This window comes from Rhyacophila brunnea, unplaced genomic scaffold, assembly GCF_057557595.1.
Source record: "Rhyacophila brunnea isolate RB1 unplaced genomic scaffold, BYU_Rbru_1.0 scaffold_22, whole genome shotgun sequence".
NCBI classification, from domain to species: Eukaryota; Metazoa; Arthropoda; class Insecta; order Trichoptera; family Rhyacophilidae; genus Rhyacophila; species Rhyacophila brunnea.
Window position 1 is genome coordinate 24,217,815 of NW_028232882.1, and position 253,844 is coordinate 24,471,658.

Sequence of the window (253,844 nt, forward strand, 5' to 3'; positions counted from 1 at the left end):
TGAACAAATATTTTTTGACTATTATCTACTATCACTTGGATTAATTAGGGTTTAATTGATTTTCCTTCACTTCACTTCAATACGTTTAATTGACATTGTTTAGTATGCACTAATTATATCGGATCTTAACAGCCTACCTCCACCCTTCGCACTGTCACTGACTATATATGTGTTAGCAGTTATCAATGCCACCTTCAATAATAAATATTTTTAGTTATTCGATATCATTCTAAGATGATATCGATATGACATTTTTATTAAGTAGTAATTTAATGATTTTTTTTATCTAGGAAACCTTAAAATCAGGCAGGCCCCGTGTCCTTAAGGCTATACTTCATCTGGGGACGGTCTAAAACGATCGTGACTACGCGACGCGAAGATTGTGCAAATGACGCGTGCAGAACAAAACATAATTTGTCATAAAAAGTCAACATGCTTCCATTTAATGTTATGTTTATTGATCTATTACTAATAATAATGATATATTCATTGACATGTTTTCTTTTTCAAGTAAATGGGTTACGTTTTTTAGTCATCTTTACACGATTTAAGAATTAATTCCCCCGTCGCCATCACAAAACAAATTTACGTGTTCACAGCTCGACTTTCGCTCTCCGATTGCCAGCCAGTTCGAAATTTCGTCGCACCTATAGTTGAAAATTATTTGCCGTATCACTGAAGTACCGTCTTAAATACGCCACTGGAAAGATGCCAAAAAAATCACAACCTAGCTAATTCTGTTATACAATTTAAATATTATGAATTGCCTACTTAAAAGCTAGGATAGTGAAATTACTACGTGTTAATTATTAATTTAGCTAGAATATATATGTATTGTTTTCTCTTGGGCACCATCTTGTGGTGTGCAAACGTACCTACTTACCTATGCAATATTTTGTGCAATAACCATCGGGCAATGCACTCAGTCTTGGTCGGTAACAACTGTGGTGCAAACAATTAATTAATTTATTATTATTAACTTCAGTTTGAACGGGAGTCAGAGAGGCGATGCGATTTTCAGATACGCATTGTTAAGCCCAATTAAATGTAATATTATAATGACGTTACAATAATTGTTTATCTCTAGACAAATTCACATGTTTATAATTTACTGGATGCTGGTCAAATAACCTTGATTCATAAAACCGAGATGATTGTATTGAAATATTTTAATCGGATAATAATACGAATAGGTATATCAGATGACTAATTAAAAGGCCTGACTAATTATTGTATATTGTGATTCCAAATATTTTGTGTAGAGCTTTGAATTGAAGGAATAGTTTTGATTCTCTTTGAAACATTCTTGTTTTAATAGGAATAGCTCAATAAATTTTAATATTATAATATCTTAAATGGTAGGTAAAATCAGTGACGGGCTTAGGGACATGAAAACCTGAAATACTAACTCGTTTTCAGGCCCACGACAATAAAAACAATAAAAACCATAAATTCCATCTACCAACATACATATAAATAATTACAATCTAATATTTATACTCCATTTGTGAGAAATATGCATCTTTTTAAGATTTTGGTACCTACACAATGGCCTACATTTGGACTTATTACGCGATCGACCCATATTCATTCATTGCGTTGGACATGTCAGATCTAGAAGGCTCCATCTTGTGAGTTGTTGGTGTAGCTATAGTGGTTGCTTTTAGGATAATATAATATTACTAGCTGACTCGGCAAACGTTGTTCTGCCATATAAATTATTTCTAGTGAATTTTTTTGTTGTTAAATAAAAAATAACGAATGTATCGTAAGTGTGTGGGGATGGGATCTATGACAGAAAGAGGAATAGAGCGCTGTAGACGATGACCGCCGATAAAAACAAAAAAACATCAACCATTCATTTTATCAATTCAAAATGAGTAATGATGTTCATAATGAATGAATTACCTGTGACAGGATCTCGTTATTTAATGTTTATGCAATATCCGTCTTGTCCCTTCCAGAAAATTAGCGGATATTGGAGAGCGTCGTATGAACGGTGTGTGTCAGCGATGAACTCCAGATTATTGTTTCTTCTTCGAATCACGATTTCTCGCGTCGATGTGCGGTCGCCAACCATGATTCCAGCAATGTCGTCAACAACAGGCACATTGAATCGACGCACGTGCTCTCCAGCTGGTGTTTTATCAGTATTGATGACAATAGCGTGATTGTCACTTTGCAATTCGTGCATGTGTGCTTTGAAGAATTTCAATAATTCATTGTGCTCATTCAACAGGGCGTCCAGTTCGCCGACGATGCGCCTGGCATTAGGCGAATTGAGGCTATTGTAGCCTCAACGTGCATCCACATGATTGATGTCCTCACCGCCCATGAAGTAGATTTGTAAAAAAATATGTGGTTCGTTTGGCATTGGCAGCAATGAGCCTACTTTGTGGTATACTTGGCCTTTGATTTTGAACGTATAATGGAATTGTTGACCATTTGCCGCAGTATTGTGAACTATTTCTGTTGCTCCGAACGAAGTCATTTGGAAGCATGAATTGAATGTGCGAATGGACTTCAGGAACAGGTTTGAATCTGGAACCGTGCCGATGAGCAAGCCGTTCAATGGTTCTGGTGGTATCTCAATTTCTGGTAGTTGCACTTTTCCTAATGCGCAACACATCCCGGCTGACTCATGTTTGAATTTGAGCGCATGACAATGGGGACATTCTTTGTCCATAGCACCAATCAGCACTTTCGGATGAGCGGAATATTCAATATCTGGCTCGTACTCGAATGCGAGACGAAGGAACAAAGCGGATATAAATGTTCGATGTACTTGTTGGCGTTGTCGGTCATTTGCTCTGCGTGTGTTAACTACGAACCGGCGCGCTTGGCTCCGTTCCAATTGTCGTTGTTGATTTCGTTCAGCTCGTGCCTCTTGTGATTGAGAGGTACGCAATTGCAACATGCTTACACGCACGTTTTTGTTATCTTGTTGGATTTGTTCGTCTGTTCTTTCTGCTCTACTATTTCGCATGTTTGTTGCTTTATTCGTTCGACGGCCCAAACGGCCCCCCTTGCGTCTTGCTGGCATTGTGACTTTGATACACGCACATAAAAATAGATAAATTAAAATAAATTGTACAAAATTTTGCACGCACTGCGTTGTGATATGCCGAATGAAATGTCAAAATGACGCGACGCTTCTCTTGAATTCTTCTCGGACGTAGCGCCATCTGTCATTCAACAACATAAATAATTTCGTTCTGTTTGAAATACGAACGACGGTTAAATTTGTTCATACAAAAATAATATAATGGCGATTAAAAAATGGGAGGGTAGGGGTAGGAGGGTGAAAATTTGTAGTTATGAGTATTTTTTTATGCCAAATAAAAAAAAAATACAAAAAAAAAATTGTCAAAAAAATAAAAGAAAAATTTTCTGGATAGAGATACCCTAATCACCTAGCGGTATGAAATATACTTGTTGACCTATTCTCATACCTAACAAATATACATAAAAAAATTCATAAAAATCGGTCAAGCCATTTCGGAGGAGTTCGACCACAAACATCGTGACACGAGATTTTTATATATATAGAGATTGTCTAAGCTTTTAGGCACGCACTATTTTTCTATAATCTAAGGCACGCACACAATTTAGTTTAGAACTTATGAATTGATGCAATCATCTGAGGCATCCAATGTTTGCTTTAATATTCTGGCGCATCATGTCTAAAAGACAAACGGACACTAGTCATCTTTAATAGTTATGAGTTATGACCGTTATGCCACGCGCATTCGATAACCACACGACACGTGGATACGACATGTCGTAATAATTTGTAAATGAACGCATGCATTTGTAGCTAGGATGATCTGGCTCCGGGACAACTGGGGGCTACTTAATCGAATGAAATTCGAAAATAAATAGACTTTCGTGAATCACGGGTACTTTTAAATGTATATAGGTATATAATACATATATATTATTTTAATACTTGGTGATAATTCAAATAAGTGTGCACATGTAAATAAGGATTTAATTGTGCATTTGTGCACAGTATGTTCCAACGAGAAAAGAGTTCTTTTATTCACAACATTTTTATTAGGTCGTATTCTTATTTGTCCGGTGATTGTTTATCCAGTACAAATCTTGCAATCGATTTTTAACTTTAACTAACTGCCCGAGTAGCTAGACATTTTAATCTTTTAGAATATACCAGAACACGATGCCAATGCATTCTTTTAATACTTTTAGCCATCTTTAAGTAGAATTGAATTAATTTTCAGTAAATTCTGTTTTGTATGAAAAGTTATTTCGGAAGAAATCCGTAATCAAATCCACTATTATTGGTTGCTAGGGGTCTGGGGTCCTAGCAACTAATTTATTAATATATACGTGCGTTACTATGGAAATCAATATGAAATGTCAAAATGACATTTCAGTAATATTTCTATCAAGTAGAAATTTCTTTGATCGTTTAAGCTAGTCGAGTCAAGTTTATATGATTCAACAGAAAATTTAAAAACGTATACTTATTAAAAGTTCTTTTTATCTTGTAATTTATTTTTATATAAAGCGTCAAGCATAATAATTCTCAATCTGCAATAAAACATATTAGATATAATGAATTAAAACTACTAAGTAGTAGATATACACTTATTAAACTTCCTCATGTATCAAATCGTAACGATCGTCTATTTATTTCATGAATGAATGTTATTTCATTCGACAGTGCGGCGCCCACTTGTCCTGGCGACCAGTTGTCCCAGTATCTGCGTAGTTATAGCTGCAGGCGTTTATCGATAGATTCAAAGTGTGGAGTGTTTGGGCATGGGGGAATGTATCAGGAAAAGTGCTTAATAGACGTGGTAAATACGGAAGTCAGTGATACATGTTAGATTTTGTTACCCCGCCCCTTCCCGTCACATTAAAAATTATAAATAAATTATTGTGGATATTTTTTCGAAACGGACCCCCCCACTTTTGCTGACGTTTCTGGGTTTCTGAATAGTTCTGCCACTGACAATGAAATGTAGATAAGTGCGCCCAGATAGCGGGCATTGTCCACGCCGACTGCACATTTTCCAATAATTTACAATTCTGATTAAATCGCCGCGATTCTTAATTGCCCCGCGAATGAATGTCTGGATCTTTGCCGTAATAGAATACCTGCTTAGTAATCTCCACCTGGTAGGTATGTCAGATTTGACCACCTAATAAAGTTATAGAGTTGATGAGTTATTGTGTTAGCAGAGGTAGTTATGAATGGTCTGGGCGGATGGCCCCCACATCTTGAAGCGGGCCCCCAGACCAGGATCTTTGGCGGGACTACCTATCTATCGCGATTTCCAAATTGAGAGGCGCGGAGGGTTGCGAAGGGAGGCGCGAAAAGTTTAACACAATTAATGTAGCCACAGGCACAGGTTTGCAGATTGTAAATGCATAGTTTATAAAACGGCCGCTAGTTATAAACTACATAAAAAAACAGTCCTATAAAAGGTTGTTTGCAAACCTGTCTGAAAATATGGAGACTAATTTTATAATACCTCACTTCAAAATTATTGTGAAGCGCGCTGGCTATCTCGTGAACAAATCAAATTAAAGGGTCAAATCATAATGTTGAAATTTGAGGAAAATTTGTTTGGGAACGATAATTTTGTTGTTAAACTTGTCTTTAAAAAAAATGAGTGAATAAATCAATGCAAGGACCACTAATGCATTCACTGATTTAAAAAGACAAAGTGAAGGCATTCATAAAAAAATGTAGCTTTGGAAAAAATAAGTTCTCTTTTAAATGATATCTGCGCCAGATATAATATTGAAGCAATCAAAAATCTATTTACTGAGTTCTTGGTTAGTTTGCTAATGCACTTTTCACATTATTTCATTAATAGTAAAAAAAAATGTGGTTGTGCGTTGCAATTTGACGTGGTAACCATATGATGATTAACTCCCGTGTATAATTAGGAAACACTACATTAGAGCACCACACTGCCCTTAACCTCAGTGATAGGTAGGTGGGCCCGCCAAAGATCCTGGCCTGGGGACCCGCTTCAGGATGTGGGGCCCATGATAGAATCCATTTGTCAATGAACGATGATGAATTTGGATTGACTAATATTGAAATTGATTGTGCTAATAAACAAGCACATTCATCGCTTCGCAAACAAATTAATTTAAAAATGAATATAATGTAAGTAGTAAAACCTTGTTTACTTTTATATATTTTTTTCATTTTTGTATTAGTAGGTAGGGGAAGGTTGCGATCATTGGACCAGTGCTTTCATTGGACCACGTAGGTATATCGGAAATAAAAGACGTTAGAAACCCTGAGTGACCTCATAAAGCAAGCTTTCCATGCCCCTTCCGTGCCTCTCTTGTTTCAGTCTCGTCTTGGACCTGCTAAATGAATCACGTTCGTTGGTGTGTTCATCGTGCTTAAAATATAACAATCCAGTAAAACTAAAACGAATGTAAGTATGATTCTATTAACTATATTTGGTTGTACTTACATCAATTATATTAGGTAATTTATTACTAGTTGCAACTATGATAATAGTTGTTACGCTAATACTTTGGTTTTTTTGTGAAACTTGTTTTTGTGACAGAACCCGTAGTTGCTATCATTGGACCATGGGTAACCTCTACCATTGGACCGGTCCAATCATGGGAACAATTTTATAACATTTTTTACATTATATTCTTTTTGCATTCCAGAATGGCGAAGAGAGGGAATTACTATACCTGGAATGAGCCCAGCATGTCATTGGCATTACAGGCATTAAGGAAAAAAGAAGTAGGTTTGAACGAGGCAAGTCGAATGTTTGGAGTTCCTAAAGCGACACTGAAACGAAGACTAGATGGAAGCAATCAAAAAGCCAAAGAAGAAATTCAGATAGTTGGTTCCGAAGGTGATCTACCATTAGAATTAGAGGCAGAGCTTTGCGAACACATTCTCGAGCTTGAAAGTTGTTTGTATGGTATCACTCCAGTAGATGTCAGGCGATTGGCATTTCAATTAGCTGAGCAAAATAATATAAAGAATAGATTCAATAAAGAAAAGCGGATTGCAGGAAAGAAATGGTATTACGGGTTTATGAAGCGGCGTCCGAACTTGAGCCTACGACAACCGAGAGCTACTTCATTCAACAGAGCTACCGGATTTAATCAAGCTACAGTTAAAGATTTTTTTGATAAACTTCAGACATCTATGGATATGCATGACATTAACGATGCTCGGCGTGTATTCAACATTGATGAAACGGGTCTCTCCAACGTGCAAAGAAAACCTAGAAAATTTTTGGTATTGAAGGGTAAGCACCAAGTTGGAGCAATCACTAGTGGAGAACGTGACACAACGACCACAGCTGTATGTTGTGCCAATGCTGCTGGCCTATTTGTTCCCCCGCTTATCATATTTAAACGGAAGAGAGCAAAAGATGAATTGAAAGATGGAGCACCACCTGGCTCAATATTTGCTTTCAACCCAGACAGTGGCTATATTAATAAAGAAATATTTTTTCTATGGATGCAACATTTTGTGGAGAATGTAAAGCCATCTCCTGAAAAAAAAGTTTTGCTTATACTGGACGGTCACACAACCCACACCAAAAACTTGGATGCAATAGTATATTCGTCACCGTTTTAGCAAAACCATCTATGTGCACTTTCTCAAATTGTGCAGGAGAAGGATAAAACTGAATAAAAAATTAATGTTACATTTAAACATTAAAATTATGAAGAATGCTTTATTATAATCAGAAAATGGTCTAAGATTATTATTTTGTTTACAAAAATCTTTTATTTTTAATACAAAAACAATAAAAATACAGTTTGTGATGTCACATAAGTTGTTTTGACCGTTTTGTAAATACACATAGTTTAATTTATTCATCAAAATGTGAATAATAATAAATTCATGAAAAACTGTTACATAAATAATAGTTGAAATATACATAGTGCGTTAGTGATAAATTGCAATATCATTTTATTAATTATTAATGCAATAGTGAGATGATATTATATTTATAAGTTCGTTTACTTTCTATTAGCAGGTTTAAATGTTAGGTTATCGTAGAAATAGTGGTGATCTTTCTCTATTACACTTTTTAATTCCTGAAGATGTATGTATTTCGACTGCGATATTGGCAATGATTCATTATATATATTACAAAGGCAGTCAAACGGTTGCACTGATAAAGTTGAGTTTGTAAAAGATTGTTCCATCTGGTAGATACTGTAACATTTTAATATCATATACAACAGGATCTCCGATTCGTTTTCCTGGTCTGATTGAACTTAATCCAGATTTAATCTTATCCATAATTCTTAAAAATTTAAAATCAATGACATTAATTTTATAAGGTTGTTTTGGTCTTGCTAGCCGCATACGTGCTATATAATCAGATGGTGAATATATTGGAGGCTTAAAATACTTTTCTTAGGTGGCATGTGCACTATCGGCCTCTATCATGGTGTGGCCTTTTTCCAGAAAAAGCTGTTGAATCTCGATGTTTTTTCTCTCTAAAGATATAACTTAGAGCAGTAGCGAATAATTTATTTCGGTTTTGATATCCACACCCATCCGATATTAGAATTATTTCATTGTATTGTCCTGCTTTCGATGAGATGAGACAAATTCATTAGAAGATACATTATGAAGAATGTATATGGTGAAATTGTGTAGTTGCAGCTTTTGTTTATAATACATTTGTGCCTGTGTTTTGGACATAGCAGCACACTTTGGAGATCCATTGTGATTACTAACCGTCCAGTAATACTTCTGGTACTCTCCTTCATTTCATTTTTGGTCTTCTAGCATCTGTGTTACTACTAATATTTATATGTGGCTATTGTAATTAATAATGTGGCTATTGTATTTCATTTCTGAAACATTCTTCATTTTATAACTACAGCAGATGGCAGTGATGGCACACTGATCTTTACGTGGTTGGTGGATACTGATTTGTTGGTGGTAAATATACTGGAGTATATTCTGCTGCTTTATGACCATTTTCCAGAGACCATTTTTTATATTCATCATGCATTATTTGATGGAATTAGTAACCATAATGTAACATTTTTCCACAAATCTCTGCGTTTTGATTTTTGGTTGCACTACCAATTATTTATCTTCAGTCAGATTCTTATTACCTGTCATTGTTGCTTTCAATTGGCCACTGTCATCGAGACGTTATTCGTTATACGTCGAGACGAGAAATTATTGAATATTTCCTGTCTCTCTTTTTGAGAAAGCATCTTTCAAACCGTTGTGCAAGACCATAATGCATAGCATATAACATAGAAACAAACTATGTGTAGCCAAACTGTAAAAAAACATTACACTCTCGATATCAAAATACTATCTATATGTTACTATAATATACACATAGTTGTTTTTGTGAACCGTGGTTTTTGAACCTTACACATAGCTGTTTTTTATTTTTTGAAATAACTTCGGAGCGAGTTTACCCAACACATAGATCATTTTACTGGCCTATAGAGAAAAAAATAAGGAATGACTTGGTATTTAAAAGTCATTTTTGATAAAAGTGACACATAGATGGTTTTGCTAAAACGGTGACGTTATGCAAAGAGACATGGTGTAGTAATGCTTTCACTTCCAGCACATACATCTCACAAACTACAGCCACTTGATGTGTCATTTTTTAAGCCGCTGAGTAGTTATTACATAGATGAAACCGAAAAATGGCTTCGTCAATACCCTGGGAGATGTGTGACGACATTTCAAGTATCTATGCTCTTTGGAAAAGCCTATTCTAGGGCTGCTTCTGTCGGTACGGCTGCAAATGGCTTTCTGAAGACAGGCATTCATCCTCTGAATAAAGATGTATTTGCTGACTATGAATTTGTGACAGCCCATGAAGAGTCGGAGAATGTTCCTGCAATATTGCCTGCACCAGCAACGCAGAATGAAGAAGATCCCTTATCTACGAATTCAAAACTATCGGCAGTTGAAGAAACGGCACATATTCTGCCAGTACACAATAATATTAATTCAACAGAAATAGTTACTATGTTGGAGCCAGTTGTGGTGTCTAGTAAAGATCCAACTAATAGATGTTCACCAGAACCAACTCCAGGCACCAGTGTTGAGTTTCACATAACTGATATATCTCCAGGCGCTAAAAAAATTGTGCAAAAATTACGAGAAATAAGTCGTAAAACACAACGCACAACGGAATTGACATCGTCTCCGTATAAAAGGACTTTGGAGCAAGCAAGTGTCAAGACGCCGAAACAAAAGGCGAAAAAGTCAAAAAAGACTTCAAATCAAAAATGCAATGAAGATATTGAGAAATGGTTTTGCAAAATCTGCCTCCAGTGTTCCGTAGAAGATATCATACAATGCCTAATGTGTCAAGCCTGGATCCACGAACTCTGCGCTTGCGTTAGTAAAGGTGTAAAAAAATATATTTGTCCTTTATGCAAAACATAAATAATAATTATCTACATGTATTATTAATGCTATTATAATATACGATACCTACTATTATTAAAATGTGTTTTTGTTTCATTTTTATAAAATATTATTAGAAAGCACCTTGATTGGACCACGTATGTAAATTATTATTATTTTTTCAAAGTCCAATGATGGAAACCCAGTGGTCCAATCAAGGAGCATGAGGTCCAAAGACGGCAACAAACCAAAATTTGGTTTTCCTGTTAAATCTCGAAAATGGTTAATTTTATTGGACTGATGCTAAGTGTATACAGAATTAAGTAAATAATACATTGAAATGAACAATTAGTTTTATTTTATCAATAATATTTGATGAGTTACACCATCACAAAGTTAAGTGGTCCAATCATAGCAACCTTACCCTACATTGTTGACAATTTATAAAGGTGTCTGTATTATTCAATGAAATAAAGGGGGGAGGCGCCAAGATTACATTTTTTTTAAAGGGAGGCGTAGTAACATAAAGTTTGGAAACCACTGGTCTACAGTAGTGTTTCCTATACTCTACACGGTAATTATCATTTAAGTAATCAATCATCATAGCACATGGAATTACAACGCAAAACCACATACCTATAAGTATTTAAAATATTCAGTAGCTTTGAGAAGTAAAGTTTACTATTAGAGTAAATTTGTGATGTGTGTTAATCTCACTTAGCTGGTTGACCTGCCACGCGGGGCCCCTCCTATGCCCAAGCCCCTCTTTGTGGGGGCCATTGTCTGTGGACATTCATTCTTCAGCTGTCACATATTGTTCTGGACCCATGATCAGATTTACGTTTGAAAGGGTCTGGGCTAAAACATAACAAACAAGGAAATAAAACGTAATTTTTACCTACTTACTCTACTTGCTGTATAACAGGCATGTCCAACACGTCGATTTCTTGATAAAAAAAATCCTTGATTGATTCTGACGGAATTCGTTAAATTTCCTAGTTAAATTTGCATTGTCGAAATAGCTAAAAAAGCCTTCTTCTGATTCTGATCGGATATTATGATTATTATGAAATATCCCGCCAAAAGAGATAAAAAAAGCGCTTGACTTTTGGCCAGAACAGCTAAAGATTTTGGCTTTCATTGTGAACGGAATTTGTTAAATTTCTTGAGAAATAAAAACGACTCGAATTCTTGTGAAAACAAATATTCTTAATTTCGATAATTCTCGAATCTTAAGAATTGAAAAGAAATACTATAATAATTGCGAAATCACAAGGTCTACTTGGAAGTCGATTCAATTTAACAAAATGATAATATAAATTCTAGCCAAGTCTTGATAATGATTTTTAGCATGCACGGCACTGTTCCAGTAATCAATTTTCATCGCATATCTCGTTTTTGCGGTTAATTTACATCGCATGAAAGTTCGCATTTCGCAAAGAAGGCCAATATTGTTTATTTAGTGCAGTAATTTCGCTCAAAATGAAAACGTTCACCCAGTGACGTCCCTGGACAAAATGCCGCCCCTAGGCAGCGCCAAAATCCTGCCCCATTTTTTAAACAGTATTTTTTATCATCCTTTCATACTCCAATATCTTAGAAGTGTGTTGTACCGATTCATTACTAACAAAATATAATATGTACCACTAAATCTAATTTAAATGCCATCATTACTTCAATAGACAGTATTGCGAGTCCACGGTTTCAGATACATTTAAAAATACACCTGACAACTTTCAAAACTCGCGAGTGACCGGCAAAAATATTTGGATAAATTAATTAGGTAAGTATGTACCTACCTATAATTCAAATATAATTCGCAAATCTGCACGTGTCATTGCAGGTCATCGAGGACGTGGCGTCCAAGGACAACGGAAGTAAACTAGACATCGCGAACCCGACAAAAAAATTACAGTCCTGTTAAGTTTAACCTTCTATGTTAATTAAAACATTTTATTTCCAACCAGTGAGCTGATTTTTTTATGAAAAGATATTTTCGTTATTTACTATTTTATAATTAGTTTGGGTGCCTACCTATTTCTATATATACTTAATGATTCTCCTCGATTTGCCGCCCTTCAAGTAACTGACGCCCCCAAGCGATGCTCAATCTGCCTACCCCCACGAGGACGTCACTGCGTTTACCTGTCCAATGAGAGTATGAACGTCTTGACACTCGCGGACAGGTTTATACCTATACAACATTAAAACTACATGACTTACCCAATGACTTACCATTGGTTACCCAGATACCAAACTAACGTATTTCACTAAACTTATAATACACATAAATACAACTATTTCATTGGGCCGTTAATTTGCTGCAGATGAAATAAATAATTTGAAGCGATGACTGTTTTGAACTAGCGGCTTTCGACTTTATTAGTTGCATACTATGAAAATTTAATTATCTTACTACCGGCTAGTAAATTCAGAATTTAGGTCAAGTAAAAGTAATTAATACCAACCGTATCTTGTAAAGTTGTAGGTAAGAAATTAACACATATCTTTCCCTTTATTACCTGTCACTACCAACGATCAGTGGCGCACCCAGGATTTAATATTGGGGGGGGCCAAGTAAGAGGGTTAAATATATTTTTCATGCAATTAAAAAAAAAAAAGTACATACCTAGAATTTGAACAACAACCAGATTTACAATTTAGACACTTTACAGAACAAAATCAAGTTTTCTTTTCTTTTTGCAAAGCTCTTGAATTACTTCGGCCGTGGTTACTTTAATGTCTCTGTGTATATAAAGTAAGGCCAGTCCATTTAATCTTGACTGCGTCATGGTAGACCTTAAGTATGTTTTTAAAAGGCGTAAGGTAGAAAATGATCGTTCACTGACGCATGTTGTGACGGGAAGTGTTCCAAATATTTTAAGTAAATTAAAGATGTTGGGGTAAATCGTTTTATCGCATTTTGAAATGGCGTCAACAACATTTCTGCATGGAGTGACTGCATTTGATTTATCGAACTTTTTGTACCACAATTTCAATTCGGCGTTCAAAATTGCAATATTTGTCGAAGGCATATCATGGTCATAAAATTCACACAGCTCACGAAATTCTTCCAATGCACTTTCTGTTAGAGCATCTTTTCCGTTTGGAAGAAGAGTTAAAAACTGCTTCATTACTGTGCGATGTCGTATAAAACGTTCATTGAGCTGATTTAATATTTGGTCAATAAATGGAACAAATATAGTTCTTCTAAAATACTCTTCTACTGAATCAGCTGGAACATTACACCTCAATGTTTGTTTCGATGTAGTTCGCGGCTTTTTTATATCAACATTAAAGGTATTGGCTTTTGCACACGCTTCATCATAAATAACTTTAAATGAAGATTCTGTTGTTTTGCGAACGATATTTAGTTCACACACAACATCATCAACAAAAGTTAGGGCAGTTAAAAGGTCACTGTCTGATTTTTGCAATATTTTAGACAATGGCAAGGTGTACGCAAATATAGTTTGCAAGCACAGTAATGATAATATAAAACCAAAATCACATAACGAATTATTCAAAAGTTTTGCGTTAGAAGACGAATCTCTATCTTCCCAACAAGTAATTGTTTCTAAACTATGAATCACTGCATCAAATAGTTCTACCATGGTCATGATGGCTTCATGCCGTTCCATCCACCTAGTTGGGCATACTTGACGTAGTTTCTGTCTTTTAGTTTCCGGTGAATATTTATCAATATTTTCAACAAGGACTGCCTGTCTCTTAGGGGTATTAAAGAAATTATATACTTTTTCAATAATGCCAATACAATTTCTTATTTCAGTCACAGCTACAGCATTTCCAATTGCCAAATTCAAACTGTGTGATGCACAATGAACATATAAAGCTTGTGGATATATGGCGGATATATATGAGATTGGACACCATTAAACTTCCCGCTCATTGATGCGGCACCGTCGTAACCTTGTCCACGTAAATATGACAAATCGATACCAAAATTATGGAAACTTTCCAATATTTTGTCAGATAAGCTTTTTCCTGTGGTGCTTGTTACAGGAACAAATTGGATGAATTGTTCACAAATTTTGTTGTTATTTTCATCGTCGATGTATCTAACACACAAAGAAAATTGTTCCGTTGTCGAAATGTCACAAGTTTCGTCGGCAAGGATTGAAAAACATTTCGCCTTATTAATTTTTTCTGTCAAACGGTTCAAAATAATATTGTTACATGCACTTATAATTTGATTTTGTATATTCCAGCTAACGTAGGTAGCGTTTTTTCCGGCATGTTTAAAATGTTCGGTGTTCATGAGGTGTTCATCGCCCGCATCTATTCGAGCTCTTAACAATGCTCGAAAGTTACCTTCATTGACGGTTGGTTCCAGTTCAAATGAGAATTCTCCATAATCGCGATGTCCTCTCAACGGTATATTTTGCCGACCACAAAAAATCACGGTTTTTATAATCGGTTCTAATCGCTTTCGATTAATTTCTGCTTGTGATGCACTTCCCAAATCAATTTGCCGATCGATTGAAAGACATTTTCCGTCTCGAATGTTACGGAGCCTCTCGTAAGCCATAATAGACGTTATATGATAGTTTGTTTTTTGGTGATTATTGAATTTTTCAATGGCTTTTTTCCAGTTATTATATATATCCTAGCGTAACTAACTGTCCGGGATCTTCTGATTTAGATTTTCCAACATTAGTAGGTGCAAAAAACACACAATATTTACAGTACGCATTATTTTCATCTTGAGAGTACACAAGCCATGTAATTTTTTCAAACCATATATATTGGAACCTTCTGTTATGATTTCCTGTACAGGTTGCGGGGAAATTATAATTTGGATCAGGTTTCCATAATTTTTTCACGATATCTAAGTTATCATCATTATTTAAAGTTTGATTTTTGAAAATTGCGATATCGTGAGAATTATTTATAATTACGACTGAAGAAGGAATTTCTTTGGGATGATCCTGATGATTTTGACCTGCGACTGTTGTAACCGAAATCAAATTGTCTTCAATATCGTTGACATTGGTGTTCCCATTTGGATTTGAAGTATCTTTTTTCGGCTTTTTTAAGAAATAGGTCGATATATCACTTGTCCTACGTTTTTCAGCCATATTTGAAAGCACAAAATTCACTTAATCTTTTACACAAATTCACTTCACTAAATTAATGATAGAAACAAATTTACAAATGCTAAATAAAAACTTTGTTAATCTTAAACCAAGAGTGCAATATGGGCCTGTGACTTCAATACTAACGCCAATTTTAGGTTTGGCGAGGTGATTAGCATGCATTGTTATGTAGCGTCTAAGAGTCTAGACTAATTAATACAACTCAAATAAGTAGAGCACGTCACCAATTTGGTACAGCGTATCAATAATTTACATCGGTGTTGCTGAAATTATTCCCCGAATTACCGAATTTTACCAAGTGCTATTTATATGACGTAATCTCAAAAATGCAATACGAATTATTTTGTAAATACTTAAAAATATTCCAGGAAATAAAAAACGACTTGTCGTAAGACTAATATTATGTTTTAGTTAAGTTATACGGCTTATATAACGGGGCATGCTAAACCATTACTCAAATAATATCGGCTATGCTACCCACTTGGTCTAGACCAGTACTTCTCAAACTGGGGGGCGCGGCCCCCTAGGGGACCCTGTAGCTCCTACTAGGGAGCCGCGAAATATTTCAGTAAGTATTTGAATAAAAATCATAAAAATGTGATACCTGATACAAACCAGTTAAAATCTCGGATCGAATTTTTCGAAAACACTATCCGATATGGATAAATAATCTGCTAATATTTCTAAATTATTTAGATTATTTAGATAAACAAAATATTACTTATACAATATTTATATTGACCTAATTGCGACAAGTCATACCTATGCGAAACAGCATTTTTATTATTACTGGTAATACAAAATAAACACAGTACATGTCTTTCAATGGGAACAACCCTGCGAAATATCATTTCAAACATTGTACCGGATTTTGATCTTTTATGTAAAAATATGCGATCATTCCCCTCTCATTAATTTGTGTTTGTAGGCTGAGCTGTAATACATTTTAAGTTATTTTTTTTGTTTTTGCTTTACAAGCAAGTAAATGAAAATGTTTTATTATTTTAAATAAAAATATACATAATAGGTTTAATAATAATTAATGGTAAATAAAGTACTGTTGGTCACTAAAGACTAAAATTTTTGGGGAAGTGAGCCTTGAATTTTTATTTTCTGGTTTCGGGGGCCCGTGGTATGAAAAAGTTTGAGAAGCACTGGTCTAGACTCAAGAGCTACAATATTTATGGCAAATTCCATCGAAAAAAAATGTTATTTTGATTTACACCACCGCCGACTGTGGTGGTTGTAGTCGTTCTTTACGCCGAATTGTTATTGTCGATTTTTTAATATTGAGTTTCCAAAATATTAATTGACAATGGACAAAAAAAAGTATTATTGCATTTAACTTATGCACAAACCTCTTCAACACAACACATCCTAATTTCTCGTTTATCGGTCTTTTGTCTATTGCACTCGGTGTACACCACTCCGGAATTCGAGTGGACACCGAGAATTTTTTGACACTTCCATTAGGGATTGAGTTTCTAAAAAAACCCGACATTTTCGAAATTTTTGTGTTAGAAATTAAAATCTAAGAAATTTTTCTATAAAGGTGCTGGTGAATTACATTCTGATAATTTTTATTTTGGTGGGTGCCAGGGCCCCCTGCCCCCCCCCTGGGTGCGCTACTGCCAACGATCCCTCTAATTTTTCTATTGTGTGTGCGGATCATCAACGCATCAATGGACATTAATATGGACGAAGAATCTGGAAAAAAAATGACACTCACTTTTTTGTCGGGTCTGCCGAATGGCATAATCTGTTCTAACGCCATTACAATAAAGGTGATATTGCTATAAATTCCCGATGCTTTTTGTCGGTCTGCCGAATGGTTCGGTTCGAACGGGTTCGCTCAAATGGACATTTATACTAGAAACACTGTTCTAATGCCATTACAATAAAGGTCATATTGCTATAAATTCCCGATGCGTGATATCGCATAATGGAAATTGCGTGACGTCTATCTATACATGTGCGAATTTACTTCCTAGCTACTGTATTGACTGCGTTATCCACTCGTATTTAAGGTATTTATTAATTTCAGTGATTTTATATAATAATAACACTGTTAAGGATTCCTTAACACTATACCCAGGATTGTCTATTTATAGTTAAGTCATGCTTTTCGGCGACTTATCCTTAGGATCGAAATCTTAGATTGTGCATGCCGCTGGACAACGATAATTTTTGAAGTAAATAAATTAAAAAAATATAAAATAAAGAAAAAAAGTCTTCGATGATAAAATATATTAAATACTAAACTTGCAGAGCATTGTCATTGATAAACACTAAAATACGTATATTCTTTTCGTATACTTTGGCACGCGATAGAACGGGACGGATATAGTGATCCCGTTCGACGTAAAATTTCACTTGCGTGGTCGCATTAGTCGCACTAGACCTTCGCCTTCCGAGAAATGAGTCGAAGAATTGAAGACATGAGAATGAAAACTATACAAAGACCAAATAGTGAATTTTACAGGAGAGCCTATAAACTGATTTAAAAAATATGTGTGCTCCTATCATTCAAAAAGCGAATGCAACATGATAGTTAAAGTGGTTTTGAACATTTTATAATAAAAATAATTTAATATTTGCAGATACATATTATTTATCAATTAAATTATTATTGGTCTTTATCCTGTTTTCAATATCAATTTTATTATTGTATTTTTAAATAATAAGTACTACATAAATGAGTATTAATTCCGTTTTTTGGCTTATTTATTTTCATAAATGTTTTTTTATTAGTTATACTTAAGTAAAAATGTTACAAAATATGACTATCAAAAATATTTTTAATTCATTTTGGGGATCAACATCTTCATTTTCGCCGGTTGTTTTTTAGTCTTCCTAGGACGACGAGGAGTACTAATTTCTTCTTTCTCACTTTCTAAGATGTGCTCAGACTCACTATCTTCCATATTCTTGAACAAATCTTCACTTTCACTGGACATATTAAGAAGACACTTTTGAATTGACAGCTTACAAAAATATCAATGACGTTCAAATTAGAATGAAACCGAGATATAAATGGTTAATATATCTTTCTCATTCTAAAGCCTCAATTACATTGAGCTTCTTTAAGAGCTGTTTATTGGCGAATTTACAATCTGCCTGTAAAGTCGCCCAGTGTAATCATCGAATAAGCTAATAATCAGGTTGTAAACACTCTACCGAGAAAAGTTGAAAGCCGGTCAACTTTACACGCTACACGCCGGCGTGTGGGCCTACTGCGTCTGCGCAGTAGAGCGTAGTACCAACCTCCCGGTAAAAAAAACAAACTACGTTCTGTCAAAATAGTCGCTGGCTTGTGGCTTCTCAGCGAATGGAAAGTCAATCATCAAATCGCAGTAGCTGATTCGCCCGCTTTTAAATTCGCCAATAAACAGCTCGTAAAGAAGCTCAATGTAATTGAGGCTTAAGTGAAGTTATATTTTAGCTGAATTTGATACCACTACTGCCATCTTGTGGCAAAAGTAGGAGTTCGTTATATCGCGTTCTCGAACTCATTGATAGAGGTTTTTTTTAAATATGAAATTACCGAAAAACCGTTTTTAGACTTTTTGGTTCTGCGGGGGATGAAAACATGTGTGTGGACACATTTTGGTAGGTGTGCGTGCGCACACGCGCACACCTTACAGGGAACATTGGTCACTACTCACATCTTCACCAGACCTGTTTCAATCCCAATTTTTAGATTCAGCTTCGATGGAAAAACAGAATGTGTTTTGTGAAAAACGGAATCCGATTCTGATTCTGAATGGTGGCGAAAGCAGCAAAAGTATTGTGATTAAAATATTTTTTGTATTGTTAGGTTAGATTGATTGTTTCGTTAAATCGCTTCTAATATTAAAAAAAAAAAAACAAATGAAAGTCTTTGACAATAATTTAAAAAATGTCAAACATTGAGCTCCATGCAATAATCAAATTCCTCACAAAACAGGGGAAAAGTGTAGAAACCATTCAAAATTTAATGAATTTAGTTTATGGCACTCTTTGTGGTGGTAAAACCATGATTTACAAATGGTCATGTTTATTTAAACAAGGTAGAGAATCATTAGAAGATGATGACCGTTATGGAAGGCCAAGTGAAATCACTACACATGAAATGGCATTAAAAATCGAAGATGCCCTTATGGAGAATGGTCAACTAAAACTGATTGAAATCGCAGAAAGGTTCAATCTACCCAAAACAACAATTTTCAGAATTATACACGGAAATCTTGGAATGCCAAAGGTAAGCGCAAGATGGCTGCCACGAATGCTTATGCCACATCAATAAAGTTACCATGTGGAATGTTCTAAGCAGTTTTTAAAGCTGTCTGGCTTAAATCAAGAGGAACTTCTCAACAAAATTGTTATGGCAGATGAAACGTCCGTTCATCATTATGACCCTGAGTTAAAACAGAGGAGTCCATGCAGTGGCATAAAAAGGGTTATAAAGATTCTGAAATAAGGGTGGCACACCCAGTCTTTTCAGCCAAATAACGTGACGCAACGAATGACAAGTATGTATCCTACAAAGTTGTGTTCAGACACCGCCATCTTTAGATTAATAACGCCTGAGCATAACTTTTTGCACAAGCAACGAGTGGTCCACTGGCATCAAAGAGATTGAAGACTCCAAGAAGGAGGAGTCCAATCTCTTTGACTGCCATACTATTTATTGATAACGTATCTACTTACAAACAGAGTTTGGTATTCTATAATGACTGAAGAGTATAAAATAAATAAGTTATTAGTTATTGTCGTTTAGAATCGACTGTCACGTTGACAAACGTCCTAGTGTATTATGATATTATTGTACACAGAAGAAGGTTACTTACTTTGATCGTCACTTCCAATTATTATTAATAACACATAACCACTAAATCAGATGAACTCCAAGGTCTCCAAGATACGTTAAAATAATCTGAAAGAAATCTGAAACTAAGAATACTCCGACAAGTGAACACGACAGACGCGTCAGTATGAGCACTCTATAGACAATGACAGGCAATGACAGGTCATCCATAAACAACGGGAGAGGCGAAAAGTAGGACCAGTCGTGTAATGTATCGGCTTCCTTCTTCAGTGTGCAATGGTTCAGAGCATCTTATAATAAAGCGGGTTTATGGTACCTACATTCCAATATTGTATTTAACTTCGCGCATATCATTAATCTATGCAGCGCTGAGATGTCGGTCGTCCAGTTACCTAGCGTCGAATCGTCCTAGACCCGGTGGAAAGCGATGCTTGCGTCAATAGGGTAGGTAGCGACAACCTGTCGCATGAGCCACTTGTGAATTTTTGCATCGATATGGAATCGGGGGTGAATATTAAATGTATCTAGGTGGCTACACATTATTTAATAAGAACATATTTAATTACCAATTAAAAAAGATTTAAAGTTTCATATTCATATTCACAGATTCACGCGAAACACTGCAGAGATTTATTGTTTAATTTACATTTTTACAAATTGCAAAAAATGAAAAGCTCACGGTCCAATTACATGTCGTTAGCATAATGAAAAATACAGAAATTATAAATAAAACTGTTTTCGGCCACGCTGTGCTTCGCTTAACTTTGATATTTTTTTTGTAAAATAATAATTAATAGAAGCTTAAAATCGGATGAGATTAAAATTGATAATTGGAAAAGGTTGCATTTGCATTTTAATTTTTGTAGAAACATGATTCAAATGAATATGATTATGATTCGACAGTTAGCTCGATAGTATATAATTTATTTATTTATTTAAGAATACAAAACATTGTAGACATAACAAATCTAAATTCAAGACGTACACAATATGAGATTTACATTATAACAAATATTACCCTCACAAGAGAGAAGAAGAGAATATTTTTCTTATTGTGCCATCCCCTAGCGGTTGTCAGCTACCATCAAGGAAATCTTATCTTTGTCGTCTGCTACCCGGAACAGTTCAGTGGAGCTGCACTCATACCAATCACGGAGGTTCTTAAGCCACGAAATGCGGCGCCGTCCTCTGCTACGCTTCCCATTGATCTTTCCTTGAATGACAAGTTGGGGAATGCTGTATTTTTGTCCTCTCATAATGTGGCCGAGGTACTGTAGTTTCCTGGTTTTGATACTATGTAGAACTTCTCGGTCCTTCCCCATTCGATTGAGAACTTCAACATTTGTCACCCGGTCAATCAGTCAGAGAATATAGAATATAATAATAACAGAAAAAATTTAATCAAAACATACTTTAACGATTATATTAAACAAAAAACATACAATTTTATACAGTTTAATACATACATTACATCATCACATCGGTACATCACTGAAAATGTCTATGTCTTTAGGGAGCGCATTCACTAATCTAGCACTCCTCGCTAATGGTGCCTGATAGGCTTGACACGAGGAAACAGTTCCGATCCAGAATAAAGCATGGCTGCGACCACGTAGGTAATTGACAGGCGCATGTAAATTCAAATTCATTAGGACACCAGGATTGGAAACCATCCCTCGCGCTAACAAGAAAAAGTGTTTGAAGAGCAGAAGAGACCGACGAGATTCAAAAGAGTGAAAAGTAAGCATGCCTTGTAGAAAGGCAGTCGGAAAATATTCATTTGACAAATTATCGAAAAGAAAATAGTTAAATGTCTTAAAATAATGGCATCGAAGAAATTTCTTCTGGACACGTTCTAAAATAAGCTCTAAAATAATTTAATTCGCAGATGAAGTTATCTGAAGTTTAAATCAGCGCTCGAAATGGAAAATTTTATGACACGGAGCGCTAAATAATTGTCCGAAAATATTAACATAGTTATCTAATTTTATGTATATTTTTATTATTATATGGCGTATCTAGCTCAGATGATCAAATTATTTTTTCCACGAGAAGGAGCGATAATTCTGGAGATTTCATGAACCAGAAATACGCTCTGGTGTACTCCGGTCGATTTTGAACCCTGGTTTAAATAAAATATAGGACTATTTTTTTATTCAACCAATAATTTTATCCACAAGATTAGAGAATGTAACATTTACCAAATGCAAGTGAGTACCTACCAACGCTTTAACTAAAATTTAGAGAGATCCTGACGTCGGTTAGTAAATTAAGCAATAATTAATGTAATTGATACCTTGATTTAAAAATACAAAAGCCGATAGCCAAAAATTAACGCAATTTGATAAGAATTTCAAGATGTAAAATTACTAGTTAATTTCGATGTAATTAGATAAGACGCCCGTGGCTTAAAAGTGCCTCGGACCTTCACGTTCCTAAACTCTCCATTGGCAATTTATTATTATAATATATTATATTCTCCATCTTTTAAATTAAAACATATAGTGTACGTCCACGTATAGTGTTATGTAATGATTGTTAATCTCCCTTCAGAGTTGTGCTGAAAGTGTCCCAGAAGCAACCCCCTAAGACCATGGTTAGAGTGCACTAGTATCTGCTTGATTCATACCCTGATTTAATATACTAAAGCTCAAGCCTAGATAAGAAGTGACTTGAGTGACCGTAGGATACAGCAAGCTTTTTGAAAACTGAAAGAAAGCTCGATTAAACATGTGATTATGTAGCGTATTTTTTTGACTAAATCGCGTAAATTTATACGATGCGAACTGTCTTACATTTAATTTCAGAAAAAAATAAACGAATTATGTATGTAGCGGCAAAAGTTTTCAATCAATTTATAATTTGTTTTGGTTATGCATATTGGAAACAAATGGTACGAATCGATGTCAAAATTTTCCGATTCAATCTAATAAGTAATAATTAAAAATATGTATAAATTACTCCTCGCCAAATTGAATTACATACGATGAAAATTCCCATTCATTCTCAATTATAGTTTTCACTCGCCTGAAATGAATACATAATATATTTTCGGCCTTATTTTACTCTTTCAAGTGTCATACAATTAATTGGACACGATTTTAAGGCCCGTTTCAGATGGGACACCGGTGTCGCGCTCGATGTAATATAGGAGGCCTTTGTATTCGAATAAACGGGCCTTTGTATTATGTTTATGAATGCCCCAGAGCTAATCAGTCAACGCGTAATTTCGCGTTATAAATTAGAACATAAAACTGGCTGCGGGCTGCTTTGAAACGGGCCTAACCCCCGTTTCAGACGGGACACCGGTGTCGCGCTCGTATATAATAAGGAGGTCTTTGTATTCGAACAAAAGGGTATTTGTATTATGTTTATGAACGCCCCGAGCTAATGAGTCAAAGCGTGTATGGTACACTTTTCCGTCGGCCGCTACATTCTCAAGCCGCCGGTACACCTGTTTTTATGATCGCAGGCAGTTTTATGTTCTAATTTATATCGCGAAATTATGCGTTGACTCATTAGCTCTGGGCGTTCATAAACATAATACAAAGGCCCCTTTATTCGAATACAAAGGCCCACTATATTATATACGAGCGCGACACCGGCGTCCCGTCTGAAACAGGGGTAAGTTGCCTGATTGGTAAGCGCTGCCAATTCGAATTATATTAGGATTACGTGAATCAGATTACATATAGATTAGTAGCATGGATCAAATTACATGCCTACCACATTCGGCACATTCCGTGGTAATATATACTTCTCGTTTAAAGAACGTATTAGTCAGCGATCAAACGCCACTTACGCCTGTGTTTAGGACTCTTAATTACATTTCTCCGTCAAACGTGGTTGATGCTGATGAAGACGATAGTGCACCGGCGCAGGTGGATGGATTGCGGAGATGGAAAAGTCTTGATAAGGCTCGTAAAGCGACCGTGAGCGAACGCGTGCGCACAGACCGTCAAACAATAAAATTTGCCACGAGCGCGATCACATTCATTTGCAGTGAACAGAGCAGAATTAGACAATAATATTATCATCATAATATTAACACCCACGGTGGCCGCGCGGCTTAAGTGTTGGACTATCACGCCGAGGGTTCCAGGTTCGAATCCTGGGTCTGGCAAGTACGCATATTGTTTTTCAATTTGTGTGTGAGTCAGGGTATGGACCTATTAGGTTGAGCAAGTGGCTGACATCCATTTCTCGTAAACAACAAAATCTGTTAATACAAACCTCTACTCTGTGGAGGTCTATATCGTCATTTCCATTGCAAAATTGTATATATGCAAAATCTCAAGTTTTCAGGGGAGCATAAAAACAGTTTTAACAATTTATGGAACTTGAATCAATTCAAAAAAGGTTTTCATAATTTAAACGAAAATGCAATTTTTGTAAATTGTGTTATTTTGCATGTGTGTAAAGGTGATTTTTGCGGTTTTAATTATACAAAAATGCATATTTTGCAGATATACAATTTTGCAATGGAAACGACGATATTATGATTCTATAAGGATCGGACACGATCGAAAAAAAAATATCTAAATATTGCGCCAGCCAAAAGTTATTCTTCTTGACACCCAAAATAATTGTACATAATCAGATCATCCCGGAAAACAAGTTCCCGGTTTGGATCCCGGTTGAACCATTTTTATTATGTATCATTACCCTGAATTTTTATTCGATCTGTTATACAACATCCCAATTTTCAGAGTAGGATATACCTACCAAAATTTGCAAAATTATAAGGGCTAATAAACAATAGCCATGTAACAGAATAATCTTACTTAATAAACACAACCTTAGAGACGGTCATTGGATTATGGAGCATCCCCGGATATCACACACAAGATGTCAATAAACTAATTAAAATCACCAAAATGTATAAAAAGGGACACGTACCTCGCGCTCTCGTCTATTATTTAAGAATCTTTGTAACGCGTATAATATCTTGTCTGCTGTATATGTAATCACATTTCCGGTGAATAAACTTTAATGTTTAAAAGCTTTAAAGCTTACCTATTGTTTCCCGATCATCTCCTCGTCATCTAGTCTACATACATCCTTGAAGGTAAATCACCTGACAAATTACCTACAAGACGATGGCCTTTAAGCGTAACAGCTGTGAATACTACTCAGGAGTTGCACAGAAGACCTGTCTTTGGTAAGGAGACAAATAAAGGATAGCACCATCAAACCACATCAGGTTCCTGTCAACCCAAGCTACCTGTTTCCTTTGCCTTCCTCTCTGAGGGCATGAGCCGGCTCGCACATCACAACTCGCCTCGTGTGCCTGACCGCCATAAATCAAAACTTTCGAGAACGGGCAGCCGGTGTTCCATGATACAATCTCGCACATCTGCCTAGCGATATCGAAATTCGCCGCATCGCGGCTGCTCCGAACGCGGCGACAGTCTGGAGAAAAATGGCCGATTGTGCGGCTGTGCGCATGCGCGGAGTCGATATTGGCCGATGTCGACATGCAGGCTCTGGCCAACGCAACTCGACGCATACAGCAGCGTCGCAGCGTCGCAGTTGCATCGGCTAATTTGCGAAGCTCCATTTGATAACGTTTGTTTCTTGGTTTACGATGACGTCACATCGACGAATTCGTCGTAAGATGCATGCGGCGAGTTCTGATGTGCGAGCCCTCTAACAGATCGACCTGATTTTAACTTGACACACAGTTTCAGTTAAATACTATTGGCTGCTTATCAACTCATTGTGACGGATTTTCTTTTTATACGCAATGAAAATTGACAAATAATTGTTATTATAATTTTTCTATTGAGTAAGGGTGCCACATGCTAACATTTGACATAGCATTTAATACTTTTTATACTGCGATGAGCTTAGTTATAAATTTGTACACCGGATTATGTATTATGGTACGAGTATATCTATAGTAGTGTGAAATTGTCTGCAAATGAACCTACAATGCCACTTGCAGGTAACTTAATCAGTGGACTAGTGGTCCTTTTTGCTTCAATTTCATTCATTTAAGCTTCATTTTTATAAAATAATGTTTTTTCAACATCTCTGCTATCAGGAGTGTTTACCCAATTTAGAGCGACGCAGAGCTACAGATAACGATGCAATAGGCTTCATGTAAGAGCAGTAGGAAATAATAAAGGTAACAAAAATAAATTTACCCTACGCAATTATTTGTGTGCAGTAGAAGAAATCGCAATCTGCGCAATTTCTAGGTTAAGTTGTTCTATAGTAGCTCTCTTGGCACTGGGACAACTGGACGCCAGGATAAGTGGGCGCCGCACTGTCGAATGAAATAAATATACGTTAGTTACAATTTGATACAGAAATTCGAGGGTTTCGAGGAAGTTTAATAAGTTTATATCAACTAATTTTTTTCTTGACATAATGTTTTTTTATTGCGGATTGAGAATTATTATGTCCGACCCGTTATATATAAATAAAATAACTCTCTTCTCGTTGGAACTTAAACATATGCACAATTAAATCATTATTTATTTACATGTGCATATTTAAATTCTAAAAGTATTAAATATATATTTTAAAAGTGCTTAATTAACGAACGTCTATTTATTTTCGAATTTCATTCGATTGCGTAGCGCCCAGTTGTCCCGGCGCCGAATCGCCCTAGACCCGCTCTCGGCATTTCATTGAGAATGTGTGATAAACAGGACTGGGAAATATAGATTCACCAGCATAAGTTGTTCACTGAGTGAGGGCGCCACATGCTAGCATTTGACATATATAATTCAACACTTTTTATACTGTGATGAAGTTAGTTCTAAATTCGAACACCGGATAATTTATGGTTTACATACCAATGATATACACACTTGTGTGCCGCAAGAAGTCTCAGGGTGTGCCACGAAGGAAGAAGCCTCAAAACTATTAATTTTAAATAATGCCTATTCATTTAAATGTTCGTCTTTGCTTCTCAGGTGTAGACGCTTCCTCAAACAAATTTATAATTTTGCTAGAAGTCCAGAGGACATTAGAACCCCTTTTTGCATCATTTTCCAAGTATTTTCCATCACTAGATTATCAAATATACCAGTGGGTCACCAATCCATTCGCAAGATTCGACGGTACACATCTGACACTAACAGATGAGGAAATTTGAATAGATCTAAAAAACTACCCTGTGCACAAAGCCTCACTTTCTGAGCTAGAGTTGTGTTTCAGATATCGCTTTGGAGTAAATATCCTCGATTGGCTGCAACAGCAATTACATATCTGTTGCCGTTTGGATCGTTGTATCTTTGCGAATTTGGTTTTTCAGCGCTCGTGGCAAAATGGAATCAAATAATTACAAGATAAAAAGAACTTTTTATATACCACGTTTTTAAGTTAAATTTTCTGTTGAATCGTATAAACTTGACAATTCTGTATTGATAAATATAGAATACTGAAATATCATTTTGATATTTCATGTTGATTTCCATAGTAACGCACGTATATATTAATAATTTAGTTGCTAGGACCCACTTAGCTACCAATAATAGTGAGTAGTAAATATTACTTTTAACGATTTTTTTCCGAAACATACAAAACAGAATTAACTGAAAATGAATTCAATTCTGCTTAAAGATGGCCAAAAGTATTAAAAAATGCATTCCTGTCGTGTTCTGATATATCCTAAAAGTTTCAAATGTCTAGCTAGTCGGGAAGTTAGTTAAAAATCTTGGACAAACAACAAAAAATCTGTATGGGACAAACAAGAATACGAGCTAATAAAAATATGGTAAAATACGAGAGCGGGTACAAATGATAGATGTGGAGTTACGTATTTGTTTATCTAATTTAGAGCCGCGTTTTGACAGAATTCTTTATATTTATTACGTATAGGTACATATAGTCCAGTTAATCTGTACTTTTTGGTTGCAAAAGGTCGGGTAGAAGATTTTTTTTTCTACTTGTATATAATGATAATGAGTACGAAAAAAATATTTTGCCAATTCGGATGACTTTGGCACCACTTTTGGCGGGCAAAAAACCGCAAAATTTTGGGATTTTTTTTGGTTTTTCACTTATATCTCAAAAACGGTCGGTCGTAACAAAAATATTATTATATATAATTTTAAAGCTTATTAAATTTCCTAAAATTTTTATGTCATACGTTTTTTTTCTATCTCTGACCGTTTATGAAACATTTGCTGTTGAAAACAGTATATATGTATTCGAAAACACGCATTTTAGTAAAAATCAAACTTTAATGAGAAGAAATACCATTTTAAACTTAAGTTCTTACAAATAAACAGTTTGGGGTTACAAACTAGACTTTATAGTCAATGGGCCCAATGTTCCAGATGGTGCGTGGGGGTGGGGTGAGGGGTAGTGGGAGTGGTAGAAAGGGCCACATTCCAATACCCCCCACCTGTACCGCTGGTGCCACGACACGAATCAGTACCAATTATGTTTTAGTTTAGTCTCCATCGCTTTGTCTTTGAAATAAAATAATATATTTTATTTTTCCCATTGTATTTAGATAGGTATTGATCGATTAAAATATGTTTAAAGCTTTAATTTGATAATGAAGTATGATGAATTTCTATTGCTATTCACCAGTGTGCCATGAAGTAAAAAAGTTGTGCAGACACTGATCTATACAATACCAGGTACTTGTAAAAAAAATGAAAATTGGTTAATCATGTCGATTCCGTCTCTGAGTTCGCAGTATTGCGAAGGAGTGCGGAAAGTATGACATTGGTTGGCACAATGCTCCCACCGGCGTGAAATATGGAGTTACTGCTGTCTTGCTGTTAAGGCTGCGCGCAGACGGCAAAGCGAAGTTTCGGATTCATCCGCCAAACGTCGTTTGCGTTTTGTTTCCGGGCCGATTGCGATTCAAATGCGTCAATATCTCGACGATGCTGTCCAAGAGAAAACACAGATTTCAAGGAGATTCATAAACGCCTTTTTTTTGAAACTGCACCCTGCTGCGAGAGTATTTATCTTTCATTACAGTGGCGTACAAGGGTAAATAAACAAATATAAAAATATCAGTACCTACCTACATACATATTGTATTGTACCTACCAGTGGCGAAGGGTGGAGGTAGGCTGTTGAGATCCGCCATAAATATTGCACACTAAACTTTGTCAGTTATACATACTTGTTTTCATTGAAATAAGACTACATTTTACAGATGGTGATGGTAAGTTTTTAAAATTCAATTAAACCCAGCGAAAACCAAGCCATAATAGGTAACAGTCAAAAAATACTCGTATATCTATAAAATATCTAAAATTATGCAATTAAATCATACATAAAATTGGATATTTTATAGATAGAATAATATTTTTTATCTATTATAGTTTGGTTTAGGCATAGCTTGATGAATTAAAAAAATGAACCAACAATATGTGTAATACGTACTTATTCTTAATCTAACGAAAACAAATAAGTAAGAATGAAAAAATGTGCATAATTTTGTCATATCGCCTAAAATATACCAATACTATTATGGTTTGGTAAGACAGGGTTTAATTGATTTTTAAAATCCAACCAATACCATTTGTAAATTATATTATTTCAATAAAAACATAAGTATACATTTCACTGAAAAAGGTTATTGTGCACTATTTATGGCGGATCTTAACAGCCTACTTCCACCCTTCGCCACTGGTACCTTTATTTATTTTCCCACTATTGCTTCTTTTGGAACTGGACTGTTTTATATCGAAAGCGTTTTGAAAATTACCTATTATTGAGCCTTTTATGTATCATTATAAGTTTTGTCTGATCAATACTATCGACCGAGGGTACTTGATGGAGTTTGAATTTAAATTCTAATTGATTTAAGTTTTGTACTATATTATTTATTAATACAATTATAAGTTAATACACGAAGAAAGGGTAAAAACCTTATTACCTAGATACCTACTAAGTAAAGGATTAAGTAGGTATAAAAACATAATATTTTGAATAATTTGAATATTTGCAGTGTTTCTAAAAACATGTTGTAAATACTATTAATACATTCGGTAGGTAAGCAGTTTTACAAAATAAAATAAAAAGTTGTGACACAGCACAGCTATGAGAAGAAGTATATCACCAGAAGAAAGGCTCGCCATAACCATTATTATTTATTTTGTAGTATGTACTTATTTAATTAATTTTTTTATTAGTTGACACTTTTATCTTCTATAGATACAATAAAATGGAAACGGGTACTAATAATAATATATTGAAGTGAGAATAATGAATACCTACCTACTATTATTGATAGGTATGTGCCTGTGTACTTATATAGGTATATGTATATTTATATTAATTATTGTTTTTTTGTTATAATATATTAGTTGCGATTACTGACAATAAAATTTAGATAATTTATCTATTCAGCCGCTACAGTACCATATTAAATTACATATTTAAAAAAAGTTGGCAGTTATAAATTCAAAACACCTCATAAAAAATAGATTGAAATTTTAGTAGTTACACTAACACAAAATTACCTGATATAGTCTCATTAAAATAGCTATCTTTTTAATAATATTAAAATGTAGCTATTGAATTCTAAGCAATAGTATTCTATTGGAAATATGAACAGATTTTAAGGGGAGATATTTCAAATGTTTATTTATAATATGTTTTAAATGTTTATTTGATAAAAGATACAATAGGTATAATAATATATTACATTGTTCTAACAAATTATATACAAAAAAATCTATAAAATATTTTAATTAAATTATATTTGTTTTTCCCCATTGCATAAACGCCACTGTGAAATTCTTGATGACACTAATTAAGAAAGAAGGAGGATTTTTTCAAATTTTTCGGACTAAAGTAATAAATTATGTCGTACAATATGTGCCTTATTGTGTTCGGCCCCTTGTGACCCCTAAAGAATTTATTTATTGCACTATCCGAAGAATAAAAAAAACCTTTTTTTTTGTCTCAAGAGTCCAGTGGCGAACTAAGATAAATAAAATATAAAAAAATATAACATGTAAACAACACCTACATATTATTAAGTATTTCTTTTTTACCATTTTACGTAAATTTAATTTTTCCATTATTGCTTGATTTGGAAGAGAATTGTTTACGAGAAATGACATTTTAATACGCTTACCTACCGAATGTATTAATAGTATTTACAACAGGTTTTTTAGAAACACTGCAAATAATCAAATTATTCAAAATATTATGTTTTTATACGTAATCCTTTACTTAGTAGGTATGTAGGTAATAAGGTTTTTACCCTTTCTTCGTGTATTAAGTTATAATCTTTTTTTATTGTACCTATTAATAAGCAAGAATTTGATGTCAATGTGTATTTGCCATTGGCGAGTGCGCAAGATGCTGAAAGGCAAAAGCCTGGTCGCAAAAAATACCCAAATGGAATAGTACAAAACTCAAATTAATTAGAATTTAAATTCAAACTCCATCAAGTACTTATTATTATTAATTATTATTAATCAGACAAAGTTGATGATGATACATAAAAGGCTCAATAATAGGTAATTTTCAAAACGCTTTCGATATAAAACAGTCCAGTTCCAAAAGAAGCAATAGTGGGAAAATAAATAAAGGTACCAGTGGCGAAGGGTGGAAGTAGGCTGTTAAGATCCGCCATAAATAGTGCACAATAACCTTTTTCAGTGAAATGTATACTTATGTTTTTATTGAAATAATATAATTTACAAATGGTATTGGTTGGATTTTAAAAATCAATTAAACCCTGTCTTACCAAACCATAATAGTATTGGTATATTTTAGGCGATATGACAAAATTATGCACATTTTTTCATTCTTACTTATTTGTTTTCGTTAGATTAAGAATAAGTACGTATTACACATATTGTTGGTTCATTTTTTTAATTCATCAAGCTATGCCTAAACCAAACTATAATAGATAAAAAATATTATTCTATCTATAAAATATCCAATTTTATGTATGATTTAATTGCATAATTTTAGATATTTTATAGATATACGAGTATTTTTTGACTGTTACCTATTATGGCTTGGTTTTCGCTGGGTTTAATTGAATTTTAAAAACTTACCATCACCATCTGTAAAATGTAGTCTTATTTCAATGAAAACAAGTATGTATAACTAACAAAGTTTAGTGTGCAATATTTATGGCGGATCTCAACAGCCTATCTCCACCCTTCGCCACTGGTAGGTACAATACAATATGTATGTAGGTAGGTACTGATATTTTTATATTTATTTATTTACCCTTGTACGCCACTGTAATGAAAGATAAATACTCTCGCAGCAGGGTGCAGTTTCAAAAAAAAGGCGTTTATGAATCCCCTTGAAATCTGTGTTTTCTCTTGGACAGCATCGTCGAGATATTGACGCATTTGAATCGCAATCGGCCCGGAAACAAAACGCAAACGACGTTTGGCGGATGAATCCGAAACTTCGCTTTGCCGTCTGCGCGCAGTCGCTTTGCCGTGTGCGCGCAGCCTTAGAAGCGAACATTCGCTCACTTTACACATCTTGTTAGGTAGACCGAATAACGTCTGCAATGATAATTAATTAAAAGACTATCTTCGCCCGCGTTTATATGAATGGCATGACTGCTGCTTTGAAACTTCACCAATGCTGGATTATTCCCGTGGCCTGTGACTATTTTCAGAACAGGGCACGACGCTGTGAATTTCGATCGCAGTGCTAACTGTTGTTTATTCTTTTAATTTCAATTTAAATCTTCTTTTCTTTTCTTTCGACGTGTTTAAGTTTATCATAATATATTTATCCACACTCGAGAACTATACATTTTTACGGCCACACCCAGAAGGCTAACTACTTCTCATTAATTTTGTGCTCCCTGTGGCCAGATATTTAAAATTTCAATGCTTATTCCGAACCCATGTTCAGGTTGCAAGAATAGTTGACAGTGGGATTCATTATAAATATTATTGGCATTGGGAAATTTTACATATAATATATTCATAAGTGTTCAACGAATGTGTTCTACCAACGCTCACGTATGCTTGTGAAACATGAACTCTTAATGTAAGAGAAATTAAAAAAATGTGATTAGCGCAACGTAGCATGGAAAGGTGCATGTTGGGCACAAGGTATCAAGATCACAAAATATGCTAATGGATAAGGAAGCAGACAAGAAGAGTACGCGATGTGATAGAGGTCGCTAAGCAGATGAAATACCAATGGGCTGGACAAATGTCGTCATAAAACGCGGTGGATAGACGAACACATAAAGTTCAGTGGATGTACATGGCAGCAAAGAACTAGGGACCGAAAAGAGTGGATGGAGCTAGGGGAGGCCTTCATACAACACTGGATCGACCCCGGCTGATGATGATTATGATGATATTCATAATTATCTGGGGAAATCAATTTATACTTTTCGAATTACTTTTTTTTTCGAAAGTTTCATTCGTTTTCGCTAATGGGTCAGCGCATCTATTCTACACACAAGATCGACGGTAGTTTATCATAATTATATATGGAGGTATTATAATTGTTACAATAAGTTAGCCGTATAAACTGTCAAAACTGTCTATCTTCTCTTAAATTTAACACAGCCAAGAGAGGTGCTGTTAAAACATAGCACTTATTGTAACAATTACAACGAACTTATTGTAACAATTATAAAACCTCGATACATAAATATTATAAACTACCCTCGATAGCCACCGATAACGGCTGATAGCAGTCTTGTGTATAGAATAGATGCACTGGGGTGGTTTATTTTATCCCGACATGGAAAATAATAATTATGGTATGCCTACCTATGTATACAATTATACATTATATCCTGAAGCTGGCAAAGGATGAAATGCGAGAACTATTATAAATTAATACAAAACTCTCATCAATTTTAATCCAACTATACTCTACTTCTACTAACCAGACATGGCGTCCGACAAATTTAATATGTATCCAGTATCTAATTTTGTTACTAATTAGTAATCAGTAATTAATTTGTGCTTGGACGACTCCAAAAATTGAAAATAACTGGAGTAAGTATATATGCACAATTTGCATAGGAGGCCGTATATATTAATCTCATTATTTTCGATAGATGGACCAAAAATTATTGTTTTAATTGTGAATATAACGGATATAAATAATTCATTTGGCTTGAGTATTAAAAATTATTGCGGAAATGAAAACCAGAAGTAGCAAAAGTAAACATTACCAACAGCAAAAAATACACGTAGGTGGTTATTAAATAATAAATTACAATACCTGGCAATTGAAACATGCACACGTATGAGGGTATTATAGATATTATATTATTATATTCATAATAAAATATTTTTCTGGTGCACAAAATAAAATATTGTACTTTTTTTATTTATTTATTAATGAAACAAACAGTTACATATTGATTACAAAAAATTAAAATATAATAATGAAAAGTTATTGCAACCAGCAAAGTTTCCATCTATACATTATAATATATTTAAGCCTAACAAGATAGAGAGGAATAACATAAATATAAAGAAATTACATAAGAAAATTACATGAGAAAAATGAGGAAGAATAATGAATAATTAAATTATATACTACTACCTACTATGTATATTACTATACTTATGTATATTATAACAGTTCATCTATCTTTCTATTCTATTCAATTTATACTTTCAGAATATTGGTAATTAATATAAAATAGTTTTCATTTAAAAAACAAAATGGTATAAGTAATGGCCTATAACGAAAAGATTTTTGTGAAATATAATACTACAAAAGTATACCCTTATCTTCATATCCGTTGACTCATTAATGAAGGTTGTGGTCATTGAAATTAAATCCTTGCCAAGAATCTTTTTCCATCTATAATTATTCTATAGCGTTATGAGCTTATATTGTTGATTCAGTCGCTTTCTTGAATGCGAACGACCTCGAAAATTCCTCTCTTCGACGCCACCAGAGATCACTCTTCTCTCAAAGCTTCCAAGCTCTCCAGGTAGTAGGCCAGGCCGTCCATGGAACGCGGAGCATCCTTCGCCAGCACCACATCTCGAACGTGTCAATTATTCTCTTCCTATCGAATTCTTTGAAAGTCCTGGTTTTCGTATAGGAAGACGATTCGTAGCATTCTTGGCCATCGCAATTATTCTTCGCATAATTTCTATGCATGTGAGATTCACTTACATTCAAATCGTATAATTTGGCTAGTCTTTTGGAGTGCGGCGACACTACTGGTACACAAGCAGTAATGTCCCATGTCTCGTGCGACACATCAGTTCATCGCGAAACGTCACCCCCATGGGCCCCATATCCTGAAGCGGCCCCCCAGGCTAGGAACTTTGGCGGCCCCCCTATCTATCGCTAAGGATAAAGGCAGTGTGGTGCTACACGGTAGCGTTTTCCAAATGGTATACGCCGTAGAACTAATGTGTATATTTTTAGTGTTTTTTTTTAATATTTTAATAAATCCATTTGAATTATGGAGTTGTCGAGTATCGATACACAAATAAAAATTGTATCGTATAAACACATAATTTAAAAAAAATAACATTAGTGAAGGAAAATAGCGCCGCAGGTAACTTTTTTTACTATTAGAGAGAATTTGTGATGTGTATTTTATATCACTTATCTGGTTGACTCGCCACGCCGGGCCCTTCCTGAGCCCGGGACCCCAGGCTAGAGCCCTGTCAGCCCCCCTTTGTGGGGGCCATGGTCACCCCTATGCCAGTAGTATGCTACGTTACAGAATGTACTAGGTATATTGTCTACAGATTCGATGGTATTATGATGCCTGTCGCTGTTGCCTATCTTGGTCATCGCGTTTCAACGTCTAGTTTAACACTAATGGAACGTATCATGGAATGATGCATGTTGGGCATTTCGCAGAAAAGACCGCAAATACAGTCTAGCGGATATAGAATTATTTATTTCACCAGAGAAGAACATTTTGATTAGTTTTTGTAACTATTTAAATTAAAGAAAGTAAATAAGCACCCATCGAATGGGTCGTGGGTCCATTCATGTAAAAAATCTGTATAAAATTATCTTCACTGACCACTCTGTGGAGGCCCATATGCTCCGCTTTGGAGCGACCATGGCAATTTACGTTGTTACTTGCTCGGAATTTTGTTAGAGCAAAAATATTTATCCCTAAATTCAAGAGCCATAAAGCCAAGAGCTTTTCATTCCTGCACCTCATAAAAAAATAATCACCCGCGAATTTTTAATTTTCGCCAGTCAAATGGAATTCTATTTTCTTTTTTTTTGGCAACACTGTCATGATGACTTGTCGAGAAATGAGAATCTCTAATCTAAAAACACTTGATAAACGAAAATTAACTTCGTTCACTATTTCCAACTAGAATTCAATACAAATACGATGCAGCACAACTTTTTTTGTGGTTCGGTTGGTTGTTGGGATTACATAAAATTAACAGCAAAAATTAAGTAAGATTACGGTCAACACAATGAGTCACAATATGGAAAAATCTTTGACCAAAACAATTTATTCGTTACAAAGCGGACCACCGATTTTTTTTACAGTTTGATGACAGTTTGAGAAACGCTGCTCTGCGCAGTGCGATAACAACATTTAACGCGGGCGACAAAGTGTGGCAATGAGTCTACCTGCTTGCAATTATCAGAACCAGTGGAGTGCAAATGGATAATTTACAACTTACAAGCGAAGCCATCATTAGCGGATTCTGAAGGTGGGGTGAAAACACCAACTGTCTATAATGAAATACACAACTGGATGGGCACTTGATAAATAATATTGAACATAGATAAGTACCAAAGAAATAACTGACAATCAATATTTTTTACACTGTCAATTCTCGGTTAAAAGACATTCTGTTGAATGAAATATTGTAATAGATTTTTAAGTACGCAATCCCGGTTATGTAATAAAGATCAGAGGCAAATAATTTGTCCATTCACATTCACCAATGGCAAGTTTAGGGACGTGGAGGCCCGACGTAGCGACTGATTTTGAGCACCTCCAAGATAAAAAAAAAATTCATAGATCACATCCTAGAACTTAATAAAATAATAATTATTGAAAATGGAGGTGTCACATAATAATTTTAGTGGCTCATTTTTTAAGTACCTACTTACAAGAAGAATATGTATACGGATTATAACTTTTATGCACTCTTTGTTTGGATGGCATCTTTTGGATCAAACGACATTCACTTGTATTAATATATGTAAGTACCTAATATATAAATAAATAGATATTATTATATTATGTAAAAAATATATTAAGTTGATAATTTTCATCCTAAAGCCAGAGTGCAAAGTTCTATATATATTTCATGTTAAGGGGGGACATGCTCGTCGTAGGTCAAAATTGAGTTTTTTTTGAATCCTTATTATCCCTCATATTTATTTTAAACATTTGATGACTGCATAAAGTATTTTTGTTACATAAAATAGTATTCTTTTAAACCTCTCGCTCTAATGTTTTAGAATATAGTCATATTTCGGTACATAACTGTGCAGTGGTGTTACGATTTTTTACATTTATTAATTTTTAAACGCATTTATAAAACCATTAGTATAATTTATGACGAGATATTTTTTGTAAAATATTCACGATAAAAAATTATATTTATAATCTCTGTGATCTATAAAGGATAATAAGGCTTCAAAATTATATAAATAGATTATCTACAACGTTTAAGGAGTGTCCAGGATCATGGTTTGAAAATACAATAAAAACTCAATTTTGACCTACGACGAGCATGTGGGCCGTTAACTGCAGGGTTAAGGTATGCCTGGGGTAATATTTTTTACAAATTTTGTGAGAAATAAGCACCTTTTTAAGATTTTGGTATAATATAATACTTGTATGACTGTTTTCGGTTCAAACTGTTTCGAGGCCCCTTTTATCTCGGCGTTTCGTGCACGTTACAGAGATTTTTAATTTTCGTTATGAATAAAAATAACAACTTATTGTATACAATTAATATAATCGAACAGAACAAAAACGTTGGCAACCTCTGACGAATAAATGTATTTTCCTTAACGGGGGACATGCTCAGCGTAGGTCAAAATGGAGTTTTTGTTCTATTTTCAAAAAAAAAATCGGTTAGGTAGATGTTCAAACACGCGCGTTAACATCATTTTACTCCATACTACAATTATAATTTGTCAATTTATGGCTACGGCCGTATGTTGTAGCTTAACCACTGGGGAATGTCAAAAGAAATGGCGTATTTCAATAAAACACTACCTTATTCTTAGGTCAATAATTATTATAACGCAATCATTATTCGTAGGATGTTTATCACACTTGAGTGGTTATAATTAGTTATGGTTATAATTAATTATTGACATAGCTTATAATTAGTGTCTTTAGAATTATCTTCAAATGTGTTAATCTTGCCCATTTTTTGAATAATAAAATGCCTAATTCTTGTCAAATTTGGGATCACAGAGATTATCAATATAATTTTTTATCGTAAATATTTCACTATAATAATGTCGATATAAATTATACTGATGGTTTTATAAATGCGTTTAAAAATGAATAAATGTAAAAAATCTTAACACCACTGCACATTTATGTACTGAAATATGACTATATTCTAAAACAATAGAGCGAGAGGTTTAAAAGAATACTATTTTATGTAACAAAAATACTTTATGCAGTCATCAAATGTTTAAAATAAATATGAGGGATAATAAGGATTCAAAAAAAACTCAATTTTGACCTACGACGAGCATGTCCCCCCTTAACATGAAATATATATAGAACTTTGCACTCTGGCTTTAGGATGAAAATTATCAACTTAATATATTTTTTACATAATATAATAATATCTATTTATTTATATATTAGGTACTTACATATATAAATATAAAGGATAATAAGGCTTCAAAATAATATAAATAGATTATCTACAACGTTTAAGGTATGTCCAGGATCATGCTTTGAAAATAGAAAAAAAGCTCCATTTTGACCCACGCTGAGCACGTCCGCCCTTAATGAAATACCAAAGAATGGTTAACATGGTGGGGAAGTGCAGTAGTACTTGTCTCTGATTCCGCGAGTTATCTGGCATAAATTAACCACAATATGTTGTTTTTTTAACGAGTATTTTATCCAGAACAAGGACTCAATGAGTTGGGACGAGGTTCAAGTTATACGACGGTAAGGCAAATAAAATACTGGCATAATCTGAACTAGGCTTAACAATTGAATACAAGCGATGGAAACCAGTAGTCTGAGACCTTCCCAAAGAAAATACTAATCAAGTGTTCCGAAAGGAAAATGCAATGCTGGGAATCATTAAAATCTGCATAAAATTATGTATTTCTGAGTTTGTACATTTTCCAAGAGCGGATATATATCAATTACGCGTGTAGCGTTCCGCCTTTCTTGCATGGTAATGAAAAAAAACATGATTTCTATTCGATATAAATCACACTCCCATATATTATACTGTTATTAAATATATTATTTGCTGTATGTACAACTACTTCACAATAAATTAACCACGCATAAAATCTATGGGTATGTTATCAAGAGAATATTAGTAATAACAATCTAGGAAGATATTGATTGTAAATAAAATTGAATACCTACACCATAATATTATTTTTCAGGAAGTAACATATGGATAGTTAGATATTATATTGATGTATTGATATGTACAATAATAACGGTTACATTTCCGTTATTTTCATTGGTCACTATTAACACGAAAGGCATTCTATACACCAGTGGCGAAGGGTGAGCTTTGGAAACAGGTAGGCTGTGGAGAAAGCACACTTGTTAGATGTATTTACGGGAAATAAGAAGATATTCCGACATAACTACTGATGAATAGGTAGATACACAAAAACCGATGAAATTTCAAAAGCTCACTGATGGTATAAAATTAAGCAATTAATTTGAAATATGTATTTTCCTAAATATAAACGCAAGATACGCTCAAAATATATTGAAAATATCCGTTGTTGTGAATCTTGTCCATAAGAATTTATAATTTAACCCGTAAACTAGACATTTTAAAATAGTTCTATATTTAAAACACAGACTTAGATACAATATCAGATTTCAACTGACATAACTGGCTGAATAAATTGTCTTAGTCTATGAATAAACTAACTGACAAATAAAAATCACGAGATAAATTATTTGTCATTTTTAACAACAATTAATATTTATATGTGATCGAATCCCATAGAAATTATTTTTTTAAATTATCTTATAAATTATTTTGAATAAATGTGCACTTACTTAAAACGTAAGCGCTCCGCAAATAGCTTATCAATTTATATGGGCCGCCGCAGACGTCTTGAAATTATGAGAAACATAAAAAAAGTTTTCGATTCACGCGAACATAATCCATACAACATGTGAAGCGAAACGAGATGTCGCTTATTTTTTTAAACCTTTGAGACATGCCATAAATGGTGCTTATTGAAATAGTGGAAAAAATCGTAAAATTATTATGACGACAGATGTCGTTAGGCATATTGAATATATTATTATGTGATTATATTATTAAATATGTCAATATAAAATTAAAAAATATTTTTCTTAAGAAGGTAGGCTTTAAATAATTGCCTAGTATGGAGTCTTCGCCACTGCTATACACAAGGCGGTTATTGACGGCTCTTGGCGGTTATCTACAATAATTGGTGAATTTGTAATACGGCGAAAATTAGTTTGGTAGATATGTCGGTCAAATTCGGGTATGTTCGTGCTGGCGTATCCAGGCAAACCCCAAAATTTTGTATTCGAAACTTCAAACATGTCAACATAACCTACAATTTTATTAGTCATGTCAACTCAGTATAATGGCGAGAGGAGTGTGGTCAACGCGCTGAGATGACTATTCACTTCGATTTTGACAAAGAAGGAGAAGAAGTAATTGTTCTTTTACCAAAATAATATTTTTTCTGTTTCTGGGATGGGGTGGGGGGGGGGGGTTCCGAACCTGAAACTCTTTGTGTGTGCGCCTGGTCATTGGCTAATATCATTCATGTATATTTGGCTATTCTTTTTGTTAATTAATTTAAAAGAGAGGAATAGTCTTTAATATTGAATAAATAATAAAGCAGTTTTGTATTTTATGATGTTCATGGAAATTTGGCGTGTTATTTTATTAGATATTACTAAATAATTCACTAATTCAATGTTCATATTGTAATACATTAATAACAACAATGGAAAAAGAATACAACTCCACAGGGATAAGCAGATCATACACTGCTTATATATTATTGATGCCACGTACATCCACCAAGCTTTATAAGTTTGTCAATCCAGGGGGTTTTAGGGCGTCTCTGTGGGCGTCTCTGTGGGCATTTAGTGTCCCTTGGATACCATTGTAAATGACGGCATTTGTACAATGTTTGTTCACTTGCCGAGCGACATTCCAGCCCATTTCCATTAGTTCATCAGCTTATTGACCTATATCTTGTCTGCTTCCTTATACATTGGTTTCTTTTGTGATTTTTACTCTCGCCACACTTCTCCAGTTACCGGGTCTTCCTATATGAAGCCAGTCCACTTCTACGGCGTCAGCCCATCTCCTTCTTGGACGGCCTCTGGGTCTCTTCCGTTGGGGTAGCCACTTCGTCATGATCTTTGGCGCTCTAACTTCAGGCATTCTCTCCACATGTCCCGCCCATCGTAGTCTTTGGGACTTACAGTATCTTATGATTGTTTGCTGTTCAATCAGCTCTTCCAACTCGTGGTTAATTTTTATTCTGTAGTTCCCATTTTCCAACGTGGGTCCAAAGATTTTGCGGAGTATTTTGCGCTCGAAGACAGCTAATTTGTTTTCCTCGTTTTGAGTTAAGCACCAAGTCTCACAGCCAAAAGTGACCACTGGCCTTATAATTGTTTTATAAATTAGAAGTTTACTTCTTCGGCCTAGAATTTTCGACCCCACCAGTCGCTTGCAGGCATGCCAGCATTTATTCCCGGAGTAAGGCGGATTTTTATCTCCTCTGCTGTCTTATTTTGGGTATTTAGGCTGGATCCGAGATACGTGAACTTGTCCACTCCTTCATATGCATGCTGTCCTATGTCTATATTCTGCAGCGGTACCTGATCGCGTGTGCTGACCATATATTTAGTTTTTGACTGGTTTATTTGCAGCCCCGCGTTTTCTGCTTTTATTTTCATAGTGCCACCATGGTCGATCATCCTCTGAGCGCACATCTGTGTTGTATTGTTATCTACCCATCCTCTTATGTTGGTTTCACGAGCTATGGATTCCACCACAAGGTTAAAACCATAGTGGATAGCGCATCCCCTTGTCCTTGTCCAGTTTACTCATTTTGCACCGTGACAACTGCTTGAGTATCCGTCAGTGTGGTCTTTATTAGCCTTACTAGTTTTAAGGGAATTCCCAGTATTTTTAGGCTTTGCAGCATCTTATCCCTATTCACGCTGTCGAAAGCTTGTTTAAAATCAATAAACAGGTGGTGGAGTGTAAGGTTGTATTCGTGCGCTTTCTCCATAGTTTGCCTCATGAGATGGATGTGATCTATGGTGGATCTATTTGGTCGGAAGCCGCATTGGTATTCTCCTAGGATTTCCTCACCATAGATCATTAACCTGCTATACAGTACAGATGCGAAAACTTTATAAGCTGTGTTTAGAATTGTGATCCCTCTGTAGTTATCGCACGTTATTTTGTCTCCCTTTTTCAGAATAGGCACGATTATACCCATCTTTCATTCCTTAGGTAGAATTTCTTTTTCCCAAATATTGAGAATTACGAGGGTGGGTCAATAAGTCCTTAGAAAAGCCGACAGGTGGCGCGACTAGTACTGCAAGCGGTTTGTTTTCATGCAGCGGCACTACCGATTCAGTATGCTGCGAAGTTTCAATCAGATTGGTCGGGTTGTTGTGTGTTTCTCGTACATTTAAAAAAAAATTGCTTGTGGAAAATGGAAAAATGGAAAATGGAGAAAATTGAGTTTAGAGTTGTTATTAAACATTTTAATATAAAAGGGTTAACAGCAAAGGACATATAAAAAATGAGTTGGATTTAGTTCACGGCATATCTGCTCCTTCACTTGCAACTATTTATAACTGGTTAAATGAATTTAAACGTGGTCGTACATCAACAAAGGATGAACCACGCTCAGGACGTCCTGTAGAGGTGACTACACCAGAAATGATCAATAAAATCCACGATATGGTGTTAAGTGACCGAAGATTAAAGTTGAGTGAGATAATTGAGGTTACAGGGATCTCAAAAGGTAGCGTCATTTCTATTTTACATGACAAATTGGGCATGAAAAATATTTCTGCAAGATGGGTGCCGCGTTTGCTCACAGTCGACAATAAACGCAGTAGGGTGGTGGCCTCTAAAGCCCTGTTGTCGCTCATGCAACGCAATCCGGATGAATTTTTTCGTCGCTTTGTGACTGTAGATGAAACATGGATACACCACTATAAATACTCCCGAGACGAAAGAACAGTCAAAGCAGTAGATTGCGAAGGCAAACCATGTCCAAAGAAGGCGAAAACCGTAAAATCAGCTGGTAAGGTTATGGCTACTGTATTTTGGGATGCACGTGAAATTATTTTCGTTGACTATTTGGAAAAAGGAAAAACAATAACAGGGGATTATTATGCATCTTTATTGGACCAGCTAAAAAACAAAATTGAAGAAAAACGGCCTCATTTAAACAGGAAAAAAATCCTCTTTCATCAGGACAATGCCCGTGTTCACACATGTTTACGATCAATGGCTAAAATTGAAGAATTGAAGTTCGAATTGGTCGACCACCCACCGTATTCGCCAGATTTAGCCTCCAGTGACTTTTTCCTTTTCCCAAACTTAAAAAAATGGCTAAGTGGACAACGTTTTTTTTCAAATGAAGAAGTCATCGATCGGACAAATGCTTATTTTGAGGACCTTCCGAAAACTTATTTTTCTGACGGTTTAAAAAAAATTGAGAAACGTCTAACCAAGTGTATTGAGCTCCAAGGAAATTATGTTGAGAAATAAAAAAAAATACAAAAATAAAACCTGTTTTAATGCTTTTTTCTAAGGAATTATTGACCCACCCTCGTATCTTGTGGATATTTGCTTCCAGTGTTGGGCCACCACTCTTTATCAGCTCAGCTGTTTTCAATAACACACTGACGACTTAAAATTGAACGATTAGTTTATATTAAGTATTAAAAAATCATTAGAATAATCAAAATTATTTTTAATTTTTAAAAACAATGTAAATGTATTTACATGTCATTGAATGCCATAGAATTATTTTTTTAAATTATCTAATTATTAATTATTGTTATAATATATAATACACACAAATTATAGGCTTACGTATTAGAGCCTATCGTTTTGTATAGACTGCTCCGGACATCCTGAAATCACGTGACATAAAGTTCATAAAAAATTATCACTATACACGACAAATAATAATTAGATAAATTTGTTAAAGACAGATGACAAAGTAGAAATATATACGACAGATTAAATTATTTTTATAAAATAAAGTGATTATATAAATAAGTAGGTACCTACGTCAATATGCAATAAAAAAATATTTTTCTTAATAAGGTAGACATTAAATAATCGCCTAGTATGGAGTCTTCGCCACTGATATATATAATCTATAATACATTTTTTGACAGGATATTTCAAAGAAATGCGAATTTCTTTTCCTGACGTATCGCCAACCTTTGCCTGCCTCAATATTCAATAGATAATCAGGTAAGAAGTTTATAAACTATTATTACCTTATTACGTTGTTCGTCCAAGATTCGTATATTAGGTATATTATATGCATACTATGACAAAAAATCGAATAGATAAAATTTAATATTTTCAGAAAATTAACGAGCGCTCCGGTTCGTAAAACTTTCAATTCCGGGTGCTGCTTTTTGTGAATTTAAAATCCTTTGACTATTTATTAAATAATCCTCATATCTTTCAAAAGATTCATATTACATATTATTACTTTGTGTGTTTTTAGTACCAAGCCAAAAATGTCATTAGCACTGGGTGTTCATGCAGGCAGTGATCATAAGAACACATTGGTCACGAATGGTTTTTTGTTTTACACACTTTACACTTTTGATGGCATCAGAGATCGATTAAAACGTCGTAATATCGACATTCTTCCGGAGAAAAGTCGACATGCCACCGTTAGTCTCGCTTCTCGCCCAAGGTATTCCGTCCATCACACATCAATATCAATATACCACGAGATAGTTCAATGGCTTTTGTTTCTTCATATTATGCATCTACTCATATTATTATGTTACATTGTTTTACGTCACTTTGATAGAGTAACTGGACATGATTTTCTTTCACGCGGGAAAGAATGATATTGTCAAAGATGTTGACGAAAACCTAGTTATATACTTCAATGTAGAGATGGAGCCAGTGACACCAAGCACACTAAGCACACCTATATACTATGTAGAATGTCGCCCCTTTTCATTTTACCACGTTTTTCTTAGCTCGTATTCTTGTTTGTCCGGTGGTTGTTTATCCAGTACAAATCTTGCAATCGATTTTTAACTAACTTCCCGACTAGCTAGACATTTGAAACTTTTAGAATATATCAGAACACGATGCCAATGGATTCTTTTAATACTTTTAACCGTCTTTAAGTAGAATTGAATTCATTTTAAGTTAATTCTGTTTTGTATGAAAAGTTATTTCGGAAGAAATCCGTAATCCAATCCACTATTATTGGTTGCTAAGGGGGTGGTCCTAGCAACTAAATTATTAATATATACGTGCGTTACTATGGAAATCAAAATGACATTTCAGTATTCTCTACTTGTTTGTTTGTTTGTTGCAAAATAGCAAAAAAATGATTTGTTGACAATTATTGCCTTATTTGTCCTATATTATTAATACATAGAATTGTCAAGTTTATATGATTCAACAGAAAATTTAAAAACGTGGTAAGTATATAAAAAGTTCCTTTTGTCTTGTAATTATTTAGTATCAAATTGTTTGAAAATTCGTGAAGTACCTATTTTATTACGTATTTTAGGATAGACGAAACACAAAACATCTTTTAATTGACATACACAAATAATCTACATTCTACTGCAATGTCCACGAAATCTACACGACAGGTTTAGAGACATCTCTCTGAAAATTTTCCCTATACGATAAGCCGGCATTATAATATATTATATTATAATGACAATTAGTATTTTACAACAACAGTTATTAATTACTTTTTTTATTCAACGAATAATTCACAAGATTTAAGAATGTAACGTTCCCAATTATTGAACATATAATTTTGAAAACACTTCTGACAAAATATATTATAGCCCACGCACATAGACCATTATACTAAAGGCACCATACTCAATTACGACAAATTTTACTACTTACCTACTTTGATTTTAAATACAAAAGCCGATAGCCAATAGTAGCTCAAAGAGAGTACTATAAGAGCCATTAGTTAAAATTTGTCGTCGAAATAATAGCCAAAACATATTTTATAAATATAAGAATATTTTTTAACGATTATGGTTTGGTTGTGCAGGGCTTAATGAATTTAAAAAATCTAATTAAAACCATGTGTAATATTTATTCTTAACTCAACGAAAACAAATTTAATAAATATGAGTGAAGTTGTCGGATCACCCATAGCAGACCTAAACTATCGTGGTTTGGTTTAGGCAGGGTTTAATTGAATTAAAAAAAAAAATTTTTTAAACACTATTTGCGACTTGTAGTGTTTGTCCAATGAAAACAAATACGTATGACTGATAAAATTTAGTGTGCACTATTTATGTAGGATCCAGGCTGCCTCTACCCTTCGCGACTGGACAATATTATACTATGTACCTATTTGTGAACGAACCAACATATGATGTATAGGTAGGTACTATTGAGAAAGTCTCGTATTGAATTTCAGTTGTTATTCTTTTAACTTGAACATGGATAATAAAAATTACGATTAAGCAACTACCTATGTAAGAGGTTTTAGTACCTAAGCAACTTTACTATCATATTACATAAAATAAATAACTTAAATATTTTTTACAACGTTTTTATTAGCTCGTATTCTTGTTTGTCCAGTACAAATCTTGGAATCGATTATTAACTAACTTCTTGACTAGCTAGACATTTGAAACTTTTAGAATATATCAGAACACGATGTCAATGCGTTCTTTTAATACTTTTAGCCATCTTTAAGCAGAATTGAATTCATTTTCAGTTAATTCTGTTTTGTATGGAAAGTTGTTTCAGAAAAATCCGTAAAATCCGAAAAAGTAGAAGACTATTATTGGTTGCTAAGTGGGTGGTCCTAGCAACTAAATTATTAATATATACGTGCGTTACTATGGAAATCAAAATGAAATGTCAAAATGACATTTCAGTACCTATTCTATAGTTGTTTGTTTGTTCTTTATTTACTTCATATCAAGTACAAGTTTGAGCATATAGAGCATAATAATTCAACAGAAAATTTAAAAACGTTGTATATAAAAAGTTCTTTTTATCTTGTAAAATCCGGAGCTCTGTAAATTCGTATAAATCAGCGCCAACTACTTACCGTGCATCGTCGCTTCAACCGCGGATCTAGCAACTTTTCCAGGTATACATTACATATTATGCATTACCTATGTTTAATTTTCCTTACGAGAGATAAAAAGTCAATCGATTTTTGTTTACTCCATGTGACATATTTTTGTGGTCGACAGTAAAGTTGGCAACACTGAATTGGGTATTGGGCACAAAGTTGTGCAAATCTACTAATGTTCATAAAAGGGGATTATAATGTGGAAAGCTTATTCAAATGCGAATAACGACATAAAAATGTCAAGTGTTATCTTACGTATTTTATAAACGTATTAAATTTAATAATTAATCATCATCTTGCGAGAATTTTTTGAACCCCGCCATCGTGAAGGCCTAAATACTTTTCGAAGCATCACATCCCTGGCCGCACGAATTGCATTCATTGGCCTGCAACTTCCGCGTCTGATTGGTCGACAGCAGTTACCTGTATCCCGCCGCTAACTTCAGCCAGTTCCGTCCCGCGTATTCATCTGTCAGTCAGTCTCAGAGCGTCGTGAGTAGATAGCGCAGCGTTCGTATCAACCCCTACACGATAAATAAATGAAAAACAAATCGTAAAATAAATACAATACGTTCCAAATTACCCGTGCCATTTTGACATATCCCGCTCTCAGTGTGGTGGCGCTTGTATACGTTTAGTTAAACTTCCATTTTAACCGAATAAAAATACTGCTTGTATTTGATTCCGCGATATTTTGTCTGTTTGTGTATCAACCATTTTTTTTGCAAAGTCGTGTTTTTTGACATAACAACCGGTACTTTGAAGTCTAGTCTGATTGTCGATTGTGTGCTCCATCAGTTTTTCATAGGTTTCTCGGAGGATATTGTGAATTTGTGATTGTATTCTGTTACCGATTGTCTTGTTCGATTTCTCCACATTGAAGGTAGGTGTAAATAAATTATTGTTTTTGCACGATTTTTGCCGTTATTGTGAGAATCGAGATCGGAAGAACGGCGACTTGTGGCGTGACATTGATTATATTGTATGTCCTGTCTGATGTTGTGATGATTTTATGCAGTATTGTTGGAAAATAAATACTATAGCTCGAATGCAGATCGATTTGCGACGGTATACCCCGCACGACGGGGGGTGGACCGGGCTTATTGAACACACCCTCTCAGACAGCCAAGCTATTTTCCATTATTCACTGTCTGTGACACATTGCTAAATTAAATTTGCAAATCATCATTTTGAATTGTAACCATTTCTATACAAATATTACCTATCCATTGATAACTCCCAAGTACTTAATGACGTACGGATTTGAGATGAAAAGATGCCTACCTAATTATTATTTTCTCTCTGTTACCTACTGAATTTTTTTCAGGCACGTCTTAGATTTAAATTAAAAAATATTCTAGCATAGTTATAAGCCACTGATAATGTAACCAAAGCCACTTTTAAAATTATAAAGTGAATGAATTTCTTTGCAATAATCCAGATGATTTTTAAATGTGTAGATGGACAGACATCCACATACGACTAGGGATTGGAACATCGAAATTATGGGATTAGTACAAAGTCATGGAAGTCCCAAAACTCCCAAAACAAAAAAGATAATTTGCTGGAATTTTATCTTCAGTTTTTGTAATATGAAAATGGTTTTTTGCCAATGAACAATTTGTTTCACGATAAATGACATTTTTTTATTATAAGATTTACCATAGGTAGGTACATTAGTCAAGTATGGATATGTTTTTTTCTTGCAATCCCAAAAAATACACGCAATTCTATATTTTTACGATATTTTTTTAAACTAAATACCTATTATCAATGACATATTAATGTCATTGCCTATTATACCTAATTTTCCAAATTTTTATGAAGACAGGGAATGAACTAATAATAAATAAATTGGTAAGTATATTAACTAAGTAATATCTGTTAAAACCGGGGTCGGCAAACAGAGGCGCGCCAAGCGGAGGTGTTAGGGGTGCAAAACACCCGGGTGGCAGGCTTCAGGAGACGGCACAAGTTCTAAGATAATATATACATAATAAATTCTTTTTTAACTCTACAACAGGCCTAGACGCCCCAATGACAGTAGTGTAGCTTAAGAGTAAGTAGTGTATTTAGTAATAGGAGTGAAATAGACACCCATGCTTTGAGAAAATCACATACATATACATATTGTGACCACATCGAGAATCGAACCTGCAGCTCCCAGATGAAAAATCAGAGCCTTACTCATTGCACCACGACATACGTTGATAATAGCATAATATGTCTATCTTATATAACCATATAGTTTTTATTACATATTTTGTTCCTTTATTATATTATTAGGTACATACTCACTAAGTAAGATCCTATCCGTAAGTTCGAATCCGGGCCTAGAAAAAAATTACCATGTTGTTTTTCAACGTGTGTTTGGACCCAGAGTATGGACCTTGATAGGTGGAGGGAGTGGCTTATGTAGGTACATTTCTCGTAAAAAAACTTTTTATATAACCTCCACTCTGTAGTGGCCCATATGATCTTCTTAGGATTGAACATGTAACCAAAAAAAAAATTAAAACTCAGATAGCAACCCCTACTAGCACACTTCTCGATATTTCAGATAAGTGCCACCTCTGTTTGTATGTGCATAAAGTTATGTTTATGAATTCCTACATATTGAAGAAAACGTACCTCACACTCCAAGCATTTTCATATAGGTACCTATAGTCATGGCCCCCACATTCTGAAGCGGGCCCCCAGGCTAGCATTTTTGGCGGGTACCCCTACCTATCTTTAAAGATAAAGGCAGTGTGACGCTCTACAGTAGCGTTTTCCAAATAGTGTACGCGGTAAAATTAATGTGTGTATTTAGTGTTTTTTTTTTTGTATATTTTAATACATCCATTTGAATTATGGAGTTGTCGAGTATGGATACACAATAAAAAAATGTATCGTACAACCACATACTATTAAATAATAACATTATTGGAGAAAAATAGCACCGCAGGCGACTTTTTGTACTATGAGAGAGAATTTCTGATGTGTGTTTATATGACTTATCTGGTTGACTTGCCTCGGCGGGCCCTTCCTGAGCCCGGGCCTCCAGGCTAGAGCCCTGTCAGCCCCCCTTTTGTGGAAGCCATGCCTATAGTATACGGTCATCTCTTCCCGATAAGAAAACTCACGGCGAACTGTGCCACGGTGAAATGTTTTACGTACAATTTATATGTCACACCGTCCTAGACTGCACGAATTAAGTAGTAACAATTCCAATTCTAAACCCGCTGTGTTAATGAAATATACGTTTTTTTTGATAATTTATATTATAACAATGTGTTAAGCAAATGGCCAAGAAAACAACACCGCGGTGTATGATGGACTCTTCTGGTTAACTCCGTCTCATAGGACAATCGAATACCTACTTAATTTTGTTGCGAAGCCTACTCGCCGGTCGCTGATTTCTATCGCATGCTTTTCACAATACCATTTTTATGCACCTATTGAAGTCGTGTCCAGGTTCTACCTTAGCCTTGGCAGGATGACATTTTGTCTGCCCACATCCGCCCTTTGTTCTCCACCACTGCCCCTCGCGGGCGACCTCCCACGTGACCCTTTTCTCATTTCATTGTAGGTATGATCTTATAATTCTACAGGAATGATTCTTGGATACCGTGATTGTAGATTGTAGGCATTTGGGAGGAGAAGGAAATATTAAGGCTATACTTCAGCTGAGGCATGGTCTAAAAAGATCGTGACTAGGCGATGCGCGGATTGTGCAAATGACGCGAGCCGAACGAAATACAATTTGTCATAAAAATTCAACATGCGTCCTTTTAATGTTATGTTTATTATTATATTCGTAATAATAATAGTAGATATATTCATGTTTTCTTTTTCAAGTGCATGCGGAACGTTTTTTAGTCATCTTTACACGATTTAAGAATATATTTCTCCGACGCCATCACAAAACAAATTGACGTGCTCACACCTCTACTGTCAGTCTCCGAATGGCGACGACTGCGAAATTTCGTTCCACCTACTGTTGAAAATTATTTGCCGTTTCACTTATTGGTCGGAATGTTTTCGTCGTGTAATTTTCTGAAATTAATATCCGCGATTCAATGTTATTTATATTTGAAAAAAATGTCACATCCGAACCAGTGTTGCCGACTTTTTATGTTGATAATACACAAATACACAATTTTAAACGGGTGTAAAAAAAGTCTTTAATCTCTTTGTGTAGTAATGATGAATTTCTGTAAAAACTACACGGTTAGTTTTTGTATTAAATCGATAAAAAGTACATATGGTATTTCTGGCTTATTTAGCGTACATATATCGTCACTGTTCTGGCAGAAGACACTAATTCGAAAAAAATGACATATTGAGTTAGTTATACCAAAATGTTCCTTAATTTACTGTCTGGAAACCTTCTTAATAAGTAAACAGTCTTTATTTTAAAGTTATCCTTTTTACGATTACTTAATAAACTCACATGATAGACCATTTCAAACATTTTAACAACTTAGAAGTCAAATTACTCAAAACTAGTATTCTCCAGTTAGTGTGTTCTGCCAGAACAGAGACGATATACAGTCAGTAGAACCTGAACGTTTGGCGAAATCTGTAAAAATTACCCCTATTGCAATTTATGCAAGAGTTAATTAATTTTTAATTGCATACTTCTATGTACTTTTGGTTGTTATAGAACAACCGTAGACGCATTAGCAGAATATGGCAATTATGCTGATGTATAGAAATGAATGCATATTTTTTAATTCTTCCGTCTCACGCAGTGACGTCCCTAGATAAAATGCCGCCCCTAGGCAGCGCCAGAATACCGCCTCATTTTGTATACAGTATTTTTATCATCCTTCCAGTCCAATATCTAATAAAAGTGTTGTATGGATACATTACTAATAAAATATCAGACTAATTATTCGCAAATCTGCACGTGTCGTTTCGGGTCACCAAGAACGTCGAAAGGCAACGGAAGTAAACTAGATACCGCGAACCCGACAAAACCAGTGAGCTGGATTTTTTAATTGAAAGATACTTTCGTTATTACTAAGTTTAGGTAGCTATTTATATACATTACAAATGATTCTCCTCGATTTGCCGCCCTTCGAGTAACTGCCGCCCCCAAGCGACGCTCAATCTGCCTACCGTCACAGGACGTCACTGGTCTTACGGTGTAGCTAGAATTCATTTCTCAATAGTTTTCATCTGTACAAACTCGGGCAGACTCTGTATGTCCATGGTCTTTTATGAAACCTTCATCAAATACATCAACGTATAATGCGATTAAAATGTCCAGCTGGTCCATTGGTATTTTCTATATGCGTACGAATGACTCTGAAACTTGAATGCAATTTATGGCAGAATATACCCATTAAAATCTAGTGCCCACTGAAGGAACGAGGGTTTCGTCAGTGATGTAAAACTTGTACTCATACAGATACTGTCAAAGAAATTAATTGAAAAGCTGATAACCAGCTTTAAGAGCATAATTTAGTGAAACGGCAAATAATTTTCAACTATAGGTGCGACGAAATTTTGGACTCGCTGGCGATCGGAGAGCGAAAGTCGAGCTGTGAACACGTCAATTTGTTTCGTGATGGCGACGGGGGTATTAATTCTTAAATCGTGTAAAGATGACTAAAAAACGTTTCCCATTTACTTGAAAAAGAATACATGTCAATGAATATATTATTATTGTTACTAATAGAACATTAAATGGACGCATGTTGGATTTATATGACAAATTATTCATTTGCACAATCCGCGCATCGCCTAGCCACGATTTTTTTAGACCATGCGTCAACTGAGGTGTAAGCCTTAAAAAATGCATGTAATATTTACTGCATTCGATTTCTACAAAATTTGTTCTGGGCATCTGGTTATACTTATTTTATTTGAGCTTTCTGTTAGCATTATTATTAATTTGGTGCTTTTTATTTATGCTGAAGATACGGCGTCGGGTCACGAGGAGGCGCGCCATTCGTCGTCACCACCTCCAAAATATCCTCTCATCTCGATGGACTTTGTAAGACTATCACGCGAGATGCATCATAAAATGTAATGTTCAACTTGCTAAGTATGCGTCATAAAAATAATATGTTAATTCCATTATATTTATTAAAGTCACGTGCAATGTCTACGTTAGTATTTTACTAACAGTGCCATAGTTCACATGTTTCTGCCAAGATTTATTTTTGCCATAATATAGAAATGCAAGTACTTAGGCATGCATTTACCAGAGTATTTTTAGGCCTTAATAACTTCATAATAACCATTGTGAATGTTTCGCATTGTGACTTGCACACATCTACAGTGACGTCCCTATACAAAATGCCGCCTATAGGCAGCGCCAAAATTCCGCCCCATTTTTTATGCAGTATTTTTTACCATACTGTCATGACTCCAATATCTAAAAAATGTGTTGTATATATATGTTACGCCGAATGTGCGAAATTGAATATTACATGAAATGGGCAAAATTTTGTCTAAATCATGAAAAATGCAAGCCCGTTGCCTTATTCATGAATTAGACAAAATATCTGGAGAGTGCGTGAAATCGGCAGTAATTTTTCTGCCTACTTCATGTCTTGGACAAATTAGATAGTAGCGCTACGGTTTTTTTTTTGCAACTAAACTAAATGTATCAAATGCTCATGGATTGGTCAAAATGTACATTTATATTATCTATGGTCAAAATAGATGATCGCGCTCCGTGGTGTTTTTTGCAACTAAACAAATGTGTCAAATGTCATTGATTTGAATGACGTTCATATCCATTTACTATGCGCAAAAAAAATCTAGAACTATAATATGATAACGGAAGAATTTTCTTGAAAAGTATTTTCGCGATTTGATTCGTGCTTGGGTATCAATTGTGCGATGGTCGATTGAATGTTTGTGATAGTTTGTTGACACTTGATAGCTAACCTCAAAATGGACATTCAGTTGAATAATTTAATTCAGAATTACAAAACCTAACCTAATAATAATAATATTATATTATGTCCAATTATAACTAATAAAACCATCCGTATTAAATTTACTTTTTCTTCTGTCATGTTGACAGTTCAAGAATTCCATACCGTGGCGAATTCATGTACTCAGCAGAAAAATTACCTAATTCATGAATAAGGCAACAGGCTTGACTATTACATGAATTAGCCAAAATTTTGCCCATTTCATGTAATAGTCAATTTCGCACAGTCGGTGTAACATATACATTACTAACAAAATAACACCACTAAACATACAAAATTAAATTTAGATATAAAAAGCGCCGCCCCCAAGCGACGCTCAATCAGCCTACACCCACAGGACGTCACTGCAAATCTACTGTCGGGAATATTCATATGGTTATATTAATATAACCTTAGTGGAATTTCCAGGTGTCTTTAAAACATAATTCAAATATACAGCCATATTTTCTTTCAGTAGAATATTCGATAGACTCAGTACAGTCTATCTATGTATAGGTAAATCCTAAATTCAATTATGTTATAATACTTAGAAACATGTGGCTGTGTTGTTATTTTTTAATTTTGAAATTTGTTTACGCGATTAAAATCTACTAAATGCCTAGTATGGAGTATTCGCCAGTGTCATCATTAAAAGCCCATTAAAACTTCTTACGTCCAACTACTCTTCCGTTTTGGCAATTGAGAAATCTAGACATGCATAAAATGCTTTCATGTCCCTAAATAGAGAGATTATTTCGATTTGTATTAATAAATATTTTCGCAAGAAAGAGTGATAAAACAATTAATTAATATTAATGGTCTTGGTTTTCTTTCCGTGTTGTAAAAACTTTCATTATTTGTATGCAGATTTTCTATAGGTAATAAATTTTACACATATTGGGTGATAGTGGTCATCCATGCATGAAATAAGCACTTTCACTTAAACTAATTACATTTTCAATACAATCTCTTCTTTACAATACCAAAATCATCAAAAATCAGTCAATAAAAACTTAATCCCAGAGAAAGAGATTTGATTTCTTTTTACGTAATAATAATGATTTTACGTTATATTTATTACACAGCGATTATTACTAATTATATGACTGTTGGGTGAGTTGTAATTTTGACTGTTATGTTATCTACCAGTGAGTGCACTTTCCCGTCGCAATAACATAAGCAAAAATTTACAAACAAAAAATTGTTTTGTTAACAATATGCAGAATTTGAATTTCGAACAATATTAATTGATTTTACACCTTAACAGCTGTGAGTTGTTCGCCATTTTGTAATAATGTAATCATGCCTAGTCAAGACCATGACACACAATATTATTATGTCCGCAAACAAACTATACAATGGTTTTTGAACTTTTGCCCCTACACAAACGTACGTGTGTAGTCATTTGTTTGAGAATTTCGAAAATCAACGCACGTACACACTGGGAACATTGCTAACAAATTGAATGTAGTTTGGAAAGTCCATATCGTATATTTTTTTTATTTAATCAAAACAATATTTCACACGACCACGTGTCGCTACTTCTACGTAAAAAATCCTCTAAAGACGGTCACGCTGCTTGTTTGTCAGATAACTTGATCTGGAAGTAAGACATTTTTTATTTAAATTAGCAATATTTCTTCATTCTCTTTAAACGTGCCGTTATACCAGTGGCTAGTTTAGATACGTGGATGTCCGAGACACTGACTGATTTTGAGACACCGCACGATAAAAAGTAAAATAAACACCATACATTCCAACTACCGTCGTACCTAGCAATAATATATATATCTTTCTTCTAGAATGAGTGATGATACATAATAATATTAGCAGTTTTTTAGGATTTAATTTTAATTTAATAATTGTATTATTGACTGTTTTGAAATGTTTCAAAGCCCCCTTTTAAATATTCTGACGTATCGATTGCGTTAATATGTATCAAAAAAAATCGCCGCTGCATCATAGGAACGAATGCATGAATTCTTGAGATATTTTCATGTATCAATGATCGGATTACTTTATTTTATGATACCTAGGGCTTTACTTTTAAAACAAGGACATTGCACTTACCTACGCATTTGTGTAGGTACATACCGACTTTCTAAATTTCTTATGTGTTTTTTTATTATTTTTAATGGATAAAGGGTTGGAGAAATAATATTACTCAGCTGCATTTTTCACAGACTTTTTCGATTGGTCTCGCAGGCGGACGTGCCAAAAATAAAATCCAGAATTGCATGTGCAGACATATTAATTTAAGATGTCTGGTAAAATGGATATCTACCTATTTTCACTGGAAGACTTCAAACGTCATGGAATCCTGATATTTTTTTTCTTAAAATAAAGTCAAACGAAAAAATTACACTCGTACGATTTTCACAGCGATCGAGAATGGCGATATCACGGATTTTAACGATCTGACTGAGAACGGACAGTAATTATTTTTTGTACCTCTGCATTATAACGGTGTCATTGATTTTTCCAATTTGAGTGCGCTTTGTATTTAAGTACCTACACTTAATTATAAATAAGAACCTAACAGGTGCTGACGTTCATTATAATGCGGATGTTCCATTTTTAAAAACATATTTCAAGTAATATTTTCACAATTTACATTGTACCTAATCTCAAAACCAAGTTGTTTTACAATCGGTAACTGGACAAAACAGAACGGTGAGAAAACAGAACAGCCAGGGGAAAAATAAAACATTCATTTGAAGCGCCTAGTTTCAAAAGCCCCTAAAACGGTTTTTGAAAATTTTTGAGTTAGATATGTATTTAGATAGATATTTTTATTACCTATATTATGGCCAAAGATTGAGCTTGAAAAAACGCCAAAAACCGTATCTTAATACGTATGATCAAAAATTAGGGTACATTTCAAAACCCGCTAAAATGGTTGGGTGTGCTTTTCAAATACCCCTAAAATGGGAAGCCAAAATACTTATTACAAAATATTACAAAATAAATACATAAAATTCACAAATTTAATAGAAATGATTTTTTCTCATTTTTCTCAAAACTACCTAAAATCGTTTTTCTCAGAACTACATAAAGTCGTTTTAGGGGCTTTTGAAACTAGGCGCTTCATTTTGCAGTATTTAAATATTTAATAATTAAATACTTATAAAACTTAAGTTTATAACAGAAATATAATATATATCTATATATTTAATATGGGTATAATATAATTAAAAACCTCAATTTATCTGCTTGATTTTGATAATCATGCACAATTTACTAGAGTCTGTATTCTATAAGCTAACGTCGTTCGCGGATGGAAAACATTGTGCCATCGCGTTCGACTGTTGCAAGGGAGGGAACGAGAAGGAATGCAGTGCTGATTGCATGAACCGCACGCCAGCTTATAGAAGACAGACTCTACACATAATTATTAACTCATTATTTCTCTGTTTTAAAATTTTATTATTATTGAAGTAAAATAACGCCGCAGGCGACTTTTTTATTATTAGAGGACATTTGTGATGTGTGTTTATCTAGGTTAGAGCCAGACCCCCTTGCGAGGGCCATGCCATACAATATTATATATTCGCGGTTTCAAATCATTATTAATTGTCACCAAAAATATATTCCCTCTTCCATCATTTCAATTGTAGTTTATCAATTTTCAGATTCTCACAAAAAAACATGTATGAAAGTGTGGTGTCCCAGAAATCTCAACACCTCGATAACAGGGGGTTAAGTCCACTTAAATATTCATTATATTTTATTAAATGATCGTTAATAACACGAGTCGTTTCGACGCTAGTCTTTAATTAGCGTCTTGCGTGCCACTTGCTTGTGTGTTAATTAATAATTAAAATAAAGCATTTTTATTTCTTAGCACGTCGCCGAGACGTTCTGATTGCTTCAAATTTCAATAAACAGTTTGTTTTTAACAATTTCAAGAATACTAATTAATTATTATTGCTTTATTGTCCGCATTTAGCGATACACGAATGCTGTACACTCCAATAATAAATGTTATTAGTAAATTAATTAGGCGATCTTTTTAATCCGCCACGTTACGCCTATGCGTTTTAATACATACGTAGTTGTTTAGTATGCGGTACCTACTGTAGGAAGAGTATTGGTTATAAAAGGTCCTATTGGCCTTTCAGTCGAGGTTTCCGTTTTGGTCCGTTCAGTTTTGAAACGCCGGTGTATTTAGACGATCGGTCCAGTTATCCGTTCAGTCTCAGTTGGGAAAAATGGCGATGTATCTTCTTCTTCTTCGGCCATATCCGCCCCTTAGTTGGAGCATATGGACACCACGAGGCGCCTCCAAGAATTCCTCGCCACTCGCCAGTCTTCTTGCATCGTTCCATGTCAAACCAGCATCCCATAGCTCCGCGTATACACTCTGTATGGCGATGTGTATTTACGTATTTTTTATCCACTAAAAATGAATATTATTTTGTATATTATTGTTGTAATTAACAATATTAAGAAATTTAGATACTTTTATTCCGGATATGACGGCCGTACATGACCAAAAACATGTAATGAAAAGAATTTCACATACTATGTAATGATTCATAACATCCAAAATCCGTCAAGGCATACGAAGAAAATATTGAATAACGCAAATATATTTTATTTATATTGAAATGATTAAGGTACGGCTAATAAAAATCAGCAGATTGTTTTAATTTTAAAATGGTGGGAATTAATCACACATCTCTTTAGTCAAAATTCACGTCAACAAAACATATTCAAACATTTAGACACATAAACTAAATATTACAAAGTAATATAGTTTTGACAAGTAGTCACATAGAAAAGGGAGGAAATTCACAAAGCGCAACTATAGTTCACTAAGATAGTAATGGTCGGCTATGGTCACGTCATTGCGCGAGACGTCATAATATTTCAGATCTGTCAAATTAAGTATGATATTACTGTAGAAATTGTCGTTTTAACAATAACATGATATTCTTTAACTTGATATAGACTTGACTAGGCTGACAGGGCTTTAGCCTAGGGGCCCGGGGTGGCGGGTCGATCAGATATAGGTACGAGATAAACACGCATCAAAAATTTGCTCTAATAGTAAAAAAAAAATCGTGCTATTTCACTAAGGGGATATTAACATTTAAAAAATTACGTTGTACCTGTAAGATGCAATTTTTGATTGATTTATGTTGATATTCGACAACTCCATAATTCAATTAGATGTATTGAAACCACAAAAAATCGTTAAAAATAAACTGAAGGCCCTTACTTTTACCTCTAACACAATTTTGAAAACGCTTCTGTTGTGCGTTACACGTCATGTCATTAAACTTAGCAATAAGTAGAGAATCCTGCCAAAGATCCTGACCGGGGGCTCGCTTGTTACATGTGGGGGGCATGATACAATGCTACAATAATCTAATGACACAAAATTGAGCACAAAATAATTATTATTATCAGCGTCTCTCATAACAAAGCAATAAAAATATTATTAAATTTCTCGGGGCTTGTAATTAATATCGGACACGCAATAACTAAACAAAGAGTTCACTGTTCTTAAATAATGGCTTCTCGCCCGTCTGTCGACGACGCTTCGAGGAGCGTGATTTTGCTTGCCGTGTTCAATGAATGGACTACGTTGTATTTTCGTTAATTCGTATCGCTGAGAAGCCAAAAACGGTGACTCATGGGGCAGGCGGGCACAAAGCGTCGTCAAATCCAGTGTGCGCTGGCGTATTTGATTACGTTGTATTTTTGATGATTCACATAGAAAATGCGCGAGCGACCCGTAAGCCTGCTTTAGTGGACTTTATGCCTTACTCTTGGAATTAGACGCCTCATATTATTGAATTGTGGACTTAACTGTTTTTGAAAAGATACTTGCTTTAATAATGTGAATGAAATTGACTGATTAGAAAATCTACAATGCGCTTCGCCGGATTGTTCATACCTTATATATTATATTAATTAAATGAATCGCTATGAAACAGCACTTGAATAACAATATATCATAATTTTATTATTTATGGGTGTAAGTTATTATAACTAGGCATAAAAATAAGCAACCAATTAAAGCATACATTAAACAGTCATTGCTTCTACGATCTGCATGACGATTCTGTAATTTTTAATCGGTTGGCTTACCTGCTTAGCACAATAGTCACGAATAGGAAACATTAGCGCAGTGATTGTCAACCGCGATCCCACTTACAACTTATATTCATGATAGAAATGTACTAATTATCCATTTATCATTATTTATTAATTATAAATGGAAACTCTGCAATTCTTAGTAGTACAGACTTGTGTGTCTCTGATAACTATCTTAGAAATCGGAAGCAACTGCTGTTTATTCTCCCGAGGTGCAGAACTAACCTGTCATTACTAATGCCAATTGAAAAGACAATAACTTTGTTAATCGTTTCGTATAATTATATACGCGAGAGTGAGTTAATTGAAGGAATATGACATAGGGTAGGTTAGGTACCTATACTTAGTTCACTCGGTGTGCTTCCATGTACTTTGTTTTACTCGTGTTACCATGTAGGTATTCTTACTTAAGTACATATTGTTATGTCATGAACACCTTAACCCTTTACTGCATAGTGTTGCAAATTTGCGACATTTCAAACTATTTCGATATAGCCAATGTCATCTGTGTAAATTATTAAATAATATCCTTTTTCGATGCCTAGAAAACTGTTTTACCATAAAAATCCTACTATACCGATTTTGTGTGGACATTTCAAGAAATAAAGCATTTCTGCATTATAGTCTTTGCATTTCTGCTTTGACAGTTGACGAATTCGTATGTACGCGAAAATTCGCATTTGTAAGTAAATAAATAAAAATGTACAGAATATTGAAATTGGTTGAATAAAAATATCTACTCTATAACCTAGCACTACCATCGCACTTCGTAATTCTGTGCACGGCTTGAAAATAGTCGGCCTTGGCCAGATGCACAAAGTGTTATCTATAATTAAAATTGCGAAGTTGTCATTGCTGATTAGGATGTGTTCCGCAGGTTCCACACTACTGCTGTTAGACGTATGTACAATAATAAATAATTCGCACGGTGTCAGTGTTAATTCAGGCATTCAAAGTCAGCAGTCTGTATCCGCCCGATGACTTGAAATTCCCCGAGCAAAACCGGAAACAGAATTGTCTGAATCAAATTGCCGCGCGAAAACTACAAAATAATTGAATACAATAATATTATTTATTATTCAATCTGGCAATGTCGCCTCGAAGGTGATGTACGGAATACTGTATCGTGATTACTGATTAGTTTACGTAAGGATGAGAAATACTCAGACTCAAAACAGACATTGAAAAAAACAATAAGTATGTGTATTTGCCAGACCCAGAATTCGAACCTGGGACCGACGACATTATAAGCCGACACGATAGCTGCTCGGCCATTGTGGGTTAAGTAAGCAAATATGTAGATATAAGTATAATATTTAATTTTTAATTACATTTGTTGGGGTTCTTGCGGGTCTATTATATACACAAGGCAGTGGCGAAGGGTGGAGGTAGGCTGTTAAGATCCGCCATAAACAGAGCACATTAAACTTTTTCAGACATACATTTTTGTTTTCATTGAAATAAGACTACAATTATTTACAGATAGTGTTGGTTAGTTTTTAAAATTCAATTAAACCCTGAGAACCAAGCCATAATAGATAATAGTCAAAAAATACATGTGTATCTATAAAATATCTAAAATTATGCAATTAAATCATACATAACTTTGAATATGTTATAAATAGAATAATATTTTTTATTTATTATAGTTTGGTTTAGGCAGGGCTTAATGAATTAAAAAAAATAACCAACAATATGTATTTTTAATCCAACGAAAACAAATAACTATGAATGAAAAAGTGTGCACAATTTTGTCGTATTGCCCAAATTAGGACCAAAACTATTATGGTTTCGTTTAGGCAGGGTTTAATTGATTTTTAAAAACTAACTTACACCATCTGTAAATTGTAGTCTTAGTTCAATAAAAACAAATATATATGACTAAAAAAGTTTAGTGTGCACTATTTATAGCGAATCTTAACAGCCTACCTCCACCCTTCGCCACTGCACAAGGCTGCTTTCGGTCTGCTACGGCAGCTGAATAGGGTAGGAAAGTATCGAATTATTAACACTTATTGTAACAATTACAATAATTTAGTTATAATCGTTACAATAAGTGCTATGTTTTAACAGCACCTCTCTTCTCTGTGATAAATTTTAGACCGAGATAGACAGTTTTGACAGTTCAGCGGGTCTATTCTATACACAAGGCTGCTAAAGTGATAAAGTGATAGTATTTATTACATACATTATGTATTGAGGTATTATAATTGTTACAATAAGTAAGCCGTCTCATCAGTCAAAACTGTCTCTCTCTCGCTCTAAATTTTATCTCAGCCAAGAGACGCACTGTTAAAATAAAGCACTTATTGCAACAATACCAACCAATTTATTGTAATTGTTACAATAAGTGCTAAGAACTCCATACAAACCTACCCCAGTTACAGGGCTCGAAATGGACCGGAGCGCCGTTCCTGTTCGTGAAATCGGTAAAATTATCGCTCCGTCTGGTGGAAACAATAATTTGACCGCCTGAGCTAGATAGGCCATATAATAGAAAATTTAACACTTATTCTTATGAAATACAGATAAAATTTGATAACTATGTAAATATCTTCAGAAAACTGTCAGGCGCTCCGGTTCGTAAACTTTTCCATTTCGAGCGCTGCCTAGTTAGCCGTAAATACTATCACTTTATCACTTTAGCGGCCTTGCGTATTGAATAGACCCGCAGACGGTTAACTTATTATAATTGTTACAATAAGTATTAATAGTTCTATACTTTCCTACCCTATTTAGCTGCCGTAGCAGACCGAAAGCAGGCTTGTGTATAGAATAGACCCGTTGGGGTCCTTAATAAGTAATAACCATGGCCCCTTCATGTGTAAACTCGGCTCTGCGTGGGTCAGAATAGTTCTGCATTGAACTGACGCCATCTTAAAAAATATATCTTCAATGTAATCGATTCATATCCAGTTTTCGTCACTAAAATGTACTTATTTCTCGGTCCATGATCGTAACACATGCCTAGGGTAATTTTGAAATGTTTTTATCATTTTGTTTTAGCTATAGAGTCTGAATTGCACGTTGGTTGCATCTTAGCAGTGTACAACTTAACTGACCGGTTAACTGCTAAGATCGGGTATTTAACAAACATACCTCGGTGATCTTGTTCCTATCCAGTTTTCCCGGACTGCAGTAGCATTCTTGCTTCTGCGATATACAAACAGTAAAGTCGGACGTTGTCATGGCAACGTTTGTTTACTTATCGTAGTACAGATCTACAAACTTATCTGTAGAATGGCCAAAAATAAAACTACGAACTACCATAGGACGCCATTTTTTAAATTTCATTCGAATGTCAGATTTTGTCCACTTATGAGTCTTGATTGGGTAGTTGTCGACAGTGGCTCCCTCGTCCCATTCTTCAGATAAGTTTGTAGGTCTGTAAAACTTCTTTAGTCGGGCTAGCGAAAATTTGCCATAGAGGTAGGATTACGAGTCAAAAAACTGATCAAGACATATATAATATCATGCCGTGGCTTAGGGTGGAAGTAGGCTGTGGAGATTAGACGCAAATAGAGCAAACTACAATTTGTCAGTCATAATTATTTGTTTTCATCGAACTAAGAATAAAAATTGTAGATGGAATTGGTTAGTTTTTAAAATTCAACTAAACACTTCATAGACCAAACCATAATAGTACGGAAAGGCTCTGGGGTTCCGACATATATAGGTACTTAATAAACAATAATACACACTTTTTCAGTCATACTTATTTCTTTTCATTGGACTCAGAATACAAATTGCATTTTTTTTGGTACTGTTCGGTTAAAGCGGATACATCGGAAAACGCATTTTGAAAATAACCGATAAACTGGATTATTTGTTAGGTTAACCTAACCAAACCTAACCTAACCCAACCTAACCTCACCCAAACTAACAAATAATCCAGTTTATCGGCTATTTTCAAATTGCGTTTTACGCTGTATCCGCTTTAACCGAACAGTACATTTTTTTAAAATTCAACCCTGCCTAGACCAAACCATAGTAGATAAAAATTATTGTTCTATCTAAAATGATGTATGGTTTAATAGGAATATTTTTTATCTATTATGGTTTAATTAAATTTTTACCACATCGTCTGCAATTTGTATTCTTATTTCAATGAAAACAATGAAGCATGACTGACAAAGTTTAGTGCCCACTATATATTTCAGATCTCTACAGCATACCTCCACCATTAGCTACTGGATTAGGACAGCATGATTTATGTGAGGATATATTTTGATAATTCAAATCACCGACCATGCATTTTCACGCCAATATCAGTCAAAATTTCATCAAAAATGTCCCGACCTCGATCTTAATATCATGATTTTTAGTATTATCGATTTTGCCCCCCCCCCCGCAAAGTAATTATGTCTCAACGAAACACGATAACAGCAATATATTTTGTTTTTCATGGTTCTTGGCAACACTGCTGCTGGAGTCTTGCAATGTTGTCTCTCAACTGAAGTTTTATAATTCGAAAAGCACAGAAATAAGTTCTCTTAAAAATTCTGCCTACGTTCTTTGTCCATAGACTGTATAATAAAGGAGTGAGTCACCCGGTGTCTACGTCCCGATAAATACACAGAGCTTGATTTTTAATCGCATTACCATCTGTCTACGGAAGAACAGTTTGGCCGAAAGCATACTAAAAAAACTGGTTTTATTATTATAGACTAGAATCGATTTTTGCGGCATCTAGGAACTCTGGTCTATTACTTATATCGTTTGTAGATTTAAGAGTAATTTGCTGTGAAGTTATTTTAGTATCACGATCAACAGGAAATGTATTGAATTCCGTCTTTAATGCACAGTATCCACTTGTTGTAGATTCAAGTAAGTATTTATTTATAAAAAAAATGTGTACTCACATAACAAATTAAAAATTCATGACATTCACAACATGTGGCAAATTAAATATAAATATAAAGCAAAGTTAATCTCTGAAGAAAACGGAAAAATATGTAAATATCGGTAATTAAGAATCACTGAATTTACAGGCGTTGCCAAGAATATCCTTAACATCTGAAGCGATCCTATGTTGATATTACTGCATTCAGTCATTGGAAGGCGCACGCCCTCGACGCCACCTGTGATCACACTTGTCTCCAAACTGCGCAGATCTCTATGTATTTATCACCATATGATGGCATCAGGGTGTAGTCACATTTTCTAAATGTTTTAACGTGCTTACAGTAACGTATATTTTACAAAAATGCGTGTACCTAGTGACGTGATTTCTCTCTTCATCATAATTCTCCATCGATATCCCTCCAGGAAGCTGAGAATCTTTATGAGTAGTATTATACTGCACTGACTGTCTTAACATTCGGGCATCCCTTGCTCCGTGGTTCGGAGTTCGCCCACATCATTATTTAATAATTTGTCATGGTCTACAATTTGTGTAGGTACCTTTATTGCGTCAGGTGACTGAATTCAAATCTTGATATTCAGTATGCGGATACTGACGATACTTAATGTCACCGAGACTAGCTGAGCCAGGCCAACCCCTTTCGTTTCTCTCTAAATTATTTCTTTATTAAGTACCACGGTGCATAGTTGTTACATCAGTCCCGTGCGGCTCCGTATCGGGATAGGAGATTGAAAACATAAAATCTTTTCTAACAGAAACATTTTAAGCGTCATGGAAGGCGGCCCTGCAAATCTACGGCTGTACATACATGACGGGTGGCGATGTGGAATCTAAAATATGCTGTCTTCTTAAAATATACTGGGGCTGCGAGATATTAGTATGTAGTCTTAAGTCACTTTAATTTAATTAACAACAAAAACATTCTTAATCTCGCCGCGTTAACAAAATAATGAGTGTACTTTTAGATTAATTTGTCCTGATTATGTCTATTTTTTCACTCTCCTTCTTTATTGCAGCCGCGATTCATTAGAATTAGTCGCAGTCTCAAGAAAAGTGCACGATTTGTCGAGGGACAAAGTTGCCGCAGTTAAATTTAATGTTACGCGTCACATAGATATAAATGATTGCCGCAAGCGATGTACTTTTTCTCTCCGGTGTTACTTTAACATTCCTAAGTTGGAAGATAAGTGTATTCAGAGATTTCAAAGGCGCGTTTTATTATGTTCGTACCTACATACATGCATACATAGGATGACGCGGCGCCTTGGTCAGTGTTTTTATCGGATTGCCATGTCGTTGGTTCGAGCCTTTATATTTTACAAGGATAATAGTTTGTACGCAGGTAGATTGAAATTCATCGATTTACATGAGTGAACTTTGTCAGTTAATCTCATATCTCATAATCTCATAGTTAAGGAACAGTAGGGAACACAACAATAATGCAAAGAGCGTTGCGTTTTGGTGTGGTTGTAAGAAAGTACTACTCCAGTGGCGCGTTTACTGTAGAGGTCCCCTACTATAAAAAATAGCAATTGAATTTATTTTCCAAATAAATAAAAATTGGAAATGTGTGACATGTCACTCGGCGAGTGGACAGTACAGTGGTACCCCAAGGGCACTAACGGCCACATGGACGCCGTAAAACCTGCTGGATATATGAACTCATAAAATTCGATGGATGTATGTGGCAGCGAAGAACTAAGAAGAGTCAAAGGAGCTAGGAGAGGCCTTCATTGACCCATTTTAAGAATTTATAAAAAATTGTCTAAAAAAACTCATCTTTCTGAAATGGAAAATATCGACATACTATGTCTGTTTATTACCCCTGGCACCATACACTGATCATCATCATCATTAGCCGAGGTCGTTATACTGCCGAATGAAGGCATTCCCTAGTTCTTTCCACTCTTATCGATCCCTAGTTTTTTGTTGTCATAGAATCCGCCGAACTTGGTGAGTTCGTCAATGCAACGGGTTTAAAGTCGTCAATTGGGTTAATTTTCGATATTATTCTTATATTTGAGGGTCGGTGACCATTTCCTGTACATATTTACAAAAAGTACACAAAGCTCATTCACAGAGCAAAGACAAGTAGACTCGAATCAATTCAAATCATAATAAATGTTCGACTGCGAATCCTCCTTCATAAAATAATAATTGACCAATCGTAATTAGGATTTATATTTTTGATCGGGTACTTTGTTGTCCATGATAAAATAATGCACATTAAAAATGGTTTAAAACTACATTCCATACTTTACTAGTTCTTCTCTTCACTGTCAACTTTTGACACAGCTAATTAATTGCCATCCAGTGTGTTGACAATGAGTTTATCGCAAAACTCTTCGCGGCTATTTATGATGGTCATAATAATGATAAAGTATTCCTTGTCACACCTTCCGACGTTGACCTATTTAATTAACCTTACCTCTGACTTCAAAACCAGTTAATGAATAACCAGTGCAATCATTTTCATGACCTGTCGGGCAACGCAATTTGTGTGTACAAGACTTGCATGATGTACTTACTTAGTGCATGTTTGCGCGATGCCGAGCATGCACCTTTACATTCGTTTATTTTCGTCAAAAGTCAAAGGCCCAAATGCTTAGTGTCACTTAACTGCCTCAACGATAGTAAGTGGTGATATTACTAAATATTGACAGAATAATGAGAAACGCATGTCCTTATGGAATTCGGAAGTTTAAATCGAATTTTAGATTAATTTTATCTTGTATACGAAATACAATACAATATTTTCTTAAAAACCCTATATATGTATGTACTATATTTTGACAGGAGCAACATGTATATAGTTTTTATAACGTACTTATACTAGAAATGATTTATTTCTAGTGGTATATGCATGAGATGTTTTCAAATTATGTATAAAAAGTTGTAATATTTGTTTTCACTACTTCATACGTCGCCCTTTATAATGTGTCGCCCCTATGCAACGCATGACCTGCTTATCCCCACGGGACGTCACTGCGTCCTGTGCCTAACCATTGAAAACCGGCACCATGAAAAAGAAGCATATAGTCGAAGAAAAACCAACTGCATCCCTCACTCGGGCGTTTAAGTGTTTTTACTGTGTTTTCGCAGCTTTAAAATTTCGTTTAACTTTATGGTCTTGAAATTCGGTATTCATTCGAAACGGCTGCTGTTTCGCGCCGTATAATGATTGCCCCAGACTGTTAAATTACACCGGGGGTGGGTTGAAATATTCAAGGTTATATTGCGAATTTTCGCTGCTCCCCCTTTGTGAATAAACTGCTTGAACAAGGCCTGAACCGTTCAAATTGCCCGCGCAGCCCCCTCTTGAATTTCCACTTTGACCCCTTTACTGTGGCTTCGTAGGGATGTTTTGCCTCGGCAATAATGGCTCGCAAGGTGCCTAGACTGAGGTACGGACGTTGCTAGGTGATGAGACGCGTACCGGTGTCATGTTTTAATTTAGGGTTCAGTCACACTTTTGACACCTGCCATTTATTTTTGATAACAAACACCATCACGAAAATGATAGTTCTTCGATGGCGATACAGCCTAATTATATGCCTCGCCCATTAGCAACAGCTGCCAAGCGACCATCCCCCACATTGTCTCCCCAGTAAAGTCTTGGTCTTCGCACGGAGGGAACTATTAGGATATCTTCACCAATGAGAATCCAAAAACCGAAATTACTATTTCAAATTAGTTGCAAATAGTAGATTAGTAGGCATATTCTAACATATCACTTAACATATCACTTAACATATCACTTAACATCCAAAAATAGCTAATTGTGATGAATATCTATATCACATTTATCACTTTACGTATTCTGGCGGTTAATTATGTAAAAAAGTTAACCGTCTGAACTGTCAAAAGGTGATATCTTTTATCAGCCCCTCTCTTGGCCGTGCTGACTTTGAGAACGCGACAGAGTTCGTCAATTTTACATATTGTGAATTGAGATGGATTCGACTGTTACCGACTAGATGGCGGGCGCGCTGGTTAGGCTTTATCCGCTTGTGTTTGGTCTTATCCGCTTGGGTTCGACAGCACGAACATATTCGAATTTGACCGACATGTCTACGAACCTAAATTTTCGTTGTATTGTAAATTAGAGATAGCCGCCGATAACTGTTTTATTTATAGAATACCTTCCGTGTTAATTTGCTCCAATGAAAATAACGGAAACGTGCTAAATTGATAACCGTTAAGAATAGACCTGCTGGATCTAATCTTAGAGCATGGGGGGGGGGGGGGGGGAATAAAGAATTAATGGCGTCGCAGGAAAAAGATTTTTTTTTAAATTATTACCTTTCAAGCCAACATATCTTTTCTAACCAGTGGAATTATTCGACGGAGCTTCTCGTAATAACTTTGTAACAACTAAGTAGGTATTTATAATAATATTAAGTGCCAGAATATTATTTTGTCTTAAGACGTATCTGGTGCGCTAGCTCTTCTATCACGGAAAACTGTAATTTTTAAACCGGTTTGAGGCAGGGCAATGCGCACACTACGCATGCACTGCGATGCGTTCATCTAGCGAACGTAAAAATGTCTGAATGTAGACAGGGCTTATTGCCAGTGAAATTAAACTCGATGACTAATGCCTTTTCCCGAATTTAATGCGTATCACGCTTCCACGCCAATGAGTATCATGCGTATATACGATTTATCTTATTTTTGACGAGGGTTGGGACTTTCTTGTGACTGTTTTTCGATGAATCATTCCAGATTTTCGTTCATTTATTGAAATACGGAGATATTTAACACGTGTGATTCATGTAAAGTCACCATGTAGGTGCAACAGATTAATGAGCCCAGTTTTCCTGTATATTGAACGGATTGAGGAAGCTCAGGAATCGCTGACCATAAAAAATTCGAATGGCAACAATCCAGGCACACACGCAGAAAAATGGTTGGAGGGGTCAATTTAAAAAAAAAAATATCCGTAATATTTTTCTGATTTTTAAGGGGCAGCGTTAACAAAATCTAGAAGGTGCCACTGATATTTACCTCGCCTACTACTTAAGTAGGTATAACTTCGGGACATCTCCAGATACATCCCCAATACCCAGACACTCTAACGATAAACACCTGGCCTGCTGGTATAAATAGTCAATAATTCTTTGGATCATTCGTGTCAAGAATAGACAGGGTAAAGACAAAAATTGTAAGTTAGATAGGTACAAGGAAGTACACCGAATTAACTAAGTAGACCCTATTTTAAGGATTTATAAAACAATGTCCACCTCATCCTCACGTCACGTAGGTACTTGGAATATGTTAATATCCGAAGCGATTTGATTGAATAGAGTTATTGCCCTCCCAATTGGCATTACCAATGTAGGTTAGTTCTGCACATTGAGAGAACAAACAACTGATGCTCCCGATTTCTGAGATAGTTATCAGGGATACACACGTCAATACTGCACTGTCTTGCCTTTTAGATATGCCGCATCGGAGTATTAAAACAAACATTGGATGCCAATTTATGATTGCCACGGGTCTTCCATTGGCCATAGTTCACGCGCATGGCCCCCACAAAGGGGGGGCTGACAGGGCTCTAGCCTTCGGGCCTGAGCTCAGAAAGGGCCCGGCGTGGCGATTCGACCAGACAAGTGATATAAACACTTATCACGAATTCTATCTAATATTAAAAAAAATATGTGGTTGTACGATACAAATTTTAATTGCGTATCGATACTCGCCAACTCCATGATTCACATGGATGTAGGTATTACAATATCCAAAAAAACACTAAATATAAATAGACATTAATTTTACCGCGAACACCATTTGGAAAACGCTATTGTGTCACACTGCTTTTATCTTTAGCACTAGGTAGGAGGGCCCACCAAATATCCTAGCCTGGCGGCCCGCTTCAGGATGTGGGGGCCATGTTCACGCGTGTTGTAGATGGCGGAGAGGAAGAGGAGTAAGGCCAACCCATCCATAGGTTATATCCTGGCGAAGAATACGAAGAACTAATATCCCATTTACCTAAATAATTTGTATTTTTTCAAGTCATTATAAGTGTTAAATAAAGATTCTGTGCAGAGACTTAAGTTACTTATTCATAGTAGCGTATATACCCATTGAGAAAACATAGCACTGCATGTCAAGCGATTCAATTAACATAGGCCAACCGAATTGCCTCGATCAATGTCGGGGTGAAACAGAATGTAGGTACATGACGTTATCGAAATATCAGATGTTTTTCTGTTCCCCATGCGTTTACTTCCGGGGGTGACTAAAGCTGAGTATCGATCGCCAATCGTTTATTGTATATATTTATGTATATGGAAAATATATTACATTTTCTGTTTCATACGCCCTTCATTTTATAACCGTGCCATTACATACATACTTCACTTATCGCAATTTATTTTTCCACGTCACTGATTTCTTTAGTGTGTTATTTTTGTCGTGGAAAATTATCACTGCATCAGGTAATTAAATATTACCATTTTAAAGATGTTCAGTGCGTACTTGATAATGTTTACCAAGTGAACGAAATACGTCTGGTAAATAAATGTTGGACGGAAGTTTGCGGAAGATAGACCAGAATGGAGACGACATTTTTTTCTCTCCAAAAAATATGATAAAAAGTTTATTTATAATTTTAGCTAAATCTCTAAAATTTAAAATACAGTATAATGGGGAAAGAAAATACCTATATTTTTATCAAGAGATATTGGGAGCCGCACTTAACCCAACGAAGAGCCGCATTTGCCCACGTCTGTACTATATACTTTAACCATAATAAAATTACAATATTATACTTAGCATACCTAATGGTGTGGATTATATTATTAAATTTACTTTAGTTTAGTAGAGATGTAGAGAAATATGATGTGACCATGAAATAATGGCTGTGGCCCTTTACGTTGCTATGGTCAAGTTGTTATCATTAGAAACCAAACATACTTAGGTACTAACCATTCCGACGTAGGAAATTGTGGCTTTGGTCGTAGATTGGCTGCGGTTTTGGTCGCTTAGTTGGTTTTTTGTTATTGTTATTTTATTCAATATGCACTCAAGTACTAAACGGGTCAGTTGGTACTTCACTTATTAAGACCGAAGACACGTGCAACAAAGTGCTTCCAAACCGGCGATCCTGATATGTGAAAATTACGATGTAAAAAAGGTTAATAAGGCCAATGGCTAAATTAGTGAGTAGTCATTTCGCACTGCAGATTTATTTAGCTTTGGTAGTATAAAGTTCAAGCTTATGCTTTGAGATTTATTTTTCAGAGCTGCACGTCTGAAATAAAATATGCCTCGTTAGTGTTAATGTTGTAAATTCAACATGCCATCTCTATTAATTAAAATATTATGTTATTTGGACGGTAGATAACAATAGCACAAATCAATTTTAGTGAGTGATGTTTTACCAAGTGCATAGCCAACATGCCAGTGTTGCCATAATATAATTTATAAAAACATCGCTTGTAAAATTATAAAATTGGAATACATATTCGATATCTGGCAACACTACGACACGCACACAGTCACACATATTTTCGAATAACCCTGGAAAGGATCGCGGATGAAGCGTGAAGGGGGCGAGGCAAGTGCGTGAAAAAGTTCGTCATGTTTTGAGGGACAAACACTTGCAATAGCTCTATCTATATACACGAAACAAATTTACGTGTTCCCGGCTCGACGTTCGCTCTCCGAATGCCAGCGAGTCCAAAATTTCGTCGCGCCTATAGTTGAAAATTATTTGCCGTTTCACTGGTGTATCGTCTTAATGAGACAATGCATACAATATTCACAACTTTTTTTGTATCTCTACGAAGTGTTGTACCACAAGAAGTTCATAAGAATCCCATTTAGGTGTGTATATCTAGTCCAAACTTTTCATTTAATACTAACGTTGGACTGATAGCTAATTTCCTTATGCAATTATTTCTACTTGATAATTCATTGAATTGAATTCAATCAGTCATCTCATTGATTGACTGTAAGTTGTGCGATGAACATTTCAAATGGTATATGTATTTTCTTTACATCGCTTGATACGCTCTGAAAATCCGTTCGTTCAATTATAAATCGATCAATTTTCTTTGGGCACGTCAAATAAAACGTCGGGCCCTTTATTTGGTTACATATTTCACAAATACTTCATTATTGACGTTTAGTACGTAACTGGATTATATTTATTTCTCTATCAGTACAAATTATTGAAAATGCATCATTTTGGTTCTTGCAAATAACAACTAGGGCAACTAGGTTATTATGACGTTTCCAGTTATCAAATGCAAGAACGTCATAAATAAGTAAAAATTGTTTTAGGTACTCCTGATGACGTCTATAAATGAACTTAGTAATATTGCATTATTTTAAATTACTAAGATGGTAGAATTTCTCTCCGGATTAAATATACCTAGAATATTTCAAAATAGCTATATCAATAGTTAAATTCTTCTTCTTCATGGTACTACAACCCTATGTGGGTCTTAGGTCTTAAAATCCATTTCGACACTATCCCTCAATTTTGTACGAGGTCAACCGGGTCTTCTTTTGCCTTCCGGCTTCTCGAATATCAGATTCTTTGTCATGCAAGACTCATTTATCTTGTATACATGACCCAGTTATACCTATACGGCGGCACAATTTGTTAGACTCCTACTAGTTCCCGTACAAAGCTTACAGTTTGTCATTGATGGGTCCGAAGATACCATGAAGCACACTTCCCTCAAATGAGCCCAATACTCTTTCCATTCTTTTGGTCATGCACCAGATCTCCGAGTCATACATGACAGCTGGTCTTATTATTGTCTTGTGCAATATGTATTTCAAGTGTCAGTCCAATGCCATGGAACGTAACATCTTCATTATACCGAATCGACATTTTGTTTATAATTAAATATTATTATGAATAGTAGGTATAAAAAAATAGACGATTATCGCTTTTATTTCTTCGATGTTTCCTCGTAACTTGTGAAATATTTTGTTGCTAACATCAAGAAGATTGGATTAATAAAGATAATATTAAAAAAATATTTACTTAATGTTCACAAAAATAATATGTACTTATTATATTTTAAAACAATCATATTTGGTTTCGTTCATAAGATGTTAATGCGATTTTTTGTGTTCCATTCAAGTTTCCTTTAAGAAATACTTATATATAATAACCTCGTACAAGACAATGATGAACCAATGTCCAACGATTAAAATAGATACTGTACGATAATAGATACTATAAGATAATAGATACTGTAAGATAGAGTACTGTCATAGCCCAGGGCAGAAGTAGTAGACTCTGCTGCCTAATCCCAGGTACAATACAATAATTAATACATCCTGCACGACGATGTCCACGTCTGATTGAGATAACGCGTGTGATGATAATGTACACACCTCATGATTGCACCGAATGCTCAATCTCATACTCTATAAACCTGAGTTTGACCACAGATTTATCGCAAAGCAGCCCTCGAAAACAGCCAATAGGTTTCACTAATTCGTACTGTCTCTGAAAGTCTCATAAGACCTGGATCAGGGAACTCAGAAATAATGGGAACTGAATATAGGCGATAGCAGGTAACCGACTCGAGTAAGGAAGAATCCGGGTTAAACTTACACACGTGGCAAGAATACGTTTTACGTCGAATACTGAAAACTGCTCTCGGTTTATGCATTTACGCTCATTTAATGTTGTTATATTACACACACTATTGCACGTGCATAATGCGTGCTTCATTTTCGTAGGACACTCACACATTTAAAACCCTGCATCAAGATGCGGCGTATTGAATATAGCCTATCGGTATTCTATTTATTGTCTGTTCTGTGACCTGGATGGATGAATGTCTTCTACTTCTGGACAATTAGATAAGATTTCAGCCATTTATTTGATCTTAATTATGATACTAATAAGAAGATATCAATAACTTACTTATTTTCATTGTTACTAACGGTGTATTTTTCTATTTTTTCCAGGTAAGGTCTATCACACCCGATCACAATACATGCCAATTGATTTTCATGTAAGTTTTTTGATGTAGTACCTATTTCCTGTCAAACTCAACCATTATTCATTTGGTTTTTTTTTATTCCAAAATCCGATATGCCAAGCAGATGTTGATGAAGAATAATTGCTCATCTAATCAAATTAGAAGAAAGTAAGTAGGCATTTCCAATTTTTCTAAACAGTTTCATGTTTTAACTTTGAAATTTTCATAATTTTCACCGTTTCTTTTATTATTTCCTCAGCCAGTTTATTTGAAAATCATTTCAAAATTAAACTTACTGCCGTAGGAGTGAAAGAAAAGGTAGATGTGAATCCCCGCGCTTTAAACTGAGGCGTAGTTCGCTATACCGTCGCGCAGTAGGCTTTTTGGACAGTGGAAGAATAATTTGGCAAGGTGGTAGATCACAGCCTATTTGAACTTGAATAAGCCTCAAATAGAGCATCTACTAAGTACTCTTTATAAAGAAATAAACACAAAGATATCGCATGTAAAAACTCTCTTTATCTACTCTTCCTCGACATTTTACACATCTGTCAAAAAATCATATTGAAGACGCTTACGACATTTTAATACAAATACTATTTTTCAAACTATTCGTCAAGATAATTAAAACATTTCAACACTACTTCGCTGTACTACCATCAAATATTTTTCGTGGATATTTTAGAATGTGTACAATCTTGATGATTAAAAAAATCGAAATTGTGCGTTGGTTGCTTTCTACAAAAATAGTTTATCTCGTGAGATTATATTATTGTATGAACACGCTACGCTATAGGAGGGTTATAAACATAATATTATTTGTACTGGCAGTCGGTTTAAGTGCATCGAAAAGTAATGACATACGCCTCCGACCATCGTGAATGCGCCCTCTATTTCTGTACGCATTTTGAACTTGATTTTAACAGCTGGCTTTCATCGGAATTTAAGATACTGACTTCATGTCGTGTTTATTTTCGTTGTCACTCGTGCGCCTTTCTGACATTGAAATCCGGCTATCCCTGCGGGGTATACGAACTTCCCAGTTAATTTAACCACAATATACTCGGGGCCGTATGTATGAGATTCCCAAATTCTTTATAAGCTATTTAACCGATTTTCCATCATATAGCGTATAGCACTGTTTGTGACGTAAGCAATCTGACGTCACACGCCATTCAAAATGGCTGCTTCACCTGTCACTTTCAAATGTCAAATCGCAATATTTCTCATGGAGAGATAAGATGGATTTACGTAAGATTACGATAAAATATCTCCGTTAAACGACCGCAAAAATAGGTACCTACTGCTGTATCTGGCATTAAAATATGCAATTGGAAGCATTATGCATTCTTAAAAATATTATGGTACCTACCTACCTTTAATATTAATTTATACGGTTAATTATTGTTAGATAACTGTAATAAATAAGGCACAACTCTCAAATACACTGGATACATCATTAGTGTCATACGGTGATTGGTATAAATGATAATATTATACAGAGATCATTACATATTATTATCTAAATCCATTTGCATTTCTGTCATTTATTCTTATTGTGTTTTGACATCTCTTAATTGAAGTGAATTTAGTCATAATAATATGTATGTAATATGTATTCAGTATTGCCACCAAATGGAAATGTTTACTGGCAATACTTTATCCTTTCGTACAGTAGAATTATAAAATAAATGTGATAAAAAAACTGATAAATTATTTAAAGTTCATAATAATTATTCATTTATAATTATTAAATTTATATGGTACCGTTCGCACACTTTCAGACACATTTACAATTTCAAAATTGTAAATTATTTATCGGGGAATTAAATTTTATAAGATTGCCATTATACAGACACCATGACACATGATGACGTCACATTCGTGACGTCACTAAACAACGAATTACGTGTGTACTCATGCATACAAACGTGCAGTATATAGCCTATACGGTTTTTGGGAATCTCATGCATACGACCCTCGGTATTTTAAACCTTTTGATATTCAATCGATCGTGGTTATTTGTCGTGTTATTTTATTTCATCAATTTATTTTCATCTATCGATACAGTCACTTGGTTTCGATCATGGCCTGTTACAGCACGGTTTAACCAGGCTGCTATAATTATCTAAAATTGGTAATTAACGATATTATCGTATTAAAATACTTTATTGGATTCAATTAATTGACAATAATTAATTTTAATATCAGGTGTTTAACATAACTTATCGGTATGGCATCTGAAACAAGAGTTCTCTTTACATTCACTAGAATCTAGATGCTTAAGACGATACTTCAGTGAAACGGCAAATAATTTTCAACTATAGGCGCGACGAAATTTCGGACTCGTTGGCATTTGGAGAGCGAATGTCGAGCTGTGATGGCGACGGGGGTATTAATTCTTAAATCGTGTAAAGATGACTAAAAACGTTACCGATTTACTTGAAAAAGAAAACATATCAATGAATATATTATTATCGTTACTAATAGAACAATAAACAGAACATAAAATAGATTTATATGACAAATTATATTTCGTTCGATACGCGTCATTTGCACAATCCGCGCATCGCCTAGCCACGATCTTTTTAGACCATGCCTCAACTGAGGTATAGCCTTAATATAAAGCTTGAATACTGGATAGAGATTTATTGTACTTGCGATATGTTTACACGGACAAGGGTCAATCAAGGGAAGAATATCTAGGGATATAATAATCTGTGTAGGAGATACAGCAGATTTTCCACAAAAAACATCACAAACTATGTATTTTATGACTTCTAAAATATTGTGGGAATATAGTTAGTTCACAATAAATCTTAAGAGCGTACATAAATGAAACGGCAAATAATTTTCAACACTATGTGGGACGTAATTTCGGCCGCGTTGCCATTCGGAGAGCGATAGTCAACTTGTGAGCACGTCAATTTGTTTTGTGATGGCGACGGGGGTATTAATTCTTAAATCGTGTAAATATGACTAAAAAACGTTACCCATTTACTTTAAAAAGAAAACACGTTTGACACAATGAATATATTATTATTCTTAGTAATAGAACAATAAACAGAACATTAAATGGACGCATGTTGGATTTATATGACAAATCATATTTCGTTCGGCACGCATCATTTGCACAATCCGCGCATCGCCTAGCCATGATCTTTTTAGACCATGCCTCAACTGGGGTACTTATAGCCTTAACTAATAGCTCTTACTTTTTCTCTGAAGCGCTTTCTAAATTGAGTTTCAAAAAAGATTTTTTCTATTGGTTATGTAATAATTTAGTGTAGTGTAGTGTAGTGTATAATGTAGTGTTTTCAAACATTATGTATGTTCAATAAAAAGAATGTTACATTCTTAAATCTTGTGAATTATTCGTTGAATAAAAAAAATAGTTCATTAATGTTTAATTTGTCATACATGTGTCTTCAGCCTAATATTATACGTCTGTTAAAGTTGAAGAATGACTTGGAGAGTTATGATACTGGCAGCAGATCACGGCCTACTTGAAGTTGGACTTGCCTGCTTTATATTATTACTTTTTCATTGTGTGCTCAGGTGCCCGTACACCAAAACACGAGCTATACACAGACCAGAATGCAATTGGCGGATGTTTGACTTATTCTTATTATATTCGTTCCGTTGTCTATTGTTTGCACATGGACATCAATGTCAATATCAACATACAAGAATAACTTGGGTATTTGCAAAGATAATGGAACTAATAAGTACGTTCTGTTTTTGCGACAACGTTGCTCTATGGACTCTGTAACCTATGGTTTCGTCAGACTTCGCGTTATTGTTTTACAATCGTAGGGGCACAGTGCATTTATTTTTTGTCAGAGTATTTCTCCACCACTTATCTTCAACACCATTCGGTCACTATCATTAGATGGGGTGGATCGACTGCTGGACGAATACCACCCCTAGCTAGTTCCACTCAAGGCCTGAACAAAAACGATGCATAAGTGCGAGTGAGAAAGTATTCGGCACCCTTATAATCTCTGCTAGAGTAAGATAAAAGGTTTACAGATGTGTGAGATGATTTGCTGTGGTGTCGCCGCCAAATCTTAGTTTGTTGCATAGCTAAGCGTCGATAACCTGCGAGCGAGTGTTGCTAAAATTGATATTTTTTGTGTTAATCTATAGTCTAAGGGCACAGTGCATTTATTTTGAAGTATTTCGACACCACTTAGGCGAAAAAACTATCATTACGATTGGTCACTATCATTAGCTGGGGTGGATCCACTGCTGGACGAATACCGCCCCTAGCTAGTTCCACTCTTATCAGTCAATACTTTTTCGCTGATTCATACATCCACTGAACCATGGCCCCCATAAGTGGCGGGGTTGACAAGGCTCTAGCCCGGGGGCCCGGCGAGACGTGTCGCCAGATAAGAGAGATACACACACATCACACATTTGTCTCACTAGTAAAAAAAAGTCACCCGTGGCGCTATTTTCCTTCAATAATATTATTATTTAAAATTATGTGGTTGTACGATACAATTATCATTTTTATTAAATTAAATATAATTAATTACAAGATAAAAATACCTTTTTATATACGTTTTTAAATTTTCGGTTGAATTATTACGCTCAATATGCTCAAACTTGTACTTGATATGAAGTAAATAAAAAACAAACAAACAGACAAATATAGAATACTGAAATGTCATTTTGATTTCCATAGTAACGCACGTATATATTAATAATTTAGTTGCTAGGACCACCCACTTAGCAACCAATAATAGTGGATTGGATTACGGATTTCTTCCGAAATAACTTTTCACACAAAACAGAATTAACTGAAAATTAATTCAATTCTACTTAAAGATGGCTAAAAGTATTAAAAGAATGCATTGGCATCGTGTTCTGATATATTATAAAAGTTTCAAATGTCTAGCTAGTCGGGGGGAAGTTAGTTAAAATCGATTGCAAGATTTGTACTGGATAAACAACCACCGGACAAATAAGAATACGACCTAATAAAAACGATGTAATGTAAAATACTTAAGGCGATACATCAGTGAAACGGCAAATAATCTTCAACTATAGGCGCGACGGAATTTTGGGCTCGCTGCCATTCGGAGAGAGAACGTCGAGCCGGGAACACGTCAATTTGTTTCGTGATGGCGACGGGGGTATTAATTCTTAAATCGTGTAAAGATGACTAAAAACGTTACCCATTTACTTGAAAAAGAAAACATGTCAATGAATATATTATTATTGTTACTAATAGAACAATAAACAGAACATTAAATGGACGCATGTTGGATTTATATGACAAATTACATTTCGTTTGGCATGCGTCATTTGCACCCGCAATCCGCGCATCGCCTAGCACGATCTTTTTAGACCGTGCCTCAACTGAGGTAGGTATAGCTTTAATACAATGCATTTCTACCATGAATTGACAGTTAACACAATATAACAAATTGTACTGGCGGATATAACTAACTAATAGCTATAAGTCATTTAACTTTACTATCCAGTTATTGTGCCTGCTATTCTTTTCAGTTATGAATCGTTTACCTCCCATCAACAACCGAGCAATCTTTCTCATTTGAATTTAAAATATTATTATGTAGATGTACACAATTTATTTTTTAAACTGCCAATTGTCCACTGTTACAATCATATTAGATCTGATTTAATTGTGGTTTCCAATTTAATAATAAAAACATCTTTAACAGTAGGTGGGGAAACGGTATACAATTAAGTATTTTAAACGGTTTACTTTTGCGGCGACCTGTAATACCGACCGTGTAATTTTCGTACGGCATGCGTTATGGCGCCGTTTTTGTGTTTTTTTTTAATCACAATAATTATATATTACGATTTCTAAATTGCCACTCTTTAAAAAGAACCGTTTTCGTTTTTAAATCGAAACAATTTGAACACATCAATGCGTGAATGTACCAGGTCGCAGCAGTTATATCTTATATCAAATTATTTAGTGTCCGCAATACTTGGCATGTTACATTATATATTTGTCTTTGATTTATCTGTCTGTCAGTCTGTAACGTAACGTAGCGGGTTACATGTAAATTGTACGTAAAACATTCACCGTGGCACAGTTCGCCGTGAACTTTCTATCGGAAATAGATGACCGTATACTATACAGTTTCCAATTTTATTAGATTCGATTTGAACATTAAATCAATTTTAATTTCATAGCCGATTTTGACAAAATTCATGAATTCAAGAATGAAAACCTAACTTAACCTAACAAATAATCCAGTAGGTATATCGGCTATTTTCAAAATCTGTTTGCTGCCGAATTCCTGTAAAGTGTAAACCGACAAGAATCGTGTTTTATTTAGACATGAATTTAATGTCAGTACTATACTACGACCCAAAGAAGATGGACGGTCTTTAATATTCGTCCATATATTTACTATACAACATTTCACGGTGAAGTGTGATACGGCGAACTGCATACGTATAAGTTTCCGGACACGAACGTAGTGCACAACACACATACATACACATACAGGCACAGTCTCTGCTGCACTAGAACAGTCGCATTGCACTGCATAGTAATAATGATGGTGTAATTGGGCCCGTGTGGTAGCTCTCTCATGCGACTGTTACTCTGGATAAAATTTACGTAAAATACACCGGCTTTATTATCGAAATAGATACTTACCAATCCATATTGGTATTAAAATCAACCCATTCTAAAGTTATGAATATTGTTACCCTATAATTTTATTGTAATGTATTATTGTACGAAAATTCTGACAGTTAGCAATGGCTACCTGGTATTTTTTCTAGTTTCTAAGTCTTCGCGTCCAGTATATAATATTCTATATCGGGCTTACATTGTTCGAAGAGCTCAGCGTTCGGTCCATATCACAGAAAATATCCCTGGTCCATATATTATGCGGATAATGCTTGGATAGCCTCTCTCGTTTCTCTGCTCGACTTTGACCGGTTTCACGGTCATGTTGTATACCCGGAATTTTGTCTTCTTGACTTTCATATTATTGAAGAGGGGAATTCCAGCGTTCTTTGCACTGACGAGTCTATTCAGGACAAAGCTACTGTCCATACGTTTTAATACGAACGTGACGATCTCGGTTGAACCTCACTTATTTGGAATAATTGGGATAAAAGTACCCCCCCCCCCCGTCCAACTATTCTTAACAGTTAGCATTTTAGCACGTTTCCGTTATTTTCATTGGTCCAAATTAACACTGAAGCCGTTCCATACACAAGGCGGATACCTCCAATAGTTGGTAAATTCGAAATACGGCGAAAATTTAAGTGTCATGGACATGTCGCTTAAATTCTGGTATGTTCGTGTCCTAAAACCCCAGAATTTTGTATTTCACGTGAAACATATCAACGTAATTGTACATATTTTATCAGTCATGTCATTGCAATAGAAGCATGTTCTAAAACAAATATTATGTTACTACTAGTCACGCGATATTTGACAGCTCGCGGGGATCTATTTAATTATTTTTCAAAACAGTTGCATCTTGCATCTCTATTCTCAATATGTATTTGACATAATTTATCTCGCTCTAAAAGTTAACACAGCCAAGAAAGAGGTTTTTGACAGTTCAGACGATTAACTTATATATTTAACTGCCTGAATACGTAAAGTGATAAATGTGATATAATATTTATCACATTTAACTCTTTTTTGATGATAGATGAATTGTTAGAATAGCCTTGCAGATAATGATAACGGATTGTTTACTAACACAAAAATGATTTATATAATAAAAACAAAAATTCTTACACTTTCTAACTAAATTAAATACCAATGATGGAAAATGTAAAAATATATATAATTCTTCACAATATTGCAAGACTTTAGCGATGCGAAGATATTCTTAACTGTTATTTCCGTTCGTGTTATTGAACTGAATGCAATTTTACTTGACCTTTATTTAGCCGTGACCGATTATTAAACTGAAAATACATGTGCATTTATTGCACCGTTGACGCTGAGACGATGCACTTGAAAGTTGTAAAGAAATTTAGAAAGAATTTCAATGTCAAAGAACCGTCGGTTCATGTTGTTAGTTTGTTTGAACTGTTATGCGGTTTATAGATTATATAAATGGGTACAAATAGCGAATTCTTGTCATTATTTTGATTGCTCTCCCTAGATACATATATTTTAGAGTAACCTAATAATATATAATAAAATATGCATAGCCGAAAATACAATTACGCCTACTAAACGCTTTCCGCCGCCTTGTCAAAAAAATTTTTTTTCCTATAATTCCAAACCACTGTTACCACTAAGAACAAGAACCTAATTCCAATATTATCAACTCAATAGAACATCGCTTTCTTGCCATTTTAAATTCATCTGAGAAAATACCCGTTCGGTATAGCAATTAGATGTTAGTATGCTTAAAATAATTAATGAAATTGGCTTGAAAATGTTTTTGGCTTCTTTTTCAGGGAATAATGTGAATAATTCTTAACCTAAACGTCTTATTTGTATTTGTTGAATAACCGTGAATTTAGCTTTCCCGCGCGGGATAATCTATTTTTGCTTTAAAAGGGGGACGTCTGGCAACGCTGGCTACTGGGCACTAGCAAAAGTCATCCAAAGCAGAAGGTTGGAGAGGACCAATTTTTGAGTTGCTCCGCTCCGGGACCTAATACTTGCTCCAGCTCCGCTCCAGGGTCTGCTCCGCTCCGCCCTACAAATGTTAAAAAATAAGTAGTTTTGAAATAAGGTTTATTATTCGTCCTTTTCATTATTAATTCAATTAAATAAAACTGTCGGCAGCAAATCGTCTTCCATTACCTCTTCTGTCAAAAAAGTGAGGTTTTTTATCACTCGCCAGTGTTGCCGTATTTCAAATAATTCCAGTGTTGTAAAATGTCAAATATAATATTATTTTCATTGGATTTTAGGACGAAAATTGAGTAAATTGAACGGAGCAGTGGAGCACTACACATTTTCGGTGCTCCAGCTCCACTCCCGCACCGGGTAATACCTCATTGCTCCATTGCTCCGTGCTCCTGCTCCGAGCTCCGGCCAGTGTTGCCGTATTTCAAATAAATCCAGTGTTGCAAAATGTCAAATATAATATTATTTTCATTGGATTTTAGGACGAAAATTGAATAAATTGAACGGAGCAGTGGAGCACTACACATTTTCGGTGCTCCAGCTCCACTCCCGCTCCAGGTAATACATCATTGCTCCGAGCTCCGCTCCAACGCTCTGATCCAGAGTCTTCTCTTTAGTAGGAGGAATAATATACAGGTAGAATTCTAATATGACTAGGCTAATCATTCTATAAACGAAAACTTCTTCCAATATCTTTCTAAATATATCAATACCTCGTTATTCTTCTTTTGTCTATACCGTTCTAAACGTTTTCAATCTCAATATTCTTTCTTCAGTATCTTAGTAACGAAGTCTAGTGTACTTATCGATAAATAAGTACTCATTACTTTACTCTGCTGGCTTTGATTATTATCGTATGAACTCTCTTCTTGCAGTCTATAGATAGGTGGATGTATCGAAGAGTGATTGAACTCTGCGACAAACCACATCGGCTTATATGTCTGTCTGTGGCGATGGTTCTTATACTTTGATTCTGCGGTATGTTATTATTACCCATGGTCTATAATAATATATTGTTTCAATAATACTTTACATTATTTTTATTCAAATGTTATAGTTTTTTTATTTGTTATTCTCGTGACTACATACATATCGTATTTCATCATTTACACACATTTCGGCGGTGCTCATGTACGTCGGTTACATTTTTCTAGTTCTGTAGGTATTTCTAGGGCGGTCAGATATGGGACTTTTTTTTCAACATTTTGATAACCGGCATCTCTATCGATAACCTAAGAATTTGGTTTTTTTTTCAATATTTAATTTTACAAAATAGAGTAAATAATTTTGTATTAGAGCTGTGGGGGTCCATGTCCAGGTCCGTGTCAGCAAACGCTACGAGATTGCAGCAAAGCGATAGTCAGCGAATTACCCGATTTTCGCATATCACTTCATCTACGATCTTACGGGCTCTACGTCTTTGAGGTTCAACAACTCCAAGTCTTGTCAGCGAACGCTGCCAGCTTATAGTAACGCGGCAGTCAGCGCATTACCCAATTATTGTGACATACATCAATAATACTGCGTTAATTTTCAACATTATTCAATTGCGAGTACTTCAATGAATAGCTAATCACAATTGGTGGAAATGCACTCTCTATCATCGCGCCCCGGACTGGACATATCTCACCGCGTATTTCCTGGCACTATTAACTGTCGCATCTGTCATTGTACTTCTTTTACTGTGAGTGCTTTCGCCTCTAAGCTGTCAAGCTCACGGAAATTGTTTACTTCTGTGGCATTGCAGTGTACATTGGATCGATCAGCTTGGAGAAGTCTCCATTCTGCAATGGATTCACACATGATGATAATGACAACGGCTGAAGATAATAGATGGTATCTTTATAGCACGCTTTTCCAAAAAGATCATAGGTTAATCGTCGTTCGATATACAGTCATCAGTAATACACAATTTATTTATTCTTGTACTTGTATTACTACAATTTTGTATTGCGGTTTCCGCAGCTGTTCAGCGATTCAATGTAATGCGGTCTCATATTATTATTTAGGCCGCCCGTGGTTTAAGAAGCATTGTAACAGACTAGTAGGTACTACCTACCGCCACTTCCTTTCCTTGTTCATCCGCTGTACCTATGCATTCTTCGCGAAGAGGTGTTTACCTGCCTCGTAAAGCACTCTGTGCGTCGTCGCGTCGATCGGCGAATGAATAGAATAATTAAATTATTACTAACCCCTCCTATCAGACATCGATCTGTAGGTACTAAATTTATGAATTAAATATTATTTATTCATTAATGAAAATATATAAAATGTATATCCAAACCTTATATAGAGATTGAAGCATAAACGTATGAACTTGACGACAAAAATGTAATTTTCATCCAAAGTCAGAGATAAGAACAGTGCGTTTGTATGCAAAAGAGGAACTTACGTCAAATTGAAATTCCCTATAGCGATTTATTATTATTTTATTATTCAAAATATATTTTTTCCGACCATGTCCGATCCTAATAGGATCATACGGGCCTCCACAGAGTAGAGGTTTGTATTAAGGCCATACCTTAGTTGAGACACTGTCTAAAAAGATCGTCGCTAGGCGATGCGCGGATTGCGGGTCGCGGGTGCAAATGAGGCATGTCAAACCAAATATAATTTGTCTTATAAATCCAACATGTGTCCATTTAATGTTCTGTGTATTGTTTTATCAGTAACAATAATATTATATTCATTGACATGTTTTCTTTTTAAAGTAAATGGGTAACGTTTTAAGTCATCTTTACACGATTTAAGAATTATTACGGCCGTCGCCATCACGAAGCAAAATGACGTGTTTCCAGCTCTACATTCTCTCTCCGAATGAGAGCGAGTGCAAAATTTCGTCGCGCCTATGGTTGAAAATTATTTGCCGTTTCACTGATGAATCACCTTAACAGATTTTGTGTTTTACGAGAAATGAATGTCAGCCACTTGCTCAACCTATTAGGTCCATACCCTGACTCACACACTATACACAAATATATAATTTTGAAGAACGTCAGAAATATCCAAGAGAAAAGATTGTGCTGTGTGGGATTCAAACTCACACCTGTCACCGTGTGGTTGAGTGCTCTTATCCGATCTGTCGATCCTTCTGTTACTCGTGCCACTACGCTCTCTCTGGCGTGTCAAATTTTGTCAAGAAACGGCTAACAATTTAGTAATTTAAATAACGGCAATAATAGCCACAATAGCCGAGCGGTTCTCCCCCCCCCCTCGTGTTCGACTTCCGGGTCAGGTAAATTCACATGTTGTTTTTCAGTTCGATATGCACATGTTCAAACACGCGCGTTGACATGATCTTACTTGGTACTACCCACTTCTGTTATCGTACGCCAAACACGTCTTAAAGTGGGGCCACACCGGCAACAAGTCGCGCGACAACTCGTTAAATTTTACGATAATTATCATAATTGCTTAAGAAATTTTACGATAATTATCATGCTTATCGTAAAATTTAACGAGTTGTCGCGCTACTTGTTTTCGGTGTGGCCCCACTTTTATGCTTTGGGTCTTGGAAACATCTAAAAAATAATCACCCGGAGTTAAACCGGAAAAACCGTTATTTTTTTCGGAACGAAAACCGAAAAAAAAATAACGGTTCGAAGTCTTGGTTATAGGCAAGCCCTCCGCATTAGTCGATTTTAGTGAGTAATGTTTTACCAAGTGCATAGCCAACCCGCCAGTGTTGCCATAATATCTAATATATAAAAATTAATATTTGTGTGTTTGTTTGTTCGTATTTAACGCGCAGCCATACCGTTCATTCGATTGCGATAAAACTTTGTAAACTTATTGCTTGCACTTGCGGGAAGAGTATAGGCTATACTAATATATAAAAATGAATGTCTGTCTGTCTGTATGTCTGTCTGTCTGTGTGTCTGTCCCGTATGCGTTCCAATATCATTCATCCGATTGCAATGAAATTTTGGTAAGTGGTTGTATGCACACCCATGAAGGTTTCTGAATTAGAAAAATCCTCTTCTTCTTCTTCATTCTATCTTCTTTTATTCGTATGGTTCCTATACCATTCATCCGATTGCAATGAAATTTTGGTAAGTGGTTGTATGCACATCCATAAAGGTTTTTGAATTAGAAAAATTATCATCTTCTTCTTCTTCTTCATTCTATCTTCTTTTATTCTTATGGTTCCTATACCATTCATCCGATTGCGATGAAACCTTCGTCAGTTGTTGTGTTAACACCCGCAAAGGTTTCTGAAATAGTACAACTATCTTCTTCTTCTTCTTCTTCTTCATTTTATCTTCTTTTATTTGTATGGTCCCTATACCATTCATCCGATTGCAATAAAACTTTCGTCAGTTGTTGTGGTAACACCCGCAATGGTTTTTGAATTAGTACAACCATCTTCTTCTTCTTCTTTTTCTTCTATTCTATATTCTTCTATTCGTATGCGTTCCTATTCCATTCATCCGATTGCAATAAAATTTTCGTCAATAATTGTGCCAACACCCGCGAAGATTTCTGAATTAGTACAACCATCTTCTTCTTCTTCTTCTTCTTCTTCTTCATTCTATCTTCTTTTATTCGTATGGTCCCTATACCATTCATCCAATTGCGATGAAACCTTCGTCAGTTATTGTGGTAACACCCGCAATGGTTTTTGAATTAGTACAACTATCTTCTTCTTCTTCTTTGGTTCCTATACCATTCATCCGATTGCAATGAAATTTTGGTAAGTGGTTGTATGCACATCCATGAGGTGTCTGAATTAGAAAAATCATCATCTTCTTCCTCTTCTTCATTCTATCTTCTTCTATTCGTATGCGTTCTTATACCATTCATCCAATTGCGATGAAAATTTGACCAGTTGTTGTGCGCAAGCCCGCGAAGGTTTCTGAATTAGTACAACCATCTTCTTCTATTCGTATGCGTTCCTATACCATTCATCCGATTGCAATGAAACTTTGGTGAGTTGTCGTGCGTACGCCTGCGAAGGTTTCTGAATTAGTAAAACCATCATCTTCTTCTTTTATTCGAATGCGTACCTACACACATTCATCCGATTGCAATGAAACTTTGGTGAGTTGTCGTGCGCATGCCCACGAAGATTTCTGAATTAGAAAATCATCTTCTACTTCTATTCTTATGCGTTCCTATACCATTCATCCGATTGCAATGACATTTTGATCAAGTGTTGTGCCCTTGCCCGCAAAGGTTTCTGAATTAGTACAATCATCTTTTTCTTCTTCTATTTGTATGCGTTCTTATGCCATTCATCCGATTGTGATGAAATTTTGACCAGTTGTTGTGCGCACGCCCGCGAAGGTTTTTGAATTAGTACAACCATCTTCTTCTTCTTCTATTCGTATGCGTTCCTATACCATTAATCCGATTGCAATGAAACTTTGGTGAGTTGTCATGCGCATGCCCACGAAGATTTCTGATTTAGAAAATCATCTTCTTCTAATATTCGTATGCGTTCCTATACCATTCATCCGATTGCGATGAAACTTTTGTCAGTTGTTGTGCGCACACTTGCGAAGGTTTCTAAATTATTATTATATAAAATACAAAGTTTGTTGTTTGTTTGTTCCATCCAATTTTGATTTTTTTTTACTACATATTAATAACATTAATAACGTTTTCATATTTTGGATTCGATTTTAATTTAGTGTTCTTATGTTTGACCTTTACTCCTATTGGAATTATTTTCATATTGCCATATTGTATTACACAGATATTTTAATATTAAAAAAATAATTAACTCTTATTATTTTTCAAATATCTAAGATAAATATAACCACGAAGTGACCCTGTGCGAAGCCGGGTACTTCAGCTAGTAATTTATAAAAAACATCGCTTGTAAAATTATAACATTGGAATAAATATTCGATATCAGGGGCCTTATGTTAGAACTTGCGAGTCGTGTGAAACATCGTAGTCATTCGCGAAAGTGACGTAGGTTATCGAAATAAGGCATGTCGAAACATATCACTACCTGAATTAGTCATAATCTGTGTCGTATTTTATTATTGGGCTCGCGAGAATAATTACCTACATATTATTATTTTATATTTCGCCAAAGCATTGCTATAGATTTGTATCGTTCACCCAATTATTGTAAAATATGTCAATCCCATAAATAGTTACTTTTGCGGCACTTTTAGGATCACGTAATCATCCGCGAAACAGATCAAATAATTATGTTAACTTATGTCAAAATGCTTTTTCACTCAGTGATGCACTATTTATACGTAATTTTCGATTAAACAAAGAGCTTGTGAGATATATTTTACAAATTCTCACGCCATATAGGTTTATTAGGTATCTTAAGTTTAATGTTACTACCTACCTACAAGCGTGAAGAGTTTACAATGCGAAAAAATGAATATGGTTGTATAGATTAAAATTAATCAAAGACATAGAAGATGTATGTTATATTTTGACAAATTATTACGTTTATAATATTATATCCATGGAGAATTAAAAAGTCGTAGGTAGGTATAATGTTGAGACGGACATAACCTCACCTACCTCATTTCAATTAAGATCACTTAATTGAAACCTCTCCATTCTTTTGCTACTTTTGCACGACGAAGGACGTGAATTCATGTACCTATTACCCGATTTCCATGTTTATTTTGATATTTCGTTTCGTATGTGACAGTGACCTTGAAAATCAAAACGTCAAAATGAATGAGTTCGCTGACGGAAAGAACACGGCATTACCAATTTATAAACAATAAAGATGCCGAATTATTATATTACCTATTCACAATGTTACTTAATACTCTGTTATCTTGAGTTCAATTAATTATGTTAATGTTTTATAATGGTTTGTAATGAATAAATACCTACATAAAAATAAATGTTATTGAAGACACTGTGTTTATTTTGTTAAATCTTGTTTTACAGTGTAATAATATTATATGGTTTCGCATTTATGTAAGGTTATATTCTACGTACATATATCTATATCATATTATACTAAATCAATCGAATATTGTAGGAATTATACACAAACATAACCAACAAAAATGATGATTTCGTTTGACATTTTTGACGTTTCATCTTGTACCATAGACACCGATTTTCTCGGTTTTGGCGATGTTGCCAACTAGTCACTCGCGAATTAAAATAGTCCGTAGCGAGTGGCTTCAAAAATAGGTGTTATCGTATACGGTATGAAACGGGCGATACTAACTTGTCATACCACACGGTTTTCGACCATACGACTCGCAAGTTCTAACATACCCGCCCTGGCAACACTACGACGCGCACACTGTCACACATATTTTCGAATAACCCAAGAAAGGGTCGCGGAGGAAGCGTGAAGGGGGCGAGGCAAGTGCATGAAAAAGTTCGTCATGTTTTGAAGGACAAACACATGCAATAGCTCCATCTATATTTTTCTATAATCTAAGATTCTAAGGTTATAGGTGTCATTTCGGTAAATCATTTTGCAAAAGACAACTCTTTAATTATATGTCAATAAACTCCAATGCTAAACGACCGCGGAGTCCTTTCTACAAAGACCCTCACCACTGAATAGTTGAGTTTTAAGCTACATATATCCTTCATTTGGATGAAGAAAACTACTTTACTACTATCTTGATGCAATTATGATTAGTTTCGTTAGATCCGTTTATATAATTCCATCGGCGGCGAAGAGTGAAGGTCGGCTGTTAAGATTCGCCATAAATAGTGCACATTAAACTTTGCTAGTCATACGTATTTGTTTTATTGAACTAAGACTATAATTTACAGATGGTATTGGTTAGTTATTCAAAATCAATTAAACCCTGCCTAAACCAAAGCATAATAGTTTTCGTATACTTTGGGCGATAGGACAAAATTGTACACACTTTTTTATTCATATTTATTTGTTTTCGTTGGATTAAGAATACATAATATCACACATACTGTTGGTTAATTTTTTTTTAATTCATTAAGCCCTGCCTAAACCAAACTATAATAAACAAAAATATTATTATATATATAAAATTTTGAAAGTTATGTATGACTTAATTGCATATTACATTTTTTACTATTATCTCTTATGGCTTGGTTTCGCCGGGTTTGGTTGAATTTAAAAAAATAGCCAACGTCTTCTGTAAATTGTAGTATTATTTCAATGAAAACGTATACGTATGATTGACAAAGTTTAGTGTGCACCATTTATGGCGGATATTAACAGCCTACCTCCACCCTTCCCCACTGAATTCCATTATTAATGATAACACTGTTTCAGACCTCTAATTTTTCTGCATTTGCGTATAAATTAGCATTGAAAAAAAAGAAAAATAACAATATGTCAGAGTAGAACTGTGCTGCAGTACTATTAACATGTCAAAAAGTGTTATCTCAAATAGACGCAGTTTAAAAAAAACCATGGGATACCGACAAATCCCACGCACTAGACAAAATTAATGGCATTCAACAAGCATGAATTGTTTTTACCACACTTGGTACGTACAAAATACAGGTATTATAAGAGAGAAAAAAATAGTATTTCAAGCGTTGTTTGATTATTATTATTGGTTTGGAGTGTTACCTCAATGAAGATGTTCGAAGAATAGGCAGGAAGCCAGCGTCGGCAAATTAGCGTTTTTTCCTGATCTAGGATTTTTGAATAGCTTTACGATATTTACATCTGACGAGTGGAGTCAAATCTAGCGTTTTTCGACATCGAAAATAACATTAAACTTAAAATATAAATAATTACAAGATAAAAAGAACTTTTTGTACACCACGTTTTTAAATTTTCTGTTGAAATATAAACTTTTTACGTTTTTCATATAAACTTGACAATTCTATGTATTAATAAATACTTTTTTTTGTACTTGATAGAAATACTGATTAAATATAGAATACTGAAATGTCATTTTGACATTTCATATTGATTTCCATAGTAACGCACGTATATATTAATAATTTAGTTGCTAGGACCCCCTTAGCAACCAATAATAGTGTTTTACTTTTTACGATTATTTTTCCGAAACATACAGAACAGAATTAACTGAAAATGAATTCAATTCTGCTTAAGATGGCTAAAAGTATTAAAAGAATGCATTGTCGTCGTGTTCTGATATGATTCTGATTATTCTAAAAGTTTCAAATGTCTAGCTAGCCGGGAAGTTAGTTAAAAATCTTCAATCGTCCAATACAAATCTTGGACAAACAAGAATACGAGCTAATAAAAACGTGGTAAAATATATAGGTACTTATAGGTAGGTATAAAAACCAGTTTTTTGAAAATTAGCTTGATTGTCCTTTGTACCTTATAATTAATCTTTTTGATGTTGCATACATTACGGAAGACGAGGTTCAGGTCCGTGAAGTAAAGTCCATACAAAGAAAATCTGACATTCATCGCACAATAATCCGATACATACAATAGTTGGAAAAAATGGCACTGTTTCATTTTTTAACTTTGACAGATGGTTTTGTATATATTTATAATACATTCCTACATATTCGTATACGACAAAATTGTCTGATGTCGTTGGCAAATTAAATCATTTTTGTAGAATATAAAATAATCAAGTTTTTATTTAAATATGTACATATGCAATTAAAAAATATTTTTCTTAAGGTAGGCTTTAAATAATAGCCTAGTATGGAGTCTTCGCCCTGCTGGATACATAAGCAGCAGAAGAAAGAATAAACCCACTCATCCAGTGATACCCAAGATAATAAATATAAAATGTTAGCAAGGTAGACCCAGAGGCCGCTGAATTGACGAAATAGTTCAGTTAAGTTATTTGGAAGTTCGTGGTAATGCCCGCATAGGTATGATCCAAAAAACGGAATCAATTTGCAGAGGACTACAGTGGATAGATTAAGAAAAGGAATTCCCCGATCGTAGGTTTTAATTCGAATTAAATTTAAAGTAAGTAGAAAATATACATTAATTCTAACGATATTATCTTGTATCCAATATATTATCTCTTGGTTTGGGATTTACGATAATTTTGCCCCGGTTTTGCGATTTTAACGTCGAGTTTAATAAATAATTGGTAAACTGCGATGAACTCGTTAGATACGGAATGAATGCGAGGAAACAAACCGCAGTGAAGTATTCGGTCTGTTCGTGCAGTAGAATTGTTTGTAGGCGGATACTTGCTCCACACAATTTATTTGTAAGATTAACTTAACTAGATTCGCGACGAATTAAAGTATCTGGGATCACACATCACTTCTCAAAACGGAATGATCTGAACTGGCCCGAAAAGAGGCGTTTATCGCACTGGAAAGAATTGCCAAGGAAATAGGACTCCAGCGCCTTTATTTCAATATACCCGCCGTGAGAGTATTGAGCTGTGTGATTTGCGAGTTGTTATCACTTTGGCTACTCTATGCGACTCGAATCGTCTGTTGAGCTGTGTGATTTTGCGAGCAGTTATCATCATGGTTACTCTATGCGACTCGAATCCATTCTGCGGGAAGATCCAACCAATCCAACCATCGCGCAATTTCTCTTGCGCATGCCTATTTCATAACTAATTATTTACGTCTTTTTGAAACGTGCAATTCGCATTAGAGAATAATTGAGAACTATTTGCTAATGGCTTTGCAGATGACAGATGATTTACTACAGTGATACTAATATTATCTCTAAAATCAAAGAACATGCTTGAACCCTTTGACATGAGACATTAATAAATCATTGTAAATTTTAAAACGACCGAAAAATAACATAAACCATGTAATTGTAGGTGAAACACAGAACAGATTAATAAATAGAATTCGAATACACTGCATTTTGACCCAGGGTTTTGAATGTGAGTGTCCTACGAAAATGAACCACGTATTATAGACGTGCAATAGTGTGTGTTATATTGTTCTTCTTCTTTCACCCTGTCACGACGCAGCGTTGGGGCAATAGGGCTGGCACAAGCTCGCGCCACTTCCCTCGATCTATCGCCAACTCTTGCCCCTCCCCCCATTCCAGACCTGCAGCGCGTACAGTATTGGATCTTCTTTTTCTTTCGACCATGTCCGATCCTAATAAGATCATATGGGCCTCCACAGAGTGGAGGTTTGTATTAACAGATTTTGTTTTTGCGAGAAATGGATAGCAACCACTTGGTCAACCTATTAGGTCCTATGAATCATATCTGAATTGAAAAACAATATGTGTACTTGCCAGACCCAGGATTCGAACCTGGGACCCACGACCCTATCTATAGAGGCCAACACTTAAGCCATGCATTAAGCACTGAAATAGATAGTGAAAACATCATTTTTTGTCTTTTAAATTAAATAATTATACTTACATTAGGTACATTTTAATTATGCATGTTTATTAATTTGACTGTACCTACATTTTTTGTGCCTAGTCCAGACCGAGATGCAACTGTTCGTGAACTTTACGTACATAATTATGTTCTTGGTCTGGATCACTTTTAACAATGTTATAAAACGATGCCATGAAGAATTTCCTTCGATTTCTTTCAGAAAGTAGACTACTTGCAAATCATACTTACTAATAATTATAGATGGAGGGGAATATAGCAGGCACCCGCCATTAGCGATTACTCTCGCATCGGCTGTCTACTGATTATTATTAAAGCCCATTAATGGGCTATTAAACTCTTGGAAACTGGATATTGTAAGAAAGACTGTTGGATATCCGATATTCTAAGCAAACAGGGCTTGAGTAATTATTGTTCGAGACATATTCCAAGGAATAAACTGAAAAATTCGCTTTGTTGATAAGCTACAGTTTTCGCTCTGTGAATGAATGAATATGAATATGATGAAGCGGGGTGACTGATGAATAGACCGAAAGTTCGGGGAGGTCTTCGGCTGATTTTGCAAGGAGCATTGTACCGTCTGCATAATATCTCAAATTCGAAAGCTTTTTTAAGTTTTTACCTCCAACAGCAACGCCGTTTTACAAATTCTCAAGTGTTCCTCTCATAATTTGTTCGCCATCTGGGGAGAGATTGCATCCCTGTCGAAATCCCTTTTACACGGATTTGACACCATTTATTACGGCAGATGCATGATTAAAAACCTTTTTTTAAATACAATATACAGTTTACAATAAAAATATGTAGGTAGGTACCAATTTACCTACATTAAAGAATAAAGGCAGTTCGATTTTCGAATCGAAACGATTTTTTGCGTGGTTGTATTGGTAACAAGTTAATTATTTCGCTGCTTCTATTGGCAGTCCGGAAAATAAAATGGCGGCTCTCGTTCTGGTTCTATGTTTACATTACCTACGTACCAGTGTTACCATCTTTTTCTATGCTGATTGTAATACCAAGGCGTAAAAATTATAGTATTTCTGATAAATGTATAGTACAGGAACATTTTTCGTCTTGAATCCTTTAAAATTATAGTATTTTACATTTTTCACAGAATTAAAATTATAGTATTGTACTATAATTATAGTACGGTTGGCATCACTGCTACGTACTCATTTATCGGTATTTTACGTGATTATTCATCTTAAAAATACTGGTCAATGGATTACTTTTGCGTGCCTACATAAAATTCAAATGTCTGTTTTGAAATGGCAATATGTGAGGCACCTACGTGAAATGCCGAATTGAAGTCGAATTTAATTATATACAACCCAATGAATTTAAGTATCCAAAGCTTATTTTGGCAATATCTCTACATATAATCATGCATGCAATTAATTAATTGGGTGTATCTAATGTCATAGTATAGCAGAATGTAAAATGCGAAGTCTCTTGTAGCTAGTAGTAAACCAGAGTTAATTTTTTGCTTCAATTTCATACATTTAGGCTCCATCTCCATAGAATAAAGTTTTTTTTTTTTAAATCTTTGACGTACTTACATAATAATTATTTACATTTTAAAATGGCCCCACACACTGCGGGCTCTTTCATCACCATAATATAGTTCCGCCACTGATGTTTACAGATAGTAATGGTTACTCCACCGGAGAAGGATGGAGATGTATACCATGTCTTAATATTTATATGTGGTAATTTCGTTTTTAATGGCCATCTTTAACCATTGTTCTCAGGCATACTCCGGGAGAGTTTTATAAGTTACAACAAATATATAATATTATGTATGTACTATCTAATAATACATATTGCTTTAACGTCATCGCGTAACAATGCGCTATCATCACGGGATTTTGTGTTGTGACTGACTGCACATCCTGTCGTGATAACACGAGATATAAACAAAACGAACATCCTTTCTAAAAATAAAATAATAATTGGTTATAAAACAACAACAATATTGTATTGTCGTTCATTATATTTTGACATGTCTGTGTCAGAGAGATTAATTTTCATCATCCTATTATTATATTGTCATTTAAAAAATATATTTAATTGTTTTCCTTTTATAAAAGTGTTTTCTATCACTGTATCGTAGTTATAATTAGTAGGCACTGTGACTGTCGTGACCATCCGTTTCCTCCTCTTGGATGTAGCCGATGTTTAAATCAAGCCTTGGCTCCTGTCGTAGTTTTTCTACTGCCATTAATCGGATCTTTGGTTCCTTGGTTCTGTTGTCAAAACAAAACAATAGAGCGATAATATCGTCAGTATTTCCTCAATCATTACTAGATCAGTAGGGTCTGTTATGATTGATAATTGCGACAATATCTTTTGTAATATTTGTACTGCATTTGTATAAATTGGAAGGACAATACAGGAATCCTCACTCAACTCATTGAGTCCGTCATGAGACGCACTACTATTGTCCCGAGTCCTAGTCCTAGAGACATAGTCAACATCATTCCACTCGAATCAAGTCTCTCAGTTCATTATTATAATCTTTAATTAACTATTTTTTTATTCAACGAACAATACACAAGATTAAAGAATGTAACATTCTAATTATTGAACATACATAATTTTGAAAACACTTCTGAGAAAATATATGAAAACCAATAGAAAAAATCTTTCACTTTTTTCATCTCACGACGCCTTAAAGCAGCATCTGAGCAGCCAACTCGTACACTTTGTTATAGTATAGATACAGGGGTAGTCAACCTGGTCCCTACCGCCCACTGGTGGGCGTTCCAGCTTTCATGGTAGGCGTTAGGGGTTTTAAAAACTACTTAAAACTACTTTAAAAGTTACTTCCCGACTTTATAAATCACATACCTATACTGTGGAGCCGGTGGGCGGTTAGAAAATTTTACTACTAACAGAGATACAATAGTGGGTGGTAGGTATAAAAAGGTTGATTACCCCTGGTATAGAATATAGATTAAAAAAAACCGACCACCGAAACATACGAATCTTTCAATGTAAGTAATTTGACCATGCATCAGTTCATTGTGACTGGAATTATTATTTTTTTCGAACAGCCTACGGCACCCTGGGCATTTCTTAGGGCTCCGCAAGGCTAGGACGATTCGGCGCCGGGACAACTAGGCGCGACGCAATCGAATGAAATTCGAAAATAAATAATATACTTTCGTGAATTATAGATACTTTTAAAATGTGTATTTAATATTATTATTTATATTTAAACTATTAGGTATATTATTATTTAATACTTGGTGATAATTTAAACATGCACACGGAAATAATGATTTCATTGTGCGTGTTATGTTTAAGTTCCAACGAAAAAAGAGTTTTTTTATTTTTATATAAAGCCTCAGGCATGATAATTCTCAATCCGCAATAAAAAAAAACATGTTAAGAACAAATTGAATTAAAACTACTAAGTAGTAGATAGAAACTGATTAAAATTCCTCATCTACTTTATGTATAAAATCGTGACGAACGTCTATTTATTTCATTCGACACTGTTGCGCCAAATTGTCCTGGCGCCCAGGTGTCCCATTCCCGCAAGGCGTTAGTTTGGTAGTTAGGTAGTGAATAAATTTCTTGATAGTTATTCTAAGTAAAATTCAAATCATAGCATTGATTTTGACAGTCAATACCGAAAATACAATATGTAAAAGGTGATTGTTTTGAGTATTTCGTTTCATAATAAATAATAACTATTTTGCATGACGAACCTATTATCAGTGTAATATCGTATATTCCTAAAATTAGTGTAGGTACATCAGAAACACGAGTAAGAAATACGTATTGATTTCAATGTTCATTCTAAATGTCATTTCAATGCGGGTACAAGACAGGTATCTACAATTTCATTTAGGTAGGTAAGTGGTTATCTATTAAAAATTCAATAACAATTTTATTCCACGGCACTTCGACATCGTGATTCGTGAGGTCACGCTTTCTGTCGTTCCGTTCTTGGGTCACATCCGACAATGCCCGGTCATACTCGGTTGGATCTCAAACACGATGATTTTCTGTACATTTGACACGTCTATCTGACATTTGCATCTGATACTTCTGTTTACATTTGCATATTATTATTATTATAGTCATTTTAACTGGTATCTAAAGGCCAAATCACACTGGCAGATTCTCAAGCCGATCGTGAAATGTCATTCGGGGTCGTTCCCTGGAGTCGTGGCCAAATTAGAATAATTCCTATTTTTTCCCGCTTAATTATAGAGGACACATGATGGTCGACTCTATTTTGGCCATGACTCGATTAGACGATCTAAAGTGATTTATCTTGATCAACGAAGCTATTATGCACACAAGGCGGCTATCGACGGTAGTTTAACATATTTATGTATTGAGGCGGCTAATTTTTACAATAAGTTAACCGTTTAAACTGTCTAAAAGGCTATGTTTTAACAGCCACTCTCTTGGCTGTGTTAACTTTTAGAGCGAGATAGACAGTTTTTGATACTTATTGTAACAATTAACCGCCTCAATGCATAAATATGATAAAGTAATAGTATTAATCACTTTAGCCGTCGATAGCCGCCTTGTGTATATACTAGACATACTGGGGTGATCGGGGTAGACGATCGGGGGGACGATCAGTGTGAGAATATGCCAGTATAATTTTGCCATTCGGCATACCACTAAAAGACCATAAAATAAACCGATATATTATAAGCAGGCAGACAAGGGTGTTATTACAATTATTGTCCCTTTTTGTTAAATATTACGTATATTTCAAATACATTCCATTTATCTAAGTACAGTTATTTTTGTAAGTTATAGGCAGCGAAGATTCCATGTTGTATCTAACACCCTGCATATGGTTACGTGAAAATTATACGTGTTAAATTTCGCCGTAGCACAGTTCACCGTGAGATGTTGTATCGGAAGTAGATGGCCGTAATTATAGTATTGAGATCAAATTCATGTCAAAATAAAACACTTAAAAAAACGTAATTCAATGGAAAGTACGGTTGGATAATGTATATAAAAGTGCTCATAAATATTAAGTCGCATCTGTCAAATATCTGATAATAATCATGATTATTATCAGATATTAGATTTTAATCTTATCTTTAATATTTTTTAACATGTCACAGGGTGGAGGTTGTATTAACAAATTTTTGTTTTTAGAATGATAAATGGATGTTAGCCATTTGCTCAACCTATTGTGTGTATACTCTCGTCCAAACACACTGAAAAAGAATATGTGAATTTACCAGACCCGGGATTCCAACCCGAGACCTATTAAATTATAGCCGATAATACGCAAATGCGTATTTTTTAGTCTCAATGCTATACTGCCAACTCTTCCCGATAAGACAGATCACGGTGATCTGTGCTACGACGAAATGTGTTACGTACAATTTACATGTAACCGAACTATTCACTGCAATATCTGACATGTGATGTAGGTATACCTACACATATTTCCGATATAAAATGTCAGATATAAATATCGTAGACTCTCTTCTATATTTTAAATGATTGATCTTTCCCATCGCATTATTATCTTCTTACTAAACCTGTTGATCCCATCGAAACAACTGCTGATCTGTGGCGCGATAGTCGTGGAGCAGGCATGAGAAACGACGTCTCAGAATGCTTTACGCCTGGACGAGCATAGAATTATTGTCTACGTAAAAATCTATGCAATATTATAATTTATAATATACCTCGTAAGATATTCTACTGCTTTGTATTATCATATTATCGACACTGTCTAAAAGGGCATTGCCTTCCCCAGTGGCAGCGTTGCCAACTTGGTGTTTTTCTTGCCAGATCTTGCATTTTTAAAAGCTTGTAAACAGGGCACTCAGAAATAATGGGAACTGAAATACCTAACGGGTAAGGAGAAGCAGGCAACCGATCTCGAGTAAGGAAGAATGCGGGATAAGTTTAAACACGTGTCAAGAATATACGTTATACGTGGAATACTGACAACTGCTCTCGGTTTATGCATTGACGCTCATTTAATATTGGTGTATTGTTTTACACACAATATTGCACGTCTATAATGCGTGGTTCATTGTCGTAGGACACTCAAAACCCTGCGTCAAAATTTACTGTATTAGTATAATCGATAGCGTATCGGAATTATTCATCATCATGTGGAGTCATTTTTTGTATTTCGAAAATCTGCGATATTTACTAGTCTGGATTCTTGTAAATATGTCCTTGCTCGGAGTTGTGGGGGTGGATATTGGCGGTATCTTTATATCGCCGCATTCAGGTCTTGGATCCATGAGCCGGTGCGCTCGAAAACTTATTGTACGCGACCTGGCGTATGACACCGCGCTGCGTGCGTGCCAGGAGCGATGGACCACTTCTTCCAAGGGCAGACAAACCCAATTGTTTTTTCCTAATATAAAGTGGCGCATGGAGATAACCAGATTGACTCCAGAGACCATTGGACTTCTCAGTTCTTAACCGGACACGGTGGTTTTGCCTCTAAGCTCTGTCAGCTTGGCCTAATAGAATCTCCGACTTGCTTATGTGTCGAATTGCAGGATGCCGATCACATCCTCTGGGAGTGTCCCCATATGTCGGTTGAAAGGGAAGAGCTTCTCAAGTCGGCCCGACCCTCAGTTGGACCGGTCGGCCATTGCGACTTGGTATCTACGAGAAAAAAATATTTCTCAGTTTTTAAAAAGTTTGCGCCATTTTACGGCGAGCGAGAAGGTCTTTTCTCATCGCGAATTGACCGTAATACATTATATCGAAGTAGGGATCACGCACACTCCAGTGCACGCCAATCAAGGTCTTGGGAAGTTGCTCAAAGGACAATTTTGAAGAGCCCCCAATGTTCGTTACGCCACGGTATACGCTTGCATAACGGGTGTGGGGACGTGGCGGGTGGTGGAGGGAAAAGCAAGTCTGGAATCAAATTTTCTCGGTTCCAGATTTGTCTCGATATAGAATGCATTGACCCCGACATATAAATTATTAATACACTTTGAATTTCATTCTGTTTTACTCGATGACCTTTGGTATAAACAACTGATAAGAAAAATTACTAATCATGGACAGTTTACATTAAATATTTCATATTTTGTTCTATTGTTGTATACTGGTTACTCGAACGTTATCAATTTTGTGCGGTGACATTCTGTCAACTCTGATAGCAGTGGATATTAAATGTTATTAATATTATGGCACTGACTGTTGCATTATTGATCGAATATAATTTGGAAACTGCCAGATTGAAAGGTTTACGCGAGGGTAACTAGAGATAACGCTAACATGCATGGCCCATAGACAATTATTATTCGTACAGTGTTGCCAACTGTGACTAAACCAGGGGTGGGGTAGATACTTTTTCATGTTTGAAGAAAGCATCCATCTGTAATGAAAAAAGGTCGCTTTCAAGAAACTTTAATTATGTATGCACATTATTTTATAAATTAATGAAAACTATTCGTTTGGTTGGCTAAAATGTAGGTACATAATGTGTAAAGCATGAAAGCATTTTTCAGACATGTTGCCGAATGCGTATTTCCATATTTCAATTTGATCTTTCTTAGTGATGATAATTTAAGTGGACTGTAATATTTGGCGTGGGTTGTTCGGATGGGCAGGGTGGACATGGGAACTCCGGAAACTAGTGCTGAAACTGAAACTTAAATAATTGCCTTTAGCGCTTTAGCCATTTATATATCTATAATTCTATAGGGCACACCATTCGTAGGGCGTACTATTTAGTTTCAAAAAAGGTTATAGACGATTCTGTAAGAATCAACCTTACTGTAATGTAGGCAAAGTTCAGTTGTAAATATTATGACGTATCTCACGTATCGGATACAGACTCATAGGTGAGAAAATGACGTATTAAAATCAATGCAGTTTGGACATTGACTTTTATTACAATGCAGTGCATCATAAGTATACACAAGTCTGCTTTCGGCCTCTGCGGCAGCTATCTAGGGTGGGAAATTATCGAAATATTAGCACTTATTGTAACAATTACAATAAGTTAGCCGTCTGAACTGTCAAAACTTAAATTTATCACAGCCCAGAGAGGTGCTGTTAAACGTAGCATTTATTGTAACAATTACAACTAGCTTATTGTAATTTTATTGTTATGATAAGTGCTAATACTTGGATACTTTCCTACCCTAGATAGCGACCGAAAGCAGTCTTTTTTATAGAATAGATGCGCAGGTAGAGTTAATTTTTCCGTCACTTACATCTCTATCCACATTACGAATGAAAAAGAATATGGGTGATTCTGGCAGACTAAAATTGTTGGTTCTTGCCTGTTTAGTGGAAGCCAGCGGCAAACAATTTTTGAAACTAGCCGGTAATACTGGATTATTTGTTAGGTTAGGATAGGGTTAGGTTATCATTCTTGAATTCATGAATTTTGTCGAAATCGACTATGAAAATTGCCGATGTTCCCGCCTGGCTTCCAGTAAACAGACTTGTATCAAATTTTGTTGTAATTTTTTATTTGTCACACACGTCGTCCGCATAATGGATATCATAATATAATGCTCCACCTGGAAAAAGATTCAACATTTTTGCAGCAGATTATTTTGATTATGCTAAGAAGAAACTGCTACACAACACATCATTTCCATGTAGGTACTCGTATCGTGGTGTGCTATGAATCGTCAATTAGTAAGTAGAAGTCATGCATAGTTATGTATATTTTCACTGACGTACACTCTGGTTTTATCCATAACATGCCCGTCAGGTGTTGTCAATAGGTATATTCTTATCTAATTAAGTGTTAATAAGTGTACAAATATCACAATATCACGTATGATTTAATAACTTGTTTGTAGGTAATTATATCAAATGCTTAAAAATAATGATTCACGTTCTCTTATTTTGATAGGTAAATTCTTATACTTGACATTTAAAAATTTAAACATAAAGCTGTATACAGACGTTACTTGAACTTATATACTTGCGCAATTTATATACGTGACGGTTATTTGGACGGTGACAATTTACGGTTGAACTCGTCGAAAAATGCAACGTGGTTCAGACCTGTGCAAGTCTCTGTTACTCAATATGTTCAGTTGTAACTGCATAACATTGACTAAATGTTGAGGTAGGCTGTTATGATCCGACATGAATAATGCACACTAAACTTTGTCAATCACATGTAGGTACTTACCTATTTTGTTTTCATTGAACTAAGACTACAAATTGCAAATAGTGTTGGTTAGTTTTTGAAATTCAATTTAACTGTGCACAAACCAATACATAATAGTCAAACAAGTTTTATAGATAGAACGACATTTTTACCTATTATGGCTTGGTTTCGGCAGGAGTAACATGAATTTAACTTTGTCTTTGTCAGCCATAATTACACTATTTTTGTCGGATTTCCACAGCCTACCTCCACTATGATCGTTGGTGTAGGCAGGGTTTAATTGAATTTAAAAAACCAACCGGCATCATCTGCGATTTGTATTATTAATTGAATGGAAACACTTACGTTTGGCTGACAAAGTTTAGTGTACACTATTTATGTTGGATATTAACAGCCTTCCTCCACCCTTCATCACTGCTGCACAAATTATGCATGTGTAAGTAGGTTTACTCTGGTATGCAGTGTAAAAATTCGAACATTTTCATGTCATTTGTACGTCAAAATACCTGAGCAATATTATCATTCACACGCACAAAAATGCTTCTTCACAAAAATGCACAAGTATGCAGATAAGTCTATAGCCGACTTTGTGGGACTATTAACGTCATGTTAAGTTTCGATGTGAATTGATGTTCGACTTATAAAATTACGTTTTATGTGAAGTCAAACGTTAATTGTTGATAGGTATGGGTTTATGTAGGGTGTTGATTTATACTTTTACACTTATTAAAAACACGGATTCAGGGACATTAAGTATTACGTAAGTATATTTCGCTTTTAGGACAAGTAACAATTTATTAATTACTAGCTGAAGTACCCGGTTTCGCACGGGGTCGCTTCGTGGTTATATTTATCTTAGATATTTGAAAAATAATAAGAGGTAATTATTTCTTTAATATTAAAATATCTGTGTAATACAATATGGCAATATGAAAATAATTATAATAGGAGTAAAGGTCAAACATAAGAACACTAAATTAAAATCGAATCCAAAATATGAAAACGTTATTAATGTTATAAATATGTAGTAAAAAAAAAATCAAAATTGGATGGAACAAACAAACAACAAACTTTGTATGTTATATAATAATAATTTAGAAACCGCACACAACTGACAAAAGTTCCATCGCAATCGGATGAATGGTATAGGAACGCATACGAATAGTAGAAGAAGATGATTTTCTAATTCAGAAACCTTCGTGGGCATGCGCATGACAACTCACCAAAGTTTCATTGCAATCGGATTAATGGTATAGGAACGCATACGAATAGAAGAAGAAGAAGATGGTTGTACTAATTCAAAAACCTTCGCGGGCTTGCGCACAACAACTGGTCAAAATTTCATCACAATCGGATGAATGGCATAAGAACGCATACAAATAGAAGAAGAAAAAGATGATTGTAGTAATTCAGAAACCTTTGCGGGCAAGGGCACAACAACTCACCAAAGTTTCATTGCAATCGGATGAATGGTATAGGAACGCATACGAATAGAAGAAGAAGAAGATGGTTGTACTAATTCAGAACTCTTCGCGGGCGTGCTCACAACAACTGGTGAAAATTTCATCGCAATCGGATGAATGGTATAAGAACGCATACAAATAGAAGAAGATAGAATAGAAGAAAAAGAAAATAGTTGTAACAATTCAGAGACCTTTGCGGCGTGAGCACAACAGTTGATCAAAATTTCATTGCAATCGGATGAATGGTATAGGAACGCATACGAATAGAAGATAGAATAGAAGAAGAAGATGGTTGTACCAATTCAGAAACCTTCGCGGGTGTTGGCACAATTACTGACGAAAAATTTGTTGCAATCGGATGAATGGAATAGAAACGCATACGAATAGAAGAATATAGAATAGAAGAAGAAGAAGAAGAAGAAGAAGAAGAAGAAGAAGATAGTTGTACAAATTCAAAAACCATTGCGGGTGTTACCACAACAACTGACGAAGGTTTCATCGCAATCGGATAAATGGTATAGGGACCATACGAATAAAAGAAGATAGAATGAAGAAGAAGAAGAAGATGGTTGTACTAATTCAGAAACCTTCGCGGGTGTAGGCACAATTACTAACGAAAATTTTATTGCAATCGGATGAATGGAATAGGAACGCATACGAATAGAAGAATATAGAATAGAAAAAGAAGAAGAAAAAGAAGAAGATGGTTGTACTAATTAAAAAACCATTGCGGGTGTTACCACAACAACTGATGAAGGTTTCATTGCAATCGGATGAATGGTATAGGGACCATACGAATAAAAGAAGATAGAATGAAGAAGAAGGAGAAGAAGAAGAAGATAGTTGTACTAATTCAGAAACCTTTGCGGGTGTTGGCACAATTACTGACGAAAATTTTATTGCAATCGGATGAATGGAATAGGAACGCATACGAATAGAAGAATATAGAATAGAAGAAGAAGAAGAAGAAGAAGAAGATGGTTGTACTAATTCAAAAACCATTGCGGGTGTTACCACAACAACTGATGAAGGTTTCATCGCAATCGGATGAATGGTATAGGGACCATACGAATAAAAGAAGATAGAATGAAGAAGAAGAAGAAGATGATGATTTTTCTAATTTAGAAACCTTCATGGGTGTGCATACAACCACTTGCCAAAATTTCATTGCAATCGGATGAATGGTATAGGAACCATACGAATAAAAGAAGATAGAATGAAGAAGAAGAAGAAAATGATGATTTTTCTAATTCAGAAACCTTTATGGGTGTGCATACAACCACTTACCAAAATTTCATTGCAATCGGATGAATGGTATAGGAACCATACGAATAAAAGAAAATAGAATGAAGAAGAAGAAGAAGATGATGATTTTTCTAATTCAGAAACCTTTATGGGTATGCATACAACCACTTACCAAAATTCCATTGCAATCGGATGAATAGTATAGGAACGCATACGGGACAGACACACAGACAGACATACAGACAGACAGACATTCATTTTTATATATTAATATAGCCTATACTCTTCCCGCAAGTGCAAGCAATAAGTTTACAAAGTTTTATCGCAATCGGATGAACGGTATGGCTGCGCATTAAATACGAACAAACAAACACACAAATATTAATTTTTATATATTAGATTAGCAACATTTGTAAATGCACGCTCTGGCGCGAAAAGGTGACAAGTTGTATTTATACGCGACGCTCAAGGCTCGGGGGTAGGTTACCGACTGACCGTACCTACTCTCGGTCCTTCGTCCGCTGGCTGTGCACCCTTGCCTGGCCATGACTCATTTACAGTTACAAAAATATAATATTATTATCATCACAACTCTGTCGATTACAAGATTTTTGACGGGAGATTTAGGCATTGTAATATTTGGTATCATTGTATGTATACATCTTTCTATAATCTAAGGTAAGTATACATATTTTTTAAACTACACAAATCATCAAATGCGGGAAAATGGATGTTATTTTCCCATTCGCTATTTACATGGGCGATTAGGTTAGTACATAATTATTATAGATAGACGTAATATTTACCAGTGTGGTTTTTGGGCTTTCTTCTTATTTTACAAAATTATCTCTATCTTTACTAAATACTATATTCATTGTTAAAATAAACAGCTAAAATATTTAGATAAAATTATCACCAAATTATGATTTTTCACATACTACAACTACAGTCTTGATCCAGGACGTAGATATAATACAGATACAGTAAATGTATGAGCACTACTACTATAAAATAGGTTAACCGCACGACTTACTGCATCGTGAAATATCACATCCATCCTGTGGCGGGGTAGTATGAACGGCGCAGGGTCTCGAGTAGGGAATCCAATCCCGGGATCCCGAGCTATTTTCGATACCTATGAATCCCGGGATTGATAAACATAATCCCGGGATTTCGGGATTGATTTTTTTTATCAATTTTTATGGAAAATATAACAGAAAAAATACTTTTAATACAAAATAACTACATTAGAAATAAACTGAGTTTGAATGAAGTTTGATGTGTAGGTTGCCGATTCATTTTATTTTTTCACATAGATTATTAAAAATGAGAAAGATTGGTAAAAAAAACAATGCTTCGCACTTTTAACAAAGTAATTCCACCATGATATCATACGTTTTACGGCAGTTTCATATTTGGCTGACTAATTAGATTTATGAAGCGGAAAGGCCATAAGTACGCCATGATTATTTGCTTTACTATTTTAAATCTCGCTGATCTATTCATTATGTCTTTACTATCAGAAATAGCAATCTCATATTAAATTCACATTATTATTTATATTACAATATTATTTACTCCATTAAACTTGTGTATTTCCAAGATTTAACGTATACAATATTAACAATAAATGTCTTAAATAGTATAAATTATACTAGATTTATTTTTGACCGATTTTATCGATGTTATTTGTAAATATAAAAATTTTATATTAACAATGGAAAAAAATCCCAATCCCGGGATTGTCAAATTGTAATCCCGAAATCCCGGGATCAGAATTTTGGCTCGGGATTGGATTCCCTAGTCTCGAGTGACATTGGTGGGAACTTCAAAATGTGTGATATTAATTAATTCTCAGCCTGTCAATCGATGGTTTATGGATCCCTGGGAGTATGCGTCTTGCGCGAAGATGCATCGGTGATTAATATAAGAAACCGGTTAATTCGCTCACCCGCCGCGTCCCTGATCCGCCACTGGCCATCTTGTGATACCATAACATACTACACAACAGTAACAATCCTCCAATATCATATAAGTTATATAAATTATACAGATTTATTGTCGTTGCCTAATATAATTGTTTCATCGTCATCAGCCTGGGTCGATCCACTGCTGGATGACGGCCTCTCCTAGCTCTCGCTCTTCTCGGTCCCTAGTTATTTGCTGCCACTTACAACCACCGTACTATATAATTTCGTCCAGCGCTATTCACCGTGAGCTGTATTACCGGAAAGAGATGACCGTATAGCATTTGGATACACAAATAGCAGATAGAAGAGTTCCGATTTTATTAAATTTAACAATAACATTATTTTTTATTATGATCTCTGATATCTGATAATGGCGCTGTCATTATTATCAGATATTTGATAGGTACGACTTCAGAATTTTCTATAACACATTTCTATAAAACATGTCCAACTTGATTTTTTACTTCAAACGAACGTCAAACTCTTAGTTGTCATACTGGACACGTTAAACATTATTATGATGCCATCTTTGGGTGTTGGCATACATTTATGTATTTGTAATAGATTCCTATCGACGGCAGTAATTGCATTCATTGTAGTAAAAAGTTATTTAACCTAGATGCTCTTCCCCCATAGGCGCACTTACCCTAACTCGCCTTAAATTTATATGATTTCATTGTATTTTTAATTTACTTACCTACCTCTGTTCTTCTGTCTTTCCCTTGTATTCCGGTGGTTTTATAAGGTTTTTTAAGTGCTTTTATTTATACACGAATTTGATCTCAATACTATACGGTCATTTATTTCCCATACAACATCGCACGGTTAACTGTGATACGGCCTACGGATAGGGGTTGTTAACATTTAAAAAACGAGGTTGTAAAATGCAATTTTTGATTATTTTGTACACCATTCGATAACTGCATAATTCAAGTAGATGTATTAAAACTCTTAACTGAAAGCCCTTACTTTTACCTCGTAACACAATTTTGAAAACTTAGTTACCGTACCTATAAACAATTAGTTTAATGTATGTAGGTATATCCAATTGAAGTTCATTTAAGGATACCTATTCTTCTTTTGATGTCGTCGTTTATAGAAGGTTGGCGACCAACTTGCAGTACGCATTGCCAGTCGTATCATATCGCCAACGTTTTGGATTTCAGCCACCTTCGGAAGTTCTATCGCCAAGAGAATCTCTCATTGCGGAAAATGTGCCTGAAGTATGCAGCTTGTCTGTGATTGGTAGTTTAGTTCTCTTTTCTAATTGGCTCGTCTTAAAACCTCCTTAGTGGTAATGTGATCAGCCGTCCAGGAGTCAACTCCTTAGACTAGTGTATCATGTAACAGTGTCTGGAAACTTGTACGTTTGCAGTTAGCCGTAACACACTTCACCGTAAAATGTTGTGTAGAAAATACCGTACATTATAGACCGTCCAACCTCTTTGGGTCGTATAGTACTGACATAAAATTCATGTCTAAATAAAACACGATTCTTGTCGGTTTACACTTTACAGCAAGCCAGCAGCAAACAAATTTTGAAAATAACCTATATATACTGGATTATTTGTTAGGTTAGATTATTTTTTCATTCTTAAATTCATGAATTTTACCAAAATCAGCTATGAAAATTAAATTAATGTTCGTATTGAATCTAATAAAATTGGTGACCGTATAGTATACGGTCATCTCTTTCCGATAGAAAGCTCAGAGCGAACTGTGCCACGGTGAAATATTTTACGTAAAATTTACATGTAACCCGATGTAACACCTGATCGCCCTTAATCGAGTGTCCAGAGCTTTCTCTCTAGATACCTAGTATTAATACAAGGAATATTATCTATATCGAATCGGAATGTATTTAATATTTATAATATTGAAACATTTTACAAAAAGCTATAGCATATCAATTGGTTAAATTTACACATCCGTGGTAATAAATTCGTTTTTTTATAAAAATAGTGGAATGTGTAATATTTGTTGCGAGATACGTGATTTAACTTCTTAAGTGCGGTCGGAATTATTTACGCGAAGATTTCTACTGAGCACCGCATGCGTTTATTTCTCATTCGCATTTTTTTCCATAATTCTCATAAGTATGTAGGTATGTATGTATACCCGCCAGTAACTCGCCGCTGTGTTTTGCATTAGAAAAGTAACGAGTGGGAAAGTGAGGCAAATGCTTTTTTACTGGAACACAGTATTGCTTGATCTTGAAATTCAGATTAGTTCTCTCGTTAGGTAGTAATACCACCTCATTTGTACTTGTCTTCTGCTACACCAGGGGTTGGCAAACTTTTGGACCAAAGGAGCCAAATATGAGTGGCACAACGGTTAAAAACATGATTTATTTATAAATGGGAGGTTATATTTTTATAAATATGATTTATTTAAGTGAATTAATTACATTTTATAATTGTTTATTTATTAAGAGAAGAAGAAGATTTCCCGAATAAAACTAACGTAAATATATATTGTTGAAATATCCAATGGAGAAAAAATTTATTTGTCGACTTTTGCAATGGGCGGATTTAAATCAACAACACTCATACCTTTTTGCATCAACCATCACGGAAGAAAAATTAGTTTCGCCATAATGTCATTATATATAATAAAATATGTGTAGAAATCAAAGATAAAAAATAAAAATTGTGAATTTTTGCAAAAGTTTTTGTAAAAAATGTGAATTGGAAATTTGGCAAAGAGCCGCACGCCAATACCCAAAGAGCCGCATGTGGCTCGCGAGCCGGGGTTTGCCGACCCATGTGCTACACTATTCTTGACTCCTGAGAGCCGGCTTGCGTGGAATATATTATGATAATTACTTTACTGATTAAATACACGCACAACTTATCTTCAAATGTTTGTATTTTAAGATAATGTAACAAGCAAAATTTATTGACGTATTAAATGGGGCAGTGTGTGATAAATAAAAGCGCTCTCATAAACGAGCATGCCAATATAAATTTTCTCTGCTCTAGTCGGTAAACTGATAATTCTATATAAGTACAAAACTTTACGGGAAAGCCAAAAGATGATGGAGTATTGGACAACATTGTATGGGAACTTCATATTTTTTTCTCATTTATGTGCGAATGCATTATTATAAATATATTAATTTTCGACTCATTTTTGTGGCTTATCTCCGTTTTCCTTTCGCATGTCAGAATACGCCGAGAAAAGTTGTAAACTTTGATTGAAAAAATATAATTATATCTACATTGTAATAATAGTCAATTTCTAAATGTATGTTCAATTCTATTACCTAGTATCATCATTGACCTATTCCGTTAACATTCCGCTACATCTGTAGGCAGTGATTAGAGGTTGTGATCAAGATTTTATCGTCTCGATAAATCATGAGAAAATATTATTCTCGAATCACGATAAATAAATTCCCGGAAATTTAAAAATTCGGGAAATTGTTATCAGCAAAATTTCGCCGGTGTTAGGCAAGAAAAGCTAAATAGAAAAAGTCTCGAATTTGATCTGAAACGGAATTTTTACGAAAATCATTTTCCGCTGAAAATCTCGAATTAAAACAACCGAGAAATCACAGATACTGATGCATATATTCAATGTTAAAATACGTCTAATATACTATAGTAAAAATAACTCTACTTTCATTCCGATAAGTGTGTCTTTTACAAATTTTCTGCAGATATCTTTGATCTATTCTACAAAACGTATCTTTTTTTATAAGACAAATATAATATATTAACACTTAAATTTCATTCATTGTATTTATGAAATCACACTGTACAGTGTACACCGACTTCTTTCTATGTACACTGCAGAAATCGTGAAATTTAAAAAATAACCATTCCCTATTGGCAACATCTACTTTGGACGGAAATTCTACGATGCCTTTTACAATAATTCCAATAGAAGAGGGAATCGCCTTTGCCGTGTTCATGGTGGCGCTGTAGAATGATTCCAAAAACTTTTATTCAATTATAACTACGGGTCTCGAGAGAAAAATATTTCCTCCGTAATGCTGTTTGTATTACGCGTTTCTAAGAATTGGCAATTCTTTCACTCGCATAAGGAATTATAATCCAATTATTAAGGTGACGCATCAGTGAAACGCCAAATAATGTTCAACTGTACGGGCGACGAAAATTTGTACTTGCTTCACATTCATTGAGAGAACGTGGAGTCGGACGCACGTCACTTTGCTGCGTGATGGCGACGGGCCAATTAATTCTAAAATCGTGTAAAGATGACTAAAAACTTTACCCATTTACTTTAAAAAGCAAACATGTCAATGAATATATTATTATTGATACTAATAGAATAATAAACAGAACATAAAATGGACGTATGTTGGATTTATATGAGAAATAATATTTCGTTTGACAGGCGTCAATTTCACCCGCGACCCGCAATCCGCACATCGCCTAGCAACGATCTTTTTAGACCGTGCCTCAACTAATGCATGGCCTTAAGGCTATACTTCAGTTGAGGCATGGTCTAAAAAAATCTTGGCTAGGCGATGTGCGGATTGTGCAAATGACGCGTGCCGAACGAAATATAATTTGTCATAAAAATCCAACATGCGTCCATTTAATGTTATGTTTATTGTTATATTACTAATAATAATAGCATATTCATTGACATGTTTTCTTTTTTAAGTACATACGTCAAGTTTTTTAGTCTTTAAATCTTTACACGATTTAAGAATATTTTCATCCGACGCCATGACAAAACAAATCGACGTGCGGACACCTCGACGGTCTGTCTCCGATTGGCGAATAGTGAGAAATTTCGTCGCACCTACTGTTGAAAATTATTTGCCGTTTTACTGAAGTACGCTCTTAAATTAATATATACAATGAAATTGCTCAAGTCGTTAGAATTATGCTTTTCATTATTGACAATTCAGCTGAAAAGAATTGTGTCAATCTTGACACTTGAGGAAAATGGTCTATGTCGATGAACGTCAGTTTGCACATCTTCTGGAATCGAAAAATACATTAACTAACGCGTAAGACCACTGAACCAGAAATGTTGATTTTTCGTTTAAACATCATTAGTGAAAACGGTGTCGCAGGCTGACGAATTTCAGTAAAGTGACATACTTTATGAAGATGGAGGGGTGAGGAGGGTCTTGTAGGGTTTAGTGGATTTTGGAATCACCTTAATTGTTTCATTTGTTTTCCTGTACGACCCGATTAAAAATACGATTCCTCTTATTTTTCAAATTTAGAATTTGCGTTTATACGTGTATGTTTAATACGTCATCTCTCTGTCTCGTTCTTTCATAAACATTTTCATATGTTTTTCTCTCATGCGTTACAGATAATTTCATAGAGATATAATACATATAAGTAATATAAGGTAATGTGAATGTTTGAATATTTTTGTTGTTGTGAATTTTGACTTACGGGAGGTGCCATTGATTCTCACCCTTTTTATCGTGCTGTCGCAATATGGTTAGGGTGGAAGGTGGAAGCAGGCTATGAAGATCTGACATAATCAGTAAACACTAAACTTTATCAACTATAAATACAAATTACAAATGATGTCAGTTAGTTTTTAAAATTTATTTAAACTCTGCCCAAAGCAAACCATAAAAATATGCTTCCATCTATTCTATTAAATCATACATAACTTTAAATATTCCATAAATAGATTTTTTTTTATATATAGAGTTAAATCAAATTTTAAAAACCATCTACAATTTGTATTCCTAGTTTAATGAAAACAAATAATTATAACTGAAAGAGTGTGTATTATTTTTGTCGGATCTCCACAGCCTACTTCTACTACGGTTTAGTCTAGGCAGAGTTTAATTGAATTTATCAAATTTAATCTGCAATTTGTATTCTTGGTTCAATCCATGGCCCCCACAAGGGGGAGGTTGACAGGGCTCTAGGCTAGGGACCCTGGCTCATGGGGGGTCCGGCGTGGCGATTCGACCAGATGAGTGAGATAAACACACATCACAAATTTGCTCTAATAGTAAAAAAGTCTATTTTCCGTCAATAATGGTTATATTAAAAAAAAAAAAAATATATATATATGACCATGCGATGCAATTTTTAATTGTGTGCCGTTACTTGATAACTCCATAATTGAAGTGGATGTAAGTATTAAATAATTACAAGATAAAAAGAACTTTTTCTATACAATATACATACTCAAACTTGTACTTGATATGAAGTAAATAAAAAACAAACAAACAAAAAATATATAATACTGAAATGTCATTTTGATTTCCATAGTAACGCACGTATATATTAATAATTTAGTTGCTAGGACCACCCACTTAACAACCAATAATAGTGTATTGGATTACGGATTTCTTCCGAAATAACTTTTCGTACAAAACAGAATTAACTGAAAATGAATTCAATTCTGCTTAAAGATGGCTAAAAGTATTAAAAGAATGCATTGGCATCGTGTTCTGATATATTGTAAAAGTTTCAAATGTCCAGCTAGTCAGGAAGTTAGTTAAAAATCGATTGCAAGATTTGTACTGGATAAACAACCGCCGGACAAATAAGAATACGACCTAATAAAAACGTTGTAATGTAAAATACTTAAGGCGATACATCAGTGAAACGGCAAATAATCTTCAACTATAGGCGCGACGAAATTTTGGACTCGCTGCCATTCGGAGAGAGAACGTCGAGCCGGGAACACGTCAATTTATTTCGTGATGGCGACGGGGGTATTAATTCTTAAATCGTGTAAAGATGACTAAAAACGTTACCCATTTACTTGAAAAAGAAAACATGTCAATGAATATATTATTATTGTTACTAATAGAACAATAAACAGAACATTAAATGGACGCATGTTGGATTTATATGACAAATTATATTTCGTTTGGCATGCGTCATTTGCACAATCCGCACATCTAAATGCTATGTGAACACCATTTGGAAAACGCTACTGTAGAGCGTCACACTGCCTTTGACATTAGCGATAGGTAGGGGGGCCGTCAAAGATCCTAGCCTTGGGGCCCGCGTCAGGGGCCATGGTTCAATGAAAATGCATAACAAAGAGTAAGAGTATCGTGCTCTATGTATGTCTCATCTTCACAGTCTACCTCCGCCCTTAGCCACGGATTCCTGGTTTATGGTTAAGGCCATAATACCTCAGTTGAGGCATGCTCTAAAAAGATCGTGGCTAGGCGATGCGCGGATTGCGGGTCGCGGGTGCAAATGACGCATGCCGAACTAAATATAATTTGTCATATAAATCCAACATGCGTCCATTTAATGTTCTGTTTATTGTTATATTAGTAACAATAATAACATATTCATTGACATGTTTTCTTTTTAAAGTAAATGGGTATCGTTTTCAGTCATCTTTACACGATTTAAGAATTAATACCCCCGTCGCCATCACGAAACAAATTGACGTATTCACACCTCGACGTTCGTTCTCCGAGTGCCAGCGAGTCCAAAATTTCGTCGCGCCTATAGTTGAAAATTCTTTGCCGTTTCACTGATGTATCGTCTTAAACAGTTAAAACAACCACGGGGAGAAATCGCGTGATTAAAAATACCCAGTTTACACTAAATTTAAAGCCAACTGCACAAAATAACATAAGCGATTTACTATGTATTTCAAGTCCAACGGGGTCGATGCCGTTCCGCGACTGAAACCCGTTCGACCATCTTGCCCACTCGACTCGACCGACATGTGCTCGATAATCAATTATCTTGTATTACTTAATTGTAGGCTACGTGGCTCGTAATGAAAATCACGAAGTGCCCGCCTGTCTGGCACTGCCTGCAATTTTTGATAATTTTTTATATCGGTAATTTTGCGAACACGAGGAAAGTTATAATCGGTAGCGGTATTTTCAATTTGGATACCGTTCTTTTTTTTTCATCCCGTTAGTGCTCGAGGACTTATTCTTATTGGCGTGTTAATTATTATTGCAATGCAATTATAAAGAATTTTAATAAACTAATTATATTGCCAATTAATAATTAAATGAGTAACTGCATTATAATGTTATAATTCAGCTGCGAGGGGTGGAAGTAGACTGTTAAGATTCGACATAAATAGTGCACAATAAACTTTGTCAGTTATACTTATTTATTTTGTTTTCATTAACGGCCCACATGCTCAGCGTACGTCACACGTGTACCTAACCGATTTTTTTTGAACGGTACATGTTCAAACACGCGCGTTACCATGATCTTACTCCCTACTTCGTTTATCGTTTGTCAATTTATAGCTATGGTCGTATGTTGTAGCTTAGGCACTGGGAAATGCCAATAGAAATGGCGTATTTCAAAAAAATATTACCTTATTCTTAGGTCAATAATTATTATAAAGCAAACATTATTCGTAGAATGTTTATCAAATTTGAATGGTCAAAGACATAGCTTATAATCAGTATCTTTAAAAGTATCTTTAAGTGTGTAAATCTTGCCCATTTTTTGAATAATAATATGCCTAATTCTTGTCAAATTTGGGATCACAGAGATTATCAATATAATTTTTTATTGTAAATATTTCACTAAAATAATGTCGACATAAATTTTACTAATGGTTTTATAAATGCTTTTAAAAATTAATGAATATAAAAAATCTTAACACCACTTCACATGGACGTACTGAAATATGACTATATCCTAAAACATTAGAGCGAAAGGTTTAAAAGAATACTATTTTATGTAATAAAAATACTTTATGCAGTCATCAAATGTTTAAAATAAATATATAGGATACTAAGGCTTCAAAATTATGTAAATAGATTATCTACAACGTTTAAGGAATGTCCAGGATTATGCTTTTAAAATAGCATAAAAGCTCCATTTTGACGTACGCTGAGCATGTCCCCCCTTAAACTCAATTTGTGTATGGCAAATACACAATATATTGTTTTTCAATTAGTGTATGAGTCAGAGTATGGACCTAATAGGTTGGGCAAGTGGCTGACATCCATTTCTCGTAAAAACAAAATCTGTTAATACAAACCTCCACTCTGTGGAGGCCCATATGATCCTATTAGGATCGGACAAGGTCGAAAAAAGAATATAATATGCAGATGGTGCTGGTTAGTTTTTAAAATTCAATAATAATTGAATCCAGCATAAACCAAACAATAATAGTTTAGGTATGCTATGGGCGTTCCGATAAAATAGTGCACACTTTTTCAGTCACTTTTATTTGTTTTCGTTGAATTAAAAATATTACAGATGGTGTTGGTCAGTTTTTGTTAAATTCATTAAGCCCTGACTAAACCAAACCACAATCGATAAAACATAATCTTCTATCTATAAAATATATAAAATGATGTACCTATGGTATAATGGCATAATTTTAGATATTTTATAGATAAGCGAATATTGTTTTATTATTATCTACTATGGCTTTTGGATTAGGCAGGATTTACTTGAATTTTAAAAACTAACGAATAGGTATCTACCTATAGTCTTAGTTCAATGAAAACAATTGATACGTTTGACTAACAAAGTTTAGTAAGTATGCACTATTTATGTCAGATTTTAACAACCTACCTCCACCCTTCAGCACTGTGTTATAATATTACTAGCTTAAATACCTGGCTTCGCACGTGGTTGCCTAATTGATCGATATACATTTATCTTCCTTAACTAAAAAGTTAATTTGTATTTAATAAGTTGTAATTAATAAGTAAAGTAAAAAAAAATAAGTAGACAATAATTGCATTCTTCAATATTAAAGTAGGTATATTACCCACGATGGCCGCGCGGGTGAAGCGCGGGTCTATAGCGTTGTGGATCCTAGGTTCGAATCCTGGGTCTGTCAAATACACATATTGTTTTTCAATTTGTGTTTGAGTCAGGTTATGGACCTAATAGGTTGAGCAAGTGGCTGACATTAATTTCTCGTAAAAGCAAAATCTGTCAATACAAACCTCCACTCTGTGGAGGCCCATATGATCTTATTAGGATTGAAAATGGTCGGAATATTAAAGTATCTAGGCATACAACATGTCAAAAGGAAAATAATGGTGCAATTTTAGATGATCGTATTAACTGGAGATAATAATTGAATTTTCTCTTCATTGCAGGCAGTGCCGATTCCCTAGTCACCATGGCTACCAACGGTCATAATGGTCACCACCTGAACGGCTCGTCCAACGGCGGCGCGTCTACCGGCGACATCATCACCCAGAACCAGCAGCGCGGCTGGTGGACAATCGGCCTGATCAACGCCAGGTACCGCTACCTCACAGCGGAGACCTTCGGATTCAAGATCAACGCCAACGGCACCTCGCTGAAGAAGAAGCAGATCTGGACGCTGGAACCGGCGTCCAACGCGGGCGACAGTGAGTCCTCGTCCATCGGTAGATTAATGTTTTTATTTTGTCTTGTTCTGCTGAGATGCTTGCGGGTTGGTGATCTCCCCTTAACAAAGCTTGGACACAGGTCGTATGGATTGAAATGTCACTAATATAATAACGCCTACCCAAATCTTCTTCGCTGATTATCTCCAATTGTTCAACATAAGTTATTTATTCTATTTAATCGATCCAGCCGTGAAAGGCAGTGGCGAAGGGTGGAGTTAGGGCAGCGCTCGAAATGGAAAAGTTTAGGAACCGGAGCGCTCGACAATATGCTGAAGATATTTACATATATAATTTTTATATATTTTATAAAAATAAATATGTTAGATTTTCTATTATAATATGGCCTACCTAGCTCAGACGGTCAAAATATTTTTTTCAACGAGACGGAGCGATAATTTTACCGATGTCACGAACCGGAACGGCGCTCCGGTCCATTTCGAGCCCTGAGGTAGGGTGTTAAGATCCGCCATAAATAGCGCACATTAAACTTAGTTAGTCAAGGGTATTTGTTTTTCTTGAACTAAGACTACAATTTACATATGGTGTCGATTAGTCTTTAAAAACCAATTAAACCCTGCCTAAGCCAAACTATAATAGTTTTGGTATACTTTGGGCGGTATCACAAAACTGTGCACACTTTTTCATTCATACTTATTTGTTTTCGTTGGATTAAGAATGCATACCTATAACATATCACATATTGTTGGTTCATTTCTTTAAATTCATTAAACCTTGCCTATGTAACCAAACTATAATAGATAAAAAAAATATTATTTTATCTATAAAATATCTAGTTATGCACGATTTAATTGCATAATTTTAGATATTTTATAGACTGATTTTCGGACCCTGCGATTATCTGTATTAATGGCACCCAATTCGAGCAAGTCAGCAGCTACGTCTATCTCGGACAGCAGGTACCCATAGACGGAAGCATGCACGATGAAATTGCTCGCAGAACAAAGCTGGGATGGAGTGCTTTTGGACGTCTGAATAGTATGTTCAAAAATGACCTACCATTATGTATTAAGCGTAGGGTGTTCAACCAATGTGTGCTGCCCGTGCTCACGTATGGCTGCGAGACGTGGACCCTCAACACGAGAGATGTCCAAAGGCTAAGAGTCGCACAGCGAGGCATGGAGAGATGTATGTTGGGCATCACGCGAAAGGAGCGTAAGAGAAACGAATGGGTTAGGAAGCAGACAGGAGTACGCGATGTAATAGACCAATAAATAGCCAAACAGCTAAAATGGAGATGGGTGGGGCACATTCCTCGCCGAAAGGACGGCCGCTGGACAAATGCCGTCATCCAATGGTACCCAAGGGGCACGAAACGGCCACAGAGTCGCCATAAAAGCCGCTGGATTGACGAACTGATAAAGTTCGGTGAAAATACGTGGCAGCGAACGACACAGGACCGAGAGAGTTGGAAGAAGCTTGGGAAGGCCTTCATCCAGCAGTGGATTGAGCCCGGCTGACTATGATGATAGATAGACGAGTATTTTTTACTAATTATTTATTATGGCTTGGTTTCGCAGGGTTTAATTAAATTTTATAAACTAATCAACACCATCTGTAAATTGTAGTCGTATTTCAATGAAAACAAATACGTTTGACTGACAAAGTTTAGTGTGCATTATTAATGGCGGATCTTAGCAGCCTACCTCCACCATTCGCCACTGGTGAAAGGATACCCTTGATTCTAAATTCAAACGCATATTTACAGTAGGCAGTTGTATTAACTGTCGTATCGTCCATTGAAAATACTTCAGAAGGTAACTGGCTTATTTTACGATAGAGTTAATCGTAACCAAGATTGAAGACAGTGACAGAACGGAACTACAACTTTACTGTGGGTGTATTCTATACTTCAGTGGTTAACTTTCAAAACTGGACTTGTCCCATATATCCCGAAAATGAGTTATTATCGGAATACCATTCTATAACCTCATACACACTTTGTTGACTTTCAAAAATAGCCACAACACACCAATTTCATATTGTAAAGAGGTTTCAAAAAGTAGTTTGACATTCAAATAGGAACACGTCCAACGTTGTTGACATTCGAAATGAGACATGTCACTTTCAGCTAATGGCGGGACTGTATTGAGTCACGTGACCAAGTATGTTGTCATACAATCTGACAGTTTGGCTTTTGTCGCGTGCGTGTTTTCGCTCTGTGTTTTTATTTGAAAAGTTCATTTATCTCTGAGGAGTGAATAGTGGACATGTCCAGTTTTGAAAAATAACCACTGACTTATTGACTGCTAAAGTGATAAATATTATCTAACTAGGGTAGCACTTATTGTAACAATTACAATAAATTGGTTGTAATTGTTGCAATAAGTGCTATATTTTAACAGCACCTCTCTTGGGTATGATAAAATTCAGAGCGAAAATTATAATATATTAATAGAAATAATATAATATGTGATAATTACTATCACTTTATCACTTTAGAGGGCTCGCACATCAGAACTCGCCGCATGCGTCTGACGATGAATTCGTCGATGTGACGTCATCGTAAACCAAGAAATAAACGTTATCAAATGGAGCTTCGCAGATTGGCCGATGCAACTGCGACGCTGCGACGCTCCTGCATGCGACGAATTGCATTTGCTAGAGCCTGCATGTCGATTTCGAAAAACGTCGACTCCGCGCATGCGCACAGCCGCACAATCGGCCATTTCTGTCCCTGTCTCTGTCTACACTGTCATTGCTCGCTCATCGCTGGTCACCGCGTTTGACGTTTGTTCATACAATCAACACAATAAAAATGGCAGACGAGAGACTTCTCCTTTTTCGTGTTTGACGTTTGCCGCTAGGCAGATGTGCGAGGTTGTAGCATGCAACATTCGGCGGCGGTCTCGGAAGTTTTGATTTATGGCCATCAGGCACACAAGGCGAGTTGTGATGTGCGAGCCGGCTTAGCGGTCGATAGTCGCCTTGTGTATAGGATAGACCCGCTGCTATCGAAGCGGTAATGTCGTTTGTGGAGCTGCGACAAGATTATTTCCTTGCCCTATCTAGCATATTTTTGTCAATGATAGTTGGCAACACTGTTCCAGTCGAGCGCGACACTACATCTCTATGCAATACTGTCGCATGTCGTTATATGAGTAGATAGTATGTATATATTATAACTCATCGTAGTTTTTGTATACCTAATCGTGTTAATTTTAACCATTAAAGTTATCAGTTGCCATGACCAACTAACCATGAATACCTATACTAATAATGATATAACCCGATATGGGATCCAAGCGGTGGCGCATCCAGGGTGGGGGGGCAAGGGGCCCTGACACCCCCCAAACATGAAAATTATCAGAATGATTTTAAACATTGAAATTGAAAGCCAATAAACTATACCCTTGGGCTTAGACAAATAAAAACACAGCAAAAAATGATTTGTAATTCTCCAGCACCCTTTTTAGAAAAATTTCTTAAATTTTAATTTCTAACAAAAATTTTGAAACACTTATGTCAGCGTGTCGGGTTGACCAGATAAGTGAGATAAACACACATCATAAATTAGCTTTAATAGTAAAAAAAGCTATTATACTTCATGGCCATGAAAATTTTCAATTAATTTTATAATTGTGCAATATATTTTTTGACTATTATGTTTCGATACTCGACAGCTCCGTTATTAAAGTAGATGTATTAAAAATCGTCAATAATTCACTGTATAAGTACCCTTAATTTGAATTAAAACACATTTTGAAAAATGTTAATGTTGTGCTTCACACTGCCTTTAATCTTAGATGTAGGTATGGGGCCCGGCAAATATCCTAGCCTGAGGTCCTTTTTCAGGATGTGGGGACCATGTTGTAGGTACACCGAGTGCAATAGACAAAAGACCGATAAACGAGAAATTAGGCTGTGAAGAAGAAAAAGAGCCTATGGGACTAATTAACATTCTCCTCCTTGCCCCCCCCCCATATTAAATCCTGGGTGCGCCACTGGATCCAAGTGCTTTCGCCTTTAAGCTATCGACCTATCTATGATTCATGCAAATTATTTATTTCATTTATGTTTAACCTGGGGTGCTTCAAATTCTACCAATCAGAAGCCAATCTGCATTATGATCAATTAAGGTAAACGGCAGTACTAACTTAATCGTAACTTCGTCGTAAAGTGTCTACATGTGTTAATATTAATTTAATTTTGTTCGTCATGAGACAGAGTTGACATTTGATAGTTTTTGCAAGAAAAGAATACGGCGACTTGTGGTGTGCCGGCCAGATGCTGCCAAATTGAATTTTATCCAAACATACGAGATGCAAAATAATTAATTATGTTATTACTCAGACGAGGAACGGCTTAGAAACCAGCTGTGGGAAGGGAAGTCTGGCTAGGTAGGTGCTTACTGCTTAGGTACTTTTTTTAAAAATCTGTCCGTAAGGCCCGTTTCAGACGGGATACCGGTGTCGCGCTCGATATAATATAGAAGGCCTTTGAATTCGAATAAAGGAGCCTTTGCATTATGTTTATGAACGCCCCAGAGTTAATGAGTCAACGCGTGTCCGGTACACTTTTCCGTCGGCCGCTACATTCTCAAGCCGCCGATACACTTTTTTTTATTACCGCAGCCAGTTTTATCTTCTAATTTATAACGCGAAATTATGCGTTTACTCATTAGCTCTGGGTCGTTCGTAAACATAATACAAAGGCCTCCTATATTATTCCGCGACACCGGAAAACCGTCTGAAACGGGCCTAAGTCTTTAATGTAAGTAGGTGGAGGGCATCATTTTGTATGTAAGACAATTCGTTAAAACTACTTATCATAATATCGCTATAAATTTACGTGTACAAACGACATGACGCGTTGTATAAAACAGCTTCACATATTGAATGAGTACTGCCTGTTGTGTGAATTTAATCGATTATAACAATTATTATAATTAGACAGTGATATAATTTGTAATATGCCTTCAGTAGTAGTAAATGTATAGGTAAGTACCTAAGTTATTTTTTATTAAATAATTTAAAACTTACTTTACCTTCTTGAATAATTAAAATCTCGCTTCGTGGCTCCCTGCCGTGTGTAGATGGAGAGTTTCCCATTTTTTCGGTCTACCGTTTTGTTTTACAGCATAGATTTCATCAGTACTTACCCATTATAAGGTCAGCCAAAAATTACACTTAAAACTACCTACTTAGAATATTTTTTTCTTATCTACGCGTACCACACAAAACATAAAATGACGCATGTTGGCGTAAAGCCACTTAAATGAGATGTTCGTTCATATAAAGGCAGAAGGGTTGCCCACTTAAAAACACATAACATGACGCATATTTGATGTTGATTATTGCATAAAGCGTATAGCTTCTGAGCAAAAAAACTAGTATTGTTTATTTTGAGCAAAATCGTGTTAAAAAAGTTGTTGCAATCGTTCGCATATGCAGGTGGTTGTCGAATATGCATGGCCTAACAGTCATATTTTTAGGATCTTTAGTGTCTGTTTATGTCGTCTGCGCAGTTCTTGTACTTTATTTAAAGCAAACATTGAATGCCTTAGATTTTTGCACCAATTCACGAGTGACACGGGTCTTCTACTGACAAAGGCCTTGGGTGTTGTGTTGCGAGGAACCAAACTTTTAAGAGGGTTATTCGAGAACTCCCGGGAAAAACGTACTAAGAACGGATATTACCGCTTGCTAGTTAAATGCAGTTTAATAATCAAACTGCGACGTGTTCTTCTTTGTATAACATAACATACAAGATGAGTTTATCTGCCATTTAGTTGTTGTTAACTGATTACGCCGCGCTAATTTTCGCGACCGTCAACTAATAGAATCGCATCTCTTGTTATATCAAAACGTTACACTCAGAATGGGTTCATTGTTGAGAACAGTAATTGCATGAAATTACACACACCGCTTTGATTCACGCCATTTGTAATGTAGCTGTCACAGAGAGCCGCATTCACTGCAGTAATTATTTAGTAAGTATACACTCACTTAATTGCGTACTCGCTCTTATTAATTTAAGGCACGCGTTGTAAAACAGAAGGCGTCTTTCATTTCGTAACGCGACATGCCGGTAGTCGCATGGTTGGCGTGCATTGTCTTCTCGCGCATAGTGTCACCACGCGCACAAGGGGTTAAATACTAATCGCTTTTTTTTATTAAATGATAACGACAAGTTCATCACGGGCGGCCTTGCTTAAGCCGCGTTGACACGGTCCAAGTACGATCCAAGTAGACTTGGATAGGAATAATTAGTATGAAGATGTCTCATCCAAGTGACAGCTTCATACTATTTATTCCTATCCAAGTGCACTCGTATGTGACATCTTCATACTAATTATTCCTATCCAAGCTACTTGGACCACCGCGTCCTACTCATCCAAATTAACTTGGATAGGAATAAATAGTATGGAGCTTTCACTTGGATAGGAATAAATAGTATGAAGCTGTCACTTGGATGAGACATCTTCATACTAATTATTCCTATCCAAGTCTACTTGGATCGTACTTGGACCGTGTCAACGCGGCTTTATCTATTCTGATATACAAAAGACTGCAATCGACGGCTATCGAGGGTAGTTTTTCATATTTTTATATTCAAATTGTATAATTTTTGCAATAAGTTAGTTGTATTGTTGCGATGAGTGCTATGTTTGCTGTGCTAAATTATAGAGCGAGATAGACAGTTTTGACTGTTTGTTTAGAGGTTTAGACGGTTAACTTATTGTAAAAATTATAATACCTCAATACAAACATATTATGAAAAACTAGCCTCGATAACCGCCTATAGCGGCCGATAGCAGTCTATAGAATAGATGCGCTAGTAGTTTAATTATTAGGATCACAAACCGTCTCGGATTGGCCGGGACTGTCCCGGAACGGGAGTCACTGTCCAGAATTATAGGATCTATTCACTACCATTATATACCTATCACTATTCGCAATCATGTAGTTTATTAAATCATTGGAACGAATGGCAGATATTATATTACTTGGCAGTAATATAAGGTCCATTCTACCCAAGGCGTTAGCCCACCGGCCGGCCGTCTAATGGGCGCGCAGGCTTAGCCGCTCCGTCTTGTGGAAAAAAATAGCGTTCCGGTTCGTGAATTGTCCATCTAAAGTAGGTAGGTTATGTAACACGGAAGTCGAGCACACTTGAATATTTTCAGAAAAATTATCGAACCCTCACGGTTCATCGAATTTTCCATCTCGAGCTCTAATTTCGGACTATGTTAGCAGTACTATTTCAATTTATTTGTCGGACTCCGGAGCCCTGATGAATTCTGGTGCTCTGGGGTATAACCCCTTTAGCCTTATTATTAACCCGGCCCTGGATCTCCATACAGATATTGTATTATAACGAATAAATTAATTGTTGGATGTGTACTTGCTTATGACCGTGACTGTGTATTTATTTTTATTTAATTGTCTTTTCTTATTTCTTGCTTATTTATCTGCTTTTCTTTCGCTGTGATTCGTTGGTTTCAATTGTATTTTTAATATAAAAAATCACTGGACTTATTTATTGTGCTTTCTTCGCAGGTATCATTTACCTCCGATCTCACCTGGATAAATACCTGGCCGTGGACTCATTTGGCAACGTCACATGCGAGAGCGAAGAAAAAGACCCCGGCAGCAAATTCCAGATCAGGTATGTTTGGCCGTATTTTTCACCACTATGTTTCCTACTCCATACGTACACGTAGACAAGAGCTCTCTTTATCAGCTATCAAGAGATAATTTATTTCAAAACTGCGTCGTTAAATCAAGCTGTCTCAAGAACCGACTTGATCTCCAATAGGTATGCGTAAAAGATTATCACACCCCGTCTAGGCAAATCATCATTTGCCTTCCATGACAACGATGCATATACAGCAGAACTTTGATATAACTGACAAAATATCTGGTTAAATGTAAAAAATGTTAATCCTGCTAATGTTCGTGTCCGGAAACTTGTACGTATGCAGTTCGTCGTATCTTACTTCACCGTGAAATGTAGTATCGGAAATATATGGCCGTATATTAAAGACCGTCCAACCTCTTTGGGTCGTATAGTCATGGCCTCCACAAGGGGGTGGGGGGGGGGGGCTGGCAGGGCTCTATCCTGGGGGCCCGGCGAGGCGAGTCGACCAGATAAGTGAGATAAACACACATCACAAATTTGATTCAATATTAAAAAAGGCGCTATTTTCCTTCAACAATATTATTATTTAAAATTATGTGGTTGTACGATACAATTTTCAATTGTGTATCAATACTCGACATCTCCATAATTCAAATGGATGTATTAAAATATACAATAAAACACTAAATGTACACATTATTTTTTCCGCGTACACCATTTGGAAAACGCTACTGTAGAGCGGCACACTGCCTTAATCCTTAACGATAGGTAGGGGGGGTGCCAAAGCTCCTAGCCTGGGGGCCCGCTTCACGATGTGGGGCCCATGCGTACAGTAGTGACATAAATTGTATGCCTAAATAAAATACGGTTCTTGTCGGTCTACTCTTTACAAGGAGCCAGCAGCAAACAAATTTTGAAAATAGCCGATATACAGGATTATTTGTTAGGTTAGGTTTTCATTCTTGAATTCATGAATTTGGTCAAAATCAGCTATGAAAATTGAATTAATGTTCATATTGAATCTAATAAAATTGGAGACAGTATAGTATACGGTCTTCTCTTTCCGTTAAGAAAGCTTACGGCGAATTGTGCCACGGTGAAATGTTTTACGTACAAGTTACATGTAACCGCTAATGTTTCGGTCTCATTCCTGTTCTTCTGTCACTATTGATTGTTGGATTGGAAGTTTGTCCTCACTAGCTAAATAGCAACGATGTTCTAATATATGTATATCTATACAAAAATCAAGTCGTGAGTAACTCGGCTCGCTAGCGCAGTAAATCTAATTTATTTGGCGTAAATGACATTTATCCCGCGTCATCGGTATTCCCCGAGGGGCTCTTACGGCTTGTCCTTGAACTTTAGTGTAACTGCGCCCTCCTCCCCCACGATTTTACCATGCACTCCCCCTCGCGCATATCACCCCTCGTGTTGGAACTATTTTCACCCTGATTCGATTTAGATTTTGGAATACCAGACTTTTTTGAATCTCGTTCGGCCGCGCCGAGTACTTATTTCCGCTCGGTAATAACAACTCGAGTGTTGCTACATGGTATATATGCGCTGTGTTATAAGGCATAAAGTCCACTAAAGCAGGCTTGCGGGGCGCTCGCGCATTTTCTATGTGAATCATCGAAAATACAACGTAATCAAATACGCCAGCGCACACTGGATTTGACGATGCATTGTGCCCGCCTGCCCCATGAGTCACCGTTTTTTGGCGAACAGCGATACGAATTAACGAAAATACAACGTAGTCCATTCATTGAACACGGCAAGCAAAATCACGCTTCTCGAAGCGTCGTCGATAGACGGGCGAGAAGCCATTATTTAAGAACAGTGAACTCTTTGTTTAGTTATTGCGTGTCCGATATTAATTACAAGCCCCGAGAAATTTAATAATATTTTTATTGCTTTGTTATGAGAGACGCTGATAATAATAATTATTTTGTGCTCCTTGAGCCCCTTATTACATAGGTGAAGGGTAATGCGCGGGTGGGAGGGGGCCTACTCAGGAGTGAGCGCACCGAACGCTATTTTGGTGGGCTTTATGCCTTAGTGTCACGCTCGACTGGAATAGTGTTGCCAACTATCATTGACAAAAATATGCTAGATAGGGTAAGAAAATAATCTTGTCGCAGCTCCACAAACGACATTACCGCTTCGATAGCAGCTGATCTATTCTATACACAAGGCGACTATCGACCGCTATAGTGATAAAGTGATAATATTTATCACATAATATATTATTTCTATTGATATATTACAATTGTCGCTCTGAATTTTATCACACCCAAGAAAGGTGCTGTTAAAATATAGTACTTATTGCAACAATTACAACGAATTTATTGTAATTGTTACAATAAGTGCTAATTTTTTGATACAAACCTACCCTAGTTAGATACTATTTATCACTTTAGCAGTCGATAAGTCAGTGGTTATTTTTCAAAACTGGACATGTCCACTATTCACTCCTCGAGATAGTCGAGTAGTGAGCGCACCGAACGCTTTTTTGGTGGGCTTTATGGGGGGGTATACATTATTATCGGGGTATTTCTTTAATTTCTGGCAATACCAACAGTGTATATACCAGTGGCGACGCGTGGAGGTAGGCTGTGGTGAATCGGCGTAAATTGAGCACACTACACTTTATCAGTCATAATTCATAATTATTTGTTTTCATCCAACTAATAATACAAATTGCTGATGGAACTGAGTAGTTTTTTTTTAAAATTCAATTAACCCCTGCCTAGACCAAACTATAATAGTAGAGGTGGGTTGTGGATGTCCAACAAAAATAAGACATACCTTTTCAGTCATATTTATTTGTTTGCATTGAACTAAAAACCCAAATTGCGGATGCTTTTTAAAATTAGATAAAACCCTGCTTAAATTATTATTCTATCTATAGGTGCGTGGAGGCCGTGACAGGTTTGGAGACTCCCCTGTGAATATTTTTCCTGTGCGACAAACCGTCATTGGGTATTTACAATCAATGACATTAATATGGACGAAGCATTTGGAAAAAAAATGTCACTCACTTTTTTGGCGGGTCTGCCGAATGGCATAATCTGCTCTAATGCCATTACAATAAAGGTGATATTGCTATAAATTCTCGATGCTTCTTGTCGGGTCTGCAGAATGGTTTGGTTCGAACGGGTTCGCTTAAACGAACATTGATACTAGAAACACTGTTCTAACGCCATTACAATAAAGGTGATATTGCTATAAATTCCCGATGCCTGATATCGCATAATGGATATTGCGTGACGTCTACCTATGCACGTGTAAATTTTACGTTTGAATTTACTTGCTAGCTACTGTACTGAGTGCGTCGTCCATTAATAATGTCATTGTTTACAATACAAACATAGGATTAATAGAATAGGTTACTAGATTTTTGAATGCTTCAATTATTTTTATTAAAACGACCACTGCTCTCAAAAGTTAACATTCGTATCACTCTTGAGTACAAAATAATATGTTCCTATGCTAATTATGCTAGAATTAATCAAGTTGGCTATTTATATACGGCACGATTCACAAAGCTGTCGTAATTCATAGTAAGAAAGGTGTTTCTTGCTTTCCGTATACAGAATTACCTTCACAAACAATAAATCTCCTCACGCAAAGCAAACAGACCACAACCTGACATGTCAAACATTTCAAACGCATTATTTCCCTGCCAAGGTTATCGAAGGTCCCCCACGGGCGCGTCCCCAAAATTTATCCCCTACCAATAGCCCTAGCCCCCTGTCTGGCTGGGCTGTTCGTGTTCGCCGCGTTTGGAGTGGCACAGTCAAGGCTTTTTTCCGTGAGGGATGAATGATTATTCTGGTTGGGGGCTAAATTTGTCAGATGCGGTAGTTAAAATACCCCGTGGAATCACTCCGCAATAAAATATACACGGATAAAATGATATCTACTGAAAATATGTATATATCTTTAGGTCAGGCATGTCCAACGCGTTGACCGATCGATCGCGGGATGCTTTTTGATAATATGATTACATTGAGATTTTAAAAGTAATAATTAACCAATCCTATTTTTATTTCCTTAGCTGGCTTACGAGAGAGTTGTTTTTTTTTTTTTTTTAATTAACCACTAGGAAGCCAGTGTGACCTCGTCGTATCACTAAATTCATTTTGCATCAATCGCCGCAGAAGTGAGAGAAAGAGAAGATTTGTCGCGTAGTACGAGAATAGTCTGACAATGAGTGCCTAAAATAAGACCAAAACTATCATTTTCACGACGAATTGGATCTTGAGTAAGTCTTTATTATAAAATTCACAAACCTACGATTTTTTGAAAATTTCCCATTTTTTTTAAATCGCTGGCTTAAGCGACGGTCTATAGTGTCGAGGGTCTCGGGTACGAATCCTGGGTCTGGCAAATACACAAATTGTTTTTCAATTTGTGTATAAGTCAGAGTATGGACCTAATAGGTTGAGCAAGTGGCTGACATCCATTTCTCGTAAAAATAAAATCTGTTAATACAAACCTTCACTCTGTGGAGGCCCATATGATCCTATTAGGATCGGACATGGTCGAAAAAAAAATTTAAAAATTTCCGATAGGATTTTGAATGTGCGAGTGTCCTACGAAAATGAACCACGCATTATAGACGTGCAATACTGTGTGTAATACACCAATATTAAATTAGCGTCAATGCATAAACCGCGAGCAGTTGTCAGTATTCGACGTATGACTTATTCTTGACACGTGTTACATTTATCCCGTATTCTTCCTTACTCGAAATTGGTTGCCTGCTTCTCCTTACCCGTTAGGTATTTCAGCTCCCATTATTTCTGAGTTCCCTGCATAATATCTATCCTAATTTAGTTCCTCGGTGGTAGGTACCTACTCGGTCCTGTAGGTACCTAACACATTATATTGATAAGTGAAACTATATTTATTCTATCTAAACTGATGTACGATAGGTATTACGGAAGTTGATATAACGTTATTTGACCTATGTCCTTTGCACCCCTAAGAATAGGTCACATTTTGAAGGGAAACAAATCTCTAAATGTAATACATTTCATTCCTAGTACGCCATTGCACTCTTACCTTCGCCCCTTCAATCCACTTTCAGTCATCGTCGAACCAAGAGGGTGGAAATTTATAAGTACAACATTCCTATAATGAAAACTTCCCTTCAGCATTTTTATGTGGGTATGCACCGATTGAAAATACAGCGAGTCTTCAAAATAAACCTGTTCAGTTTGTTTACATAATATGCATATATGAGATTTCAATCTCGATACTCTTTTAATCTATGTAATGCACAAACAAATCTGGTGAACTATTTGGTTATTTCATCTTGTGTGTATATCAGTGGCGAAGGGTGGATGTAGTCTGTTAAGATTCGACATACATAGTCAGCCATACGTCTTATTTGTTTTCATTTAACTAAAAATACAATATACAGATTGTGCTTGTTAGTTATTAAAATACAATTAAACTTTGCCTCAACCAAACCATAATAGTTTAGGTATGCTATGGGCGATCCGACAAAAATAGTTCTCATTTTTTCAGTAATACTCATTTGTTTTCGTTGAATTAAGAATACAATATATTACAGATGGTGTTGATAATTTTTTTTTAAATTTATTAAGCCCTGCCTAAACAAAACCATAATCGATAACAATATTCTTATATCTATAAAATATCTGAACTTATTTATGGTTTAATGTCATAATTTTAGATATTTTGTTGATAAACGAATGTTTTTTTACTATTATCTATTATGGCTTGGATTAGGCAGTGTTTAATTGAATTTAAAAAAATAACAAATACTGTCTATACAATCATAATGAGCACTATTTATCTCGGATCTTAACGGCCTATCTCCACCCTTCGCCTGTGTATAATTATATTATGTCTTTGTATGTCCATCATGTACATTTACACCATGCAGAAACGACTGAAAATATTCGTTATCGCAAAATGACAGTATAGAATTTATTTGGTCGATCATTCCATTATCTTTTGTGAGTACTAAAATTTATTGGCAAAGGAAAAATGTTAATTTAGACAAATCTATCACTCTATATTTGAGCATTATGTGGCCTCCATTACCAAAAGTTAATTATGAAAAACAGTGAGAATCGTAGATGTGAAGAATTAATCATGCTCTCCATAAAATTCTCTCGACGTCCGCCTCATTTGTTAATCGAAGCCGCGCCATTTATAAATAATGTTGCCCGCTATAAATCAAAATTTCCCGAATTTCCCTCACTTATAATTTATCACCCCATTGTGTGCGCAGAGCATGGCGTTATGGTGCTGACACTTATTTATGAGACGGATCGTATTTTTTATTGTTGATAACAGTAATTTCCTTTTTGTTTATTCTCCGACATGTTTTCGTGTTCATAATGTATTTTGGATATTTTTGAGAGGAGAGTTTTGAGAATAATCTTTGGGGACGTTCAAGAGAGTGGCATTTTTAGGAAATGTATAATGAGGTGCTGTGGGTGAAAGCTGTTTCCTCATGTCAGGCTCACCAGGCACCAATAGCGACGGCTGTGCGGCTGGTCAATGCATTCCCTCTAGAGATATAGACATTTTTAGCAATGCATTATGTATTCTGTTTTTAAATTCTATTTTATTGTTTGAATTGTATTTATTTTTTTGAATTATTGTTTTTTTATTTTATTTCTTTTCTATACGTATTATTTTTTGCTTTGTTTTTTTCTCTACCTTGTTTTTTCTCTAGTTGATTTACTTGTACTTTTTATTCCAAATTTCATGTTGTGAACGTCTTGAATTAATAATTTGTTATGTGGTCAACGTGTCTTTTTTTAAATAAATAAATGTAAGGACTGCGCTGGATCGGCCACGTGCATAGAATGCCGGAGGATATAACTTCTATATACGCAACCTCCGAGGACTAGAGAAGACCTGAACCAAAATTTTGAATAGCTAGACTGCGCCACTGGAGATTTAAGAATGCTCGCCCACCAAAGCAACTAGAGAGTATCAGCGCTCGATCGTCCAAGCACGGCCCCATCCTTCCCGGCATTGTGAAAACATTGATTTGGTCTGTTTGGAGCTCTTTCTCGTTCAGTCTATCTCAAATATGCAGTTTGCTGATTATGAAGTCGTTGATGCTTTTAGCCATTCACGAGACTCTCAGCACCTGCCTCCAGCATCATATTTCTAGCCTCAGCCTTTCTCTAACCTTTCCCGTCCAAGTCACAGAGGCATATACATATACAAATGGGGAAGACAAGAGATTTTACTAGACGCATTTTAGTCGTTTTGTCTTCCAAATTGATTGCAGTTTCCAACTTCAGTGACTGGGCATCTAATTGCTTACTAAATAATCATATTGAAAAACCTTTTACGATACAATGTTATCGCCTAGTAAAGAATGAGTGTCAAAAAGATATCAAACTATTTAACAAATCCCCTTTTCCTAACTTTTCCCCAATCAGTAGTTGTGAATCACCTGTGATAGTAAAGTAATTTCACCATTTGAGTGTTCTCTTACTGTAGGAAAATAAATGCCAAATAACAAACATAATTTATGGCAAACGTATGCTGCATACGCTGCATGCTAAAACGAACTGAGGGATTATTCATTTACCATTTCGCCTCCCCCACTCAACCTATTGTGAGCTCTCTTTTCAGAAGTTTCTGTGCATTTGGTATTATATAAACGTAAACTCACCGAGGGTTGGGTTTGCGATGTAAATGTATTACGTATTTGCGAATACTGTGCTCGCAATGGTTAGTTTAGGACTTTGATCCATGATAAATAATATTTCACACGTTGACACATTACTGGTGTTCTTCAAGGGTGAATCTTATGACCGCCGGTGTTTTTTAAGGTATAAACGCGAATTTATTTAGGTGTATTGTTATTTTTTAAATGCTTATTTATTTATTTCACTCAGCTGGCAAGTCTATTGATTCAGATGTCCAGAATTGGCGCTACCCTCAGAGTAATACTAATAATATAATGACAGTGACTATTGTTCGGCAAAACGATGCCTTGTTTCTCGCGTATTTTATTATTATTAACTTAACTATGAAACATTATACCATCACGTTGCTTCGGCTCAGTACGGCTACCAAATTTAAACATAACATAGTTATATATATATTCTACTAAATTAACTAAAAATAATTACCACTAACTAACTTTATATTTAACACAAAAACAATACATTTTAGCAACACGTGCTCGCAGTTTTTAAATTAATGTAATCATTCAAATCGATATTTTACCGGCAACGTTTGCAAAAAATATTTAATTCAACCGTAGAAATTCTGTCTTACTCTAATGCATATTGCGGAGATATAAGCGTGCCGAATGCTTTCTCACTCGCACTTACGGTTCGTTCAGGCCTTGGCGTTACCTAATCGGAGATTTGTGTACATTGGACGTTTGCTCTCGGCATCCGGCCGTTCTCCTAATGATCGGCAGCCTGGAATTGTCCATTCGATTGACATGGTACGTTAGTAGGCATTCCAATCCCGGGATACCGGGATTCCGAGCTATTTTCGATACCTATGAATCCCGGGATTGATAAACATAATTTCGGGATTGATTTTTTTATCAATTTTTATGGAACATAAAATAAAAGCAAAAATATAACAGAAAAAATACTTATAATAAAAAATAGCTACATTAGAAATAAACTGGGTTTGAGTGAAGTTTGATTTATACCCATGTGTAAGTTGCCGATTTATTTTATTTTTTCACATAAATTATTAAAAATGAGTAAGATTGAAAAAAAACAATGCTTCGCACTTTTAACAAAGTAATTCCACCATGATCTCATACGTTTTACGGTTGTTTCATATTTGGCTGACTAATTAGATTTATGAAGCGGAAAGGCCATAAGTACGCCATGATTATTTGCTTTACTATTTTAAATCTCGCTAATCCATTTGATTAGTCTTTATTATCAGAAACATCAATCTCATATTAAATTCACATTATTATTTATATTACAATATTATTTACTCCATTAAACTTATGTATTTCCAAGATTGAACGTATGTACCTACAATAAATGTCTTAAATAGTATAAATTATACTAGATTTATTTTTGACTGATTTTATCAATGTTATTTGTGAATATAAAAATTTTATATTAACAATCGAAAAAAATGCCAATCCCGGGATTGTCAAATTGTAATCCCGAAATCCCAGGATCAGAATTTTGGCTCGGCTCGGCAAAGTTTTTTTTCCATACATCTTCATGTCTCCCGTTTATTCTGCCGTATAAATGAATAAAATATAATTATCCCGATTTCAAGTCAAACTAAATAGAAAGTCGTAATTTTTCATCGTTCCGAAAATTCTGAAACGCTTGTCAGTTTTCATTCAATTCACGATTTTAACTACGCGACTGTCACATACAAAATGAAAATTACAGACGTAAATAGGTAATATAATAATTCATGATTATTCTCCGATCTGTCAACCCTTATCCTGTACGTGTATAGGAGAGCGGGGAAGTCCTTTTATTTGTTTCGGGTTTTCCGTCCGGACCCGAACCCTAGGGGAGAGCGCCGTAAAGCCGTTTCTATACCCACAGCTTTTTTACAGAAATAACTTACCCAGGCGCGTGCGCCGCCTGACGGGGTTCGCATACCCCAATTTATATATAGCCACGGGGTGTCGTGTTAAATTTGATAACATTATTACGTACTTGAACACAAAAACCGTAAATAGATATAAGAAATTCTGCTTTGGTGAAGTGTTGTACGTTGACAAAGCAATACAATCAATGAAGTCTTTGTACCCCGAATGTTAAATCGGTTCACAACCCCTTTGCAGAAGTATCAGCTGATGCAGCTTTATTCCGTGTATCCATATTCAATATATCGCGATGTGATCTACTCAAAGTTGTTACCTACCAGGGAACTCAGAAATAATGGGAACTGAAATACATAACGGGTAAGGCGATAGCAGGTAACCGACTCGAGTAAGGAAGAATCCGGGTAAAACTTACACACGTGTTAAGAATACGTTTTACGTCGAATACTAAAAACTGCTCTCTGTTTATGCATTTACGCCCATTTAATGTTGGTGTATTACACACACTATTGCACGTGCATAATGCGTGCTTCATTTTCGAAGGACACTCACACATTCAAAAGCCTGCTTCACCATGCGGCGTATTGAATATTGCCTAACGGTATTCTATTTATTATCTGTTATGTGGTTGTTACCGTGGTTATTCTAAGTGGCTACAATATGTAACTTGTACGTATGCATTTGGCCGTAGAACACCTATTCTTCGTGAACCGATGTCCTTGAAACATGTGTTCGTACCGCATTTAATCAAATGACGAGTTGTTTGTTAAACATTTTCATCGTGGAGTATTATTGTACGTCTACGTAGTGAGCTTTGTGAGTTTACTGAAAGAAGTAATTTAATAAAAAGTGCCATGGGAGAAAAAGGCAGAGAAAGAGACTTAACAGAAATAAATGAATTTCATGATATATAAAATACAAAAAACCAAGCTAAAACAATACGGACAAACAAAACTATGCGAAGAGATTTTCACGTCCGCAATAAGACGCCGCCATTTTTTAAATTCAATATAATTGCCCTTTGTGGCAACCGCCTTGGACGACCCGATGGGCCCAACATCTAGTTGGATCGACTTAAGTATCTCTTCCCTATTGGAGCACGCTCGGACATTCCCAGATGATGTGGTTTGCATAATGTTGTTATCCGTCACATGGACATGTTGGCCGGGTAACAAGTCCAAGCTTGAGTTTGGCAGCGAATCCACCATGTCCCGTCAAAAAGTGACAGGAACAATAAAGATACCGCAAATGATTTCGCGAGAAACTTCCGCCGTTCAAGATGAAAAGATATCACGTATTTATCGCGGATACAATAGTTAGATTTGGAACACTCGCGGCTGTTTATGCCACGTAAGTCCTGCCTACTAATCACCATACTGTCACCATAGAATAGGTTGTTCTTAAATCTTAAATTAATCGTAAAACATCTGCATTAAACTGTCAGCTACACAATGATTGTTCTGCAATTAATTATTGTGCCGTAAAACAAAACTGTGTTCGTAATGTAATGCAATTTCTATAATACTACTTTATAGCATAATATAGGTATTTCCTATTATTGAAATTATATTCATAAACTAACTATACTAATTATTTTACTGTAATTTTTATTATGAGATAAAGTTATTGGTACAATAAAGATAAATTTGTATTTTATTGCAGTCTGCCTGTACATTTTTATCGTACCATATATTATACGTTTTGGCAGAACTATCATTGCACTGTTACAGTTAGATACCGTAATAACTTAAAAGTACTCAATATTTTGATAATTACACTGAATCAAATTTTACAAATTTTAATATTGAATCGATAAACTGTGTTGGTTTTTTAATCGTTGCAATCTCTTGTACAAACCAGTGGCAAAGATTTGAAGTAGGCTGTTAAGATTTTACATAAATGGTGCATACTAAATTTTGTCAGCCATACTTATTTGTTTCCATTGAACTAAGAATACAGTATAGAATAAGATGTAAAATAATAGTAAGAATACATATGGTGTTGATCAGTTTTTTAAAATTCATTAAGCCTTGCCTAAGCCAAACCAAAGTATGCCATTAAATATTCTTCAAATATTTAATGGCATACTTTTATTGTTGTTTAATTTAATAAAACGCAATTTTGTTGTAGTACTTATTCCACTTTTAATCAATAAATTAGGACCGGTTTCGTCCGCCTCAGAGGGACATTTTCAACTGATGAAATGAAACTGTTCACCTGTTCTGTTGTTCAAATTCAAAAAATTCAACTGTTGTTGAAATGTTGAAAATGTCCCTCTGAGGCGGACGAAACCGGTCCTAATTTATTGATTAAAAGTGGAATAAGTACTACAAAAAATGCGTTTTATTAAATTAAACAACAATAGAATGTAGTTCCACCATGAATTGACAGTTAACAAAATAAAAGGCATACTTTTAGATATTTTATAGATAAAAGAATATTTTTTCACTATTATCTACCATGGCTTGGATTAGGCAGGGTTTAATTGAATTTTAAAAATTAACAGACACTATCTACAGCACACATTGTAGCTTGGTTCAATCAAAAAAAAAATACGTTTAACCGACAAAGTTTAGTGTGCATTATTAATGTCAGATCTTAACAGCCTACCTCCACCCTTTGCCACTGATACATACTAATAATGAAATTGAAGTGTATATCTGTGATTTCGAAATATTTGCCTTTTGATCGGCGTTTCGACTATTTTCATGAAACATACCATTTATAAAAAGGATAATAAAAGCACAAAACATGGTCAGTGTTTTTTTTGATGTTGCGATTTCTCCATATTATCTTCGTGAGACGACTCATAGCTTTCTTGGACATCACAATTATTCGAGTATGGAAATGGAGGAATGAGTAATCGAGACTTGAGCCAAGGTATATGAAATCGTTCACTCCTTCCAAATGTTTTAGTAAATACCTAGGTGGCTAATGGTAAATCATTGAATGTGATTTGTCAACATGTCAGTATAAAGTAATTTTCGATATAATCGCTGCACCCTTTGAACCTGAGATTTTTATGTGTACAACATACTTTTATGGCATTTGAATAGCCATCCTTAACAACATTGGTTTGCAATAAATCTTATTTAATGCGTGAATAAACATTTTGATAAAATGCCTGGTGCGCTTCTTTGCTTCGCTCGTAAGCAGGACTTTACAATAATCGCTAACCATAAATTAAAAAGCTGTCGCAGCCTGCGAAATTCCGTGCCATCCCTCAGTGACGCGCGTAAAACTATTGGCCCAGGGGGTGGGTATCAAACCCAAGGGTAGCTATAAGCAGATATCAAAAATATAAATATTGGTATTAAGGCCTTGGTCAATATGATATGTGTTGTAAAATTGGCAGAAGGTATACCAATTAATTATAATTGATGTTAGGTTCCAAAATAAAAACCCAAATTTCATTGGCAAGCCGATCGTGAAGTGTCATGTTGGATTGTTCCCTGGGGCCTTATGTTCTAACTTGTGACATTAAGTCACCAAACGAAATGACGTAATTGTGACGTAAGCCAATACACGCTCGAGGCAAACCGCCCAACGCACACGGCTCAAACATGCTGAAACACCTATTTGTGTATGGGGACAATGGATAACGCCAGTGTTTGAGCAGCGTTAATTTCTCGAATGCTATTATCACTCCGGTAGTACGTCACAATGATGTCATATGACGTCATGTCGACCGGGCGACTGGGACTCGCAAGTTCTAACATAAGGCCCCTGGAGTGGAAAAATTAATATGATTTCTAATTTTTGGACATGACATGGATCGGTGACAGTAAGTCATCCCGTAAAAGTAACATTTACTTTTGAAGAAAACACCAGACACATACATAAGTACCTGTATTTTTAGTATTTTACCACGTTTTTCTTAGCTCGTATTCTTGTTTGTCCGGTGGTTGTTTATCCAGTACAAATCTTGCAATCGATTTTTAACTATCTTCTCGACTAGTTAGACATTTGAAACTTTTAGAATATATCAGAACACGATGCCAATGCACTCTTTTAATACTTTTAGCCATCTTTAAGTAGAATTGAATTCATTTTCTGTTAATTCTGTTTTGTATGAAAAGTTATTTCGGAAGAAATCCGTAAAAAGTAAAACACTATTATTGGTTGCTAGGGAGGGGTCTGGGGTCCTAGCAACTAAATTATTAATATATACCTACGTGCGTTATTAATGCAATGTCAAAATGACATTTCAGTATTATATATTTATTCAGTATTTCTATCAAGTACAATTTTTTTTGATCGTTTAAGCTAGTCAAGTCAAGTTTATATGATTCAACAGAAAATTTAAAAACGTTTATATATAAAAGGTTCTTTTTATCTTGTAATTATTTAGTATTTTTTTTAAATCAATTCGGTATGTACTAAAACATGGATATTTTCATTAAGTTCAAATAACACTGGCAGACTCTCAAGCCGATCAACTGCCCCGATCGTGAAATGTCATTTGGAATCGTTTTTGGAGTAGTGGTCAAATTAGAACGATTCATATTTTTCGTTCGCGACTCTATCGACAATCGGTCACAGTTAGGTCCACTCATAGAGGTCCACTCGACAAATCGATACACCAGTTCAATAGGGGAACAACTCAAAATTTAAAGATTTTGAGTTAAGAATGCCATTTGATGTAGAAAGGTCTTCTCTTTATAATTCAGCAAAAAAATTAATTATAATTAAATTTCTTCAATGTGTCATAAAATCGAAAAATCCTTTCTAAGATTAATCAGTAATTCCATTATATAATCAAATTTATTTGTTAATTCGTTATTAAAATGTACAATTTCATTGTGCATTGATGAATTCCACTAAATCAAATACAAAAAATATACACTTTCATCGAAATCAAGGCTTTAAAATTAAAATTAAAATTACTGCAAAAAATTCAAACGCCATTATCTCGGAACAAGGTTTTATGAGTTGTTCCCCTATTGAACTGGTGTATCGAAATTAACACAGTTTTGAATAGACATACATACATAAATAATTACACGTTCTTACTAGTATTTCTTAAGTTTAATTATCCTTTAAAACTCAATATAAAGTATTAGATCTATATGGCATTGAACGGAATGTTCGGTGTTTGTCAATGCTGCCAATATATTTGGTGGCATCGTTATTAACCATAGGTACCGTCTAATTCAGCGGCAATTAAGTATGACTAAGCGCAAGGCCATAGACAGATTGTTATCACGTCACGTGACCACATATTCTAGTAAGCTATTCTAGTAACCATCAGACCATTCAATAATAAAAACTGACAACCTACAAAACCCTACTAAACAACTAAAACTAAGATACGTAAGGTTAGGTGACTGGAAAATATGTAAATTTACAGAAAATTAAAAAACGTGTTGCTGCCTCTAGAGCCTAATAATTGTGTTACAGGAATCATTGGAGACTAGGGAATCCAATCCCGAGCCAAAATTGTGATCCCGGGATTGCAATTTTTTTCCATTGTGAAATAAAATTTTTATATTTACAAATAACATTATTTAAGACATTTATTGTTTATATTGTATACGTTCAAACTTGGAAATACATAAGTTTAATGTAGTAAATAATATTGTAATATAAATAATAGTGTGAATTTTATATGAGATTGATGTTTCTGATAGTAAATACTGAATGGGTTAGCGAGATTTAAAATAGTAAAGCAAATCATGTGTACTTATGGCATTTCCGCTTCATAAATCTAATTAGTCAGCCAAATATAAAACGTATGAGATCATGGTGGAATTACTTTGTTAAAAGTGCGAAGCATTGTTTTTTTCCAATCATTTCCTCATTTTTACTAATTTATGTGAAAATGAATTATGAATCGGCAACTTACACATGTGTATAAAAATCAAACTTCATTCAAACTCAGTTTATTTCTAATGTAGTTATTTGTTATTAAAAGGGTTTTTTCTGTTATATTTTCGTTTTTATTTTATTTTCCATAAAAATTGATAAAAAATCAATCCCGAAAGTTTCGGGATTATGTTTATCAATCCCGGGATTCATAGGTATCGAAAATACCTGGGATCACGGGATTGGAATCCCTAGTGGAGACGCAATGAATTTTCCGTTTCCGCAATTCTACCTAGTGGTCAGGCTCGCTCCTAGAAGCACTCTACAATTTGTGTATTTTGTCAACGTAGTGTATGCGTAGCATGCGCATTGCCAGTCTCAAACCGGTTTCAAAATGGCTGTTTTTCGTTGAAATTGCTGCTTCCCGTGAAAAACTGTAAACTATTTGACGTAGGACCAAGTGTAGACAGTGTTGACGGAGTACGTTCCACACATTCAATCGAAAGCATGCGTGACTTACCTAGTGTTAAAATCAGAAATTAAAAAGTTGAAGTGGAATGGAAGATGAAGTGAACAAATGTAGACATAGCTATTAAGTACTTTTATAGCGGTTATTATGTGTTCTTTTATTCCTCTCTTTTTTTTAAACATCTTAACTTAAATATTAGGGCGCCATTGGAATAAGCAGTTGAATAGCGTGTTGAAAGTTGAATTGCACGTATGAATACGATTTGTCACAGTGGCGTTATTATAATCGCGTTAATGTCAACTATCAGTCGTCTCTTTTGTTGGCAAATACGACAACTCGCACATCAGTCTGATTGAAAGACATAAGCGTAGGTATATCGTAACAATACCTACCTATATTATATATTTATTTACTAATATTGTAAGTAGTATACAATGCATAGGTACAATGGGTTGCACCAAGGGATAACACAAACATAATGAGAAGAGGGTTGCATTCTGAGTAAGGCTTTAACAAGTTTTAAATCTCGAGTGTCAAGAAATGTGTGATAAACTTAAACACGTGTTCACATTGTTACATTCAATAGTTACGTCAGTATGTTACAATGTCCCTCTGAGGTGGATGAAATCGGTTCAGCGCATCTATTCTATACACAATACTGCTATCGGCCGCTATTGGCAGCCATCGAGGGTAGTTTTGCATCGAAGTACCTATTAGCATTTATTGTAACAATTACAATAACTTAGTTGTAATCGTTACAATATGTGCTATTTTTAACAGCACCTCTTTTTTTGCTGTGCTAAATTTTAGAGCGAGATAGATAGTTTTGACTGTTTAAACGGCTAACGTATTGTAACAATTATAATATTTCGATACACACATATGAAAAACTACCCTCGATAGCGGCTGATAGCAGTATTATGTATAGAATAGATGCGCTAGTTAATATTTAATAATACAATGCATTTCGATCATGAATAATTGACAGTCAACCAAGAAAAAAATATGTCTGTAACATAATATTATGCATTAAAGTTTGTCACGTAAACGAAACACACTTTCAAAATTTATAATACTTGAGGAAACTCGGCTCGCATTGCGTTTCTTGCGTTTTGGAGCCTAAGCGTAATAAAGTAATAAATATAACTCGAATTCAAAACCTTGATTCATAGCGATTGGGTGTTGCATTTATATCCTATTCATTTGTTACGTGGGTGTCATGACTGCAACAAGTCGACATTGCCTGTTGGCAAACGCACATTACCTCACATGCTCCCAATGACATTATGACAAAGGCTGTGTATCACTGCGACTGTGTTTAGGAAAAACGGCGTAACCCTCGATTTTTCGAAAGGTGCTTTTATTAGATATTAACAATGTATACAACTAAATACACGTTATATAAAAAGGAAGTAAGCTGCAAATGCCGAATTATTATCTAAATTCAGGTTTTAATTGAGATTAATTATGTTTTAATTTAAGGAAAAAAGCATTTATCCTCAATTTTAATGATTTTTCTGTAACAACTTCTTTAATTATTATTAGATCTAAAATAGATTTCACCAAATCATCAATCATCATGCACCCATTGTATGTTCCTATTTAAAAAAAATAATAAACTAAAATCATTCAAAAAAACGTTTTTTGCCCCTCCTGTAAAATTTGTTCGGTGAGGGTTACGTCCTTTTTCCTCAACACGGTCGACTGGATTAGAGTGCCAACTTTTATTTTGTTAACTGTCAATTCATGGTGGAACTGCATTGTATTGTTGTTTTTATTTAATAAAACGCAATTTTTTAATAGTACTTATTCCACTTTTAATTAATATATTAGGACCGGTTTCGTCCGCCTCAGTGGGACATTTTCAACTCTGAGATGAAAATGTCCCACCGAGGCGGACGAAACCGGTCCTAATATATTAATTAAAAGTGGAATAAGTACCTACTATAAAAAAAATGCGTTTTATTAAATAAAAACAACAATATAGTGCCAACTTTATAATTTTGAATAATTAGATAGTGCAGTAACCATAAAGTAAACAAATAGGTGATTTAAAAAAAATCGTCTGCGGTCAATTTACCGTGTACCTTGCGTAGGGATCGTCCGAAAATCGCCCTTATACTTGTGTCAAATTTAAATTTCGCTTACTATACGTAAATTTCGTGAATATTTTTCACAACCGTTACCGCCCACGGGCGGTTTTTTTATGTCGGGGGGTGAATTATTCGACCGCTGTCCACTTCTCTCGGCACCCTCTCTTTTTAGTAAACAGGGGTCGCGAATTAATTGCTTTCATATCCCATACTAAATATTTAATTTTAATGATTATTTACCATTACTGTGGTCATTTTGTGTCGAGATTATATCGGTTTTTGTGTACTGCCATCTGTGAGCTAATATTATGTTTTTGTGTTCGAATTAAATAATTAATTTGAATGATAATTGCCTTTTTATTACAGAAATCTACCCGCTTGATATTCTAGTATATTATTATTTGCTAATTATTTTTATGTATGTGATAGAACTCAATTAAAATGGCAAGAAACAAACTTTTCGTTAATTTTAATACGAATTTTACCACGTTTTTATTAGCTCGTATTCTTGGTTGTCCAGTACTAATTTTTTCTTGTGTGTCCAGTACATTTTTTTTCTTGTTTGTCCAAGATTTGTATTGGACGATTGAAGATTGTTAACTAACTTCCCGGGTAGTTAGACATTTGAAACTTTTAGAATATACCAGAATACGACGACAATGCATTCTTTTATTACGTTTAACCATTTTTAAGCAGAATTGAATTCATGTTCAGTTAATTCTGTTTTGTATGGAAAGTTATTATTGTTCGTTGCTAAGGGGGTCCTAGCAACTAAATTATTAATATATACGTGCGTTACTATGGAAATCAATATGAAATGTCAAAATGACATTTCAGTATTCTATATTTATTCAGTATTTCTATCAAGTACAATAAAAAGTTTGTATTATTACATAGAATTTTCAAGTTTATATGATTCAACAGAATATTTAAAAACGTTATACAAAAAGTTCTTTTTATCTTGTAATTATTTATAACATTACTGTTTCTGGCTATGATTTCCATTTTTCAGAATATTCAGTCCGTTATGTTATAACATATTACCTATACTTATTTATTTAAAAATATAAAAACAAAATACACAGTGCATCCCTGGAAATGTCAATGTCTCTAGGGAGCAAATTTATTAGTGTCGCACCCCTCGCTAATGGTGCCTGATAAGCTGGACACGAGGTAACAGTTCTGATCCAGCAGACATCATGGCTGTTACTAATTATTTGCTGTTGTTACTAGTATTTCAGTTCCCATTAATTCTGTGTTCCTGGAAATTAGTTACTTAAATGTATTAAAATAGCACTTTAAAGTAACACTTACGGGTGAACATATACGGCTCTGTAAGTTTAACTTTTAATTGTTAACGCTTATTACTAGGGATGTTTGGTAGACAATGCAATACACATCGAGCATAACCGAACCGATCTAAACTTGCAACTTGCAGCGCCGTGTGCCTTTGTTCTGACCGTAATCTAATGTGTTGAAAATCACATGTTATTTCATAATGTCTACGGGTCGTATGCATGAGATTCCCAAATACTTTATAGGCTAATACTGCTCATTTGTATGCATGAGTGCAAATGTAATCCGTTGGTTAGCGACGTCACGATATGACGGCATAATGTGTCATGGCGTCCATATGATTTCATTCCCCGATCATTAATTTAAAATTTTGAAATTGTAAATGTGTCTGAAAGTGTGCGAATGTTACCATATAAATTTAATAAATATAAATGAATAATTATTATGAACTTTAAATAATTTATCAGTTATTTTATCACATATATTTTATAATTCTACTGTACGAAAGGATAAAGTATTCCCAGTAAACATTTCCATTTGGTGGCAATACATACAGTTATATAATGGCTAACTTCACTTCAATCACTTCTATTATGAGATGTCAAAACGGAATAAGAATAAATGAATGAATGAAATTAATAAACAGCACGGCTAGGAACTGTTTTTAAAGTTTTCAAATGTTTTACAGAGTCTACAAAATGAACGAGGGCCTCAAGCAAACGTTTGTTGTAATGAATGCATTATTAAAATGACATTTGAAAGTGACATATAAAGCAGCCATTTTGAATGAAGTGTGACGTCGGATTGCTTACGTCACAAACAGTGCCATACGCTATATGGTGAAAAATCGGTTAAATAGCTTATAAAAAATTTCGGAATCTCATACATACGGCCCTACGTTCAAAACCAGTATGGTGATGTTTGTCAATCGTATTTTTTTCCATATTTCTTGTAATATGAAGAAGTCCGCGGTCCGCGCTTCTATATAGTATACCTCTTATGACCCTCCAACAACCCTCAAGTTTGGTCACCGCACCCAGTGGGGGTCCTTTTGTTCCCAAGCGCGATAATCACCTTTAATCCATTTCTCATCGTGATGCCCTTTTATTTTCACTGCGACGCCTTTTGGAATCATGTTTGAGCAGTCTGCCATTTGCATGGCTGTATGAAATATTTACCATTTCCTTTGGTGTAGCGGCAGTAGAAACCAAAACATTTCGGGGAGGAAATTCTTATTTTACCAACACTATGAATTCCTCATAATACATTCTCTCTTGAATGAACAGTTGCGTCTCTTCAGATGCTATCTTTCATCAAGGTATTTATTGCATACTTTCTTTTTGTAGTCTTGATCGAAGTATCTAGTAATTTCTGTGACGCGCTACGGTAGTAAAATCGGCAAAAGTACAAAACACAGTATACGTCTTACGTTATTGACAGTGGCGCATTTAGGGACTTGTAGACCCAAAGCACTGACTGATATTGAGGCCACCCTAGCATAAAAAGTTAAAAAAATCCAACTACCAATGTACCTAGTATAAATAGCAAGGTCATCTTTATTGAAAATGACAGCTATGACACTACTAATAAACTTAGTTTGTGTACAAGTAGATAATATGTATTTGTTGAATGGTTATGTTATATGCCCTTTTGGTGCAAGATTTTTTATGCTTTGGGTAATATTACTTACTCGATTATAATTATATGACGATTGGACGGTTTCGAGGCACCATTTTAAATTTTATGATTAATCGATTGCGTCATCTGCGTCAAAGAAAATCGCCACTGGGTATCGACGATGTCAGACAAACCTCGTTTGAAATTAACTTTTTGCTCACAGGGAACACAAAATGATTGGGAACTGGCTTTACCCTACTGGGTGTGGTAAACAGGCTACGGATTTCGAGTGTGGAAACATTGGATTAATTTAAACACGTATTGAAGAATATGTTATTTTCAATAATTACGTCTGTATAATAATATGCATTAAAGTTTGTTACGTAAATGTAACGTGCATTCAATATTGAGGGCAGTCGGCACGTTTTTTTATACTCAGGTTTTATGGGTTGACTGCAATGACATTGTCATTGGTTGACTGTCATTATAGTACCCTGCTTCAGTACCCTGTCCTGTTCTGTGACTGCCCATCTTATTTACAAGAGTGTGAGAGGGGGCGCTATCGTAACGTAAACGTAAACGCGACGTTTTTTATAGCCAATATTTCCTAGATACAAATTCCAGGTGGTATCATTACATACACAATTCGTGGTTCGTTGAAGATGTCCATTACAAAAACTGTTCTTTCAAGCGTTGAATTATTGTATATTGTTTTCCTTGTATAATTTCGGAGAAAGTATATTATTTTCTGTTATCAAAATCATTATAGTATAATACCTACTATTTTACGGTTGATTGGTATGTTGAATTAATTCAACCATAAAATATATTTATATTTCTTTTTCATAAAAGTAATTTTGTGTAGAAAAAACTAGAAAACAAGGAACAAATAAATACGCAAGAAATGTGTTCACCGTTCAACAAAATCCTCCGAAATCGTCATTTACACCAAAATCTAAGGACATGGTTAGCTAAATTCTATTGTCTTCCATGCTCTCTTGTACGACACTATCAGATGAAGTTATATGGAATAATATCATTTAATAATTTAAAAAAATTGATGTGTTTTCTTTAATGCGGATGAAATTAACGTAAATATGCTTAGTTTAAAACTCTATCGATTAACATATTATGTAGATTTATGACAGTTTGAGTCGTCCTTATTTCGTTCGGGTTTTTTTCACAACAGTAATTTGTCAGTAATGAACTGTTTTTGTTTAGCCTAAGTTTATGTTTAGTTTGTAATCTTGCGTCAGTTCAGTAGCGAAGATTGCTTGCTAAACTACTGTTAAGCGTTAACAAATTGTTTCTTTAGGCATTGTCCACATGGTGCGTGTTGGCTCGCGCGTATTCCAGAATTACTCGCGCCACTGCTCACCCGCGGTCGAGGTACAGGTAATCTAATTGAGCTGTCCACATGCAGTCGCGGGGAGTGGACAAAGTCTAAGATATATGAAATTATCAAAGGATAATCGTGAAAACGTCTTATATGAAAATTGATCACACCATCCACCGGACAATTATAAAGCAGTTCGCAACAGATTTCAATTAATAATAAAACGATTATCACTATAATACGTATATCTATAAATAATATTGACTCGCAGTCGGAGATGCATGCAACTTGTCGATCGCAACAGTAGATGTTTTTTTCAAACTAAAAAGTCGCATTCCTCTTGTCAAAACGGATAAACGTTATTGCACATCCATTAAAGAAACAGTGATTTGCTATATTCGCTAAACTCATTATTGGTTAGAAATATACGAATGCACAGTGTTCAAAATATATTTGAACGATATTTCTTTTGGTTACTTCCTTCCAGCGGACATTTAATCACTGTTGTAGAATCGGATACCGAGTTTCCTTCTCCCTAGTTTGGGGGAGTTTTTCACTTTGCAAAGTGTTATCCTTTGTGTTTTATCTCATCGTAATGTTTTCATCCAGCGATTCGTGGTTGCGACTTTAACGTGAGTAGATACTTAGAATATAGGTACCCACAAGAGGTAGGTATCTCGTTTTCAGTTAGTTATGTCACGTTCCACCGGATTCTTCTTTGTCAACAAGAAAGTGTAAACAAAGCTGTGTGATGACCTAAAATCAATACTTACATAACGATTTCAAATGCCACCGGAGCGGCAAACCGCATCGTCATTATTTGTTTTGTATTGAATAAAATACTAAGTAGGTACACACTTACAGATCAAGCCGTAAGATATTGTATAAGCAAGAACAGTTTGCATTTTTTTAGCAAACTGTCATTGTTCAGTAAATTGTACGAGTACAATATGGTCGAAAACATCTGTACGAATTACAGATGGCAGAAGAACATTAGAACGAATGTAACTTTTATCGAAACACTTTTCGTCGAACGGCAATTTGTACGAATAATTTTCCACGTTCCAATTATATTCAAATCGAAAATTTGACATATATTTGATTATAGTTATCGTATGTACTTATTATTGCCTACTTATGTTTAAATTATTTAGAATTCTACGGATAAGTACATTTTTTAACAAATGTGTCAAATCCATACGTCTCAAAATGAACACTGTACTAATTTTAATTGAAATTAAATTCTAATTGATGAGAGTTGTATACTTATTATAGTTAATATGTATTTTTTTCACAATCTTTGTTTTCAAAATGTTTGTTTTATACTTCTTATTCTATTACCTACATTCATCCGCATAGTTTAGTAAAACCCTTAATATTCTCATAATTAAAATATAACTGTTTATATAAGCTTCCGGCTGAAGATGTCTCATCACAAGACCGTAGTTAATGCCTTAGTATAAGGGCTCAGTGGCAGCGTTTTGCAGTGCGGAGTGTGCATATTGTATGCACTTGTTTACATGCACGCCGCACGCCCCGCTCCAGTGGCAGCGTTTTGTGGAGCGGGGCGTGCGGCTTGCATGTAAACAAGTGCATGCTCCGCACTGCAAAACGCTGCCACTGAGGCCTTACGCTAGTTATATATTCATCGCATCGGAAATATTATAAAACTCGATGATGACGAGCTCCCTACTATCTACTATTGAGATAAATCAAGTGATCCAAGAGACTTATACATGAAGCATTTTATGTCTCATCTGTAAAATATCAATCTGTCAAATCGGGTGTTTTAACAACTCTCAATGACGATATGTTAACTTATTATAAATAGTAGGAAACGTTTGGAAATTTGACTATGGTATATTTATCATAATGTATACTATAGTACGTAAAATAAAATTTACATGCTATTCCATGTCTTTAAATAGAAACTGTAACTATGAAAATGTTTGACTTCACGGGAGATCAAAAGGAAGTTTGAGAAAACCTAAACACCGAGGGCTTAGTCGACACAATCGGATTATGCGAAGAAGTTGATCCCCCTCTGAAACACGAAAGTGTCGACTATACAAAAAGGCCCGATGATGCGATAACTTCGAAAATTATTTAAAATCCAGCAGTCATGTTTTTAATTTGATTTTAATGGAAACCTAACGAGCTAATGTTAACAATATATTTTATTACGTGCCTCATTGTCATACTTGTTTGTATATATGCTATTACACGTGGCTATATATTATATTAGGTAGGTATACTTGATCAAATATTAGCCCACGCTCCGATGTTATGCCTTCTTTCAGCGCTCGATAAAAAAATAACATCTGTGGTTTAATTTCCATACCAAATGATTTGACAAGGGTTAGCCGCATTTTTTACAATCTCGATGTCAAGGGCTGCAATACAAAAGTTAATTTGATTTATTTGTATCGTTTGGATATCCAATGAAATCAAATGACACGACATACTGCCCTTAAATTTAACCCTTTCGTTTTGTTATCTGTTGTTATCTGATCCTTTTATGTTTTTATTTACAAATACTCATCAGAAGTGTCCAACCCTAACCTATGAAGGACCCGTTGCCTTTAACAAAACTCAGGCCACTGACATTCGTATCCGGTTAATTTAACGTATGCAGATCGCCGTGAGCTTTTGTGTCAGTAATAGATGACAGTACCTATAGCAAAGCATTGAGACCAAATGACGAAATGTATGAATGAAATTTTTGTGGAGCATTTAGCCGTGCGTTTTTTAAAAATGTTCGAAGTTTATTTTCTAGAGGATTAGGGCCGTATGTATGAGATTCCCCAATTCTTTATAAGCTATTTAACCGATGTTCCGTCATATAACGTATAACACTGTTTATGACGTAAGCAATCTGATGTCACGCGAAATTCAAAATGGCTGCTTCAATCTGTCACTTTCACGTCAAGCTTTACCGGCAAAAACTGTATGTATTGCCATATGGAAATGTTTACTGGTAATATTGTATCCTTTCGTACAGTAGAATTATAAAATAAATGTGATAAAATAACTGATAAATTATTTAAAGTTCATAATAATTATTCATTTATATATATTATGGTATATTTTATGGTACCGTTCGCATACTTTCAGACACATTTACAATTTCAAAATTTTGAATTATTTATCGGGGAATGAAATTTTATAAGATTGCCATAATACGAACACCATGACACATGAGATATCACATTCGTGACGTCACTTAACAGCTAATTACGTTTGTACTCATGCATACAAACGTGCAGTATAGAGCCTATAAGGTTTTTGGGAATCTCATGCATACGACCCTTAGTGATCATCCAATTGAATTGAAATAGATAATTTTACATTAATTTATAACAGGTATTTTATAATAATTATTCCTAGCTTATTCCAGTGCGTATATGTTTTATATTGTTATGTACATCTCTCGGCATTAATGTATTTGGGTAACAGTTGTAACCACCGTCGATTCGATGCATACTCAAACAAATTTTCACTTAGGTAGTTAACCTATTTTGGATATAAAATTATGACATACATTGTACAGGGTTATTGTATATCAACGGTTCGAGATGTAACTTTAAATTGTATCGAAACACGAAATTTATCTTAATAACATGTTATTATCGTTCTTATACCATTTAGATTAAATTATCAAAACAAGCCAAAGTAAACGTGACGCTTTAACGGATTTGACAAGAAGGGCAGGTTCTGCATATTTATAAATTGGACGGGCAAACCAGGAATCCTCACTCAACTCATCGAGTCCGTCACTAGACGCACTACTATTGTAACGAGTTCTTCTCTCGAAATGGTTAACCATCATTCCACTAGAATTAAGTCTCAGTTTATTAATATAATCGATCTCACAAGTACATCCGTATCCGCGATTATAAAGTATTATTGTTTTCTTGTACCGACAAATAAAGTCTCCTCCAAACATCCACGTAACATTGATCTTTTATCTCCTCAACCTTCATCTCTAACCATAGATGTTTAAATTAAATAATCATACCTACATCATATTTTTCAATCTTTCCTCAAATATTGAATTTAATGATAATTTTATACGTGTGGATTGAATTTTGTCCAATTGGAGACGCCGAAAAAATATAATATTTCGTCGCTATAGGATTGGTTTGTCTAATATCCGTTTTTGTCAAAATCGACATTTTAATGCAGAATCATTTTTTGTATCTAAATGGACCAGAACCATCCTTTTCTTTAAATTACTTTGTAATGAATACAGCATGCATATGCTGTAAAAACAACAATTTAAATACCTGCGTGTATTTTAATATAGGATAATGAAATTTGTTTTTCATCTCCTGAACATTTGACATTTGGTCTATTCGACAAACCAATCCTACAGCGACGATTTGACAACGTCTCTCACACCGTATACCGACTACATTTTTATTCCATTTTTTATTCCGAACGAAGTTATTCGTTGAAAAGGCCTGTACAATACTTATTTTACCCCCCAAAATTAATGATGACAACACAATCACTAATGACGATATGGCGAGCTAGTGTAAATCGGGTGCATATTTTATTTTGTACCAGAAAAGATTAACATTTATCCGATTGCAGGACATTTCGATTTGCATAAAGAAACTATTATTTTTATTGTAAGCAGTTGTGTATTAAAGTTTGCCGATACAAATAATGGTGGAATGGCGTTGAAAATGTAATAAAGAACACTAACTAGGGGAAACCCAGTAGTGGATACATTTTATTTTTTGGGACTATGTGTAGCGGAGGGGCCAGAGGGGTTTTAATCCAAGGCTTTATTTTGTGTTACGGTGGACTACAGGGGGTTCGTTTTATCTGAGAGAAGAATCATTGCGCTTGATTAACATCTTTATTACTATCGAATGTGAGCATTAGGGGAGTAATAAACTTCAAAAATAATTTATAAATACTGAATTATATAATGTTACGTTATTTTTTTCTACTATGTTACATGCGCATAATATGTGTATTAAATTACTTATTTACTAAAAGAACATTTTCAAAAAGCGTTTATAAAATCCTTTCATCTAGCCCGCCCACCTCGGAAGAAATGCGGCACCATACAATGGTTTAATATTAAAAGTACATAGTATCAAAGATGTTTCAAAAATGCGTGAGCAATAACTTAATTTAAAAAAGTGTATTTCAATTTCCGTTGTATAGGTCCCGGAAACCACGCAGCGCCATACATTGGTAATAAAAAATGAAAACTAGAAGTACGTAGTATCAAAGATATTTCGAAAATGCGTAAGGAATTACTTATTCGTTAAAAAGAACTTTATCAAAAAGCGTATTTCAAATCCCGTTAGATAGCCCGCCCTCCCCGGTATCCACGCAGTATCATAATGAACTAGCACGAAAATAAGAAGAAAAACATATAATTTAAAATTAAATGAACCATATTAGTATGCGAGATGTTAAACTACGGTAAGTCCAAATTTTGTGTGAATGAGTTAGGTTAGTATTAGTTATTACTGTGTTAGTAGCAGTAACTCATAATGTATTTAATTGCAAAAAAAAGAAAGAAAAATATTTTTGAATACAAAATTTAAAAATCTGTTTTTGGTGAGAGAAGGAACATTAAACAACGAAAATATATTAGAAAAAATGTAGGTACTACCTATCTTTAATCTTGTCACTAAAAATACCAGATGTTCAATGCGCGAAAAGTCACTAATAATTTGTCTCTCCTGATAGTTATTAATATGGATTTATCGTTGTTTTCCTTTCACATAATCAGGTATATCAGTGGTGAAGGATAGATGTCGGCTGTTCAGATCTGACATAAATAGTGCACACTAAACTTTGTCAGTCATACATATTTGTTTTCTACTAAGACTACAAAATGCAGATAGTGTTGATGAGTTTTTAAAATTCAATTAAATCCTGCGTAAGTAATCAAAATAATTTTCAATAAAATATCTAAAATCATACAAAATTTTAGATATTCTGTAGATGGAAGATTTTTTTTATCGATTATGGTTTGATTTAGGCAGGGCTTAATAAATTTAAAAAAAAACTTACATGAATTACTTACATGTAATAATATATATTCTTAATTCAATGAAAACGTGTGCACTATTTTTGGCGGATCGCCAATAGGATACTAAAACTACAATGGTTTTGTTTAAGGCTATACTTCAGCTGAGGCATGGTCTAAAACAATCGTGACTACGCGACGCGCAGATTGTGCGAACGACGCGTGACGATCAAAACATAATTTGTCATAAAAATTCAACATGCGTCGATTTAATGTTATGTTTATTGTTATTTAAGTAATAATAATAATATATTCATCGTCATGTTTTGTTTTTCGAGTAAATACGTAACGCTGTTTAGTCATCTTTACACGATTTAAGAATTAATTCCTCCGACGCCATCACAAAACAAATTGACGTGCTCACAGGTCGACTATAGGCCATATTCCATTGGCAGACGCACAGACCCAACCCGATCCAACGATCGACGCCAACCGTCGTCGCTAGCTATTTGCAATTACACGCAACGATTCAATCTCGTTGGTCCTTGATTTGATTGGTTAAAATAATACTAGTGTTGCTATTATTAAAAATATAGGTTGAGTGAAAACTAGATATTTCTTAGATTGGTGGCTACACTGAACGCATTCCCGCGCAATTTTATGTCAACAAAACTGAGCTGTCAGCTGTCAAACCTAGCGAGCATCAGATCTGTTAAAATTTATGCGGCCGTTTGACATTTATAGAAAGTTTGTATACTTATTGTTAATTTACATCATGAATAACTGGGCGAGCTTGAATCTCCAAACCAATTGAGTAATTCGAATATCGAAATCGAATAATCCAAAGACTAATTTATTGTAGCGAGTATGGCTATATTTCAACTGGCTCAGGCGGTCAGGACTCGCCGTAAACGAAAACACTGGGTCAAAAGTTGGCTAACTGAAGAACAGCGTGATCGCCATTGAATATGGCGGGTTTTTTTACGTTCCACACTATATCTTTGGCGTGCATTTATTCGACGAGGACTGTGTCCTCGGTGATACTCCATATATATTTTTTAAGTTTTCGCCATCTTGTAGTTGTTCAGTTGAAATCGACCAATAGTGAGTTGAATGAAATGAACGACCGTTTGCATATTCGGCTATTTTCGTACGCTTTCGGCAATCTTCGCTTGATAATGAAAGGATCGCACGACGGATAATAGAAAATTTTCCACTTTCGACCCGATCGCTCACGATCCTTGAAAACCATAGAGAATAGAGTTTGACAGTCGTGGGAGACGATCGGGCCAGACGCAATCTGCCAATGGAATATGGGCTTTACGCTCTCCGAAATTACGTCCCACCAATTGCTGAAAATTATTTGCCGTTTCACTGAAGTATGCTCTTAAGCAGGGCTTAGTTGATTTTTAAAAACTAACCAACGCTATCTGCAATTTGTAGTCTTGGTTCAATGAATACTAATACGTATGACTGAAAAGTATAGAGTGCACTATTTATGTCATATCTTAGCAGGTTACGTCCTCCCTTCGCCATTGACATATTAGTATGTTATATGTTGTGGATTTGATTGCCGTACGTTTTGGTCGACGGTGTATTACATTTACGGATAATTTCGCGGCTGCAGCCCGATTTCCTAACTATCGTCTCGTGTGGCACCAGACGACATGACGTCACAATTACGTCATGTCGTCTGGTGCCACACGAGACGATAGTTAGGAAATCGGGCCCCTGGTCTATAGTCTTATCCCAATTCAGGCCTCGACTAATTAATACGTAGTGACGCTAATAAAGTGTGGCGACGAGTTGGGTGGGAAACCAGCGCGAAATTTCGTGGGAACCATATTATCCAGTTCAAATAATAGAGACAATACGTAGACGATCATTGTTCCGGCGCTCGGTGAGATGCTTATTAGGAAAATGTTAGCAAAGGAAAAACTACTCGGTAAGCGGTTTCTATTCGATCTCTGTTCGCGATGATTGCTAGCTATCGAGATTTCGAACGGTGTTTTCTGAGATCATACGTTCGTTCATCGGTGTGGTAACTGAACCAGCGTTTCTTAAACTATTCTAGCGGTCTTACCCTGCCGGACTGTTACACGCACAGATTGGCTTTGGTCGGTATTAGATTTTTGACAAATATCTTTTATGAAAGATATTTTATAAAATCTTTTTACATTCTAATTTTATAAAATATTTTTTCATAAAATATCTTTTATAAAAAATATTATCACAATATTATTTTTTTATCAAAGATTAGTCTATACTAGGGGTTCCCAACCCCGTGCCCGCGGGCACCATGGCGCCCGCGGAACGATTCGTATGTGCCCGCCACTATTCGACAGAGACAGAATTTTCACGCTAACCTGACACGCAGAAAACCCGAAGTGAACGAACGCCACGAATTGAGCCGATGAACGTGCTCGTACCGTCCCGATTGCTTCGGCGATCATTGGCTCAGTTCGGGTTTTCGGCGTGTACAAGGAGTGATGTGCAAATAGCATTCCCCGCCTGGAACCGCGTTGTTGTCATTGTGATTGCGATTGCTGCCCCGTTCGGGTCGCGACAGTTAGCTAGGAGACATCTTCGTCTGACGAAACACGAATTAGGAGTTTTGATATTCCTTCTATATAGTTCTAAAATGAGTGGACCGAGTGAAAGACAACGAACCTATAATTTTAACACTGACTGGGAGGAATCATATTGTTTCTTTAATGTGAAAAATAAATGCGTCTGTTTGTTGCGTGGTAGTAGTATTGCAGTGCCGAAAAAACGTATTGACATATTGATATTCTATTTTTTTATAAAATGTTTTCTTTGTATTTGTGTTTTTTGTTTACTTTGTTTACGTTTTGTAAATACATTTCTCTGTGTGTATGCAATTTGAATAATAGTTTTATTATTTTGAAACATTTTTGTTTATTAAATAACTTATGGGAAAATGAGAAGTTATAGAAGGAGTTTGTCGATTAAAAATAGGTGGTGCCCGGCACCCTACCGATATTTTAGAATGTGCTCTAGAGTACAAAAAGGTTGGGAACCCCTGGTCTATACTCTATATGGTAAGGAGTGTTACTGGCGTGTAAGTCCATGTCAAAATGGAAGATAGCAAAAACAATAACCGACAAAATTATTGATTGTATATAGGTACGAAACATTTGAAATGTCACACAAACTACAAAAATAGAAATAAAAGACTATACATAAACATGTAAGCCAATAGACATTCGTCTGTTTTTTTTTTAAATTTAGATTTTATAAAATATCTTGCGCAGTGTAACATTATGCCGGGTCCACACTGGCAACATGTCGCCGGCAACCTCGTTAAATTTTACAATAAGTATGATAATTATCGTAAATTTTCTTAAACATTTATGATAATTATCGTAAAATTTAACGAAGTTGACGGCGAAATGTTGCCAGTGTGGACCGGGCATTATGCCCTCCAGTATTTTATAAAAAAATGCTATAAAACATTTGATAACATATCTTTGTCAAATATCTTCGATACTCTAATACTGGCTTATTGCTGAGGATTGTGGTCTTTATCAGCTTTAATTCTCTTGTTCCTGGACAGTGAACATTATAAATTATAAATTCAACCGTTCGCAGCGTGGCATAAATAGGAACAAAGAAAATAAGTAAATAATTACCTAAAACTCAAACAGTAATGACATGTTTACCCAAAACAGAAATATAAATCAGCATAATAAGAGGAGTAAACAGTGGCGCGTTTAGCGATTATTGGTTTGAACTGTTTCGAGGCGTCTTTTAAAATCTGCTGACGAATTGATTGCGTCATTTGCGTCAATAAAAATTGCCACTTGAAGTATAAAAATAAAAATCATTATTAAAAAAACTATTTGGACTTACACCAAATAAGCTTCATTTAACCTATTTTAAATGTATTCACAATAATTTGCCCTCCCAATTGACATTAGGTACTAATGGCAGGTTGGTTCTGCACAGGGAACTCAGAAATAATGGGAACTGAAATACATAACGGGTAAGGAGTAGCAGGTAACCTATCTCGAGTAAGGAAGAATCCAGGATAAACTTATACACATGTCAAGAATACGTCATATTGCACTGCATGCAGAATGCGTGTTTCATTTTCGTAGGACACCCACACATTCAAAACCCTGCATCAAAATGTAGCGTATTGAATATTATAGCCTATCGGAATTCTATTTATCATCTGTTCTGTAATTCTACACCTGAGAGAACAAATAGCGTTGGACAGGATTGTATTAAGGATTGAAGCAGTGACGTCCCTAGACAAAATGCCGCTCCTAGGCAGTGCCAAAATGCCGCCACATTTTTTATACAGTACTTTTTATCATCCTTTCATGACTCAAATATCTAAGAAATGTGTTGTATGGATACATTACCACTAACAAGATATATACCACTAAAAATCTAATTTAAATGCCATCTCTGCTTCAATATACAATATTGTGAGTCTACGGTTTCAGATAGGTACATTTAAAAATACACCTGACAGCTTCCAAAACTCGCGAGAGACTTACAAACATATTTGGATATTTTTTTAAATTAGGTATGCACGTGTCATTGCTGTTCACCAAGAACGTGACGTCCAAAGACAACGGAAGTAAACTAGACATCGCAAATCCGACAAAAAAAATGTCCTGTTAAAACTTGTATAGTACCTAGTTAATACATTAATTTGTTTCTAACCAGTGAGCTGATTTTTTTAATGGAAAGATATTTCCGATATTACGAATGTTATGTAGCTATTTCTATATATACCTAATGATTCTCCTCGATTTGTCGCCCTTTGAGTAACTGCCGCCCCCAAGCAACGCTCAATCTGCCTACCCCCACGGGACGTCACTGGATTGAAGACATCCAACAATAGTGTTTAACTGTGTCGAAAGATTCACAGCATCCTTGTGTGTGGCGGGTGTTTGCAAGCATACAAAGGGGAGAGAATACGTCTTCTTGGAGTACAGTCAAGACCCCCGTTGAGTTGTGGTACCGATGAAATCATGGTTTTAATAGCATTTATGCATATTTACATAACGTAACATTTTAACTGGACGCGTATTTCACAATAATCTATAATCTACATATACAATACAGTTAGATTTCGAGAGATTCTCACATTCGCTCTGTGTACACTTTACTTACACGGTATAAGACGTTTACAGTTGGAGTTTTTATTTACTTTTTACGCTCTCGGACAATCATTTTAATGGTCGCCATAAAAATTCACGTATCTCTTTATTTAATAATAATATACATATCTATTTTACGTGCATAGATAAATAATTTAGTTACATGCTCTCATAGACAACGTAATAATAAAACACGCATTACGGAGTGCCGTAAAATACCAAAAAGTAAAGAGTTTATGGATTGTTTTATTGCAATAGTGTTTTCGCCATACGTTTAATTACACTATTAAAATTAACAACTGCATTATATTAACTGTAATTTTGTACCTACACAACAAAGTTGTTAAAAATATATTCTTTCCACGAATGCCTAGTCAATACTCAATACTTAATATTTATGCATACAAATTTGTGCCTAAATATAGTTTGGACAGTCCACATCGTAAATAGTTTTTTTTAGGGGTTACGATTATTTTTTTGTGTACGCTAGCATATCTACATTATAGATATTTTATCATTTCAATGTAGTTTGATAAGTTGTTTAGTAGGTCACCTAACGATTTTTGAAAAATTGATACTTCTACCTTAATATTTTTTATTTTAAAAAACATCGATTTTTCTAGAAAATATAAACGTGTGGTAGGTACATGTAATCCTTAGCATTTATATCGATTCGAGCTTTGATATTGTGACCGACCAAAGCTTGTTGAAGAAAGTTGAAGTACCCACCTACACACATTATTATTCTATTCTTATTAATGTTATTATTTATGTTACTTATAACAAAAATTATCTTTTTTGTTACAATATTTAATAAAGTGAGCGAAAATTGCGTAATTTTTTTATACTAGGTAGGGTGAATCACATAGCTATTGGCCGGTTAAGGATTTTTTTACTTTGGCTGGTTATAACTTTCTTGATATTTAACATTTTTGAAGTTTCAGAATGGAATTGTACTGATCAATGCTTTGCGTTTTCATTTTGTTTAGCACATACTTCATTACTTTGCCCATTTCTTGATTATTACGGTTTATCTAGATGGAGAGCAAAAATACAGTAATTGGCCCCCCCTTTTTATAGTTATTGGCCACTTCAAATCTGATCAAAATGTGTGTTTAAAAGTGCTAACACAACCTTTGATTATTAACAATTCAGAGTAAATAAAGAAAACCATGACAATTTTATAGAAAAAATATATTTAATTGAAAAAAAACACAGATGAAATATGAAAAAAGACAAAAAAATTATATGGTCAGTAATTAATAAGAAAATCTAGTTTTTAGTAATCTTTATTACGAAACAAGTTAAGCATCTCTTCTGTATCCATCAAGTCAGAATCTTCCGATAGATTCTCTCTGGTCGATATGTCCAAATCATGGCAGATACATCACTTGGTACCACATAACACAAGTGTCTAATTTTGGGGCGTGTTCTTTGTGACGTATTAAAATATTGCCACAATTGATAGAAAACGTTTGGAATTTTGGAGCTTTTTTCACCGCCTATCTGATGTGTATCATTCTCAAATTGTTGTATTCTCTCTTCACCAACAACCTGTTTGAAAAAATCAAAGGATATAGTTTTGACTTCATTTATATATCAATGTTAGAATTTTGGTTAGTTAAAATTCGTTTTGCTAATCATTTTGTATAATCAACAGCGTTTGCATTGAAAGGAAAGAGACCACATGCCCTAAAACCATTAATTAGATTTTCCGGCTTAATTTTATCAACAACTTGTTTGAAAAAAAATTGTTTTTGGAAACCACTCATGGACAGCCTTCTTCCACATTTTCTTCACCGGTCCAAAAACTGACACATCTGCTAGTTGAAGTATTCTCGTTGCATTACGATATAATGCAATTACGTCATTTGCGTTTTGTGTACATCGACGAATAAAATGACTGGAATCTGGAACTGGCAATCGACTGTCGTCATATTTTGCTGATAATGTAAATAATACAAAAATGCGTTCTTTTGTCTTTCCTTTACCAATTGCATACACGTGAACTTGCTTCATTCGTTCTTTCGACTATTTAGATGACATTTTAAAACAAGATTACAACCAACATATCCCTGGCTTATTATTGTTAAAAGGGTTCGGTCGTGGATTTTTCGTTTAAAAAGTTGCACGCTATTCACAATATCGTCTTTTTTCTGGGAAATCCTTTGTTTTCCAGGTCGCATATATTATTATCCTTTCTACAAGATCACATTCTTCTTCTTCTTTGGTTAAGTATAGATGGGGTCCATATTCAGCTCGAATTGTAGAAATTTTCATTTTGAATCGCAAAGTAGCTCGAGGAATGCAATATTTTTTCGCGGTAGCTCTCACAGATATATTATCCTTAATTTCTTCATGAGCTTTAACTAACTGCTGGCTGCTATATAGGGTTTTTTTGACATCATGTACAATCTGCAAAAAAAAATACAGTAGTTGGCATATGACGAACATAGTAATTGGCCACCCGGCTAATAACTGTTCATTGGTGTCACAATTACACGAAAAAAATATGTACCAGCTAATTTTCATAGCTCTATCAGAATATGTAAAAAAATCGTATTTATTTTTATTTTTCTAAAACACAGTTATTGGCATAATTGGCCAACTACTGTAAAACACGCTTTTTCAGATACAGTTATTAGCCACCCTTGAAAAGTGACGTTAATTGCTGCAAATGTCAAAAACAATTAGATCCATGGTTTCCATGTAATGCAGGTCAATAGAATATCTTGTAAAAAACACACATATATGATGGGATATAGAGTTTTTTAAGTATTTCAAAAGCAGCTTACCTTAAGGATTTCTTAAGAAATGACACAAATTTACAGACTTTTAGGTTTGACAGCCAAGAAGACAGTAGCACCTTCTGGTGGTAACTTCTGAAATATGGCATACTAAGAAGAGGAGGGGGGAGCTATACATGGCGACAAATGTGAGAAAAGGATGGCTAACACCTTATTTTATCAACTAGAAGTTGAAATGGCCAATTACTATAACACGGCCAATTACTATATCAGTCACCCTAGGTATCTATTGAACCAATTCGTTATAATAATGCACATTCAAATTGACTCAGTTAATTCATTGGCAATATTATAAATATCATCATCATCAGCCGGGTTCGATCAGCTACTGGATGGAGGCCTCTTATAGCCCTGCCCTATCTACGCTTTTCAGTCCCTAGTTCTTTGCTGCCACGTACATCCACCGAACTTTATCTAGCGGGTTTTAGGGCGTCCCTGTAAGCATTTAGTGTCCCTTGGGTACGTATGACATATGACGGCATTCGTCCGGCGGTTGTCCACTCGCCGAGCTACGTCCGGCCTATTGCCATTTCATCTGCATTCTCGTATAATTAAATTAAATTTAAAAAATCGCGGAAACGTTCTGATTCTCAGTAGATGTTATGCACTTATGTAAATTTAAAGAGTTTTGGTGCATTTGTCAGTTTAATGTAGGTGCCTAACGAATATGCAGACAATTTGAAACTACAAACGAAAGGGGACGGTCAGGGAACTCAGAAATAATGGGAACTGAAATACCTTACGGATGTTGACTAACAGGCAACAGATCTCGAGTGTGGAAGAATATGAGATGAACTTAAACGCGTGTAAAGAATACGTTCGTCTTTCGTTCTGAAAACTGCTCTTTATGCACTGATGCTCGTTCAATATTGGTGTATTTGAAGGTTGCAACACACACTATTGCACGTATATAATGTGTGGTGCATTTTCGTATGACACTCACACATTCAAAACCATGCGTCATAATGTAGTGTATGGGAGATTAGCCTATCGGGATTATATTTATTAACCTGTTCTGTGGCGACGGTACTCTAAGACTGATTAGGGACGGCACTTGGCCTAGGGACTCACTGTTTACCGGTATTGCATAACCCGTCGAAGATATACTTGCAAATTTTATCATAATCAAAAGAACGGTCAACGACCCTCACCGTTACTATAAAACGATAATTATTATAAGTCTCGCAAGTTAAATACCATTACAATCAGCGGCGATGATGAGGTGAAATTTATACACGGCGTTTTGCGCCTCCGCCAATAATCATCTCGTCTCGTGTGGTGTTTATATTAGTTCTATGATTGATGGGTAGATGGCGCAGGAGTCGGGCTCGCAATTAGTAATTAGTCAAAAGACAGCCGTGCCGTGCTGATCTCTCATTTTTTACTCCACGGTCTGATAGTTTCTCATCGCTTCACCTCTCCGATGCGGCGCGGTAGAGTGGTGAATAAAACGCACGCCTCCCGAGAACAACATTATTATTTATCGCACATTTATATAACTGATATGTATGCGCATTAATTAAACAGGTGTATAAAATTTATTTTTGAACCACGTACCTAATTGGCAATAGTAGGGGAGAGTGGGGTTATTCCGAACGCGGGGCAAATTTGAAAGTCCAATATATACACACATGGCGCCGACACAATGGGGCTCTAGCCTCTGGGATTGACGTGGCGGGTCAACCAGCTAAGCGAGATTAACGCATACTTATCATAAATTTACTCTAATAGTAAAAAAAATCGCCTGTGTTCAGGATTGTTAAATATTTTAAATACGTGGTTATGCGTTGCAATTCGATGTTTGATATACTTAAATGATAATTACCGTGTAGAATTTGGGAAACATTTCTGTATAGCATAACACTGCCTTTAACCTTAGCGATATGTAGGTGGGACCGCCAAATATTCTGGCCTGGGACCCACTTTAGGATGTGTGGGGCATGTTTACACCTAAGACATGGACTCATCTGACACGGCTTATATATTTTTTTTAATTATGCAGCGTCAGTTGACCTTGTATCTGCATGTTTTAGCACGTGTTTCGCTATTTAGTTCAAAAGTTTTTTCATTTTATAAAACGATTGCTAAGATAGAAAAAGATAGAATAAAAAAGTTATTACTAAAAAATCGCGATATTCAAATAATGTTATTTTGCTTTATAACCCAAAATAAAAATATTCTCCATGTGAGATAGTTTCGAACGAATGATAAGGGTTATTAATTACGAATTGTACGATTATATAAAAAAACTATGTTTGAAAAAATACAACTACGTGTCGCTATATTATATATATCGGTACAGCAGTAGATGTAAAACAACTTTTTACTACACTGATACTCCTCTTTCCCTGATTACCGCGCATGCAATTAGATCAAATGATATTCAGTTGTATTAATACTTATATTTAGTAATTTAATATAAATAAATAAATATGTAAAAAAAAAATAGTTTAAGAATATATTACATCATTTTCATCCTAGCTCCGGATTGCAAAGTTATGAAGTACCTATATACCTACTCTATAATGTACGGCAACAGGGTATTTCCGAATCTGAACGTTTCTTAAATTTATTTATTTATTTTTATTCATTTATTATTATAGTGTTTGAAGTTCCCCCAATCTCCCCTAGTATGGGTTGCTGCACAATGAATCTTTGCAAGGCTGCGGTACGAAACTAAAAATTTCGATCGTAGTGCTAGATATTCCTTATATAATGTACTTCTAATGCAATATTGTAAACTGTTCGTAGATTGTTTTATATTGATTAAAATGTAATACGTGAAATTATCGCCAGAAACAATGGCAGAATCTCGTTTATATTTTCTTCAACTGATGCATTTTTCACTCATCATTCGCCAGTAATTGTAATTATGACCACGACTGCATATTATATACCTACATACTTTATTACATTGACTAGATACTTATAATGTGTCCAATTATTGATCCTAAAGTCTTGCGATCTGCCCAATGTATATTCTATAGCAGACGTAGCAATACTAATATTATCAGATTAACAAGTAAATTAATTACTCACCTAGATTTTTTTTTATAACGCAATATTTCTCTCGTTTAAATTTACCGCTTTACATTGTATTGCATCTTCAAATAGCTCTGCAATAATGCATAGTATTATTACTTTCGCACAATAGTCTCGCGAGACTAATACCGAGAGAGCAAAAAGTTGATTCAAGCAAAATAAATAATAGCTAATCTAGTCTGCATCCGTATCCATAGAAATTGCGAAGGAATACAATTTGCTGGGTTCTGGTATAATTTAGATAAGAAGTACTTGTAATAATAAAATTGTATTGTCGGATAGCTCTCAAAATCCGCGTTGTGAATTGAATTGTTGCACAATTTGATTTTACGTAATCGTCTTCAGTCACAGACAATAATTGCAGTTTGTCTCATAGGTGCAACAAACACCGATTACAAAAAGAAAATGCGCACGGGGGTCACATCGGCTGTAATTTTGTGTCTGTTCGACTTTCATTTGGCTATTAGGTACAACCTGGTTTCAACTGGGTGCAATTAGTAATTACTTATTAAGTATTTACTACGGCGTTCTCTTGCCATATAGACTCAACCGAAGTAACATTCTTCATCGCTTTCGTATCCATCACTGTCGAGGATCATCACTACATTCTGCAAACCATATAGCTGAATGATATTTAGAGGTCCACATCGTCTTGTTCGAACCGAGTTGGCGACCACCTACCTTTTCCGCGTCGACCCTCGATCTTTCTTCTGACGATGAGCCTATCCAAATTATATTTTCCTTTCTCACCATGTAACCAGAACTTTTGAGACATGACAGACTGTTTTTTTTTACTTTCAATTCTTCCAGAATGGAATAACGTAAGAAGTAGTCAAACCAATAATATTTTTTATATTTAAAAATATATAGGTACCTACATATCGTCGGTATTTTTTTTTTAAAAGGGCGAATTAAACAAAATGTTATTTTACAGGACGATTTTAACTTTTGACATGTATTCATTACCCGTTGATGATTATAAATGTCTAACAAGTTTATAATAAAGCTTAGAAAGAACACTGTCTATAATAGGCTTTGTAATATAATATTTTAAAAGGCCTAATAATGTAACAAATTCGCCGTTTTTTACACAAAAAAGCTAGTGAGGTACATAATTATTGTTATTGTTTTTTCATTAACATCTCAATTTCGTCAAAATGGTAGATTCGCCCTTTTTACAAAACACAGACGATATACATAATATATAATATGTATTATATTCTTAATAACAACACTACACCAGGCCTAAAAGCCAAATGACAGTAATGTATTTAGTAATAAAAGTGAAACATCACAATCACCCAGGCTTTGAGAAAATTACATAAATATATTGTCTCCTCGCCGGGAATCGAATCCAGAGATCCCGTATGAAAGGGCACTTTACACACTGCTCTACGAGCGGTTCTGCATATTCCAGTGTACGCCATTCATAATCAGGATCTGTCGGGAATGTACAACTTTGTTAGGTTGTTTCTCATTTGTCACGCTGTGGTGTGACCCCTAGAGTGATAAAAACAAGTGTTTTTCTTAATTTTGGATGATCCCACGACCTAAACGGTTCTATCCGAGAAATTTACATTTTTATAATTATTATTGTCATGTATAAACTCTATAACACAAGTAGATAGACTTCACTTCGTTATTCCATATTAATATTCGTATCCACTGTAACCTGGCTAACACTATCTCTTTCTTTTGCCAACAGTGTTGCTGAAGATGGAACCGGGCGATGGGCTCTGCGCAACGTGACCAGAGGCTATTTCTTGGGATCCAGTTCTGACAAACTCACCTGCACGGCCAAAGCTCCGGGAGATGCTGAGTTCTGGCATGTTCATTTGGCTGCACGACCACAGGTAAAATAATGTGATAACCTATTTTTGGCAACTCACTCTCATTATCCAGGGGTCGGGTACCACCCTTTATACATTATTAAAGTAATATTGCATACTTAATATGACTTTGAAGTTAGGCTCAAAAATCTTATATTCCAACAGGTCTATTCCAACATAACATTTAACTCCAAAAGCTTTCAAAATTGTGATTAAAATGCTATGGTGCGCTTAATATGAAATAATTAATTTAATGTCAGTTCTCTTGGATGTGTCAATTAGAGTTCGAACTTCGTGCGAAAAATGGGTACCAACTACCATTTTACACAGAATACTTTCGTGACATTGGGGTTATCTCGGAAATATAATAAAATGGTGTTGTTGGGTGGTATGGAGCTATGTAGTTGGAATAGATCTACAAGAGAGAATAAAAGTCATTTCACACGGGACACCGGTGTCCAAACACCAGTGTCTCGAGACGCTGCATTTACACAAATACCTACATGAATGAACGCTTTCAGACGGAGACACATGTGTGTCGCGTTCATTTATATGTATGTGAAGTGTCTCGTGTGAAACTGCTCTAAGTCTAGATACTTAACAAAAACTCGTGTCTCTAAATAAGGTTCCTGCTTTGCAATAGGGAAAGTCCATATAACAATAACCCATCTCCCGCGAAGACAGGAACTAGAATGTTTGTTTGGATGCAGAGAATGGACGTTATACGTTGAGCGGATAGAAAACACTCCTTTCTGAAAGAAACTTTTTCTGGAGACGGTCAAGATTCGTTCCGGACTGTTGAGGCAATTTAAAATAAATGATAAAATATCCAGCATTCACTTAATTCAATCATTTTTAGTGTCGTGTTAGATTGTCTCCATGGATTGTTTAATTGATTCACAGGTGAACCTGCGTTCGGTGGGCCGCAAGCGATTCGCACATCTCTCCGAGTCTCTGGACGAGATCCACGTGGACGCGAACGTGCCGTGGGGCGAGGATACGCTATTCACGCTGGAGTTCAGACAGGACGAAGGCGGCAAGTACGCCCTTCACACTTGCAACAACAAGTACCTCAGCTCTGGTGGAAAGCTCGCAGACAAATGCGGAAACGACTGTCTCTTCAGCGCGGAGTACCACTCCGGACAGGTTGGTCTTTTCTTTTGTGTTATGACTATTATTGGCCATTACTCACTTGCTTTTACTCAAATTGCCGATGAGTTTCCCGATGACAGTCTGCCCCGATGATCTGCATCATAAAAATGCCTATTAAAGCTGTCTGTTCAAAATGTTTATATTGTTACCATACTAGACTCAGTAATAGAGGCCAACGATTGCTGCATAACACCATGGCAAATACCACCACAAGGTCTGTGGTCTGTCATAGGGTATCTGGTTTTATAGCTGTCGCTCGGACGTAATTTATTGTTTGACAATATGGATAAAAAATACATTAAATAATTAACTTAATTATTAATTGGTTTTGCGTTTACGTGGTAGAGTTCCGTTATAGTGGTAATGGGAAAGTAGATGTAAACCAATTTAATAGTAAAATAAATAGGTATCTTTCTAGTAAAATACATGAACAAAATGCATGCAACTAAGCCACTGGTGGGCGAAATGTCTTGTTAGCTACAATGATTATTTAGTTTTAAGTTCAGGAAATCAGTTATCTTAATGCTGCTCTGAGGATGAGTTCATAACCCGAAACAGCTGTCGACATAAATAACTCAAGTATCGTAGAATTAACAGCAGACTTTGTATTAAAATAATTCAACTTGTTGAAGTACTAATAATCGCCAATTATTAGGTTACGGTGATATTTCACATGAGAAAATATTAATGTTTATTGTAGGCATTAAGGCTACCAAAGGCTGTATGTAGGCTGACCAAAATATGTGCCTTGATGATCTGAATCGTTATGTGTGATAGTTATTTATGATTGGTGATCGGCGTTTCGTGTAATTTAGCCATTATGCTCCTCTGCCCTGTTCGTCAACCCTACGTTATTTAAAGAAAGTGAATCAAATTCCACTAAAAATAACCATACAACAATAAGTAACGTCTTGAATACTTTCATATGGTTACAATTGTGGTTATGTTTATTAATACATACGACGATAGCGATGTTATTTTAATAACTGAATATTGTTCTATCAGCTCGCCCTCCGTGACTCTGCCGGAGCATACCTCTCCCCAATCGGCTCCAAGGCAGTGCTGAAGACCCGCTCCCAGACTGTCACCAAGGACGAGCTCTTCTCCCTCGAGGATTCGCTGCCACAGGCTTCCTTCATTGCTGCCCTCAATTCCAGATACGTCTCCGTTAAACAAGGTAGGATTTGTTGATTCCTGTACATTTGGTTTTGTTTAATAGAAGTGAAGCGCCTAGTTTCAAAAGTTTGCTATGACAAATCACGATAATAGTTGTGTAGGTATTCAAAACCATCGTGCATAGTACAGTTCTTAGAGTGTTGCGTATGCTCCTAACCATGGCACCCACAAGGGGGGGTGACAGAGATCTAGCTTTGGGGCCCGGTCATAAGGAGGACCCAGCATGGCGGGTTGAGCACCTAAGTGAGATAAACACGGATCATAAATTTCCTACAATAGTAAAAACAGTCGCCTGCGCCGCTATTTTACTTTAGGAATATCAACATGTTAAAATATATGGGTTTGCGATGCAATTTTATGTGATATGATGATTCATATAATTAAATGATAACTCAAGCGTAGAATTTAGGAAACGCTACTGTAGAGCATCACAGTGATAGGTAGGGGGGCCACCAAAGATCCTAGCCGGGGGGCACTTTTTAGATGTTTGGGTCATGCTGCCAACATACCTATGTTCTTCCATTGTTGAGAACGTATAAAATCACGCCGGGTACGAATGCTGCATAAGATGATGGTAACGCCTGCCTTTTTGGAATTGAACAGCCTCAGCTGTAGACTAGTAATTTTTGTTACAATTCTGTACATATAAAGATAAAACTTAACAATATAGATCGTCACCTCAATACGACAACTAGATAACTCTGATTTTGCCATTGTTGGGAAAATGAAATTTAAACTTTACTTGATTACCAGAAAACTTGGCATAACAATTATTTAAAATAAAAATGAAAAATTGTGCTTGTCTTATTGGGAACAATTAAATAATGTTCAATTGTATTAAAAAATATTGTAGATATATTAAATTATTTATTTAATGCATTTATGGCTTTAAAGTCTTCTAATATTTTCAAACACAAAATTAATACATTTAATTACATACCATTAACTTCTAACTTACCTAGTTTTATCATTTTGTAGAGGAGGAAATGTAGAATCATATTCAATAGCTATCTCAAAAACAGCGAAAATCAAGTTATCTAATTGTAGTATTGAGGTGACGAGATGTTGTAGCTAACGAACGCCGGTTTTTATTTATTTTCAGAGGACGCCCAAAATGTAGGTATCACTACATATATATACACTCGTATAATATATACATACCTCTACCGACTCGAGTTACGGGAAATCTTGTAATCAATTCAAGAACCAATTTACTGGCATGACCAATTGAGTCCGTTAACTTTAATAATAATGATCAGAGTGTCGAATAAACTGATAACTTTAAGTGGTACAAGAATATCTAAAACTGTACATCATTAATGTATTATTAATAGTTCGCGATAATCATCTGTATTTATTACAATGCTAATCAAAAGGCGGCAGGTTACTGATCGGACGAGTTTTATATCTCTACATGCATTCTTTCATTCTTATATGGCTTTGTCATGTAACGGGTGATCATTGCAGCGGATTAATTCACCGTGCATTTCTTTGCATTCTGAGATGTGGAAAGTAGAGTACAATGCTCGTTGTATTCCTTTGACTTAGGATTATACAAATAAATTAAAAAGAAATTATGGTACTGTTCGGTTATACGGAATACAGCGGAAAACACATTTGAAAATAGCCGATAAACTGGATTATTTGTTAAGTTAACCTAACCAAACCTAACTTAACATAAACTAACCCAAACTAACAAATAATCCAGTATATCGGGTATTTTCAAAATGCGTTTCCTGCTGTATTCCGTATAACTTGGGAATCCAATCCCGAGCCAAAATTCTGATCCCGGAATTTCGGGATTACAATTTGACAATCCCGGAATCCCGGGATTGGCATTTTTTTCCATTGTTTATATAAAAAAATTATATTTACAAATAGCATTGATAAAATCGATCAAAAATAAATCTAGTATACTTAATTCATTCTATTTAAGACATTTATTGTTAATATTGTATGTATACGTTCAATCTTGGAAATACACAAGCTTAATGGAGTAAATAATATTGTAATGTAAATAATAATGTGAATTTAATATGAGATTGCTGTTTCTAATAGTAAAGACATAATGAATGGATTAGCGAGATTTAAAATAGTAAAGCAAATAATCATGGCGTACTTATGGTCTTTCCGCTTCATAAATCTAATTAGTCAGCCAAATATGAAACTGCCGTAAAACGTATGATATTATGGAGGAATTACTTTGTTAAAAGTGCGAAGCATTGTTTTTTTCCAATCTTTCTCATTTTTAATAATTTATGTGAAAAAAATAAAATGAATCGGCTACCTACTCATTCAAACTCAGTTTATTTCTAATGTAGTTATTTTTTATTAAAAGTATTTTTTCTGTTATATTTTCGCTTTTATTTTATTTTCCATACAAATTGATAAAAAAAAAACAATCCCGGGATTATGTTTATCAATCCCGGGATTCATAGGTATCGAAAATAGCTCGGGATCCCTACGTATAACCGAACAGTACCGAAATTATGTATACGCGGTTTTTACCAAAAATTACGACATTGCGGTACTAGGTGTAAAAAACAAAATTAAAAGTTTACTGTCATATTTTTCAAAATAATCAGTGGGTATAATATCAGTATTTTATTTTGAGAGATGACGTTTATTAATTCATATTCTTATATGAATTAATAAACGTCATCAGTATTCTTATACTGAATATTTATCATTCGTGTAATGCAAAGTAGAGTAACTTTGCATTTTGGCTCTAGGATGAAAATGATGTTGTGTAATATAACCCGATTCATATATGTTTTGTGACTGGGTAGGTTTAGAACAACTATTGTATATTTTTTTCATGGCATCACCATTTTTATAATAAAAACAATTCCAAATACAAATTTCAGTTTACAATATAAAAATTGGTTTACAGTCAAATTCTTGGTGGAAGGACAATGTTTTATTTTATTTTATGGATTTGAACCAATGAGAAAGTCTTTTACTCAGCTCAGTGTTTAAAGTAAAGTGGATTTGTGCTATATAAAAACAGTTTCATTTATAATAAAATAATGAAATAAAATCATTTGCAATACATATTTTAAATGTTCCGATAAACAAACACCATAAAGACCTTTTTCACAAATCACGCCTATTGTACGAGATCTTTTAACGAAGCCACCATGCAAAAATTTTATTTTCAGCCGGGTAGTTTCCTAATTCTACTACTTTGTATTATCCCTCGTGTGGGATAACCGATTGTTTCCAATAACTGGTGAATGATATATTCTAAAAATACCTTTTTTACATATAGTATATATTTCTTTAATTATTACTTACTACATATCGAGGGTATACTGACAGAACGCATTATTTCAGTTTTTGCTGTTTTTCTGTTTTAAATGCCAAAATGTACACAATTTTACGCTCTACGTCCTGATAAAACGTACAAAGGCATAACAGTTATTTGGCGTTTGCGTCCGATCTTATAATTAGTATCATACAATATCCACACATTGAAGATCTCCTGGAATACTAAACCCAAATTGTATGGAATGGTAAAAAAATTCTCATTGATCAGAATTTATGTCATATTAAAATCGCATAAAAACTCTAACAAAACAACACAAAATCTTATTATCGTTCGTTGAAATAGGTATGTACGACATGACAAGTTTCTTACTATATTTAAAAATTAAATTAATGTAATGATTACCAATTATAATAATTTCCGAGCCGGAATGCCATTTTCATAAGACAGAGGATTCTCGAGGATTTCACGAACCGGAGACACGCTCTGGTGCATTCCAATCCATTTCGAGTGCTGCAAAAAATTCATAAAATGTTATATCGAACAATCCGTGGGGGAAAGTGACATTGAAATTCGTGTTCCCAAAATGGCAAGTTAGGGACTGGGGACAATTAATAGGCCCAAACACACATTGAAAAACCGTCAACCGGATTCGCCATCGCGGGTCCTTCTGCCAACTGCCGCATATAAATCCACTGTAAAAAAATATCTGTATGTTGGTCTGTACTTGACTTTATATTTCTGACAAATGAGATGGTCCGTCCATGTCCCGTTGGTCGTGTCTCCCTATTCCGTTATGCAAACAAGCACAATAATTATCCGCGAAATATTTGTATGCAATTTAAAATAGTACCGTTTTTATTTTTCAAGAGGACGTTACCAAAAACTGCAAGGTTATGTTTACGTACCTACCTCCCTACTTATTTATATTGTAATTATGTATGACACACACTTAAGTGTTTATAGTGGGTACAGCGGCGGCGAAACTATGACATGCGTTCTGCGTTTGGCAAACGGAGGAATTATGTTGGCGCGAAAAAATCATAAAATCATGTATAACAACTTGCACAACGTCAGATTATTTTAGGGAAGAAGAGTCATTAAGAAAATTAGTAATATTGATTGCATCCAATACTTGACCGACCATATTATTATATAAAATGTTTTTCACTGTAGACTGTTGAGTTTGGAACTCAGAGCAATACTACTAAAGAGAAAGGGTATTGTTCGACTATATGAAGCTGTTTTCTTGGCGTATGACGCGCAATCAATGACGTTAATATGGACGAATCATCTGGAAAAGAAAATGACACTCACTTTATTGTCGGGTCTGCCGAATGGCATAATCTGTTCTAACGCCATTACAATAAAGGTGATATTGCTATAAATTCCTGATGCTTTTTGTTGGTCTGCCGAATGGTTCGGTTCGAACGGGTTCGCTCAAATGAACATTGACATTAGAAACACTGCTCTAACCCATTACAATAAAGGTCATATTGCTATAAATTCCCGATGCGTGATATTGCATAATGGAAATTGCGTGACGTCTACCTGTACATGCGAATGCGCGAATTTACTTGCTAGCTACTGTATTGAGTGCGTCGTCCATTAATAATGTCATTGCGCGCAATAGATAGAACTTAAATTTTAATATTGCTAAACTTTAGCTTTGCTTAACTTAGCTTTGCTTAAACACAATTAATATAGTTAACCATATTTATTATCTTAAAATATTTACCACTTATTTAACATTTCGTAAAACAGTAACACGTACTCACACTATTTTCCGTAAGAGCATTCGTCAATCTAAAATATTTACCGGCTTGACGTTCTAAAACCTAACTCCTTTATTCTCGTATGTCTTCTATCTTACTCTATTGCATATTACGAAGATTATACGATTGTCGAATGCGTTCTTATTTGCACTTATGGTTAGTTCTGTTTTAGGGGTTTAAGCCTTGGCTTGGAAGGAATAATTGCTTGAAGAAAACACCTAAAAAATGAGCCGCATTTTTTCCTCGATTCCTATCGAATATTATATTACACAGAAACCTACCTATATACCTATTTGAAAAATAAAATCATCGTATTCCGACCAATGTAGGCACTTTATGTATGTTGAATAAAGAATGTTGCATTCTCTAATCTTCTGAATTATTCGTTAAATAAAAAAATGCTTATTTCTTATAGGTACTATTACGAAACAACTTTCAATTAAATTACTTATAAAGAATATTATCTGGTAATTTTTAAAAAGTAAAATACACTAAATACGTTTTAAAAAATCATTGGATCGGGCAATCATAATTATTTGGTGTGCCACGAAAAAAAAATGAGTAGTTTGACGTGAAAAAGTTTAGAAAGCACTGGTTTAGTATAACTAACGTCATCTTAGTACAAGTTTTTTTTTGTTTATATCGCGTAATGTGAAGAGAAGACACTTCGATTGTTTACCAGACAATCGTGATGTTGCAATAATAATAAATTGCTATCTTCTTGTCATCTCAGCAGGAGGGTTTAATTAGTACTGTTTTTTTTTTTTGCAAATGGCCACCACATTAGACGCACAGTGTAATATATTATGTATTCGTTCATCTCAGTATTACTTTTACTGCAATTTATTGATAGTCCGTTGGTCTTTTGTGCAAATTTATTTAATCAGGCGCCATGTCATTAACAACGGCACGTTTTCACAGTTTACAGCGCCATATGCCGAGAGATGGTTACTCAGTTGGAATAATTGTTACATAGTCAACGCGGTTTCCCGTCTAGACGTTGTAGAAGGCAAGTAACACAGAGCATTCAAACTGTTTTTCAATAAATGCCTATTATTGAACATCGGAACAACCTCAAAACCATGCATATTAGAAATATTTACAAGATAAAAAGAACTTTTTATATACAACGTTTTTAAATTTTCTGTTCAATTATTATTTCAATTATTTATTTTTAACATACTGTGGACATTACAAATTATAAATTTAAGACGTTCACAACATGACATTTAGAAACAAAGAAAGATAAAACAGTATTACATAAAAAAAGAGATAGATCAGTAGATAAATTAGATAGGTACAAGGAAGTACACCGGATGAGTTAAGCAGACCCTATTTTAAGAGTCCACATAAACTCATCCTCACGTAGGTGGAATATATCAACACCCGAAGCAATTTCGTTGAACATAGTTATCTATATTATGCTCAATATGTTCCAACTTGTACTTGATATGAAGTAAATAAAAAACAAACAAACAAATACAGAATACATTTTGATTTCCATGGCAACGCACGTATATATTAATAATTTTGTTGCTAGGTCCACCAACTTAGCAACCAATAATAGTGGATTGGATTACGGATTTCTTCCGAAATAACTTTTCATACAAAACCTTATTAACTGAAAATTAATTCAATTCTACTTAAAGATGGCTAAAAGTATTAAAAGAATGCATTGACATCGTGTTCTGATATATTCTAAAAGTTTCAAATGTCTAGCTAGTCGGGAAGTTAGTTAAAAATCGATTGCAAGATTTGTACTGGATAAACAACCACCGGACAAATAAGAATACGAGTTAATAAAAACGTTGTAAAAATCCAGAATATAAAATTATACCGAACGGGATATGAATGAACATAATATATCAATGGAATGAACATACATATTTGGGGAATGATGAGGTGGATGTGAAGGGTCGTTGTTGCTTGGATGTTGGGAGGAGAGTATTTATTTGTCGGTTACAAGAATAAATAAATATAATAAAGATGAACAGCGTGAGATAATAATCGCGGGTTTGGATGTACTGGTGAAATCGATGTGATCGAAGGATTGATTATATTTGAATTGAGACTTGACTCGAGTGGAACGTCGGTTGACTACGTCGTGTGACGGGATCGTGGCGATAGTAGTGCGTCGCGTGACGGACTCGATGAGTGAGTGAGGATTCATGGATTGTCCTTCCAATTTTTATTGATATTGTCGCAATTAACAAATCATACCAAACCTACTGGTCTACTTATGATTGATGAAATGCTGACAATCATTATCGCTGTATTGTTTTGTTTTGACAACAAAACATACATAATGCTGAGTGTTATAATTGCTACACATCCATCTCAATCCAGGCGGGTGAGCTTTACTGCTTAAGTTACCGATATAATTATTATCGGTTTGCAGGTATTAAAAACAATATTAATTTATAATAAAGTGCATATATTTTAATCCACTAATAGGTAACATTTATTGTCACACAATGAGTATAAAGTTCAAAGTTAAGAATATGTATGTACCATATTTAGTTATGATTAGTTACAGATAGGTCCGAAACAAGAGTCATGCAGATTTTTGGTCAGTTTTGCGATCGTTACGTAGTACCTATGATGGGAAACAGGGAGAGAGACTCAGGAATGCTAATGGTTTCCCGTCTGGCGAGAGTCGATAAATAATGTATCATACACTTTTCAGATTAGTTGAATTTGCAATATATCATTAATTATTATCCATGACTGGAGTTGGGTATTTTCCGAGGAAATCTCAATCTCGAGATTAGGGATTTCCCGAAATGTTGAAATTTTGAATTCTCGAGATTCGGTATTTCCGGAAAAGAATTCTTGAGAATTCTCGAGAAATCGGGAAATTTAAAAAAAAAACCTATAAAAATCCTAAAATCAGTAACAACATACAAATTCCAAAAAATATGATTTCTTTTATTTATGTAAGAAGACAAAACAAAATAAAAGTAGGAAAACAAAAATAATTCCAAACATTACTTATCAAAATAGAATTTCAAAATACAGACTGTCAATCGCTGCGTCTGACAATCGCGAACGCTTTTGACACAAAATTCCCTGATGTTGCAAAAATTGCGCTCATTTTGAGTCGACGTTGGCTTAAATGTGTTAAATGCCCCGATCAACTTTGATCAAGATTTGAACGTTTTGTGTTTTCTATCCACTTTTTTCATATAGAAAATCGTTTTTTCAATTAATATTTGATAATAAAGAATCCTGAGAAAAGATTCTCGAGATCCGGGATTTCCCGAAATGTTAAAAATTTCAATTCTCGAGATTCGGGATGGAAAATCTCAAAAAATTCTCGAGAATTCCCGTCGGGAAATTCCCGAAACCCAACTCTATCCATGACGACGTCTGGATTTATCCAAATTGTACATTTTGGGTGAAAAACCTGACGGTGAGGAATATTTTTGGGAGGAAGAACCTAGTCTCATAAATTTAAATGTCTCATAAAGTTGGCAACCTTACACAAACTCTATCAATGTATCTAAAAAACGCTCGTGCGTACAAGATTATCATTCGATCAAATGCTCTACGAACAACACGTCATTTGGTCTCAATCCTATACCTGCTAGCAGTGACGTCCGGTGGGGGTAGGCAGATTGAGCGTCGCTTGGGGCGGCAATTACACAAAGGGCGGCAAATCGAGGAGGATCAACGAGGATCATTGGGCATATATAAATAACTAGGTATCTAAACTTAGTAATAACGGAAACTTTCCATTAAAAAAATCAACTCACTGGTTGGAAACAAAATGTATTAAGTAATTAATATAAAAGTTTTAATAGGACTATAATTTTTTGTCGGGTTCGTGATGTCTAGTTTACATCCATTGTCCTTGGACGTCACGTCCTTGTTGAACAGCAATGGCACGTGCAGATTTGCGAATTATATTTGAATTATAGGTAGGTAATACTTAATTTTGTCTAAAAAGTTCGCCAAAATACTCGCCAGTTTTGGAAGTTGTCAGGTGTTTTTTTTTAATGTATATGAAACCGTGGACTCGCAATATTGTCTATTGAAGCAGAGATGGCATTTGAATTATATTTAGTGCTATATATCGTGTTAGTAATGTATCCATACAACACATTTCTTAGATATTGGAGTCATGAATGGATGATAAAAAAACTTAATAAAAAAATGTGGCGGCATTTCGGCGCTGCCTAGGGGCGGCATTTTGTCTCGGGACGTCACTGCCTGCTAGTACTCGGCGAAGTGTATACGTACAATTTAGCGAATACTGTCATTTTCACTCAAAATAAACCTACGTCTTTCACTGTATGTATTCCTTTGTAAAGGTACGATAATCCCCATGCACCGTTGAACGTGATAACCTCGTGTAAAGTGATATTATTGTTTCGCCAGACTGACATGTCTGCCAACTTAACAGAATATCTACTACGTATTGAAATGGCGGAAACAGCGAGATTGTGACAAGGGGCGGATGGAGAGACCATCAACTGTCAAGGTCTTACGGCAAGGTCATACAGAACCAGATTGGGATGAAACTTGCCTTAAAATAAATCATCATCACGTAGCAGACTTTTTTTATTACTTTTAATTTGATTTTTTTATAATTCTACCGTTATGTCTTGCTATTCATTTGTGTAGGTACTGTACCTACATATTTTCCGACTTTGTCGCACCTTAAGTTGGAAACCCCCGGTCTAGGATAGGTGACTAACCCTTGCACGCCCAGACGCCTATTTGTTACGTTTGCAGAATAAAATGAATATTATAATGTTCTTGCTTACTTTGTTCAGACAAAAGCTGTTAATTATATTATAATATAACAGCTTCTGTTATTGCGACGCACAGCCGAATTTCACCACAAGACACCGCACGTTGCTATGTTTTTGTAGCGAATTTGCGGTGCGTGTGGGCCGGCCCTAAAGTAAGTACCTTAGACTATAGATACATCTAGACGCCACCCGTTGCATTGCTAAATGAAGCCGCGTGCCTTGCGTTTGGTTTGTGAGCGAGCGAACGCATTCGTCTACAAATGTTCGAGACCATAGACCATTTCGCTAGTGCTCGCCCAAAGTGCTCGCACTGAACGCTCAGAATTAAAATATAATTTTCTATTTTTTACGTTATATAGTATTTTTAAGTGGTCAAAATGCAACCATTAGATAAAGATATCCATAATTTAAGTTATTTTAAAGAAACACTAGGTCACTGATATTAAAATATATAATAAAATACAAATAAATTATCACGAACATGTATCAACTTACTTATGAAACGTAATACCATCTTCTTGCTTATCAGTACGGCTACCACATTTTAAGACAACACACAGAACCATCTTTTCTACTTAATTAACCACAAATATTTACCACTGACTTTATGTTTAACACAAAAAATATCAATTTTAGCAACACGAGCTCGCAAGTTATCGACGCTATGAGAAGCGTTTCGCCCTGATTTGATGGCGATACTTTTAGAAACTGGCTTGTAGCTAGTAGACTTTTTATCCTACTCTAGCGCGTGTCGCAGAGATTGTAAGGGTGCCGAATACTTTCTCACTCGCACTCATGCATCGTTTTTGTTCAGGCCTTGGTAAGTACCTATACGCAAATTTGATAGTATGAAATATGAGTGCGATAACAGCTGGCGGCAGATGCTACAAATTGTGGTTTTTGTCTACAAAAACACGTCTTCTTGAAGGATGTGATCATATTTTGTGATATTATTATTTTATCAACGATTTTGCTGATAAACTAGATGAAATGCAATAGGTACATACTTTGTTTTGAAAAACATATGCCTATTGTAATAAAAAATGGTTATTAATGATAAGATTCTCTCGATCAATATAAAATTCGTCAAGCTCAGAGTAATAATATAAAGAGAGTGGCTATTGTTCGACAAAATGAAGTCGTGTTTCTTGCGTATAACGCACATTAGAACCTCAATTTTATTATAATTAACTTAACTATAAAACTTATACCATCATGTTGCTTTTCAGTATGGCTACCAAATTTAAACACAACATAGTTAACCATATTATGTTCTACCAAATTAACTAAAAATAATAATTACAGCTAACTTTATAATTAACACAAAAATAAATAAATTTCAGCAAAACGTCCTCGCAGTTTTTAAATGAATGTATTCATGCAAATCAATACCGGTGACGCTTCCAAAAAATATTTAATTCAGCCGTTTACATTCTATCCTACTCTCACGCATATTGCGGAGATATAAGCGTGGTGAATGCTTTCTCACTTGCACTTATGGTCCGTTTTTGATGTTAAGTCTTCACCTCACAGCGCTGCATGTTACGTCGCGTGGTTTTTGCACGCTGATACCTACTATTACCTATCATTACCATATTATTGTTTTGGACATAGCTGCACTCATATACAATAATATTATGATTTTCGAGCCTAACGTACTGCATACATTTCGGTAGACGGGGCTGAGGTCACGTGACAGTCACGGCCTATAAATTCCATACAAAAAAATCTGAATCCCTACACAATAATCCGTATAAATACAATAGTTAAAGACACTGACGACAGATGGTTCTGTTTATTTTTTAACTTACATAAGATTACATTAGGTTTGGTTGTTTTGTGAATACCAACAAAACCACATCGACATATTCGACGTGTTACAGTCGGACGGCTTATAGTAATAGTTATTTATATTTTGCATAAATGATTACATAACAATATACAATTATTATGATAACGTCAGGTTGTAATTTTATTAAAAGAGGCAGCCAATTTCCCAGAAAAAAAACGTAACTCATTTTAGTGACACATTTATCAAATGACTATTATTATCCTAATGAATAACATTGTAAATAATCATACGAATGGGTATTATTAAGCAGAATTTGTTCTGAACATCTGTTGTCACATTTTTTTATTTGTTTTGTTGGTTCTGCATACGTTTATCGGAATATATGTAAAATTATTATTGGCACTCGATTCACCATTACCCCGATTATAAGCCAGTCATCAATTCATATATCACCGCCAAATCGAAGGCTTTATACTTTATAGGGGGTGATTATCAACTTTGGAAATGAATTGAATTGGCATAATTTATTATTCTTTTGTACTTGTTTTTCATTTTACAACGATTTTCTTAGCTCGTATTCTTATTTGTCCGGTACAAATCTTGCAATCGATTTTTAACTAACTTCTTGACTAGCTAGACATTTGAAACTTTTAGAATATATCACAACACGATGCCAATGCATTTTTTAATACTTTTAGCCATCTTTAAGTAGAATTAAATTCATTTTCAGTTAATTCTGTTTTGTATGAAAAGTTATTTCGACACCATTATTGGTTGCTAAGGGGTCTGGGGGCCTAGCAACTAAATTATTAATATATACGTGCGTTACTATGGAAATCAATATGACATGTCAAAATGACATTTCAGTATTATGTCTATCAAGTACAAATTCTTTTGATCGTTTAAGCTAGTCAAGTCAAGTTTATATGATTCAACAGAAAATTTAAAAACGTATGTATATCTATAAAAAGTTCTTTTTATCATATTCAAAACCCTTTCTCTCGTATTGGATATTACTTGACTTGATCACTGTCCACCAGACATATTAATATATACCGAGTTCTCTATTTCTCTCCCAGCAGTGATTTTCTTTGACGCAAATGACGCAGCCGATTCGTCAGAAAATTTAAAATAAGGCCTCCAAATAGTTGAAATCCGTCATTAATAATTATTAAGTCATACCAAAATCTATGATACGTATTCTCATAAATTGATTTTTATAATAATATATTATATCTCACATATAAAATCCTTTTTTAACACCACAACAGCCCACGAGGCAAATAGCAATAGTGTATTGAATGTCATTGATTGAAACGATCACATGAACACTCGGGGTTTGAGAAAACTACATGCATACCTGACCTCACCGGGAATCGAACCCGAAAGCTCCTGGTGACCACGAGGACCGCTATAATAATATAGATTTAAATCAGTGACGTCTCGTAGGAGTAGCCAGATCATGCGTTGCTAAGAGACAGTAATACCGACTATTTTATATCTACATCATTGATTGTAGATTCAGAGGATGTTTTATAACAGTTTTCTTCGTTTATTGTTTTTCGGTAGTTACCCAAGTATTGGTTTTTTTTACCATGTCCGATCCTATGAAGATCATATGGACCTCCACAGAGTGGAGGTTTGTATTAACAGATTTTTATTTTTACGCGAAATGGATGTTAGTCACTTTTTCTACCTATTAGGTCCATACTTTCACTACAAACACACATTGAAAAACAATATGTGTATTTGCCAGATCCAGGATTCGAACCGGGTACCCACGACATTACAAGCCGACGCGTTAGCCGCTCGACTATCGGGAGCCGTTGGTTATTTTAAACGCCGCTAATTATTGTACTTTTAAACTAAATTCTATTTAATTCGATGCGATTCCGCTACTAGATGTTTCTAGTATCTACACTGATTATCAATAGCAATGAAATTATATGTAAATTATGACGAAATAGGTAGTTAGTCATTAAAAAAAACTTAGAAGTCAATTCGATTTTTTTGTTAAATATATTTTCTCTTCGATAACCAAATGTTGATTTTTTTCTAGCTATACAATACTTAATAATATTACCTGTCAATAGTTTGTATGCTAATTGCAATTTAATGGTGCGAGGTAAAGTGCCATTCTGTTATTACTTTTTGTTTTTATTAATACCCAGATTTCAAGCAATTGTGTTGTGATTATCGATTGTTATTTTATTAATCACTTGAGCAATCAGTGTTCCGAAATTATTTGTTTGCCTTGTGTGACAGTAGCACAATGGTCTATCATGGATAGTCCACCAACAGTTCAGTCACTAATGTCAAACAAGATATTCATGTCGACATGTTAAAACTGTGAACTAACAATCCCCTCTAGTGCAGCTAATCGCACTTCCGTTTTCAAATGAGGAACGCCCCTAAATTTATCATTTCATTTTACGCTCCCGTAGTGTACGGATCTATCAATTTACGTAATTTGAAGCTTTTTGTAATAAAAATATATTTAAAATCTAAAACGATCAGGAGTGATGTTAGTATTATTATGAGTAAACTTTTGGTTAATTGCGAAGAAGGAAAGGAGTCGCATATAAACTTACCTATTATGTAAACAGTAGAGTGATATGCACATCTGATGCATTTATTTACACTGTTTAAGGGCTTTGTGGAAATATGGAATATTTATGGAAAAGCTCATCTGATCCACTATTTGAGCCTATTGATTTCCTACAATTTGACTACGAGTTACGAGAAAATAATTTGTATCCAAGACAAATGACGAATGAACCTCTACTAGATTATTTAGTAAGTATACACATAACACTAAAACTATTTTCGTATGCATAGATGTAGTAAACAAACCAATCTGGGTGATTCTATACAAAAATGCTACTAAATAAAAGAATTGAAGCCGAGGAGGATCATAAGAAGCGATAATTTCGAACACATTGCACTACCAGCTATTTTTATTTTTTCAAATGGGACGAACCGTTCTACGACTATGCCGATGGCACGGTATAATTATTGCATTTTCAATCGATCCGTGATTCGGTCTTGGTTTTATTGAAGAACTCGGAACAATTTTTGGTGGGTTAAAGAAAAAATTAAAACCTCAATAAAAAAATTTACCACTAAAATCGCCTGGCAACATCGACGTTATATATCTTGGTGACCCCTAGAACCTATATCAATTGTCAGAATGCGTTCCGCATATTATGTATACGAAAAGTCTATGGGAGCCTGGACTAATATGTGCTTGTGGCACCGGACTGATGATTATTGGAGATTCCACTCTCTGGTTTTACCTAATTATTACTTATCGTTGGTTGTTTCTGTTTCAATTTTGAATTGAGTTTCTGGGAAAATATGGTGTGATTTTTACCCGTATTTTTAAATTTTTGCACTTTTTTATCGATGTGCAATAAAATGTAAGTATAATAGTAAGTATATTTATATAGTATAAATAAAGTATTTATAAAGGCTAAGAGTCACACAGCGAGGCATGGAGAGGTGCATGTTGGGCATCACGCGAAAGGACCGTAAGAGAAACGGATGGGTTAGGAAGCAGACAAGAGTACGCGATGTAATAGACGTTGCCAAACAGCTGAAATGGAGATGGGCGGGGCACATTGCTCGCCGGAAGGACGGCCGCTGGACAAATGCAGTCATCCAATGGTACCCAAGGGGTACGAAACGGCCACAGGGTCGCCCTAAAAGCCGCTGGATTGACGAACGGGTAAAGTTCGGCGGAAATACGTGGCAGCGAACGACACAGGACTGAGAGAGTTGGAGAAAGCTTTGTGATGCCTTCATCTAGCAGTGGATTGACCCCGGCTGATGATGATATTTATATAGTACAAACTCTAGCGTTTTTTTCTAACACATAGCTTGTTTTCGTACCCCGTCTGGCATGTTCTTGTCAACGACGGTTAGCAACACTGCGTAGAGCAGATGATAACGCGTTGGCCTTCGGGCTACGAAATGTTCAAATCCCGTTGCACGTGTAACGATGATATTATAGCATCTTATTTCGGTTATTAATTTAATCCAGGGTGATAGTACTTTTCTTATTTTAATGCTGTTTTTTAAACCACCGATTCAGGGACAGATGGTCACAGGTAGGGAATCCAATCCCGAGCCAAAATTCTGATCCCGGGATTTCGGGATTACAATTTGACAATCCCGGGATCCCGGGACTGGTCCCGGGATTGGCATTTTTTTCCATTGTTCGTATAATTTTTTTATATTTTCTTTATAAAATCGGTCAAAAATAAATCTAGTATAATTTATACTATTTAAGACATTTATTGTTAATATTGCATACGTTCAATCTTGGAAATACATAAGTTTAACGGAATAAATAATATTGTAATATAAATAATAATGTGAATTGAATATTAAATTGCTGTTTCTGATAGTAAAGACTTAATGAATGGGTTAGCGAGATTTTAAATAGTAAAGCAAACCATGGTGTACTTATGGCCTTTCCGCTTCATAAATTTAATTAGTCAGCCAAATATGAAACTGCCGCAAAACGTATGAGATCATGGTGGAATTACTTTGTTATTTTCCAATCTTTCTCATTTTTATTAATTCATGTGAAAAAATAAAATGAATCGGCAACTTGCACATGAGTATAAATCAAACTTCATTCAAAGTCAGTTTATTTCTAATGTAGTTATTTGTTATTAAAAGTATTTTTTCTGTTATATTTTCGTTTTTATTTTATTTTCCATAAAAATTGATAAAAAAATCAATCCCGAAAGTTTCGGGATTATGTTTATCAATCCCGGGATTCATAGGTATCGAAAATAGCTCGGGATCCCGGGATCCCGGGATTCGGGATCCCGGGATTGGAATCCCTAGTCACAGGAGAACAATAAATCCAAGAACTTTATTTAATGCTGCCACTCTTCTATCATTATCAGCGAGTTTACTGTCGCATGACGGATTTTCGATTATGTTGATTGATGAGTCGATAATAGTTACATACTAGCCCATCCCAATTTAAGCTCAGCCTATTTATGTGATTAAGGCGAATCCTCTACCTACCAGACGCACCTAGTGGAAAAATACTAAGTTGTAATTTGAGACATTTTTTTTTGATAATTAACAATTTAAACTGTAAGTATTTATTAATAAATATGTATAAGCACATCTATTCTATACACAATACTGCTTTCGGCCGCTACGGCAGCTATCTAGGATAGGTTTGTATCGAAGTACCTATTAACACATATTGTAACAATTACAACTAACTTATTGTAATTGTTACAATAAGTGCTAATTCAAATCTTGTGTTTAGAATAGATGCGCTGAAAACATTAAAAAGAAAAATTATTTTATTTTAATTCAAAGGTAAACTTACAATTTAAAAAAAATGTGAATTTGTTAAAAGATCCCATCTTATTATTAGATACATAGATATTATTGTATGGTCATATTTATTATTAAAATTTGGTTTATTAAGTTTTCTGTATTTTAATGAAGAGATTAATTGTTGACTAATTCATAGTTTTAATATTTTTTTATATTCTATTTAAAAAACATTGATTTTTATAACAATATAAATAAGCATGTATAACTTTAAATTCTTTTTATCTTGCCGAGCGAGAACTCCAACCACTAAACTACCGACCCTTTAGAATCGAAAATACATATACAAAAGAAAGGGCGGCCCATTTTTGATTTCAAAATTATCCCTTTGACGAAAACGTTTGTTAATCCCTGCTTTAGATAATTCATAATACCAAATAACTAGGCAACAAATTCCAATGATGCCATATATTATGAATCAAGTTGTTCACCTTGGTTGAAATTAAATTACAATTGTAGAAATTATCCATTCAATTATCCAAGTTTCTGAAGCTTTTATGTTATTCAATTTTATTGACTTGTTTACAGCAATCGTTCTACGCGAGTTAAGTTCGTGGTTACCTCCCATACCATTAAGGTTTAATGGTAACCTCAGGTTTCCTTGTTATGTATTTGTAAACCGGGGTAAATTCAATTTCCGATCACGTTTTCAATCTGGATTTAACGATAATGGAAAATCTCCGATATTGGACGGATGTCATTATTGCACTCACTGTTCCTCAGCGGTGTGACGGTGTCTGCATATTACGTTGTTAACAACCAGTTCGCAGTTTATTTCAACTAAATACTTCCCACCTATATCGCCATTTAAAACTCGATATTTTTAAGCCTTGACCTACCCCAACCCTGTCTGTTCAAAGCCTTTTACTCAGAGCTTATCACGTATTTTTTTCGACTTGGTGGTGTAAATGAGAACTCTGCCATTCTTGGTAGTATTGAGTTGTGTGTCCCTGATAACTATCTTAGAAATCGGGAGCATCAGTTGTTTGTTCTCCCAAGGAGCAGAACTAACCTGCCATTGGTGATGCCAAATGGGAAAGCAATAACTCTGTTCAACCAAATTGCTTTGGATGTTGATATATTCCACCTACGTGAGGATGAGTATAGGTGGACGCTGTTTTATAAATTCTTAAAATAGGGTCTGCTTAACTCATCCGGTGTATTTCCTTGTACCTACTGATGGGTATGGGTTTATGTAGGGTGTTGATTTATACTTTTACACTTATTAAAAACACGGATTCAGGGACATTAAGTATTACGTAAGTATATTTCGCTTGACACGTAACAATTAATTATTAACAACATTTGTAAACGCAGGCTTTGGCGCGAAAAGGTGGCAAATTGTATTTAGAGGCGACGTTCAAGGCTCGGGGTAGGGTAGGTTACCGACTGCCCGTACCTACTCTGTCGATTGGAGGATTTTTGATGGGGAATTTAGGCATTATGATATTTGTTATCACTGCCTATCTAATTTATATTTTTTTGTATTTACACTTTTCTACTGTTTAATAACTTAATACTATCTTTTTTTTATATAATACTGTTTTAATAATATTTCTTTGTTTCTAAATGTCATGTTGTGAACGTCTTAAGTTAATAATTTGTAATGTTCACTATATATATATATAAATAAATAAAATTTGTATTTGAATCTTGTACGAGGCCGACCAGGTCTTCGTTTGTCCTCAGAATTTCCGAATATAATTATATATCATGCTGGTTGTCGTCGTCTTGTGTAGATGCCCCAGCCATCTACGACAACCCAATTTGATAGACTGTATGATATGTGGGCTTCCGTTCAAAGTGTATAAAACATTAATAAAACTAGTTGTCATGTATGACTCGAAACCTAGTTATTTCCCAAAATTATGGGAAAAGTGCTCAGCTCATTTGAATGTGTGCTGCGTGGTACAACAGTCGAGACTGCTAATTATTGATATAAAAAAATAATGCTTATCTAAGTTTTTAATAAATAAAAAAAAATCAATTGAAAGGATAATAGTTAGGGGCGATTTTTTCCTGTAGTGCGCTGACAAAGAACACTTCAAATTCAAATATTTAAAAAAAGTTGTTCCATAAATATTTTATTTTGTCTAAATTATTTTTAAAAAGCTCACACATTTCGACGTATCGCAAGATATCTTTATTGCACTTGGAAATTCCTATATAGGTATCATTTTTTTTTCAATGGATAGAATGATGACTTTGAAACAAAGTGATTATTAATAATACTATCTAGGTAGAATGTAGTCGAATTACAAAATGTTTATAATTTTCACTTTAATCTTCAACATTTTACTAATTAAATATATATAAATTGATACTGTGAGTAGATCGTCAACTGGTTATGTCCTCCCCTGATAATACGTGTTGATGATAAAAACAAATAATTCTTCAGTCATTCTCAGCCATTACTCTTTCAAGATACCTGTAAAGTTGAATGCACATTATTTTTATTTGTCCTACCTCTATAGTTTATAGTTTAACAACAGGCTCGTATATGTTGAATGACACCTCTACTGTTGCTATCCACGTTAAGAGACTTGCACTTTGCTGTTAATTTCAAAAGTAATCGACATCATATTATCAGAGATAATTTGATAAGTACTCAATCCAACTAAGTGGATGACATATGCACTGATTCTGATTGCGAAGATTGTAAACACCTGTATGATAAAATTGTAACTGATGGGTGAAGCAACATGATTTTGTTTATAACTGGGAATGTCTCAGGACCTATTACCGTGCACTCTAGTGTGCTTTGACTGAATTTACATGACTCTAAATAATTGGTAATTGACTAGCAAAACTGCTGAATGGAGATCTTCACGTTGGCAGTATAACGCTGCAAATTTTCTAAATGCAACATAAATTGACTTTGTGGTGACCAGATCGATGGTCCAATGGTTGAACCGATTTGAGTAATTCTTCCCTTTTCGTACAACTTTTAGACCTAGACAACCTAGAGCAGGGGTCGGCAACATGCGGCTCTTTAGGTATTGGAGTGCGGTTCGGTTAGGTACATGCTCAAACACGCGCGTTAACATGATCTTACTCCCTACTTCATTTATCGTTTGTCAATTTATGACTACGGCCGTACGTTGTAGCTTAGCCACTGGGAAATGCCAATAGAAATGGCGTATTTCAAAAAAATACTACCTTATTCTTAGGTCAATAATTATTATAAAGCAAACATTATTCGTAGAATGTTTATCACATTTGAATGGTCAAAGACATAGCTTATAATCAGTATCTTTATAAGTATCTTTAAATGTGTAAATCTTGCCCATTTTTTGAATAATAAAATGCCTAATTCTTGTCAAATTTGGGATCACAGAGATTATCAATATATATTTTTTTTTTGTAAATATTTCACTATAATAATGTCGACATAAATTATACTGATGGTTTTATAAATGCTTTTAAAAATTAATAAATATAAAAAATCTTAACACCACTTCACATGGACGTACTGAAATATGACTATATTATTCTAAAACATTAGAGCAAGAGGTTTAAAAGAATACTATTTTATGTAATAAAAATACTTCATGCAGTCATCAAATGTTTAACATAAATATAAAGGATAATAAGGCTTCAAAAGTATGTAAATAGATTATCTATGACGTTTAAGGAATGTCCAGGATCATGCTTTGAAAATAGCATAAAAACTCCATTTTGACGTACGCTGAGCATGTATCCTGGACGACTGAAAATACTCGTAAAGAGTATATTTCCACATTGGTGCGGTTATGTTATGGTAATAATTCAACAAACAGATAAACTTATCAGTGATTACTGATTATAGTCAAATCGCATTTCCATTTGTAAAAATAAAAAAAACAATATTCTAGAAATCTAGACTGAGTCGTAAAAGGAGTGGTCCAGCTAACATTTATTTTACAACACTGTATTGTTTATTCATCACCTGTGTCGGGGCTAGCTAGCGTAACTCCGTGATATCACACAAACATAAATCACCCAGATGTAGGTACTCATATGATGCATTAATTTGTTCAAATAATTCGCGAAAATCTTCCGAACTGGAACGCCTAATAAATAATTAATAGTCATAATTCTTTTCTTACTCACTTGAAGTAAAAAGCTGTTTTTTAATGCAAATCACCCGGTTTATAATCCGCAATATGGAGTTTAAATTGGATAAAACACGATACGTTTTTAAGTGGCAACACTTTTAATGAATACAATGAATTATTATTTGTGTGTTTTAAAAGATGCGAAATTCGTAATAGAACGTTATCGCTAAGATGCAATCGTAAGCCATTTTTTTAAAGGGTACGGAAGCGGTTGGTCGATGAATAAAATTTAATCAGACTTGTATGAAAACGGAATCACTTAAAGTAATCTACTTATAATAACTATTGCGTTTAATATCATGGCTTTCAGTACCCGGTGTTACCTGGATTTGAATTTAATTGAATTTTAAAAACTAACCAGCACCATCTGCAAATTGTATTCTTAGTTCGATGAAAACAAACAAGTATGACTGACGAAGTTTCGTGTGCACTATTTATGTAGAATCAGCCTACTTCCACCCCTCGCCACTGCATACGAGCCCATACAACTATGTGCCCAAATTAATATATTTTTAAATGGCTGTTTAATGATGATAACTGCCAATGCTTGGTGGAAATACGTTGTATCAATTAAAATAATTACAAGATAAAAAGAACTTTTTATACACAATGTTTTTAAATTTTCTGTTGAATCATACAAACTTGACTTGACTAGCTTAAAGGATCAAAAAAATTGTACTTGATAGAAATAATACTGAAATGTCATATTGATTTCCATAGTAACGCACGTATATATTAATATTAATAATTTAGTTGCTAGGACCCACTTAGCATCCAATATCTATAGTTTTACTTTTTACGGATTTCTTCCGAAATAACTTTTCATAGAAAACAGAATTAACTGAAAATGAAATCAATCCTACTTAAAGATGGCTAAACGTATTAAAAAAAATGCATTGGCATCGTGTTCTGATACATTCTAAAAGTTTCAAATGTCTAGCTAGTCGGGAAGTTAGTTAAAAATCGATTGCAAGATTTGCACCGGACAAACAACCACCGGACAAATAAGAATACGAGCTAAGAAAAACGTTGTAATAATACACAGACTACCTACATAATATTATTATAGTAATTTAGCAAGTAATACACGATGTCATAAAGGTCTCCAAGATAATGAAATGACAATAGTATTCAAGGGGCACTAAGCAACTACAGAGGCGTCCTAAAACCGGCTGGATTGACGAGCCCATCAAGTTTCGTGGATGTAGGTAAAAGGCGGCAAAGAACTAGGAATCTAGAAGTTTCGGGGAGTCCTTTATCTAGCGGTGGATCGACGCTGGCTTATGAAGATATTGCACTTATTCCACTTAATTTACTGGGCTTGTTTTATCCGCTTCGATAGGACTTGACTTTACTAGTCCAGAATGTCCTATTGAACCCAACGAAACCGGTTCTGATGCATATAACTGTGGCGAACAACGAGTCCTGTGAGAATGCATTATCGGGAAAATCCGTGACATACGAATCTATCGCGGAAATATTATTTAATTATTTTAATATATATTTTCACAGGCCGTCAGCGTATCGGCAAAATGCTTACTCAGTGAGAAACGCGGACGGCGAAAAATAAGAACCGTTTAGTACAAACATTTTTAGCATGCAAATAAGAACTTTTACCTCAGTAATATTACCTATTATTAATATGTATTATGTTAAAATGCATTTCTCATCGAAGGCATGGGATACGTAGTGTGAGCATTATTCAATCGTGACGAGTTCAATAAATAGGCTATCACGATTGAACGAATATCTCACTCCGCATTTTATTTTAGTAGAGAATTGTCACTCTGTAGCATCGTGCGTCGGGCCAAAAATATCAACCTCGCTGTTATCGTTTATCACTGTACCTATGTAAACTGCACTTATCAATCCGTCAAATGAACACCCAACCGTTCTCAACAATCATACTTCAGTTCGTCACGCATATCCTCATCAGACGATACTTCGCATACATCCAAATAACCATTGTCATCAAAACCACTCACGATCCAATGATCGGTTCTTGGCAGGGAACTCAGAAATAATGGGAACTAAAATGCTTAAGACGATACATCAGTGAAACGGCAAATAATTTTCAACTATAGGCGCGACGAAATTTTGGACTCGCTGGCATTCGGAGAGAGAATGTCAAGCTGGGAACACGTAAATTTGTTTCGTGATGGCGACGGGGGTATTAATTCTTAAATCGTGTAAAGATGACTAAAAACGGTACCCATTTACTTGAAAAAGAAAACATGTCAATGAATATATTATTATTGTTACTAATAGAACAATAAACAGAACATTAAATGGACGCATGTTGGATTTATATGACAAATTATATTTCGTTCGGCATGCGTCATTTGCACCCGCGACCTACAATCCGCGCAGCGTCTAGCCACGATCTTTTTAGACCGTGTCTCAACTGAGGTATTAGCCTTAACGGGTAAGGCGATAGCAGGTAACCGACCCGAGTAAGGAAGAACCGGGTTAAACTTACCAGGGACGTCCCTAGATAAAATGCCGCCCCTAGGCAGCGCCAAAATGCCGCCCCATTTTTAATACAGTATTTTTATCATCCTTTCATGAGTCCAATATCTAGGTTTCTAAGAAATGTGTTGTATGGATACATTACTAACAAAATATCAGACTGTAAAAATTCGCAAATCTGCACGTGTCGTTTCTAGTCATCATGGGCGTCGAAGGGCAACGGAAGTAAACTAGATATCGCGAACCCGACAAAACCAGTGAGCTGATTTTTTTTAATGGAAAGGTGTTTTCGTTATTACTAAATTTAGGTAGCTATTTCTATATACTTATTCCAAATGATTCTCCTCGATTTGCCGCCCTTCGAGTAACTGCCGCCCCCAAGCGACGCTCAATCTGCCTACCCGCACGGGACGTCACTGAAACTTACACACGTGTCAAGAATACGTTGTACGTCGAATACTGAAAACTGCTTTCGGTTTATGCATTTACGCTTGTATTACGGTGTATTACACACACTATTGCACATGCATAATGCGTGCTTCATTTTCGTAGGACACTCACACATTCAAAAACCCTACATCAACATGCGGCGTATTGAATATAGCCTATCGGTATTCTATTTATTATCTGTTCTTCTGTGGTTCTTACTCATTGGTTACCATGTACTTGTACCAAACTTCATTATCTCATCAATTAGTCGCCCTTCGGATAATCACTATGATGAAGTATATTTTGTTTTATTTTGATTAAAATTAATCAATTCACTTGAGATAAAAAAAAGTATCAGGCGCTCAGATTATAGAATGGGATCGATATTAATTGCTTTGCATGTTTATTTTTTTATCTCGTTGTGGGCGTGGTGGTAGTTCATTGTATCGTATTCAAATGTATCAGGAACGCAGAGATCGCATGAGATAATAATGCTGTTGTAGTATTTTTTTTTTGTCGCAACACAAAGTCAATATTGAGTTCCGATCCGACCGGATTAGCAAAGGGGGTAACGTCCGAATTATTCCGCGAGCGAGAAAAGAACAAGGAAGGTATCAGGCGGCTAGAAGACGAGAGGAGATGGAGATCACCGCTCGTTATATGCGCGAACCAGAGCGTGAAGGGAGCGAGGCCAGCCGAGTCCAGCCACCGGCGCGCGAAGCGGATGACTTTCAAATTATTTCGAATCTAGACATCGTGTTCGTGAAATGAACTCATATTATATTATGCTATTATCATATTTTATTGTTTTTAATGTGCAAGGATCAAAGCCATTTTTTTTGTTATATTACATTACTGCCTACGTTTTGACTTTATGTGTGATATGACTGATATTAATGGACACGGTGTGTTGTTTTCTATCGCTTCCAAATAATACGCATTTATATTATTATGAGATTATGACTTTCTTCATGCAATAGAACAGTGGTAGTCAATCTTTTTATACCTACCGCCCACTTTTGTATCTCTGTTATTGTACAACATCTTCTTGGCTACGTGAAGGAAGGCGCTGTTGCCGACTAAATGGGAGGAGCTTGTTAGTTTATAATGGAATTGCGGTTAAAAATGGGAGGAGCATGTTAGTTCAGTTTTAACACGTAGCCAAGAAGATGTTGTCATAGAGTAGTAGTAAAATTTTCTAACCGCCCACCGGTTCCACAGCAATGGTGATTTACAAAGTAGGGAAGTAACTTTACTTTATAAAATTTATAAAGTAGAGTTACAAGCAAGTTAAAGCATATTATAATAATTACTAACCAAATACGTCTGTATGTCAGATTTTCGCTTACAGTAGTTAAATATATCAGAGCATTAGAAGCATGAAGTCTGATGAAATTACATTTAAAATGAGATCCCTTGATGCATAATGCAACATAATGAATTTTTAAAACCTCTATTGCCCACCATGAAAGCTAGTGAGCGGTAGGGACCAGGTTGACTACCCCTGCAGTAGAACCTCCATATAACGGACTAATTCGGGTGAGGGCGTGTCCGTTATATAAAACACAAACAAAATCCTGTTTATTCGTCTTCGGAAGATATAGACACACCCGTTGTGGAGTGACGTTAAGGTTCGATGTCGACGCGCTTGCTTTCGGTGATTCTAAAAAAAATAGAAAATGCGTGTAATATAGTTCAATTTCGTTAGGTGACGAATAGTCAATAAATGTTATTAGATTAGCATGCACAGAACATTGTTTACAAGCGGTGACACTTGGATTTAAACATGTATAACAATTAACAGGATATTTTTAACAATTTTTACATTTGAACGGATATTTTGTCCGTTATATCCATTGATATACTACTGGATGAATCATATGCTTCTTAAAATGACGCCCGATTTTCAGCGACTCGGCCAGTGTTAAAACTTACTGTTTTAATATCAGCGGACTTAACTCGATATAAGCTCACGTAATATCTGTCTCGAAAACGACCTGGCAATAATTATGAGTAAGCCCGATCTAGCTTGCATCTTACTCTAACTAATAGTCAGCGCATGACGACTTGCTCTGTCCGCTCAGACATGAATTTTTGGTAGCTTGCAAGCTTTGGGTTGCAGACACCCTTAGGGTCACTATTAAAAGAACGCAAATTTAGTTTTACAGCCAAGGCAATACGGGTGAAATTCGGGAATCCATGTTAACGGTCTTAACGCATTATACCTACAAGGAAATATTATAAGACGATATTCGTAATATCTTCTTTTGTGGTACATTTTTAAAATTACACTTGTATCGGAACTCCTCATCTTATATCAATGGTTATATCCGATATCCGTTATATCGAGGTTCCACTGTACCTTTGATACGATTGTGTGGAGTGTTGACTGTAGATTATTTTATTTCTGTATTACCAAAGAGATCACAGCTTCCAAGTGGCATTGCGGTGACTTTTGCTCGTAGGGATGCTATTGCAAAATAATATTATATATGTATATTATATAGGTTTTTTTTTTTAATCATTTCCGATCCTAAGAAAATGATATTATTATTATGGACCTCCACTGGGTGGAGGTTGTATTAACAGATTGTTTGTTTGTACGAGAAATATATGTTGGCCACTTGCTCAACCAATTAATAAGTCCAGTAACACATTGCCGGACTCATGATTCGAACCCGGGACCCACATGATGACACATAATAATATTATCCTTTAATTTTTGTGTATAAGTTACGTTATAGACCCATTTTATGTTAGTTGCAGGGATTTTGTTTTGCTTTAGGTAACATTGTAAACCGACTTCATCTGTGAGAAATATACACCTTTTCAAGATTTTAGTATACTTTAATAATAATAATTGTATTGTTGGTTTGAACTGTTTCGAGGCCCCCTTTTAAATCGTCTGACGAATTATTGACTGCGTCACGGAAATTCGCCGCCGAATCCAACACAACAGCTATGTACAGCCCTACAAACTTATCTTAAGAATGGATGGGGGAGCCACAGTCGAAAACTACCCAATCAAGACAGAATCTGACATTCAGATGACGTTTTAAAAATGGCGTCCGTAATTCCATTTTTGACCGTCCTTTAGATAAGTTTGTTGGACTGTAACATACAAATTGAAATGATATTTTAGTATTTCTACTCGCGCTTAGAAGAAAACGTGCTCATACATATTTCCTTAGAAAATAGATCTAATCTTCCTTCGAGAGCTTGCCACTTTGAATCCGAGATGATTTCCTTGTCCTGTATAATATAATAATAAATAATATCATTATAACTACCTACTCATAACTGGGTACTTATTTGTAAGCTGAATAACATTACAATACATTAGTGATGTAAATTAATTTAATCCAAGCTCGCTGGATACTGCTTACACGTTAGAATTTATTTTAATTCCGGTTAAGTTGGTAGTGGAGCAAAAAAAAACATCGGTGTTTCTTTAGGTGGCTGTCTGCATTAAATTATTCATTCAAAAGTAGAATGGTAGTAGGTAACGTTTTTTAAAAGAAGTCACGTATGGAGAATGAATGCATTTTAATTAAAACGAGAGCAAAGTTAATGCATGAGACGTTTTTCAAACGTAGACGTATATACCCCGTAATCTAGTCTTTTAAAACAGCGTTTCTCAAATTTATTAAGTACATAATAATATTATGGTGATTTTACTAATATGATCGCGATTTATTTCGTGTAAACTACGGAAATAAAAATAGATAAATAAATATAATGAAATCACTGATTCGATTTGATCTTTATCAAATCGATGGTTGGGGCTTAGGTGAGCGACCCTCTGCCTACTCGCATCTCACCTCACCTCACCATTCCAACGCTGATATCTAATCACTTTACCTACCTACCCATGATTACTTGCGCGCGCCCATATGCCCGCACCCCACCTCACTACTCACTCCACCGCTATCTGATCAGTAAATGGCGTCAGGATTCTTCAAAAAAAAAAATTTTGGAGATGTATCTAACAATTGCGTATATCTTCTTATTTTTTTCCGAATCTGAATATACACAAGGTTTACGAATGTAGCATTCTTTATATTATAAAATTCATATAGCATCAGAAACATACATATTAGTAGGTACCTAAACTTTGAAATAATTTGGACCGACTGAGTGCTGTAACCACTGTCCGGGCCGGGCCGTGACTCCTGGCATGACCCATTCCTGGCAAACGATATCAGGTAAACAGAAGAAATCTCCTGTTTCTAAATTATTTTTGGTCACAGAACGCTTTAAATTTTAAATGATAATAACATACCTGGCTACTTCATAAATATTTTGTGGCAAAATTTATATAATTTTAAATAACCACATAATGTTCGAAAATCAAAGTCCAGTATACCTATATGCCAAAAACTCTTGCTGTGGGTCAAACATTCTAACAAGGACTTTACCTTCGTAGTGCCATCCGACTTCTGAATGTAAAAGTATGAACTCAATTTGGAGTCCTACGCTGATCTACCCAGTAGCCATCGCTTCACTTAAAACAAAAATATTTACATATAATTTTCTTTTTTTCGCAGGAGTGGACGTGACCGCTAACCAGGATGAGATCTCCGACCACGAAACCTTCCAGTTGGAGTTTGACTGGTGCACCAAGCGCTGGTATGTGCGCACCATGCAAGATCGCTACTGGACCCTGGAAACCGGCGGTGGAATTCAAGCATCAGGAGATAAGAAGTGAGTAAAATTGTTTCCATAGTGCCATAAATTTTATTGTCATAAACTAAATAATTATAGGGATAGCAGATCACTTTAAAATTCGTACATAGCTGCATAATTGCAAATTGATGAGCCTTTCCATCAAACATTGCCTGAATCATGGATATTATTCTGATTGAGGATGAACCTGAGCTGTGCCACAGACGAGTTAACTCGCCAAAGCACGTATGTAGCGTCAGGCCATGGACGAGTTAACTCGCAGGTTCTTGTAAACGTCATAACTTCTGAATGAACTGTTTGTGTATATTTTCTAAACAATATTTATCATTTTAGTGTGAAAATATTCACGATAAACTCAAGAAACATGTTGATTTGGTAAATTTTCACAAATATTTATCATTGTGTTCCTATTTCATATTTTTTAAAGGATTTATTTTATTCCAAAAATAGCTGGCCTTCAAGTGTCCACCTACTAAAAATTGGCTGGCAGTGATAAGCAATGTTCCCTATAACCCTGTACTAAAATGTGTCCGCACACATGTTTTCATCCCCCGCACAGTTCTCACACAAAAATATTGTAAAAGAAAGTTTCCTCTGCCAGATTTTAGTAATAACTACAGGTGTGTTCGGTGTACGTAACAAACAATACAAGTGAACAATATGTTTGCTTGCACAGTTACATAATAATATAGTATAAAATTATCAGTATTCTATACTTATTAATATAGAAAACTTATCCCCTAAAAATGTCAAAAAGGAGTGGATGTGATATTTCAAATGTGATAACTAAGAATAAATCCTGCGATAAATTTAAATTGGAATGGCTCTCTGAAATCGTCGAAACAGAAATGCCATCTTCAATGCATTACCAAAAAGTAAGAACTGGTGATATATTTTGTTCATTCGGAAACAGATGATTGGGTCAAATGCATCATATACTCCGCAACAAATATGTAAGGAGAATTCACGTCTGGAAAGAAGTGGATCGAATGGAGGTTGTATGTTTTAAAAATGCATTTAAGTCAAAAAGTACACCGGAATGCTATTAAAAAATTAATAAATAACTTAAAAATATAAGTTTTAATGAAAAATTGTGTGTGTGCTTATGAGGGGTGGGGTGTAAATTTACCGCACTGGGTGACGAGTAACACTGCTCAGATACGTTAATGATCCGCACACACAATAGAAAAATTAGAAGTAGATAAGGTAATTGTTTTATGTAGGGGGTGCGGTCCTATCATCGAGAATGTCAACAGTTTTAACTAACAACTATCATTACTGCTTTATTTCCCTATTCAGCGATGCTGCACCATCCTTTAATAATATTGTGATTGAATTTATTTTCAGGTCCTCAAACGCTCTCTTTGACCTGGAATGGCAGGGAGATGGTTCCGTTTCATTTCGCGCCAACAACGGCAAGTACATCACCACCAAGCGCTCTGGACACCTCTACGCCAACTCAGACGCCGTCGATGATAACTGCAAATATTTCTTCTACCTCATTAATAGGTAACAATAACATTGTATACATCATTTTAATACTAAAGCCTCAATGACATTGAGCTACTTTACAAGCTGCTTGTTGGCGAATTTACAATCTGCTTGTAAACTCGCCCAGTGTCATCATCGAACAAGCTAACAAGCAGATTATAAACAATCTACCGAGAAAAGTTGAAAGCCGGTCAACTTTACACGCTACACGCTGGCGTGTGGGCCTACTCTGTCTGCACAGTAGAGAGATAGTAGCGACCTTCCGGTAAAAAAACGAACTACTCAATACGTCCTGTCAAAATAGTACCTACCAAAAATGACGGTTTCAACTCGCTAGCTTGTTGGCTTCTGAGCGAGTAGAAAGTTTTGTGTGTCATCATCACAATCGCACTAGCTGACTCGCCCCCTTTTAAATTCACCAACAAGCAGCTTGTAAAGTACCTCAATGTCATTGAGGCCTAATTCATATCCACTCATCGAATGTTCTCAAACTAGTAACTACTATGTACATTGTCCCCATTGAGAAACATGATAATATTTGTCTAGTGCAGTGATTCCCAACCGGGCTCTGCGAAAATTCGCATAAGCTTTTTGATAATCGGCAGTGGCGAAAGGTCGAGATAGGCTGTGAATATCTGACATAAATAAGACTTCATAGGTAGAGTTAGTTTTTAAAATTCAATTAAACCCTGCCTAGACCAAACCATAATAGTTTAGGTATGCTAATGGCGATTTGACAAAAATAGTGCACACTTTTTCAGTCATATTTATGTTTGTTTGTTATTATGTTTATGTTTTTGTCCAATTAAGAATGCATATTATTACAGATGGAGTTAGTTAGTTTTTAAAATTCATTAGGAGCGTACATAAGTGAAACGGCAAATAATTTTCAACACTGTGTGGAATGAAATTTTGGCCGCGTTGCCATTCGGAGAGGAATAGTCGACGTTTTCGCACGTCAATTTCTTTTGTGATGGAGTCGGATGAATATATTCTTAAATCGTGTAAAGATGACTTAAAAACGTTCCACATGTACTTGAAAAAGAAAACATGTCAATGAATATACTATTATTATTACAAATATAATAATAAACATAACATAAAAAGGACGCATGTTGAACTTTTATGACAAATTATATTTCGTTCGGCTTGTGTCATTAGCACCCGCAATCCGCGCATCGCCTAGTCATGATCTTTTTAGACCATGCCTCAGCTGAGGTATAGCCTTAAGCCCTGCCTAACCTAATTGTAATCGATAAAACATATTCTTCTATCTATAAAATATCTAAAAGTATGCATGGATAAACAAATATTTTTTGACTACATATTATCTACTATGGCTTAATTGAATTTTAAAAACTTACAAATATTGTAGTCTTAGTTCAATGAAAACAAATACGATTAACTGACAAAGTTTAGTGTATCTACAATATTTATGTTGGATCCAAACTGCCTACCACCACCCTTCACCACTGCTATACACTACACTGCTGTTTACAATACTCAACAATGATAAAAAGTAATAAAAAATTCTGACTTTCCCTTCTGGTATATTATTAAAAAGCCTCGTAAATGGTTTGGTGGCTGCTATTCTTTAAGATCCATAGCAGGCTGTAGACTTCCTCAGTTATAACAAAAATGGGTACAAGTCGGTTTACAGGAAGACAGGCGGGAACCGCGCTCATTTTAATTGCCAATTTTGGCAAAATTCATGAATTCAAGAAAAAAACTTAACCTAACCTTACAAATAATCCAATATATCGGCTAGTTTTAAAATTCGTTAGCCCCTGATTTCCTGTAAACTGACAAGAATTCAAAAATGTTTTATTTGTCTTATTTTTAAGAGATTTCAATTTGCTGGTTAATACATTTATTACAACGTTTTTCTTAGCTCGTATTCTTATTTGTCCGGTGGTTCTTTGTCCGGTACAAATCTTGCAATCGATTATTAACTAACTTCCCGACTAGCTAGAGATTTGAAACTTTTAGAATATATCAGAACACGATGCCAATGCATTTTTTTAATACTTTTAGCCATCTTTAAGTAGAATTGAATTCATTTTCAGTTAATTCTGTTTTGTATGAAAATTTATTTCGACACCATTATTGGTTGCTACGGGACTGGGGTCCTAGCAACTAAATTATTAATATAAACGTGCGTTACTATGGAAATCAATATGACATGTCAAAAGGACATTTCAGTATTATTTCTATCAAGTACAAGTTTTTTGATCGTTTAAGCTAGTCAAGTCAAGTTTATATGATTCAACAGAAAATTTAAAAATGTTGTATATAAAAAGTTTTTTTATCTTGTAATTATTTTTACTGGTATCAGAGTTATACATTTATTACTTATAAATAACTAGTAAATTATTTCACACAATATGGGATTATATTTTCTAGTTCAAGTATACATTTTTTTATCAATTGTCAAAGACTTCTTTTATGTTTTATTTACATAATTGATGATGCATTAATAGGAAACTCATTTCTCATTGATCTCGGATGCACTTAACCTTTTTAAAATAAATTGTTTGCCATAGGTCCAGTTCAATAAATACAATTTATATAACTATGATGTGGTTCTGACAGTAATAGATTTTTAACCATTTGTCTAGTGACATCATATTTATTTATTTCATACTGCTATTTTGGCATCTCACAATTAAATATTATACACAGTTTTATCGACAAATAAATCCGTTGACTTCTTTTTCAATATTCTTTTGACCATGTCCGATCCTAGTAAGATCATATGGGTCTCCACGGAGTGGAGGTTTGTATTAACAGATTTTGTTTTCTTAGAAATGGATGTCAGCCACTTTCTCAACCTATTTGGTCCATACTCTGACTCATACATAATTTGAAAAACAATATGTTTACTTGTCAGACCCAGGATTCAAACCTGGGACCCATGATGCTTTAGGCCGACGCTTAAGCCACGCGGCCATCGTGGGTGTTTTCAATATAAAATAAATTTAAACTATCTCACTCATGCAAACAGGAAACAATAAATATTATAATACACATATCTTAAAAATGACTATTTTATACACATTCACTGCTGACCAGTTAATTACTAATTAATTACCACATTTAATTATCATGCTAATAGTATCTAATGACCACGCGCCAGTCGCATTGTCAGCACTAAATGAGTAAATACTGATTCTGACGCCGTTTAGGAATTAAGGTAATTGATACTTTGATTTAAAATACAAAAGCCGACTGTCTAAATTAACACAATTTGTGAAGCGTTTCAAAAATGTAAAAACTACTAGTTGATTTCGTCACACTTAGACAGGACGCACATAGCTTAGTTGGTAGAGCACATTGACGCAAATCCAATGAATTACAAGTCCCAACGGGCGTCATATTTTATTAGGATCGAAGATGGTCAAAAGAAAAAGAAATCTATCTTCCTATCGTGACAGGTTTTCTTTTCATATGCTCTGCAATTTGCCAAATCAATGTTATATCAGTAGTGTGCAGTTGTCTGCAAATGAACCTGCAATGCAAAATCATTTGTAGCTAATTTAATCAGTGGAATAAAGGTCGTTCTTTTGCTTAAATTTCATACATTTATAATAGAAGGTTTTTTTCAACATCTTTGGTTAAAACAAATACTTGGACTGTATGTGCTAATAAGCGGCAATAAATAATGCGTCGTATTTAAATAACATGCAAATGGTTGTAAATTTCTGCTTTATGCATCTCGTATTTCTCCACCTGTATGACTGTTATGAATTGCCAATAATAATTTCTCTGTATGGAGGCCACTGAATATTGCAAATTGCTTTTTAGCTGCAGGCCTACTTTACTTTCTTTACACTTGTCTACTGAGCAGATGATTTATGAAGTGAGATGACCTTAATTGTATGCACACACTGTTTATAATATACAGTTACAATATGTGCATATTTACCTTATAGTTGGTACTATAATAGATCCACCACTATAAGTAAAGTTGTCCGCTAAGTGAGGGCGCCACATCCTAACATTCGACATACCATTTAATACTTTTTATATGTACTGTGATAAGCTTAGTTCTAAATTCGAACATCTGTTATTACCTATTATACTACTTCAGTTTTAAAGGAGTATCCTGCTAAACAGTGTGCTGCAGCTACAGAACAGATTAATAAATAGAAATCGACTGCTTAAACTGCAAACCGGCTAACTCCATTTGGGAAAATTGTTCAGGAAGGCGAAAAAACATAATAATTTAACAATTTCAAAAATACACTTGGATTTTTTTTTACAAATCAGCTGCACTATGTATTAATACAATATTTTAGCTTCCCTTTTATAATATATAAAGAAAATTTATATAAGAGCGGAGTTGTTCCATTTACGATATTGGAAATTTGGCACCTGCAGTTGGGTGTTTTGTGTAAAGAACGATAACACATTTATTTATAGGTTTAGGAGTTTGAAATTTTGTGTGTGTATAGAAAACATGCTTTATAACAAAATGCCATCAAAATCTCATTTTTGGTCAAGAGTGCAGTTGGCTGGTGTGCAGATTAAGCAGTCGAAATGTAAAAGCCATCGCCATGGACCAATGCTCTGAAGCAGGGTAGTTTATGGCCTGAACGCCATAAAACCCAAGTAAAAATATCGCGTCGACTCTTCCCAAAGATTGAAAGCACGTTACATTAACGTGACAAACTAATATGCAACGCATGACCTGCCTACCCCCACGGGACGTCACTGGCACTGTATAATAACATTTTATCAGGTGGTCTTCCACTCGTCCAGTGACATGCCTGTTTCCGTTTTCTTTGTTTTCTATGTACTATAGTCTAAAATGTGTTTATTTTGTTTTATTTCAGGCCTATCTTAGTATTGAAGTGCGAGCAAGGATTTGTGGGCTTCAAGTCTGCCTCCAGCCCAAAGTTAGAATGCAACAAGGCCACCTATGAAACTATCCAGGTCGAGAGGGGGCCAAAGGGCATCGTCTACTTCAAAGGTAACCAACCTTTCAAATAGTAATAAAACAGTTTGAACTCCGATTGCTCTTAACGGTTTCCCCATTAAATATTCCAGTTCAATTGTCCCATACTCGAATAGTTTGGTGAAAGTTTGAATCTTAATATGTGTTTGATTTGGAGCAAGGACTCGATGGGTTAGGTGGATCGCTAAAAACATTTATCATGAAAAATATATTTCAAAAGCCATATCGCTGTGGACTGTCATAGGAGTTTATTAGTTTCAAAGTCGGTAATCACTCCGAATATGAAAAATAAAAAATGAGACAATGTGACGATGGGGAATCCAAAGATATCGAAAATCATATGTCATTTATATACGACCTCATAGTAGAATTTCTATGATTATTTCTATCATTATTTAGAAACATATTAAAAGTATATCATAAAGACTTGTATAGGTAAATCATTCTACAGTGGCACCATAGGCGATTCGCGCGTGTATTGAATTGCTTGCAACAATGCTTGTTTCAATGCTAGCAAACAATACCACTACAACTGCAAGCCGCAGTTGCCGTACCCATGGTACCCACTGTAAAACGATTTAACTATATATGTCACCATGTTTACTAGAGATGGGAGTATATTGTGTATAACATATTAATTTATTTAAAACAACCGCAGGGGTTAGTGTAGCTAGTGTAAAGCTCATTTTCTACGGCCGGCCTTGCATGCACGGATTTGTAGAGCGCACTTATGGTATACATCCGGTTAAGTACTATATGTATATTGAACTATATTATTTATTGTCTTTTACAACAATTGAATCCCTCTCTGGAAAAGTAGTGTTATCCTGAAATCCTTATCGCTACGGCAGTTCAAAAATCCACTACTCCCAAGACTTTTAGTGCCATCTGTTATCGAAATAATGATGTTTGGCTGGTATATAGACTAATAATGTGTGGTGCGTCATTTCAATTGGATTAACAAAAACTAGAGATTTTTTTTGTGGAGAAGGGATCAATTTGTCATTTAACACCTATAAAGCATTGTGATTTTAGACTAAGCTAAAACTTGCTTTGAATGCACAGTAAGAAGAAATAGTGATTGATTGTATCTGTACTTGTTTCAGGTCAAAACGGCAAGTACTGGCATGTGGACGGCGAGGGCGTGACCTGCGACTCTGACAACCCCGCTGGATTCCACCTGGAGCTGCGGGAACCCACCAGGATCGCCATCAAGGCCGTCTCCGGGGAGTACCTGGCCGCCACCAAGAACGGCAACTTCCGGCTGGGAGACAGGACCATCGAGCAGGCCACGCACTGGGAATATTAACAATCCCAACAACTACCCCAATCACATTAATATCTAAACAATATTGCTCCAAATTTCACGTTAGCGATAATCGTTGCGTATGATTTTATTGTGCCGCTGTGGACTTCTCGGCAAACTTGACAGACAAATTAAATTATTGCTCGATACTAAGAAAACATTAATTTATTCAACCCCTCGCATTTGTCTGCGAAAAATTGTGTTAGTGAGTCCTTTGAACTCACTAAGATTTTTTATCATTATTGTTTATCCTACTAAACCAGCACATTGGTTAAAGATTTGTGAACGCCCAAATTCCAATCAAGCCGTTATTAAAGACAATATGCCTCGCTTTTGTGGTTATAGCATTCCTATGGGTCTATTCTATACTTATCGAACACTAAATTGATAAATAGTATCAAACTTAGGGTAGGTCTGTATCAAAATATTAGCACTTATTGTAACAATTACACGAAGCCGGTTTTTATTGTTGCAATAAGTGCGATATTTTAACAGCAGCAAGATAGGTGCTGTTAAAATATAGCACTTATTGCAACAATAAAAACCGGCTTCGTTTAATTGTTACAATAAGTGCTAATATTTTGATACAAACCTACCCTAAGTTTGATAATATTTTTCACTTTATCACTTTAGCGGTCGATAAGCATAGAATAGACCCACTACAGTATATAGTCAATTGGCATATATTCAAAGAACAGTCATAATTTCAGTAGGCGACAATAATTATTGAGAATGAAACAAAGTGAAAGACGTGAAAATAGTTTTTTAATTATAGAAAATACACATGTGTGACAGCCTATGGCTTAGAGTCTTAGACAAAGATATGTGTAATATCTCTAATCCCAATAGACGCCTTTCAAACTGGCTGTGGCTACGGACTTGACTCTGGAAAATTACGGCAACCTATTCATCACTAACACAGGCTTTTTTCTATGGTGTTTTCCATCTGCTCGGTCACTGTTGTGACAGCGGGAAAAGAGTTTAAACTGATATAAAGATAAGCACTAATGGAAATGCGTAATATATTAAAACAAATAAAGTTCTGTGTTCGTTGAATGTATGCAATACAGTTGATTTTTGTTTAATTCCCACATGCAAATCTCAAACTGATCTGAATCAATTTGACATGACGAATTGTCATTTTCTTATTTTAAACAATATAACATTGATACTTCATTATTTGATAAGTTTACTTTTAGTATTGTCATCTGTCATTATGTTGACCGTCTGTTGGCAACATTTGAAAGCAATTCAAATATTAGTCTTTGATTGTTTCACATTATTTTGGTCCGGATTACTTGTTGTTTGACTTGCGGGAATAGAATTCAAACCGGAAATGCATACTGCGAATGCTCCCAATGTCATCGATCAATTCATAACTTTTGCGGGGGCGACAAACCTTTTATATATAAAAAAAATCCTGTCATTTTTGTCGAGAAGTTTCCTGTTTAATGTACATGAAATCATTTGGCTTTATTCCATGTATTATTTATAAAATCTCATAGCAATAAATATTATATTATGAGCGAAATTCCGAATGAGTTAAGTTTCAATCGGTGATTTTTTAATTATATTATTATCTTCTAATGTTTTTTTTGTTTATATTCAGAATAATATGATAGTCGATCGGCTTAGGAATTGATTCGCATTAATTGTTTGGAATTGATCCAGGATTTATAAAAACGGTTGGCGACTGTTTGAATTCATGTATTTAATAATGAAGAAATGTAGGTATCTTAGAGGAAAATGCGTGATATGTTAGTAAAGTTGTCTGTATTGATATGAAGTCGATTATAAATTTAACAATTATTATTATTATTAATGATAATTTTGGCAACATTGGCATTTAACTAATGCCACAATGTATTTATGTTTTTTCATTATCCGAAAATATTTAAAAAATTTAATTTATTGCTTCATGCACATTGGAAATGATAATAATTTTGCCAGTTAAAATCACGTTTTATAAATTTGTATTATTATTGAAACGTGAGGCAATGAAAAAAGCACAATCTATTAACGATATTATTTATCAATTAAAATCGTTCGTTACGAAAAACTATTTCACTTAATCATAATAAGATATAGTCAATAATCGAAATCATAATAATATTCCATTAATTTTGTACTTAATTATTACCGTGTTTTTTTTTCTACGAGGCTTCACGCTGTTGGATTTTATTAGAACTAAAAATGATGAACAATATTCCATATATTTTAATATCGTAATCTCCATTGTAATAATAATAATGATGACGGATAGATTGTAATATTAATAATTATTATTATGTAACGTATAACTGCCAAAAAGCCTTTAAAATTGATAAAATTACAAAAAAAAGATACATTACAATATATTAGATTGTATAACCTCCAAAAGTCCATCGTTCCACAAACTAAATTTAATGATATTTTATACGTTTCATACTTTTGTAAAATTTAAAAAAAATAAATATTTATTTTTCCAGAAGTAATTTAAAAGATATATTTTATTGGCATTCATTATTAATTTGCTTCTTATCTTTATTTCCACGTATGTATTTAATAGTATTTTAGCTTTCTCTTAAGCTAAACGATGCTAGAATAATTATGAAAACAGCAAACTTTTGCTACATATTTTAAAGCATGGCTAAAACGTTGTATACAATTTTTTTTTTGTATGCAAAATATAATAATAATTTATCAAAACTGTGTATTTTAAACATGGTGTTTAGAAGTATACAAGACGGTATTCTTTACTCTGTGACTTTTAGTTAGTACTTCTATTATTAAATTAAACTTAACAGCTTAACAATTATACACCAAAATATATTGATATAATATAGGGACTTGCGCAATACCAGGTACATGCATTTAATCGGCCGGACAATTCGGTCGAGTGTCTTACCAAAAAATTCAACGTAAAATATCCAATATTGGAATCTACATAAAATAATTATTACATTATGTTACTTTTGTGTGAAATATCCAGTTGGAAGTTTCAATTTTGACTACTAAACTATAATAAATGTTGTATCAATGCTATAATATAAACCATTGAAAACTGAAATATAGTATTGTACATTATGTCATGTTTCAATATTATAAGGTTATATGTAGCCATACTGTGGTGTTACTGCCAAAAGTTGTTAAGTCTTCTAAATCATGTTGTGATAGACTAATCGCAATTTGAATGTTTGACATGCCCTCTAAAATCAGGCACAATGCAAATTTCTTTGTGGTGCTCTATGTGCATGTTCTATATTATATTGGATGACCTAGCATTTTTTTCTAGCATCAATATTTATATAACTCTAAATTATTGAACTTACTTACTTTTGGCAGTTTTTTTAATATAACATAGAAACATAAACAAACTGTATCATTTTAAAAAAATATATATTTTCAATAATATAAAAGAATTTGTGAAAGTATCTTTGGCAATCTACATGTAACCTTATAATTTTGACGCGACGTGATCCGACAGTATTGTGTGTGACATAATATTGATAAGAACTCCAGCCCACTACACCACTAGATATTAGTTACAATGTTTCTACTTAAATGGTTTCAATTTTTTTTTATATTCACAACATGACCACAAATCTTTTGTGACTTGCAACATTTCAATTTTCATTGGTTTATAATATTTCATTTGATTTTTCCAATATCTATGACAAGATATAAACATGTTAATGAAGCTCAACATAATGTGAATTCTAATTTAATTTACATAAAGTGGTGATCCACGTAATACACATACTTATTATTAATACTTTCCTTTAAATACATATCAAAATGACTTTTTTTGTTTCATTCTCAATGGAAACAATATTAATTATTATGTAGACATTTATGCAATGCATCTGGCTTTATATTATAATTCTTACACATTACGCTGTGCATTTATTTAGTATAAAGTTTAAATAAAATAAGTTGACATGCTTAGGTATTTTAAGGCTATTTATGGATTTTACATCAAACCATTTCAAATATTTTTTCCTCGATTTATATTATCATAAAATGTTCCTTTAATTTATAACAAAAAATCAGGGCTAAATGTCAAGCTCGTAAAAAAATAGTGTATGTATGTCATTCCTTAAAGTGTTACAATTTAAAAAAAAAATTGAATAAATAAATATTTAAGATTTTTTTGTTAATTAAAAAGTGATGGTTTTGCCTCGTTCTATTACTACTTAAAACCTATCATTTTTTAAACATAATAAAAAATTATCTGAGGCGTAATTATTTATGGAACAAAGTATTTCTGAAAGCAAATTTATTTTAAGCTACGTTTTATGTGTTAAGATTTTTAAAATTATTTATGTATTATGGTAGTATTAATATTTTCTTATTTTGCCTGCCAATTTATTACTCGCGCTATATAATTATCTGTATAATAATTTATCAATCTGTAAACTATTTATAAAAATGAACTATAATCCGAAAAATTACTGTGTTTTATTTCCATTATGTAATACAACCCCATTCACTGTCAACCTTTTGGTTGCTGTAAAAAAAATGGCAGTATATGTCATGCCGAATATACTGCCATTCCAAGGAAGAAGGCAGTAACTGACTCTTACACACTTTCAAGATAAATAACGTCATAATGTTTTTTTTTTTCAAATTTTTGTTAGTACCTACTGTGAATTAATAAAAAAGGTGATATTTTTTTATTAGTAGGATGTTAAAATATGAATAATGGTTGAGCTTTTGTGGACTGTAATTTTGAAGGAGGCTTGTGGATTCTGGATCTGAGGATGGGCGATTTAAACAGGATGCCAGGCAATGCTCAATAAATCGAGAAAATATATCCACCACATCTACACATAGAGTAATCAATAATGTACTGGTAAGTGAGACGAATAAAATAAAAATTTAAAAAATAATAACATGTTAAAGGAGACAAATTCACATTTTAACGGTGGTGATATTAAGAACCACTCTCATTATTGATTGTTTATTATCGAAGCCTTAATTCTAACGAGCCTGTGCGAGAAAATATCCATCTGTAAAGTGATATGTCACTAACATTCCATTAACGGCAACTCAAAATACCTAAAATAGTTTGGTTTCATATGTCATACCTTGCTATTGTACTGTTATGTCCCGGTTTACAACAAATAAATAATAAAGGGCGGGACTCGCTCGATTTATCTTGTTGTAGGACTGAACAGAGTTAACCCGTACAATACCAAGTGAAATACTTATAGTATGAACGGTTAACACAATCAAGATGAATAAAATGTAATTAATATTTGTCTTGAAAGGAGGGTAATTTGTCAGGAGAACTACCCGATATGGATTTACAGGTAAATACTTTAAAAACTGCAAGAACTTTCAAACACAGAATTTATAGATTTTAATAGAATAATTTATAGAATTTAATAATATTACAAAGACAAGCACTTACGAGCTTAAGAGTCTGATGCAGAAACATTTGTCTTAACTAAGATTTCCTCAGTACAAAACACTATGCACAAACATCGTCCTTAGCTAAGATCATGTTGTCTATGGTTCACCTCGTCTTAAAGCTTCGGTCGTTTTTTCTATTGAAAATAATACCATATTGAAAAATTCTCTTTCCTATAGTTTAGGTAAATTATTCTATAATTGTTAAACGATGACAAAAATATGACAACTGCACTTTATAAATGCAATAACTATAAATACATATTAATATTTAATTATAATACTCTTATGTTTCCGTTGTAAGTCATTATAAGTGATTCTACAGGCACCGCAAGATATTTTTTTAACATGGTAACACTCTTGTTTTTTGCGCAGTATCAGGCGAACATAAGTAAAGAGGGGAAGAATAGGCCTGTCTATCCATTGAAAAAGTATCGATACATGGAATGGGTATCGTATCGAAAGATGTGACGCTCAATATTAGCGTTTTCAAAATGAATGCTGTATTTTGAAAACGTTACAAGTCACTATTGTGTTTTAGTCAAAATAGTGAAAACAATCCTATAGGTATAAAAATAAATAGGTAGGTAGATGTAAAATATATTATTTTATAGCAAATGTTAACCGTTGTCTTTAAAAAAAACTACTAACATTTGTGTATTTAGGTAATATGAAGATTTTTGCAACTTATGTCACTGTTTTTTAAAATGTGTCAAGCAACGTTTTCGAAATACAGCATTCAAATGGTGTTTGAGGTAAAATGAAGGATATTCACTGTATTTTTAGTGATTTTGTGTATTTTTTAATATATGTCTATATTAAAAGGTCCGCAGTCCCCATTCACTGCGGACCATTTAATTAATATTTAATTATCGCATTTAAATAACATGCTAATTATATCTAATGTCCACCTGATGGGCAACGCACCAGTTGGGTTGGACGCAGTGAATGGGTCATTTTTATACGACCCAGGTCGGTGTGTCAATTGTATTTACCATTGGTGAATGTGCATAGTGCCCGAAGATGCCGGCGATACCCGTGTCGCAAAAAACGATTCAAATGGAATAGTACAAAACTCAAAACCATTAGAATTTATATCTATTTGAATTGCGGAGTTGTCAAGTATCGCGACATACGATAATAAAAAAATGCATCGTACTACTATTGTTAATATCGTTGAAATAAATAGTGCGCAGGCGACTTTTTTAGTATTAGAGCAAATTTGTGATGTGTGTTTATCTCACTTATCTGATTGACCCCCAGGCTAGAGCCCTGTTAGCCATGTTTGTAAATATTGTTGTCAAATTATGGTTGTTTGCGAAGGATTATTTATAATTTTATTATATATCCATCGTTATCGAAAGAAATTATCAATAGCAAAATATCGATGTATCTTTCATAAAGTATTGATACTTCAAAATATCGATATTTTTGTTACGGTCCTGCACTCATGCGTAATACGGAAGGGGGCGTGTTCATAACAAAAGTAGTCTATGGTTAAGGATTCCTTAACTCTATACTTAGGATTGTCTATAGTTAAGTCATCCTTTTCGGCGATTTCTTAGATTCTGCATGCGGCTCTAATACAGCAGAAAAATGACAAAGAGTATATATATGACTTATACAGTTTATATAGTCGCAGGAAACTGTGGTTTACCGTGACCTCAATTTAATACATTTTTATTAAAAAGATTTCTAATTTGTACTAATGATGAGTACTCTCCAACAAGAAGATTTAGGCAAAAGCCGGAAGGCGCTGTTGTCGACTAAATGGGAGGAGCTTGTTAGTTAATAATGGAATTGCGGTTAAAAATGGGAGGAGCTTTTAATTCACAGTTTTAACATGTAGCCAAGAAGATGTTGTTCGAGTATATGAGCAAGTATGTTAATTCCAATGACATTAATATGGACGAATCATCTGGAAAAGAAAATGACACTCACTTTATTGTCGGGTCTGCCGAATGGCATAATCTGTTCTAACGCCATTACAATAAAGGTGATATTGCTATAAATTCCTGATGCTTTTTGTTGGGTCTGCCGAATGGTTCGGTTAGAACGGGTTCGCTCAAATGAACATTGACATTAGAAACACTGCTCTAACGCCATTACAATAAAGGTCATATTGCTATAAATTCCCGATGCGTGATATCGCATAATGAAATTGCGTGACGTCTACCTATACATGCGAATTTACTTGCTAGCTACTGTATTGAGTGCGTCGTCCATTAATAATGTCATTGGTTGATTCTCATGACCTAATCTGAAAAGGGCAGAGATAGTGGTTTTCCTTCTAGATAAGGTTTTGTAATGTTTACTCATACGTGTGTGATGAAGTAACCTCTAACGCGTGAAACCCACATACGGAAGCGAGTGGGACGCTCGCGTTTATTTTGCAATTGGCGCGGGGAATCACCGGGAAACAATAGAAAGTACACAGCGTATGACGACCATAACGCCACGCGTGTCTAATATTTCAACGCACACAGAGTGGAGCGCGGTATCCTTTGGCTTCGTAGCACGACAATAAAACGTAAATACTATATGTTTAAATATGTCAGAGTCCATTGGATGTGACGAGCGAAATAGGCGCGACGGTCTCTATTTTACTCGGTTGTCGAAGCGTCGTCTACAGGCGCGCTGTCATTCAGCACATTACTAAACTACAAGATACGGCCATAGCCATAAATTGACAAACGATAAATGAAGTAGGGAGTAAGATCATGGTAACGCGTGTGTTTAAACATGTACCGTTTTAAAAAAAAAAAAAAAATTCAGTTAGGTACGAGGGTGGGTCAATAATTCCTTAGAAAAAAGCATTAAGGGGGAGAGGCATAGAAATTCATTATCAAATTAAAGCTTTAAACATATTTTAATCGATCGATACCTATCTAAATACAATGGGAAAAATAAAATATATTTTTTTATTTCAAAGAGAAAGCGACAAATTTGAAAAAATGGCTAAAAATAAGGGTTTTACTAAAATAAATATTTATTGTTCCAAGTAATTTCTTGAAACAAAATTATCGATTTAATGTTGTTTAATAAGTTTTCTTGGAACTAGTGAATCTCTCTTGTCAATTAATTATAGTTTTAATGTTTTTTTTTCAATCTAAAATCAATCGATTTTTACGAAAAATAAAAATGTTCAATTTTCAATAATTGCATCAAGCGAAAACGTGGGCCTGTTCAATATATTTTTCTTACTTTTTAGATATATTTAACGTAATATTTTAATTTATATTTATTATGTTATTTACTAATTTCAAATTAAATACAGTCGTCAAGGACGTGCTGCCTCTAGCGGCAACAACGTGCGATACCGAAATAACTGTCATCTGTATTAGATTCTAGTTCGCATGAATAATAGGTACCTACCTCGTATGTAGATACGTGCGGTTAGTATGCATGCACATGGTAATATATTTTATTACGAATGGTCAGAAACAATTTGAGAAATTTATGTTAGCATTTATATTAAGCCGTCTTCTCATTTGTTTACTTGTATATTGATAAAATAAAGCAAACATTCATCAGTCAATTTCAATACACTGCTAGCAACGTTCTCTCTAATTTTTCTATTGTGTGTGTGCGGATCATCAATTCACGCATTTGAGCAGTGGCGTAAATAGGGTTGGTGTCACCCGTCAGCCGGTGTGGTAAATTTACACCCCCCCCCCCCCCCCCACAAACAAACACATACAATTTTTCATTAAAACTTATATTGTTAAGGTAGGTATCTATTTATTAATTTCAGCGATTTTATATAATAATAACACTAACAACGATAATTTTTGAAGTACCTACTTAAATAAAAAAATAGGAAATAAAGAATAAAAGTAAAACGCCCGATACAAAAGCCAATTTGTTGCATTTAGAAAATTTGCGGCTTCATACTGTCAACGTGAAGATGTTTTTACTTCCTTAGATAATTCATAATTATCAGCTTTGTATGAGCTACCAAATTTTTTAATTTTGCTTATGTGTTCCTTTCTTTCATGGCCACTCTTGACTAGTCATATAAATTCGGTTAAAGCACACTTGAGTGCATGGCAACCTCAGTTTGGGTAACTGCTCCTGAGACATTCTCAGTTATAAAAAAGGAATTAGACGAAATAATGTTCGCGCTTACGTAGTAGGTAGGTACAAGTTAATTTTCCTGAATCATCTTATACGAAAAGACATACATATCCTGAAAAACTATCGCGTTTGATATATTATATGCATTGAATTCTATTACCATTACTTCAAGTGAATGTGAACGCGAATTTTCGCAAATGAATCTAATTATTACCCCAATAAGCAGTGGCGCACCCAGGATTTAATATTGGGGGGGGGCCAAAGGAGGAGAATGTAAATTAGTCCCATAGGCTCTTTTTCTTCTTGACAGCCTAATTTATCGTTTATCGGTCATTTGTCTATTGCACTCGGTGTACCTAGACCATGGTCCCCACATCCTGAAACGGGCCCTCAGGCTAGGATATTTGGCGGGCCCCCTACCTACCGCTAAGATTAAAGGCAGTGTGAAACACTACATTAACGTTTTTCAAATTGTGTTTTAGTTCAAATTAAGGGTACTTATACAGTGAATTATTGACGATTTTTAATACATCTACTTTAATAATGGAGCTGTCGAGTATCGACACGTAATAATCAAAAAATATATTGCACAATTATATAAGTAATTGAAAATGTTCATGGCCATGAAGTGTAATAGCGCCGCAGGCGACTTTTTCTACTATTAAAGCTACTTTATGATGTGTGTTTATCTCACTTATCTGGTCAACCCGACACGCCGGGCCCCCCACAACCCGGGACCCCAGACTAGAGCCCTGTCAGCCCTCCCCAGCCATGACCAACACCACTCCTGAATTAAGTTGGACACCGAGAATTTTTTGACAGTTCATTAGGGATTGGGTTTCTAAAATTTTGTTTGTTTTTTTCGTTTTTTTCAAAATTTTTGTGTTAGAAATTAAAATCTAAGAATTTTTTCTAAAAAGGGTGCTGGAGAATTATTACAAATCATTTTTTTGCCGTGTTTTTATTTGTCTAAGCTCAAAGGTATAGTTTATTGGCTTTCAATTTCAATGTTTAAAATCATTCTGATAATTTTCATGTTTGGGGGATGCCAGGGCCCCTCGATCCAGGGCATATCGACATGGACACTAAAGACGTACCTAGTGCGTAACGATTAGGTGGCCAATCGACATAATTAGCATACTATTTAAAAGTGGTAATTAAAAAGCAATTATCTAATCAGCAGTCAATGTGTTAAGCATAGATGTTATAAATATAGAGATAGGTAATGAAGCGGGTCACTCATGCAACCAAATGAAGCATGTCGACGACAGCCGATAACTTACGAGAAAAAGCGACGCGATAAAAAAGCGCAGGGCATCACTGAGGATTTACGTTGGCCCTTTGACCGTAGTACCTTACGTAGTTACTACGTACTCATATAATATAATAATGTTCATCGAAGGAAGGTTTAAAATAACAACACTGTTAGGATTTTAGTATAATTATATTTGAAAGTTGGGAATTTATGAAAAGATAGGTAGGATATTTAGGTACTTACTCTTTCAAAAGTAATACAAGTAATAAAGTAATTATAATAATAGCAATAAAGTAATTAAAGTAAATAAAATTATAAAAGGATAATATATGTCATATTATATTAATCAAAGATAAAGTTTACATAAAGATATAGAAAACACATTAATTCTTGCAAATATCCCATCACTGTAATTAATTCAGCCTTAATTAAGTTTAACTTACATATTTGTAATTAGTTCGGGTTTAATTAAGTTATACTACAATATTATATATACTTACAATATATATGATATATAAAAAACTTTCCAAAATTTCTGTTATGATAAATATTAAGAGAATTAATAAGAAATTTTTGAATCATCATTTAAATTCTAATCATTTAAAAATAAGAAACAAAGATCACATTATCACAAAACGTTTACCTAGGGATTGCAATACCGAATGAAAATATCAATACCGGTTTTTCGGTGTTTCTTATTGAATACCGGTATTTATTGAAACATAAAAAAGTACTTATCAGTAAAAATATAACTATCAAAATCTCTGTAAAACATTATTTTATAGTAAAAACCTACTTACCTACATTTATTATGTTGACATTTAAAATTGATCATAAATATTGTAGAATTGGTGATTTATACAAATAATTTGAATAAATTGATAATTTTAACTAAAACTATCAAAAAGGCTAGTTCATTAAGATGTGCAAATAAGTGGGTTTGCAGGAAATGCCTCTTCAATTCAACGCGTGTACAGTCATCAATAATTTTATTATAGAATTCTGCTAAGTCTTGAAAGTGTTTCAATTGTTTTCTTAAATATTGTTTTTGAGGTGTTTCACAGATGTCCTGGGGAAGATTTTCATTTCTGGGTGATATGCCAATGTCATCATGTGTTTCTATGAAATTCATGGATTGCTATAAACAATAAAAAACAACATTTAAAAAAAATATTGGCGGTTATGTTTTTCTGTATTTATTATCTGAGGTGTTTTCAAGTTATGTATGTTAAATAAACAACTTATATTTACCACACATTCTGAGGACGATGATTCTGGAGAAATTGATGGGAATGCATTTTGTTGTAATACGTGTCCGTGTTTGAAATTTTAATAAATTTCTTGTCAAAATGCGCCGAACAAACGACGTGATGGTCCTTTGCCACCCAATCTATGCCACGTATTATTTTTGACCAATTTAGCCGACGTTCCAAGTCGCGGGGAAACCTACGGCAAACATAATATAAGTAGTACGTACATATCTATAGGTAGGTATATGGATTATAAATATCTGAACACAAACACGTCTCATAATCAATTAATATTGTAAACAAAATAAATAAATATATATCACGTTATTCACAATCTTAAAAAATCTTGTGTACTGGTATTCCACGAAGAATTAACAGTGAATATTATCAAAGTATCAACGCATACAATGATATAAAAATGCTCAAATATACAATACAATCAAAATGTGTTTCTTATATTCAATTATAAAATTAATAATCAATGCGTTCACTTAAATGCGGTCCTGAGCAATACAAACACGACTGCTGTGTCATGCGATGTAAACAGAGTAATTCGGAACGAATTTAACCACGCGTTAGGCAGCCGAATTTATTTTAGATTATTATTTTAACATGTATAAAAGTAATTAAATATACTCACTTGTGATACGTCACGGCTCCTAAGCGTTTATTCTTTTCATTACTATCGTTTTTACAATTTAACACACTACGCACAACCATTTTTACTGAATATTACCTAGCTCAGGTGAACCTTCCACGTTGATTTACCAATGCAAACTGAGCGTCAATGTGACGCACGTTGAAGTGCTACCATAACTTGATTCCCAGCCTGCCTCACCATACTTTCATATACGTTGCCGTCCCTAGGTGTTAAGTAATTAACATACCTACTTAATATATATTCATCGAAAATAAAATTGATACAATGTTTGTAAGTAGCTACATAAAAAAAAAACATTACTTATAAAATATCTGCAAACTAAATAATGTCAAAATTAATTATAAAATTAATTTGGGATATACCTATTCAGATTTAAATAATTAGATCAGTCCTTATTTGGTTTCACTTAACCCGTTCAGACCTGAATTAATTCTGAGAGGTAAAAAAATTATCTCTATGTTGATTCCGTGTGATATGGACCCAAATAAGACAAAAATATTTTTATTTTATTTTTTTCGTTGAATTTTCCTAGTTTTCCAGCATGGGCATAATTATGCACATTTGGTCTCAAGCGTTGCAAAATTGGTACTCGAAAGTATTGCAACACCAATTAAATTTTTGCCTGTTTTGTTAATTTTAAGGCTATTTATTAATATATTCAAGAAATAAAAAGTACAGTAAATACTTAACATATTATATTTTATTGAAATTTAAGATCTAGAGACATAAATGTTGACAATTAATTATGGTTTTCTGTGATATGTTTCTAAACAATTTCTCTCCTTCTTTATGCATAAATGAATATTACTCTTATCATAGTAAAAATGTGTTTTTTTTCTATTACATAGGTATATTATTTTTACATCTTTTCGCTTCTTTACTCCGGTCCAGATGTGGCATATGATCAATGCGGTCATACTGAACTTCAGGAATCGGTTTTACCTCTTCGTTTGGTTTCCTAGCCTTTTTTTGAGGCTCACTGTAACTAATATCACTAGGGCGGCCAGGTTTTTTTTATTTATAGTTTTATTGGCCTTTACCATTGACCCTGATAGTCTCATGCGGAAGCGGTACAAATCCATCTCATCTTCGCCATCGTTTTCTAATGGCATTATATATCGGCCAAACCTTGAAAACTCTATCGGTTTGTACACGACTTCTCGACGGCACCACAGGTGTTGGGATATCTGCCAGTTCATCATCAGACAAATCAAGCAGTCTCTCATCACACCGAGAGTGAAGAGGCGACGTTGGACCTGGCTCGGCTACGTGCTGCGGATGCCAGAAGAGAACCTCAACCTGACTTGCCTGTTCTCCAAACCGACCGGATTCCGGCACCCTGGAAGGCCGCTAAATACTATCTATAGTGTATATAGCGGAGTTACGGGATGCTGGTTTGACATGGAATGAAGCAAGAAGAATGGCAAGCGATAGGGATTCTTGGAGGCACCGCGTGGTGTCCATTTGCTCCAACTAAGGGGCGGATATGGCCGAAGAAGAAAAACTTTTGTCCAACACCTCCAAAAGCTTCTCCATATCTTCTTCATTGGTAGGATCATACATTTTTGCTGAAATACGGTGTTTTATACCGATATAGAAATATATAACACTTCTGCATTCGGCATATTATATAGTGACGTTGAGACCAATTGTGCATAATTATGCACATGTAAATTCAAAAGTCTGTGAAATATTCTTTTACTGATATTTTGTTTATTTTATGTTTTCAACATGTCGTTTATATATATTATTCCATGTATTAATTGATATCTAATGCTTAACGATGCCTCAACTTGAGTTTATCATAATAAAATGTACTAACCTCGAACGCTGTTCAATGTCAGTGCAGAATAGGTTTCATATTCGATCATTGTCAGTTTATCATTCATAGATGGAGTTAATTGTTCCATTTATAACAAAGAGTATTAATTGATCGAAAATCACATAGATGGTGAAGTTTTAATAAACGAAAAATGAATATTTTATGAAGGTTTAAAATAAGTGTGCATAATTCTGCACATGGGGTCTGAATGCGTTAACCAGTTTCCAATATTTGTATAAGTAATCAGAAGTATTTACCTACCAAAAATAATCTCGACTGGCATATTTATACCTAGTCACAAATCAAAACTGGCGCAACGTTGCTTTTTTGCGATGGTCCGAGACCACAGAAAAGAAAAAAAAATATTTCTGAGTTCCCTGTCCAGCCAATTCAGCCAGCATTGATGGCAGCTAGCATTGATATATTACTAGGTAGGTAACTGCACGACTGACAGATGTTTTCCAAATAAACCCTGCAGTGTGCCTGCCTACATTTATTATTATTACCTACGTTTTGTGAATGCCAGAAAAAATAAATTATCAACACATTTGACGTATGATGAGAATAAATTATTAATGTCAATGTTTTGGGTATATTTAATTATTTTCAAATCACCAAACCGGCTGTCATCTTCGGATTGTTCTAATAATGTATTGATAATATTTATATTTTTACTTAGGTAACCTAATCATTATTTTCTAAAAATGTGTTGTAAAATAGTCTATGACGCCATTTTTATGGAGATCGTGTGTATGGTCTAATGATTCCATACCTAATTAATTATCTTCATTACTATGAGAATGTCAATAATTCACAGATTGTTATCACATATAAATATCATTACACAATATTATTACATGTATATATTTTTTTTAATATTACTATAAAATCCAAATCCAAATTCTAATACAATCCAATCCATTCCAATTAAACTCACATAAGTAATTATTATAAGGTACTACCAGGTCGATGGTCCACGTATATTTTTATAATAATCTGACAAAATATAAAAAAGTCTGATTGAAATAAAATGCAAAAAATATATATACCATTGTTTAAATAATAACTGTAATTATATCACCTGTTTTTAGATTTTTTATTAATATATAATTACAGTGACATCTAGATAAGATGCCTCGAAGATTCATTCAAATTGGATTGTAATTGGAATTAGATTCTGATATAATTTTGACCTATATGCTTTGTAATTCGGGGAATAGATGGCTCTATAAAAACGAAACTTTTGATGACATCCCCCTTAAAACAGTTTTTATTTTTGTATTTTTTTTTTATTTCTCAACATAATCTCCTTGGAGCTCAATACACTTGGTTAGACGTTTCTCAATTTTTTTTTAAACCGTCAGAAAAATAAGTTTTCGGAAGGTCCTCAAAATAAGCATTTGTCCGATCGATGACTTCTTCATTTGGGAAAAGGAAAAAGTCACTGGGGGCTAAATCTGGCGAATACGGTGGGTGGTCGACCAATTCGAACTTCAATTCTTCAATTTTAGCCATTGATCGTAAACATGTGTGAACACGGGCATTGTCCTGATGAAAGAGGATTTTTTTCCTGTTTAAATGAGGCCGTTTTTCTTCAATTTCGTTTTTTAGCTGGTCCAATAAAGATGCATAATAATCCCCTATTATTGTTTTTCCTTTTTCCAAATAGTCAACGAAAATAATTCCACGTGCATCCCAAAATACAGTAGCCATAACCTTACCAGCTGATTTTACGGTTTTCGCCTTCTTTGGACATGGTTCGCCTTTCGCAATCCACTACTTCGACTGTTCTTTCGTCTCGGGAGTATAGTGGTGTATCCATGTTTCATCTACAGTCACAAAGCGACGAAAAAATTCATCCGGATTGCGTTGCATGAGCGACAACAGGGCTTTAGAGGCCACAACCCTATTGCGTTTATTGTCAACAACCCGACCAATCTGATTGAAACTTCGCAGCATACTGAATCGGTAGTGCCGCTGCATGAAAACAAACCGCTTACAGTACTAATCGCGCCACCTGTCGGCTTTTCTAAGGACTTATTGACCCACCCTCGTAGGTACATAATAGTCCAGTCAAATTAGACCGAAAAATATGATATGGTTGCAAAATGTGGGGTAGAAGATTTTTTTTCCCTACTTGTATAAATGATAATGAGTAAGAAAAAAATGAGTTTGCCAATTCGGATGACTTCGGCACAACTTTTGGCGGGCAAAAAACCGAAAAATTTTGGGTCCTTTTTTGGTTTTTCGCTTATATCTCAAAAACGGTCGGTCGTAGCAAAAATATTGTTATATACAATTTTAAAGCTTATCAAATTTCCTAAATTTTTTATGCAATACATTTTTTTCTAACTCTGACCGTTTATGAGATATTTGCTGTTGAAAACAGTATATATGTATTCGAAAACATGCGTTTTAGTAAAAATCAAACTTTAATGAGAAGAAATACCATTTTAAACTTAAGATCTTACAAATAAACAGTTTGGGGTGACAAACTAGACTTAATGGTCAATGGGCCCAATGTTCTAGATGGTGTGTGGGAGTGGTAGAAAGGGCCACATTCCAATACCCCCACCAGTACCGCTGGTACCATGACACAAATCAGTATGGTTTACTTCCCTTTCCAGGTTTTCGAAAGAATAAGTTGTCCAAGAATTGTCCTCTTGCCGACATCAGTACAAGAAGGTCAATATCTTCACCTATTATTACTACGTTTTTGAATTCATTTGCTTTTAAAATGTCAGTACAGGAGGACCTCGACTTTCGCACATAATTGGTTCCTGAAAAGGTGTGCGAATGTTGAATGTTCGAAAGTAGAGGGTAGTAAAAAAATTAAACTGTGTGTATTTTGAAATATATATTTATCAAGTAAATATAAGATGTTTAAGAGACATGTTTAAGTGGGGTTTGCGGGTGTTTCCCTTAAAAAGTTATCAAGAGTTAACTGTTTGCCACTCTTCTTTTTCTTATTTTAAATAAAATATTTTAAATGGTAAATCTACAATATTGCTTAACTGCTGGCACGAAATGTAAAGTGAACCAATCTTTTAATATTAACGCAGTAAACCCAGGCTTTTTTATTTGATTACTGGAAGCAATTCTTTATCCTTCCCTTTCAATGCTCTGGGATTTTCTGGTTGGTAAATTAACATTGGCATCAATTTTAAATCACCAGCCAAGTTTCCACCAAGAAGCAATGTCAATCGGTTTTTTGAAGGTTTATGCCCAGGGGCAAGTGATTTTTCCTTAGATAAGAATGTACGACTAGCCATTTTTTCCAAAATAAACCTGTGTCATCTACATTAAATATTTGGCTAGAGGAATATTCTCCATCTTCAATAATTTTGGATAATGAGGAAATAAAGTCTTTTGCAGCATATTTATTCGCATCAACCGATTCTCCAGTGAATTTAATATAAACCAACCGTTACTTGCTTGTTATTATCGTGTTAGAATCTTCTTTTTCTAGCCTTCCAATCTTTGTACAAACTAAGAGCCTTCGCTTGAATAATTGAAATATTCAGAGGGACATCTTTTTGATGTTGGTCGTCGATCCATGATGACAAAATATTTTTCCATTTCATCCATAACTATGCCGTGTCTTTTGGAAACAAACTTTAAAGATAATATATTTCCACAATTTTGAACGTATTCCTTAATTTTATTTTTCAAAATTGAACATATCGTATCAGACCTGTTTGTATCATACGAACGTCGGATTGAAGCAAAAGATTCACCGCAATTAGAACGTCATGTGAAGTTTATAAGTCCTTGATTTCTTTTTGTTCGTATCAACACTGCAGTTTTTTCCGTTTCTCACTCATGTTTATAAATTTTTAGGGTGAAATATTTCAAATGAAAAAATTAGCAAAACGCACAACATGACACGCCCGCACGCGCTCCTGCGCAAGACTATATCAGCTATCCTAAGCTAAGTGACGGGTGCGAGCACGATGCAAGTGACGCAAAAAATGCACTTGCTTGTGAGCGAGCGAGAAGGGGATATCTTAACCCCACGGCCAGCGCGACGTTTTAAAAAAAAACGATTTTTTTTGAAATGTGCGAAATAGCGAATTGTGCGAAAGTCGAACATTCGTAAGTCGAGGTCCGCCTGTAGTTACAATTAAAACATCAGCATCCTCTTCTGCCTGGTTCACTTTTATGCCTACCTGTAAGAAAAGCAATTTTTTATTATTTTCGTTGCTCAAAAAGTTTCTGGTCCACCTGATTGACAGTGTTTCCTTGAAACATAATTTCAGGGTGTGATTTTAAATTTATAGGGCGTAATCCTTCTACAAACCTCCACTGGATGCCGCATTAGATGTATATCTGTCAAATACAACTTCAATTTGTGACTAGATACATGACATGATAGCGTTTTGTCAAATAATCCGAATACATCTTCCAATGTCACCAAAGGATGAATTTCAGGACCAAACTACTTTATGTAGGAGATATCCTCCATTAACCACAATAAACTGATTGTTAAAGTTGGCAGTGTAATGCCGTGAGTCTCAATGCTGGTGAAAGCCTTGTAGAATAATGATTTTGTCCCTTTTCCCATTCCCTGTTCTGAAAACAGTGACATAGGGTAGGGTGCTAATTCATATGTAAAGAAATGTTGCAAATCTTCCGCCGTTTCTTTATAGGTATATACATATTCTTTCAAATAGAGTAAGCGGATCAGCTACAACAACTTTAGAGCTTTCTGCTTTCATACCGCCGCCAACGGATGCAATGGTAACAATTTTGTCTTTTCTTTTGAATTTAACATTGTGAAAGTCGTTACCAACTATTCTATTAATCCCTTTTAACCCCTCTTCTTGGGAATTATAGCAGTTTACTGCTGTTACTCCAACAATCCCACTACTAAACGACATTATCTCGTCGGTTTTGGGAAATGGGTAGTATAATGATAGCCATTCAAGAAGCTTACTTGAGTCAGTGTTGTCTCGGTCAATTCGGGAACTTCTCATGTCAACATGCTGTTCCGATGATTCGGACTGAACATTACAGAATGACTCAATTTCATTGCATATGTTCTGCATACTGACCATACCCAAAATCCATCTGGTTAGAACACTGTCAGTTATACCTCTGCCCTGTGTTAGACCTCCATAAATCTTCGTTGTTTTCATTAATGTTTGTTGGATGGTCATCAGACCAAATTCCACTCCAGTGTTTGTCAGAGCGACGTATCGTAAAATATCCTCTGCTAGTGAACTCCTCAAATTCAGCAGCGTCCATTTCTCTTTCAGTTGTTGCATATCCTGAAGATACAAATGGGCACTTTTAGAGTAAAATAAATGGCCTGCTGCATGAAAGAATGGAATCATTTTTTCAATACTTTTCAAATGAAGGTTCTAGTCACCAGTTCGTTCGGCCTGAATAAAGTGTTTGATGAGCGTTGTCATTCGAAAATACTGTAACCATAGCTTTGCAGTGGGATCATTATTTTATAGCAAACACATGGCTTTTTCAAATTTATTTATGACCATTTTGAGGACAGTATCATTAGACTATGATAGAGATATTACTGTGCACCTACTTCTTCTTCGGTAAGTTAAATTATTGTATCGGAACACAATACACATGTAAAGAATAAACATAACTGCGCGCGCGATGGAGACTTAACTAAAGCAATAGTGGTACTGATCCGTGTCGTGGCACCAGCGGTAATGGTGGGGTATTCGAATGTGGTCCTTTCTACCACTCCCACGCACCATCTGGAACATTGGGCCCATTGACCATAAAGTCTAGTTTGTAGCCCCAAACTATTTATTTGTAAGATCTTAAGTTTAAAATGGTATTTCTTCTCATTAAAGTTTGATTTTTACTAAAACGCGTGTTTTCGAATACATATATACTGTTTTCAACAGCAAATATCTCATAAACGGTCAGAGATAGAAAAAAATGTATTGCATAAAAATTTTAGGAAATTTGATAAGCTTTAAAATTACATATAACAATATTTTTGCTACGACCGACCGTTTTTGAGATATAAGCGAAAAACCAAAAAAGAACCCAAAGTTTTTTGCCCGCCAAAAGTTGTGCCGAAGTCATCCGAATTGGCAAACTCGTTTTTTTCTTATTCATTATCATATATATACAAGTAGGGAAAAAAAAATCTTCTACCCCACCTTTTGCAACCAAAAAGTACAGATTGACTGGACTATAAAGGCATAGAGGTATTTAATTGTATATTGTTTGCTAAAAATTGTAATGTTTTAGTATAAGCTTTGCACTGACTTTCTAATTTTAATATACCTGTACCAATGACTTTTATTTCTTCCAGCGGTTTAGGAGAACAATCTAGTGACTTTAGTCCTTTCAGTCTGAACAAATATCCATCTACTATGAATGATTTCATGCCAAATATTTAAGTGTCCAAAGATAGTTTTTGTTGAGCAATCTGATGGTATTTTGCGAGGGCTGTCAAGCAATAGTTTGGTTTCACATATTCCATTATCAGTTGTAGAGTAAACGTTTTCTATTTGACATATTATAAAGTGTTTATTTACTAGTGATCTACATTTATTAAAACTATTGAATTTAACATAATATTGCATATTTGTTCTTGTAATACCTATGTATTTGAATTCATTTTGTATTAATGAAAATGCATCTGGATTTTCAGCATTATGTGGTATTGGTAGGGGAGTGACTTTATACCAAAAGAAATCTTGTAATGTGGTGAGTGGTATTGAAATGACATAAATGATTTTAGTTTTATAAAAATATGATTTTAATGTTGCAATATTCATTATTATGTGGATATTATCAATCTTAAGGGGAACTGGTAGTTCACGACCTTGCAATAATAATTTCATGTTTTTTTATTAATTCTTGAAATAAGTTCATTGGTGTAATTAAAGAAGGGTGAATAACGTTACTCTTACTCAATAATGTTGATTGTATAATGCTATCAACTTGAATTTCTAAATTTCTAGTGCTTTCTTCTAATAAGGTGATCTGTGAAATCAATTTAATTATAGTTTCTGCAAAAACCGTTTCAATTTTTAATTCTTTCGCAAATGCTTCTAATTTTTTCAAATTATCATTCATTACTATCCCATTTACTTGGAAACGTTTTATAGTTTCATTGAATGTGGATATTGTTGATATAACTACCTGAGTTTGTTCTTTCAATAGCGAGTTCAATTCTTTTTCATCTACTGTTACTTTATTTATGGCGCTATTATAAATAAGTTGTGTCACTTTTATACCAAATATTGTTTTAAATACTGTTCCCACACCATCAAACCATCCTCTCTTAACCCTTTTCCCATCAAATGGAGTATTGATTCGAATTTAGTTTGTATATTTCGAATACCATTATTTCAACTTGCTAGTGCTATACAATTATTCAGGCGATTCGCTAAAATTGTTTTAACGCAAACTGCACTAGTTCTATCATAGATTTTTAAAAGTACTTCATGTTGCGGCAATATTTTTTCGGTTTCTTGAAAAGTGGCGACATTCCAGTAATCGTGATAGATCTTCGCATTTCCGATATCGTTAAAGAATAATCCATTTCCGTCTTTTATTTTTTCTATGTATGAGCAATTAATAAACTTCGCGCTTGAAAATAAAATCGCAATCCTAAACACCTTTTTTAAAAAAAAGCCGAACCAACGTTGGACATGGCGCTCACCAAATGGAACATACAAAAATGAAATCGATTTTATCATGTCAAATCAACCAAAAATGGTTCAAAACATTGAAGTATTAATGCCAACTTTCCTTCAGACCACAGACCAGTAAAAGCGACAATAATATTAACAAAACACAAGAAAAATTTCAGCAACCACCACTCAACATTAAGGGGGGACATGCTCAGCGTAGGTCAAAATTGAGCTTTTATTGCATTTTCAAAGCATGATCCTGGACATTCCTTAAACGTTATAGATAATCTATTTATATAATTTTAAAGTCTTATTATCCTTTATATTTATTTTAAGCATTTGATGACTGCATAAAGTATTTTTATTACATAAAATAGTATTCTTTTAAACCTCTCGTTCTAATGTTTTAGAATAATCATATTTCAGTACGTCCATGTGAAGTGGTGTTTTTTAGATTTATTAATTTTTAAACGCATTTACAAAACCATTAGTAAAATTATTGTTAACATTAAGTATATAGTGACATATTTACGATAAAAAATTGTATTTTATAATCTTTTTGATCCCAAATTTGACAAGAATTGGGCATTTTATTATTCAAAAAATGGGCACGATTAACACATTTGAATATAATTCTAAAGATATTGATTATAAGGTGTGTCTTTGACCATTCAAATATGATAAACATCCTACGAATAATGATTGCTTTATAATAATTATTGACCTAAGAATAAGGCCGCCTGAAACCTCTAACTCTTCTGTTCAACCGCATACTGGAAACTACCGATACACCTACTCAACGGTCAGAGTCAAATATAATATTAATCTATAAAAAAGAAGACCCACGCGATATAGGCAATTACAGGCCAATAAGCTTATTAACGTCTATGGTGGCCGCGCGGCTTAAGCGTTGGACTATCACTCCTGGGTCTGGCAAGTACACATATTGTTTTTTGTGAGTCAGGGTATGGACCTAATAGGTTGAACAAGTGGTTGACATCCATTTTCTCGTAAAAAACAAAATCTGTTAATACAAACTTCTACTCTGTGGAGGCCTATATGATCCTATTAGGATCGGACATGGTCGAAAAAAAAATGCTTATTACCATGCTTGTACAAACTCTTCTCTTCACTAATAAATCAAAGAATAAGCACTCCACTAGATGCGGAACAACCCATCGAACAAGCGGGATTTAGAAAGGGCTTCTCAACCATAGACCACATTCACACCTTGGAACTACTAATTGAAAAATATCAAGAAAAAAGGAGAGCTCTCTATATCGCTTTCATAGATTATAAAAAAGCATTTGACACAGTGTCCCACTTAAGCATCTGGGAAACGCTGAAAGAGCAGGGTGTAGAAAATGTATTAAGTAAGGTAAGACAAGGCGACCCCCTGTCTCCGCAACTATTTATTGCCATCCTAGAATCAATATTGAGGAAACTGGACTGGAAAAAATATCGATGGAAAATACCTTAGTCACCTCCGTTTTGCCGATGATTTGGTTCTGTTTGTCAGAAACAGGCACACAACTACAACTCATGATCCATTCACTGAACAAAGTCAGCAAACAAGTCGGTTTAGAAATGAACCTATCAAAGACAATGCTAATGACGAACAGCACAGAATCAAGAATATCAGTCGACAACGATGTACTTACCTACACAGAAAATTACACCTGCCTGCGGAAACAAATTTGTTTCGACAGGAAAAACAATGAGTTGGAATTAGAAAGAAGAATACAAAGTTCTTGGAATAAATACTGGAGCTTAAAGGAAATATTTAAAGGTGATATGACAGCAAAGATAAAAACTAGAGTGATGAACTCGTGTCTCCTACCATGCTTAACATATGCCAGTCAGACCTGGAGATACTCTAGCATAGTAAAGAACAAAATCACAAGCTGCCAACGCGGTATGGAACGTAGTATGCTAAATATCAACAAAAGACAAAAAATAAGACACAAAAATAAGAAATATTTCAAAAGCCAAAGACGCTCTAATCCATGCTAAAAGACTTAAATGGAAATGGGCGGGTCATGTAGCGCGACTACAAGATGAAAGATGGACAAAAATAATTACTTCATGGAACGGCCCAAAAGGGAAACGCTATAGAGGAAGACCCCATGCGAGGTGGCAAGACGACATCATAAAAACAGCGGGCCCAAATTAGCTACAAATAGCCAAAAACAGAGTCCAGTGGGACGCTTTGGAAGAGGCCTTCACCCGAAGAGGGGTTCTTACAAACCAAACAAACTAATTACATATCACTGTTTAATTTATAAACATTATCTAATAGTATTATATACAAAATAAAAAATCTTAATATATATAATATGTATTACACAAAAATATAAAAAAATAATAATTAATATTATATAAACTAGAAAATAAGTAGATAATACAATCATAAACAGATATATATATATATATATATTCATAGGTTATATATATATTCATTAGATATAGTCAATTAACTATCATTTACTTTTGTTTGTAAGAAATAAAAAGGCTTTTTTATTTATTTTATTTTATTATGAGCAATTACTCCACAGTAGTGATGCTAGTAGCAGGAATCTGAAAACAACGTATTTCCTTACAGATATTAATTTTTCTTAATTATTTTTCTTTTCTAGTATGTTAAATTCTAAGTCTACATATTTTAAACGATCAAAATTTTTCACTTTCAGATCCCGATAAAAGTCATAAGGATTGTGTGCAATGAACCAAGGTGGTAGTCCTCTCTGTGCATGGCTTCTATCTGAGCTTCTTCTTCATCTTCCATATTGTTATCAATCCATTCTTGATCTTCATCATCGTCGTCATACCATATCTCTAATCGTATATTATCTCTTAAGTAGTTTTTCCATACTTTGTGTCCAGCGTCTGACTGAATCCTAAATATCCTTTCGTAATTTTCCCAGCAACTTAACTCAACCTCATTTAAAACGCGGTAATTTATGTCTTCGCAATCTTGATCTAGAAAGCGGTATGCTTTACAGAACATTCTCTTAAGTTTCATGTGTGATTCACACAGTCTGTGCGGTTTTACTGCTATATTTTTACATTGTAGTATACCAAGGCTTGCTAGTAAGGTAATTCTTTGGAGGGCTTGGCTGCATTTATTCTCGATTGTATCCATATTCTTTATTTCACGAAGTGTTTTAACTGAAAATTACAGAGTTTACATTAGTTATTTTGATAAGGCTTAATTTCATTAACATGATAAGTTACATTTACAGCTGAGTTAACTTCGGCAATTTCATATATGGGTACTTTATAATTTGGTGATAAAGCTTTTTTTAAACAGAGGTGATTTTTAATAACGACTAAATCTCCTATTTTATACGTGTGTTTATTCTTAGCAGTAGAATCGTATCTCTGTTTAGATTTTTCTTTGGATTTTTGAATGTTTTCTCTTGCAATCCTATGAGACTGGGAAAATCTATATTTTAATTGTGTAATGTAATCATTATATGTTGGTGTATCATTTCGATATAAACTACTCGGTATGATAGCTTTCTTCCCGAATACTAATGCGTAGGGGGTGTATTTTGTTGTCGTGTGGATGTTGGTATTGTAACATAACATAGCAATTGAGATAAATTCGTCCCAATCAGTCTGATCGTGATTAAAATAATGTTTCAAGTAATCTTTTAGGGTGCTATGGATTCTTTCTAAAGCTCCGTTACATTGAGGCATATAAGGGGTAAAATTTTTATGCTTAACATTAAGTAACTTAGTAATCCTTGAAAAAAAGCTGTGACATAAAGTTTTGAGCTTGATTGGTTAAGATCAATTTAGGTATTCCAAAACAAGATGAGAAATCAATAAATTTATTTGCGATTTCTTCTGCTGGGGCATTTTTCAATGCATAAGCTTGACTAAATTTTGTTAAGTCATCCTGGAGGGTTAATATAAATCTTTTTTCATTCCTAGTTTCTGGAAGGGGTCCTACAATATCAAGAGCTACTCTTTCAAAAGCTTCTTTTGACGTAGAGGTAATCTCCATAGGTGCAGTGTTATTTTGTCTATTTACCTTATTCATTTGACATTCTTTACAATTTTTAATATAATTTTCGACTGAACTTTTCATCTTAGGCCAAGTATAACAATTTTTAATTCTATTATACATTCTATGGTAACCTAGATGTCCTGCCATACATCGTGATTTTCAGTAAGTATTTGTGGTATATCTCTTTCAGCTAGAGATTTAATAGTGTTTTTATAAATGTTGATAGTTACATCTGTGTCATCAAATACAAACATGATTAAATATTTTATTTTGTGATAATCTAACACAGTGGTTCCCAAAGTTGACTGGGCTCCGACCCATCTAACAAAAATTTTCAATCTTGGGACCCACCTCTTAGCTGTCTTCCGTAGTGGCGAGTCGTGGAACTATTTAATGCTGTCTTATTTGTTCTAATTGAAATAAAAAAATATTTTTTTATAAGTGTTACCAATATGAATGAAAAACTGTTGAAATATAAAACACAACTTAAATAAAAAAAAAATTTTACTTAAATACCTACACCTGCAAGGTTTTTTTACAAAGTTATTTCAATGGGAAAGGATGTATTTGTTTCTTATTTTTCTTCATTACAGTTTTAGCATCAACTTCAACTTTAGTTACTTTTAATCGCAGTGAGTTTGATATATCCAATTTATTTTGGTATTTAGTTTTAATGTTAACCATAGCCGAAAATCCGACCTCACATAGATATGAGGTAGTAAAGAGGAGGAGGACTTTCATAGCTTCATCGAACAGGCAAGGATAATTATCAGCAACTGAGAGCCAGAATTTCGTTAACTGTTTACGATTGAAACTATTTTTCAGTGACGTATCTTCTGATAAATCAATGAGTTCTTCACTTGCTTTTGTTGACATACTAGTTGGTAAGTCGTCTTGAAATGGGTTACAAATCCAACGCAACAAATCAAACTTTTTCATCTCTTCCCCAAAATAGTCGTCAAAGTTATTTATAAACAGTGATAAATGACTGGAAATTTCAGACAGTACGTTCATCTTAGGCTGCACTTGGTTTTCAATAATAAAAGTATTATTTTTTTATTATTTTTTTTTTATAATTCATGTATACAGTGGCGAGGGCCCACTCAATATTTGCTCGCGACCCATAGTTTGGGAAACCATGATCTAACATATTGAAAGGATCTACAAAGTCTGAGATTGATACACTCCTAACATTATTAAGGGTGGACGTGCTCAGCGTGGGTCAAAATGGAGCTTTTTTTCTATATTCAAAGCATGATCCTGGACATACCTTAAACGTTGTAGATAATCTATTTATATAATTTTGAAGCCTTATTATCCTTTATATTTATTTTAAACATTTGATGACTGCATAAAGTATTTTTATTACATAAAATAGTATTCTTTTAAACCTCTCCCTCTAATGTTTTAGAATATAGTCATATTTCAGTACATAAATGTGCAGTGGTGTTAACAGCTTAATGTCCGCATGTTTTTTTATTGAACTACACCTGGCGGCCGGGCGATTTTGCAAAAAATTTGCAAAAAACTGCCATTTCACTAAATTCACTATAACTTGTAAACCAATTGAGATATCTTAACCGAATTTGATTTGATGGCTTCCAGATACTTCGCCGCATAAATCAATGCCATTTGAGCAGTGGTTCTATATCTGTGGGTTGCATTTTTATGTGGTGTAATGAAAAAAACTTAAATCTACTGAAAGGTCTTTTTTTTAAATATGTAAAATCTACTTTTTCACATTGTTTTCTTTGTTTTTATGTTCATATGTGTGAGAATTGAATTGGATGAACTCTTTCAATACAATTGTAGAATACAAATATTTTAGAAAATCATAAAAAAATAAATTATGGATAATAACAAATTCTACCTATCATTTATGGGTTGATTGGTAAATACACAATTGCAACTTGTGTTTACGTCATCGATAGACCTATATTGAATCTGAAGATGCCGAAAGGTGAAACCCAGATAGTTAGAACGATTTAAACCATGAAAAAGTACACTATTCTCAAGAATTTAGCTGTAAATAGATTATTTTACTTGAAACCATATTTGTTTTGATGAATCGAACAAATACGATAATGTTATATCATATTATAAATACCCAAAGTTTATAAATCCCTGCTTCTCAAATCAATCATCCCTGTTGCAGATTCACCCCCATCCCCATGTAAGTTTGTTTCCTTATTTTTTTCAGTCATTCTGAGAAATAATAGGTTCATATTACTCTTATTAGTAGGTATTAAAGAAATCTGGGTAGTGTCTTATAAGTTTTTATACAATCTATATAAGTAAATTGTATTTAGTCTCTTCTGAACTATCGGTCAAAACGTCGCGAAAATTGCTCTTCTCTTGCTAATCTTTTATGATTGTAATCTTCATATATAAATTTTATTTTTATTCACCTCAAAATGGGCGGAGGAGATGAAACATATTTAGAAAATTTTATAAACAATAATATGTGTTTGTTATGTGACCCAAAAAACTGGATGCCAAATGAGTGGTAAGTACAAATTATATTATAGTTTAAATGGATAGATTCTATCTTTACCGCAATAAAACTTACGTAACCTAACAGTTATGACCCATAAATTTATATCTGCTATGTAACATAAAATAATATATTTCAAAGAAATATTTTTTAATTTGTTTCGTAAACATATGTTGAGAACCTCTGCCACGTTTGAATAGGTCATACGATACTATTATCAACTTCCCCATAAACACGTCAATAATTGTTTTCGGAATGACTCGGAGCACCATAAAAAATTGCCATATGGTTCGGCCTAGTCATAAATCACTACGCAAAGTGTTGCTAACCAATACTACGATGTTGCGTATGGGGCCCCTAGGTGCACGCTATGCATATGCATCGTATGCTTGTATGTATTACGCATATTATTGTGTAACCTCGCTAAGCAGTGAACTACACCAGCAAAATTTAAAAATACAAAAATATTATAATGAAAAGGCACGTGTTATTCTCACACACGTCAGTGTACCATCTAGCATTATTTTTACAAAACTATTTAGTAAAAATAATATTTAATTTTTTGTTAAATAATACGTTGATGTGTACACCACCATCTCTCATCGACATTTGAAAGCAAACTCAATTATAACCCAGTATTTTTTCAATATAATGTAATGTATGACGTAGGACGCATATACGCGTCCACGGACAGTAACCCTATGTTTTTCAAGGACTCAAATACGAGTCCGCGGACGTTAAGCTGTTAAGATTTTTTAGATTTATTAATTTTTAAACGCATTTATAAAACCATCAGTATAATTTATATCGACATTATTATAGTGAAATATTTACGATAAAAAATTATATTGATAATCTCTGCGATCCCAAATTTGACAAGAATTAGGCATTTTATTATTCAAAAAATGGGCAAGATTAACACATTTGAAGATAATTCTAAAGATACTAATTATAAGCTATGTCTTTGACCATTCAAGTGTGATAAACATCCTACGAATAATGAATGAATTTTAGAATTTCTACTTGTCGTTTCTGTTTGATATAATTCATGACTATTTATTTTGAATACTTCAGAATTTTCTGAGTGACACATTATATCTGTACAAAATGGAATTTCATCATTCAAATCTATTGCGGTTGGATATGCAATACCTTTTTTCTAGAAAATCTTTATATGTACTATCGGCGGTTAGAACACTAACACGTAATCTCGATAAACAATCTGCATTGGAATAAATTCTACCTGGTTTATAGACTAGATAGATCTCATATGTATACTCTTCTAATTTTAATCTCCATAGGAGGAGTTTAGACGATTCTTTTGTATTAAATAACCATAACAAAGGTCTATGATCTGTGACAAATGTGAACTTTCTACCATAGATATAGGGTCAAAATTGTTTCGTTGTCAAACTACTGCAAGCAATTTTTTTTCCGTTGTACTATAATTTCCTTAAGCTGACTTTAATGTCCTAGAGCAATGATACTCAACCTTTTTTTTCCTCGGGCCAAATACATATGAGGCGCCGAGCGCCAAAGGAGCTCAAGCGCCATTTAACAAAAGTGCTACAAAATGGCCGACAAGTTTTCAGTGAATTTATTTTTTTAATTCTAAACTTGAATGTTGAAATGGACAATTATTTTCTAAGCACAGCAAATTTAAAAATATCAAAGTATTATTTGCAATAATATTTAATGAAAAATATCTATTGGATTCCAAAAAAAATGGTGTTTGAGCCCCTTTGGCATATAGAAAATGAAAAAAGGTGGCACTTGATACTTTTTTATGTTGCATAAGCTTCTGTGGCATTAACATTTTCAAACTCAAATAATGGCATTAATTTAAAAAAATAAATCATTTAAAAAAAATGTTTTAATGTAAGGATTTGGATAGCAATAAAAAAACATTTTGATATAAACAAATTTTATTATGCCAAATAAACACTGAAAAAATGGTCAAATTTGTTATGATTGTTACATGAGTTTGTTTGGCATAAAATTTACCTTATAATATTAAATACGTTTTTGCCATTACAGCAATGATTTCAAAGCCTTTGGATTGTTTTTTTTGTAATAACCGTATATATACCCAATATTACTAATAATACTAAATCAAATCGTTACTGCAAACTGGCCAAAATAACAAAATCATTATTCAAAATTAACACCATCATTTTTTCTCAAGGATTCGGGGGATTTTTTAAATACTTTTTTTAGTGTATATCAATCGTAATTGGATATAAAATAAGATGAAATTAGAAATAAGAGTTATTTTCTTTCATAGAAATAAAAGTTTAGTGGACATAATTACTAAAATGACGTTAATAACCATATTTCAAAAGTAATCTAAAATATTTTAAACAACAGCGTATGTGAAAGAAAAACGGATAAAACATGTTAAACTTACCGTGATTTACCTCGTTTACAGGTTTAACACACGTCGAAATTATTTTTCTAACCTTCTTGAGCTCATTTTTAGTTTTTTTTCATTGTTGAGAACGTATATTCAATAAGACAAATCTGACAGCTGTTTTGGTCTCGTGCTCTCCATAGAATAATGGCGGATAAGCTTCTGTGGCGTGCCGACATAACGACCATAACAATTATGCCACAGAAAATAAATCTCTATTGTAAAATATCTATAATTATTTGAGCGATAAGACTTTGTGGCATGATACATATCGATTTATAGAAAAAACCTACATTCAAATGTCAAAAATCGTAAAGTTGGCGCTTGAGCTCCTTTGGCACTCGGCGCCTCATATATTTGTGAAGTAACGCGGGCCGCATCACTACTGGTGTGACGAAAAAAATCATGAAATCCCCCCTTTTTTACAAAACATTTTTGAGATTTTAAAAATTGTGTTTTTTTAAATTAATCGTGTGCAATAGCAACACTCTTATACCAGATCTGATGTGGACCATAATGACAATCCTCTTCCGGTGTCACTATCTGTGCGTCAAAGTTGAAACGAATCTCAAGATATATGAAATTCCTGATAATAAATATGTTTCGGGCCGCACATAAAAGCTTAAACGGCCGCATGTGGCCCGCGGGCCGCAGGTTGAGTATCGCTGTCCTAGAGGCATAACGCACAGGTTAATCTTTTCCAATTATTTCTTGAGTTAACACAGCTCCTAATACATAATTTGATGTACATGTCATTAATGTAAAGGTTTCATAAAATCAGGGTATTGCAATATTTGTGCTGTGACTAACATCTTTTTAAATTCTTCGGATCCACTTTGCTGAAGATCGGTCCATTGATACAGAACATCTTTCTTTAATAATGTTGTTAATGGTTAAGATAATTTTGAGAAATTGTGAATAAATTTACGATAATAACCTACTAATCCTAGGAATTGTTTTATTTCTATTAGGTTTTTCGGCTCTAGAAAATTGGTAACTGCTGTAATCTTTTCGGGGTTGGGACTTACTCCTTCGTCTGTGATTATATGACCTAAATAAGCTACTTCTTTTCGCAAGAATTCCCATTTATCTGGTTCCAATTTCAGAGTAAACTATCGTAGTTTATTAAATACATTCACAAGACTATTTTGGTGATCTTTCAACGAGCCAGCGTACACAACTATGTCATCTAAGTATACAAAACAATTTATTCCTTGGAATCCAGTTAATACATCATCCATTAATCTCTGGAATGAAGCCGGAGCATTCCTTAATGAAAACGGCATTCTAATGTACTCGTAACTCCGTGTCGTATTGTGAGAAAGCTGTCTTCTTACTATCTGCTTCATCCATTTTTATTTGATGAAACCCGGATGCTAAGTCCAAAGTAGTAAAATATTTGCTATTTCCTAACTGGTCCAATATATCTGTAATGTTAGGCAGCGCGTAAGCGTCTCCTATAGTGACTTCATTTAATTTAATCAACGACTATACGCTATTTCTTTTGTCCAGAAGAGTCCATCTTCTTAGGTACAATCCAAATCGGAGAACTATAAGGACTATTTGAAGCTTTAATAATTTTTTGATTCAACATTTTACTTATTTGTTTATTAACTTCCGCCTTATGAATCTCTGGATATCTATAAGTCTTAGTATGGATTATCATGAGATGTATTAATCTTATGTTTAACTGCATTAGTAAAACTAGTAAAACTAAATCAAGGAAAAATAAATCATTATATTCTTGACATACATATTTCCATTAAGGATTTATCTTCTTCACTATTCAAATGTTTTTGATTGATTAATTTTTCAAGTGCTTTCATACGTTCTGACGTTGCACTAATTTTATTTATTTTTTCGTCATTCACTGATTTTTTACCAGTTACTTCGAAAGGTAACAATTCAACTTTGAGACTATACTGCCGTACTAAGCACACAGGCCGTATCTGCATTTAAGGCAAGTGGGAGAAACGAGTTTACTCATTGTTTATTTTATAAGCCTATAATGCAGTATTTTGGTGTGAGATTTGTTAACATCCCATAAAGATCTCATATTTGTCATTTTTCACATAAATAATGCACTTACGGCCTCCTTCATACAAAGCATTTCTTAGAGCTTACTAAGGTAATATGGCCGTATCTACATTTTTCCCCCATTAATATCAGATATCTTTTTTTCAAACAAGAATTCTGGAGTAAATGGAATAGAATAATATTTAGGATTTCTTTAGGATAATAAAATAATATTGTTTATGATCTTAACATTACATTGTAAGACAATTTATTAAAAATGAATATAAAAATAGCAAACAACAGAAAAGCAGTCATATACGTTGAAAGTAGTTAGTTGTAATAATTAATGTCTAAAATAAGTAAAAATAAAAAATAGAATAAAACAATATAATATAATATACTTAAATGATTTGAAAATCATATAAATCAGTAATTTGTATAAAAGTTGTTAAGAGTTAACAGGCAAATCTTTCCAAAACTTCATTCGGTTATTTGGAATAATATCTTTTCCAGAGTCGATTAATTTAGATATTATAATATTATCCTTTTTTTCTTTAGTTATTCCAATTGGAGTTTTAATAATACTAGGAAAAAGTATACTGGAAATGGATACTTTTTGCAGATAAGAAGTTCAATTCAATCAGTGGTCCTTCAAACGTGAGAGGTATTTGTCATAAGAAGTTATTATAACTCATAAATTATAAAACATTTCACACTACCAACACATTGGTAACATTCAAGTAGGCTTTGTGACTGTCGCCATTGAATAATGCTCCAAACTATTTTTACACAGTCTATTATTCAAGCCTGACCCATAAATTTGAAATTTAACGGTTCACCGATTGCTTTTATGTATTTGGTGCTCACGTTATGAAAAGTATCAAATATCACAGCAACATGAGTGACCAGGCGTCTCCGACCGGCGCCACCGGCAGCGAACCTGTCTGATAATTTTAAGGTAAAACTTTCGATTACGTAAAAAAACAAATATTTACTTAATGTGCGTAAATCAACCAAAGTCAAATCAAACAAATATAAGATAATATGACTGCAGCTATCAACAAAAAAAATCAAATACACGGTTATAGAATCATTAGGTTCACACTGAGTAACAGTCAAATGTTGAATGCGGCTTTTGCAGTCACGCAATAGCGATCGAAATATGGTATTATTACTAAAGCAATTTGGCCGTAACAACAGCAATACTAGCCCAGTTCGGCCGTAAGTCCGAAAAACTAAAGGATATTAGCCGTATCTGTGTCAGATACGTCTTAAATCCTTTAGTAAATACTAGTTACGACCGAACCGCTTAGTATTTATCGTGTTTTTCCTCATACTGCGTATATACGGCTTTTATAATATAGAATATAGCAGTTTTGGCTGGTTTTTTTTTACCGATCTTATACAAAAACTCTGTTGAATCCAAATTCATCAAAACATGAAAATACCTAAATACGTCAGTTACGGCCTCTGTGCTTAGTACGGCAGTATAAATCTTTATTATTTTATCTCCTGTATTGAGAAGCGAAATTAAACATTTCTTATCCTTGTCTACATTGGTTGATACGTTAAACACTCTAATATTATCTCCTAATTATTTCAATCTAATATTAATCCTTCTTTCACTTCAGGGTTGGTGACATCGACTTTTAATAAAAAGGTTTCGGACCTAGGTTCTAATTTATAAATGACTACACTCCTTTTTAAAGGTAACTGAATATTATTCAACATATGCAAAGTATTTGATTCGTAATTAATTTTACAAAGTTTATTTGTGAAAAAGTCATTACCTAGTATTCCGTCAAGGTCTAAATTTATATTCGCAATAACACAAAATAAATGATTAAAGTTTTTATCTTTAAACTTAAAATTCAGAGGTAGGGTTCCTTCTGTTTCAGAGATTAATTCGGATTTTTCAATTCCTTTTATTTGTATTTTATCTACTTTTAATTTTCAATAAATATCTTTATTATGTGGATTTTTCTTTATAAGAGATATGGCGGCTCCTGTATCGATTAAAACTGTACAGTCCTTAATAATTTTTTTATAATATATTCTAAGGTTCACATAAGGTAGATCTTTAAGATAATCTTTATCAATTTTTATTTGTTTCGCGTGAGCTTTTAATGATTGGTCAGTTTCTATAAAAATAATGGGTATCATGGAGAGTGGAACAAGCTAGATTTAATTCATCTACTTTCTCGCATGAATCCGATAATTGTGCATTCTGTTCTATTCCTCTTCCTCTGTCGCAATGCACCACAACGTTTCGTTCGAGGTTTTTGAAATAACATTGACATTTATTTTTCTATCTTTCAGATACTTTTCATGTTTAGATGGATCTTTCTTAAAGTAATTTTCAATCAAATGACCTGGTTTTTTGCAATAATTACACATTTTCTTCTCTTTGTTATAACGTGTAAGTACTCACAGAAAAGTAAAAAAATTCTTCGTCCCGATCTCAATTCTCTAGAGTTTCTCTCTCTTGAGTCTTCAGTTTCTCGAGTTTTCAATTTCTTGCTCCTTCCGGCTGTGTAGAGGTGTACCTTCTCCAGACAGGTAGGGGCAAGCTTCATTTCTAATGAGCCTGTGCGAGAAAATATCCATCTGTAAAGTGAAATGTCACCAACAATCCATTAATGGCAACTCAAAATACCTAAAATAATTTGGTTTCATATGCCATACCTTGCTATTTTGTACTGTTATGTCCCGGTTTACAACAAATAAATAGTAAAGGGCGGGACTCGCTCGATTTATCTTGATGTAAAACTGAACAGAGTGAACCCATATAATACCAAGTGACATACTTATAGTATGAACCTAGGGTCGGCAGGTTATATGAAAGTATGGTGAAGCCGGCTAGTATGGCGAAAAAGTATGGTGGGGCGGGCTGGTAATCAATTTGTGGCAAAATTTGAATGTTAACATTATAATGACCAAAGTAAATCCTCGGTGATGCCCTGAATTTTTAAAGTTTTAAAGTTATCGGCTATTGTTGGCCTGCTTCATTCAGCTGTATGAGAAAGCCGATTCCTTGCCCCTGTTTTAATTTAATACCTCTATGGTATGAACAGTTAACACAATCAAGATGATTAAAATGTAATTAAAATTTGTCTTGAAAGGAGGGTAATTTGTCAGGAGAACTGCCCGATAAGGATTTACAGGTAAATACTTTAAAAACTGCAAAAACTTTCACACACAGAATTTATTGATGGAGAATAATATTACAGACAAGCACTTACGAGCTAATACAGCAGAAAAATGACAAAGAGTGTATGACTTATACAGTTTATACCGTCGCAGGAAACTGTGGTTTACCGCAACCTCAATTTAATACATTTTTATTAAAAAGATTTATAATTTGTGGTTTTGAAATAACATCGGATATTTTGGTAAACAATTACGCAAGTATGCTGATTCTCATGAACTAATCTGAAAAGGGCAGATATAGTGGTTTTTCTTCTAGATAAGGTTTTGTAATGTTTACTCACACGTGTGAGATGAAGTAACCTCTAACAGTACCATGAGTAATACAGTGGAATCAGAAAAACACATTCAAAACAAATATTTGCATCCTGGAAGACCAAATAGGTCCAAAAGAATTTCTCGAGAATTCAATCAATCAATATTTCTAGGTGCCCAATTATTGTCTTGAGAATTGAGTCAAGAGAATCAAATAATGGTCGAGAAATCACAATCTCTAATCCTACTGACGTATTCAAAGATAATTGAAAAAATGTTGGATCTTGTGAAATTTGAACTCACATCCATTGAATACTGGACATGTAGATATTTATTATCATTCACAATATGCCAACCAAGGACATAGTGCAAATACTACAGTGATTATAGTACAGTTGGCAGTTGGGCGGAAATTAGTGTCAATATTTTTTTTTCATGTTAGAAAAATTGGTTAAAACTAGAGTATAAGAACATGCTTTCTCTAGTGAATCCGTTAAAATTATAGTATTTTTCGCATTAAATTACAGTGGGTAAGGTCCATTTACCTGGATCACCCAATGTTAAAACTCCAACTTTTTTTGGGTGCGTTTGTTTGTGCGTCGTTAGTAGAAAATTACACAGAAGCAATGATTGACAGAATACATACTTGGTTTGATTCTCATCCACGATGTTTAGTTTGTGACATTGCATGAGGAGATCTGTTAAGTGAGTCGCGAACCAATTATTATCCGACATGTGCTGTATTTCATGTAGTACCTGAAAGTGTAATAATAAAAGATGTAAATTGGGGATTCCCCACAGGGTCAAATATATGACTGACGACCACGTTAGACAAGTACCTGACTCTGGTAACTGGAAGGCAAGTGCATGGCCCCCATAAGAGGGGGGCTGACAGGACTCTAGCTTGGGGACCTAGCGTAGCAGGCCGACCAGATAAGTGAGATAAACACACATCACGATTTGCTCTAATGGTAAAAAAAATTGCCTGTGACACAATTTTACTTGAAAAATATGTAGTTGTGCAATACAATTTTCTTCAACGGCTGAATGTATTCAACGATACAAAAAATTACCAAAAACACACTGAATATCCTTAATTTTAAATCGAACACCATTTAGAAAAAGCTACTGGAGTCAAGCTGCCTTTAACCTAAGCGATAGGTAAGGGTGCCCATCAAAGATCCAGGGCCCCGATTTCCTAACTATCGACTCGTGTGGCACCAGACGACATGACGTAATTGTGACGTCAGCCAATCCACGCTCGAGACATGCCGCCCGCGCGCAGTGCTCACCGTACATAACTATTACGATGAAACACCTATATGTGTATGGTGACAATGAATAGCGCCGCTGTCTGAGTAGCGTGATTTTCTCGAGTGCTATTATCACTCCGGTAGTACGTCACAATGATGTCATATGACGTCATGTCGACCGGGAAGCTTGCACTCGCAAGTTCTAACATAGGGCCCCTGGAGCCAAATTAATGGTGTCCATTTGAGTCGCTTTTGGTACGAGAGAGCCGTGAGGCCGGACCGTGGAGCAGGCCCTGGCAATTCGACCAAGGTCGCCATGGCGGGCCCCCGGAGAGACAAAGAGCATCCATGCACCGAGGAGATCACGCCACAGCGGGCATTCTGCTCGGGCTACTTCCATTGCACCTTTCTGTCCAGCTACGAGCTGCAATTAATAATATTTTATAAATATCTAAACACCCACGGTGGCCGCGCGACTTAAGCGTTGTACACATATTGTTTTTCAATTTGTGTCTGTCAGGGTATGAACCTAATAGGTTGAGCAAGTGGCTGTCATCCATTTCTCGTAAAAAACAAAATCTGTTAATACAAACTTCTACTCTGTGGAGGCCCATATGATCCTATTAGGATCGGACATGGTCAAAAGAAAAGAAGAAATATTATTGAAAATAATACTTTGATTTTTTTAAATTTGCTTTGTTTAGAAAATAATTGTCCATTTCAACATTCAAGTTTCAAATTAAAAAAATAAATTCACTGAAAACTTGTCGGCCATTTTGTAGCACTTTGTGCTTGAGCTCCTTTGGCTCTCGGGGCCTCATATAGAATTTTAAACTTTCTACTGATGTATCAAATTTGGTTTATACTATAATACTACAACTATTATATCTTAGCCACGATTTTATACTGTATGCAATGTTGCGCCCAAGCCTGCCCTTCGACACAGATCGTCGGGAATTATCTGGAAGAGATTAGGCAAAGTAAGAACACTGTACAGGTTAAGTTAAGTTAACAAGACAAGTTTCGGATAAACTGTAACTAAGCGAAGCATGCATGTAGACATACTCACATATGTTTTCAATAAACCTATATTTGTAGTACCCTCCATTATATTGCCGTGCATGCGGTGTTTTGTTTTTGTAAATTAACAATCGAACACTCTACTTATAAGTTATAAAAATATTAAAAATACCGTTAGTTGTTATGACCAGGGGCCTGCCACTCAAATATACCTACTGGTTCAAAGTTGTCTCTCTCTAAAGTAATATTCTGTCTCTCTCTATCAACATGGTGTAGCTGGCGGGCTTTTTTTTAAAATAATCTGGTGCATTGTAATATGGTAATAAAAAGTCAAAAAATTGATATAAGTATTATTTTTATTGCAGAAATATAAATGTACAACAAAAAATAATAGTACATAGCATGATAAATGAATAACATTACATAGCATGATAAATGAATAATATTCCAGACATGGTATATAATATTACATATTACATTATCACAAAATCATGACAAATATAAATTTATCAAATACAATGAAATTGTGAATTACATTAGGATTTTACATATTTCAATTAATTTAAAAAACTGATTATTGTTCTCTGATCAACAGCATTTAAAGAACACGATGATTGGGGAACATGGATTATGGGATATTGATTAATATTCAAAATTAGTTGTTTATGTTATTTATTATGGTTAATTTCGTGTTAATATTTTATATAATAATGAATGTTCGTTTATTTATTTAATATTGCTGGGGTATTACATAATATTTAATTATTTTTGAGATTTAAACAATAGGAAACCCCACTTATTAAATTTGTACTACCGTACCTACCTACCTACTTATTTTAGGAATAAATCACGGAATATATCAAAAAAATGAATTAGAAAAATGTCACTTTAAGAGTATTGCATTTATTATTTAATTATATTTGAGGTCTAAACAATAAAAAAAAATATTCTAAATGTTGTATCATGATAGTTAATTTGCGTACCAAATTATTTTAGAAAGATATCCTGTAATAGTGTAGGTAATATTATACAAAACATAAATTTAAAAATGTTATTTTTTAAAAGGGTAGGTATTACATAATATAATTTAATTATTTTTGATATTTAAACAATAAAAAAACCTACCTACTTATAATTTTTTATCGTACTTTGGAGGTATTAATTAGTTAATGTTCGTTTGGGAAAAAATCGCAAAATTAATGGCAATATTCAGCAAATTCATATTTTTATTTCATCTGGCAGCACTGGTGGCGTCCACAGAAAAAATCGAAAGTTTTTGACGTACATAAATATTAACGGCTAATTTTATATACAAAAAACTAGTTTGTTCTAAAACAAAATCAAAAGCGAAATAAGCAAACTATATACTTTTGTGTCCAGTACATACATATTATTATGTATTAATTATAATACTAGCTGAGCCAGCTGGCTCTCGCCAGTCTGTCTCGCTAGGTCTTGCAGACAGCTTTTCATCATAGTGACTTGGTGTTGGATTTTAATATAATTATTGTAAAGTGTGTATAGACGGCGCCATAGTTTTCCCTTCGGGATGGATTTTCATTCACGTCAGACAATTGAAAATTTATCTGATTTGTCAGTTTTACGATATGCATGTCGTCACTGCAAATACAAATTTGGAGTCATGTGCGTAGTTTATTCTGGAGTCTGGCCTTCTCAATATCATCTGACACCATTTCAGGCTGCTAAGCCTAGCAAAACAGCTGGCAATCGCCGATTGCTACCACTGTCATTTTAATTTTAATACAATATATGTGTAGGTATGTGCATTTAAATATGATAAATAGTTATACATCTCAATCGTGATTATCATAAATAGCGATCCAATATAACGCGAATATTAATCTCTTTCGGGTCCCATTTACATAATTGAAAAAGGTTAGCAGCATAAAAATTAAATTTAAACATTATTTTGTTTCATTGTCTATAAAAAATAAATGCTTGGAGCCACAGAATAATATTTTAAAAATCATATTTTGTTTTAAAAATTAACCTTAAACAATATAGTTTCCCGGTGCGGGACATTCATATCGAGACAAATGTTGATAAATAATGAAGTAATACATATTATATCTGATAAGAATAGGAATTTATAAGACCTAAAGATGTGGAATCAGCTTAAAAAGGCCTTCATCCAGCAGTGGATTGATACAGGTTGATGACGATAATGACGATATAAATGGGTAGGTATATAAAATCACAAATTTAAAAAAAATATTGCAGTTTATATGACCAAGAAGAGTAGAATTAGGTTGGGATAACCTTCATCCAGCAGTGGATTAATCTTGGTTGATGATGATAATGACGATATTATGAATGTGAAAATATAATATCAGCAATTTTGATAAATACAGCAATTCATATAACAGAAAGGAGTAGAATCAAGCTAGGGAGGTCTTTATTAAGCAGTGGATTGGTTTAGGTCGATGATGATGATGATGACGATATGAATATGTAGATAAATATGATATCACCGATTTTGATAAATACAGCAATTCATATGACAGAAAGGAGTAGAATCTAGCTAGGGAGGTCTTTATTAAGCAGTGCATTGGTTCAGGTCAATGATGATGATAATGATAATGACCATATAAATATGTAGATAAATATAATATCACCGATTTTGATAAATACAGCAATGCATATGACAGAAAGGAGTAGAATCAGGCTAAGGAGGTCTTTAAGTAGTGGATTGGTTCAGGTCAATGATGATGATGATAACGATATGAATATGTAAATAAATATAATATCACCGATTTTGATAAATACAGAAATTCATATGACAGAAAAGAGTAGAATCTGGCTAGGGATGTCTTTAATAAGCAGTGGATTGGTTCAGGTCGATGATGATGATGATGATGATGACGATATGAATATGTAGATAAATATAATATCACCGATTTTGATAAATACAGAAATTCATATGACAGAAAGGAGGAGAATTAGGCTAAGGGGGTCTTTATTAAGCAGTGGATTGGTTAAGGTATATGATAATGATGATGACGATATGAATGTGTAGATACATATAATATCACAGATTTTGATAAATAGGTACATACATTCATATGACAAAAGGAGTAGAATCAGGCTAGGGAGGTCTTTATTAAGCAGTGGATCGATCCTGGTTGATGATGCTGATGACGATATGAATATGTTTTTAAATATAATATCACCGATTTTGATAAATACAGCAATTCATATGACAGAAAGGAGTAGAACCGGGCTAGGGAGGCCATTATCCAGCAGTGGATTGGTTCAGGTCGATGATATAAGAATGATAGAAATAGGTATAATATCACAAATTCGTTAAACCTATAGTAGTAGAATCAGGTTGCGGAACCCGTCATCCAGTAGTGGATTGATCCTAGTTGATGATGATGATGATGATTATGATGACGATATGAATATGTAGATAAATAACATTAGAAATTCAATACTGTCAAGAATACAATCAACGTAGAGAGGCCTTCATCCAGCAGTGGATTTATTGAGGCTCGTGATAATAATGGCATTATATATAGATAGGTAGATAATAATATTATATCACTGATTTTGATAAATATAACAATTCATGTGTAAGTAAGGAGTAGAATAAGGCTGAGGAGGCCTTCATCCAGCAGTGTATAGGTCAAGATTGATGATGATAGGGACGAATACAATATTACACATTTTGATAACTATAACAATTCGTATTAATTTCTTTCATTGTTTGCAATGGCAACTTTTTTAGTATGGAAATTAGTAGCCTGGGTAATTATTCAATAACAAAAATAGTGGGTGAACAGCCACAAAGTATTTTAAAAAAATCAAATTTGGAATATCACATTATCTATGAAATGGCCGTCAGTGGCGTACCCCGCTGTCAAAAGATATTATACGTATTAAATTGTACCAAAATTATGGTTTTTTCACCGGAAAAAAGTGCGCCAATGCCTACATTACGATATTTGAATAAAAATAATCGAATTCGTTTGTCAAATAAAGGATTAGAAGGTCTTAAGCGACAAAGACGTCATTCTGACAGGCGTGGACAGTAAATATGGCGATCGTATACGGTGTGTAAGAAAATATCGGATATAAACGTCAAGTACCTGTAAAATCATTGAAAATTTGTGAAATGTGGTCAATTCAAACGGTAGATGAATCGGTAGCGCACATTTCGAAGTGAAGATGTAAAAATAACAATAAAATGTCGCTTAAATGAGCTGTTGGTGTATTTTCCAAAATCTCTTAGGATAATAATAATGAAAGATTATTTAAACAATGTTTAACAAAAAGGGTGCCATCGAACCAATGTCATTGCATCGAACAAGGAAGGATGTGTTGATTTTAAACGTAAGTTGGCTTCAATATTGCATTAAAATGAAGTATTCATACATCTGCACTATATTTTAATATAATAATTAATATATACACTATATAACAAGCCAAACAACAATTACACTCGACATACATACAATAATACATCAAGCTTCCTCTCAAACATGAATGTCAATCAATGAATCGTAGAAAAGTCTATTAATATAATAAACCATGCTGCGTGGGGTCTCATTTCTCTGAGAAGCAAAGCCGTAATTTAGTATTATTTTATATTTCAGCTGAAGCAGTGCTTCGTCCACACCCAGAGAAGAATACAGAAATATTTTTACAGTGTGTACCTACGACTCAGCGGTGGCCATAAAAAAGAATTAGATGCGACTTTTATATGTACCTATGTATCGTCGGATATGTGATTTTCATTTTGTGAGTAATATTTTTAAATAATGTACCTACATAACGCAGTAGTTGGGACTTGCATGGCGGATACGCATAGCCAGTTGAAAGAAAGTGGCGAATCTGCCTGAAATAATACTAATTACACGGCGACGCAGGGCATTTTTGACGTTTACCATTTTCACAACCTGTTAAATGGCACCATACATTGACAACATCGCGTCTCGCTTACGCTCGAAGAATGAGATTAGCGGGACAGTCAGCACTTTTAGGTGTAAACGGTTATTATTGGGATATTTTAGTTTACACACTATCTTCGACCATGTCCAATCATAATAGGATCATATGGGCCTCCACAGGGTGGAGGTTTGTATTAACAGAAGTTGTTTTTACGAGAAATGGATATCAGCCACTTGCTCAACTTATTAGGTCCATACTCCAACTCATACACAAATTGAAAAAAAAAATGTGTACTTGTCAGACTCAGGATTCGAACCTGGGACCCACAACACTATAGGCTGACGCTTAAGCCGCGCGGCCAACGTGGATGTACTATTGGTGCCGGTAAATCCATGCACAGCTATAATGTTATATACTCGTGTGATCCATTCTGTATACACAAGTTATAATGAATCTGTGGACACAAACTTTATTTCAATTCTCCTCGATTTGTTAGGTATGGTAAACTGTTCTTCAACGATTACTAACGATGGTGAATATTGCACGATTTCAGCTGAACGTGCAGAATCGCCAGGAACCCTAACGATGCAGCAAGAGCCTCAGTTGGAGACGTCTAGCACTTCTGCTGTTCAGAAAGAGAAGCGTGAGTAATTTTTAAGTTTTTAGTTGCCTTGAAGTACATAATTACTAGTGCTGATTGACACAAATCGATCCTATCCACACAACTAAAAAATATCAATACTTACCTACATCAATTGGTAGGTTCACAAGGTGCTAAATTGACTGGAACCGACTTGCAAGAATAAGAATTAAATTATAATGTATACACATTACATTTGGTGTTCTCAAAAACATCATAGCTCTTGTTTTAAATTAATTAAATGGGTAACAATTTTTTATGTGACTTCTGGCTTTACAGCCATTTTATACTGATCTGATTATAAGTAATGGGCCGTTACCATGACTAACTATACAAAACTGAAAAATAAAACATATACTGTAATAATTATAAGTAAATAATACATTGTTTTATGATGTTTCAGATAAAACATATGGCTGCATCTTAGCGCGTCTTGGTGTCCCTTGTGTTGATCAACTCACCCCCAAGGCAGAATACTTTCTCTGATATTTTAAAGCAAATACGCTTGTGTTGGGTTATAAAATAACCTCTGAAGATTGGATAAATAAATATACATAATAATATATCAATCGCTAAACCCGCTCTAGATGTTTACGTAGTGATTGACAGACTAATCTTGTAATTAAATGATAATTTAATTTATAATTTAATTTAGAACAATATAGCCATTTTTCTATGCCGATAAACCCGTGACGATAACATGCAATTAATAATACTTAAGTACATACCAAATTAATTATATAATTTTCAACCGGCTGTATAATTATTATAATATGTCTGTATCATCATTGTTAAACTGTTGAAATTTGAATTATGACGACTAAATCCTAATTGAATTATGATTTTTAAAAGCTATTGATCAGAGAACAATAATCAGTTTTTTGGAGTAATTGAAATAATTTAAAATCTTAACGTAATTCACAAATTTCATTGTATAATATATTCGTCGATGAAACTAGAAAAAAGTGACTCCATTTTAATCGAAAATTGACTTTCAATGTCATCTAGTGGCCGTTGTTAATATTTACCCGTCTTGCAAATGATGTAATTCTATAAAAAAAATCTAACATTGTTAAACCATGGATGATTAAACTCCATAACCATTTATGTTTGTATATATTTCTATAATAACCATGATGTTTTTGTCTCCTGCAAAACTTGTGTACGTTCTCAATTTTAACTCGACTCTTAATACAGTTGTACCTAGATGCTTTTAAAAATAAGTTGATAATTATGAATTTTTGGGTTTATATACATTTTGTGGAAACATTTTATTTACAAACATTGTACAGCAAAGAACTAATATTTATCTAAAAAGATATGTAACCAATTTACAGTAATTTATTTTGAATTGTCTTTTTCTTAATTTATGCTAATGCAGGCGCAGGCGAGCGAAAAGTCTGAGGACAATGAATCATCCGATTTGTCTATGCTTCGCTACTGACTAACAGACGAGTAAAATGGTCGAGCTTTTACAGTTGAGATAGTTAAAACAAATCGTAACGTCGATCGTAATCGATAATCGTAAAGAATTCTGTTATTTATATGTGGATTTGCATAAAATAATATAGCAGTGAGAATAACACAAGTTTTACGTTTCCTTATAAGAATTTCATACATCCAAATTTTTAATAAAATTGATTAATTTCTCATTTTCTGATATCTAAATTAACAAATTAATCAATAAAAATGTTTAAAATAATTACAGCTTTTTTCAGTTCAAATCATTGCATATTAATGTCAAAATATCGAATTTACGTAGTGAGTCACAAACGAATCTTGTAATTAAATGATGATTTAATTTATAATTCCTATTTAAAATAATACAGCTATTTTTTAAGCCAATAAACCCTTAAATGCAATATAAATTAAACATGGCATTTTCAATAATCGGTTTTTTTCAGTTATTGAGGTTTTAATCAAACAAACTAATGAAAAATAGTAATTTATCTCTGCTAATACACAATCATTAATTCTGAGAATTTAAAATATAATCTTTTCATGACGATAACATGCAATTAATAATACTTAAGTACATACCAAATTAATTGTATAATTTCCAACCAGCTGTATAATTATTATGTCTGTATAATCATTATTCAACTGTTGAAATTGGGATTCTGACGACTAAATCCTAATTGAATTATGATCATTAAATGCTGTTGATCAGAGAACAATAATCAGTTTTTTGAATTAATTGAAATATGTAAAATCCTAATGTAATTCACAATTTCATTGTATTTGATAAAATTTATATTTTTCATGGTTTTGTGATAATGTAATATGTGATATTATATACCATGTCTGGAATATCATTAATTTATCATGCTATGTAATATTATTTTTTGTTGTACATTTATATTTCTGCAATAAAAATAATACTTATTCAATTCTTGACTTTTTATTACCATATTACAATGCAACAGATTATTTAAAAAAAAGCCCGCCAGCTACACCAAGTTGTTAGAGAGAGACAGAATATTACTTTAGAGAGAGACAACTTTGAACCAGTTGGTCACCCTGAGTGGCGGATCTATAAAAGTATATTAGTCTATGGTTATGACTATGAGGATCAGTGTTGCCATATTTTGAAAGTGGAATTATAGTACAGAGCCTCCAAAATTATAGTATTTGGGGATAAAATATAGTACGCGTTGTCATCTCTTGAAAATGAAAATTTTCCCAATTTTTCATAGTCGGCTCGTTTTTTTTAGAAAAAAT

General features: G+C 34.6%; 3 protein-coding genes across 5 annotated transcripts; 1 reads left to right on the forward strand and 2 right to left on the reverse strand.

Moving 5' to 3' along the window:
* Positions 1-12,961: 12,961 nt before the first annotated feature.
* On the reverse strand, positions 12,962-14,924 carry LOC147070258 (52 kDa repressor of the inhibitor of the protein kinase-like). The gene is made up of 2 exons (XM_085949931.1): positions 14,267-14,924; positions 12,962-13,967 (listed from the first exon to the last, which is right to left on the reverse strand). Exons 1-2 carry the CDS (start codon positions 14,922-14,924, stop codon positions 13,045-13,047), a joined length of 1,581 nt encoding a protein of 526 aa, XP_085806057.1. The 3' UTR covers positions 12,962-13,044.
* Positions 14,925-48,221: 33,297 nt separating this feature from the next.
* On the forward strand, positions 48,222-211,237 carry sn (fascin domain-containing protein singed). Of its 3 annotated transcripts, none has more exons than XM_085949738.1 (10): positions 48,222-48,626; positions 119,227-119,502; positions 127,026-127,134; positions 167,973-168,120; positions 169,000-169,242; positions 170,254-170,425; positions 198,926-199,082; positions 200,412-200,573; positions 205,391-205,527; positions 206,619-211,237. In XM_085949738.1, the coding sequence occupies exons 2-10, from the start codon at positions 119,250-119,252 to the stop codon at positions 206,819-206,821; spliced, it is 1,584 nt and encodes a 527-aa protein (XP_085805864.1). In that variant the 5' UTR covers positions 48,222-48,626; positions 119,227-119,249; the 3' UTR covers positions 206,822-211,237. The 3 variants fall into 3 exon arrangements, with proteins under 3 accessions (XP_085805864.1, XP_085805866.1, XP_085805865.1); XM_085949740.1 differs by having other exon boundaries at positions 48,233-48,626; positions 119,227-119,484; XM_085949739.1 differs by having other exon boundaries at positions 48,233-48,626; positions 119,231-119,502.
* A 20,201-nt stretch (positions 211,238-231,438) lies between these two features.
* LOC147070260 (uncharacterized) lies at positions 231,439-245,745 on the reverse strand. The gene is made up of 4 exons (XM_085949655.1): positions 245,622-245,745; positions 243,946-244,055; positions 242,269-242,444; positions 231,439-232,070 (listed from the first exon to the last, which is right to left on the reverse strand). Exons 1-4 carry the CDS (start codon positions 245,673-245,675, stop codon positions 231,589-231,591), a joined length of 822 nt encoding a protein of 273 aa, XP_085805781.1. The 5' UTR covers positions 245,676-245,745; the 3' UTR covers positions 231,439-231,588.
* Positions 245,746-253,844: the final 8,099 nt, after the last annotated feature.

Bases quoted from the DNA above. Each gene is read 5' to 3' on its own strand.
- LOC147070258 (XM_085949931.1), bottom strand. From the start codon at position 14,924: ATGGCTTACGAGAGGCTCCGTAACATTCGAGACGGAAAATGTCTTTCA. The intron at 13,968-14,266 runs GTGTCCAATCTC...TATTTGATGCAG, and splicing joins AATGAGCGGGAAGTTTAATG to TGATTCATAGTTTAGAAACA.
- sn (XM_085949738.1), top strand. From the start codon at position 119,250: ATGGCTACCAACGGTCATAATGGTCACCACCTGAACGGCTCGTCCAAC. The intron at 169,243-170,253 runs GTTGGTCTTTTC...TTGTTCTATCAG, and splicing joins CGGAGTACCACTCCGGACAG to CTCGCCCTCCGTGACTCTGC. The intron at 205,528-206,618 runs GTAACCAACCTT...TACTTGTTTCAG, and splicing joins GGGCATCGTCTACTTCAAAG to GTCAAAACGGCAAGTACTGG.
- LOC147070260 (XM_085949655.1), bottom strand. From the start codon at position 245,675: ATGCACGGCAATATAATGGAGGGTACTACAAATATAGGTTTATTGAAA. The intron at 244,056-245,621 runs GTGAGTATGTCT...TTACACTTTCAG, and splicing joins TAGGTTTATTGAAAACATAT to GTACTACATGAAATACAGCA. The intron at 232,071-242,268 runs GTGAGTACTTAC...TGTAATTTTCAG, and splicing joins AAGAATTTTTTTACTTTTCT to TTAAAACACTTCGTGAAATA.